The sequence below is a fragment of the Eretmochelys imbricata genome, chromosome 3, assembly GCF_965152235.1.
Source record: "Eretmochelys imbricata isolate rEreImb1 chromosome 3, rEreImb1.hap1, whole genome shotgun sequence".
NCBI lineage: Eukaryota > Metazoa > Chordata > Testudines > Cheloniidae > Eretmochelys > Eretmochelys imbricata.
Window position 1 is genome coordinate 119178126 of NC_135574.1, and position 216145 is coordinate 119394270.

A 216145-nucleotide genomic window follows, 5' to 3' on the forward strand; every position below is an offset into this window, starting at 1 on the left:
GTCAAATTAGCTGAGTAAACTCTTACTGCCAGCCTAACAAGGAATGCCAGCAAGCCACAGTGCTTAGTGACAGCTGGGAAACAACATTTGTGGAGAGGAAGAACATAGGGAACAGCATCTTCTGTCTCCTTCTTTAGCCATAGCTTGAGGGTTTTGGGCACTGGTCAGTGTTTCTTCCAAGGATAGGGAGTAACTAATGCCTAAGGTGGGAAAGTGCAAGGAAAGAGGATAGAGTTAATAGCTGTTTTTACGTGCGTGTATAGTGCCTAGCACAATGGGTCTTCAGCTGTAGTTGGGTTCTCTGTGTGTTATCCTAATACAAAGATTAAATAATAGCAATAGCAACAGGCCAAGTAAATGGAGGAGGCGGAGGGAACCAGGAAGAGGGGCAGAGTTCAGACTGGAAACAGAATGTGACTGGTGATTAGAGATGGGACACAAGGCGTGGCTGGGTGGGAAGATCCCATCAAGGCTCAGGTTAGAAGACTTTTATTGTTTTACAAGTTACAAATCAGGAGAGGTCATTGTGTTCCCCCCACCTCAGCCCACACAGCGGCTCACTCAGACTCGCCAGAGGCGAGCAGCACGGCATGCTGGGAGTTGTAGTCCTGCCTTCTCCGCCCCCGCTTCCCTCCCTGTGTCGTGCTGCGCGGAGGGGTGGGGGCGGGACTACAGTTCCCAGCGGTCCGGGGCCCTTCCCTTCAGCTCAGACCAGGCATTGGCGGCGGGTCCCTTCCTCTCTCGGCTCTCGGCAGCGGATTGGCCCCTGCGGCTGGCAGCCGGCAGCTGCTGCCTGGGGCTGGCTGGAGACGCTGCGGGCTGCCGGGCGTCGGTGCGAGGGAGTGCTCCGGGGGCCGCAGACGGAGCCGGCGGGAGAACGGGGGCGGGACCTGCAGCAGCTGCCGGGCGAGGAGCGAGTACCTGGCCGAGCCCAGCCCCGGCTCGAGGGCAGCAGCGGGGGTCGGGCGAGCGCCTGGGGAGGGGTTTGGTGCCCCCTGGGCACCGGCAGCCGTTGTGACCCCCGCCGCCGCCGAAGATGAAGAGGTGGCTGCTGCTGCTGCTTGGTCTGGCTGCTGGGGCCAAGCCCGGCTAAGGGCAGAGCCGGAGGAAGGGAAGGGGAGCGGTCCCCGCGCTGAGCTGTGCCGTGCCGCAGGGCTCCTCGCACCTGGGCTTGGCAACGAGCCGCGGCAGCGGCGGGGCGTCGTTCGCTGGGCGGTGTGAGCCCGAGCCCGCCTCTGGGCGCGGAGGTGTCAGGATGCGGGGTGGGACCCGCCAGCCCCTCTGCCCTGCGGGAAGGAGCCCGTGTCCCCACAGCGTCTGACTGAGCCGTGTCCGCCTCGGAGGCGGTGGGAGAAGGTGGCAGGGAGGTGACGCTCTGTGTGGAGAAGACGATGGGGAGGAAGAGTCCTGGGCGGAGAGACACATGCTACACGCAGTGAGTCCTCTTTTCGGGGGGTGGCAGAAAACCGGCTGCCATGCGGGATTGATCCGGAGCAGCGGCGTGAGCAAGCGGTGGGGACCTGTTGTCTAGACGAACTTGGGTTTGAGAACAGCCACCCACACACCTCCAGACGCTGACACCGCCCACTGCCCAAAAGACAGGGGTGAGGAGGAGGAACTTCTCTTTTTATATGTGTATGAAAAGGATGAGGACTGGCTCCAACGGTGTCCATTTCTGCCAAGGATAGGCACTGACTCTGCTTCCTCTCTGCTCGAACATTTTTTAGTTTTATGGAGGGAGAAAATAGAAAATAAACGTTCACTTCCTCAGAGCAACGATCAAAATTCACCTCCCCAGACGAACAAGAAGAAACAGCAGCAAAGCAGCCACTTTGCATTGGATTAGGAGGAAGAAATCCCTCTACAGTGTGTTTCTCCAAAGCTGGAGTTGCAGCTGGGTTTGTTTGTGCTTGCCTTGTGTGGTGTCTCTTTGAGGGAGTGGGGATGATTTTCTCTTTGGAATATACATTTTTCTTTTCGTGGTAAAACCTGCTGTCTGGAGGAGTATTATAACAAATATCTCTGAATGGGAGAGACTCAACTGCTGAACCTCTTTTTACCTAAAATGTTGATCCCCAGATAAATCTGAGGGTGTGCTCTTTTGAGAAAAGAACAACCACTCCATTAAAGATGAACACTTTTTAAGTTTTGTGGTCAACCAATCTGTTTTGTAATTTTTTTCTGGTTCCTGTTTTGTGATAAATTGCTCTTATAACCATAAAAGACTATTTTAAATGAGTTCGTAATTTTGGTGGGGTGGGAAGGAATACCTCCCAGGCATTTCTAGTGTGACAGCTTTGGTTTCTCAAGAGTTAATCGGGCTTGCGTGATACATTTACCACTGTTCTGGTAACAAACTTGCCTTTTTTTTTAAAAAAAATTGGGGCTAGTGGGGAGGATTATCTTGGTCAGAAGAATATCTTTGTTTTGGGGGTGTTTCCCTCATTACACTCCCTTGATGACTCCTGGAGGTGGTAGTGGGCCCATGAAAGACTGTGAGTACAGTCAGATCAGCACACACAGCTCTTCATCTCCCATGGAGTCTCCCCATAAGAAAAAGAAAGCAGCTCCCAAGAGAAAATGGGAGGTTTTCCCTGGAAGAAACAAATTCTTTTGCAACGGAAGGATCATGATGGCCCGGCAGACTGGAGTCTTCTACCTGACTCTGGTTCTCATCTTGGTCACCAGTGGACTCTTCTTTGCATTTGAGTAAGTGACAATAAAGCTTTCGTTCCCTCCTGCTGTCTTACTGCATGTATTAAATTTCCTGGAAGAAAACTAGATACAGTGCAGTTGAATTCATTCAGGTGTCATTGAGGACATTTGAATGAATTGAGATGATACAGGTTTGTATAATTGAGAGGAAATTCAATGTGCTAGACATCAAGTGACACAACCCTGTTTTAGTTAAAGAAGGTTCTTGGTTCTTGGGGTTAGATAATCAATGTTGTACTGTAGTTGCATTCAAAATGTAATTATTCTGGTGTTTCTGTATATAGTAATAAGAATGCATAATAGCAGGAGTTAGGATGTGGAGGAGCTGATGTAGGTGCTTGTCTATCAGTTTCTCAAGAATGAGAATTGACAGATGCAAAAATGCCATCCACTTTCTCATAGTTGAGCACTGAAAGGTAACCTTCCTTTTCACTGGACTATTTAGGATTACTTTTTTTTAAACTCTTATGAAGTTAGCTGTAATAACTGTTAGACTATCTGTCCTCTGTGTTTAAAAGGTCCAAATGATGTTTGTGCCTGTAGAACCACCAATGTTTCAGTGACAATTTCAGATGTTGTTCAGTATTCTATCACCATCTAGCTGGGTACATTTTCTTCTTGTTCTGTATCAGTGTCTGAGGGAGCTCCATCTCTGGTTTATGATATCTTGTTTTACTAAGATTTTTGTAAACTGCTTTAACATCAGTTTTTAGAGACTAATTCTCCATTGCAATGATAATGCCTAGCTATATGCAGGGCAAAGTGTAAAATATTATCAGATCAGAAGGTACTAAATTTTCTACTGTTTGCAATGGTGAAATGGACTGTACAAGATGCAGGACAGTGGAGAATTGCACACTTGGGCCTGGTCTACACACAGTTTTTATACCAATTTCCCTATTTCAATTAGGGATGTGATTCTCTTTTTACTGGAATAATTAAGTCAGTATAACCCCCTTAAAGTGAACACAGTTATATCAGTATAACTTATTTTTCTACATGTCTGGGAAAATGCTACATCATTATAAGTTATACTGATTTAACTACACACCTGGGGATTGTGCTGCTTAGTTGTATTGGTTTCAAACCAGTACTGGTGCAAAAACTGTGTGTACATGAATTTTTGGTCTGTGGTAACAAATCTCTTCCAGAAACAGGCACAAGCTTCTGGCCTTCTAGCTCCATAAGAACCATTTCTTTTTATGTAAACTTAGCTGTTATTTCTAAAAATCATATTCTGAAGCTTGTAAAGTAGTCCAGTCATACAGTGCATATTGATGCTTACCATCTTCGGGAAGCTAAGTAGTGGTATTAATAGTCTCTGGATTGGACCAGCTAAATGCAGAAATCCTAATTTATTGGTAGCATTTAGGAAGATACGTTCTGATTACCTGCTGAACTTATATGTACTGAACTCTAAAAGCTTTTGTTTGTTTTTAAATATGTCACCTGGAATACATTGAAGATATTACTTTCCAGAGGGAACTGCTTACTGTAAATCTTACTGTAGACTCTGTGAAACTTGTTGAACCTCAGTGACTAGTTGAGCTAACATGGTCAATGATGGTAATCTGTCCACCAATTATATTTATTACATATGTTTCCTCTTCTAGTTTTAAGCAGATATTATGAATGTTTCCTTTCAGTACGTTTGATTAGTAACTGACTTTGTTGAAGGTGTCAGTGGATACATCTGGACTGCAAGGGAAAAAAGCCCTGGCAGTGAGTCTTGGAGCCTGGGTCAACTGCGGCAGGCTCACAGGGCTTGCACCACAGGGCTAAGAATAGACATTCCCGGTTGGGCTGGAGCCCAGGCTTTGATATCCGGTGAGGATGGAGAGCCCCAGAGCCCAGGCTCTGGCTTGAGTGAGAATGTCTATGCTGATGTTTTTAGCCCCCTAATGTGAGTGTGGTAGTTGACCCGAGCTCTGAGACTTGCTGTTGTGGTGTGTGGAGTGTTGTGTGTGGGTTTTTTTTTTTTTTTTGGCAGTATAGCTGTACCCAGTTAGGCCCATATGGGCAGATTCTTGAGTCTATGTGGAGCCTCACTGAGTATGTCTATGCTGCCTTGTAAACCTGGGTCAGTAGGACTTGGCTTGTGGACTTGTTTTTTCTAAGCCTGTGCTTGGGTGTCCACACTATATTGTAAACCTGGGCTCGCCGTTGCTGGTCCTGGGTCTCACAGCCATACTGATATGTCCATACTCAGACCTTTTGGGCTCAGGTCAATGGCTTAAGCTGTGTCCACAGTGCAAAATGACAGAGTTTGACCCATCCTCCTACCAGGGTCCTAGGACCTGGGTCCTGAGTACTTGCTGACCTGAGTCAGGCTGATTTGTGTGTGGATGGAAGGGGGGATATGGGCTCAAACCCAAGTCAGAGCTCGGGCTTAGTGTGAAGTGTAGACATACCCATCGACTTCAGTAGGACTTGCATGAACATACTGGTACCACAGAAAGAAGCTTGGAAGTTCAGGGTACAAGTTGTTACATTTTAAATTGAAATATTTTAAAGTAAATTACAGATAATGGCTTGACAGGAAGTTGTAACTTTCACTTAAATTCGACCTTCCAAGGAAACATTTTGTGTTGAAATATTCTGCTTGGTTGCACAATTGAAAACAGTTAAGTTAGGAACAGCTGTTAGCTTTTCATCACTATCCTGAATTTATATTAGAAGTCCAGTAAAGTTATTTAAATTGTATCTCTGAGCCTGGGTGCTATGTTAGTGTTACTGTATGTAAACTGCACTGAAGATTAAATTTAAAATTATCTAAACTTCATCTAGTTGTTATTTAAGTGCTAATGCTACTGGACATTTTGAAACTAGGAAATAGCTGTGTGACTTTTGTGGCTGCATAGCATATCTGTGTGTGCACATACTGTTTCTGAGTAATTCTTGCACTCTTCCCCTTTAAACTGAATGCTTAACAAATTGTCAACAAAATTTAGTTCAATGAATTTAAAAAACTACTTGCTTCAAGAGGAGAGCAGCAAAAATGTTCTCCCTAATAATGTCGCTGTTGTGTGGCAGATTTTGTTTTTATGCAGAAAAATGCATGCAGTGGAATTGTCAAGTCACCATCTAAAGCATCATTTAATATTGGCTTGTGTAGCTAATTGCTCGGTATATTTGTGGGTTTATTTGGGCTATACAAAGAGGAAGATATTTTAGAAAGTGATTCCCTATTGAAAAGTGTTTTGGAATAGTTTCTAAATTGAGGGTAAGTTTTTCTTGCTTGAACTTGCTGCAAGTGATTATCCTTTCCTTTTAAGAAATACTTGTTTGTTACTTGAGAACAGCATTAATTAAGAGCACAAACTAACAGTAACTTTAACCAAATCAGTTTCCCAAAGACACCAATAATTTTAGATTGTGTATACAAACAGATTATGTCGATAGAAATATAGCAGTTTAGGAACAGGATTTATATTATCCCTTCTGTGTGCATGAATTCTATTAGTGTTAATAGGAATTGTATACAGAGTTGGGTACATACATCTGAACAAAGTATAGGAAGGGAACCATTACTTGCCAGTCTTCAAATTGCTTTTTCTTTTTGCTACAGAAGAAGGAAGATAACTTTGCTCTTGACCTGAAAGATTGGGGCTAATTGTTTAAATTGTTCAACTTCTGTACCCAAGTTGAAGGGAAACGGGGGAAGAGGTTTTTTGTTGTTTTTGGTAGCTTATTCCTGGGAACCTATATGACCTTAACGTGGATGTTTGTCCCTCATTCCCTTGACTTCCTACATTCCTTTTCATGTGCTATAGTACCCGATTTCTTTTTCTCTCCTCCTCATTTTGTACATACTACCCCCATTATCTGGAACAGGCTTTCTTCCTCATTGATTCGCTTTTGCTCCCTTTCCAAAAGAGCAATAGATTTTTCTGTCATTCTCTCAAACAATCAATTTTTTTCATTTGGACTGTTATGGTTTGCTATCATTGCTGTCCAACTATCTTTCTGACCTGCTTCCCTTGTCATGCTTTTCCCTCCCTCATTTGCCCTTGCATCCTGTTTTCATCTCCTATTCGCTTCCATCTCCGATTTGCTCCTATGACATCTCTTCTTTCTCTCATTTCACTTTCCTCTCTTCAATAGGCCCAAATATGCATATACAAAAATTATAAACAGATTTAGTTTTTAAGCAACTAAAATACTTAGAAAACCACAAACTAAAAAACCTCAAGGAGCACACATAACAAACTGAGGTAGACATGTGGTCGTCTTCTTGTAAGCTGCCTTTTCCCTGCGCTTCTGTTTGGATATAACATGATACTGCACGCAACCTTGGGTCCCAATCCTGGAAGTGGTTCTATGCAAATGGATGTTTGTGTCCATGCAAATTCCTATTGTTTTCAGGAGATTCATGCAGGTTGAAGGATTTGCTTGCATGCAGCAGTTTTCAAGATTGGGGCCCTAGTTTGTAAATTCTTTGGGGCCCAAAGAATGTTGGCCCAGACTTTCAAAAGTGATTTTGGATGCCCAGCTTGACACTTTAAAGGTGTCTGGTTTTCAGAAGATGGTGCTCAATATCTTCAAGTGGCAAGGTGGTACCCAGAATCGCTTGTTCTTTTTATTTCTCTGTAAAACCTTACGCAGGTATTGATTCAAGCGATTGGTTCCTGATCCTGCAGCCTTTCCTATGCTCATTCATTCTTTCTGATAAATGGACTTCGCACGCTTTATTTTTCCCTTTGCTCTACTACATCTATACGTATTTCTAAAATTAATCAGTGCTCATGAAAAGGTATTGGCTTGACAATCATGGAAAATGAAGTATCGTAATCTCAGAATAGATATAACCTGAGCAATATTAGTGCAAACTTTCCTATGCTGCCTTGCCAATGCAGTAAAAGGGGTTGCACATCTCTAACTAAATTGGTGTATCATTGCAACTTATTAGTGCAGTTTAACACCTTTTGGCTTGAATTAATTACATGTACACATCCAGGGAAGAATAAACCTATCTACTTTGTACATGCACTTGTTCAATCACAGGAGAGTAAGATATGCAATTCAACCTCCATCACATTAGAAAATAGCGTCTTTGTTTTAAACTTATGTGCATGTTAAGCCTTGTCTAAACATGCTCAAATTACATTTTTTGAACTAAAATATAGTGTTTGTATCAATCTAATTAAACCAGTTCCTATGTCATTGTGGGTACACTTCAATTTGGAAAACAGTTATAAATTGATTTAGTGTGTCCACATGGGTTGTACTGGTTTAACTAGTTTGATATCAAACACAAATTTTCACTTAAGTGGATGCAACTTGTATGTGTTGACAAGCCCCTTACCTTCTAATTGGTATAGTAACAGTTGGTGACCTGTTCTGTGCCTTCTTACTTTGAGTACCGCTGTTACTAGAGAATTTTTTTCCTGATTTATACCTTTTTGTATAGAATTTAGAGATTGTACAGTGAAAGTAGTAGTAAACACACTATACTGAAATGATATGACTTTGCCACTCACTGCAGCAAAACCTTGACGAATCAACACTCATATTAGCAAGCTACGTGATTTCACTGTGTAATCAACCATTGCTTTAATTTTGTGACAAAATGATGTTTTATGCTAATCAGGGAGATAGTGTAGCAATCAGTGAATTGATGTTGTATTATCAGATAACTTTAGCCTTCTCTTTATTTTTTTTAAAATGCGTAACTTGCTTACATTTTTCATTTCCAGGCAATCCATGCACAAAAATGTAGTATTTTCGTGCCTATTTGATTAGATAAATTAGCATACTAGCTGTAATATAGGACAAAATATTAACCTAGACTAAGTTGGTTGGTGCAGACGTTTAGTTCAGATTTTTTTGGTGTTGCAGGGCCTAAGTTTCATTTTCAGAAATAACTTAAGCTCTTCATGTCTTCTTAAAAGCTCTGTGTAGCTTGAAATTTTGTGTGTCTCACCAACTTCAGTTGGTCCAATCAAAGGTATTACCTAACCCATCTTGTCTCTTAGGCTCCTAAATTGCTTTTGAAAATGAGATTTAGGAGCTTAAGTCATGTAGGCCTTGTGTCACTGAGCAAAGCAATGCCTAACTACCTTTACAAATCTGTGCCTTTCTCTTTTTATTGGTGTTTTAGCACACTTCTAGTATTGTGATTTAAAAAAATCTGGAATTTATATCAGAGAGGTGCACTGAAAAATGCATAAAAATGAAAGTTTAATTGATCTAAATAGCAATAACGTAAGCTTCAAAGCACAAATTGATGATAAAACTACCTCTATTATACATACATTTATTTAATTGAAGATGGAAAACACATCAAAGCGTAGAATAAACCTAAATGATTACTTTGTTGGAAGGGTATCATACTGTACAGGCTACTTTGACTGACCTATTGTGTCAGCAACATGCATTCTCTCCTTTCCTGGAATTTAAATAACTGCTTCTTGTCTTCTTCTAATACATGATCTAAAGATATTAAAGTGACAATGTGGTCAAAAATGAAGTGTTAGAAAAGATGTCAAATATTTGTAGGAGCAGTCAAATAAGTGTTTAAAACATATATATTTATCCCTGTATGGAATATTCCAACAACCTGATGAGGCTAATATAATATTATAATTCTTTCAGGGATACATTTCATAGTTCTGAACTGTTAACTGGAACTCCCACTGACTGAAATACGAAGAATCCCAGAGGAGCAATGGTGCAGCAGTAATATTATCAATTACATCAATCTTAGTATTAATGACTGTGTGGAGATCACTAAATCACATCTTATTTAGTAGCAAACGTTACCTGTGGTGAGTTTAACTGTTAAGACTGGTGGTAACATACTGCATGTAGCATTTCTCATCCTGAAGGTACCAAGAGGTATTTTAGAGTATGCATTAGGATACACAAATTGAAGGAATTACTTCACTGACACATGTGAAATGTAGTATCTGCTTGTAGGGGTAATTATGAACGTAAAAGAATTAGCTTAGGATAACAATATATTTGCTTTATGGCTTGTGGCTAGTAAGGAAAAGGCCCCAGTCAGCAAATAAAAGAAGGTAGTGAGAATAATAATTAATATTATTATTTGTAGTGTGGGGAAGGATAGTTCAAAAAATAACTAATAAAATGAAGTGCTATAGTAAAAAGACAAACTGGCTTAAAAGAAACAAGTGCAATCCTTCCCACTGTTCTGCTGGTAAGCAAGGCGGGGTGAGGAGACAGGGAGGAAAGGCCTTGGGAAGGAAGTAAATTGTAAATCTTATCTGGATTAAGACAGGAAATAAGGGTGAATTGTCTCAAATTTGGTTTTTAGCTGAAGTTGGTAATTGGCAGTGACATCACTTGTTTGTTAAAGGATATAAAAAAGTAAACTCTTCAAACATTCGTTGCTAATACCTGCCTGACCACCTTGGAGCTGACCAATATGGTTCTAAGCACCCCTGGGTTTAGCCTGTTTGTAAGTATCTTGATCATATGGTTATAAATGTTTTGTTACTGTTGGATGTAGTACATTGCTAATTACTTAGGCATTTTTAGAGCAATTGTATAAATTCCAAAGGCCAAATGGTTTTAATAAAGGAATTAATAGTTAAATTAATGTCATGGAAATACCTCCTGTATAACTAGAAATTCCAACACTGCATTAGTAATGCATAGCAACATAATCAAATGCTATGATGTACTGGAGGGGAGCTCAGAACTCCTTGTTAAAATTCTTCCATCAAATTGAAGGTAGAGTAAAAGTAATATCCCTGCCTGTGGTGGAATTCACTTCTCTAAATTATCCTTAAAGCATCCATGTCAGAGAGAACTTATTCCTGGGATTTATTTAAAAAGCAAAACAAAAAAAACCTTTCTGAACTACACTTTCTGTACTTAGACTATGTCAGATTGCAACAAGTATTAGATATTTTCCTTGTGGATGATGCCCATCTACTGACATACCTAACAATGTCTTCATCTTCTTCACCATCCCCACTTCAAATTACCCAAGTTGAAAAATGGTAACTATCAATGAGTTCTGTATATTTTTGAGGCACTAAGTATACTTAGTGTAAGTTTTCTTTTTGTGGGACTTTCCTTGATTATGAGAGAGTAGGTAAATGAATACATTTGTTCCCTTCATTTCTGCAAGCATGCACCCTAGAGATTATCATGGGCTAAATGGGAACTTTTTTTGTTCTAGCCCCTTCTTTAAAATACAGGCCACACTTTGCTGACTAGATGTAAGCTCATAAGCTTTTGGATCATTCCTTGTGTGCATTATAAGATATAAAGCCAAATGCCTTCATTTACCCTGAAAGTTCACAAGTAGCCTGCTCATGCACTCTGGCGTGGAATTTGTGACTTGAACATGGACAGTTACTTTGTCAGTGTCACTTTTAAGAAACAATGTGGGTGTTGACGATTATTCAGTACAGACATGGGAAATATTTTCTAATAGAAAGATAAGAGAAAAGAAGATTGCCGAGACTGATGTTTCTGGGGAAAACAGGAGGAAGAAGATGAGACCCAGGTTTGCTTTTAACTCAATTTCTATAAAATTGGGAATATTGAACAGTTCTCATTGTAACATTTGTTAAAATGGGCTCCATTTATATGGTAGTCCTCAAATTAGTGTAAAAGAGTAAATAGGTTGTTAGTTGGAGGGGTGCATATTTAAATCATCCTCCTAGCTTTAGCCTCTGTTTCTGTTTTCCCTCCTATAACTGCATTTCTGTTCTGTTCAGCCTCCTCCTCTCCAACTTTAATATAATGGTTATAAGGATTTTTTAAAAATATTCTTTAGGGGAAAAAATCCTAGCTCTGTATTTCTGGGAGTTGATGCATGATGACAACATCAGATACTATGGTGATGGGCACCTATTTAAGAACCTTGAGAGAGATATCAGTGTGGCCTTGGGCAACTTGTGTACAAAAATCTTCAGAGTAAAATGTGAAAATGTACTTGGAAGTCTCTTTTGCCTAGAGCCATCCCTCTCTTTTTCTGGTCTTCGTTCTATATCTGTCCATTTTAATGGGAATCTAGATGGCTTTTGTCATGAAAAATGTCTCCTTACTGGTGAAGAGACTGAATTATTCCAACCAAATGTTTGTCTGAAATAGTTAACTGGAGACCACCAGAACTCAGTTTTCTCTGCTGCATAAGTAACCATTGGCACTTCCACACCAATGCTAGAGAGAGAAATGTACAACTGCATTTTTTTGGATCATTCTTATGATTTCAGGGAATAAATGAAACTTCTTATTGCCTAAATAAATTACCAAGTCTTTGTTGTTGTTTGGTTTTTTTTTTGTTTTTTTGCATAAGATTAACTTTATTAAAAATTAAGTCCCAGACAATAAAATCTCCATGTGAAACCACTGGTTCTCCAAAACTATATGCAGCATTCAAAATGTCTACTATAGTATAGTAACTCACTTTTCTAATAATTCTATTACTGGAAAACATGAGAATTGCCATATTGGGTCAGACCTGAGTCCATCTAGTCCAGTATCCCAATGCTGGCTGCTGTCAGAAACAGAAGCTTCAGAGGAAAGAGTAAGAACCCTACAAGTAGGCATATGTGGGATAATCTGTCTCCCACATCAGGTCCCATCCTGATCTGTGGTAATGTAGAGATTGTCTTGAGCCCTGAAGCTTGAGGTTTAATATCCCTTGCAAAAATTTTATGTCTAACTCTGGATAGTCTTTCGGTAGTGGTTTTGTGCACCTTCAAATCCAAAACTTTAAGATTATCGTCTCTGTAATTCTTTGACGTTTCTGCCTAGTGAAATGGCGTTCTTAATTCATCAGATTTGAGGTTTTCATTCTTCATATAAATAGTTTCTTTATCATTAAGCGTGCTTGGGGTTTTTTTTGTTTTAAATCTACTTCACTATGAAAGGAGAAGGAAATTAGTTTACATAGGACCTAGACAAAAATGATGCTTTGTACTCCACATAACCTTATTCCTGAGTTGTGTTGACGTAGTTTTAAAAAAGTGAATTTCTAGCTCTACTAGAAACAGCAGAAAGAAGTTGAGCTTTTAATTGGGCACATCAGGTAATTGAATGTAACTACTCGTCTGCCCTAAAAAATATATATATATATAGTGGTTTAGGCCTCTCATTTGGGTCATGTTTTTATAAAACAAAATAAAAACTTGCAAAACATAATACTAATGTTTGGAAACTTCCCATGAAAAGTTATTGTTTAGATTTGAATACTTGTAATCCAAACATTGAAACTTCAACTATTGTATAAAGCTGAAGTTGACTATAAACAAAAATTAAACTGAAAATCTATTGCAATTGTCCAAGCCGAGTGACATGCAAAGCAGTGATGGAAAAATGTTAGATTTTTTTTAAAGGGTAATAACCTAAGGTCGTTTTAGTGTAACAGGTATGGAAATGTTCGATTTTTGATCTGATAAAACTCTTACTTTAAAGAAACACTATTAGTTGGCAGCTATAGAAATATTTATAATCTTTCTGAGTTGCATCCAGACAATAAAAAGATGCTTGTGCACAATGTTCTGTCACCGAAGTTGGTAGCAAAAGTCCTATTAACGCTCATGGGAGCCAGGATGAGGCTCATAATTAACCTTAACAAAAGTTACTAACAATTCTGCATAATTGCAACCCTCCCCCCGCCCCCACCCAAGCTTACCTTGTTTTGAATTTTTGCACTAGATATCTTTTAATGATGTGAAACTCAAATGTTTGGAACACTTTTTTTCTTCATTTTGCACCAACGCTCTGTCTTCAAAGTAAATGGACAGCTTTTTAGACCAAACCCTTTTACAAGGCAAAGTTGTGGGAGGAAGCTAAAACCAGGCTTTGTACCTTAAGCTGGTTGCAATTTTTTTAACTTGGGTATAGGTTACTGCCTCTCTAATTTAGCCTTTGGCCTAATTCTAAAATTTTTTGAACCACGTGAAACTCCCATTGGTGGTCTGTGGGTACTAAGTAGGATGACCAGATGTCCTATAAAATCGGAACAGTCCTTGTGTTCAGGGCTTTGTCTTATATAGGCACCTATTACCCCGCAGCCCCTGTCCTGATTTTTCACACTTGTTGTCTGGTCACCATAGTACTAAGCATTTCTTAAAATCAGCCCCATAGCTTTGGAAAACTGTGGAATTACAATACTTACTGAATTATTTTCTGAAGTTTTAATTATGAGATTGGTTTGCTGTAATATAACAGTGATTTAGCTTCCATGTCCCCGCTCCTTTTCTTTTTGATTAGTGACTGTAATGTTGATGCACATTATTGTGTCACGGTAGCTAATGAGATCTTGCATAATGGGCTTAACTAATGAGATCACAGCTGCTTTTTTGTTTTACTTTCTCCCCAATTTAAATCTCACATTGCAGTAAGTGCTGTTAGTATATTTGCTGTATGCAGTCATTCTTTTTTAATTAAAAAAAAAAAAGCTTGATACAAAGTACAACTCTAATGCAACACTGGGAATTTAAACTCAGAAAAGTTTGGCTGTAGAAAAGTTGATTTTTCACAACAGCTGCAACTTGTGAATTGTGTGGTTTAAATTCTTAAGCAAAATATTGCATAAGTGTATTTTTTGTAATGAATTTAAAACATAGTAGATGAGCTAATTCTTTTAGCCATTCAAGAGTGAGGAACACATCTACTTGGAGCTACACTACCATTTTAGCAAGTTAGTCAGTTGAAAAATTGTTCATTGCTGTTTAGGAGTTTTGAATACACATTAAACATCATTAGTCCTCTTGATCAATAGTACAGTCTGCTTTTTTCAAGCAAACAAAATGATTCCATTGCTTACATTTTATTTAAGCAACAGATGCAGTTCAGGTAAATGTTTTTTAAAAAATGAAGAAAGATAACTTACGAAATGCGAATTGCTAAGAAGAATTGCTAAATCCTTAAATATGTGTGTTGGTGATTGATTTCTAACATTCAATTGCTGACATGGCAGTACATTCGGGGAAGAAAAGATTATTGAAGGCAATGTCTCCATTTAAGAATTGTTACTGGCATAGTCATGGTGATTAAGGGGTCTGAATTTTTTTAACGGCATAACTATGCCTGCAAAAGCCCTACAGTAGATGGAGCTAAACTAGAAAAGAAGTGTTCTAATATGGCATTAGAAATTAGAATAAAAATTTCCTAATGTGAAATTATTTCATAGATTTAAAAGCACTTGAAGAAAAGAGGGAATTAGAATGACAGTGACTTCTCCATAAGTTTAGCATCACCACTGCAGCTCTGTAATAAACCAGAGGTAGGGTATTTGCTTTGTTTTGGTTTCTGAAGATAACAGAAGGATTGTGAATTTGCACTACAGTGATGGAGAATAACTTATGGCTGTGTTTACTATTGATTTGAACTTTCCCCAAGGCTAAGCAAACTTTGGGTGTAGAACCAGTCAAGTAAACTTTTTATCGTTACTTGTCAAGACCAGGACATAAAATATCCATTGTATGAAAGCATATTATGTAAAAGATTGGAATAGACTGTGTAAAGTGTGTATCCATTCCCAGTTGGTCTCAGTGAATTCTAACATTCTCCTCCTCCTCCCCACCCAAAGTCAATGAAAGCTATTGTCTACACTCAACTGACATTTCTTAAAAAATGTATTCCAGTTCTAGTGTCACACTGGTTACACATAATGACAGGAGTGTGTTTATTTGGCCACTTGCAGCTGAAGAATGAACCCAACTTACTTTTAAACCCTGCAGAGCTGCATTTACCTGACTGGAAATGATTATTCTAGAATGAAGTCTTTATTCTAGGATAGGTTCCACATGCCGAGTTATTCAGCTACAGCTGTGTCAGTCAATTTCCCCTGCACCCAGCCCTTTTATAAAAATATATATATATAAAATATATTTTTAGCCTCTCCTTCCCCCTCATCCTTTCTCTTACTGCCTTTTCCCACTCTCTTCCCTTCTTATAGGTCAGCAGGGCTGTGGTGTCTAGAATGTTTTGAAAGTGTTAAAAAAAAAATTTTAAAGCCTTTTACCAGCAGTCTTGTACCCCATATACTCTTGCTTTTTGGTATTTTTCTACTACTATCATGTACATCTTGGGATGATTTAATTGGGGATTGGTCCTGCTTTGAGCAGGGGATTGGACTAGATGACCTCCTGAGGTCCCTTCCAACCCTGATATTCTATGATTCTATGATCTGTGACTTCAGCTAAAAGTGGGTGGGGGAATCTAGGTAGTATTTGTTGCCAGCAAACTGAATGTTTTGAGTGCAGGAGCCAGTACATCTACACTATGCAAAAAAACCCACCCAAAACCCATGGCAGCAAGTCTCGGAGCCCAGGTCAGACTTGCAGGGCTCAGGCTATGGGGCTAGAAATAGCAGTGTAGGTGTTTCTATGTGGACTGCAGCAAGGGTGACCAGATGTCCAGATTTTATAGGGACAGTCCCGATATTTGGGGTTTTCTCTTATATAGGCACCTATTACCCCCACCCCCTGTCCCGGTTTTTCACACTTGCTATCTGGTCACCCTAACTGGAGCCCATGCTCTAAGCCCCACACTTCTCACTGGGTCTTAGAGCCTGGGCTCCAGCCTGAGCAGGAATGTCCATGCTACTATTTTTAGCCCGGTAGTGCAAGCCCGAATCTGTAGACCCAGGCTCTGAGACTCGCTGCCATCAGGTGTCTTTTTGCATTGTAGACGTATCTTTAGACTAGAGAATTCCATATATGTAGTACGTTAGAGAATTAACCTTTAAAATTATTTTGTAAATTGGACACTTACAACTAATTTGAGCATAAGGAATTGCCTGCTGAGTAGGGAAAAGGGAAGGAGTTATGAATTAGGAATTGCACAATCCTGCGCTTTGGCTGAGAAGTCACTTTCAGTCTAATAACTTGGGGCTGATCCCTTTTTAAGAGGCAAATTCCAAAGGTTCTCTCTGTGGCTCAACAGATAGTTCTGGACTGGTGACCATAGTGTGCACTCATCTTCAAAATAAAATGAAAGAATTGTTTGTCCTTAACACACAGACTCTTTGTTCCTCTTGAGGTCAAGCAGCAGTATGCATTTTTTTCAACATCAATTTGTATTAAAGTATCCGGGAAACTGCCTGAGTCTCTCTCCCAATCCTATAGTAAATCAAAGTTTGTGTGTGGGGTAGGATGGGAGGTGGTAGTGCATTTGGGAGAAGGAATATGAAGCTTGAGTTAGGGTGGGGCATAATAAATTCTACCATTTCCCTTGACTGTGACTCCTGGTTGAGTTTTCAGGGTCAGGCAGTTGGCTGTGAATGGGAAAACCAGAAAATAAAGTCTGACCTTAAAATAGCAACTGATGCACTTTGATCCCTGAATGTACAACTGTTATGGGCTAGCTTCCAACTTGATTGAAAAGTAAACACACCCTTCCCAACACATGCACTTTTCTATTAGTACATGACAGAAAACTTTGTTAACTAATAGTTAAAGTTTCTAAGCAGTAGTCCAAAGATGTCTTACACATCATATGAAAATAACCTTATTTTTTTTTACCATGAATAGACTTAAAAGCATATTTTCTAGAGACTTTTCCTTAACAATTGTCGTAACCTCTTATTTTTCTTGATCGTTAGTGTCATGAGGAAATAATCCTCTTGTTATTTATGAGATGGGGAACATGAGTTTACTACTTTCTAAGTCTTATGCATAGTAGATTAATTCAAGCAACATCTGCTGATCAGGTATTTGAAAGTTGAAATAGTCTTAGGCTTCTAAAATGAGCTTTAACACACATTCATTCTAATGTGGTGCAAAGGTCAAATATTTAATGGGCATAGATGTTTTTTATTGGAGTTAATCCTTTGAGATCAGTGAGGCATGTTAGTTGGACAGTGTTGGCAAGTTTGCAGTGCAGCTGCCTATATGGTTAATATTCTGTGGGATGAAAAAGATTACTTCAGTTTTGTGTTCAGAAGCTGTCAGTCTGACACCTTCTTATAGGCATTAGCGTAATTGCTCTCTTAAAATGGTATCTAAATTAAAAAAAATTTTAAAGGAGCACTTTATTGTATCTATTGAAAAAAATGTCAGTTTAATAATGGGGAGCAATGAGTGTAAGAAGCAAGACTTCCCTCTCACAGGTCTTTAAATTATGAAAGAGGTTGAAATACCTTGGAAGATAATTCATAGTTTTTTCCCTTTTTGTATGATTTAAACAGACGCTGCCGGGTCAAATTTGATCCCAAATTTCGGTTGTTTAAATACCAAGCTTTTGCAAAGTTAAGATCAATAGAAAATGTCTCAACTCAGACCTTGCAACATTGTCTTAGAGCATGAGAATTTTGCAAGTGAATCTGACAAATCTGTTTTCATTGTCCAAGCTAAGTGAAACATTACTGTGGTCAGAATATTAAAACTGACATAACTTTAATACAGTGTTTGTAACCTAGCGAACAGGCTGCTACTGTTTCACTGAAAATACCACCTGTTTGGTGGTGGTCCTGCTGGAAAAGTGTTAAGTGGATTCTGCTGACTGATTCTTGCAGGTAGGTTATTACTCCTGCTGCATATAATGGATTTGGGGGCAGCTCACTTGAGGGGAGGGCCTAAGCTGTGAGCTGGGCAGTCCTGATGTAGGTACCCTGGGAATGGCCAAGCCTAGGGAGATGATTTGAGCTTGCCTTTATCGTATAATTATTTTCTTAATAATTTGATTATTTCACTCTCTGTGTGTCAACTTATTTTAGAGCAGGCGAGGAAGGCACCTGCTCAGAAGGGTAATTTTAAATGCAGTAAAGGAAAATGTCTTGATGGACAGCCTGGCTGTTGCTGCTCCCTCCAGGGTGGCCTTACCTTTCTGCCCTCCACCTCAAAGAGGCAAAGACATACTAAATCCCGGCAAGCGGGTACAACTACCTTTACTCGCACCCCCCTCTCCTCTCAGATCCTTGGTAGTGTCAGCAGCAAATGAGCAGGACAGATGGGGGCAGTTGAGTGCTGACCCCCAAAAATAAAGAAGCTAAGAGACTGGACTTGTTCAGATAGAAAGTTTATTTGGCGGGCAGTCTCCAACTATGTACTCTGGAACTCTCTATCCAAATTTAAAGACTCAGTCTTACAGGAATTGAGGCAGGAATTTACAGCAATCTTATAGGAGGGCCGGACTGTGGCCAGGACCTCCCTTCAGGCGACTCTGGATATGGCTGACTTAGCGGCCAGTACTATAGTGTTAGTAGTCACCATGAGGTGCTGTTCATGGCTTCAATTGTCTGGCCTTCCTCATGAGGTTCAGCAGTCTTCCCTTCAGCCTATCAGCAGCCCCACGGGTCTTCACAAAGTGTATGATGGTGGTAGCAGCCTTCTTCAGGCGTTGAGTGCAAGTCTACCTGTACCTCGACGACTGGCTGATCAAAGTTCAGTAACAGGCTCAGGTGTAGCACAGCTTTAGCACAAATATGGGCCACCTTCCATGTGCTGGATCTATTGATAAACCAGCGGAAGTCAACCCTGGTCCCAGCTCAGAGAATAGAGTTAGCATCATGCTGCTCCCTTGGAAGGTAACCTTCCTAATGGTGATCACCTTGGCCAGAAGGGTCTCTCAAATCAAAGCCCTTATGGTGTTCTTTAAAGACGAGGTCCAGCTCTGCCCCAGTCTGGCCTTCCTACCGGAGGTGGTGTCACAATTCCATAGCAACCAGGACATTTTTCTTCCTGTCATCTTTTCAAAACCTCACAAGACCACTGAGGAATGTCAGCTTCATACATTGGATGTTAGGTGGCCCTCACCTTCTATATTGAGAGAACTGAGCTCTTCCTCAAGTTCACGAAATTCTTTGTAGCTGAAGCAGAAAAGGATGAGAGGGCTACCCATGTCGTACCAGAGAATCTTGTCCTGGATAACAGTCTGCATCCAAGCTTTTTGTGAGCAGGCGAAGGTTCTGCCTCTGGCCATCGTGACCACTCATTCCACAAGAGCCCAGGCTTCATCATCAGTGTTCGTTGCTCAGGTACCAATCCAGGACATCTGCAGATCTGCAACATGGGTGTTGGTTCATGCCTTTGTGTATATATAAAAAAGTATTGTGTGGAAGCGGCCCACGTAACACAGAGAGAGCTGCATATGCAGCACACAATGGTAAATATGTTGAGAACTACTGGTCTAAAGAGTACTTAATCCTTGCAAAGAACTGGGAGTAAGCACTACAAATAAAGAGAAGAAACCAAGAAAGATGGTTAAGGATGAGGATGACAAGCAGTGTTTTCTAAGGGGTAGAGTGATAGCCTGGGACTCAGGAAATCTGGTTTCCATTCCAAGCCTTGTGACCTTCCACAAGTTACTTCACCTCTGTGTCCGTTTCCTCTCCCACTCTTTTTGTGTTTTGTCTGTTTAGATTGTAAACTTTTTGAGGGCAGGACTACTCTCATGTTACTGTTTTTACAGCCCTGATCTCATTGGGGCCTCTAGGAGCTACCATAATACAAATAATGAGGAAAAAACCTATTACCACACTTGCTTTAAAGCTATCCTAAAAACTGCCAACCCGATTTTCATTCTGTCCAACCTGAATTCTGCCCCCACATCAATTGTAAAATGTTAACCATTTCTGGAGAATGGCAGGAGCAGGAGAGTAGACAGAGCTACAGGAGATGGGGCGAATATGTGGGAATTACAACTGGAGATTGGAGTTTTGTTTTTGATTTTCAGCTCTTTAAAAACAGTCAACAATTTAATATGTTTTAAAAAACTGATTTGCAGGTGCTTAGTAATGACATTAAAAAGTGTTTGGGAGTTCAGCCTGATCTAATGTATTCAGCCCTAAAAATCAGACATATGATATACTACCCTTTATGAGCTTTTAGAATATTTAAGCAAGTATTACCAGGCTAATGTCATTATCCTTAGAGTGAGAGTGACTGATGGAAAACGTCAAATTAACACACTGATATATATATATATATATTTTTTTTAATGAGTTAGAAGTATGCTTTTTAAAGGCAGGTGAAGAAAGTGTGTATAACAGATTGACAGTATGGTATGGAATTGATTTGAAAGAGTAGACTGTATTGGGGTGGAGATATCAAGGCAGAAAATAGAAGTTAACACATCTTTTCAATTTCAGGAGTATTTTGGAGCTAAATACTACAGGTTTGGAGACTAATTTAAATCCTAGTTGGAGCAACTCGATGACAAACGTAGTGAAAATTTTAGGATCTTGTCAGAGCACTGTAATTGCCATATAGTTTTAGTGTACTAATGAGTTTTGTATTCAGTATACAGCCATAGTTTGATCTGGGTTTTTGTTTTTTCCAAGGATTATATTTGATGTTTTACTTGGATTTTGATATTCTGCAATAAGATTGTTCATTCAATGTTTTGAGTACCCTTGACAAACTTTTTAAAATGCACTAATAAACAGACCTGTCAGTTACCCAAAAATCATATGGCTTAACTTTAATTTATTATATTTACTGCCCAACATAATCTCTGTTAGAATCCTACAACACCACTGCTCATCATTCTCTAAAAACCATCCCCCAAGAATAAGGGAGAAAAGGTGTACATTACAGTTTATTGCTGCAGTTTAAAGAAATACATTCCATACTCATAAATATTAGTGTACAACTATTCTTGCCAGTCTGCCACACTGATAGTTTTACAAAAAAGAAAACAAATGTAAAACTCTGGTTACTTTATGAAAGGATTTCTTATTCAGGTTGCTTGAATCAAAGCTATCTAATAAAGTCATGATTACATTTCGTTTGTTTACCTTATGCCTACTCCCAGAGCATTATATTGACTTTTGTTTTCCGGGAGCTATCTGCTGTTCACCTCCATTTGTAACGTCATGACTCTTGCCACAGAAGGAGCTATATAATGCCTTAATCTTCTATGAAGTCAGGAGAAGTTGTTCATAGACTTTAAGAGAATAGAAAAAGGAAAATACTTTTCAAATATTAAAGGCACTTTGAACAGGAGAGATTCTCTTCAGTAATTAAAGAATATATAACTTATTTCAAATTTCAAAAAGTGAAATCATGCATATTCTTAGCTTTTCTAATGAAGTTTTAAGTGTCACCGCCAATATGCTTCATACAATCTCCTTCCTAAAGAGATACATTTCTCTTAATACCTTCAAACCAGAGCAGACAAAAATCAACAAACTATTATAAATTTAAAAAGTCTGTCTGTCTGGTGAGATACATATACGCTATGTCAAAAAAACAATGAGGTGTCCAGTGGCACCTAATAGACTAACAGTTTTATTTGGGCATAAGTTTTCGTGGGTAAAAAAATATCTGAAGTGTCTGAAGAAAAGCATCTGAAGAAGTGGGTTTTTTACCCACGAGAGCTTTTGTCCAAATAAATCTGTTAGTCTTTAAGCTGCCACCGGACTCCTCATTCTTTTTGTGGATACAGACTAACACGGCTACCCCTCCGATATATTCTGTGTATAAATCTTGTATTACAGAAACCTGTGTGTGTGTGTGTGTGTCTATGTATATGTGTGGATATATGTATCAGCTTTTTGTAATACAAGATTTAAATCCGATCAAGACTCATGCTCTGAACCACATCAGCATGTTCAGACCCATACACATTTAGGTTTTATTCAAAGAAAAAATGCACAAGACCAGTGGTACTTGATTTATCCTGGCTAACTCAGTTGTTTCAAATCTGATCTATGGCTTAAATTTATCCCAGTATTATGAGGCACACAGTATCACTGTGCAAAATTGTGGTTCAGTAGGAAAACTGGCTTCCTGCATGTCACTTAATATTGACAGAGTTATGTCTTTGGTTACTTAGGATTGAAAATACAGTCATCAATATTTATTTATTCCTTGCTTGGGAAACCTTTGAAGTACTTGGTTTTAGTGTATGAAAACCAGCAACATTGCATAATTTGACTCTACACGGTAGGGCTAGGGACCACTCTTAAAAGCAACGTGCAGTGGTTTACTTTTTTCTTATTCTGTATTCAAGCAACAACAAAAATTGTTGGTGAGGTTTTTTTGTTTAAGTTTTGTAATATCTTTTTTGGGGTTGGGGAGTGGCAGGGTCTTTTATAATTGCAATTCCTATTCTTTGTAAAAAGATATAATACAACAACTGCCACGTTGTTTACTCATGACATCACATGAATGCTAACAAGTCAATTTCAATTCCATCAGAAACTGTCTTAATAGATTTATAAGGTATTTCCATGAACAGATATTTAACAATGAGCTCTTCAATCTAGAAGAGAAAGGTGTAACATGATCCAACGGCTGGAAGTTGAAGCTGGACAAAATCAGACTGGAAATAAGGTATAAATTTTTAACAGTGATGGTAATTTAACAGTGATGGTAACTGAACAATTTACCAAGAATTGTGGTGGATTTTCCATCACTGAAAATTTTGTAATCAATATTGGATGTTTTTTTAAAAATTATGCTCTAGGAATTATTTTGGGAGAAGTTCTCTGGCCTGTCTTATATAGGAGATCCGACTGGATAATCAGAGTTGTCCCTTCTGGCCTTGGAATCTATGAATCTATAATAGAATTTATTAATAAATAATGGAAATTCAAGTCCATTACATACAGGATTTGAGTATTCAGACACATTTTTGGCCAGGATCCTGAGAGCTACTAACTTTTTGCTTTTTATTTACTTCATTTGGTGCACGTCCACCCTGATTCTGAAAGCACCACATTTTTCTGAGGTGGCAGTTTATTCTGCTCTATATGTTCCATATTAACCTTTTTAAAAAACAAAAGGCAGTTGTCGGAAGCGTTTTGACTAAATTACTTTAGTACAACTTACTGATCAAAAGATTTACTGTACTCAAAGAAAAATGCATACATTGTTATGTTGCTAATATTTAAAATCTGAAGCCTTGTATTTGCTATACAGTCGGTTGTTACTATTTTAAGATTTAAAAACATCCTAGAAAAAATAATTTATTTTTATCTGGTTCTTTATTGTTTACTGTGAAACTAATGAAACTTTTCATTTATTTATAAATGGCATTTCTAACTTGCAGCATTGGTAGAGAATAATCAATGCTGTTTTTCAACATATAAAATAAATTATTAGTGAATTTGACCTGGTTTCTAACAAATGAACAGTGCTTTTAAAGAGCTGTTAAAGCTTGTAATCTTTTGTTGCTTTGTGTTTTAATGAGCAGACCTTGATAAAATAGGGTCCACAGTTGTTTAACATTATCATAGGCGCCAACTTCTCGTGGTGCTGGTGGGTGTTCGACCTTGCCCTGCCCAGACTCCGTCCTTGCCCCGCTCCCATTCCAACCCCTTCCCCAAATCCCCGCCCCAGCACCACCTCTTCCCCGCCTCCTCCCCTGAGCACACCATGTTCCCGCTCCTCCTCCCTTCCTCCCCTAACTTGTTACGCTGCGAAACAGCTGTTTCGCGGCGGCAAGCACTGGGAGGAGAAGTGGGGACGTGGTGTGCTGAGGGGAGGAAGCGGAGGTGAGCTGGGGCAGGGAGCTTGGCTGCCGGTGGGTGCAGAGCACCCACCAATTTTTTCCCTGTGGGTGTGTGCTCTTTTATCTTATGGTACTGGATCCTTCCAGGAAAGGAGAAAATATATAGAAGGTAGTATTTAATTTTTAAGTAAGCCATCCAATATTAGTATGTGTATTTCTTTAGTAATCTGTACCTTTTTACATCAGAATCAAGGCAGATGGAATAATAAAACTATTAAGGTTAGGATTTTCAAAGGTATCTAGGGCAATTAGGACCTCAAATCCCCTTGAATTTAAATGGGATTTCGAGCCTTAAACTCCCTTAGACTATCTTTATAATCCCAGCCTGAGGCCATGGAATGGGGTGGTTGTGCTTTTCCAATGGATATATTTTTGCAACTCATGCTTTTAAGATAGCACTGTCACCATGGATGTGTCATCATGTGGTGTCACTTTTTTCCTTCTTCCTATGCAAATATTTGTTTAGACAATGAGTTTTTTCTCTTCGGGAAGCAAAAGAGGCGAAAACATGATTGGGGCAGCAAAAATAATGAAGATTTAAGGTTCTTTTAATTCATAAGTTTGTATCCCCCCACTTGCTTCTATAAAATTTTTTGTGGCACTCAAGTAAAATAGAAGTATTAGTTTTTATCAATCTTAAATGTAACTTGAGAAACTTTTTTTTGCACTTGTGATCTTAAGTTTTTAATATATCCTTAATTTCAATGGGACTTTTTATTAGATTTTGGTTGTGAACATTTAGGTTTGTTAAATGAGTAGAAATAATAGATTAGAAATCTTTCTAATTGCACATTTTCATTGGCTAAGAAATTCAGTGGTCATCCATAATTCATTTTGCTATCTAGAGATCATAAATATTGTAGCTCATCATACCACCATAGATATCACTTAGGATTTCTATTACTAACTGCTTTCCCTTTTTTATAGGGGTGTAAGATAACTAGAAACAGTATATTATCTGCCTTGTATGATTTCTTGTTTTGACTCTAAGGCAGGGGTCTCAAACTCAATTTACCTTAGGGCCAGTACCAGTCCTCAAATCCTGCCAGTGGGCCAATAATGTCACTGAGGATGGTGGTCAGAAAAGAAAATGTTTATATTGGTTTTTTTTTTTGAATTTCTTAGAAATAATAAAACTGTCATACAACTTTATACAATTCTTTGCCTGCCAGAGAGTTTTTAGTGTTTGCCAGATGTTTTGCCTCAGTGACTGAGCAGTTGAAACCTTCAGGATTGCAGCAAGGTGTGCATCAGATAGATGTTTAGTATTTTGACTTGTTCATATTACTTGTGGAAATAAGTGACCAGCAACTAATGATGCTGCCTCCGTGGCTGACTCTGCCTAGTGACTAGTGATGGTATCTCTGTCCCTCTCCCCCAGCCAATGGGAGCTGCAGGGGGTGGTGCCTGCAGCCGACATTGCTGGCAGTGTGTCTGCATGTCTCTTTTCTCCACAGGCTGCAGTGGGGAGGTTCTCGGGTCGCAGATGGCCCGTGGGCCAGGACTTTGAGACCCCTGCTGTAAGGTAATGTGCTTGTGATTGAGGGACTCCACTTCCTGACTACCATGTTGTTAACTTAGCAGGAAGCCAAATAAGGGCAGGCTAAACTTGATAATATAATGGAAATCTGATTTCATTGGCAGTTAAGCAACATCGTGCAAAATTTTGTTATTATATTTAAATTGCACTAAAAAAATTAGTGGCAGACTAACTGGAGAATTCATTTTCAGCAAAAATATTTATGATCCATTTGGCAAAGTTCAGATCCTCTTAATTATTTTCATCATAAATGCTAGTGTGTTATCCCGTGTGTGCGTATATGGTGACACTGAAACTCATGGTTCTGAGGTATTAATGAGTACGATTTGAGAGAAATGTATTTTTAAAGCATGACTTTCTGAGAGTATCTGTAATTCCATGGGGAAGATGATAGAAAGGTAAAGGAGGCGTCATTTCATTCGTAAAAAATCTACAGAATCATAATTTCAATGGTGTCCCCCTCTGTGACATGGCAGGGGGGACTCACTCTCCACCCCTTCCCCTCTGGCCCGATCCCAATTCCGGATCCTCTGATTGGTGGAAATTTTGATAATTTAGTGTCATCTGAAATGTGCTGAGATGGTTATCATTAAAAACTTTCTTTTGCAAACACAATGGTCCCAAACATGACAAGCCTAGAATAATTTTGTAGAGATAAATTTGAGATGAAGTTTTAAAAATAGTTTTTAATATATATCAACAGAGGCACAGCCCTCAGAGTTAAATTGTGGCCCTCAGCTGATATTACTGTTATCAGTTAATTCTCAAAACATGATACCTGATTGATTTTTCTAATGTTAGATTTATGTAAAAAGTAGTAGTGTATCAGCAAAGAAGTGATTCACTGGTATGGATTATCAGCTTTATTTTGCCACAAGAGTTGTAATGAGTCACTGGCTTCCAGCCAGAAATTAATGGAATTTGTCTGCAAATGGTATGCACATAGTTTCATAACATATATTGCATAAGAGGCTAGGGGGCTATTTCAGGAGCAGGTGAGGTTCTGTGGCCTGCAGTGTGCAGGAGGTCAGACTAGATGATCACAATGGTATCTTCTGACTTTAAAGTCTGAGATTGTATTACAAAATCTTTTTGTTTTTACTTAGATCTTGAGCATTTTTATTGATCGATGGTAGGATTAAGAGTACTAGCTAGTAGCTGAAACTTTGGAGAGTATCACTGTGGAGGATCTGCTTAAAACAATGCTTGGTGGCACCTTCCATCCTATGAGAAGAGCACCAGTAAACTGAATTTGGCAAGGTTGGAGACAGTGCATCAAACGTCAGGAAAAAATTGAAGATGCTGGGACAAATTCCCACTTTGGGCAAGACTCACTTAATACTTGGTCCTGTGAAATGGGTTGTGAGAAGACCACCCATTTCTTCTGCAGTAAGCTGGAAGCCCAATGGCATCCATTAAGCATAATTTCAACACGTAAGACAAGTGAGAAGCTGTACGAAGCAGTCATTTTTAGCAAGAATGTTGATGGAAAGTAAAGTTAAGATGGGGTATTTAACTCCAAAGACACCCATGCATATGACTTGGTGCGATATACAAAGTGCTACACCAAGAATTAGTATAGTGTATTGTGTCAAAAGGTAAAAACCACAGATGTACCGATTTTACTCCTGCAAACTGTGCTACTCAACTGGAGTCGATAAATTGCAGTGCAGAGACTCTAATGGCTGGGAATGCGGTGGCAATGGTCACAGCAGAAGCAAGTACAGAGAAATATGTGCTCTGAACAGGATTGAAGATGAACAAATGCTTTAAGAGACTTTTTGCTAAGCACTTATTGAAGATGAACTGTGGAACATGGATGTAATTTTTAGCAATCATATCTGCAGAAATGAATTGCAGAGGTTACCCTTAAAAGATATAAAAGACATAGCGCTATCAAAAGTGGAAGAAAGTGCTGATGTCAACAGTATTATGAGGACTCTGTTTGCAGTTACATTTTTTTTTCAGAGAAGCATTTTGTCCTGCAGTATTGTGGCAGTTTCAGGGAATCCACAGCTGATACTAAACCTGAAATAATAATAGCATGTGACCTTGTAGCAATCATAGATGGTATGGCTGAGGTACAAGCTGTCGACAAAACTGTGAACATGCTGAGATTTGGCTGAACACTTCATTATGAGACTACAGAGAATACTGGATCTGTGATGAAATCTACCTTGCAGAGGAATCAAAAATATTACCAAAAAGAAGAGACTCCATGGTATTGCACCTGTCCAGTACAAAAATCACCGACTCCAAGTCTATCTCCAATGTTATAGTGCAGAAGCTCAAAAGATGAATTAACTGCATACTTTGCAGAAAAAACGCTCCAGAATTTTGGAGTTCCATGGCGTAATGAAGCTGCCACCTTGCACTGTTCAGTGGAGTTTCTTTGTAGTTCCTATGAGGAGGATGACACTACTCTTGCATTGCTATCAATGCCATAGAGAAAGGTGCTACTAGACACCAGAGACTTACACAAGGCACATTTTCTGTGACACGCTCCCCAAGACTTCCCCAAGATTCTGTTTTTGTGCATGCTTTCTGGGGGACAGAATTTCTCTATAGTGCTCAATCTCTACAGCTAGAAACTCCATGCATGAATGAGTATAGCAGTAGGAATGTGCTACTGACCACCTGACCAGGATAATGTCAGTGATTGTGAAAAGATGAGGGAGATGAGAGAAGCTACAAAAACTTTAAAATCCAGTACTAATAGGGGATTTCAACTATCCCCATACTGACCGGGTACATGTCACCTCAGGACAGGATGCAGAGATACTATTTCTAGACATGATTAATGGCTGCTTCTTGAATTAACTATTAGTGAAAGTCACAAGAGAGGTAATTTTTTATTTAGTCCTAAGTGGAGCACAGGATCTGGTCCAAGAGGTAAATATAACTGAACCTCTCAGCAATAGAAATGTAATTAAATGTAACATCTTGGGGGAAGGGGGGAGGGAAAAGAAATACCAAAGAAACCCACTGCTTTAGCATTTAACTTCAGAAAGGGGAACGACACAAAAACAAGGAAACTAGGTAAATGGAAATTAAAAGGAAAAGTCACAAAAGTGAACATAGAGATACAGACTTGTCACGTGAATGTAGTGTATTCAGGAAGGAGCGGAAATGGGGATGTCTTGCTGTTTGCCCTGCTGTGACTCTATGAGGTGGCGGGGGGAGAGAAGAAAAAGTAAGGTATTAAATAAACTAGTATAACTTAGTGTGGGGCCATGAAACTAAAATACCTTGGTCATAATCCTGTGGTTATTACATGGTGTCACTGAAGTGCCTGCCATAACTGCATTTCCATTCCTTAACATTGCTTTTAAGTTTAATGTTAATTATACATTTTTCTGGACTTAACATTTGGTATTCATATTGCAACATCTCCACAATGTATACTACCCTAAACTACTGGTGTTTGCACTGTTGTAATTCCATCTTAATTTGGTTTTTGTCTGGGAATTCTTTTAGGTGTCTGGCATTTACATATAAAACTTAAACAGAGGGAGAACCCCCTCCCCCACAAAGTTGGTTGAAAATACCCAGAAAACATTTTTAGTGAGCAGAAGCCATTTAAAAAATCTTGCAATGAATGACTATAATAATAAACAAAGGATAATACTTCAGGGTGTTTCAATTAACTGCCCTTGAAGCCATTTAATGCACAGAACTATTTCTGATGTCCCAAAATATAGCCGTGTGAGCTGTCCTTTGACCTTTTCTAACAAACAAATGAAGTGCAAATAGTAGTCATGAGACTTTAGTTCACCTCATCATTTTGATATTTTTCTTTTTAATATATTCTTTCCTCAGATGATACATCTCCAGTGCATCTGGAGTTAAATATATATGCACTAGCTCTGCCCAGGTTAGCGTTCTAAAAATAGCATTGTGGCTGTGGTGGCGGCTTGGTCTGGCTGCCAGAGTACAACCCTGTTTGAGATCCTAGGTACATGGGTGACTAGCCTGAGGTGGTGCTGTGAACACACTGCAATTTTTAGCATTCTTGTTTGAGCAGAGTTAGCATGTATGTCTGCCCCAGCTGGAAATTATCTCTCTCAGTTGCTGTGTAGACATAACTTATCTACATGAACACTTAGTTTGCAGCAAACTGTGATGTAAATCTACCCTGTAGGAGCCTACCACGTATGAAGTATCTGTGTGGATCCTGCTGCTGTGCCCTAAAAGTTCCCTGTTGAGCTTTAATCTACTCAGAGAAACTATGGAGTTGCAAATGCATGGCAGCACGGTCCATACGGACACTTAATGCATGACAGCCTAGAGCGTGGTAAATTTATACCTGAGCTTGCTGCAAGGTAAGTGTTCATGTAGACAAATCCATAGCCAGAGTTAAATCTGAGTGTATTTCAGCTACCTTTCAGACCAAACTTTTGCAATCTACTATAAGACTCGTACTGTCATTCCCTTGGTTAACTGGGTGCATATGAGCAATACACTATGTCCATACCCTTTTTTTCCCCCTTTGTCTTGTTTTTTATTTTTTTAAAGCTATTTGAATGTGTCCACATAGCTGCTATTAAAGACTAAAAGCATAGAATTCCCATTCACTGCACTTCCGCTTTTGGTGAATTGTTGAATTGAGCAGCTAACCTACATTCATGGAATATGTTTTCTGATGAGTAAATTTATTTTCTTTTGTGTTTTCTTTTCCCTTGGAAGCAAAATTTCAGCCCTTGAAGTAGATTTTCATCAAGGGTAGGAAGAAATTTAGTGACTTACATTTTTCGTCTTAGTATCTTTTTGATTAGCCAAGGATTACCAGTAATATCTTCGGCTTTTTCATGTAACTAGAATGTGAAATCAATTAATATGAATGTCTTTGATTAGAAGGATTCTATCTTTAATCTCTTTTCTCCAGTTGGAGAGGATTATTTATTAAGATTACTTTAACAAAATACAGTTTCTCTGAAATTTACAAGCAGAGAGTTTGCTATTATGCCTTGTTAAATGCCCTATCATGGACTCGTTTCAGAGTAACAGCCGTGTTAGTCTGTATTCGCAAAAAGAAAAGGAGTACTTGTGGCACCTTAGAGACTAACCAATTTATTTGAGCATGAGCTTTCGTGAGCTACATGAAGTGAGCTGTAGCTCACGAAAGCTCATGCTCAAATAAATTGGTTAGTCTCTAAGGTGCCACAAGTACTCCTTTTCTTTCTATCATGGACTGCAATTTTTTTTATTGACTCCAAGGAATCATTTAGAGAAAACAGTCTAATTTTCAGGAATATTACTCTTAATACTTAAAGCTAAAGATTCTAAATCCCCTTGCCCTGGTCTACACTACGAGTTTAGGTCGAATTTAGCAGCATTAGGTTGATTTAACCCTGCACCCATCCACATGACGAAGCTATTTTTGTCAGCTTAAAGGGCTCTTAAAATCGATTTTGGTACTCCTCCCCAACAAAGGGATTAGCGCTAAAATTGACATCACTGGGTCGAATTTGGGGTAGTGTAGACACAATTCAATGGTATTGGCCTCTGGGAGCTATCCCAGAGTGCTCCATTGTGACCACTCTGGACAGCACTTTCAACTCAGATGCACTAGTCAGGTACACAGGAAAAGCCCCGGGAGCTTTTGAATTTCATTTCCTGTTTGGCCAGCATGGTGAGCTCATCAGCACAGGTGACCATGCAGTCCCCCGAAAGAGGGGGGAACTGGATCTGATTGCTGTATGGGGAGACTAATCCGTGCTATCAGAACTCCATTCCAAAAGATGTAATGCCAGTATATATGCCAAAATCTCCAAGGGCAAATGTGAGGTGTTTACAATGCTTACAACTGCAGTGGTGAGCGGAGCGGGCTCCCGCTTGCAGTGCTATGGCGTATGCATGGGCAATCCAGGAAAAAGGGCGAGAAATGATTGTCTGCCATTGCTTTCACGGAGGGAGGGAGCGAGGGAATGGTCACTGATGACACATACCCAAAACCACTGGCAGTTTCCTTGTCCGTTATCTCAATTTTTTAATTAATAAAGAATGCATGGATGCAAAACAATAGTTACTTGATTTCGAAGGGGGGAGGGTGGCTGGCTTACAGGGAATTAAAATCAACAAAGGGGGCGGGTTTGCATCAAGGAGAAACACACACAACTGTCACACCGTAGTCTGGCCAGTCATGAAACTAGTTTTCAAAGTCTCTTGTAATACACAGTTTGCCTTGATGTGCTCTTCTAATCAGTGCCTGGCTGCTCAAAATTGGACGCCAGGCAATTTTCCTCAACCTCCCACCACGCCATAAACGTGTCTCTCCCCCCCCCCGCCCCTTACTCTCACAGATATTATGGAGCACACAGCAAGCAGCAATAACAATGAGAATGTTGGTTGTGCTGGGGTCTGACCAACAATGCCAGCGCGCTTTTAAACGTCCAAAGGCACATTCTACCACCATTCTGCACTTGCTCAGCCTATAGCTGTATTGCTCCTTACTACTGTCCAGGTTTCATAAGCCATGGGAGCAAGGGGTAGGCTGGGGTAGGTGAAACTGTATGGTGCTGCCAGCTGGAACAGCAGCCTGAGGCAGAAGACTCCAGCTCGCAGGAGATCAGGATAGCAGAGTTGCAGCGGAAGCGGTGGAGCGAGCAAAACACCATTGATGAGGATGGCTAGCAGTCCTACTGCACCATTTGCTGCAGAGTTGCAGCGGAAACAGTGGAGCCGTTCACCATTGATGCGAAGGCATCCAGGAGCTGCTGCTGTGTGGCCAAGGCAAAAGAGCAGGAGCCCTGGAGCTGTTTCATGTGGAATGTGCGCCTTCAAGACTTCTTCACCAGTGACAAGGGACAGCAATATGATGCACCTAAAGTCTAAAAAAGGCCTTTCCTGGAGGGAGGGAGAGAGGAAGGGGCGACTGACATGTACCCAAAACCACCCGCGACAGTGTTTTTGCCCCATCAGGCATTGGGAGCTCAACCCAGAATTCCAATAGGCAATGGAGACTGCGGGAACTGTGGGATAGCTATCCACAGTGCACCGCTCTGAAAGTCTGTGCTAGCCATGGTACTGTGGACGCAGTCTGCCGACTAAATGCACTTAGTGGCGACGCATGCAATCGACTGTATAAAACCACTTCCGAAAAATCGACTTCTATAAAATCGACCTAATTTCATAGTATGGTGATGACTGTTTTGTAGGAGTTCTTTACAGTTTAAGTATGTCAGAAGGTTTTCTTAAAAAAAAAATTCTTTACTGACTCATAGCACACGAAAAATTTCAAGTTCAAGAAAAGTTCAGGTGACTGGATGAGTTCAAACTGAGAATTGGATTTAGAGCTCTTTACACTGCTGTACTGGTTAAAACAGCTTCATACAAAAATCATCTTACCCTTTTTGGGCTTTCAGGTAGTGGTCTCAGTCTAGTTGCTCGTTGGCAAAAGCTCATGTCACAAAAAACACTTGCAACTGGGCATCTTCATTGCTCAGGTTGCCCAAAGAGGCTTCGGGTTGAATGGGCATGGAGAGGAAAATATTGTTTCAACCTTTTAGGTTGTCCCTTCAGTTTAAGGTTATTACTCTTGATTCAAATTCTATGCCATATTTACATTAAGTTTCCAACAAAACTATTGTTTAAATCCTCAATATAGCTCTTTCCGTTTTTATGGAAGCTGTGGATGTGGTTCCATAGTTAAGGTTGAATTAAGTTTTGCACTTGAAATCAGGGATACAGTCACTCTGCTTATGTATGAACAACACAACATGTCCTCCCCAAAATTACAGCACTTATTCTTTGAACATCAAATGAATTTTCTGAGAATTTACAAATAAATCCATCAGTTTGAATTAAAATAACGATCTTTTAAGAAATTTAACACTCTCAGACCATATTTGTCCTATATGATCTTATAAATACAGACTCTTCAAATTTACTATACAGTTAAAAAACATTGGTTTCATGCATTAACTACATTTGAAGAATTTTTTGGTATTAAGTAATTTTTTTGCCATTTGTCTTCAGCCCCTGCTGAAGAAAAAATTTTGTTCTGAAGAAGAATGTTCTACTGCAGAGAATCCCGTGAAGAATTACCCTCATTCAAAAGCATATGCTCTCCTCAATAGGAGTGAGGCCAAGACTGTCTTTAGCAAGAATATCCTCTTTCTAAATGGCTCTCAATAGGCTGGCAGTAGCCACCATCTTCCCTCGGTGCAGCTTGTTTTCACACCCAACAGGAACTTTGAGAGGTGTTGGCTAAGGTGCATTCTGCCAAAGGACTCTTCTACTGCACTGCCATTAAGAACTGTAGAAAATGAAAATGGGCATATAACATGTTTGAATTCTGTTTAAGTTTAATCACACACATCTGTCATGTTTTTACCTTAAGTCAAAAATGTTTAGTTGTGAAACTACTGTATGGGGCAAGTGCTCTAAATGACCAGTTTTAAAAGGACTGTGTGCTCTTAAAGTTACAGCTGTTTAGTTGCCTTTTGCAAGCTTTTTTAATATCTCTTAACCTGATTATTTAGAACATTGTCTGTAGTTCTTTAACTTTTCACTCTCTCCTTGGAAATTTCCATCACCCTTTTAATTTTACTTCCCTTTCTGGATTTGAAACTTGCCCAATACTTGAACTCGCAGTACATTGTAGAAAAGAAGTGGAGGTGCATCCATTCTTGTCCTTTTTCGTGTAATGTGTTTATTTTCCAAAAAGTTCAGTTAGGAAGGTGAAGAAATTAAATGTCTACAAACAGTACAGCTAATCTAAAATTGTAGTGATATTTCTACCTAGTGTAAAGCTTGTAAACTGGATTGGTAGCATCTCCTGTTATCCCAATATAAGACTCATCATTTGCTTATAACTTTGCGCTGAAATTTCCCATGTTACATGTCTGCCTCAGGCTGAATATTTTTGAAAATTTTCGGCCAAAAAGGTTTGGCCATTTCCAAAAACAAGGCTAAAGGAAAGTTGCATTTTGCCCATGTTAAATTCTTGAGACATTTGCTTGGAATGCTCTAGAGTCCCTTTGCTTTGGTGCAGTTTGGTAGGAGCATGGCCTTCATGTCAGGGGCTGGGCAGGGCGGTCCCATGGGCCGCAGTTTGCCTACCTCTGGCATAGGAGGAGCTCTGTGGCAGAGGCAGGGATAGAATCCATTTCTCAAGGACCGCGTGCAACGGCTTTAACCATGATATCATCCTTCTTTTTCGCAGCCCTCTGCCTCATTCACTACTCACCTAGCTTCTGCAACAAATGAACAGGGGTCATACAGGCAACAATCTCCTCTACTGTACAACTTTGATTCATCCCCGGAGGAGGTCCATCCTGTGCAATGAGGTGGGAGGCCTTTGGGGGAAAAATAGTATGTGATTAAAGACTGTCTCATGATGTTTTTTCACAAGGGGGCTGGAGGAGAGAATAAAAGTTGCACAGGCAACCTTAATTCTTGCATTTCCTAACTTTTTAAATGCTTCACTTTGTAAGGTTTATAATGTTTTTTAAATGTAGTTTTTGTGTGTGTAACTGTTTATATCCAGGAACCAAAGGCTAAATCCTCAATTTGTCTTTCAGAATTTATTTTCCACAAACTGACTAAAGCTCCTGCCTTCGAACACATCAGTGACTTTAGAACTTTTTGCAGACTTCCTTTATAAGGTTCCATAAAAAGTTACTTTTTGGGCATTATTTCCATCTTATTTTTGTTATGTACATGGATAAAGATGGCAAGCTAAATTGAATTAGGTTTTATAAAAGAAAATGATCAAAAACAAATGATTATTGTGCCAATGTGTTTGTCCTTGACTGGTTAATTTAATTTATTTGCAATCTCTATAATTTATCTGCTGTTAAGGGAAAGGGACATGAAATTTCCTTCCTGAATTAGCAGTCCATTGTGGGAGTGATTCATTACAGTTTGAATGTCAAAAAAAGGTCATGGGAAAAGATTTGTGAAATTTTCATAATTCCACAAATAACTACTTCCCTCCCCACCAGAAAGCATGAAGGTTTAGAAAGGAGCCCCTACTGTGTCTTGCAGCCCTTGGCAGAAGTGTGGGTCAGCTTTATGCACATGAACAAATAAGCTTTCTGTCCTGTCACCGTGAAAGGGGCGAGAGGAAAGTACTAAACACCCATTTCCTATGTTGTGGTTGGGGATGGTGCATTGAAGAATATGATATACACACAAACGTCTCCCTGCTGCTCTTGATACTTTACTTATCTTGATCCTATTTTTCTTAGCCTAAGTTAAAAGTGACAATGTACTTTAGCTACAGTAATATAAGATTTCTAAATTTGCTGTTAATAATTCTCCCTTTATTGGAACAAATACTAGTTCTATTAGAAAGGGCCTTGTTCCACTGTGTATTTTGCAAGGCTATACACCTGGAATATTCAGATTAGCAAAGATGGTTTTCAGCAGCTTCTTTTTTGTGTTATCTCCAGTAGCAGAGCTCTTCCCCTTTGTCACTTTCAGTGTCTCCTGCTTTTCCTGATAAAGATATATGGTGCAATTCTTATATTACTTGGCTACTCTTCAGAAATTATCACTCACTTTCCCTAAACTAATTATATTTTTAGTATCTTCCAAGTTTCTAGCCTTGTGCATTGTCCCATGAATATACATTCTGTTGCTAATGAAGAAGCAGAAAGCAGATTTTAGGGACATTCTGGGCACAAATAATTCATAGGGTACAAAAAATCCAGTTTTGCATTGCTTCTTGATGTTTGTACTTGGGGAGAATTTAAGAGTAAATGGAAGCTCTCTGAAAAATGTTTGTGCTTTCAAAGAGAGCAAATAGTATGAAGAATGAGTCTTTTTTCAAGACTGAGCTTCCTGGTCTCTTTTGATGATGAAAGTAACAGAAAAAATAACTTTTTCTAAAAGAATTAGTATTAGGAATAAAAGTAAGTTGATGTTCTCTAAGTTAAAGGGATGGCTTTTTAAAAAATGTAAAAATATATGGAATTGCAAAATAGGGGAAAAGTGATTTCAAGCAGAGCTGACCAAAGAATGACCATTACATTTTGTGATAACTTTAAAGCTTTGGAAATTTATTTTAATTTCATATTGGAATAAAAATGCTTTCAAATGCTTTTGCAAAACTGAAATGGTCAGGATATAGGTGTATGTGTCACACTACAAACCCAGAGTCAAGTTCTGCTGTTCCTGATTCAGAGTGGAGTTTTTCATCCCTGATTACTCTCGTCTTCGTCTGCTTTGGACTTGAACCTGGGGCCTATTACCTTTACCACTCATGGGTGTGGAGCAGGGGTGTTTGTTTATACCAAGATGAAAATGTTCCAATCAGCTCTAATTTAAAGTTGAAGTGATTCCTATTGAAGAAATAGTGGTGTTCAATGGACTTTTTTCAGGCAACTTTTCTGTCGTCTGTACAAGTTAATGGAGTAATGAGTGTACAGTGGTTGATGAAAGCTTAGTGCCTACATAATGATTACACTGATGCATAGCCCCTGGATCTGAGCTGGACTTCACAACAGAATACTTGGAAATAGCAAACCTTCCAGCCTATTACCAATCAACTTTGAGTAGGTCCAAAATAAGTCTTGCCCAGCCCTTGGATGGATCATGTGGGTACCATATGGTGTCCTATGGGGAGGCGGGGGGAATAAGGAACCACAAGGAGGGTTGTCCTTCCCACTCCTCAGTTGTGGGAAGGAACCATAGTGTTTCCAATGCAACACTGGCATCTTAAAAAAGAATTACTTCCAGCATATGATCGGTTTTTCTTACACTAATGTATTAGGTGCATATAATATATCTTTACGGAAAAGTAACTGTATTTTAAGAGTTTGATGAAAGCACATAACTGGAGGAAAAAATCTTTTCCCCAAAAATTCTTGAACCCATTTTACTCAGTACAGCAATTTGGAAATAAACGCACAGTAAAGAACACTTCAAACCATGTGGAAAAACAAAGTGAGTTGTGTTTTTTAAGGTTAAAAGTTTTCTTAAGCTGTCTTTTCTGGATATCAGTGTCCATGTCCACATCCTATGTCATTTGCTATATGAAATAGTGGCCTTTCAGAGATTGGATGTCCTGGGCATGAGAGACCATGCATATAGGCAAAAGATACACCATAATGGTATATTATGCAATATACACGAAATAGCTGAAGTTGACCCTACCTACGGAGATAGTTTTCTTTCTACACAGCGTGATCCTTTGGGAACCCAGTATAAAAGAGTATGGGCCAATTTCTGTCATGCTTTAAAACTAGAATTAAGGATAATAATTTTTTATACAATTATCCTTTTAAAAAGTTAAATCAGTATTGAAACTGAGACCCTTATGTTGACCTATGCTTGGGGGTAAGGGAGAGTCTGCCACCAATGACATTCTTAAATGCGGACTTGAATTTTTAAATGTGTGGCTATAATAAAATTTCAGTTGTTTCCCAGGCTTTTAGATGGTGAGAAGTGTTTTTATCATATTTCCATCTAAGGTACACTTACATGGCCCTCATAACCGGGGGTAGCCAGACACCTCACAATCTTTATTGTATTTTTCCTCAGAACACTTGTGAGGTAGGGAACTTATTATCCCCATTTTACAGATGAAGAACTGAGGCACAGAAAGTCTAGATAACTAGCTCTCTACCCTCAGGATGATCTTTCCTCTTTTTTGTTTTAAGCACAGTGGTGCAACCAAATGCTATTTGTTCCTGCTTTTGTTATGTAGTGCTTTAGTTCCTAATGTAACATACTACAAGGTGGTTATCGTTGCATTTTGGATTATTGGGAGAGCTGCTTATAGAGAAGTGGTGAAAGTTTCATTGAGATCCCTCAGGAGGTTATAAAGGATGTCCCTACATACATGAACAAACTGCTCTGCATGTCCCTGACACCCCTGCCCACCTTCATCTAACCCAACAGGGGAATTAAAAGCACATGCAATCTCTACCTCTGTTTGTTAAATGATTGCCCCACCTCATATGAGTAAAACAATGGAAAGTTTGTACCCATGTTTTGTTAACTTGGGGAAGGGCTGGGTGCCATCTTTAAATTTAAGCTTGTGTACCTGAGGTACCTTCCCCTTCATTGGGCTCATCTGTGCTTGTCTGGTGGGACTGGCTAGACTGTGGTGGAGTCTTGAACAGGTCCTGGCTCGTGGCATGGCTGGAGCACCTTGGCATGTCTTTCCCTCCCCTCCCCCCAAATCAGACCATGGTGTGTTTGTCAGTTCCTCAGAGTTATCCATGGTTGTCTGTGGGGTTTCCATCAAGTGTGGCATATGGCTTGTAAAAGCAGCACATCTGTGGGTTAGCACCAGATTGATTTGTTATGTCCCTGGCCTCGTGGTATGCCTGGGGAAATTCCCTGTCTTCCACATGGCACTGCTGCTGATCCCTGTGGTACCCCTTTGCCTGCATCCTCCATGCAATCTTTGCATTTTCTACAACTGGTCTGTAGCTGTGCCTGCACAGCCTCTTCTCACAGGTCCAGGGGATATAGTATTTCCTGGCTACTCCAGGCAGGAGCACATCTGGTGTTTGGAGCTTGTATGGTTGGTTGGGTTGCATGCAACAAGGGAGCACTGTGTTCTTGCCATTCTGGGCAATCAGAAAAAGGCACTTAAAAAATACACAGGAGGTTTTTAAGGCGAATTTGTGGCTTCCAGGCTCCATGACCCCTGGGCAGTGGAGTTCACAATTGTGACCAAAACAGCCACTTTCACAGGAAATGTGGCATTGTAGGGCATATGTTGGAGAACCGCTAGGGTCCACACAGATCATTCTCACTTGGTCAACTTCAGTAAGTTGACCACGACTCCACGCTGTTCGGGGAGGTGGTTTTACTGCATCCATGAAACAGCGCTTGTGGCTTACCTTAGCTGGAAACAAGTTTGAGTGTAGATAAGTGCACAAATAGCTCCATGCAAGGCTACTTATATCAACCTAACTTTGTAGTGTAGACTGGGCTGTAGAATGTTGGGGGGCAGGGGGGTGGATTCAAAAGGATAGAACTGGAATATAGATTGCTAGACCAGCTAGTTCTTGTAAAATTATTGGCCCTTGGTTTGGGAGAGTGAGTTCTGAAGCAGATATCATATCTGTCACTTCAGTGTTGGGCAGCTGGAGAGTGGTGGCTTCTGGCCAGGTGCCAAGCTCTGAAGGCAACGCCACTGCCAGCAGCAGTGCAGAAGTAAAGTTGGCATAGTATGGGGGAGGCATCGCTTTTGAGGGGCAGGGCTGGCCTTATGGGTGGGTGACCACCCAGGACACTGTGATAACACCCACCCCTTCCACACAGCCAGGCCAAGGCCCCTTTAGCCCCTGGGCCCAAAGCTGGGGAGGGGCAGGGCTAGGGCACCTTGGCCGGGGGCTCCTACCATGCACCAGGCTCCCAGCCAGGCTGGGCAGGGATGGGACTTCTTTCCCTGCCCGAGCGCTCCTGGGGCTGAGTCAGACCCACTTCCGGGAACTTCCCCCAGCTGCAGGAAGCTCCACAGCTGCTGGATGGGAGCCCAGCTCTGAGGGCAGCACCACCGCCAGCAGCAGCACAGGTATCATGGTATGGTATTGGCACCAGCAATAGCGTATGATGCCTCCCCCACTTCTGGGCTGCTGCTGGCGGGGGCACTGCCTTCAGAACGGGGTGACCAGAGAGTGGCAGCCTACATTTCAACTGCTCTGTGGTTCAGTGATTTAAAATGCTACTTCGCATCGAAGCCGAGTTTCTCCACCTCCTTGTTTTGCATAAAACCTGTCAGTCTGCCTACTGTAATTTCTAAATCCTCCATATGAATTATTAACAAGCTGTAGAAATCCTGACTGATAAGCTTTCAGTTAAAGCTTTACCATCATTTTCCACCTGAGTTGCTGATTAATACAGAGATGACAAAATCATGTTCTGTTTGGCAGTTGGCTAAAGTAATCTTCTCTTATCATCCATATCTGTTGATCTATGCTTAGCATTAGTTTCCTATAAATTAAATGGTTTAGTTGTGTATAGTTCCCTTTGCTAAGATCTGTGTGTATATATTTGAAATTTTAAAATATAAGACAAATTAACTACAATGTCATTATTAATGTTTTTTTTTTTATTTCACGTCAATATATTTCCTGCTTTACAGGAGTTTATTTCTTATCGAATAAGTGTCTGTGAATAACAGTAACCTCCTCCTCCTCCCCTCCATCTTCCAGTTGTAGCAGTGTAGAAGAGAATATTGGCTTTTATATATGTTCGTTGTAGGCCAGTTTACAAGAGCCAACATTTTTCTTAGTTTATAGTGAGTGTATGTACCATGAATCAGTCTTTTTTTTTTTTAAAAGGATATCTTATATTAAAGTAGGATTGGTCTAGGTATCTTTCTGTTGATTATATTTCATTTTTTTCTAAAGACAATTGAAGTAAAACAGATGTTTATAGTGATGTAAATGCATGTATCTGTTAAAGTAACTATTTCAAATTAATGATGCTAGATAATTGGGCCTATTTAATGTCATATCCAGGATTAGTCACCTACTCCAGGAAAGTGTACTAATCTGGAGCAAATCATTGGAGCATGCTGTAAAACAGGTAGGCAGTAATTTGCATTAGTTTTTTAGTGACTTTTAAGAAAATACAACAAATTAAAATTCTAAAAGCAACTATGGTTAAATTCCTGATCCTGTAGGCAAAGATAATATAAAAGGACTTTGTGTGGGTAACCCTGTGCAGCTGGAGGGATTTCAACTCCAAAAAGCTCCAAGTAGGGTCCAGGGCCACCTTGCTACAAATTTAATAACTCACTGAACCAGATCAGCATTATCCTACTCAGTGGAGGGGGGATGCATCATACAAGGAGAACTGCCAAGCAGCCTTATGGGCTTCTACATACACTTTCCCCAGGCTACTATAAAAAATTAATATACAGTGATCAACTAACACAGCATTCAGTAGAAGAGGTGTTGCTGTCTCTACTGTTTTTTAGTAATATTTAACCCAGGTTCTTTAACCTTCATGGGTTAATGGCTTGAATCTAATTGTTCCCACATCCTGAAATTTAACTGTAATTAATACACCCAGTTGGCCTGGTAGACATGTAAAAATAGGATAGGAGGGCAATAGATTTGACTTACCTGTTTTTAGTGTTACCTCGTTGTCCCACCTTTATTTTGGATGTGTTATATATGCATACTATTAAGTTCTCATTCTGTGTCCATCACTATAGTATCAGAATGCCTACATATTTTTAAGGACAGATAAAGGGAATAGAACTTAAAGCTACTTGGCTCTCAACCTTGTCCTTAGCTCTCTAGTCTACAAGACCTTTGTCCTTGCATGTTCTCTCTAAATATAAAAAACAAAGCTGTTTTTAATGGTTTTGCTAGTTATTGTATGTCAATGTCATGATTGTTTATGAAGTTCTAACTCTAGTCTTTATTACTGTTGAAGCTTTTAGAGTGCTTCACTTCTTCAGGAAATAGGGTGTTAACTGTTCGCTGTTGACTGAGGGGACTGGGGTGTCTCCCACTAACAAAGCAAGGAAAATACCCTCAGTAATATTGGGAGATACTTGAAACAGGAGGGGGAAAAGAAACATTAACAGGTTACATTTCTCTATTTCTCTGTATCCATAGTCACATCTCTTGAATACAGAGCTCCTGTTCAATGTCTCTATTCTTTAAAATAGAGTAGAGAAGAGACCTCATCTTCCAAAGTAATGTATCAGCATGATGTGATGCTGGTCCCCGTGCTCAGCAAGTGCAAGGATTTGTAAACAAACTGAACCTATTTGCATATAAATAAGCACATGTAATCAGGTTGCAAATCTGATGAAATGCAAATCTGAGATAAAAAAATAAATGTCAGCTGCTTTAGGGTTATACAGCATCTCCAGCACCCCCTCTATGGGAATGAGCTGGATTTGTGACAAGCCATTCCTCCTGACTTAGCAGGAAGATTTGCTTTTGGTTACTACATGTTCAATATAAAGAATATGCTAATATTATTGCCTGAGTGGTTGAGCTTAATAATATTGTATCCAATATATTCTGAGGCCTTGTAAACCTACATATGCAACAGGATGTCTAGCAGGATTTACCTGTAACAGTTATGCTACTTCCTATTTTCAGAGTGTTGTACAAATTCCTTAATTTTTATGTCTAAACTTAAATTTACTCCTTGGAGATGGTCTTTTAGGTTTCTGTTCCTAGTGAGAAATCTTAAATAGAAAATTGTTACAGGAAATATTTAAAATGAAGGGTAAAATTTTAAAAAGTCATACAGACACTTAGGACCCTAAGTCTCATTGAAAGTGGAAGTTAGGCTTCTAAGTGCCTAAGTCACTTGGGACTTAGTCTTCTAAATCACTTCGGTGCTTTTGAAAATATTGCCCTAAATCACCAGAATCAGATACACTCATCAAATAGTTGTTAATTCTAGTGCTGATCATATAGGATTTCTGTCGGTCTCTTCAGTATTTTCTTCTTTCCTATCCTGCTGTCCACCTGCCTGACTCCAGTCTGCTACTTTTGCTTCCCAAAGTAATCAGTGTCTTCCCTCAGTGGTGACATTAAATCTTGAATCAATCCTAACCACTTGCAGAAAGATGCATAAGTAAATGACACTTTTTTCTTGTAAGAAGAAAAAATGCATTAACAATTGCAATTAAATTGGAAAAAAGAATACATCTGTAATATGAAGCCATACACATAATGCCATAACATAGTCTACATTTATTTCTAGGGAGGCAGTGTGGCCTTGAGGATAGAGTAGTGGACTTAGGGAAACCTGTGCCACTTTCCGGCTGGGTGACTTTGGGAAACTCACTTCCCTCCCTGTGTCTTGGTTTCCACATCTGGAAAATGGGGATAATATTTAAGAACATAAGAATGGCCAAAGGTCCATCTAGCCTAGTTTCCGGTCTACTGACAGTGGTCAATGCCAGGTGCCCCAGAGGGAGTGAACCAGGTAATGATCAAGTGATCTCTCTCCTGTCATCCATCTCCACCCTCTGACAAACAAAGGCTAGGAACACCATTCCTTACCCATCCTGGGTAATAGCCATTAATGGACTAAACCGCCATGAATTTATCCAGTTCTCTTTTAAACCCTGTTTTAAACCTTGTATTTACGTCCTTTGCAAAGCACTTTCAGGTCTATAGTTAAAAAAATGCTGTATAAGAGCTAGTTTTTGTTGTTTTTATGTTGTAAGAGCTCAGAAAGGAACCTAACCAAAGAGGAAACAGAAACAAATTATAGGATATGAGAGAATGATGACACAACGAACATAGCATGTCAGATAGAAGAAATACCATGCAGAACCTGGAAACTTGTAATATAGCAAAGACATCTGTCTCTAACTCTCTCCAGCACTTTTTTTACCGGATCCATCATTAGAACTCTGTATATATATCACCATTCCATAGCTACCCCTCAATCAGCTCTGAAAATACGTACCAAATGCCACAGATGTTTTCTTCCCCTCTGTTCTATGATGTTTTCTGGAGCTGCTGTCCTATCGTTCCTCTCTAATCCCAGTTTGTCTTAATGAAAGAGTACCACCACCTTTTTATCCTCTGGTCTTCTGCAGTTGAACAAAAAATTGGACTTCACCAAGTGTTGTCTCTGTTCATCTTTTCCATCCTTTCTCTGGAATATCTTATTTCTGTGAAACTGATCATACTTAACATGAGGGTCAGCCCCTTGCCTGTAAATTCAGAATCCTATAAATGTTTCTGTAGTTTTTAAAAATTGATACAAACTGTTTAAAAGAAACACATATTACTCTGCTACATTTGCAACACAAACACTATAGTAATGTGCTAATGCACAGGAAGTGGAAAGTGAAATTCTGGAAACACAGGTGTTTATATTCAAAGCTGTACCAGTTTAACTTTAAAGTATCTGAAAAAGCAATTTAGTTAAGCCAGTGCAAAGCCTGGTGTGGGCAGTCTTAATTAGATGTAAAACTGGAACTTGGTTTCTAACAATTTAGCTCTGGGGTAAAATTTTCAAAAGTGCCAAAGAGATTTAGGAACCTGACTCCCATTTTCAAAAGTCACTTGGGCACTTAAGGTACGTCTACAGTGTGAAAAACAAACCCTGCATCAGCAAGTCTCAGACCCAATCAGCTGACTCAGGCTTGCACTACAGGGCTTAAAATAGCAGTGTAGACATTCCTGTTGGAGCTTTGGTTCTAAACCTGGCCGGGAGGCATGGGTCTCAGAATCTGAACAGGATATTCCAGCAGGAATATCTACATTGCTATTTTTAGCCCCAAAGCCTGAGCTTGTCAGCTGACTCATGCTCTGAGACTCGTGGTGGTGTTTTCAGTGTAGACATACCCTTAGGAGCCTAAGTCTCAGTTCTCTGCTTCTGGAAATTTTACCCAAGTCACTAAAATATCAACTTAGTGTTGAAAACAGATTTAAATCTGATTAATATTATCCACATGGGGGTTTGGATCATTTAATTGGGTTTAAAATCAGACCTTTAGTTAAACTTGTGCAACTTGGTTTTTAGTCTAAAGTCATAATTGACCAGTACATTTCCATTGTCCATACAGGGATGCAAAAAAGAAAAATAAATGAGATTTTGTAAATTCTTTGTTTTAGTAAACTGAGGCATTATGTGGAATATTTAAATTTGTTTTTATGAAGTATGTTTTTACACACTTTGTCACTACAGGCAAGACATTCACTGTTGGCCACTTTTTTATTGGTGACTGAGTTTACTGAATACCACGTCATTTAATAAAATTCCAATGGTGGAATGCAGAAAATTAACAGGATTGCTAGGGGAAAAAATAGAAGCTCAGCAACAAAGGACATTCTATGACTTCAGTGTTTGCATTTGTTCATGGCACTTTTTTTTTTTTTTTTTTTGCAGCTTGAGGCTAGGCAAGGACATACAGTTTTGTAGGATATTCATAATTCACAATACTGCTTTTGTATCTTTTCCCCGTTCAGGACTTTAGCAATGATTGCCTAGTCAAAAGGAGCTGAAGGGAAGATAAGGAAATGTATTTTTCTGTCACTCAAGATTTGCTTTTATTGAAGATGCTCAAAGGAAAGAAAGTGAAACATTCAACACTGCATTCCCAATGCTTTCTTTAAAAAAAAAAATCTACTACTTTCCATTCCCTGCCAGAGACAGATCACTTGAACTCTTGAATTATGACATCCGTCTATATCTAAGGGGCCTCACTCACTCAGCCTCCTTAGTTGTTTTTCTCTCCAGCAGATGGATCAGCTCCCTTGCTGGCTGGAGGCTGCCCTTCTAGAAGAATCCAACAGTTTCTCAAATGCAAGCTAAGACAACTGTAAACTAGCCAGAAGGAAAGAGGAGGAAGTTAGATTTGTTTCAGGTTGATATAGTCAGGGTCCTCCTGTTTGTAGTTTTATAGCTAGAGCTTGCACCAGAGGCATCACCATTCCTAGGGGTCCTGTACTCACATACAGTGAGCAACAATCTTAGTGGCTACCAGTCACAGTCAAACCCAATTCCATGTCTGACACCCTCAGAAGCAAAAAGTAACATCCAAGGCACTTAGACGTTGGTGACTGAGTTCCTACTTAGGACTTGGACCGTTAAAACTGAACTGTGGAGAAGACTATAAAGTGGAGAGCACCACCCAACAATCAGTTTGTACAGAGGTTTCTCAATTTGGATAGCCAGTAAACTCCACAGCATGTTGAGATGCAAGCTTCATCTCCCATTCCTCACTACTATTGCACTGTTAACCTCTTCCTGTACAGAAGGTGGAATGGCAGCTCTGTGGCACCTTAGAGGTTGCACTGATGAAGGTTCAACTTGCAGGCTGAGACCTATGATTAATTCCATGTCCTCCTGAGTTTCTGTTGTACCCTTTCAGGAACTTCATAGCTAGCCCATGCTGCTGTTAAACTTATTTTCTAGTACTGTGGCAAGAAAGGGCACAGTAAGACCTGAATGGGCACTATCACAACATAAAAAATAACTTGTCTACAGACTTCCCAAAACTTTACCTATGCAGCCTCATTTATCCCTAATTTTTGAATTGAACATTCAGATAAGAAATCAACAACACACTGATAAGATCAATAAAATACCTTGCTTGCATGGATATTTGTTGTTCAAGATTCTAGATTGGTTATGTTAAATTTTTTCTACTACAGAATAGAGATCCAAGTCCAAAATGTCAAAGTAAAATTAGAATTCCAAAATCTTGTAATTCCTTCAGTGACTAATTTTTAAAAAAATCTGAAAGGCGTTTGTGCAGTAATTTAGGTAATTCTAATTATGGATATCAACCTGACTAGATTGAAGAAGCTTTCTGGGTGGTTAGTTTACATATGGTGACTTGCTTCTATCTTGAAGAAAACCATTTAATGCCAATGTTCAGGGTTTAAAAGAAGTTCAAAATAGTTTGGCTTTGCATTAAAGTTTTAGGTCATAGAGTCTAAGTCCATAATTTACTTCAGGTAGAAGTGATGCTAGCTATCATATACAGAAAGTATGATATGTATTAAGAGAAGGGTTGCCGACTTTCTATTTGCAGATAACAGAACACTCTTGCCACACTCCTTCCCTGCTCCTTCTCCGAGGCCCTGTCCCTGCTCACTCCATCCCCCTTCCCTCTGTCACTCGCTGTCCCCAACGCTCGCTCACTTGCTCATTTTCACCAGGCTGGGTCAAGGGGTTGGGGTGCAGGAGGGGATGAGGGCTCTGGCTAGAGGTGCAGGCTCTGGAGTAGAGCCAGGGATGAATGGTTTGGTGTGCAGGAGGGAGGCTCAGGACTGGGGCAGGGGTTGGAGTGCTGGAAGAGGTTCCAAGCTGGAGCAGGGGGTTGAGGTGCAGGAGGGAGTTGGGGTGCAGGAGGGGACTCAAAGCTGAGCCAGGGGGATCAGGTGCGGTAGGGGGGGTTAGGCGGTGCTTACCTCAGGCATTTCCCGAAAAGTGGCTGATACGGTTCCCCGGCTCCTAGGTGGAGGCGCACGGCCAGGGGGCTCTGTGCGCTGCCGCTGCCTGCTGACACTACCCCGCAGCTCCTGTTGGCTGCGGATCCCGGCCAATGGGAGTTGCGGTGCTGGTGCTCGGAGTAGAGGTCAACACATGGAGCCCCCATGACCGCCCTGTTCCTAGGAACCAGAGGGACACGCCAGGAGCCACGTGGAGTCGGGCAGGCACCCTGCCCGCCCCACTGGGGTGGCCAACCAGTCTTTTAATGGTTTGGTCAGCGATGCTGGGGTCAGTCGCCAGGGTCCCTTTTCAACTGGGCTTTCTGGTTGAAATCTGGATGCCTGGCAACCCTAATTAATAGTCAGGGCTTGTTATACAGTGGGTGGGAAATAGTTTCTAATGACTGGGAGCACTAGCTAAAGCGTTATACTATCCAAGAATTTTTCAACTTCTTATGAACAAAAACTTCTAGCAGTGGATGTTTGATGTAGGAGAAAAATGCAAGATTCCTTTGTAGCACGGATGTGCTTTTTCATTATCTTGGAGTCAGAGACTACTGTTACATAAGATCAATAACAGTATAAAGAACAGAAAAGTAAAGAGAATTGGGTTTGAAAATCTAGTTCAGATATCTGTTGGTGACCCAGGTCAACATTCAATAATCCATGTTTTTAAAAGATGAACTGCACATAAGGATTTCAGTTTTGACTGCTTGGCTTTTGAGCTACTCTAATTCTGAATATCTCCCTTTTTCACTGTAAGTTAGTCTTCAGAAAGAACTCTGGCCAGTTGGAGACGTAGGTGTGTTTATAGAAGCTGGCTGAACTGCTTTTGTAATATTAACGTACTGGGCCGGAAGAGAAGAAGGAAAATTACAACTTATAGAAATTTCTTTTAGGCTGTGAAATTCTAGGTGGAGACTACAAGTAGAATTTTCAAAAGAACCTAAGTGACTTGGGACCTAGGCTCCTAAGTCATGTAGGTGCTTTTAAAGTATTTTTACCCCTTTATCTGAGTTGTCTGAAGCGTAATGCACACTAATATTGCTATATAATTTATATGCTTGTGATTTGGTAACTTCTGCCTTTTTAAAATCTTTTCTGATTAGATAATTTTGCATTTGCAGGTTCAATATTAGGTTAGAATTCTCCAAGTGATTATTTCTTTATTCTGTGTGACATAAGATTTTCTGGATGGATTCTGTTGCACAGTCAAAGCCTTAGTTAATTCAGTAACAAGCCCCAGATTAAATGAACACCTTTGCTCTTTCCTCTAAACCTATAGGTGGGTTTTCCCATCTCAGGCATGGCTTGTAGTTCCTTCGTCAAATCTTTAATTGAGGGTGGTTGCAGATATTGCCAAAGGATAATAATCAACCAGTTGTTAAGGATGTTATTAAAAAGTTGAGACTTTAAAAAGAAGGAATCCCCTGTCTTCCCCTCAAACAAAAAAGGAAAACAAACTCCTCCCAAAAGATCTAGGTTTGTGTTTTTCACAAGCCTTCATAACCTCAAAATGCTTTGCTCACTTAGCATCAAATTAAAAACATATTGCAGACTAGAGACCACACCTATTTAAGAAATTCCAGTTGTAAATGAGCCTTTCAGAAAGTTAGAGGATGGCCAAAATTCATTATATTGGAGAGTGTCTAGCAACTTTAACTGTGGAATTGCTCATAATAAAGATTTCTGAGGATTGCCTTGTATGATGGAAAATCCTGCGTGTTACTATTGGCGGCTTGATTATCTCTCCACTTTGATTCACACCCAAAATCCTTGAGATGTTGCGTCTGTCACCAGCCTTGTGCTCCAGTAGGATAGTACTTCCTCAGGATCCATCAAGGCCATTCCTGAATTGGCCCAGTGGATTGTCATGATCTGACATGAAGGGGGTAGGGGTGAATTCCAACTTCTGTCTTCCTAAATCTCAGGAGACCAAACCTGATTGTTTTTTATGCATAGATTTACAAAAGATTACAGTTAGGCTGGCACAGTGCTGCTAACATATTGTGGGGAAAAGAATGCTTAAATATTTAGTATGGGCAGCAGATTTGTGTGTGTTTTGTTTTCTTTTGGTGACAGCAAGATGCACTGAAATACAAACAATATTGATACATGAAAAAAAAATATAAATCCTGTTACTACTTTTTCTTTAATTGCACCTATCTCTCTTTAGAACACTGCTACTTTTCTTTGTGCAAATACTCAGTAAACCTTTCTGTATAGACATATGTTATGCTTAACTACTATGATTTCTTTGAGCCATGGATCCTATGGTTGCTCACTGATGAAACTAGTTAGTCTTCATGAAACTGCCATTGAAATGACTTGTTTATTACAAAAAGAAAAGGAGTACTTGTGGCACCTTAGAGACTAACACATTTATTTGAGTACAAGCTTTGTGGAATGCATCCGATGGAATGGGCTGTAGCTCACGAAAGCTTATGCTCAAATAAATGTGTTAGTCTCTAAGGTGCCACAAGTACTCCTTTTCTTTTTGCGAATACAGACTAACACAGCTGCTACTCTGAAACCTGTTTATTACAGAACTTGAACACTTCAGAGTGTCTTTCATTTTCATTCCCATTTTTAATAACTCTCATAAAAGGCTATTTTATCTGAATTTGAAAGTTAATTTCCTCAGATGTTGGCTAAAATGTTTGATAAGCCCTGTGTACACGTGGAAATCAAACTATTGCTCAAAATGTTTCTCAGCATAAGGTTTCCATTAATGGCTTTTGAAAGCTATCTAAGTGCTTGTGCAAACCTGACTCAATACCATTTCAGAAAACCTGACTGAGACTTTTAAGGGTCGGGGGAGAAATGCCTAAAAAGAGATGCCTAGTGATTTCTAGTTTCATGTATTTTCTTACATTTTTATTTTTTGTAACCATATTTATTTGTATGTGAAGTCTGATGATTACCGGAGTGAAATACAATGTTATTTTAAGTCCTCGAGGCTTTTATTTTTTCTATTATGTTGTGAAAGCCTTGACTCGGAGCTTTCCCCTACTGCTATGTATCTAGTTACTTATAATTTGTTACAGCAATATCTAAAGATCCCAACTGATTTATTCTGTGTTTGTACAGCACAGTGGGTCCTGGTCTATGAGTAGGGGTCCTTGGCACTATGGTAATACAAATGATCATAATTGGGGGTTGATTGATTGTGCCAAAAACCGTACTATGCATACTAACAGTTCTATTTGCTGCCTAGAAGAGTTTGTACTCTAAATATCTAACAGACAAAGGGTAGGGGGTGCAAACAGACACATAGGGGTGAAGTGGTTTCACCCAGGGTCACACACAAATCACTGGTAGAGTGAGGGATAGAACCCCACATCTCCTGAGTCACAGTCCAGTCTACTGGGCCACTCTGCCCTTTTTATTTTAAGCCTGCACCTCCAAATTTAAATCCTTCCTAAAGAAAAAAATCACATTTTAAAATAATCAGATCCAGCTAACTTGCATCCAAGAGTTTTAAAAAAACTGGCTGAGTTGCCTGCTGGACTGTTGCTGTTGATTTTCAATGAATTTTGGAACCCTGTGAAAGTTCCAGAAGACTGGAAGAAAGCTAATGTTCCACCAATATTTTTAAAAAGACAGTCAACCCTCTCTAGTCTGTGTTAACTCCTTGTAGCTCAGCCAGTCCTTACCAGCGACAAGACCCCTTCCTCAGCCTTTCTATGGTTAGGAAAGAATCCCTTGCAATCTGTAGAGAGGATTATTACACAAACAGTACTCTGACCTCTAACCTGTTACTATAACACAATATTTGAAAAGTGTAAAGAGGATGATCCAGGTAATTATAGTTCTGTCAGTCTGACACTGTTTATGGGCAAAATAATGGAGCAGTTGATATGGGACTCCATTAATAAAGAATCGAAGGAAGATAATATAATGCCAATCAACATGGGTTGATGGAAAACAGGTCTGGTCAAACTACCTTAATATCTTTTTTGTTGTTGTTATTGAGATAACAAGCTTGATTGATAAACTACCTACATGGGGAACAAATACTTGATAGTGGGCTCTTCATTCTATCAGACAGAGGTGTAAAAAGATCCAGTGGTTGGAAGTTGAAGCTAGACAAACTCAGACTGGGAAAAAAGGTATAAATTTTTAACAGTGAAGGTAATTAACTATTAGAACAGTTTACCAAAGATCATGGTGTGTTTGCCATCTGCTGACCATTTGAAAATCAGCTTTTGATGTATTTTTAAAAGATAGGCTCTATTTCAAATGGAATTATTTTGGGGGATTTGTGTGGCCTGTGTTATACAGAAGTTCAGACTAGATCATAGTGATCCCTTCTGACCTTGGAATCTATTTTTTTTAAAATCTTTCTGAAGGGATCCTCCCAGTATGCCTTTCTGGAATTTACTCACATGAAGCTATGAAATAAACTATTTCATATATACAGTGGAAGGACTTGAGTCAAAACTAAAGTTCGCTGTTCATCAAAGCAGTCAAAAAGCGGAATTAAATATTGTGTGTTATAGAAACAGTTTAGAAGTCAGAGGTTTGTGCAATAACCCTCTTCAAAGACTGCAAGGGATTCTTTCCTAACCATAGGAAGGCTGAGGAAGTGGGCATGTTGGCACAACTTCGGAGCCACTAGGGAGAGTTGGCTGAGATACAAGGCATAAGTGCAGACTAGAGAAGGTTGACTATCTCTAGGTTTGGAAAATGATGTAGTAGTAGTTAACCAAATGGTCAGGTACAAAATGTAAGTGACCACTAATGCAGGTTGCACAGGACAGTACACTAGCCATTACTTTTTAAGGAATATTTTTCTATATTTTTTTCCTGTTAAAACAAATTCCCATACCAGTCATATTCTGATAGCTATTTTCCTACCAACTGGTGGAGACGTTCTTTCTCTCATTCCCCCCCCCCCATAAAGATGGATGTGTTTCTCTATTGCTTGGCGCTATATTTGCGTTTTATTTATGTTGTGCTTTCTCCAGTAAGGGTGGTACTTCTCATCCTTCTATCTACAGTTTTGCTCTAGGTAGTAAGTCCAGCTTTATCAGTTTTGTGTTTTTATAGACTTCAGGCTTTAGTCTTGCTCTGCAGTACCTGATGGGTACCTAGGGAGTTCTTGTCAAGTCAGCAAGTGAAGTGCCTGATTTTCTAAGATAAACGACAGTGTAGGCAGACTGGTAGAGAAAAGAACTGAGCCCTTAAGTTTTTATCTGAATTTTACTTATAAAAACAGTATCAAGTTACATCTTAAAGTATTTATTTTACTTGCCATTGTTCATGGGTCACTCTTACACTCTCCTGAGAACAACTTTCTTTTTTGCCTCTGTTTAAACACTGACCGTCTTTATTTCTGTTTTTATAGAGCTTCAGTTACGATAGCTTTTCTGTTCATTTCCTCCTTTGTGTGCCAACATTGGGGATGACAGCACAGGTTAGAGAGTGGTGTTCATTAGCAAACTTGCTTCAGAGCCAGTAGAGGGAGCACAATTTTTCAGTTACAGGTGCCATGTAATAGTGACCACTGTCGTGTGTTTCTGTAATATTCCAGCTAGGTTATAGACATTTTGAGAGGTCACGTTGTGGGATTAAACTACTGGAGTGGTTGTAGTAGTGGGTGGTTGGTTGGTATTTGGAGGGAAGATGAACTTGTAAAATCTTTGATTTTTTTTTAACCCTGAATAGATTTTTGTGCATGTTCTTGCTGAACAGTTGTTTACATTATGAGGTTGTGGATTAAAAACTCTGGACCCAATATAAATGTTTCAATATTATTATAGGGATTCTCATCATGGACCAGAACCCTATTGCACTAGGTGCTGCATAAATATAATGGCTGCCAAGTGACAGTATAATTTAAAAGGTTTCAGAGTAACAGCCGTGTTAGTCTGTATTCACAGAAAGAAAAGGAGTACTTGTGGCACCTTAGAGACTAACCAATTTATTTGAGCATAAGCTTTCGTGAGCTACAGCTCACTTCATCGGATGCATACTGTGGAAACTGCAGAAGACATTATATACACAGAGACCATGAAACAATACCTCCTCCCATCCCACTCTCCTGCTGGTAATAGCTTATCTAAAGTGATCACTCTCCTTACAATGTGTATGATAATCAAGTTGGGCCATTTCCAGCACAAATCCAGGTTTTCTCACCCTCGTTAGTCTAAGGGGCCTGATTCCAACAGTTGCTGAGAACCCACATCTCAGGTTTTAGACACTAACAAAAGGCCTGATGTCTATGCATGCCAGCAACCTTTCATGCACGCACAGGAAGTTGAATGGGGAGGTCAGACAAACAGTTGAAGGATTGGAGAAAGGAATGCAACAATACCCTGACAACTTTGTACTGTAATGATTGCCATCTACCTTGTTATTTCTGTGGGGTTTTTTGTTTTCTAAATACATAAACTTGCCAGCTGCCCCTTCTACAACCCTGGCCACTGTTAATTTTTTTCCCCCACAGATTCTTCAATATTAAACAAGTTGATAGTAAACTGTTTAGCTCATGGGGGTGGGGTGGAACTTTATTCACAACACACAATAAAATGCAATGTTTAGGCAATTTTTGGACTTCAGGGATAAAGGATTAAGAGCTACTTAATATACAAAATGTGAAATGTTGAATCTGTATCAAGATTGTAGAATACAGTTGGGGGCCATGCCATGCCTTCTGTGTGTACATTTTGATGTCTTCGATTTTTTTTTTTTTTTTTTTGGGTCCTGCCAGCCAAATCTTGTTAGAACCTTCTGTCTGGTGGTTACAAAATAGCATCGACCATCAAGATAGCATGGAAGTGACTGTCACAAAACAAAGTCTAACATGCGGAAAATGGAAACAATCACAGCAACAGAATGACAATAATTTAGTTCACTACCTTAAAGATAACTTCATCAGAACACCAAGTGTAACTTCTCACTATTCACTTTATCAAAAAAGAAGTTCAAGTACATATTTGGTACTGCTTTTGGATTTTGATTAGCAAACTATTTGGAATTAAATTCTGAATCAATTGGTGGGCTTTCAGTGCCAGTGAACCCTTCAATGTTTTGATCTTCTAAGTGCTAGTCAGAAACTGTCATACAGCATTATGTAATGGATACACAAAATGAATCTTTGTTGTAATATGTCAGAGGGCAACAGAATTACTCTTGTAGGGAATGGTGTACACAATCTTTAAGTTCACAATGTCAAGTGTGGTAGTCCAAAAATTCGACGTGCAGCTGTTTTGTTTGTTGGGGTTCTTTCATGATTTAATCCATCCATTCTTACCCTCTGCTCTGTTTTATCAGAGAAGGCAGAGTACTGAAAAAAATACATCTGAATTTCAGAGTAAAGTTTTTACATATTTCAAATCCTTTCCCTCTAGGTAAGGGTTAAGGCATAGTAGTGTAGTGCAATGGGAAGCTGTGCTGCTGCTACATATACTGAACCCCATTTTGTGGCTATAGTCCTTTATTCTCCCGGACTGGGTTAATGTATCCATTTTCATACATCACCCTCTCATACACTTCCCTCCCCTCTCCCTGTGACTCAAAAAATGCGTGCATATAAATGTGTATGTGTAAACCGTGGAATACATGGTGTAGTTTGGTAAAAGTTTAGGATGGCCTTTTTACTTTTGCCATGAGTGATGAAGCCACAAGTGCATTTTATGCAGATCCACCTGGACCAGTATTAATAAAACCATAATGCCACACTACCATGTGACAAGTACAGAATATATATTACATAAAAATTATTTTGAGATGTTTTAGAGAGTTAAATGTTTTATTTAGGTAACTTATGGTTTTCCACCTGCAGAGCCCAGGTACATAATTACCATGAGGTCAACTGTATATGCCTCAGAAGGAGAGAAATGTGAATTACTTCCAAAGATGAACAATTGTTTTATCTCTCAAATTTTGGCTAAATTTTTTTTATCTTGAAACCTTCTAATGTTAGGAGCAGGAGCTGGCTCCTGCTGAGATGCTTGGGCCTTCGCCTTGCCAGTGGGATAAACCTCACACTTCTAACCCTGCAAGGCTCTAGGATATCAGACTCTCAAGTAGTGACATTTTTATGTATAGAAAAGCCGTTAATAGTGGAGAGCTGAATCTTGACGGTCTTGGGCTTCACGTTGGGATACATTTCAAGTAAAAATGCTACGTTTGTAATCTTTGTATGGTGTAGCTTGTGTCTGTGAAGATAGTACATTGTTTCCCAAACCTGAAGGAGGCAGACTTTTCAAGAAAAGGGTGTGTGGCAGGACAGAGTTGGCCAACCAGAGCACAAGCAGAAGAGAAAAGTGGAGATTGCAGGAAGTTTCATAGTTCGGAAAATTTCTCCCCTGTTCAGATGTGTTCCTGTTGCTCTGGAGAATGCAGCAAGTGGGTCCTTGGAAAAAGCCTGCTTTCCATTTCCAGGGAGTAGATGCTACAGGCAGGTAAGAACAGGGGAAAAAGAATGTACCAAAAAATGGCAGCAGTTGTGCTGGGGTATCACATAAGGGAATGTGATTGGGTAGGATACACATCCTCTAATCCATTTTAAGGGATGCTCCATCGCATGAAGTTTGGGAGTCTCTGGCAATAGGATATGATATGATTTACGTTCTGTAATGCTATCCTTTTCTTCTTTTGGTACAAATCTGTCAGATAGTGATCTTTCTAGTTGTGGTTGGTATGTTCTTGTGGTCCAGGTTTACGTTGGCTTCCACGGTGGTGGTAGCAGCGTGTGGGAGTATGTGTACATGAGACTTCCCTTTATAGTTTTGTGCATATGTTATCGGTTTCCTGTTTTAAGAAACTTCTGAATTTCAGGCAAGAATTTAAGTGTATTTATGGGTCTGAGAGCATATTAGGAGAGTTATTTCCCCATCTTATATTAAGAGGACACCAGAACCTGAGTGATATTGAAAAGTCACATACCAAGAATCTCTTGCTGTAATTCCAGAGAAAATATTCCGGGAACAGTGCAGTAACAGAGTTTTGCTTTGGTTTCCATGACAGGATTGCCTGAGGGGTAGAAGAGATCACATTATACCTCTTGCAAAATCAGCTGGCAAATGTCCATATAAATAGTGACAGGAAAAGTGTCTTCTTTAGTGCGATTTTTTTTAATGGAACTATACATACAGTAACAGATTACATAATTCAAAATGTTTTTTTAAAAGTGTTTAAAGTTACAATAAAGATAAATAGGATAACGGCTTTACTTGCTTTGTTTCACCTTCTTGTGACACTTTCTAGCTGACAAAACTAGAGAACTGTTAAATTGAAGAAGTAAATTACACTTTCTAGGAAAGAGAGCTGTAATATTCCATTATTCATCACTACATAAAATATTATTCAGTTTACACCATATTTTGTGTATTATGGTAACTGCTGAACAAAATTATAGTAATAACTCCACTGTGTAAGGGCTGGGAATTATAATGAAATATTAGAAGCCAAAATTGTATATGAAACAGCTTTTAAAGTATTTTACTGAACTCGGTTTTTAATGTAAATTCCTTTCTTGCTGAAACAATGTTTGTGTAAAGAGTTGGTTGAATAAGCATTTCTTATTTGCTTTTTCTTGTTTGTTCCTTCCTTCCCTTCAAGTCCTGTATGTAAAATATCAGGCAAAATATTTAACTGATCTGCACAGATCACTTAAACTGACCACTCTTATGTAAATCTCTGGGAAGTAACTTAAATTACATCAGTTTGCAGAACATGCTGTTCATGAGCGAATATTAAACAGTGTTATAGATGCCATATTGTTTTCTTCTTTTTTGATATTCTAAACTTTTAACCATTAATAAGGAGACTTTCCATTCAAGATTTAACTTTTTTCTTCCAATATAAAGAAATACTGAATTTCTGTAATAGATATATCTCAGAATAGTTTTGTCCACAAGACCATGCTTGCGAGTATGACCTCTATTTGAATAGGGCAATTTAGAAAGTATATAGTGCAAACAATTATTACTGGAATAAGCAAGTGTCTGTTAGTAGGGGCAATTGTCATTTCAGTCAGCAGCCTTTTTAAAGATGATCATTCCTGTTCATGCTGTATTATCAGAATATTAGACATCTTGATAAAGCCAATAACTGAAATGTCACTTCCTTCTGCTAACACAACTTGAAAAATATTTGCTTATTTGGATTTAAATGTGCATACAGAGAACTCCTATCCTGAGCTTTCAGTGGCCTTGTGTTAATTAAAAAATACAGCTAAAAATTATTGCAAAACTAAAATAGGAGCACTTTCTTCCTTTCTTTCCCTCTTAGTCTGGATACATTCATACCACTTTTCAGTCAGCAAAAATATTAAAATTCAAATGTACTGTTAAAATCTCTCCAGCCATTTTGGCCCTCCCCAAACCTGAAGGAAGTGAATTTTGCAGCATGCCCATAAGTCAACACACTTGGGCAATTATAGACCAACGTGGGGAGTGAATTTCGAAGTCAAGAGAACCTCATGGAGAACGTGCTGCCAGGAACTAGAGGTTGAAGAAGGTGAGATGGGGAAAGACTTAAACAAAAAACCCAACTCAACTTTTGATAAACGTTTTTTATATGAGCCAAGTTAGGCTTAGACATGATCTGGCCCTCCTATGGCAAGGAATTCCTTTTCTGGGGGGTAGAGGGGATCCTTCTGAGGATGCTCTGCTCTCTAGCCTGGAATTTAAAAGCACTCCTAATACTTAGGAAGCAGTGTAATACCTTTGGAATTGTTAGCTGGTGGTGATGTAGCTTGGGGGGAACCTAGGCAACAACACAACTCCCCGAGGTTAGATTCCATTTTGTGTTTAAGTTAATTTGTCATCTTCAGGCTCTATGCCAACCAAGAGAGTCCTGAGCTATCTAGGTCCCACACTAATAAGAACTTTGTAAATTAGGATCAAGACACTGAAACTAGTCCTGAAATAAACAAGAAGCCAGTGGAGTTCATTTTTGCACTGTTGTCAACTCTTCTAGGGTTGTGCATCTTGCAGTATTTGGTGTTTGCTTAAAAACCTCCGCTCCTGGAGTCTTGTGGCTGACAGCCGAACCTAAGCTGCCATTTAAAAGAAAAAGGTGCTAGTGCTACTTTGGTTTTTAAAAACCGAAACATAAATTCACCTAAAATACACCACTCACCACCATAGTTACACCTGTAAAGCTTTTAAATGTAGACAAGGCTCAAAACCTAGAAGACGACTAAAGACCCCCCTTTTTTTTTTTTAATTTCACGTTTAAGCCGGTCTCATGATTATTTTAATAGTTAGGGCTGGCAGTACTGTAACATGATTCATTCATGTCAGCCTTAGTTATTAATGAGGCAGCCTGCAACATACTTCACCAGAGGCACCTTTTACTTGTGGTGATTATGCTAGGCCCTACGTAGAGAAGTTGCAGTAGTCTGTCTAGGAGGCAATTAAAACATGGCTTGAGTGCGGCTGGTATTCAGCTTCGGCATAACTTTCTCAACACCTGTGGAGCCTAACCATATGAAGTTGCAGCAAACGCTTTCTAAGTCTCTGGGGAAAGGGGAGCATGTGACTGAGTTGTCACTGTTTTTACTCTGCTCCTTTTAGGAGGAAGGGAGTAAAGCCCCATTTTATTCTTCTTTGCTCCGCTCGATACATCGCAGTTGGGAAAGAGTAAACAGCCCTTAGTGCTTAATTTTTAACAATAAAAAGTTACTAGTGTACAATGTGGATGAGATCCTTCAGTTCTTTTTTTATTTGAAGCAGCTGCAGGAAGTGATTTAGATTCAAAGCTTCTCTTCAAAAGACAAGTTTAATATGTTTATTGCTTCTCATGTGTGTATTAGTATACCCAGGACAGATTGAGTGCAAAATATCACTTATTTCAGTGGGGCTTCACGCACATAACTTTATATTGTAATGGGCCCTGTTAGTGATGTTTTCCCAGGATTTTTGAGTAAAGGTTGTTTTGAAAGTTTTAGGTAATAGACTTTTGATGTGCAAAATTCCAGAAAACAAAATGTCATGGAAATTAGTGACCTAGAAATAATTGGGAGTAGGGTTACTGAGCCCCTCTTGTAGAACTCTTCACTCTGTAGTAATCCCTCTGGTTCACCAATCATTCATTCCACAGGGCGCTTTGTTAGAAGATGATCCTCTTGTGAGCCTCTCCCTTACCACCAAGAGGGCCTGTTGCAGGGCCTGATTCTGCACTTGTATCCTGTGAAGTTACTTATGTGTCTGTAGCGTGGGTACAAAACACTACCAAATCAGAAGGAAGACTTTCTGCACAAGACTGTGCACTTACTTTGCTTAGGTGTAAAACTTCATAAGGTGCAAGCAATGGAGAATTCGACTTGGAAATTCTTATTTATAAAAATAAAAACTCATCAGGGGATAGAGCTAGGGGTATTCAGTATTTCCCCAAATTGTGGGATTTTTTGTCTTCTCAGTTTTATTGTGTTTATAACTACTTAGGATTACCTAGGTAGTGCTGTTGTGTGTCTACAGTTAGAACTTCATCTTAACCTTCTGTGTGAACTATTTGAAACAGTACAAATTGGGTCTGTGTGTGTGTGTGAGAGACAGAAATTTGTTAATCAGCTAATAGTGTGAGAACAGCTTTATTTGTACAATATGGAAAGAAAAAGAATAAAAGTATTTATAATTTCAAAATGCGCAGAAATTAGTCCGTAAACAGGACTTGAACTTGAAAAGCCTTTATGATTGTCTTGCTGTTTGTGAGGGAGTAATTTTGAAAGCCTTTTGTTTGTCAAAGATATGCCATATCTGTTTGGATTTTTTAAAGAAGCTGATGATTTGGTAGGACCGAGGTTCCTGATATAAAATTAATGAAAAATTTCCCATTTATCTTCTAAAATAGGTGATTTTATATATTGATGTTTTAAAAATTCTCCTTTGATTTAAAAATATTATAAAATGTGCTTGCTAGTTTTGGAGCTGTAATAACAGCAGCTATTTTTCAGAGAGATTTGCATTATTTACCATATCTATCCACTACTTTCAGCATTGTCATTTGATCGTTAGAGTTAATTCATGTAGCAATAGAAGAGAGGAGAGTCATACCATGCTGTTACTTGATTGTTGCACATCTTTGCAGTGAACCTCAGAGAATGTGCATGATCATAGTTGAATTATTATGGAGGAGTTTGGGGTTATCTTGCTGTTATGTTCAACATTGCTGCCTAACATTCTTTTAAATTCCTAGGTCCAAATCCATCTCTTCTGTAACTCCAGTGGATTTTCATAACAGCTGAATTTAGCCATTCTTATTATGGGGTTTGTTGTATGCTGGGTGGTCTGATAAGGAGAGGCCCTGCAGCCTCTCTTGCTTTTTGGTAATTGCTGTTTGTCTCAGTCTCTGCCAAGTTTTCACACATTCTTGAAAGCTAGTCATCAAGCTATTTAAATAGATTTGAACCTTGCTCCTCAAAATGATGTTTAGTTAATGACCTACACTACTGGATTTAAGAAATCTGCTTCCTTAAATTTTTGCATTTAAGGAATAATTTTTTCCTTCTAATGTATACGGTCCAAGGGTTCATTTAGCAGTCCCCTATGTTCCTTTGTGTAATGACTTTTAAAAGGTATTGAATAGTGGTAGGACATTCTTGTACAGAATAGTATATGTCCGTTCCCAGATAAAAATTATATTAAACTGGGGTTAAGGTTGAGTATTTCCCAAAATCAAACTTTACAAACTCTGAAAATTCAGAGTTAAGGTTAAACTTAAAAGAAATCCTAACATGTTAGGGAATGGTATGCATTGTTAAGGCATCACAAAAATCTCAATTGTGCCCTGTAGTGTGACCATGCAATAATGCTACAATTATAATTTTAGCACAGTAAAAGTTACACTATAGTTAGGATTAACACCAGCTTTCTATCTAGAGCTCAACAGTTCTAAGCACTCTAAAGTCCATATGGTTGATCAGATTGCCTTGAAATTTGTGGTGTGTCATGGGGGCACAATGGATGGTCAGTGCTCCAGATTTAGAGCTGTTTGATGCAGGGGTTCCCGAGGTACATCCTGCAGGGAGAAGGGCGGGAGGAACTCTTCCTAAAGTTGACACATTCTAGCAGCTATTTTTCCCCTCACAGATAAAGATTAGGCCTGTCAAGCGATTTAAAAAAAAATGAATAGTGATTAATCGCATAATTAAAAAATAAATCGTTATTAATCGCACTGTTAAACAATAATAGAATACCATTTATTTAAATATTTCTACATTTTCAAATATATTGATTTCAGTTACAACACAGAATACAATGTGTACAATGCTCACTTTATATTTTTGGTTACAAGTATTTGCACAGTAAAAAAACCAAAAGAAATAGTATTTTTCAGTTCACCTAATTCAAGTATTAGTGAAATCTCTGTCATGGAAGTTGAACTTACAAATGTAGAATTATGTACAAAAAAAACCTTCATTCAAAAATAAAACAATGTAAAATTTTAGAGCCGGCAAGTCCACTTAGTCCTACTTCTTGTTCAGCCAATCAGTCAGACAAACAAGTTTGTTTACATTTGCAGGAAATAATGCAACAGGCGTTCTCATGACACTGTTGTAGCTGGCGTTGCAAGATATGTATGTGCCAGATGCTCTAAAGATTCATATGTCCCTTCATGCTTCAACTTCAACCACCATTCAAGGGGACATGCATCCAAGCTGATGACTGGTTCTCCTCGATAATAATCCAAAGCAGTGTGAACCGACACATGTTCATTTTCATTATGAGTCAACAGTGTAACACTGTTGCAAAAAAGCAAACATCATTCTGGGATGTATTAGCAGGAGTATTGTAAACAAAAAAGGAGATTAGGCCTCAATTGGAGTATTGTGTCCAGTTCTGGGCACCACATTTCAGGAAAGATGTGGACAAATTGGAGAAAGTCCAGAGAAGAGCAACAAAAATGATTAAAGGTCTAAAAAACATGATCTATGAGGGAAGATTGAAAAAATTGGGTTTGTTTAGTCTGGAGAGGAGAAGACTGAGAGGGGACATAACAGTTTTCAAGTACAAAAAAGGTTGTTTGTTACAAGGAGGAGGGAGAAAAATTGTTTTTCTTAACCTCTGAGGATAGGACAAGAAGCAATGGGCTTAAATTGCAGTAAGGGCGGTTTAGGTTGGACATTAGGAAAAAACTTCCTAACTGTCAGAGTGGTTAAGCACTGGAATGAATTGCTTAGGGAGGTTGTGGAATCTCCATCATTGGGGATTTTTAAGAGCAGGTTGGACAAACACCTGTCAGGGATGGCGTAGATAATACGCAGTCCTGCCATGAGTGCAGGGAACTGGACTAGATGACCTATGGGGTCCCTTCCAGTTCTATGATTATTTGAGTCAGATGCCACCAGAAGAAGGTTGATTTTCTTTTTTGGTGGTTTGGGTTCTGTAGTTTCAGCATCGGAGTCTTGCTCTTTTAAGGCTTCTAAAAGCATGCTCCACACCTCGTCCCTCTCAGATTTTAGAAGGCACTTGGGATTCTTAAACCTTGGGTCGAGTGCTGTAGCTATCTTTAGAAATCTCACATTGGTACCTTCTTTGTGTTTCATGAAATCTGCAGTGAAAGTGTTCTTAAAATGAACAGCATGTGGTGGGTCATCATCCAAGACTGCTATAACATGAAATATATGGCAGAATGTGGGTAAAACAGAGCAGGGAACACACAATTCTTCCCCAAGGAGTTCAGTCACAAATTTAATTAATGCATTTTTTTTTTTAACGAGCATCATCAGTATGGAAGCATGTCCTCTGGAATGGTGGCCGAAGCATGAAAGGGCATACGAATGTTTAGCATATCTGGCACGTAAATCCTTGCAATGCTAGCTACAAAAGTGCCATGCAAATGCTTGTTCTCACTTTTAAGTGACATAAATAAGAAGAGGGCAGAATTATCTTCTATAAATATAAACAAACTTGTTTGTCTTAGCAATTGGCTGAATAAGAAGTAGGACTGAGTGAACTTTGTTTTTGAGTGCAGTTATGTAACAAAAAAATCTACATTTGTAAGTTGCACTTTCACGGCAAAGAGATTGCACTACAGTACTTTAATGAGGTGAATTGAAAAATACTGTTTCTTTTGTTTATCATTTTTACAGTGCAAATATTTGTAATAAAAAGTAATATGCATTTTGATTTCAGTTACAACACAGAATACAATATATATGAAAATGTAAAAAACATCCAAAATATTTAATAAATTACAATTGGTATTCTATTTAAAGTACAATTAAAACTGCGATTAATCGCGATTAATTTTTTTGAGTTAATCGTGTGAGTTAACTGCAATTAATCGACAGCCCCAATAAAGATCAAATCAGGGTACCAAATCTTGAGTTACCCCCCAACAGAGTGCATGGTACCCACCAGCCCTTTGGGGGAATCAAATGAATTTATTAAAAAAGAGTTTGCTTCTCCAATTAGGCATATGCCAAACAGCTTAAGGCTTACATACCTATTCTCACACCTAATAGATTACACTGAGCATGCACAAATGGAGGAGGTAAAAGGATTTGTTATCCTTCTAACATCCACTGACAATGAATGGTGGGATTGTTCGCATGTCTTGGAGCTACTGTTTCAGGCTGCTGTATTCATCTCCACTGAGTGTTGTTTTTCAGCCGAGAACATCTCGCTGAATTGAGTGGGCCACTTTACATCACTCTGAGCCTGCTATGCTGATGAGGAATATGTAGTCCCCCTCCTCTCCATTTTCCCTTATGTTTTTTTTACAGTATTACAATGAAGCGGTGTCTGTCCTCTAGGTAAGGTTGAGAAGTCCTTCCTGTTAAAAGGATGACTCTTCTTAGTGCTCTAGTATTTGTGCGCTTACACAAATTGTCTTGAAATTTGCTGTACCTCATGGATGTATAGGGTAGGATTAATGATCCAAATGTGGGCTCATTTGAGCAAGGGGTTCCTGAGATAGTCTCCAGGGAGGAAAAAATTCATTACATTCACAGATTCTAGCAGCTTTGGTGTTTTGAAACCTACCCTGGGCAGAAATCTGAGAATGAACTGTGAACATTTAGGAAAAACCTGTCTCTGTCAGAAGTTTTGTGTTTTGTTTTGTTTTGTGTTTTGTTTTGTCTTTTTACTTTCTCTCCATTGTGGAGAAATGTAATCTGAGTACAGCAGAATATTCAGAAGGCTCTGCAACTATTTATATTTTGAAAATAAATAAATGAATAAATAAACTGCACAAGCAAATGCTCGCTGGGAGACTAGGGTTTATTTAGAAATGCAAGAGTAGGTAGTAACGGGAAAAGGGGCTTGGGTCTGCAGCGAGGCATAGCGGTATTATGGGGAGGTAAAAGGCGGAGTGGGAGGGGAGAAGATGGGTGGTAGCAGAGGAAGTTGGGAATTTGAGGGGGAGGGGTTCTCAGCCCTGAATTCTCCCTTTCTGTATGTGTGCTGGCATCTGGGGGAGCCCTGTCCTTTTGCAGGATTCTGAACCCCTCTCCCTTTCTGCTGTGTGCGCACTGGGGTTTAGGGGACCCTGCTCCTCCTGGAGTGTCTGAGCCCCTCTCATGAGAGCTGGGATCTGGAGAGAGGGAACTGAAAGTAACACAGATTTGAACTTCTGAAATCCAGAAAATGAATAGTTAAGGTACACATCACTCCTGGAAGGGGTGGGGAGGCTGGCCCGAGTGTGTAGAGGAGAGGCTGATTGGGTGTCTAGCTGATCTTCTACACTACAAACTTTGGTTAACACAAGTTACGTTGGTTTACAGCTGCCAGAGTTAGTATATCACTCATGTGCGTGCATATGTGGCTGTTTGTGCTGGTGGTGTGTATACTCACCAGGAGTGCATGTCAATGTAAGTGAGATGCACCAGGGGTAGGTATTCCGGTGTGCTATGTGCCACTGCATGGCACAATGCCTTTTGGGAAACTTTCACAATGTATTTTGGGATAGAAGTGAGTCATGTAGGGATGACTAGGGGCAAGTGGTCAAGTTCCCATCATAGAACTTTCTCCATCTCTTGATATGAAACAAATCCCCAACTTTTTTTCCTGCTTTTTAAAATACCACAAATCTGTGTGGAACTTTTCACTGTGCTGACAGAAACATGGCGCCTACAGAGCTCTGCAAATAAAGGACTCTCAATCCTCTGGCATTTGAAGACCATAAGGAAGAACCATAACATGGGGGACATGAAGATATCGTCAAGGAGAGTTTGTTGAGGATCATAATGAAAACTAATGCAAGGTTGTTGGTGCTGTTCAATGAGCAGCTGTAGACAGTGGAGCCCTGCTTCTGGCCTGAGAAATGAGCATTGACTGGTTTGATTGCATTGTAGTGCAGGGTTGGGACAATAAGCAATGGCTTGCTAAACTTTCGGATGCGACAGGCCACGTTCCTGGGTCTGTGTGTTGAACTTTGCACCAGAACAGGGACACCAGAATAAGAGCTGCATTGATAGTGGAGAATTGAGTGGCAGTCATAGTGGAAACGTGCAATGCTGAATTGGTGCTGTTCAGTGGGAAATCATTTTGTAGTTGGAAAATCCACAGTAGGGGCTGTTGCCTTACAGATTTGTAAGGCCATTAATAATCTCCTGCTATGCAGAACTGTGACTCTCGGCAATGTGAAGGATGAAGTGGATAGGTCTGCAGCAGTGGGGTTTCTGAACTGCGGTGGAGCAGTAGACGGCACACACATCCCTATTTTGGCACTGGGCTACCTTGCCACAGAGTACACGAGTAGAAAACTGCTACTTTTCTATGTTATGCAAGCATTAGTGGATCACCCACGTCACTTCACAGACATCAGTATGGGCTGCTCAGGGAAGGTGCATGACATTTGCATCTTTAAGAACACAGGACTGTTCAGAAAGCTGCAATTGGGGACATTGTTTCCTGACCAGCTGATTACCGTTGGCGATATTGAAATACCAACAGTGATTCTGCGGGCCCCAGCCTACTCCTTGCTCTTCTGATTTATAAAGCTGTATGCTGGCCATCTTGACACACCAAGGAAAGATTCAACTATTGACTCAGCAGCTGCAGAATGACAATTGAATGTGCTTTCATTGCTTGAAGGGACTCTGGTGGTGTTTACTTACTAGATTGGATCTCAGTGAGAAAAATATCCCGTGTCCTGCATGGTATTTGTGAGCATGAGGTGAGGTGGAGTAGCTGTCTATGGACCTTCAAGAGCCATTACAAGAGGTCAATGTGATGCTGTACAGTTGACAGAGGCCTTGAAAGAGCACTCTAATGCCAGCCACATTAATGTGCTGTGCTCAACTATGCTTTGACCATGAACTTTTGGGGGCTGTTGGAAATTTTGTAGTGCTAGTTGTACACATACAAATATTGCATTGTGCCTGTGATCCTGACAGACCAAATGCCAGCTTTTGCCAAGTCTGCAGGCATTAGCTAAGAACTGACAAACTTATCGCTGGAGACCAGACTAATTCAGCTCTGTTAGTTTTGCTCAGAATAGGTATTAGTCTTCTAAGAAGGTATTTAGCGTTAAGACTCTGAAATGCTTGTAATTTCAGATATAATGTCTAGTCCATGCTATAAGAAAATATGTAAATTTTGCTTTATAACTTTGAAAACATTTGCTCTGAGCTTGTGAACCCAGGCAGGGAATCGTCCCCCCAATTCATCCAGGAGGACTGTCAATATTTAAGTGAGTCATTAAAAGACAAAAACTGTGTTAATTGTCCCTTCTACCCATGGAAAAGTACGTGGAGAAGGCCTCATCCCATCGCTTTGAGTGCTGGGTAATGGAAAATCTTTACATCAACTATTTTATCTCTTTGCTGCTTGAACTCTCTTAGAGCCAGAGAAACAACAGAAGCCAGAGATCCCCAGGGGTTACCTCCTGGGTTCACCCTGAAAGACGCTTTGAATTGACAGATCACTACAACTCTTGTCACTTCTAGGATCTAGATAGTAACTCATTTGTGTGTATGTTTGCTTGCTTTATCCTGTAAATAACTTATTCCTTTTTCCTAATTAATAAACCTTTAGATAGTTTATTACAGGATTGGCTACATGTGTTGTCTATGGTGTAAGATCTGGGGTGGTCTCTTGGGACTGGAAGCAATCTGAATATGGTGTGATTTTTGGTGTAAGTGAAATTTTTTTGTATTGGTGTACTTTACTTTGCCAGTCGGCTTCTCCTGTAAACGCTCCTGTGCTTCTCTTTATGCATGCGGGGGGAGGGGGGAGATTCCCTGACAAAATCTCAACTACTGCTAATGTATACTCTTTCAAATCCCTCCTTAAGACTCCCCCTATGCCATGATGCCTACAAAATATAGCTTGCTGATAGCTAGACAGAAGACAACCTCTGCCTGTTCCTCTTCCCCTTCTTCCCTTTTCTTAGTTCTAGCCTCCCTATTTCTAACCCCAATTACAAACCAAAAAAACCCTGCAGTACATGTAATAAAGTTGTGCCAGTACTTTCCCATATTAACTTGCTTGTATGTTATGTCCACATCCAATCTTGTTTCTGTGTTTGTACAGAACCCTGCACCAATTGGGTCCCACGTCTGATTGGGGGCTTGGTATGCTACCATAATATAAATATATATATTTTTTTCAAATAAAATTAGTGAAAATAACTGTCTTGTTCACTTACCATATTAGGCCCTGATCCTGCAAGTCGGCTCTGGTAGTGCAGACCTTTTGTCCATTGTTGTCAAGCTCCACTGAAATCAAGTGGATTTGGTTGCAGAATCATGGTCTAACTTTGGATGTTCTTTCTTTGCATCTCAGTTTTTCCCCTTTTTTTTTTTTTGTAAATCAGATTCACCATCAATTAAAATAAATGCTTGGTGGAGAACATAGCTGAATGAAAATTCATGCTGTGAAAAACATTTATTTGAAGAGGAAATAATATGTCAAAGCAGTAACTGATATGGACTCTGTCTGCCAATCTAGCCCTGGGAAACAACAGGCTTTAGAGAATGGAGGGGGGGGGTAGGTGTGTGACAAAAGTGGGAGCAAGGTCTACACATATGTGGGGGAGGGGGAAATAAGAGATGCTGGAGTTAAGAAGTTTGAGAACCACTGGATTAAGCAACAGATCTCGTTCAGACAGTGAAGCAGTGACAGCTAGAAGTAGAACACAGGAGTGTCTCTCCTTCTCTTACCATTACACGACACTTTGCCCCTATAGTTGTTGCAGATACATCTGTTGCAGATATTTAACATGTATCTATGGAACTAAAGATAAGTCTGATGGTAATGTAGATCAAAGAGAACAATTCATAATTTTTATCACTGTTTAAATTCCTCCCTATTTATTAAACTATTACTGTCTTTTGTAAAATATATCTTTTTTTCCTCTCGTAACAGAAATTTAAGAATGAAAAGCGAGTAAGAAAGTATTCTACTTCAGATGCACCACGTATGTAGGTCACAGTATTTTTTTTATGGGTTTTAAAAAAAAAGATTTGATGTGAGGCTACACCTCTGATTTCTGTGTCATACATCTTACATAAAATCCAGATTCTTCAGTTGTGGGGTTTTTTTTTAAATTCCCCACCCTCCAATTAGCAGATGGAGATCAAGATCGGATTCCTCCAGTCCCTCAGAGGTACGAAAGCCTTTCTTTGTTGTTTGGTCTTTAGGAAGTGGCTGTATTTGTCTATTGTGTTTTATAGCTGCACAGCTAAGGCTGCAGAGTCAATGTTGGATTTGTCATTTGCTGCATCTCCCTACCAGACCATAACAACAACTGTCAGTGAGGTCTGTTCAGAAATGCCTTGATCTTTCTGGTGAAGGTTTGCAATCTGCTTCTTTCTTCATCCCTTTTCTAGTAAAGAGCTCAAAGGCTGTAGGGTTCTTGCTGTGCTTTCTTCACTGCTCTTCTTACATGTCCTTACTTTTCTCCAAAACTCAGCACCCTTGTCCAAGCATGGTTATGCAATTAAAAGTGTTATTGGGTGTTAAGAGGAGACATTTTATCGTTCCTTAGGCATACTTAGTTCAGGGGACAGTGCTTGATAATTCTCTGTCCAACACCAGTATGTTCTATTTTTATCCAGCAATGACAGACCAGTCCTCCCACACTCATGTTAACCTTCAAACACAGCTTCTAAAAATGATGTGAGAAAAGCAGACTATTTTATAGAAAAATATAGCTGTAAAATTTCACTCTGCCCTTACTCTTTGGATTCTTTTGTTTGAGGAAATACAGATTCAAGCTATGGTGCAATCTCTGAAACTGAAGACCGCTAATGTAACTGTAAGAGTGTTGAGAGGAGTCTATCAATGATACTTCCAAGTATGGTCCATTAATCTTTCTTCTCTGTCACCAAGCTGCCAATTAGTGACAGTTGTTTTGTGATTTCTGGAGATCGGCTGAGGCCTCCAGCTCGCTTCCCATAGGCCATCGAATAGGTGTTATAGGGAAATGAATTTAATTTTTTTTTAATGCTTCCTATACTAGTGCTGTAGGATGGAGATTTGTCTTTCATTGGGTTCCCATGCTGTCAGTGTCATGACATAGATGACTTTCTTTATTTTATTTTTTTTTAGGAAGAACTGCCACTGCCATTCTGTTGGGAATATTTTGTTTTAAAAGCTCAAAATTTGCTTTCAGGGAATATTCTCCAATATTTACTTTAAAAATATGTGCCTGTGAACACAAACTTATACTTGCAAAGAAACACATTTGCCAGAATTGGAGCTGGGTGAAATTTTTTGGCCGAAACTTTCACCAAAAATGCGGATTTGGGTTGTCTGAAACATTTAGTGAATTCATGTTGATTTAGTCGAATTGTTTTGGTCAAAAAAAATTTTTTGGAAATGTTGAAATGAGCCATTTCGACATTTTCAAACTAAACATAGTAATTTTTCGGGCTACATTGATAAGGGGACTTAAGCATCATTCACAAAATGGTAATGGTGATTGTGCCCATAATCCAATTGCCCAGTGGTTAGGGCACTCACCTGGGGTCAAGTCAAGAGTGGAGGATTCAAACCTTGGTCTCCCTTTCATGTCCCAGGTGAATGCCCTAATCACTGGGCTGTTGAGTGTGGGAGCGGGGAGTGCATACTGCCAACATCTCCTTTCTTTCCTGTTTTGTGATCAAGCCCCTCATTTGCAAATTCCCTTTGCTTTTATTTAAAAATTGGTTAAAATGCCCAAAATTGTGAATTCTAGGTTGAATTAAACGAGTTTGACCCAAAATGAGACTTTTCTGACTTTTTAATTCACTGAACATTCCAAAAAATCTTGGTTTCAGGTTGACTGGAAACCAATTTTTTCACAACTACCAAAAATATAAAAAATCACTTACTAGTACAGCTCTAGCCAAAATGTCGTCTGAGGAAAGTGAACACACCATGGAATGCAAGTGAAGCTAAAGCAAAGTGGATTCAAAAATTTGAACGACTGTGGAAATGTTTGGTAATATTTGACCAGTTCTAAAAACAACTAAACTGTTTTTAATATATGTTGAGCTTTGCATAGCAGAACAAATGCATTTAAAGGGTCATTATCAGTTTTGAATTTTTAAAAATTGATTAATTTCAAATATATAATTTTTTTACGAAACCTCATTGAAATTGTATGTCCTAGAATGGCTTTTAAAAATTCCCTTATTTTAAAAAAAAAAAAAAAAAAAAAAGCACAAAGTTTTTGTTTGTGTGGGGATTTTTTTCCTGATCCTTTTGCTGTTTAAAACTGTCACCTGGGCAGGCTGCAAATAATCATACTAGACAAACGTAGGTCTTTTATTTTCTTCCTCTCTGTGCATGTGTCTGCCTGCTTTTTCTTCAGTGTCAGCTTTGCCACTTCTGTTAGCGGAGAACAACACCCTCTTACAAAACCGAGGCAGAGTATGCATAAGAGCTCTTCCTCTAAAGCAGTGTGCGATCTGTGATTATCATCATGCTAGTGTCACAATTACAAGGTAAATGCCTCTGTATTTTTCCCCTCTGTGATCCCACAAAGACACCCACTTAAATGTTTCTGGCTTCCACCTGTCACCTCTCTTGGGTGGAGATCAGTGTCTCACTCCTTTATGACTGGGGGTTTTGAGGCTGCACAGCTCATTGATCCACCCTGTGCAGACTGTCCCCAGCAAGCCAGTCTGCCTAAAAAGTACTGCCTATGCTTGGCTTTTCAAGGGCTATGGACAGTGCATTGCTAGCAGTTACAAGTTACCAGACAGCTCTTTCTAAGCAAACACATTTATTCTGAAGGTGAGAACATTTCAGAGAAAGCATATAAAAATAATAAAAGAACCTACGTGCATGCTGAAAAGCTTACCAGTCGTCACCCTCACGTGAGGGTATCAGTCCTTCAAACCCACGATTGTGTTTTCCTTGTGGTTACAAGTTGATATCAGTTTTTAGTCTTCAGGAATCAGAACAAAATCCTTAAGTAAGTTTAAGCTTGGGCTGTTTTTCTGGTCTCTGGAGAATCCAGTTTGAACCAGAATATGTGAGCTTTCCTAGGAGTTGGTCCTCTGTGGAGGTGTTATAACCTGAATAATTTGCCTTAATAATCCCTTACTATTTTCACTTCCTGGAGCTGCTGTGTTAACCCTGTGGAGTGCACACAATCCCTGGCCTGCAGTGATGTATAAACCATTCTTGCCCTTAATATGATATGGGTCTCCCAGACATATTGGAGGAAGTTGCCCTATCTGGCACAGCTACAAAATTAGACAGAAAGTGAAACTGACTCCACCAAGTTCTGTCAAGTGCAGGCAGTAAACACAGTGGGGAAAAACATGAAAATTCATTTACAGTAATTTTGAGGAATTACTTGGGCTTCGTGGAAGGTATGCTGTAGTCAGACATGTTATTGGGCTTAGTATGCGGGTAAATGGGTAAAATTCTATGACTTGTCTTATACAGGAGATCATGTTAATTGAGCTAATAGGGATCAAATTCTCAGGTGGAAATGATTTTTTAAATTGATGGTGTTCCTTTCATAGAACATCAGAGCAGTTGGTTTCATGTTGTTACTAAGTAGCATTTTTGTAGTGCTTTGAATCTTCAGAATGTCTTACAAGTATTAACAAATTAATTTCTCTCAAGTAAAAAAAAAAAAAAAAATTCTACTTTTGCAAGATGTACTTTCACGATAAAGAGATTGCATTACAGTACTTGTATGAGGTGAATTGAAAAATACTATTTCTTTTAACTTTTTTTACAGTGCAAATATTTGTAATAAAAAATAAAATGAGCACTGTATACTTTGTATTCTATGTTGTAATTGAAATCAGTATATTTGAAAATGTAGAAAAGCATCAAATATTTAAAATAAATTTAAATTGGTATTCTGTTGTTTAACCAATATTGTATTAATTAAAATTGTGATTAATTATGCCTGTTTTTAATCACATGATTAATTGCGATTATTTTTTTTAATAGTTCGACAGACCTAGTTTTAAGTTTAGACAAGCCCTTTCTCTTGTAAGGAGTGAAACAATATCTTCAAATTTTGATGGGTCTGATTTTCTTCGGAGTTCGATTGTGTTTCAGCTAGATATTTATGAAGAGATTTTAATATTTTTGTTAATTTTCTCATTTGTCGTACAGTGTATTGCCTCCTTGGTCTTTTAATCTTTTGATGTGGAAAGTTGGATTTTTTTCATCAATATCATGGAATGCTAATGTTAGCACATAGCAATGATTACATAGTTTATGGTTATGGTGACCATTAAAAATGGATGCTTACAGTGTCCTTCCTACAGTGAATGGTGATTCTAGATGAAGAATGTATCTAAACATTGTCAGCAGTGCTGCTTTGGCATTTGCCCTAAATTTTTATAGCTTATTACAGTTTCACAGGTATATCTCAAGTTACCTTCCAGCACTTATGTGATCCACAGACTTATAGTTCCCATTTCTTTGGCGTCTAATATGAATAATGCAACCAAAAATAATGTATGTGCTTTATTTAATATTGATTATTATTGTATTAGTAAGATCTTATGTTCCCAATAATTCACTTCAAAATGTATCCTTAGAGCTGACTTGCACTGTTGCTTCAGAGTCCAATGCAGTGGGTTGATTTTTAATAGTTCTGCACATACAAGACATACATTGACCACTATAATAGTTTCAGATTTGTATAAAAGATTCTTGTAGGTTTTTGGTTTTGACTGGCTTTTCTGATATATTAAACAAGTTAAGAATTGATTTCTTAAACTTTGTGAAGTACATCTGCAGTTATTTAAATTGTATTAGATCTTTTAGGACTATTCTTTCAACCAAGTCCATTTTTTTGTCTGTACTTTAACTTTCCTTCCCCAACATGCTACTATAACAGCAGTGTCCAATTCTTGTGTTTCAAGGGGCCATATTCCATTGTTAATAGAATTATGTGCCATGGGCTAGAGTAAAAATGTAGGACTATATATTGTTGTCCATCCACAGCTGAACTCTCACCAGTGTCAATAGGAGCTTTTCACAGGGTAAAATATGGTCTTTATACAGTAACTGAACTTTTAATTATTATTTCTACTGTTTCCCCATTCCCTCTGCTAAAATGATCAGCCATGGAAATATTTAATGTTGTCATTGTTTAGCCTGGCAGTTAGTATCCCAGTGAGGTTAATTGGGGGCTGGGGGTTGGTTGCAGCACATGTAGGCATATCCAAGTTAACTTTGATCAAGCTAGCTGGAAAGCCCATGACACTGTGGCTGCTCTGCTATTTTTAGCAAGCTAGCTCAATCAGAGCTAGTTCTGGTATGCTTACACTGCATTTCCCGATTGCATTGCAGACCTACCCTTAGTCATTGTTTCCGATCATCTGTAGACTAGGGAAGGCAATGTTGGTTAGACTTGGTTCAGATCTGGAAGGTTATATTGTCAACCAGGACCTGGGCTAGAAATATACTTTTCAGTTTGTTGTTGGTTTAAACTAAAGCTTAGATTGTGAATATAAATACATCAAATGGGCTGGGATTTTGACTTTCCCTGTTCTATAACAGAGACTTCTTGGATTATATAAATCCATGGATATACCAGAATGATCCAGCAATACCTAGTGTTATTCTGAGATTAGCCAGAGTTTTATACTGTACAGTATCTAAGTACAACTGATAATGGTTTCTCTCTTTTCACTTACAGCCATGATTGTGAGTTAAATTAGGTTCCAGTGCTTCCATCTATGATGATTTTTCTGAGTGGAATAATTTAAAAAAAAAATTCTGTGTGCTTTATAGCCTTGCAGCCCAGTAATCATTTTTTAAATCTGGTAACAATAAACACTCTACTGTTCTGAAAAAGGGCTGTCATTGCCGTGGACCACCTTGGTTGTTCATTTCCATATGTGTTGCACTATTATTGCACTCCTTTTATTTTTAAAGCAAATAAACAAGCTTACAGAATAAATTACAAAGAATGGAATGAGAGAGAAACAAAAGTTTGAGGCACCACATTCTATTTTCATAACACTGATACCTCCCCAGGGGGATAAAGGAAGCATGTGCCATTTATATACGTCCTTGTGCATTTCCTCTAACAGTGGAGTTTAATTCATGTTATAGAATTCATTGAATTTCTTACCATGTGTTACCTCCTCACTTTTAAAAAATTTCCCATTGTTTTACATGTAAAATTTTCTCAGTTTTGTCCTCGCAGCTGATTGTCATCAAACTGTAAAACAAAGTTTATGCTAAGATACAGTATAAGAACTAATAATAGTCTGCAACAAAACCTGTGTTTTTCTTATACTAGAGGGAATATTACTTAACAATGTGGTGGTTGTTATGCTTTTTGAATCTTTATTATATTAAACTAGTACTAGGTAATAGTGATAGGTGTGGCTTTTTAAAGCCATCTTTCAGCTTTATTAAAAGTATGGGTAGCATTCCACTGCAAAGCAATATAGACTTAATAGAATATAAATTCTTAACCTGGATAGATCTTTAATGGCAAGTGACTTAATAGTTTCTGAGAACATGTATTGCACTATTTGACATTAGTAGTATAACAATTATTTCTTTTTCCTCTCTCCCTTGTAGTTGTCCATATTTGTCAGAGAAGATTACACCTGCTATTCCTGCAATAGGTGGGATTCTGTTCTTTTTCGTGATGGGGACCTTGCTGCGTACTAGTTTCAGTGATCCTGGAGTCCTCCCACGTGCAACACCAGATGAAGCAGCAGACCTGGAAAGACAAATAGGTAACACAGAAGGTCTGTCATTGTCCCTTCGCTTTTCTTCCAAGTGTGTATGTACTGTGCGGAGGCAGAATGCTGCTCAGCTTGTGGAGGACAAACCCCCATCTCAGCAGTAATCACTCTGAAATAATATTTTAACTCCCACAAATAGTATTGACTCTCCTAGAAAAGGATCTGAGGAATTCTTCAGTCAGAAGTTGCTGACCACAGTGGTGGGCATGAAGAATGATAGCTTACTGCTGTGATTTGTTACTGGCCTTTTCTGTATATATGATGGAAGGTTCCCTAGTGCATAAAAAAATACTTACTGGTGTATACTTCTAAAAGTGTTTATGGGAAGAAAAGTGACACAGGCATGCAATACTTCTTAAACTCTTAAATTCTGCACCTTCTTAGGCAACATACCTTATGTTGGGTCACATCTAATTATGACATTGATATGTTTGTTTATATTGTCTGCCGAAGGACCCCAACTAGGAACAGGGACTGATTTGTAGAGCCCCGCAAATCTGCAGATAGTCGTTTTATATTCATGGACCATGTTTGTGGATCGCAGTTTGGATGCGGATACAAATTTTGTATCCGCACAGGGCTGTACTGATTTGTGTTAGGCAGCATACAAGCACATAGAAAGACAGTCCATGGAAGGTTGCACATCTATGACAACAGTTAAACTTTTATTATTTTTTATTCATGCAGAGCCAACACAACTATGGAAGAGTGAGCTAGATTCTGATATGGCTCCTACATCAAGACAATTATTTACTAAGTCCTAATTGCAGAGTTTTTATAATTGCAAATGTCATAACCAAAAGATATGCTACGTGGCTGTCAAAGCCCTTGCAGAGTTGCTGAATCAAAAATCTTTTTACTAAAGCAAAAACAGAACAACAAAAAAACAACCTCCCAATACTGTTAATTTGAAACAGAATTCCTTGGGAAACATACATGAAACCCCACAATGCAACTTCAATAGTCAGTTTTCAGCGAAAGCTACACTCTTGTAAGAACAGAAAAGACACAAACAATTACAATTAAGTATGTTAAGCTGCAGTAAAACTGTGAGGCTGTGAATATAGGAGTCTTCTATCTGATACAAATTATGACCTCTTCCTCTGTTCCTATTTTGATGCCATAGTTGACTTTTCTTTCTCCAATGACAGTTATGAAAGTACAAAAATAAATTATGAAACCTACAAGTTTTCCCACATGGTGGATTTTGTGGGTCAGAAAATGATATTTTTATCACCTTTTACATACATTACTTTAGAATGCCTTTTCAAAGGCTTTGGCAGAGATTTAAGATCACCAGTTCATTTTTAATATCATATAGAACCATAGAATAGCCCTTTAAATTGTAATGGTTGCCTCTTTTGCAGCATTTGAATCTTGAGGTTGCAGTATGATGAAATCCTAACACAAGTTTTGATTGAAGGGCTCAGTTTCAGAACAGTTGCAGTTGGAAGAAAACTGTGTTTTATAGAAGGAGACACAAGTTTGTCATTGGCTTGTGTTTATTCTACAGATAAAATTGTATTTCTGTATTACTATAGAAATATAGTAATCAATTTACTGGTCACTGTTGTGTTATTGGTAAACTCCTGTCCCCCTTCAGCAGATATAGAGGGTCCGCAGCAGAACTAGTATGGTTTCACTGTGCGGCATTGGGGGATGGGATGCAGGGGGGCTGTGTGGTGCTCTGCCTTCCCTACATGCCAGAGAGCTGTACTCCACAGGGGATTTCTGTGTACCTCGCCACACAGTGGCATCAGAGTATTAACATCAGATCAGTGGGTTTGTAACTTGCTGGATCCACAAGCCCTTCTTCCTCCAGCATTGTACTCCCCATTTGGGACGGGTGCAGGGGCAGTGTGGGATGCATGGTCATACAGCAGCTCTGGTTGTGGGGAGAATTATTTCCCTTAGGCATTCTTGGAACTCTGAAGTATATAGCTGTATTACATTTTCTAGTTCTGGCTGAGCAGTGTAATAACACCATGTTGTGTTGATATACCAGAATTCAGGTCTCAGCTCCTCATGATGCTTTTATGCTGTATTCCTCCCTTTCACTGCTGCTCTGAGCATCAGTGAGCATTCACTGATGTGGCAGAAGGGGAGTTCTATCCAGCCAACCTTGGCTGACAGGAGCATTGCTGCAAGCTAGAACCAAAGTGGGCGGAGAGTAAATAGGAGAAAAGGCAGGAAAATGCCAGGTGACCCAAGCATGTCACTCCCAAAATATTTTTTATTAACTTTCTGTTGGCTGTGGCATTTTGGGTAACCTAAAAGAAGAAAGGCCTAGCGTAGAATGTAAGCACAGGCTGAAGAGAAGCAAAATCTATATGAATTAGAGGCAGGCTGAATCCTCACTTCAGTCAGAATGTCTTAAGAAATTAATATGAAACTTATTCATGCTGAGAAATTAGTGTAACTGAAGAGAATAGTGCATTATATAAACAAGGACTGGGAGTTATAAATGAAGGAGTTTCTAATTTTCATAAAATACAAAGATCTAGAAAACAGATGCCAGAGTTTAAATTTATGTTGTTGGGGAAAATACCAGAAGACTTTTGAGCAGGCTGTTTAAGAGTTTGTTTTTCAGTTTTTTGCCAGTGATATAACTGAAGACATTTTTTCAAAATCAAAAACTGAGTACATAATGTGCTGAAATTTAAGACAGTTGCTGGGACAGTTGTTTTGTTTTTTAATAGTAGAAAAATAAAGTCTGAGATGTGTTTATGAAAAGCTCAGGAAAAAGCTATGACGCTTTCTTTAAAACAAAATTATTTGGAGTGGACTGTGGAAACTTACGAGAGGATGGAATTCAGACAGGTAAATTGATTACTATACAGTATAGCTGAAAAATAAGGGACTGCCCCTTTTATATTGGAATTGGAAAAGGTTCAGAAAAGGGCAACAAAAATTATTTGGGGTATAGAATGGCTGCCATATGAGGAGATTAATATGACTGGGACTTTTCAGCTTGGAAAAGAGATGACTAAGGGGAGATATGAGATCTACAAAATCATGACTGGTGTGGAGAAAGTAAAAAAGGAAGTGTTTACTGCTTTTCATAACACAAGAACTAGGGGTCACCAAATGAAATTAATAGGCAGCAGGTTTAAAACAAACAAAAGGAAGTATTTCTTCATACAACACACAGTCAATCTGTGGAACTCTTTGCTAGAGGATGTTGTGAAGGTCAAGACTATAACAGGGTTAAAAAAAAAAAACCTAGATAGATGCATGGAGGATAGGTCCATCAAAGGCTATTAGTCAGGCTGGGCAGGGATGGTGTCCCTAGCCTCTGTTTGCCAGAAGCTGCGAATGAGCAACAGGGGATGGATCACTTGATGATTACCTGTTCTGTTCATTCCCTCTGGGGCACCTGGCACTGGCCACTGTCAGAAGACAGGATACTGGGCTAGATGGACCTTTGGTCTGACCCAGTATGGCCATTCTTATGTTCTTCTCCTGTGAAGTTGTCGTAATTATTGTGTAAATGAACAATAAAAATATTCTGGTATTCCACAAAAAGCCCTCTTGAGGTAGTGCTAGTTACAGAAGTAAAGGATTGACATGACTATTCAATGTTATGTTGAGTTCAATTGAGTCTAAGGGTTTTGTAAAGTAGTATTGCTTCAATTTTATTACGATATTTGGGAAAAGGTGAACTTTCTTTGCCTATTTTAGTGCTGGAGCTGAAGGTAGTAGGAGAAATATTTTAATTATAATATAATTTAAACGAAAATATATTTATTGAATCCTTAGAGTACTGAGGATGAGTACTTTTAATCCAAGAAGTGATAAGGTACTTTGGATGAATATATGACACAGAAATGTATATTCTCCGCAATGGAGTGTTTGTCTGAATCTAACCTCCTATCACCAACTGTTTAACTCTTCCAGTGGCTTCCATAACTCCCACTTCCCTTCCCACCACCCCTACAACCATCAAACACAGCAAATCCTCCGTTGCCAAGCCTTCTTTTTATCATCTTTTCCTATGAAAAATACACAGTTCCAAATACTTCCCAAATGGTGTAATTAGACTATTATACTTATTTCTGAAAGTGTGCAACATATCTGTATGACTTTAATAAAGAGTAAAGAGATTTAAGAATGTTAAGGCTGTTTAACCATTAGGATTCCTATATGAAAATTACTGGGAAAGCATGAATATTTCAATAAAAAAGTTACCACCTGGCAATTGTGGGTTTGTTTTTCGTGAAATGAGTTTGGTCTCAATCCAGTTCCCTCTAGACAAGAATCCATATCAGAAGAATCACCATCATATTTGATGCTAATTGGTCCCGTTGTTGACCACTTTAGCAAAGAGACTTTGAACGGATATAGACACTGATGTGTCTGTCAAGGAGGAGGTCTCTTCAGGTAAAGGCCGAAGCGTGTTAGTAGGTCAGTGTGTGGACTGCTGCATCGCTGCAGCTTGTTCTGTACTTGCTCTGTAGATATACTGTCTCCAGAAATGTTAATCTACCTTCTTTCCTTAGCCCTGTATTTGCACAAACATACTGAAAGTAAGTTACAGGTTATCCCAGAGAAAATCTCCTTTGGGATACGGTCCAACAAGTAAAAAGAAAAGGAGTACTTGTGGCACCTTAGAGACTAACCAATTTATTTGAGCATGAGCTTTCGTGAGCTACAGCTCACTTCATCGGATGCATTCAGTGGAAAATACAGTGGGGAGATCTATATATACAGAGAACATGAAACAATGGGTGTTATCATACACACTGTAAGGAGAGTGATCACTTAAGATGAGCTAATACCAGCAGGTGAGCCGAGGGGGCGGGGGGGACGGACCTTTTGTAGTGATAATCAAGGTGGGCCATTTCCAGCACTTGACAAGAACGTCTGAGGAACAGTGCGGGGGGGGGGGGAATAAACATGGGGAAATAGTTTTACTTTGTGTAATGACCCATCCACTCCCAGTCTCTATTCAGGCCTAAGTTAATTGTATCTAGTTTGCAAATTAATTCCAATTCAGCAGTCTCTCGTTGGAGTCTGTTTTTGAAGTCTTTTTGTTGTAATATTGCTACCTTTAGGTCTGTAATCGAGTGACCAGAGAGTTTGAAGTGTTCTCCGACTGGTTTATGAATGTTATAATTCTTGACATCTGATTTGTGTCCATTGATTCTTTTACGTAGAGACTGTCCAGTTTGACCAATGTACATGTGCCAGCAATGCCTCTCTGCCATGATGGCATATATCACATTGAAATTTCAGCAAGTGGATTGATTGGATTTTTACTACTGTCAGTGGGAGGGAGTTTGGTGAATGACTCCTTTATTTGTATTTGATACAAACTTATATTTGATACAGTTTAAATTATTTTTGGAAACTGAAAATGTGCATCAGTTAGTTAAATTGGTTGAGGCAAATTGGTAACAACTGTAAATATTGATTTCTGAAAAGAGATAGTCTAAAAAGCTAAGTGATTCCTATACTGGGTGTATCTTGTTTTCTCATAAATTAATCCCTTTGGTACTAAACTTTGAGACGTAGACTACAAATGTTGATCGTATATGCCTTAATTGGAATTCATAAGGAATTTCTCAAGGTGTGTCTGTTGCCTCAGAAATGATAACTTGAGAACATTCTATCATGTGTGAAGCATTTAGACTTGTCTTTTAGGATTGAAATTCATTGTCTTTAGAAAAATTCTTGAGGATTCAGAGTACTGCTGTAGGCATCGAGGCAGGGTGATGCTCAGTATTGGATAGTTGGTTAGTATCTTTGCAAAGGTTTAAGGAGCCTAAGCCTAATACAAGGTTCAGGAGAAAATAAAACTGAGACAATATCAGATCTTCAGCCCCCACAATCACACCATTCAGTTCTAAAAATTGTTGTGCACATAGGACTAAATTGGAAGTTGATAATGTGTTGACTTTGAATTCGCTGCAGTGTTCTTACCTTGAGAGGCATAGCACATACTGCTTCAAGAGTGTGGGAGTACCAATGATTCTCCAAACTGATGCTTGATAAATTCAGATGAGATTTAACTATTCCCCAAGTCCTCTTTCCTCTTTCTTTGGTCAAGTGAACAAAAGAAAAAACAAACAAAAACATCTGAAAACCCAGTCTAACAAATTACAGAATGTTTTGTAGAGATGGTTTCTTTAAACCCAGATATTACAATTAAGGTACTAGTAGAATTGCAGAAATAGCCTGTCATTTTATTAACTTGGGGTGGGGCAAGAGGTTGCAAACAAGTCTAGGGGTTGTTCTCACCCTCCATTTCCTCCTTGAGTATGGAACCCCATTTTTAAAAAAAAAGAGAGAGAGAATGAACCACTGGCTAAAAGGGAAGAGAAATCTCCAGTGGGAGTGAGTTGTGCTTAAACAGTCATTCTGGTTATAATTCCCTTGTTTCTTTCCTCACTGAGGGAGGTTTGCTACAATAAACCAAGTGAGCATTTATTGGGAGGAGAAGAGCTGATGCTTAGACAATATTCTAAATATGCTGATCATTAATATCTCAAATATAGAAGATTCTAGAGAATTATTCCTTGGACAGTTTTTGAAAATTCAATGCACCCAGAAAATAAATCCTCCCCCAGCAATGAGGAGACTCTCCGATCTCGATTTGAAAACAAATGCAGGAGAGAATAAAATGAAAGAAGATAAAATAATTGAGAATAATCCTAAAAGATTCTACAGTCCACCCTCCTTACCAAAGGTCTCTTCAGTCTCTTGTGTCTGGTTCTGATTTTGCCTTTTGGCAAAAATAAAATTATAATCCTGTTAATAAAAGTGCTAATGAAATTTACTAGATCGTTAGTTATACACCAGTAATAATAACCATGAATTTTTGGAGGACTTTATTCCAAACCAGAAACCTGTATAATCTATTACTCTTTTACGTTAAAGTTTTGTTTTTAGTTATTTTTTAAACTAAAAAAGAAATAACTTTTTAGCAACTATACATAAAGATAATACTGTTGATTATCTGAAATATTACAAATGTGAATCATGATGGCAATTAGAAGAACTATCTTGCTGTGATGATTCCCCCCTGCCCCCCAAATCACTAGAATCTTGCTGTTTGGCAAGATAGATGAACAGGTGTACTGATAGCTATCTGAAGTTAGTACACTAATGTCAGAACAACAAATTAGCTCTCCAGTTTTGGCACCCAGCACTCATATGTGGAACTTTTAAGTGTACCCGTGGTTTTCAGATGACTGTGATAATAGTCGATTTTTAAGAGATGTTTATGTAATGCGATTGTCTACGCAGAAAGTGGCAGGAGCATAAACAGCCTTTGGATGTCAATGGAAGGAGCTATTGGCCCCTACCGAAGGATGCAGTGTTTACTTTAAAATCCTGGCTAATTGGTGAAGACAGTATCTTAGCTTTCTCATTTTCATTTCCATTCTCTGGAGACAAGATGTAAATTCAGAAAGAATACAAGGAATAAATCTGTACTGAGTGACTAAAAAAAAAAAATCCTAAAAGCTGTGGGGGTGGAAGGCAGACAGCATTATAGGCAGCACTACTAGTGCTGCCTATTATTAAGGTTGCCTGAAATTATCCATTGAGACCCTGTTTTCAGTTGCTTAAAACTTTCCCAAATTCTGTTCTGGTTGAAAATGCATGTCAGGCATTTGTGTCAGGCTGAAAAAATAGTAGTTGATCATGTAGATTAATATATTTCAAGACCAGTAGGGCCTGTTGTGATCATCTAATATGACCACTTGTATAGAACAGGCCATAGCACTTTCCTGAAAAAATTCCTATAGCATAACTTTTAGAAAAACATCCATTTAATATGGAGATATACCTATCTCATAGAACTGGAAGGGACCTTGAAAGGTCATCGAGTCCAGTCCCCTGCCTTCACAGTACGACCAAATACCATTCCTTCTTGTTGCCCCAGATCCCTTAATGGCCCCCTCAAGGATTGAACTCTCAACCCTGGGTTTAGCAAGCCAATGCTCAAACCACTGAGCTATCTCTCCCCCCCATTCTTGGTTTAAAAATGGCCAGTGATGGAGAATCCACCAAAAACCTGGGTTAATTGGTCCAATGATTTATCATCCTCACGGTTAAACAAATTTATGCCTTATTTCGAGTCTGAATTTGTCTAGCTTTAACTTCTAGCTCTTGGATCATGTTATATCTTTCTCCACTAGATTGAAGAGTCCAATATGAAAAAAATTGTTCACTATCTAGGTACTTACTGTAATCAAATCATCCCTTCTCCTTGTTAAACTAAAGAGATTAAGCTCTCTGAGTCTATCGCTATAAGGCATGCTGTCTAATCCTTTAATCATTCTTGTGGCTCTTCTGTGAACACTTTCTAATTTTATCAACATCCTTCTTGAATTGTGGACATCAAGAACTGGACACAGTATTCTAGAAGCAGTCATACCAGCACCAAGTACAGAGTTAAAACAACATCTCTACTACTGAATCATAGGGGTCAAATTAAGGTTACATAGGCAACCTTAGATTTGGCATTTCCTAACTTTTGGGTGCTTGACTCTGCAACCTTAATGTTCTTTATGTAATTTGCTAAGTTTTTAAGTAAAAGCAAACAAATCCAACAGAAATTCCATCATGTGGAACCATGTTAACTCCCAGCATGGGTCATGAGCAGGCTTTGGACCTTTAGATAGACATCACAGATGTCTGACACTTGAGCTAATGGAATAACTAGTAGCAGTAGTAGGTGGTTGTCCTCTATATGAATCAGGCACTTAAGGGGGGATTAGACGCACACTTTGCTATCAGCAAATAATTATGAAAAACCACTAGCAAAGAATGCAGAGACTCAGGAATCCAGGATTCCTTTCCAGGTTCCGGAGGAGAATGTGCTTTAGTAGTTAGAAACCCTTCTGCCCCCATCTTCCCACCCCAAAATCTCTGTCCCACTCTTCTCATATCTCCCTCTCCTTCCCACTCCCCAGACCTATCTTAACTCCACATTCCCTGGTACATGCAAAGAGGCAACTGCTGCTGTGAGAATTATAACTTCGAATTTCCTATCTTCTGTGCAATTAAAATGTAAACCTTGATACTACTTTTATCAGTCTTGCATTAAATTTCATTTGGAATACTCTTCAGCCTATTTTTGGCAATTAGAAAAAAATATAGTGCAACTGCACTTTTTTTTTAATTAAAGCCGCATAGGAAAAGATAACTGAGGTAAGAGGAATGAATTTATCAAGAGGAGATCCCCCGAGTCTGGGTTTGTCCAATATGTGTAGGAGAGATTAACCGTTCCTCATGAATGTTAATCTCTCTGCATAGCACTGGTGCTGCAGATAAATTTCTAAAGAGATGGTTATGGCATTTTTCTTCTCCAACTATAAAGGGCATATCTACAGTGAAGAAAAGAAAGGGAAATGCTTTGTATTTCTTATCTTCACACTGATTTCTTACATGGATCTCTTCAAATCTTACACACATCCTCCCAAATTCATCTCTTAGGCCAGGTTGCTTCAAACCTGTTCTATGTTGCTGCTGCTTTCAAGCATGTCCAAAAGCCCTAAGAACTCAATGTTAAGCCGCAGCTGTAATCCGTCACTAAGTCTCATTGATGTATAAGTACTACTGTACCAATTCAGGTTTCTTCACTCCCCTCCCCCCACCCCCATTTCTTACACACACTTAAAGAATATAATCTGAATTACTCCAGTGTTTTTAAGGAAATCCCCCCCCCCCCCCCCCCGCCAACAACCTTTTAGAGTACTGCACAATTGGCCAAGCAAATATTGTTTTGAGAGTACAACTTGGTTGTGTTCTGCTTCCGTTCCAGAAGTAGGGTACCAACTTAATAGGCTAGTTGTCTGATACAGTATGGCTAATTTTATGAAAATTTTGAGATAAATAGGACACTGTTCCTTGCCAGGCAGGTCTTCCAGAGCACTCTCACCTCCAGTCTTTCCTTTTCTCCTCTCAGTAAACCAGAATCTCATGACAGAAAGAGAAAATAGCAGCTTCATGTTTAACAGAGTTCTAGAGTTCAAAAAGATTATGGAAAGTTACTCCTGTAATCTTTTTTTCTAAATTGGGACAGTAAGTCCTCTTCTGAAAGTCAGTGTAGTCTTTAGCTCAAAAATCAGTGCTGGGTTTACAATGGCGCCAGCAGCTCCATGGAGCCGGGCCCATGCTTAGAAGGGGCCCCGGCCTGCTCCGCTTGCACTGCATCCTGAGACTCCGCCAGCCCACTAGCTCCTCACCGCCCATCACTTGGGCCTCAGGCTGAAGGATCCTCTCCACCCCGTGGCCCCACTGCCCTGCTCCTCTCTGCTCCCTGGCTGGACCACAGTGTACCTCTATCTCTGCTTCCCCCACCTGTCTCCCCAGAGCTGAGCTGCCTGGGACTGGTGCAGAAGCCTGGCCAGTCTCACCAATTGGGGTGGGGGTGAGGGTGGGGGGGTTTGCCTTGGCCCCTCCAGGCAAGTGCGTCTTGAGAGAGCCCAGCCAGCACTGGCCTGCTGATCGCACCACCACCCAAGGGGCCGCAGTGATTCCTGGCCCCGGGACCAGCTCTGGGTGTGCTGCTGCTCAGCCCGGCAGACACAGTTACCTCCCAGCAGGGCTGGTGAGTGCTGCCAGGAGGCAGGGGGTGGGGAGTGGGTCTCTGGGGCGTGCTGGGCTGTGAGGTGGTGGGGAAGATCTGTGTGTTGGGACACTAGGGAGTGGGGGTTCAGTGGGCAGTGCCAGGCAGTTGTGGTGGGGCGGTGGGCAGGGGTGGTGGTGTGCATTTTTGGGCAGGGGCCACGGGGGGGCTCTGGCCATAGGGAATCGGGGGGGGGGATTCCAGTGTTGGGTGGGGGGGCTGGGTGGTGTGCTGTGGCATGGCGCCCCCCGCCCCTCTCTGAGGGGAAGGGGCATGCTGGCAGCACAGGGCCGGGTGGGGCACTGTGCGTCTGGCAACTGCCAGTTTGTAAATAGTGCCCTCACACTGGGCTGGCCCGTCGCTGTGGGGACTGACGTCCCTGCACCATGCTCCATTGCCTCTATGGGAGCCCACAAATATGTTAGGTGCGAGGCCTACAAAAGGTTAATCCAGCCCTGTCAATAACAGATCAAGAGTTACAAGTGGATTGCAGTGAACAGCACTACTTTACGGGTTTTTTTTTAAATCACATTCCCAGTGTTTTTGTAGAGTGAGAAGTTCTGCTGTTCTCCCTTGAGAATGGCATTCTCAAGTTTTAAGTTCCTGGTTGTCTAGATACTGACTTTTCCTCCATGTAGCCCAGTGTTTATAATTAAGTGTGCAGCATGGACTTAGATGGTTACACAAAAAGAGGACCTTCCTTGTTGTGGTAAGATCTTTTTAATATTTATTTTTGTGCTCTTACAGATGTCAGAGTTCATTCATGAAGAATTTTGCTGACACTAGGCCTTTACTGCAGCTGGAAAAAAAACAAATTATTGCTTTATCAATATATTGTTTTAGGGCCAAATCGTTGTCCCTTTGAAACGTAATGGCAAAACTCCTGTGACTTGGCCCTCACTGGGATCAGGATTTGACTCTTAATGTACATTTTCCCCAAATATAAGTTTCATTTTGGAAAAGATTAAAAGCCTCTGAAAAGAAAGGGAAGGAAATTTCACATCTATATTGTATCCAGCTTGAAGTAAAATAATACGAACGCAAGCCATATATTTTCTAGATATTACATGTTTAGTGCTTATGTTTTATATATATGGAGGTAAGTAGGATGTGGCCATATACCTGGGCACATGAAGACCCATACTATGAATGTATATAGGAAAGAAAGAAAAAGGGTCTGGATAATTTTACAGAGCTGATAATATTCAAAGCTGTGTAAATGAAAGTAATGGGGATGATCAACTCCTGCTTCTGGGTGTAAGCTGATCTACTTAATGAAGGTTCTATCCATACTATGGCTTGAATTGTGGTAGAAAAAACATGATCAAAACTGATATCAAGTATGGTTTTACTAGACTTGTGCTTAACTGTTTAATATGGTGGCTGTTTGGTATAGCTGTAAGCAAATCTTTTTTTTTTTTTAAAAAAAAACATCATGTTTTGCTGACCATTACTTAGCAGTCATTGCAGAAAATCACATTCAGCATTGTCAGCCAGGTTTGACTAAAACCATGTTTGGAAATGCAATCCTCCAAAATTAATCGGTAGAATAAATTAATAAGGTATTCTAGAAAGGCCTATGTATTAAAGCCCCTCTTAAGTGATGGACTTAATTACGTGCCTAATTTTGAGCATGCGAGTTATCTAGTTAAAGTCAATAGGACTATTAACATGCTTGAATTTAGGTACTTGCTTAAATATCTTGCTGAATTGGAGCCTAATTAGGGCTGACAAATACAGACGTTTTTGACCACAGTCTTAGTCTGTCATAGACACCTGAGGTCAAACTCATCCCTGATTATAACTACATTAAGGTCAGTGGAGTTCCACTAAGGATGAATTTGATTTTTTTTTTTATGATTAAAGGCTAGTGCTAGCATATTTGTGGTAATGTCATTCAAAGTATGGTAAGTGTGCTTAACTGTCTCAATTTTAGCAATAAAAATAAATGATACAGTATCTTTTTATAACAAAACATATTACGTGTGTGTGTCTATAATGGAGATATATAAATAAATATCCTGTAAATAATCTCTTTTGGTCTTAAGCATATTACTTTTATTGCTGTGTGGTAAAGCTTTTCATGGTTATTGATGCTGCAGCCTATGATAAATGATGTCTTTGTATAGCAAATGTGTAAAATATTCCCTTTTTAATTTTTAAAAAGTTCATACCTAACAAAGACCAAAAAACCCCTCAACCCTCACCTTTTTTCATTTTAAATTTGGGGCTGGAATCACTCATGGTACCTGTAAAGCTCTAAATATAATGCTGTATGCATGAATGTTTTCTTGCTGCCTGCCACAATGTTAGCTTAGCTTAGTTCTAAATCAGGGGTCTCAAAGTCCTGGCCCGTGGGCCATCTGCGGCCCACGGAGGAGAGACACATGCAGCCATGCTGCCAGCAATGTCTGCTGCATGTGCGGCCCACCGCAGCTCCCATTGGCTGGAGGAAAGGGATGGAGATACCATCACTAGTTGCTGGGCAAAGTCAGCCATGGAGGCAGCGTCACTTTTTTCCACAATGTATATAAACAAGTCAAAATACTGAACACAACTATCTGATGCCCACCTTGCTGCAATCCTGAAGGTTTCAACTGCTCAGCTGCTGAGGTCAAACATCAATGAACTGACAGAACTGAAGCATTGCCAGGTATCTGGCAAACACTGAAAACTCTCTGGCATGCAAAGAATTGTATAAAGTTGTATGACAGTTTTATTATTTCTAAGAAATTCAAAATAAAAAATACAATATAAAAGTTTTCTTTTCTCAACACCATCTTCAGTGACATTATTGGCCAGCTGGGAGGATTTGAGGACTGGCACTGGCCTCAGGTAAATTGAGTTTGAGACCCCTGTTCTAAATAAAAAGGAATCCAAAGATTGTTTCCTTCCTCATCGATCATGCTAATCATATCATATACGTTATGTAAACCCATATAGCCTGAGGACTCTGGGTCTGAGTCTTGGGTTAGCATGATTTGTGTTTAGACAGAAAGAAAGTGGAGGTAGACTTAAGCCTGAATTCAAACCCTGGGTTTATGTTGCACTGTAGACATATTCTTAGTATCTCAGGAGCATGTTGCTATAATATTAAATCTAGTAATTATCAGGAGCTGTTAAAGAGGCTTTATCTGTTTTGTGAATAGTCTCTTACGCTTGAACTATGACAAATTCAGCTCAATGAGAGCTATCAGTTTTCAAACAAAAAACTTCAAGGTTGTGTGAAGGTTGTAAATATATATATTCATAAGATTCTAACAGGCTTTTACTGTTGTAATAGTTTTTTAAAAAATTAAGGCAGGAGATTATACATTACACTGAAAAAATAGTTTTTAAATCTGAAAATTAGATACTTGCTCAGTATATTCATAAACCTTTTACCTAAAGATGCAGATATATATATATAGTAACTATCTTAACATACAATTTCTGTGTTCTTTCAGAAGTGGGTGCTGAAACATAAGTTTGTCAGGACCCTGTTTATATTATAAATTTTTGTAACTGTATTTATTAGATGAATAGCATGTTTGCAACTGTAATAGTATTACTGTTTCATACTTCAGGGTAGTCCTAGACCTTTCTATCCTCATCCAAGTTGTAACTGCAGGCATCATTTGAAGAAAACATAGCTGCACATGTGGCCCTGACACTGAAATTTAATTAAAACAATTCTGTTTATGATGCAAGAGTCAGAAAATAATCTGTTTCACTCTACCATAGCTCTTTTGGTTCTGCTTGGCTGACAGTAAAACTTACATTTTGTCACTAAAGTAATCAGATTTTAATCAATGAGGGCAGTTCTTTGAGTAAGAAGGCACCATTTTAACCACATGCGCTTCTCAGCATATATCTGCACTTCAGAAGCATTTAAAATACAAAATCGATCCTTAAAAATTATTAACCTAGCCAGTGCTCTAGCTTCTGGAGTAATAAATGTTCTTGTCCTAAATAATCTCAACTATCACTTTGCCAGATGGCAAGCAGAGACTTCTTTGTAAACAGATTTTAAGCTACAACAGCTGTATTAAAATATCACTACGTGTTCGATTTTAAACTCTCAAAAAGCAAGATGAATGAAATACTCTCCTGAATGTACTCCATTTTACCATGATATTTAAGGGTCTCAGAACAATGAGTGATCTTGTTTGCCATATATGCCAAGTGCTCTAATGATAGGTAGAATGTTGGTGTGTATTGTATAAATGTCTAGTTTGGGCATTAAATTCAGCCTGAACGCTGCATTTCTTTGTCTTAATAATTAAAGACTTAAAAACGTTTCTAAAAGCAAAACCTCCCTTTTAAAGTGATTACAGCATTTTGCAAGAGGGCCATTTTTCATTTATAGATGTGAACTAAAAAATCCTTGAGCTCTTTCCCCAGTTGAAAATGACTTTAGTCACCTCTGTTAAATGAGTTAGTGGTTAGTCCAGTTCTTAGTGAACAAATGTACACATCACAAGAAACTCCACGAAGAGCAAGCCTATTTTTGAGGGGCCAGCGAAATGGAGTCTGTGCTTGAACAGATTTTTGTGTTACTCAGTCTTAGATATCATACATGAAGTAAATATTAAAGGTGCTGGCTAGGCTGAAGAGTGTGGGATTTTGGTTTTTGTGGTACAGAAGCTGTGGTGGCTAGATTTTTTTTTTTAAACAATTAGCTGTGTGGTTTTTTTTTCCATTTTTTGTGATGCATTGTATTTTGAGTTATTAGCCTAGATATTCAGAGTCTGGGAGAGAGAAAAACTCTTTTTTTAAGCTTTCTAAATCTACAAAAATATATGTAAATGTTAAAGAAACTGGATTTAAAATGACAGTAATGTGCCTATCGCATATCTGGCAAGAGAATATAAATTACTGTTCTAATGTTTAATTATTTCCCTGTTAGATATTGCAAATGGCTCCAGTTCAGGAGGATACCGTCCACCTCCCAGAACAAAAGAAGTAATCATCAATGGACAGACAGTGAAACTGAAATACTGTTTCACTTGCAAGATTTTCCGCCCACCTCGTGCCTCACATTGCAGCCTTTGTGATAACTGCGTAGGTGAGTATAAAGAAAACATACATGTTCAGTTTTTGTCATTTTTTCATTAAAGTGCTTTTAGAGGGCAGGATAGTCTTCCTATGAATACATATGGTGGTTTGCTTAAAGAGACCAGCCTCACATGGTTATAAAATCATCCAGAAGGTCACTAGCTAACACAATTATCCTGCTTCCTACCAGCTAATGTGAGGATTTTGGAGGAGGGTAGGTATAGCCTCCTGGAAGTTTCAACCATGTAGCAGTTTTGTGGGGGGGAAATTAGGGCTCATCTACACTGTTATTTAGCTATCATTGTAGTTGCACCAGTGCAAACCTCTAGTTTAAAGACATGGTCTCATCTGAGGTAAACTACACCAGTGCAGTTCACATTGTACTAGTGTAAATTACATCTACACTTGAGGTTTGCTCTGGTAGAGCTAAACTGGAGGCTAAAATCCCATTGCAGACAGACTAAGGGCTTTTCTGCACTGCAGCATAGCCACATTTCTGTAGCTATGCCACTATAGTGCTGTAGTGTAGACACCTCAGCGATGGAAGGGTTTTTTCCTGTCACTATAGTATCCACCTCCCTGAGTAGCAGTAGCTAGATCAACTGAAGCATTCTTCCGTCAATGTAGCTGTGTCGACAATGGGGGTTTTGGACCTCTGAGCACCATAGCTGTGTTGATATACATTTTAAGTGTAGATGAGGCATAAGTGAGATTACATTTCACACTGGTATAGTTACACTGGTGTTGCTGCACCAGTGCATGCCCCTAGTTCAAATGCACTAGAACAATGTAAAAATTACTTGCATCGAGTGCTTCTTACTCTAGTTCAGGGGTTCCCAAACTTGGTTCACAGCTTGTTCAGGGTAAGCCCCTGGCAAGCCATGAGACACTTTGTTTACCTGAGCGTCCGCAAGTACCACGGGCCACCACTTCCTACAGCTCCCATTGGCCGGGAATGGTGAACCGTGGACACTGGGAGCTGCGAGGAGCCATACCTGCGGATGCTCAGGTAAACAAAGCGTCTCACGGCCCATCAGGGGCTTACCCTGAACAAGCCACAGACCAAGTTTTGGAACCCCTGCTCTAGTTTTGAACCTGGGGTAAACTACAGTGATGCAGGTCACTTCTTACACTGGGCAGTGCAACTACACTAGGGATTTGCATCACTGGTGGGAGGGGAAAAAAACAGTGCCTTGGCGTTAACCCCCCATGAAAATGAGGGTTGGTGACCCACACCTCCTTTGAAGGCAAATCCTGGTCCTTTCTTTGCCACTCATTGAGAGAGAACCACTTGCGTTCCACAGCACAAGGGATGCAGCAATTTTTGGGGAGCCCATGTAGAGTATTTGCCCTTCCTTTGTGCTAGAGAGCCAAGATCTTCAGGGAACTCCCTGCATCCAACACAACAGGAGTGTGTAGGGATGGAATAGGGTGGTCATCTGCTACAGTTAGTCTGCTTATGTCACAGGTACAAGCATCACAGTGTGTTCAGCCTTGAGTCTGGAGTAGTTGCCACAGGGCAGCTCTGCTGTCTTGGCTAAACTGTAATGAGGGTGAGGAGTTTCTTTTCCTGTTGCAATTCCAAAGTAATTGGCTTGTGCTATGCTCTGCAGCCAGGATATGATCTGTAGATAGTTCACATCTTCACAGTTCCAGCCTATCTGCAGACTCAAGATGACAACACAATATCATTCACACTCAGTTTACGTTTGGAAATTTGTCTCCTCTAAGGTAATGGCTAGAAACTTAATTTTGCTTTAGTATCCACAGAAATTTGATGGTTAAGTCTTCACTCAGAGAAAATTTCCTACTTAGCATTCGCTTGCCAATGGCAATGTCAGGCCCTGATTATATTTTAAAATAGTAAACTGAAATAACATTAGGTTTTAGAGTAGCAGCCATGTTAGTCTGTATTCGCAAAAAGAAAAGGAGTACTTGTGGCACCTTAGAGACTAACCAATTTATTTGAGCATAAGCTTTCGTGAGCTACAGCTCACTTCATTGATGAAGTGAGCTGTAGCTCACGAAAGCTTATGCTCAAATAAATTGGTTAGTCTCTAAGGTGCCACAAGTACTCCTTTTCTTTTTTTGAAATAATGTTTTGATCCTCTTCTGTACATCCTGCCTTTTTTCTGGAGATAGTTTCTTGAAGGGTAAGTAAGTGTGGTTGACTACTTTTTATTTTTAACCACTATTCAAACCGGTGTAGTTTTGCAGTGTAATTAGAATACATTTGGGGTTTAATGTGGCTGATTAACACACTGGTGATCCTGAACCTTGTGCAGTCAAGAAAATAATGCAGATGTCTCCAGCTCAGAAATGCAATTGCAGCATGTAGCAGTGATCCTTTTCAGTGTAAATCAATCACTGGAAGAATTATACATTCACATTTAGAGAATATCCATATAGTGAATTATAAGCTGAGTGTGGAAAGGTAGCCTTTGGTCTTCATATAATGAATGGATGCCTACAGGCAGTTTCTTTGGTAAATAAATCAATCTGTTAGATGTTATGGTAAAAATTCTATCTAGTAATCAGGAAAAGTTTTTCTTCTATATTAAAATTGGAATTCTTAAATAAACAGAGGTCAATTTTAAGCTAAAATCTCTTTTTATAAAAGCCAGCTTTTATTGACCGTAGGACAAATAGGAATGTTTCTCTGATTTTCAAATTAGAATTGATACAGTCAAAAACAGGAGTGTGTTAGAGGGAAAGTTCTGAGTGATTTTTCCTGCTAATAGAATCATAGAAGATTAGGGTTTGGAACAGACCTCAGGAGGTCATCTAGTCCAACCCCCTTCTCAAAGCAGGACCAACCCCAACTAAATCATCCCAGTCAGGGCGTTGTTAAGCCGGGCCTCAAAAACCTCTAAGGATGGAGATTCCACCACCTCCCTAGGTAGCCCATTCCAGTGCTTCACCACCCTCGTAGTGAAATAGTTTTTCTTAATATCCAACCTAGACCTCCCCTACTGAAACTTGAGACCATTGCTCCTTGTTCTGTCATCTGCCATCCCCGAGAACAGCCTAGCTCCATCCTCTTTGGAACCCCCCTTCAGATAGTTGAAGGCTGCTATCAAATCCCCCCTCACTCTTCTCTTCTGCAGACTAAATAATCTTAGTTCCCTCAGCCTCTCCTCAATAGACTCTCCCTTTCTGCTTAAATCATTCCTGCCATAGAAAACTTATCCCAGGCAATTATAAAATTACTTCAATAGATGAGTTCTTTCTGGATTGGACCTTATTTCAACAAATCATTCTTTTAAAAGTACAATGTATAAACATTTCCAACAATTGGCCAAATGGTGGGGTTCACGTGAAATGTTTTTGTTTAAATAGTTTCCCTGGTTATACACCACTGTTCCAGGCGCAAGAAAAGAAAACTGGGAGTGACTTGTTAAAATAGTCACAGCACATAACTGATTGATTAAAAAATAAGGGATGGGTATCAGAAATATTTTCTGTAGAAACCTCTCACAGGTTCTTCTTGTAGTGGGTGTGTCAAGTTTGCCAGATGGCATCAGCTTCCTGCACTGAAAGTACGAGTTATTTAGAACAGGTTGATCAGTAGTAGTAGTATAAAGCTTTTAAAATGTTCGTATGCTGTGGCTGTTTGGGAGTTAGAATAATTTGTATAAAGCTTTACGGTCCAGTATAGCTGACACTTGTGTACGTTACTTGATTCTGTTTCACTATGCATTAATACTCTAACATCACCTTTAATGGACCATTAGTTGAAAAATGTTTGTTTACATCATTAACGGGAAAGACAAATGGGGCGTACAAATAAAAATAAAAGTAGGTCCTTCTGCTTCTATAGTCAGCTATAAATCAATGGTCCCACTTTTCGACTGTAGTTGGACTATGCAGAAAAGGTGGTTTTTTTTTTTAAAGGGGAGACTTTGGCTAGTTAACACTATATATCATAATTGAGAACTCTCCTTTTCAGGAGCCAAAAAATTTAGGATATGACTAGCAACATCCTTATAATGGGTCTTTCAGGGATCTGTCCCCATCAGCTGCTGCATGGAAAGACACACACACAAGTCCAGTCCTTTCAACAGGGGCGCTCTGTGTCAGTCTAGCAATGGCTAGCTTTCAGCCCTCCAGCCAAGGCTTTCTGGTGATTTCTGCCCTTTTTGGAGTTCCAAGTGAAACAATTGATCAATCCAAGATCAGCAAAACAGATAAAACAAAAGGATGAAAGGGGCAACCTGTAGTCAGTTTCAGTTCAGCCCCTTTTCAGAGGGGCCCAGCCCAGGATGGGCCAGAGTCCACTCCAGATTTCACTGGGTGTCCAGCACGAGTTATGGGATTTGGTCCCTTTCCCCTTTTTTCGGGCAGGGTCTGTTTTCCCTTACTGTGAGGACAGAGGCTCCGCTAGCTACCAGCTATTTTTATGGGAGCTGGGAAGCTCGAGAGCCTGCTCCATTCCTAGGGCTGCCCACTGAGTGGAGCTTCCTCCTCCATTGCTGACAGGACTTGCAGGTGCTGTGGGGCAGGGCTTCTCCAAGCCAAAGCAGCCCCTTAACCCATCTGATTCACCTCATCACAGGCCCTCTACTCTAGTGTCTGAGTGCCTCCCAAGTGAAAATCAAAATCTCAATAGGTTAGTGGTATAATTTTCCTCAATTACTTCCCTAAGACAGTTGGGGCTATGTATGTGTTTTGTTTAATTTCCTTCTCTAGCTCCTCTTCAGCTCTTTTTCCTAATCTTCCTTTTTCTCTCTTTATCTTTGCTCATTGTAGTTACAGCTGTGCTAGTGCCAAGTTGAAGAAAGTAAGTTTTGCACTTAGTTTTGAGGGCCGAGTCACTGAGTACTCTTAAGCACGTTTTCGGTTTTCTTAAGGGTTTGCTGTTCAGTCGACCCAGCTCTGCTCTTTTTGGCAGAAAATGAAATGGACAGCTGTTCATTCTGGGCTTCACCTGGACATCAGCTGCCTTCCTTTTGTATGCCAACTAAGGTATATTGTCTTTTGGGGTATTTTGAAAACCCCAAAAAGAAAATGCAAGCTACCAGATGCACAGATGAGTCTGGCTGACTACCTTTTATTAATGATTTTGTTTATGGTGGTATCCACTGTAGCTAAACACTTTCTAGACATGTAGAGAGGGTGGTCAAAGAACTTGCAATCTAGGGAAAGACTGACAAAAACAAGGAGTTGGTTAGGGAAGAGGAGCAACAAAAAGGGATTTTTATACAAATTAGTAAGATTCACTGTAAGCAGCATCAGAAGACTGCCTTTAAGAGGGGTTTAAAAGTATAATGTTCTTATAGATTAACTCAGGGAGGCGATACTATGTACAGAGGAGACCATGTAGAAGAAAGTACAAAGGTGATTGTGGGAGAGGCTCACAAATATGTGGACATGGTTAAGAAAGTTGGTGGAGTGAAGGGTGTGTGTGGAAGGTAACAGAAAACTTGACGAGAAAATAATTAGGAAGGGATAAGTATCTTATTGAGCTTTGGGGTTGGTGATCAAATGCTTACATTTGATACGTTGCTGTTGGGGAGACAGTGGAGGGATTAAAAGAAGTGAGGTGATCATATCGATAGGCAACAAGTGTTACCCGGGGTTCTTTCAACCCAAAGCTCCTGGTAACGTTTACTCTGTGCGAGGTAGTGTCAGGAAATAAATCAGGGGAGACACAACCATCCGACTGATAGATGGCTGGCACAAACAAGACAACACGAGTGCTTTCACTTAAAGTTAAATTTTACTTCGTCTCAAGCACTTACACACGTCTGCCACAGGTTAGTAAAACACCCCCAACCCTTGATAATTACTGAAGCTGAGTGTGGCTCTCAAGTGGCACAGCAGCAGCCTGTCTGCTGGTGGGGAACACAAGATGCATCCAGTGGGAAAGTCCAGTCCCGAAGAGTCCCACAACCTCAAACTTTTCCCCCTTATTTTATACATTAGTAACTCAATGACATGTCCCCTAAAGGAAACTTGTTAAGCAAGCAGTTTCGATGGTCAAGCAAGAGGTTTTCTTCTGATTATTGGTTAACCAGGTGAGGTTTTTTCCCAGAGTTTGCAGCCTTGAGACCCTGTTAAACACATTCCTGAGGGCACATCCTGCTCTTCTAAAATGCATGGATCAGCAGCTTCAACACAATTCTTATCAGGAAGAACGTGGGGTCAAGCTGCCTTTTCTGTGGCACCCCAAACCCCCTTCCCTCCTCCCTGGGTCAAGCTGAGGCTGCTGCATGGCCACTTTACGGTCTGCTGACTTGGCTGCTTTTAGCAATAAGCAATAGTGGGTTCAGGCACTTTACTGGTTTGCCAAAATCTCCCCATACACAAGGACTTTAGAAATTGCATTTTGTAAGGAATGAAGGGGAATAAACCCTTCATTGTTAGAAATGGTTGCAAGGTGTGTTGCAGTAATACCCCGTTTCTCTAGACTTCCATTTTCTCCCTCCCAGCCCCTGCTTCTCCACCTCGTCATTTGAATTTTGGCTATGGTGCATGTTGTAGTTGGAAGTTGTATTGGGTAATGCACAGACGCATATTTGGACTTGCAATGGTATGTATAATGGGGAGATTTTCAAAGGCACAGGCCTTAGGCACCTAGCAGCTTTTGAACTCCTGCTGACTGCCAATGTGGGCTGGGCTCCTAATTGCCATTTGTGCCTTTGAAAATTTTACCCTTAATGTACTGGCAGATAAAGGGATTTTGGTTATTAATTGCAGATATTTGTTAGAAGCAGTAGTGTGGGAAGTGTGCAATGTAATTATTATATTGTATTTTATATATGCTGACATTTCATGACTATGAAACTACCCAGAGCAATGGCTGGATGTTTCCCCAATGAATTGATAAATATTTTTATTGATAAAATTAAACATCTTCATCTAGATTTGGTTTTTAAAATATCATTTGTGCAAAAAAGCATTATTCTGTAAGGTAACTTTCTGCCATTATCTATTAAAGATGGACTGTTTACTTTGTGGACCGTTTACTCCACAAGTGATCTTATTACATTACTTGTGTATGTGGCTTATATCTGTGGGATGGCACATCGACTGGCATCTAAGTTGCTCCTAGTTTTAAAATATCTACCGAGCATCCCCGTTGTTGCTCTTTCTGAATTACTACTTCTTGTAGTCATGCAAAACACCCAAATATATTCTCATTAATAGAATCCCATTTTTCACAATTACTTTGCTGGTTTAGGTCACATCACTTTTTAAGGCTTTGCATAGACTTGTTTAGTCATGCAGAGGGTATCACAGATACTTATCTTTGGCACCTACAAAAAAAAAATTTAATAAATGTTCAGCACCCTGAACGCTTTTGCAGGGGGTGGTTTATAAATGAAATTATTACTTTATTTATTCACTGAATCTACTCTAGAGGCCAAAAGGCTGAATTATTTTCTTTTCATCCGTAGTAAACATACTGAGATGCCTAAACTCGGTGGCTTTAAAGATCCATTGTCTGTTGTCCCCCACAGATGTTGCAAATCTGTGTCCGCATCCAGAGCAATTTAATTAGCAGTCACTTTTTGTTTAATTTATTATTGGTTTTCACACTGATTTCATGACAAAATCTTTATTATTCTTTTGTAAAGACAATGAATTTCATACTAGTGTACATTATGTACTTAGGTTGTATAAGGTTCAGTATTTCTTAGGTGAATGTTACCAGTTAAGGATCTAGTCTAGTCAGTCTTACTCATGTGAGTAAATATTCTTCATGTGCATAGTCACTCTGAAGTCAATGGGACAAATGACATGAGATAAGAATAGCTCACAGGAGTAAGGTATGAAGGATCAGATACAAAGATTGTGGTTAAAATAGTCTAAATTATAAAGACTTGTAACATTATTAGACAGGATTTAATCCAGCACTATTGTGTTTATTTTCCTTTGTGTACATCAATCTCATTAGGATCCTGGAGAAAATAGACAAATTCTGTATTTAAGAAGCACTTACAAAGAGTATTTATTTAGGGGTTTTTTATTTTACTACTTTTATTGATGTTTCAAGAGGAAACAAAAGCGACAAGTACAAATTTCCATGCAAAGTACAAAGTCTGTAATCCTGAATAGATGTAGTCATACATTGACATCATAATCCTACAAAGAGCCATAGTTGTAAATATTACAAAGCGTGCGCAGATGTCTTATATCTCAAAATAATTAGCCAGTTTGACATCCAAGACAATGGATCTTGTTTCCTCTGTCATACTGCAACTATCCATAGTAACTTTGATCAATGCAATCTGAGCTGTTGGTTATAACCAAAGTGCTTGTCTACACTGCCCTGCAGTTCAGACTACAGGGATATGAATATCCGCGCTCACCAAAGTGGTGCAGTGTAGTGACCCCGTATGGATGCTATGAGTGTGAACTAAAAAGTTCCTAGTTCTAAAGTGGATTGATTTAAATCAGGGCTGTTTAAATCATGATTTAAATCACTGAGACGAAAGCCTCAATTTAAATAATCAATTTAAATCAACTTTTCCATTTGTACTTCCGTTATTTTCTAAAGAAAGGTGCATTCTCACTTGTTGATATAACCATTAAAACATGTTGATTTACAACTAAATGGAGCCTTTACACTAGATTTGGTACATCTTTTGGCTACCTAGAAGAGTACACGATACATTTATTTAAGAAAATATAAAGCTTAATATTTTCAGATTCTTGGTAAGTGTACATTTTTAGTATGTTAGAAAATGGTGAATGATATATTGCTTATTTACTAGATAATTAAATTTCTGCTTTTCAGTCAAGCTGCATTAGAATGGGAACTGAAATTTAAACACACAAAACAGCATATAAAATTTCTTTTTATTAAACAAAACAACCTCAAATGTTTTGGATATGTAAATTTCTCTTCTCAAAACATGTTTCACATTTACAACTAAATGAGTTGTTAAAGGAACAGAGGGATTAACTGTAGTCAGTGAATTAAATTAATTATTTCAGGTCATCCTGGGAAAATTTTCAAATATGCCTAAGTGAAAGTGACTGAAACTAAAGTTCCTACTTGCCTAAGTCTCTTAAAAATGAGATAATGGTCCCCTCCATCCTCCTTTTTATTTATAAACTGGAAGAGAGAAGTTTTCCTGCCTTTTCAACTCCCAATCAGTTTCTCAATTTTGCATTAGATAGTCCAAATGAAGAAAATATTCTTTCTGTGCCTGCGGAAAAGACCATTGCTCTCAAAAGCTGTTTTAGGGACTTCAATAAACTCTGGTTCAGTGGTGTGACTTTCTTTAAAATATCGTCAGCAAACGTATAGTGCTTGAGTGCTTTTCTGCCAGCCCTGAAATTTATTATGTCTGGCAAGATTGATGGGTGATTATTAGATGTTTCTTTACTGCCTGCAATTTAACTTTGTTGTGGAGTAAGTCTTTCTTCAATGTCTCTTGAAGTTCTGTGCAGATTTCAACAGCATCAGCAATACAGCAACAATCTTTCCGCAGTTTGTCCAAGGCTATGGAAATATCCTGAACTTATCTTCTGTATTTCTCTTTAGTCCCATGTTGACTACTATGGATGTGATAGTTCCATCTTCTTTGTCATGATTTTCTTCACATATCATCAAAATAAGCTAGTTCTTAATAAGTAGTTCAAAACAGTCAGCTACTGAATTCCATTATACATCTTGGGGGAGAATTAGTTTGGGTCTTCCTCCTCTTTTCAGTGACGCTGAAGCGATTGTTACAGAAGTATTTTGTAATTTCCACATTTTCCTTTATTCCTGGAGTTTTATTGAAGTCTTTTTGGCTAAAAGATGCATCAAATGAGCACTGCACCCATATGTTGTAAGTTTCAGAATCCCTTCATTATCATCTTCTATATTTCTTCACATATTTGCTGCATTGTCTGTGACAAAATTTCTGACTTGAATTTTTGTTCACAATTTGTTGTAGCTTTTACTGCTGCTGCTTTTAAGTATTCTGCTGTATGGGCATTTCCTGATAGACAACCCCATCTTCTGTTGTGTGATAAGCATATATTACTGAATAATTATATACCCATCCAGACTCAGATTGATGAATTTCCTGTCAATGTATTTTGCATACTGTTCAGTTTCCTTCTTATATACTGTATCTAGCAACCTTCCAGCAATGTCTGCTCTGCAGGGTGAAGTGTGGTGTGGTCATGATGATGGTGAACCATGTCAATGAAATGTTTGTTCTGAACAAGACAAAAGAGATGTGTTCTTTTCATCTATGGAGTCTTGCTGGAATTTGCTGGTCCTGATTACAATCTCATCCATGGTTTTACAGGATGAAGAAGAAAGACTTGTGGGTTTTCTTGATTTTTATTTATTTATTTTGGGGAGGAAGGGGGTATATGGGTAATTACTGTTTGACATATGTTTAGTTGCAGCACTGCTGGTACTACCAGCAGATAACTCTGAAGCTGTAGTCATTGCAGAGGATGGACGTTCATAACCCCTTACATCTAAGCCAGGCCTTTAAACAAAATGGTGAAAATAGTCGCTCTCACTGAATATTACTTAGTGCACTGCTTTTTTAAAAAATCCAATTGTAAACGAAAGATTTATCCTACTGAAGCTATTTGTTTCACTGTTTAAATGAGAATTTATTCTAAACCCAGTTTTATAGGAAAAATAATAAATTATAAGGATTATTTACATCTATTTATCTCTAGCAACCTATCAAATAGTTTGGGGGGGGAATATTTAAAATTCATAAATGTCTAATTTTTTTCTTTTAAACAGGAAATCTTCAACTAGGATTTTTGATTATACTGAGCAATAAAAAAATCATTTCAGAAGTCCAGCAGTAACAGTAAAAATGAATTGATAAATACTCCCACAACCATCTTGAAATTAATAAGTAACTTAATCCACCAAAAACACAAATTTATGACAATCTGAGTTATCATTCACTAGCATAGTAAGACATGGTAGGTGGTCCATAAGAATGGTGCAAGAACAAGTTTACTAACCAGCTGATCTAGATTGTTCAGACATGTCCACATCATCATCTTCAAAGTCATTGCCGTCTGAGGAGCATTTTTTCATAGTGTTGTTTAATTCTGACAACCAGGCCTTCCATCTCTTTGTTGCACTGTTTTACATTTGGCAGGTGTTCCTTTTTTTACCCATAGGTACGGGAATTTCTTGAAAATATTCCCCAATGGGTCTCTTTTATGACCTGCAGATATGGCCTTTTCCCCCCTCCTCCAGTTCCACGGTGTTGACATCAACACTAGAGGCTGCACTCTGAAGAATGTTGTCCCTTGTTCCCAGCGTCCTGCTGTGACACCAGCATTGCTCCTTTCTGGTTGCACACTCTGCTCCATAACTCCCCGGTGCCAACCCTCCTCCACTACTCGCCCCAGACAGACAAAAGAACTAACCATCCAAGACTACTACTTGTGTAACCCACTTTTGCACTGCAGTATTTCATTTGTTTAGAGGGAGGCAGTTGACAAGTTAATGGATTTCTGTTTGTACCTCTGTGTACGCCTGCAAGGAGATAGAACAAGGCCATTTATTAAAGTGCTCAGAACCATCCAGAAGCAAGGAGTGATAGTTACTGGGCAGATCAGTGGTTTTTCTATTAGGTGGAGAGTAAATTTCCATGGTGGTCATGAGTCATAAATATTCATAATTTGAGAACCAAGCCAATCAGAGCTCAGGTACGGAGAAGCTGTAAAAATAGGAGTATGAGACCATCTAGGTGGGCTCAGTGGATGATCATGATGAGACACATCATGGTGTCTCCTAGAGTCAGAAACTGGGTCCCAGTGTACATGATGACTTTGCCAGTCTCTAGCAGAGATCTTGGGTCTCCTATAGGATCAAGTCCGTAATACAGTACCTGACCTACATCAAAAGTTAGATGTTTTCCCCCGATTCTTTTTTATATAGAAAAGCAGCTTTTAACTCAACTTTTTTATAGAGGCTCATAGGTGTAGCATATTTTTTTTTATGTAAGTGTTTTAAGTGATAAGTTTAGGCCTTAACATATTTTGTATTAAATTCAGATTTCATTTTAGTGAAATGAACAGGTTTATTTTTAAAAAGAAACTTATAATTTAAATAAAATAAAATCTGATTTAAATTTAAAACAATTCCTTTCTCCCCCCCAAAAAACATTAATTTTTTATCCACCTTGTGGATGTGTGATGAGAACCACATTAATGCAAAGTAGGAACCTTTTAGTTCATGCCCACAGCATCCACAGAGGGAAGTTACAGTGCAGCATTTTGTTGTGCACTGCCATTCTCACAAACACACCCCAATATGAACTGCAGAGCAGTGTAATCATAGCCATAGTTTTAGCTAATGAAGCTGAAAAGGGAGTTGTTAATTCTGCAGAATCCCAAGAGCAATTTTTAGTGCACTTGCCTGTATGCTGTTAAGGGATGAATAGGTCATATTAAATATTCAATTAGTGGATTAGTTTTGTATCTTTTCCACTTGAAATTTTAGAAGGAAAAAAGTAGAAAGTGAATTTTGTGTTCATTAGAAAGCACTTAGAAAGTGACGCGGACAAGATAGCTACATATTGTATCCTGCAGAATCTTTTTGTTACTTTCTTGCCCATCCCTTCAAGTTAACCTTTATACAAAGTGATATTTGCATCTAGCTAGTCCTTCAAGGAAGGGGAAAGAAGGCAACTTTTAAATACTAGTGAATGCTTCTCAAGTCTTACAACAAATCCAGAGAGGAATTCTATCAACTAAAAGACCAACCTTGCCTTCAAATGATTCATGTCAGAAAATGTCAAAAATTTTTTTTTATATATTAGATATGTTTCTCATCAAACATTTTGACAGAGGAAAACACTTTACGGCTTCAAGGGGGTCTAGGATTGCCTTACATGCCTGTCGGGATATAGTGCTTAGAAATGGAAGCTTAATATTTCGGGTTTAAAGAGTCTATACTATATGGTGATCTTTTAAATAGAGAAGCTCTTTGTTTCCGAGCTGTATGATATATTTTTAAATAATTACTTGAAAAAGGGCACAGTCAGCCTGTTTAGGCACTAAATATAACATGCCTTTAAAGTTTCATATTAAAATAGGAAACATTATCCTTTTTACCCTACAGTAACTGCTAGAATTCTCAAATAAAATAATTAATAATTGTTCTTAAAAGTGACTGTTCAAAAGTAACTGTCCTAGGGCCTGGAAAGAGATGTTGGGCTAAATACAGAGGCAAGTCTAGAAGAAACCTGGAAAAGAATTCAGAGTGTGCATTACTTAGACTCATTCTCCCAAATATTTGCTCTCCTAATACATGTACTAAATACATATTTATCTTACACGTCACCTCTGAATTCACCCACTAGGTATGAGGAAAACCAAGTTGCTGTAACTTATATTCTAAGGAGCCAAAAGAGAGAAGTGTAGCAGGAAAGCACCTAACGCAAAGGTGTAAGAAGTAGCAAAGTTTAAAATGGCAATTCCTGCTTTTAGCTTTACATCTTCTGATTCCCCAGCATTCAAGATGCATCAGCATAGACTCATGTACATCAGTGAAAAGCCACTTAGAGATGCATCATTCAATGTGCATTATGCATTCTCTCTGAATTCGGTCCTTTAAGTATTGTGGCATTTTCCATTACAAAATACCAACATAGTCACTAAAGTTCTTATTCCCACCTTCTGAAATGTCACTATTTTTTCAGACGCTGAGCAATTGCTACACATGAGCAAAGCTACTTCTCTTGGTATTCACTGTGATTAAGAAAAAGTAGTTAAGGAGTTACAAAAAACTTGTTTTATTTGGAAAGTGATCATAAAATTACCTGTACATCGCATATATGTTGTTATACCAAACAATATTTTGAGACTCTTGGTCACGAGTGTTGTACTGTTATGATATAGTCGCTTTACCCAAGGAGCTATAGTTATTAGTGCAGTATTGACTAACTTTTGGTGTTGGGAAGGAGGGAGCAGAAATCCTGCAATTTATAAAGTAAGTATCTTTTTAATTCACAATTTTGACAGCTTGCTGATCCCGCTAAACAAGAGCAAATTTCTTTGTGTAAAGGGCATGCAAGGAATGTCATGAAGGGAATGTCATGAATCCACAGGATGAGTGCTATGGACCCAGCTTTGGAACAGTCTCTAGGAGGAACCCCTACGTGCCAGACCCACTAGGCATCTCGCTTTTCCTCCAGGGTCAGCTGCATGGCTTCACCACCTCCTTAGACTGGACCTCTGGGCCTTCAGCAGTCATTCTTCACACCATGAGGTTTGTTCAGTAAATCCAAATGAGACAGACTCCTGATAGAGATTTTACACTCTTCAGGGATTAATGCATCTTCAGCTTCCCTAAGGAGAGTCAGAGAAGTCCATATCCCTGTGGGTCATTGGTTGCTAGGTGTCCGTCTCTTGGCTCTTGGATTTGCCATGGTCTTCTCAGATGCTCCATTGATATGGAGATTAAGGCCCAGCCATCTATGTGTCTCAGCTTGCCCTGAGGGCAAACAATCCCCTTCCACCCACTGGGTAACAATGCTGTTGATAGGTGAAACTGAGGCACAAACAGGCCTCATAAAAGTATTACAAAATATTCCCACTTTGTCACAGGGAGCAAGGCTAAAAAGGAAACCAATAAAGGACACATTTTCTTTCAAGGCAAGAACTATTTCTCAGCATGAATTGAGATCTCTCAACCTTGGGAAATTGCATCTTTTTGACCTTCCATGGATAACCACAAATTCTTTTTTTTGTGACAGTATGACCTAGTTGTAGAGAAAGCTTATGTGGGAAGGAAAGGCATTATAAAAATTGAAATGGTATCTTATTACTTTGCACATTTTACTGAGGAGAAAAAGAACTTCATTTCGTTGCCAGTTTTCTAACCCAGGCAAAAATGTCAGGCAGAGTTTACTCTTCCAAATATGGCATCATTCAATTCCAGCCTCCTAAAATGTTGAGGGGACAATTCAAATGATATGAACTCATTTGTTCATTAGAGTTTATTAGGCCACAGCTTATTACATTATAGATGAAGCAAGTCTAAACTCGAAGGTTCTTAATGGTGCAAGAAGTTTGGGTTGTCTGTTCGTGTTGCCAGTACTGCTGTTCCCTCTTTTTATTCATTAATACCATAAATGTCCTGAAGTTCAAAGCAAGGGGCCCCTAATGCACATTCTGCAGTAATACCAGTCAGTATCAAACAAAGAGATGAGAACTCCTGGCATTTCTAAGTGATGGGTAGGTTCTGTGGAAGGCAGCTTGTCTACCTCTCCCTTCTGTTGCAGGGCTGAGACCCCACTACTATTACCAGTAAAAACCACCACCAGTTATTTGACTCCTGCTGTCTAGACCATGTATCATAAATACTGCTAACTATAAACTTAGATGGTATCTACTACTCCAGTGGTTTTCAAACTTCATAGCACCGCAACCCTCTTCTGACAAAAAAAAAAAAATTACTACATGACCCCAGAACGGGGGGACCGACGCCTATGCCAGCCCCAATGTCCCAGGCAGGGGGGCCAAAGACCAAGGGCGTCAGCCACAGGCGGGGGGATGGAGGAGGGGTGTGTGCAAAGCTGAAACCCAAGAGCTTCAGCTCCTGGAGGGGTGGCCTGTAAACTGAGCCCCGCCACCCAGGGCTGAAGCTGAAGCCTGAGCCCCGCCACCCAGGGCTGAAGCTGAAGCCTGAGCCCCGCCACTCAGGGCTGAAGCTCTTCGGCTTCTGCTTCAGCCCTGGGGCCCAGCAAGTCTAATGCCAGCCCTGGCGACTCCATTAAAACAGGGTTGCCTCCTGACCCACAGTTTGAGAACCCGTCCTACTCCTTTACCTGCCACCCTATATGGAAAAGATGAATAGGACACAGACAAAATTTTCAGCTAGCACTTAGCTGGCTATGTTTTTGATCACTGGCTGAAAGGAGATTAAATTGGGCCATACAAATTAGTGAACGCTCAGCTAAATAGACCCTTCAGCCAGCACACTGTTGAAGCCTAGAAAGCTGTGATGGAGAGGAGAGTGAAATCAAAAAGCTAAGAAGTATGTAAAATACAACAAAGATGGGGGATGGAAGGAGACAAATCTCAAGAGGAAAACACGTTACCACTGTTCAATAAGATGTTGCTGTTTCAATTATTTGTAACTATATGGTGTTTGCTCAAGTGCCAGGACAATTGAATCCTCTGTTATATCGCTGGGGGATAAGGGTAACCCTACAGATAAACAAATACACATACTTAACTGAAAGATGTGTGGAACAGTCCCTCAGATTTCTAGCCTATATAGCCTGTTGTGATGTCACATATCATTATGTCTCTAACTACTTCCTATGAGAAGGGATGGGGCCCAATTTATTCACTTCTTATAATTTACCAATATATAAACTAGCTCTCATTTGCACATTTTAACATCTGCCTATTACATGATACAGATCTGAGGTACAAAAGTAGTGTTCTGCCTGAACCAATGAGAGGTTTAAGATTTGATATTTTATGACTTCAAGGCTAGAAACTGGAACTTTATACCATTAAGAGGAGTTGATTCCACAGCATATCAATATACAAGAGAATGAGGGTGTTTAAAAAAGGCATTCTCCAGAGATGCTGCATGGAATTTCCTTTTTTGAACAGAAAGCCACTTTTTGTAACCTTTTGCTTAGGATCGTGCCCCTAAAATGTTTTGTGTATCTGTGACCAAATGCACCCCTGTATTCACACCCTACACACTATTTTAATAATCCTTAATACAAAATATCCCTTGTGAGGGATAATTTGAAAACTAATAACTCGCTGGTCAGTAATATCAGTGAAGTGTATGTAGCTACATTATACATAAAATTATGAATTTCCCCATATGATATTGATAGCACATGTTCAAACCCATGTAGCCCACGTTAAGCAGGAGTGGCTAAGCAGCTCTGTCTTAAACAAAGGAATGTGTGCTTACCCCATTTTATATATAAGTAGTAAACAAGGTTTTGAGACAGCAAGAGGGAGACGAGGCAAATCTGCATTTCAGCATACACAGGGGAGAAGAAAGAGCATGAGGGCACCTTCATCCCCAGACTCCACGGCGCCACCTTTACTGTTTGAATAAACTTTAAGGAGCAATGCTCAGAAGAATCACTTCAAAGAGGAAACGGACTATAAAAGTGAGAGGTAAAAACACCCCAGGATCTTGCTCTTTCTATCTTGCTCGCTTGCTTTTTTACCTAAGATGGACAAAGAAACCAGCCCTTTGGAATTTGAGGGCAGATGCCGACTTGAGAATTTGGTTAGCTGTGTTGGTGGGAACATGTGGTAAGGATTTTACCTTGAACCAAATCTAGTTTAAGTTTTAGTACCAGACAGCATATTATCTTTATTTCTCTGGTAACCATTTCTGACTTAATGTCTTCTTCTCACTTCAAATCTATCTCCCTCTAGTTAATTGTGTCTTATTCTTTAATCAAACCTAATCCAGTGTTGTGTTTAAGCTGAATTGTTTGGTAACTCTAAAGTAGCAAACTGTTGAATATTGATCCCTTAGAGGGGCAACAGACTTAATATCTGAACTGTCTAGGAGAGGGCTGAACAGTTCAGAATACATGTTTTTGGGGAAAATCCAGGACTGGGAGTGTGTCAGGGTCACCCTGCAAGTGGTAATCAAGGCTGGTGAAAGCCAGAGTGTTGACTGGAGTGTTGCTGGCAGGCTGCAGCTATACACAGATACTCAGAGTGTGACCTGCATGCTGTTTATCTGTTTGTTAGCGGCCCAGGTTGTGAGCTACAGCAGCAAAACATTGTGAGGCACTCAAGATTGAAGGGCAGTTAGTGACACAACCCCTCACTGGTCTGGATTGCACCATAGAAGGTGATAGTGGCATAGTCAAAACAGGATTTATACATAGCATGCTGTTTACACTCTAAGCACTGGTGTAACAATTTTAAGTGAGTCTCAAGTATGGTGGCCAGGAATAGTCAAAAGAAAGGTTACCATTTGTTATTTTCAGTTTATTTCATTTCAGGTAAGGGAAATAGAAGTAGCAAGGCGTAAATATGAGCACCAGCAAAGCCAGAGCAGCTGAGTTTGGGAGCTACAGCAGCAAAGGATTGTGAGGCACCCAAGGTTGCAGGGCAGATGGTGACAACACCTCACTGGTCTGGATTGCACCCTGAATTGTGATAATTTCCATGCCGTATTTTACAATTATATTTTTCTCTGTGGTGTTAACTGCCCAAGTACTGCATTATGTAACAGTTATGTGAGGCAAAGTGCACTATAAAGTGCTTACCCATGCACAGTGCCCATCACTTTGAAGCACCAGTATTCTAATGGAATTTCTAATCACTTCAGGGAACCACTGTGTGTTCCACTACAGCAGAGAAGTTAATAGCACCCAATGTTTTAAGCTCCTGAAATATTTATTAGTAGCTTGATAAGAGTGAAGATGCTAATTCTGAATTTTTCTCATTCCCAAGAAGGGTCAGTAACTTTACCCTAAATAGCCATACAGGAATTTGAAATAAATATCTAGCAGAACTATGTGGCCCAAACAACTGTCACGCAAAACCTTGAAAAAGCTAATAAATATAGTAAACTCAGAAGTCTGTAGTGCATGCTGTTTAAATTTTTAAATCAAGATAATCCTAAATACATTCTTTAAGAAAATCCTCTCATGTAGGTCTTAACCATAAAGACGCAATAAAAACAAACTGGTGTATTTGGACAGATGTGCTTTTTTTTTTTTTTTTTTTTGCATAGAATTTGAGGACTTTCAGATTTATTGCATGCCTTTCCTGTCTGACTACAAATAGTTAGCATACATCAATGGAGACCTAAAAGTTAGGAAAAACAAAACAGGCTTTGAATAGGACTTAGACTGAGAATGGGAGGAGGCATAAAAGCATCTGTGTTATTTTCTGATCTTGGACTCTGTTACAATTTAAAATTTTAGAAAGACAAGGTGGGTGAGGTAATATCTTTCATTAGACCAACTTCTGTTATATAGAGAGAGACAAGCTTACACAGAGCTCTTCTTCAGGTCTGGGAAACATACTCAGAATGTCACAGCTAAATAGAAAGTGGAATGTTGTTTAGCGTAATGACAGGTTTCAGAGTAACAGCCGTGTTAGTCTGTATTCGCAAAAAGAAAAGGAGTACTTGTGGCACCTTAGAGACTAACCAATTTATTTGAGCATGAGCTTTCGTGAGCTACAGCTCACTTCATCGGATGCATCAATAAATAAATAAATCAAAGCTCATGCTCAAATAAATTGGTTAGTCTCTAAGGTGCCACAAGTACTCCTTTTCTGTTTAGCGTAAGTAATTAACGCATATTCAAGGTACCATTCAAGTGAAGTGGCCCATTTGGGAAAAGAAGAGGAGAGGCAGGGAAGCCTATCCTGGTAGATTTCCACCACAGCAACCACATCTGTCTATTAAACTGTCTCTGGAACACTCCCACACTAGCATCAAATTCCTAGACACACCAGTTAGCTTCAGCAATGGAACCCTACAGACAACTGTGTCCAAGAAACCCACAGGTAACTACACCTACCTTCATAAATCCAGTAATCACCCCAAACACAACAAGAAATCTGTTATCCATAGCCAAGCACTCAGATATCACCGTATATGCTCCAAGGAGAAATTACAGGATATATACATTAACACATTCAAAACCACCTTCACCAAACTAGGACACTCCACCAGAGAAGTAGATCATATCATGGAACAAGCCACCTTAATACAACAAGAGACCCTGCTTCAATGCAGAAATAAATCCCCCTCTAATGCATACCCTTAGTTGTCACCTACCACCCCACACAGAACCCATACAGGGTATCCTCAAACCACTACAACCTATACTTGATGGGGACCCCACTCTGAAAGAAATCTTTCCTGAACCCCCCAATTGTGGTCTTCAAACAAACCCCCAGTCTCTCCAAGCTCATAATCAGAAGAAGGTGCCCCACAGACTTGGACACACTAACTCAAAGCGGCACCAGCCTCTGCCAGAACAACCGATGCAAAACCTGCAGACATATCTCTACTGCTACAATGATCAGAACCCCTCACAACAAACCTTTTAAAATCCATGGGTCCTACACATGGCTGTCACAACATGTGGTGTACCTCATCCAGTGCCCAGGGCGGCTCGTGAACCTCTAGCTGGGGGAGGCTAGCCCCCAGCCCCGCCCCTTCCGTATGCCCTGGAATCCAGACCTTCCCGCCCCTCCCCCCCCCCCCCCGTGGCCACCAGCCCCTGCCACAGGCTGGCTAGTGCCCAAAGCGCCCCCCGCCCTCCCCAGAGCATGGGGAGGGAGAGCGCACGGTGGCGACGCTGCAGTCTCCCCCTCTCCCCCAGCCCGGAGGGCCTAGAGGGAGAGCATGTGGTGGTGCTGTTGTAGCCTCCCCAGCCCCAGGAATGCGGGCAGCACGGCCCCAGCCCCTGGAGCCCACCGGATCCGTTGAAGCAGGGCCCTCGGGGCAGGGTGTGGGCAGGGCCATGCCTGGCTGTTTGAAGAGGCCCAGCCTCCCCATGTCCAGTGTGCTAAATCCCCCAATAACAACTATGTGGGTGAAACCAGACAATCACTGGAATGAACTCTCACAGGAAAATGATAAAAGACAAAAACACTGTATCACCTGTGTTATGATAACACAAAGCGATCACATTGTATCTGACTTATCAGTCCTCATCCTCAAAGGAACCTGCACAACACTTTCAAAAGATGAGCCTGGGAGCTTAAATTCATAACTTTGCTAGACACTAAAAATCATGGACTAAATAAAGACATTGGATGGGTGGCTTATTACTACAATCTATAATTCCCATAGCTGCCTTTTGCCCCCTACCCATACACACACTGTTTTCCCCCCTTTGACTGGAGGGGTGTTAATGGGCCACTTCATCTCAAATGGTCCATTAAATGTGTGTTAACTACTTATTCTAAACAGTCTAGGCTTGGTCTATACTACATACTTACTCCACCATAACTACAATGCTAAGGGGATGTGAAAAATCCACACTCCTGAGCAATGTAGTTATACTGACCTTAGACAGCACTATGTCGGTGGGAGAGCTTCCCCGTCCAGTGTAGTTTCCACCTCTCATGGAGGTGGAGTTATTAAGCCAACAGGAGAGCTCTTTCTCTCGTCAGCTGTAGCGTGCCTGGTGTCCCTGGATTATTTCTCAAAAAATAAAATAAAGGATTTAAAACACAATAGCTAAAAAAGCTAAGAAAAAAATTGAGAAAAGTGAACCCTTAAGAATAACCCTTTTCCACCACACTGTATTTCAATTGTTTTGCCATGGACGTTGTTTGGTGTAGAAGTTTTGGTTCTAACTGAAAAATAGCAGATCTGAGATGGAAGATATCATGAACTGAATAACAAAAGAAGGGAAAATATTTTCTGCTCCGTGATTGATGGGTGTGGGGTGGTAATGGACACAGGGAAATCTCAAATGTATAATCTGGACATGTGGCACAAAATTATAGTGATAGAGGACTATAGTTCTGAGTAAAAATGAATATATTGGAGACCAAATCCAGATAATTAAACTGGTACTCTATATGTGATAGTGGAAATGTGTATGCTTATTTCTCCAGTTGTACTAAAGCATAAATTTATGTAATTTAACAGACCACCACCTCTGTTGTGCATTAATTTCTTAATTGTAACATTGCATTAAAATACTGGGGGGTGGGGGGGTCCTAAGAAGTTCTCTGACCCGTTTGCAAATACCAATTAAATCATGATTTGTTTTACACTATTTAGAGGGCTTTTCTGAAGTAAAGTAGCACTTTATTAATTATATTCCATTTTTTTCTACCTCTCATTTCAGAACGGTTTGATCACCATTGTCCCTGGGTAGGCAACTGTGTGGGGAAAAGAAACTACCGATTTTTTTATATGTTTATTTTATCTCTGTCCTTTCTGACAGTCTTTATATTTGCATTCGTTATCACCCACATCATCCTTCGTAAGTATGCTGGTGAAATCAGATTATGTATGTAGCCATTTGCTTGAGTTTTTATTTTTAATTTAATCTTTTGATCATCTAGGGTTTTGGGTTTGTTTTTCTACCCTTTCTCTGAAGCTTGAGAGCCACCAGTGATACGCTGTGTTATGGCAATCTGAATTCCTATGCCAGGCTTCCTATAGTAGAGCCTAGCCTTAATGCAATTTTTAATTTTCTTTCTGTCATCTAGTGGGCAGTTCCTTTGAGGAATAGCTCATATGCTTTGTGCCCAGGATAAAGTACATCTCCCTCTATCCTGCATTTTTAACAGATAGTTTTCTTAGACATAGACAATCTTGAATGCATAGCCATTGTTGAAACATCCCTGTGTATTATAGGGTGTATGTGATAAGATAGTGTAAAATATATAATCATGGGTTTGATACTGGTTTTTATATTTGTATGCTGGATTGTGTTTGGAAGTAATTCTGTGGTTTTTTTTCCACAGTTGATAAATCCTACTAATCCCAATATATATCTCAACTTCTCATGATTGAAAAAGTCTTTCAAACTCCAGTACATTTTTATTAGGAATTTTAAAAACTGTTGGTATTTCTCAACTGTGGTAGATAAGGATAGCCACCCTTGAACAGCTGCTTTTTTGAGGCCATTTTCAAAATTGGGCCTTTTTCTTGTTAGTTTTCTTTATAATAGTTAATTCCAGCTTTTGGTCTAACACATTATGCAGCTAGTTTGTTAATCACAGTGCGCACAGAAATGGTTCTACAGAAAAATCTGCCAATGTATGATTTTTTTAAATTATTTGAACCCTACAAAAATGAAGCTGTTTTCCTTTCTAAAAACAAAAAACAAAAGCCGTAGCATGTGCTTTTTAAAGGAAGAATGGAAGCATTTTCACAAGATTCCTAAAAATGTACAATATTTAAGATGCCTTCAAATGTGCAACAAACCAGCAGCAGTTTGAAATGTGGGGAACCCTGTGGCCATAGTAATGTCCTTTCCACCAGGTCCGTCCGCTCTAAATTAATTTTACTTGGAATATTGTCATTAGAAGAATAGCATTCATACTCCAAAAGAAGGAAAAATGAATTATTGGAACTATTTTTACTGTTACTATTTAAACCTGTGAGGCTTTTATTACGCATGTGTGCGCACACATATTTAGGAAAAGTATGTCTATGAGGAATATTTTTATCCATGCTCTTATTCTGGTTTGCCATTTTTAATATATTTAATATATTTTAAAATCTGACTTATCTGAGAGTATAAATCCTCTGCAGTTACGAGTTGATTCCCCTTTCCTTCCTGCAGATGGGGTTCTTTTTTTGCACACTGAAATCACTCAAGTATTTGATCTCCAACATGGCAGTTGAATTTACCAATTGACCATCACTTTACAGTGGTCGCTATTGAAAAAAAAATCAATATTTACTACAGTGGTGGTAATTACATTAAAATTGGGGCAGAGGGTTTCACACTATATGCTTGAACAGCACATAACACACTGTAGATGTTGCAAATATTGGGCTGTAAACATTAAATGCTGACTTCTGTAAAGATACCATCTGTGCAGGATTCTTGCTGTGGGGTCTCATTACCCTAGCATGAGACAGCAAAACCTCCCGAAAGCTTGTTTGGTCCCCAGGTAACCTCCACGCTGCTGATTGATTGCTACCCAGGTTCTTTAACCTCAGCTTTTGGGTGTATCCAGTCATTTCTTGACTGCAGTCTTCGAAAGAGCTCTCTGCAAAAGTTGTATCTAACTGCAGCCGCAACTCTTGAGCTCCCTTGGTGCCTATCCTGCTTCAGGTATTCTTTGTGTCTTCTTTTTTTTCTTTTTTCTTTTGGTGGGGTGGGGGGGTAATCCTGCAATTGTTTAGCTGCTGCTTGCCAATAAGTGCTGATAGAGGAGAAGTCTCCAGGAATCTCAGTTCCCTAATCCCTGTCTTTGTATTTGGCATTGAGTGCTTCAGTGCTTCGCTTAAGTGCCTCTGTGCTTTGGTGTTTTCAAATCTTCAGTTCATTTCCTTGAGACTTTGGTCTTTGTGCAGTGATTTGGAATTGATTCAGCTTCAAAGATACTTCCCTCTGTTTCCCTTTCAGGCTGTTTCTCCACTACCTCATCCCTTTGGCAGCAAGGCAGACCACTCAACAGCTCAGAAAAAAACCTTCCTATCCAAGGACAATATCCAAGACAATGCCAGTTTTCCAGAAAGGATATGCAAGGAATAACAGGTGACAGTTTGGCCATGCTACAATTGTTGAGTTTCATGGCCACAACTGTAGCTGTAAAATCTATGGTATATCTGCACAAAACACTATCTCTAGTGTACTCTGAGAGTCCAGTGAATCCAAGCATCACCATTTTACATTAGATCCAGAGACCTCCAGGCCTACCTGATACTCCAGAAACAGTCGTCAACTAGAAAATGGAATCTGAATCCAAAATCATCCGATCCAAATAGCAGTGACCTCTGATGTTTTTCCCCAGGGATGGGGACCGTATGCAGGAACTTGAACTCCCCAAGAGCAACAACTGCACATCAGTGTTCGACCAGCAAGGGAGGGTTCTGAATTTGATGAAGATCTTTAGAGACTTGATATCTCTCATGATGATTCTGATTCAAATGGCAAATCAGGCTATTATGTTTTATATAAACAAGCAAGCATAAGGTTGTCTCTCTGGAAGCCCTTCCAATGAGAGAGAGGGCTCTGTAAGAAATTCCTTAGTAGATATTTTAGAGCCTCATAAGTGGTCTCCTGGATCAGGAAGTACTGAATCAGATCTTTCGTGACAGTGTTACACTAGATGTTGTTCTCTTCATCATTCACCCCAATGAGAAACCACTCATCTTTTACTCGGGACACTGAGAAGGCATTACATTAACAAAAGATACTTATTTTTCCATCCACTGAGGAAGGAGGTTCCTGTGTGCCTCTCCACAAGTCTGGCCAAATCCAGATGAGATAAATACTTGATCCTAGTAGCTTCATACTATCACAGTCAGGTTCTCAGATCTTTTGCAGATGGCCAAAGCAGGTTCCACCAGGATCAGAGTCCTAGCCGTGACTGATCTCTCAGAATCATGACACTTTACTCCATCCCAGTCTGGGAGCTCTGTGTGTGACGGCTTGATTGCTGGCAAGAGCACAGTAGGATTAGAGTTTTCGAGCCAATGATTTGAGTTCTCTTACCCTCGTGGAACCTGTCTAAGAGAAGGACTTAATATTGAAAGTTATATAGGTTTTCAAAAACTGCTTGATTACCTTCTTCTCCTGTATGAATCTAACTTAAACATTAACTCCATTTGAGTTCGTTTATTAGCAACCCATCATGAGCTAGTCAAAGGTGTCTCTTCAGCCATTTGTTGTATGGTTCTTGGTGGACTGATTCTTTTGAAACCTTTATTTAAAAAGCTGCTGGTGTTATGAAATATTAATGTGCTCCTGGAAAGCTCTTTTTGAGCCACTCAGTACCTGTGAGTTCAAGTTTCTGATGTGGAAGGTTATTTTCCTAGTGCTAGTGACTATCTCACAGTGAGCTAACTTCAAGTTCTTGTGACTGATCAATCTTTACCAAAATCTTAAAAGAATAAAGAGCTGTGGACTCATCTGAGATGCCTTTGCAAGGTAGTTATGGAGTTCCACCTTAATGAGCTAACTTATCTTGACAATATTTTCCCCAGCCTTCCCTGCCTACCTCATGAAAGATTTCATTATGGGCATATGCAAAGTAGTCAAATGGTCCTTATTCCATACATTTACAAAGCACAGAAGCAATCTTGCCTCAGTCTCTCAATCCAGCAGAACCTCCCGTGCAGTCCAACTTTCTAGCAGTTTTGTAACTTTGGGGGTATGTCCCTTGAGTTGGCCAAATTTGTGAAGCTTGTTTTGTCTTTTTTATTCATCCTACAGGCTGTCATTTTTGCACCCTCTTTTGGAGGGACGCTGTCTTACCCTTAAGTATACTTTTAAAAAGAAAACATACATTAGCATCTTTGGCTTTGTTCTTTCTGCCTGCTGTAATTATTTAATGATGCTCTTTTTCTTTCTGACATCCACTTGCGCTGTTTTCTTTCCAGGAGTGAGAATTCTATACAGATAGTATCTTTGGAGAAGAGAAAATTACTTACTTAGTAATTCTGCTTCTCTGAAGTCATCATCTTGCAGGATTCTTGCTCAACCACATATATCCACTCAGTTTCAGAGAGGAAAACCTTTTCAATATAGACTTTATCTTCGTATTCATTCAACTTTTTTTTTTAGGCATTAACCTTTCAGCCATTTTGTTTTTGTGATTGACTTATTTGGTTTGAGGAGCCTTCACTTTGTGGTAAGTCAGGAAGTGACTAGAGGTGTATGACCACCAACAGGGAGTGTTGTTCACACACCTACCTGCTACTGGTGTCCTTAAGGGCCTGAAACCTGGGAGAAGTTGTGCTGTGAAACTAAGACCCAAGTGTGAGAATACTGGGGGAAAAAGTCAAGAATGAAAAATATAAGGCAAGTCATTTTTCCTTTATTTTGATAGCGACCACTGTAAACCACTAGTCTGGCCCATGGAAATGGTGTCTCCTAAAAAAGATAGTCATCATCAAGATTTTTTCCCCCCATCAGATCCTCTTTGGCTAAGGAGGGAGAATTTTCTTCAAAGGGAAAATATTTAAAATGTATTAAATGAATAATGGTTAAATGATACAGTAGAATGCAAAGTTATTTATAATATGTGCAGCAGTAAGGGCCAGTCTATTCAGCCCTCTTCAGCCCCTGGGTATCAGTTCAGTGCATAGGGACTGGAAAGTGGACATATCTTCCCAATGTGGGGAATCCCCAGTGAGCATGGAGCTGGCATAGCAATCTCCTACACCATCCTTCCTGGAACCCTGGTGTAAGGAGTCTGCCTGGAGCATGCTGTTCTCTGGCTCTTCCCAGCTAGTGGATGTTGCCCTGGTGGCCATAGCCAGCCAGCATAAATTGGAGTAGCTCTCAAGATGCCCTAATTTAGAGAGGGGTCAGGAGGAGGTGTAGAACTGGCCCAAGGATCAGAGATCTGTATTTGGCTCATTTGCACATACTTGCCTGGCTGCACCCAGAGTAAGCTAGGGGCAGCGGAAAATCTGGGCCATAGCAGGTGTATATCTTATAGGATTTCCAAGTCAAAAAGTAGCTAACAATCTTTTCTTTTCCATATTAGGATAGAAAAGAACTGAGGGATAATTAGAAATCTTATTAATGCAAAACGGTGCAGACATCAGTCTGGTATTACTGAGAAATACCCTGCAGATGTTAGATCTGATTATAACTCTGCCACTTTTTTGTTGATACTACTTTCAAAATACAATTATGCAACTGATCTTCAGGCGCCTATTGTTTTTGATCTGTGGATGTGATCTATGATGAAAGCAGCCTATACTGAAAATTCTAACTCATTTGTAAAATTTGGTTTTTGTTTCCACAGGATCACAGCAAACAGGATTCTTAAATGCCCTCAAGGACAGTCCAGCAAGATATCCTTTCATTAAAATGTGCTGTAGATTTTGTTACATAAATATTAAGGAAGAAATTATATGATAAATGTATCCGGGTTGTTTTTGGGGTTTTTTTTGCTGTTGTTGGATGCATGGAATTGAGACTTTCTCAAGAAAGGTTTCACCAGTTGCTCTAGTATTGCTACATCATTTCTCATTTAGTGTTGCACGTAGAGAAGAGAAGAGGTCTTTTTTTTTTTTTTATTTTGCATCTTTTGGGGGTATATTCTATTCTAGGTAAATGTATGTAATGTCCATTTAACATTTATTGAAGTCACACACACATTTCAAGAGATAATTGTACGCATTTGCTGAGTAATAATCCACTCTCATGAGAGGAAAATATTTATTTGGAATTTATTGACTTTGGTGGGATAGAAAAAGTCAATTATAAAATACAAAAGCAAAAATATTAAGTGGCACCAAACAATCCAGTATTTCCAAAGTATACTTATGCTGATAATTTTGTCAGTCCTTTAGGACACAGTAAAATCTGTCCTAGGTATCATTAATTCAAGTAGCTAGTTGTTTGTTAGATTCCCTCACCTGCTCCCACCATCCCCCACTACCTGTAGCTCAAGGCATGTCTACGCAGCCCTGCAGTTTGGACTATGAGGGTGCAAATAGCAATATGCACTGAAGGAAAGCTGGCTGTATTTTAAAGAAGCCTTATTGAGGGCACAGGAAGAATAACAAATATGGCAGGTGACCAGTTTGGCTTAACAGTGAAATCTTCGGTGAGCTTAAACACAAAAAGGAAGCTTACAAGAAGTGGAAACGTGGACAGATGGCTAGGGAGGAGTATAAAAATATTTCTTGAGCATGCAGGGGTGTAATCAGGAAGGCCAAAACACAACTGGAGTTGCAGCTAGTAAGGGATGTGAAGGGTAACAAGAAGGGTTTCTACAGGTATGTTAGCAACAAGAAAAAGGTCAGGGAAAGTGTAGGACCCTTAATGAATGGGGGACGCAACCTAGTGAACAGATGATGTGGAAAAAGCTGAAGTACTCAATGCTTTTTTTGCCTCTGTGTTCACAGACAAGGTCAGCTCCCAGACTGCTGTCCTGGGCAACACAGTATGGGGAGGAGGTGAGCAGCCCTCAGTGGTGAAAGAACAGGTTAAGGACTATTTAGAAAAGCTGGACATGCACAACTCCATGGGTCCAGATCTAATGCATTCGAGGGTGCTGAGGCAAATTGGCTGATGTGATTGCAGAGCCATTGGCATTATCTTTGAAAACTCGTGGCAATTGGGGGAGGTCCTGGATGATTGGAAAAAGGCAAATATAGTGCCCATCTTTAAAAAAGGGAAGAAGGAGAACCCAGGGAACTACAGCCTCACCTCAGTCCCTGGAAAAATCATGGAGCAGGTCCTCAAGGAAACCATTTTGAAACTTGAAACTTGAAACACTTGGAGGAGAGGAAGGTGATCAGGAACAGTCAACAGGGACTCACCAAGGGCAAGTCATGCCTGACTAATCTAATTGCCCTCTATTATGAGATAACTGGCTCTGTGGATATGGAGAAAGCAGTGGATGTGATATATCTTGACTTTAGCAAAGCTTTTGATATGGTCTTGCACAGTATTCTTGCCAGCAAGTTAAAAAAGTATGGATTGGATGAATGGACTATAAGGTGGATAGAAATCTGGCTAGATATCTGGCTTAACGGGTAGTGGTCAACGGCTCGATGTCTATTTGGCAGCCGGTATCAAGCGGAGTGCCCCAGGGGTCGGTCCTGGGGCCGGTTTTGTTGAACATCTTTATTAACTATCTGGATGATGGGATGGATTGCACCCTCAGCAAGATGACACTAAGCTTGGGGGAGAGGTAGATACACTGGAGGGTAGGGATAGGGTCCAGAGTGACCTAGACAAATTGGAGGATTGGGCCAAAAGAAGTCTGATCAGGTCCCGCAAGGTCAGGAATCCCATGCACTGCTACAGGCTGGGGACTGACTGGCTAAGTAGCAGTTCTACAGAAAAGGACCTGGGGATTACAGTGGATAAGAAGCTGGATATGAGTAAACAGTGTGCCCTTGTTGCCAAGGAGGCTAACAGCTTATTGGGCCTCATTAGTAGGAGCATTGCCAGCAGATTGAGGGAAGTGATTATTCCCCTCTATTCGGCACTGGTGAGGCCACATCTGCAGTTTTGTGTCCAGTTTTGGACCTCCCACTACAGAAAGGATGTGGACAAATTGGAGAGAGTCCAGTGGACAGCAATGAAAATGGTCAGGGGGCTGGGGCATGTGACTTACGAGGAGAGGCTGAGGGAACTGGGCTTGTTTAGTCTGCAGAAGAGAAGAGTGAGGGGGGATGTGATAGCAGCCTTCAACTACCTGAAGGGGGGTTCCAAAGAGGATGGAGCTCAGCTGTTCTCAGTGGTGGCAGATGACAGAACAAGGAGCAATGGTCTCAAGTTGCAGTGGGGGAGGTGTAGGTTGGATATTAGGAAACGCTATTTCACTGGGAGGGTGGTGAAGCACTGGAATGGGTTATCTAGGGAGGTGGTGGAATCTCCATCCTTAGAGGTTTTTAAGGCCAGGCTTGACAAAGCCCTGAATGGGATGATTTAGTTGGGGTTGGTCCTGCTTTGAGCAGGGGTTGGACTCACTAGATAACCTCCTAAGGTCTCTTCCAACCCTAATCTTCTATGATTCTATGACTTCTGCTCCCAGTTGAGAACAGCTAACACAGGGGTTCTCAAACTGGGGGTTGTGACCCTCAGGGGATCACAAGGTGATTACGTGGGGGTCACAAGCTGTCAGTTCTGTGGTGCTGGCAGCCTCGAGCCCCCATTGAATTAAATTACCCCCAGCATTGTTAATTTATAAGGGGGGCTCACGCTCAGAGGTTTGCTGTATGAAAAGGGTCACCAATACAAAAAGTTTGAAAACCACTCTGAGCTAACAGACGGAAAAGGCTGGGGAGCTGCCATAACTTCTACTTGACTTCCTGCTTAAATTCCTGTGGGACTATAGCTCTTCCAACTCCCCACTAATATGTGTGGATGGCTGATATATAGATATGTGAAACTATTTGCATCACTCACAAAGCCAGTGCAAAAATCATTCCTTACACTGGCTCTGCAAAAGCAAAACCGTTTTACTGTTTTGCCTTAGAACACTTGCTCTTGTGCACAAAACTAGATTTTTGCCCAGAAGTACACAAAAATGGCGATTTTGCCTATTAAAAACAAAAAACCAACCATACCACACGCACCACCTGGGATGGTTTTGTGGAAAAACGTCAGCTTATTAATTGGCAAAATTACAATTTTTGCTAAAGAAATATGTAAAGGGCAGAAGTAACAAGATTTCACCCCGAGTGTTGTCACCTGTATATTCCTAAAACATCAAGTTTGCTAAATTCTGTAGACATAACTTCTGATGTGTTCATTGATTTGTGTGTTTGTGATGTAGAATCATTGAGCCATAACCTCCTTTTTAAGCAAGGCCACAGTTTTTAGGAAGCACAAACAAGCAATCTATCCTGAATAGCACAACAATAACTTCCACATAAAAGAATGACAAATCACTTCTAATAGTGGATTAGTCTTTCAGTTCTCTCAAAATGGAAAAAGCTTTCAATTGTTCTTAAATCAAAAGGTAATTGATCCCACACTTGTGGATCCTTGTACAGGAACAATAGGCTTTTTATTCATAATTTGCATTCAAAGTCATGCCAGTTTGAGAGGCTCAATAGAGCATTTTGTAGAAGCAGCTCCTTTAGAATGTGACATGTTGGACAGTTTAGTGGGTTGGTTGCAATTCCTCACAATACAAAATGAAATTGCATCAACAGTACTGGGAATTTTGTTTTGCAGCAAGACAATTTGTGAAGAGAGAGCCTTGCTTTTCAGCTGATGCCTCACTAACAATGCTGTGTGGCAAACCGAGTTTTACGGGTCTCTAGTTGTAGTAGACCATATTACTGTACTCAATAGCTGAGCCTTGTTGCTGTGTATTCAACAACTATGTATAAATCAATTATCTTTTTAATAACTAATGAGCTTCCATTTTATTTGCACATCTTGATGAACAGGGAGTTAAATACATAGCTCCCTACTACTAAACTGAGGGTACATCTTTTGTACTATGCCTTTGTTTTCCTCACAATTCCTACATTTTCATCTAAGCACCTCTTACTTAAGTGAATTAACTTTATTCCTTTTACTATAAATGTAAAGGGACAAATTCCAAAACACTTACCTTGAATCAAAAAACCTATTATGGAAGCTCACACTCAGTGAGTCCTCCAGCACAAGCCTCAGCAGTTCACTCCTGCTTAAAAAGCGTGAAGTGAGGAGCTAACGGAGTATGCCCAGAACAGTAGGTCTCTTTCCCTCCCTCGGGAGCCCTCACAGGTGCAGATAGTGTAGCCTATCAGAATGACCTAATGCTTCCCTGCCTCACTCAGGTGCTGTGAACATAAATTCATCCATGTATTTAAGTTTCTCAAACTGCATGGTGATAACCTTAGAAAAGCTTCTACAAGAATATCCACAATATGAGATCCTGTAAAGCAGTTTGCTTAATTAAGTATCACTAACAGTGCCCTGTTAATAGGGGAATGTTCTATAATTAGTCCCATCCCAATAGGTTGCGCTGCGGGATGCAGTGCTCCAAAATTTTCCATACACTTGATAAATCACCAGGTATAAAATGGTCTCGGAAGGGAGTGCTTATGTACATTTAGCCACTGACCCTATAGACTCTAGCACCTGGCTTGCTGAAAAGTGCTCGCATACATGGTTAACAGGAAAGGATTATTCACAAGGGCTGGCAGAAAGAAAATATTGGTTGAAAATATCTTAGGTACAAAAACATTAAGGAGTCCGGTGGTACCTTAAAAACTAACAGATTTATTTAGGCATAAGCTTTCGTGGGTAAAAACCTACTTCTTCAGATGCATGGAGTGAAAATTACAGGTACAGGCATAAATATATTGGCACATGAAGAGAAGGGAGTTACCTTTCAAGTGAAAAACCAGTGTTGTCAAGCCCAATTCAGTCAAGGTGGATGTGGTCCAATCCCAATAATTGATGGGGAGGTGTCAATAACAAGAGAGGAAAAATTGCTTTTGTAGTGAGGCAGCCACTCCCAGTCCCTAATCAAGCCCAAATTAATGGTATTAAATTTGCAAATGAATTGTAGCTTAGCAGTTTCTCTTTGAAGTCTGTTTTTGAAATTCTTTTGTTGAAGGATGGCTACTTTTAAATCTGTTATTGAATGTCCAGGGAGATTGAAGTGTTCTCCTACTGGCTTTTGTATGTTACCATTCCTGATGTCTGATTTGTGTCCATTTATTCTTTTACTTAGAGACTGTCCGGTTTGGCCAGTGTACATGTGCCAGCAATGCCCCATCTCCCATGATGGCATATGTCACATTAGCAGATGTGCAGATGAATGAGCCCCTGATGGTGTGGCTGATGCAGTTGGGTCATAGAATCATAGAATCATAGAATATCAGGGTTGGAAGGGACCCCTGAAGGTCATCTAGTCCAACCCCCTGCTCGAAGCAGGACCAATTCCCAGTTATATCATCCCAGCCAGGGCTTTGTCAAGCCTGACCTTAAAAACTTCCAAGGAAGGAGATTCCACCACCTCCCTAGGCAACGCATTCCAGTGTTTCACCACCCTCTTAGTGAAAAAGTTTTTCCTAATATCCAATCTAAACCTCCCCCACTGCAACTTGAGGCCATTACTCCTCGTTCTGTCATCTGCTACCATTGAGAACAGTCTAGAACCATCCTCTCTGGAACCCCCTTTCAGGTAGTTGAAAGCAGCTATCAAATCCCCCCTCATTCTTCTCTTCTGCAGGCTAAACAATCCCAGCTCCCTCAGCCTCTCCTCATAAGTCATGTGTTCTAGACCCCTAATCATTTTTGTTGCCCTTCGCTGGACTCTCTCCAATTTATCCACATCCTTCTTGTAGTGTGGGGCCCAAAACTGGACACAGTACTCCAGATGAGGCCTCACCAGTGTCGAATAGAGGGGGACGATCACGTCCCTCGATCTGCTCGCTATGCCCCTACTTATACATCCCAAAATGCCATTGGCCTTCTTGGCAACAAGGGCACACTGCTGACTCATATCCAGCTTCTCGTCCACTGTCACCCCTAGGTCCTTTTCCGCAGAACTGCTGCCTAGCCATTCGGTCCCTAGTCTGTAGCGGTGCATTGGATTCTTCCGTCCTAAGTGCAGGACCCTGCACTTATCCTTATTGAACCTCATCAGATTTCTTTTGGCCCAATCCTCTAATTTGTCTAGGTCCTTCTGTATCCTATCCCTCCCCTCCAGCGTATCTACCACTCCTCCCAGTTTAGTATCGTCCGCAAATTTGCTGAGAGTGCAATCCACACCATCCTCCAGATCATTTATGAAGATATTGAACAAAACCGGCCCCAGGACTGACCCCTGGGGCACTCCACTTGACACCGGCTGCCAACTAGACATGGAGCCATTGATCACTACCCGTTGAGCCCGACAATCTAGCCAGCTTTCTACCCACCCTATAGTAGGTCCTCTGATGGTGTCGCTAGAGTAGATATGGGGACAGAGTAGGCAACAGAGTATGTTACAGGGATTGGTTCCTAGTGTTTCTGTGGTGTGGTGTGTAGTTGCTGGTGAGTATTTGCTTCAGATTGGGGGCTGTCTGTAAGCGAGGACTGGCCTGCCTTCCAAGGTCTGTGAGAGTGAGGGATTGTTTTCCAGTATAGGTTGTGTTTTTGTGGATACAGACTAACATGGCTATCCCTCTGATATCTTAGGTACAATGGCTTAGTTCTTAGTTGAAATAAAAGATAAACCTTTTTTCTTACCTCTGTCCTAAGGGGGCAGTCAACTATAAGGGTAGGAGGGTAACTGGTCTTCCTCAGACCTGATATCTGGGGTGTCTTTTCTAGTCCAGCCTGTCTCAGAGGACAGTTTAAATATTGATCAGTAGATCCCACTAGACAATGTTCATTTGTGTCATCAGCAGTTTCACTTAAGAGCTCTACCACGCTGTCCTGCAGCAGTCAACTTTAGGGGGGTGACTTCTGCCTCCTGTTTGCAGGTTCTTCTGTCTGTATCCTGCTGCTGCCAAACTCCTGCCAGGCTCTCTGTGCCTAAGCCTTCTTGTCCTAGTTCACAGGCTGCCTGCTGCTGTGTCTACGGCTTGGTCCCCAGTGCAAGCTCCTTTCCTGCTCATCTGTGACCTTTCAAATCACCCCTGAGGGAGAGGAAGAAAAGTAGCAAACCTGCTGCTCAGAAATTCATCATGGTTCTTCTATCCATCCTGTTTCTACAAGAGATAGTTCTAAAGAGTGACATATAAATGTTTTATACCCTAAGCAAAACTAATGAATTGTTGGCTCATTTCCATTTCTGCTTGGCTTTGATAGTTTCTGCCATTTAAACTAAGTTGTGTTAGAGCAAAGTTGTTACCAGTGGCTAATGGGCATTATAATGACTTTGCAAATTTAGCAATATTTTAAGAGGTTTTTATGCAGTTGTGTAATGTATAGTTCCCATGTTTATTGGATCACAGCAATGTTATGGTGCTTGACTGTTAAATAATACCCTGAATATGTTTGTTGTAATTTTTAAATGGTAAAAGACCAGGGCATTCCTGGTATTGCTTTTTCTGGCTTCTTTATTTTCATAGTGCTAAGGGGTCATGCATATTTCTCTTTCTCTTGTGTAGACAGGTGTTGATGAGGATGTGAGTGGTGCATTTTGTGGCCTGTTTGTGAATATTTTGAGAAACAGTTGTTTTGGAAAATGACTTGTATAGATTAATTGTCATCATGTTCTTTTCCAATTGCCATATTCCTTATTAATTTATTATATATTTTGGTAGGAGACAATGCTTTTTTTCTTCTTTGGTATATATAGACTATCAAACATAAATATATTAATATAGAGTAGGATGAGAGTTCCAAGTTCCTAGCTATTGTACATAAACTGAAATAAATAGCAATTGAAAGGATAGACGTGGTCTTTTGGTTGTAGTAGCTTGCTGTCTTACTGAGATAAACAAGGTTTAGGAGCAAAGTATGATACCTTGACATTGAGATTATGTCTTTTAGTCAGAGTTAAAGGATATTGTAAGCTGCACTGCACAGCACCCAATGTTGACCAATTTAATAGGAACATAGATGTTGGCCCTAAAAAAGGCTAGTTACTGATTTTTGGGGGTTGTAGTTAAGGTAAAAAGGCCTCTGCAGAAGGAAGAGAGGGAAGGTAGGTTGGAAAGAAAAAGAGGAAAAATTAATAAGATCAAAGCTTAAAAATAATATTGAGGCACAGTTGACTGAATGGTGAAATATCTTGCTTATGTTCATTCTGTAGTAATGAATAAAAGGTTTTCGGTACTTTTCAGTGCATTGTTTCCAGTAGGAAAATTCACAAAGGTAAAAGTTGTAAACAGGCCTTGCAAATTCCACAGTCACTTGCTTATGGCAAGTGTGTGTGTGTGTGTTTGTAACAGAGCAGTGAATGTAATCATGATGGTAATGGAGAGCAAGTGGAATTTGTAGCATACCTGGGCTAATACATTGTCATTATGATTTTGTAGGACATGTATAATCAGTATCTCTGCTTCAGTTACAGAGGACAGACAGCATGGTCTACTACAGTGATACTCAGACCTCAGTGGTTCAGGAGCCAAATTAGCAATCCACATTACCCAAAAAAGCTACACAAGTGTGAATTAATTGTTTCATTTACTATAATACTATATATTCATATTGAAACAGTATGATGAGGAAATATTTAGTTTATATATATTATTCCCACAAGAAATGACTGACCAAATATTATTTTATCAACTACACTTGGTTAATAACATAGTAAAAGTATTCTGATTGGTTAATAATTAAATCACAGTGTTTTAATATCGTGTGCTGCAAAGAGCCTCAGGAGGCACATTAAAGAGCTGCTTGCAAGTCTCATTCTGAGTCTCACTGGTCTAATAGATTTTACGTGTGACTGGAAGCCAGAAACTTCTAAACTGTTCTTATTTATTTGAATTATTGTAGCTCCTAGAAGCCCTAATCATGGGCCACCACCCCTTGTGCTAGGTGCTATGTAAACACAGTTCTAATCTCATCTTTGTCACTGACTCATTGTGTGGTTTTGAGTAAAGTCATGGAATGAAGCTCTCTGTCTGTAAGTGAAACTGTACTTCCATTTACTTACATACTTTCCTAATACGGGTGTTGTGAAGATTACTCATCATATGTTTGTGCAGAATTCAAAGTTCAGTACTTTAAAGACACAAATCACTATGTGAGTGCTATTATTAATTATTATTAGATTTCATACAAATTTGTACTTCCTTGACTTTTAATCACTGTGCTGGAAGCTGTCGTGTGTTTTTTTTCTGTTTGGTCTATTGTTGGTCTCTCAGGTTTTCATACATATTTGATCAGCTCCAATCAAACAACAAATGAAGATGTAAGTTCTTGACTTCATGGTGTAATTGCATACCTGTTTTCATTTAGTAAATATTAAAAGATTGTTAACTTTCATTGTCTGTATTTTCAGTTTCCTTTCTGTAGATCTTACTGAGTTTCCCCGCCTCCCTTCCCCCGCCCCAAAAACCTATCTGCATATTGGTATGCGTGTCTTGGTGAGGAAGGAGGTGATAGGGCACCATGACCTGGTAACAGTGATGCAGTGACCACAGTTTTAGCGATTCATTAGGTGTTTAGTGCATTCTACCCCTAGTTCTAAAAACTTCAGAATTCTTTCTCGTAGTATGAAGCTTTGCTTTTTAATAACTATATGTGATGATAAACATCCTCCTTAAACTTGCAGGGTAGTTTTAATCCTTTTTGACATTAGATGGGAAAATATTGATTGGGTTATAACTAGAATTGTCAATCGCAGTTAACTCACGCAATTAACTCAAAAACATTAATCGTGATTAAAAAATTAATTGCGATTCATCGCACTTAATAACAATAGAATACCAGTTGAAATTTAATAAATACTTTTGGATGTTTTTCTACATTTTCAATGTTGATTTCAATTACAACACAGAATACAAAGTGCTCAGTGATCACTTTATATTATTATTTTTATTACAAATATTTGCACTGTAAAAATAACAAAACAGTATTTTTCAATTCACCTCATACAAGTACTGTAATGCAATCTATTTATCATGAAAGTGTAACTTACAAATATAGATTTTTTTTGTAACATAACTGCACTCAAAAACAAAACAATGTAAAACTTTAGAGCCTGCAAGTCCATTCAGCCCTTCTTATTCTTCCAATCGCTAAGACAAACAAGTTTGTTTACATTGACGGGAGATACTGCCTGCTTCTTATTTACAATGTCACCTGAAAGTGAGAACAGGCGTTCGCATGGCACTTTTGTAGCCCGCGTTGCAAGGTATTTACATTCCAGATATGCCAAACATTCATATGCCCCTTCATGCTTCAGCCACCATTCCAGAGGACATGCTTCCATGCTGATGATGTTCATTAAAAAAATAATGCGTCAATTAAATTTGTTAGGTTTAGAGTAGCAGCCATGTTAGTCTGTATCCACAAAAAGAACAGGAGGACTTATGGCACCTTAGACACTAACAAATTTATTAGAGCATAAGCTTTCATGGGCTACAGCCCACTTTATCGGATGCATAGAATGGAACATATAGTAAGAAAATATATATCCAACTTCTCTGTATGTATACATATATCTTCTTACTATATATTCCATTCTATGCATCCGATGAAGTGGGCTGTAGCCCACGAAAGCTTATGCTCTGATAAATTCGTTAGTCTCTAAGGTGCCACAAGTACTCCTGTTCTTTTTAATTAAATTTGTGGCTGTACTCCTTGGGGGGAGAATTGTATGTCTCCTGCTCTGTTTTACCTGCATTCTGCATATATTTCATGTTGTAGCAGTCTCGGATGATGACCCAGCACATGTTCATTTTAAGAACACTTTCACTGCAAATTTGACAAACCGCAAAGAAGGTACCTGTGTGAGATTTCTAAAAACAGCTACACTGCTCGACCCAAGGTTTAAGAATCTGAAGTGCCGTCCAAAATCTGAGAGGGACAAGGTGTGGAGCATGCTTTTAGAAGTCTTAAAAGAGCAACACTCTGATGCAGAAACTACAGAACCCGAACCACCAAAAAACAAAATCAACCTTCTGCTGGTGGCATCTGACTCAGATGATGAAAATGAACATGTGTCAGCCCACACTGCTTTGGATCGTTATCAAGCAGAACCCATCATCAGCATGGAAGCATGTGCTCTGGAATGGTGGTTGAAGCATGAAGGGACATATGAATCTTTGGCGCATAAATATCTTGCAACGCCAGCTACAACAGTGCCATGCGAACGCCTGTTCTCACTTTCAGGTGACATTGTAAACAAGAACCAGGCAGCATTATCTCCTGCAAATTGTAACCAAACTTGTTTGTCTGGTGATTGGCTGACCAAGAAGTAGGACTGAGTGGACTTGTAGGCTCTAAAGTTTAACACTGTTTTATTTTTGAATGCAGTTTTTTTGTACATAATTCTACATTTTTAAGTTCAACTTTCATGATAAAGAGATTACACTACAGTACTTGTATGAGATGAACTGAAAAATACATTTTGTTTTTTACCGTGCAAATATTTGTAATAAAAAATAAATACCAAGAGAGCACGGTACACTTTGTATTCTGTGTTGTAATTGAAATTAATATATTTGAAAATGTAATAAACATCCAAAAATATTTAAAATAAATGGTATTCTATTGTTGTTTAACAGTGCGATTAATCACAATTAATTTTTTTAATCGCTTAACAGCCCTAGTTATAACCAAGGTTCAATAAGACCCATTAGACCAGTTTCTGGGAACAGAAAATGAGAAACACAGAAGAAGAAACAAACAAACAAAAAGAACAAAATGCAAGTGAAAGCCAGTCCTTCAAAAAGTCTCTGTATTTTATACATTTCAGTGCAGTGGGGAAGTATCCAGCTGTCTATAGCACCCTTTTCCCAATGTTTTCCACTAGAATCCTACATAATCTGTAATTCAAAAACAATTTAGACTTGAAAAAAGTTTCAGAAAATATCAACCAGTCTGGTTTTGAAAACAAGTTCCATCATGTGTCTTGTCTGTCTTTGACTTTCTGCCATTTAAACTAAATTTTGTTTGAGTGCTCTGGCAATTGAGGGCAGGTTCTCCCAACAGAGAAGAAATCAGTAGTTCAGAGGTCATCCGCTTTTACAGTCTCTGTTCTACATGGAGGATGGGTCCATCGGTTCCAGTGTCACAACAGTTCATTTAACTAACTGTGAAGACAGATACTTCATGTCTCTCCTAACCAGATTATTAAGAATTATTGAGACTAAAGGGAAGACTAAAGCTAACTAACAGATGGTATAAGAGAGCATTGTTCAGTTTTGCCATTTAATCCAAATATACTGACGTAAGCTTTTTGAAGGAATTACTCCAAATTTACTTTTTATTTTTATCTATTTTTGTAGCTTTTTTCATAATTGTGTGATAACCCCAAACCTAGTATTTTTGTGTGTGTCAAATATATTTTGGTCATTGGCTAAGGGCTAAGTTATAATTGTGTATTTTACAAAATACAAAGCATAAAGATGCAGGGCAGAGCATTTTTCAGTAATAAATTGAAGAATATGCATCATACTTATGAAATAAAACAGGTGAGATGAAATACCAGTCCTGATCTGTTTTTGAACTGGGGTCAACTTTGGCTATATAGACAGAGCTAATTGTCTTCCATGTTGTTAAATAAAACACTTTCCATGGAAAACCCTCAGATAACAGGGAATTATGACAGTGCAGCATGCCTATTCTTTATTTTTCAAGGCAGAAAAGCAAGGACTGTTCCTCAGACTTACTAAGGAATTTACTAACTCACCTCCTTCCCATGAAAAGCCTGAATTATTCAGTCCATATTCAGGGAACTACATAGACAACAGGGGACATGGAATTCATTCTCTCACCCATGTGTGGGCTATAGGTTTGCTTAGTAGCCATTACTCCAACCTACATATTCTGAAATTGAAACAGTGGATGTAGCCTCTATGTGGTTGCGTCATGGAGATTCTCCCAAAGCCCTTTCAGGACTGTGGGGTTAGTACAGACATGCTTTTAAACATTCTTTTCCTCTTTTCTTCCCCAAATCATAAATAATGATTATTATATTTGTTGTTACTGTGATTACCCCTAATTTGCCCCAGCAATTGTATGTGACATAGTATCTGATATTTTATATTCATGTCTCTTCAGATTAAAGGATCTTGGTCAAATAAAAGAGGTAAAGAGAATTACAATCCATACAGTTATGGCAACATCTTTACTAATTGTTGTGCAGCGCTGTGCGGGCCCATCTCTCCAAGGTAAGGGTTACTAAAAGTAATGTTTTTGTATAGGATGAGACCACAGACTTACTGATCTAAGTTTGACTTTTGTTATCTTACTTCAGTTTGCTCAACTGAAACAGGTCTTCATTGTACTATTTAGTGAAACTGATCTTTTTAGATCACGGATGCAAGTAAGTTGCTGACTCTGTTTTATGGCTGAGTCAGCAATTAGATCTAGTAAAACAGTTTAAGTACAGGTTCATACACCTGTAACATAAATAAACTTGTTTAGTGGTTCTTTGATCTTTCATTGCAGTATTTCTAGCTGTTGGAAGTGAGGAACTCCAAGCAGTTAATTGTTTTCAGAAAACAGAATAATGTAATTACTCCTTTGCTTGTACACTGTATTCCTTTTAGTTTGCACCCACACCATCCACACAGAGGAGTTGCAGCACAGCACTTTGGTGCGCCCTGCTGTTCACGCTCCTGTAGTCCAAACTGTGGGCAGTGTAGACGAGCTGTAAGTCTAGTTTATTTAGAAGTGTACAAGTCTTGTACATAGATATTAGCTGGCAAAACCAAAGTCAGCCTGTAATATACAGCGTGATCACACTACTTTCAGAATTCCAGCAAACAGCTCTTTGTTCAAGTTCTTCACCAGACTGTTCATTTTGTGTTTCTCTCACACTGTTCCCTCTGTTTTTACCTTTGTGTGTTAAAATTTTGCACAAATAATGTAATATTGAAATCTATTTTTATTGGGGGTGGAGAATTATTAATCATAATCTTTCTAACAATCTTGTGTGGGTTTTTTTATTATTATTCTGTAGTCTAATTGACAGAAGAGGATTTATACAGCCAGATACACCACAGCCAGCAGCACCATCAAATGGCATTACAATGTATGGGGCAACGCAGTCTCAAACCAACATGGTAGGAACCATCCCATAGTGTTGTTCATCAAGATCCCTGTGAATGTTTCCCTTCTCCGCTTTCATGTGAACTAATCAAGTAATAAACTAACTGGATACAGCTGCCACTCTGATAGGTGGAATTATTCATTATTAACTATACTGCAGTAGGTTTATGCAGTAAGAAATCAAGGTTTTTATCTATATCTATACAATAATGATAGTTTTTACTCATGGACAATAGAAAAATAAGTGGCTTTTTTTCCCCTACGCTTGAAATCTATTGGCGATTGAATATACAGTGTCACTTTAACATATCCTGTTGATACCTGCCTTGTTTTGAACTGGACTGTTCAGTTGTCGTGGATTCATCAGTTTTGCAGAACAGAGTATCATTTGGTATTGTATTCTTCTCACATACTCTCTTCCTTTGCCTGTTCAGTGCAGATTTGTCTAGATTGATACATATTTATACAGGACAGGTTAACAAGAGGATATGTTTAAGATGGGGGGTGCATTTTGAGAAAAAGGAGTGGGACTTTGAACTTCTAATGAACAACAGGCAACCTCAGTACCATATTCAAAACTTAAAATATCTTCCAAAAATGTGCCAATGGTTCCTGTTGTGCCCCTTGATGGCAAAGGACCTCACATCAGAAAAGCATGACTTCCAGTGCCAAGAAGAAGAGAATAAGTAGCAAAGATGCCCACTTCTGATCTCTTGTTCTTCCACTATGTAGATTGTGAAGATATGTCAAAGATTCATTAAACGTATAACTCAATGCACTTTTTATTTCCTTGGAGGGAGGGAGGGAGGGAGATCAATTCGCACCACAGTCTTCTAGCATAATTTCAGTCTTGATTTTTGACTGAAGAAAGAATACACTTCTCATGACTTTGTGAGCTTTACAATCACTTAAACTTTTATAAAGATTCTGCTATAAGATTTTAGAATTGTTTCCATTTATTGCTGCAAGGATTTAGTGGAATGGTTGTCAGTTTTCTTTATAATGTTAATTTTTTAAAATAAATTTTAATATTTTTTTATAATTTTTAACAAGAAGTACCTAAGTGACTTCAAGTACAATCATGGCATTTATCTTAAGCTTTTTGTCAGATACCTACAAGGCAGGCCATGCTAGGTCTCAGTGCAAGTTCTACTCAAGAATCTTACCTCAAACTCTAAAATTCTGGAAATATATTGAAATGTTTCAGGACACCCTCAGCTAAACTTCCTTGGACTCTGTCAGGATTCTTATATACAGAGACAAATTAGTCACAGTAGGTCTTTGTCATGTTGTTCTGTCACTTTGGAACAAGTATACAGACATAACATGGAGTCTCTTCCAGCAGATCTCTTTGATCATCCCAGTCCATATACATTTAGCCTTTGCTTTCAGCATCAAGTTCTGTTACAACTCTCTACAACAGCAGTTCTCAATCTGTGGGTTGGGACCCCATTTTAAGGGGGTCGCTAGGGCTGGCTTAGACTTTCTGAGACCCAGGGCCGAAGCTGAAGTCCAAGACCCACTGCCCAAGGCTGAAGCCCGAGTCCCACTGCCCAGGCTGAAGCCAAAGCCCACTCACTGCCTGGGGCTGAAGCCTTTGGGCTCAGGCTTCAGTCTCCCATTCTGGGGTCATGTAGTAATTTTTGTTGTTAGAAGGGGGTCATGGTGCAATGAAGTTTGAGAACCCCTGTTCTACAACATAGATATGCCCATACTATAGTTTATGTGCTTCAAAGCATGTACCTAATTAAATTCACTAATACAGTCATATTTGTGCATCTGGGACCTCTGAAGCTGGTGAAGTCACTGTGACACACAGGTTTTATAAGAACAGAATACTCATCACCTACCAGATATTCATGATCAAATAGCCTGTCAACAGACTGACTCTGCAGTTTTCGTATCTCTGGAAAAGTGGAAAGCTCTTGCAACATTGATCATGAAATGTACTGAGATGATCAAATGTAAAGGGGGAATTGAGTCAGACCAGTACATGCTGCTGGATAAAGAGTGATGTATATAGGCACACAGTATTATAGCTTTAGGTACTGGAATTAGATCATCAAATGCTCTAAGACTTGCCTTGTGATGGAATGAATTTCAATGGACCTGAGGTGGGAAAACCCTTGGATGAAGATCAGCCACAGAAGAGAGCATAGTCACTTTGAACCCTTTATGACAACTGTCCAGCCTTCATGCCTGAAAATGACTTCACAGGGGACACTTGGAAGATTGAATAGGACATGTGTTTACATACAGAAATATTTGTAAGAGTCTCTGACATCTTGTCTCTCAAGATGCTGTACCTGCCAGTCCTAGAACTTATAGGCCAAAGACGCACACCTCCACACATTTTATATAAGTTATGGGCAGATTTTCAAATACACAAATGGGAGAAAGGTGCCAGCCCTCAATTGGCTTCCAGTGGAAGTTAAGTGCCTAAGCAACGTTTGAACCTTCAAAAATCTCCCCTGATTTTTGTTGGTCTTTAGCACAAGGTCATATCTCTTACCTATCCAAAATTGTTCATTTTTTATACTTAACATAGTTCAGAAGAGGGTTCTTAACTTCCTTTCTGTAGCCAGTCTGATAGTCTAGTGACAGAGCATATCTTTGTTGCTGCTCACAACTCCTTTTCCAACCTTCCCTCACATTCCTTGCTCTCAGTTGCATGCTTTCCTACCTTCCAATGGACCCTACTTGCGACCTCAGGCTCCTCCTCAGGTGAATCTGGCTTACTTGACAGTGCAAGGGACTGAACTAGATAATCTGCCATTGTCCCTTCTAGTCCTACATTTCTACGATTCTGTGATAGTCCATTTCCATCTTTAACCTCCATTAAAAAATCGTCCTCATTCAGTTAGCCTTGCTGCTAGCTCTGAGTCCTTACTAGCTTTTCCATTTCCAGTTAGGATTCCAGCAGCCTGTCTTCAGCTATCTGCCAAGTCCTATCTTTCTCCTAGATACAAGCTCCCCCAGAACCCTCAAATATCCACTCTTTGGTCTTTTCATAGATTCCAAGGCCAAAAGGGAACACTGTGATCAGCTAGTCTGACCTCCTGTATAATACAAGCTGTAGGACTTCCCCAAAATAATTCCTAGAGTATATTTTTGCAGTTGTCTTACAGGCTGCTTTTGCTACAAGGCAGTGACAGCTTGCTTACCTAGCAGCAGTTGCTAAGTAGATAGGGCATGACCTCAACCTCACTATGGAAGCATCAATTTATCGTGAATTTCTGTGATGTTTTTACTGTTGTGTAAGTACTGCTGAACAGCAGATAGAACGAGACCTTCTCCATCTGTAACTGACCTTCCCTCTAGTTCTCATTTTTGTTGTAGGATAACTGCTAATAGTGAGCTGTAGCTCACAAAAGCTTGTGCTCAAATAAATTTGTTAGTCTCTAAGGTGCCACAAATACTCCTTTTCTTTTTGCTAATACTATAGTTACCACTAATGACAGCTAGAGGAGATTTTTTTGGGGGTGGTGAAGGCCTATGCCATCTGCAGCATAGCACAGCAAGTGCCGCCCCCACTGCTCCCATTGGCCGGTTTCTGTGGGGGTGGTGCTGGGGAGGGGGCAGCCACATACACACACACACCCCGTCAGGGGCTACAGAGACATGCCAGCAGCCAACCACTTCTGGGAGCCAGCAGACAGCCACTTCCCTGCTGCGCTGATGGACTTTTAGCAGCCCGGAGATCGCAATTGACTGACAGAGGTGCCGCGATCGACGGGTTGGTGACCACTGAATTGTATATAATTATGGATTTATTTTTGCAGGGGTCCCTTAGCCCAAGGCCCTGTGCTGTAGCCCCTAAAGCCCCTGCGTTAATCCAGCCCTGCTCAAGACACAGATATTAATAGAATTAGCAAATTTGATAACATTGGAGAAATACATGGAAAGTCTTCCTGGGAGGGTACAGATTTCATTGCACCGGATTTTTGGCACCAACTGTCCTTACTGGCAAAGGCTATGCAGCAGAGAGACTATCTAGAGAAAGACCCTTTGGAGAGACCACCAAAGACATGGCTATATCTTAAATATGAGAGAGCTGCTCTCCACAGAGCTAAGGCCAGATGGTCCTGGAGGGACAACCAAGCTGAGAGAAGAAGCTTAGGCTAAGCCATATGCTTGTGGTGGAGTTATTAGTTTATTTTTTTGAAAAAAGCCCTATCCTAGGACTGTAGGTCATGTTTGGGGACTAGCCCTGCATCTGTGAGCTCAAGTGAGGACATGGTAAGGGCTCAGCCCATTTACATGCAGCCCTAGATCATTGTGCTATTCTACAGTAATTACCAGTGCCATTTTTAAGAGACTATTTGGTGGAAACCTGGATCTAGTATAGCTCATTGTCCCAATATCATTCTAAATTTGTCTTAATTTCAGGGCATTAATTCTAATTAACCCATTGACGCAAAATATTCTTCTCTGTTCTTGAACATTTATGGGCAGGTTTTCTTTATGATCCTCTTTAGTCACATTTAGCTGCACATTTTGCTCTCTTATGCCCCAATCCTTCAAAGACTTCCTGTGGGCTTAACTTTATGTACCCTGAGTACCACTGAACTCAGTAGGACCAATCATATAAAGTTAAGCAGTTGAGTTAGTCTTTGTAGAATCAGGCCATAAATCTTTCCACATAAGTCAAGCCCTCCTATCCACTTGCCATTTTTTTCACTGGTCTGTCTCACCTTCTTGTTGTTGGTCATGTTCCCAGAAGTGATCTTAAACACAAAAAAGAAGCTTACAGGAAGTGGAAGATTGGACAGATGACCAGGGAGGAGTATAAAAATATTGCTCAGGCATGCAGGAGTGAAATCAGGAAGGCCAAACTACACCTGGAGTTGCAGCTAGCAAGAGATGTTAAGAGTAACAAGAAGGGTTTCTTCAGGTATGTTAGCAACAAGAAGAAAGTCAAGGAAAGTGTGGGCCCCTTACTGAAAGAGGGAGGCAATCTAGTGACAGAGGATGTGGAAAAAGCTAATGTACTCAATGCTTTTTTTGCCTCTGTCTTCACGAACAAGGTCAGGTCCCAGACTACTGCACTGGGCAGCACAGCATGGGGAGGAGGTGACCAGCCCTCTGTGGAGAAAGAAGTGGTTCGGGACTATTTAGAAAAGCTAGACGAGCACAAGTCCATGGGGCCGGATGCGCCAATGGCCTGTGATGGGATGTTAGATGGGGTGGGATCTGAGTTACTACAGAGAATTCTTTCCTGCTGGTGAATCTTGCCCATATGCTCAGGGTTTAGCTGATGGCCATATTTGGGATCAGGAAGGAATTTTCCTCCGGGGCAGATTGGAAGAGGCCCTGGAGGTTTTTCGCCTTCCTCTGTAGCATGGGGCACAGGTCACTTGCTGGAGGATTCTCTGCTCCTTGAAGTCTTTAAACCACGATTTGAGGACTTCAGTGGCTCAGATATAGGTGAGAGGTTTTTCTCAGGAGTGGGTGGGTGAGATTCTGTGGCCTGCGTTGTGCAGGAGGTCGGACTAGATGATCATAATGGTCCTTTCTGACCTTAGTATCTATGAATCTAAAGGAGTTGGCGGATGTGATTGCAGAGCCATTGGCCATTATCTTTGAAAACTCATGGTGACCGGGGGAGGTCCCGGACGACTGGAAAAAAGTCTAAAGTAGTGCCCATCTTTAAAAAAGGGAAGGAGGAGGATCCAGGGAACTACAGGCCAGTCAGCCTCACCTCAGTCCCTGGAAAAATCATGGAGCAGGTCCTCAAGGAATCAATTCTGAAGCACTTAGAGGAGAGGAAAGTGATCAGGAACAGTCAGCATGGATTCACCAAGGGCAAGTCATGCCTGACTAATCTAATTGCTTTCTATGATGAGAGAGAGGAAAGCAGTGGATGTGTTATTCCTTCACTTTAGCAAAACTTTTGATACGGTCTCCCACAGTATTCTTGCCAGCAAGTTAAAGAAGTATGGGCTGGATGAATGGACTATAAGGTAGATAGCAAGTTGGCTAGATTGTCTGGCTCAACGGGTAGTGATCAATGGCTCAATGTCTAGTTGGCAGCCTGTATCAAGCAGAGTGCCCCAAGGGTCCATCCTGGGGCCGGTTTTGTTCAATATCTTCATTAATGATCTGGAGGATGACGTGTACTGCACCCTCAGCAAATTTGCAGATGACACTAAACTGGGAGGAATGGTAGATACACTGGAGGGTAGGGATAAGATACAGAAGGACCTAGACAAATTAGAGGATTGGGCCAAAAGAAATCTGATGAGGTTCAACAAGGACAAGTGCAGAGTCCTGCACTTAGGATGGAAGAATCCTATGCACCACTACAGACTAGGGACTGAATGGCTGGGCAGCAGTTCTGCAGAAAAGGATGTAGGGGTTACAGTGGACTAGAACTGGATATGAGTCAACAGTGTGCCCTTGTTGCCAAGAAGGCTCATGGCATTTTGGGCTGCATAAGTAGGGGCATTGCTAGCAGATCGAGGGATGTGATCATTCCCCTCTATTCAACATTGGTGAGGCCTCATCTGGAGTACTGTGTCCAGTTTTGGGCCCCACACTACAAGAAGGATGTGGAAAAATTGGAAAGCATCCAGCAGAGGGCAACAAAATTTATCAGGGGACTGGAACACATGAGTTATGAGGAGAGGCTGATTGGGATTGTTTAGTCTGCGGAAGAGAAGAATGAGGGGGGATTTGATAGCTGCTTTCAACTACCTGAAAGGGGGTTCTAAAGAGGATGGATCTAAACTGTTCTCAGTGGTAGCAGATGACAAAACAAGGAGTAATGGTCTCAAGTTGCAGTGGGGGAGGTTTAGGTTAGATATTAGGAAAAACTTTTTCACTAAGAGGGTGGTGAAGCACTGGAATGTGTTACCTAGGGAGGTGGTTGAATCTCCTTCCTTTGAGGTTAAGGTCAGGCTTGACAAAGCCCTGGCTGGGATGATTTAATTGGGGATTGGCCCTGCTTTGAGCAGGGGGTTGAACTAGATGACCTCCTGAGGTCCCTTCCACCCCTAATATTCTATAATTCTAAGTGGATGCAAAATTCCAGGGGCAGTCCCACCAAACCATACAGAGAACAGTTATCACTTTTCTGTGCTGTGCTATACTATAATTTAATGATTCTATCTATGGAACACAATCTCATTGGCCTGTTTCTGCCATGATTCAGTGGTGACTCATCTAATATTCTCTGCACTATGACTTCTGTGTCTCCCTCATTATTTCTTTCCAGGTTGAATTAAAATTGACTTTTTCAGAATATTTTCCCCACTGGCTTGCATCTTTCCAGGCAGAATCTCATTTTAATTCCAGCTCCCATCTTTTAATATTTCTAGGATGCTTTGTTTTATATCTTCATTTTTCACAGCATCTTCTTGTTCAGTATCATTTGTGAATTTAATGTGGTGTTTGCCCTCTTCAAGGTCTTATCACTGAAGATTTTAAGTTTAACTCAAAGACCAATCTCAATGGCAATCCACTACACTCCTCCTTCCAATGCAATACAGTACCTTTTATTACTATCCTTATTTGTGATCCATCATCCTATTTACAATCTGTTTTTATATTTAAGGGTATTTGCAATAATTTTGCCATTGAGATTTTGTGTAGCTGTCCATTGAATGATTTACTTCAATCTTGATAATTACATCTGCATTCTCTTCAGTCACTGATTTTGCAGTCCTCTCAAAGCACTGAGACAGAGATTGTTTGGTGTAATTTGTTCTTCACAAACTGGAGGCTTATTTTCTAGATGTTTACAAAGTTTTTTCTCTCAATATTTCCATTATTTGACTCGGGTCTGAAATTAGATTTACCAGATGGTAATTACCAGGATCACACTATCCTTTTCTGAAGATTGGTACCACATTTGATTTCCCAATCACGACCCTCTGCCTCATACATCCCTAGCACCCCATCCCTTTTCCAAAATAATTTTCAGTAGTTTGGTAAATTCATGAGCTAACTCCTTAATACCCTATTTTTACAAGGTCTTCATTACTTCACAATTGTCCAAATACCCTCTCTCTTGTTTAAAGAGTTGGGGTTTTTTTGTATCGTTTTTTTTTCCTTTTTTTTTTTTTAAGCAAGGACTGCAATATCTCAGCCATTTTGGAATCGTCTGTTACCCTCTCCTCATTTATTCCTACTTTCTATTTAGTTCTTTTTTCCTCTTATCGGTCTGTGAAAGCTCTTATTCCCCTTACTCCTTGTGCCTACCATTAAGTCAATCTGCATTTCTCTTGTATTTATCTTTTCCTTACAAGCCTGAATTGATTCTTTGTATTCTGATTTGATTTCTAATACAGGATATTTTCACCCTCAGTTCTTTTGGCAGTCCATTATAAAGCAACATTTAATACTTTTCATTCTGTGAGCGCACACACACACCCCGCCACCTCCCAGAAGAATTGTAGTTTGTTGTTAAGAATGGTATCTCTTAGGATTCTCCACCTTGTTACCAACTGGTAAATCTTAATATTTCCACCCTTTACATCATGCTTGGTCCATTTCTTAATTTCCTTAACTTCCTTTTTTTAAATCTAACATTTGTGCTATCGCATCGTAGGCATCTGTTCCTTAGTACCTTGGTAGTTTACAGTCATTGGTGCCAAGTTCCCGATTATTCTCAGTCCTCCATTTCTTCCCTTTCTGCAAGATGTAGAGCCTCTGGCTGGAGTCATAACGCTGCCCTCCACAAATCCTAGGAATCGTTTTCATACATATACATCTGAAGAGTAACAAACAGGTTATCCTCTGGGTAAGGATATTCATAAAAGGACGATCTTATGTTTTTTAGCACTTCGAGGTTTGATCCATGAAATTTTAATTCTCATTCTCCATGTGATCTGTAGCAATGTACTTTCTCCTTTGCTTTTCATTCCTTCCATCATTACAATTATTATTAGTAGTAAATATTTCTATTAGGATAGCACCTAAAGGCCCCAGTTGGGATTGGTGCCCCACTGCACTGGACACTGCACAAACACAATTCCTTCCATTCTCACCAAGTATATCATCATCCTATCCTTCACTGTCAAAAGATAGCTTGCTGGCATTGTGTACATTGATATACAGTTTCACCTTCCATCCCTCCATCTTTCACATATAGATTGTGCCCATCTAAACTGACATGCCAGTTACGTGTTTCATCTCACTAGGTTTCAGGTATGCCCACTAAGTCATAACTCCATCATTCAGCTCAACCAATCCTCCTCTTAACCATTTATTATTATTTGTGTTTTATTTGTAGCTCGTTAGAGAACTCCGTTGTGCAGCCTTTTCTTAAGTACTTCAAGAATTGTAACATTTTTAAAGATATTGCTATTAGAGAATTTTAGCTATGAAGTTAATTTTGCATTTAAAACTAATAGAATTGCTGCTGGTGGTGTTAGTGTGAGAGCTATATTAATATGAACAAGAGCTCTAATAATATATATTGTGTGGGGTAAAATCAAATTTTCTTCAGAAAACCTGTGTGCATACACTTCTTTGTATGAATTATTTGTAAAATAAAGTAAAGAATTAGCTTTTTCACATTGTCTAGTTTGTACGTGGCTGTTGGTGTGAAAATAAATATCAAAATGACAAATTTCCATATAGATATATAATATACACAATCGAACTTCTGTACTTACAAGCACTTGATCCCGTATTTTTTAGGCTCAGTCAGCTGCTCCAGTTAAAAGGGGGAAGCTGTGTACAGCAAACAAAATCAGATGATAGAATCTAGAGGAAAAAGGAGCCAAGGGGCTTAACTCCAATCTTTTTGAACAATTGAGCTATAAATAGTTTGATACCCCATTGTTGGCTTTTTAGGGGGGTTTTTAATCGAAAATTTTAATATTGAAAACTTCAGTGGAATATCTTTGAGGGCACTTCCTACTAACATTTCCCCCCCTGTATTTTGTGTCACCCAGGAAACATATCATGTAATCAGGGAACACCTTCAGATTATCTTCGTAGACAAATCTCTTTTTGATAGCTTGTGTATATCACAAATCGAAGAGTGTTATACTTGCATAAAAATGCCATAGATTTGAGAGATTCATTTCATGCGTATGCCTCTTATAATATAAATCCCGCTATAATCCATTCTCAAAACAAATTTAAAACCTAGTATGTCCCAAGATTTGCCTGTTTAAGATTGTGGAAAGCTGTTTATTGTTATATTTTACATAAAAAGTTGCATATTTGATCACAGTTCATGAAATGCAGAATATTGTAAACCTAAAAAGAAGCTGTGTAAGGAAATGGTGCATCTGAACAACAAAAAAGCACTAGAGATTGTCACTGATCTGTTCCAGCTGTTCTCTTTTCTTTAGTTGAACCACACAAGTAATTTGTTGCTATCACAAGTTAACACTGTATAAATCATTAATAATTATTGTACTGTATATATGAACTGGCATAACTACACATTTGGTAGGAAATCATCTTAACAGAGTAAGAAGTGAGAAATATGTTGTTCTTTAATAATCTTTTATATATAGCACCAACAATGAGCAAGGTGACTTACAAACCATGTAAAAAGGCATAGTGCCTGCCATGAAGAGTTTGAAATCTAGGGTAGTAGACAGTATGCAAACTCAAGGAGGCAACAAAACACAGTGTGAATGAATAGTGAAGTATAGCATGTATCTTGTTAGATTCATTCCCCCCCACCCACCCACCCAATAATTTTTGTGAATGCTCCTCCGAAGGGAGGATGGTGGTGTGTAGGCTTGTTGGAAGGAGTGTTTTTAAAAGAGGACTTGAAATAGCAATTGATAAAAGGCAGGGGAGGAATTTTAGGGAAATATGAACAACTATGAGTCAGTTGATCCAGATGATATGCTTCTTAGAGTATTAAGGATTTAGCTCACGAATTTACCAAACTACTGAAAATTATTTTGGAAAAGGGATGGAGTGCTGGGGATGTACCAGGTAGAGAGTAGTGGTCAGGAAATGAGATGTGGTACCAACCTTCAGAAAAGGGGAGGACTCATGGAAGTGGAGAAAAAGGAGAATGCTCTTTTATACACATTAAACTCTGATAAATGTATGGTTTCCTTTTTAATGGAGCTTTATCAAGCTTCTTTCTCAGTATCTTTGAGATGTTGGTTCAGTTACAGTGAATTAGAATTCAATGAATTAGAATTCAATTAAAATTATTTAATACAGACCATTACATAACTCTAAGTAAATTGCCTTCATGCTATTTAAATTGTGTACTTATGGTGCTTGGGCACCATTGGGCAATGATCTGCTTTTGAAGATAAATGCTGAAACATCACTAAGGCAATAAATCAGCTGCTAAAATTATTTCTTATGAGTATGCTCTGGTGGTTATAGCCTTTGTTGTGTAAGAGTATAGCGTTTGACTAGTACTTCTCAGAGAAGATGGAATTTGTCGTCTCCTTGGAAGGATTAGAATGCTGACCCCTTTTTTGTAGGGCATTCCTAATAAGGATGATGCAGGGGCTATAGTTTAGTTAATTACTTGGGATGGAGTGAAATAGCCATTTATTAGTCAAGAATGTGTCTTCACAATGAATAGCCAATCAAGGACTTGATCCTGCAAGGTGCTGAACACCCTGCCCCTTCCCAGCAAAGCACTGAAGTATGTGCTCAGCTTTAAGCTTTTAAAGTCATATGGGACTACTTACATCAGGGATCTCAAACTCAAATCACCACAAGGGCCACATGAGGACTAGTACATTGGCCCAAGGGCCGCATCACTGACACCTTTTCATACAAAGATACAAAAGCGCCCCCGGCCCCTCCCCCACTCCTCCCCTTCCATGAGGCCCTGCCCCACCTCTTCCCACCCTTTCCCCATCCCAATCCCTTCCCCAAAGTCTGCACCCCAACTCCCCTCCCTCCCAGCCCTATTCCAACCCCTTCCCCAAATCCCTGCCCCAGCCCCGCTTGTCCTCCATCTCCTCTCCTGAGCGCGCCACGTTCCTGCTCCTCCCCCCATGGAAAGTCCTAAGCACCGCCAAACAGCTGTTTAGTGGTGGGAAGCGCAGGAGTGTGGACGTGGCGCGCTCGAGGGGGCAGAGGCAGAGGGGAGGAGGCGGGGGGCAGGGGAGCTATGGCGGGCCGTGGGAAATAACTCCACAGGCCACATGTTTGAGACCCCTGACTTACATGCTTCGGTGCTTTGCTAGATCCAGGCCTGAATGCTCACCACCAAGCCTTGAATAAGAGAATTGTATGAAAGAAAAGAATGTATTTGAAACTCAATGTATACATCATTCTGGAAGATGAAACTGCATAAGGAGTGTACAAACTACATTGTGGGTGAAAGTTTCAGAAGTGCCCAAGTCCCACTAAAAGGAAATGGGAGTTAGGCTCCTAAACCATTTAGAGTATCTTATCATTTGTGCCCTATGTATTGGGATTTTATGGTCATTATGCACTATATTTTATTGTAGCTTCTGTGGAGCCATTTCGCCTGGTGGGGGATCTGAGTGGTGCACCAATGCCCAAGACCACGGCAGTGGCAGGCAATTGATTAAGAATATGCCTACACTACAGCCTATGTTGGCAAAACTTATGTCACTCAGGGGTGTGAGTAGGGTGCTGGGCTGCACCTTAATTTCCCCTGATTGGGGCAATAGTAGGTTCACTTTAACAGCCTGGGAGCAGCAGGGGAAGACAGAGGAGAAGCCAATACACACTAATAAAATAGCATGTTCTCTTTAATAAGGCATAAGGGTAGGAGCAGTTACAACAAATGGTTCATAAGACTCTCACCTCAGGACCCTGGTTCAGAGCTCTCAGACATAACACCACGTATCTGAGTCTGATTAGACCGGTGTCCTGGAGACAGAGAAATCACCACCAACTACAGCATACATGGCTTCTACTCCCCTGTCTCTCTCTCAGCTGCCTCTTCATGTTTAGATAGCTCAATCCTAGGGTGGGCAGGGCCTCCTTGGTTACCCCTAGGCTGTAGACTCCAGCGTTCTCCCTTAAAGAGCAGTTACCTCAAAACTGATGCCTTGGTATAGATTTTTTTGAAGAAGGGATGATATCTTTGCCAATCAATGGTTTGCCCATGAAACATGTTTCAATTTTTAGTTAGTTGGACATATTACAGTATTGCGGTTAACAACTCGGCCACCTTGGGGATTGACTGACTAATTTTTGCAAATACTGTCCTTGTAAATATGATTTTAGGTCAAATTAATTCCTGGTGAAATTCTACTGGCTTAAATGGAGTTACAGCTGTGTGAATTTGGTCCATTATGTTTAAAAAATCTTGGATGCTTGCCAGAAAACAAATGTTTAATCAGCTATGTTTTGATCCTCCATATTGTCAAGATTAAACAAATGAATAAGCAGCATAAAAAACCATGGAAGTGAACTTTTCTATCAAGTCCATGTGATCAAGCTGCAGGTTGATAATTGTTTTGTACATATCTCCTGGCTGAAGAATATTAACAGCTTAAACAATCTGGGAAGCAAAATCTTGGGCAATGAGACTGTATTACTAGATGAATTTTTACAAAACTGGCTGCATTCAAAGGGATGTTTGCCCTGAAAAAGCTCTTCTGTAGCCCAGTAATTCTCAGGTTACGTGAAGCCTGATAAAATAAATAGAAAGGAGACAAACCTAGTGCTCTAAAACTCAAAAAGATATTTGCGATATGGCTTAAGATTTTTTCTGAATTCCTAGCCATCCTAGAGTAAAAGTTGCTGTGTTAAAATTGTCCAGCTGCCTGCTGAAATGCTTTTTGGAGTCAGTGACATTTGAGCTGCCACTTTTGTCCAAATATGCAGCGAACCAAGCAAAACCTGATCATTAGGCATTTCCAAGATTTTCAAGTAAGAATAAGTAATAACCAACTAAGTTAAAGTTGTTTAGAAAGTACCTCTTTAGAGTCAGCTGAAGTCCCTGACTCTCATACACTGTAATGTTTATCATAGTCTACTCCGACTTTCATCCCAGAATGCAGCTGGTTTAGTTATGCATGCTCTTTTATTGTCAGCAGTCTAACCCTGGAATGATACTAATGACTCTCTTCTTTCTTCTCACATTCCATTTTTTTCCATACCTCTTCTGTCCACATCTTCCCATTTCTGTTTTGTTTGCCCTGTATGGGTTTTGACCTCCTTCAGTGTGATCAAGATCAGTGCATTCAGAGCACTAAATTCGTTTTACAGGCTGCTGCCACACCACTACTACAGAGTGAACCCAGCATAACTAGTGAAGAGCTACCTTTACCAGGAAAGACCACTATCGGCCCTCCTTGTGCCACGCTAACTCTAGGGCAGCCGACACCACCGTCCTCCATGCCAAATCTCACATCAGAAACCGGTTTGACAGACATGATACCATTAAAAGAGGAACATGAAGGTCATCAGTTTCTCACTCCTGAGGAAGCTCCATCACCTCCTGGTATGCTGCCAGCAGGGAGCCCTATAACACACAGCCATACCATGCACATCCTGAGCCTAGCTAGCCAAGATTCATTGCATGAAGACTCAGTGCGTGGTCTTGTGAAGCTTAGCTCAGTTTGACCAATTTTTATTGATGATATTGTACCATATCATAGTGGTTGTACAAATGTATACCCAACAGGAAAGACTTTACAGTACCACCGTAAGACTCCAACATGCCTATATAATGAAAACTTTCCCATGTAATGGAGTTTGCTAAATGGACGAATTATTTTTTCAAAGGAACTATGGCATTCTTTTGACTGGATTGTTAATGGTTCTGCTTTGATGGTGACTGCTTCTATTTTTTAAATAAAACCAGGAAAGGTCAGTAATCCTGTTAACTGAAGATGTGGGTCCAGCAACTTGTAATTCTACCTGTAGGACGGCCTATGTTACAATATAAAAAAGATAAGTTTTTGGATGTAAGTGTTACATTATGCATTTTATGCTCTTGTAATACACACTTGTTAAGGCTTACCACACTTGTGGCCAGAATGATCTGCACTTACATGTTATGCTACTAATATTTGAAATAGAAAATAACCATTCCATTTGTTAATACAAAAAATGACTGCAGATGTGGATTTGCATGCCACGCTAAGGTATGTGTTACAGTGGTGTTGGTATTAAAAGAGAGTGCTGCTTTTTTATTTGTGAGTTTCAAAGTGCTGTTTCATTTAAAGACGGTGCAATAGATTAACCAATGGACAACGTTATTTTTTTCAATTTATTAAATTTTATTTTAAATTAATCAGTAGTGCCTAAAATATGGAGGCTACTGATTTTTATCATGCTACATATCATTTAACCTTCTATTTAATTGTTTAGAATAAGGTATTGTGTTGTGCCATACCACAGATTCTTCCATTCCCTTGTGTGATAAGATTACCTGCGGACATCCAATAAAATTACATCCTGTTTCTTTGAATATGCGTACAGTTATCCTTATACAGTTTACTGGAAAAGAAAAGTCCCATTTGGATGACTTAGTCTATCAGGGGGTTATGTTTTTGACTTTAATGTATTTGCATAATGAGCCCAGCCGCCACAGGGAAAATCTAAACATGAATTGTTTTGCTTTAGTATTATGTATAGCTTTGTATAGGCTGTCTGTTTTGGTAATACCGTGTTTCTACAGCAAACATGTGTATTAAGTACAGATACTTAATATCTGCTTAGGACCTAAACTCCTGGATGTTAGGCTTCAGAAGGAAGAGAAAAGTCAATGGAGTGAACCTGAACAAACAAGCGATACACTGTAGCTGCTGTCCAGTCATAAGTTTTCATCTGTATATTTTCATCCATTATTTAAAATGGAAATATTTATATTACAAAGTTATTCTATGCTTCAGTTTGTGATTCGGGAAAATAAGAGTTATGGTTTGTGGAAAATATCTCCACTCAGGGACAATTGAAGAGGACCCTGTGCATAAGCTGAGAGAACTCAAACGTTGTAATTTACTGTATCTGAATTGTTTTTCAGATTCTAGAACCCTCAATAATCTCTTCTCAGGATAAATTAAATGCAGAGAGTCTTTCCATCAAGCTCAAGATATTATTTCAACTGCAAATTGCTATTATATAAAATGTTTCCTTGATCGATCAAGAAGCATGACATTCCTGCAGCATTGAAACATGGTCATTCACGGATGTCAAGTGAAAAAAAAAATGCCATATTTTTAAAAAAGAGCACAATAAGCCTCTTGGAATACAGCCATTTATGCTATTGAAATGTCAGATGACATGCTGACAAGAGCCCTCAGACTTTGAGGTTTTGTAACCAATTTTATTTCTCTAAATGGTGATATCACCTTTCACCTAGTTGTAGGTATAGAAAATATAGAAGGAAAACTTTGATAACATCAACTGATTTCTTGGGTTCCATTTCACAGTTGGTTATGGATGGACTAGATGACCTTTTGAAGTCCCTTCCTGCCCTAAATTGCAATGAGTCTATGCATGCTCCATCATTAATAGTGATGGTGAGTCATTAAAATGTTTGCAAGCTTTCACATAAGGGGATATAGCTTCTCAGTTTCTTTTCCTATTCAGTCTCGCAAGGTTGCTCAGAAATTCTTTTTCAGATGTTCTCTCTCTTTTTGGGTATGTCCTTTCCGAAGAAGAACTCCCTTTGTGCTGGATTCCAATCCACAGCTAGACAGTCAGGTACTATGGAGATGGGGCTGACAGAAAAACTTAGCGAGGTGCATATCCATGAGTTTCCACCAGCCTAACAGCACTAGCTCTGGTAGTGGGAAGGAGAGTGTATTACTTATGGCTGGGATTTTCAAAGGAGCCTAAGGGAATTAAGTGCTCAAAGCACATTGAATGTCAGAGTGATTTGAGGGCACCCAAATAATTATAATAATCCAACACAGTGTACTCTCACCTCTCAGAAACACCGAAGTTTGTGTTCTTAACCTAGCCCATGATGAATGCTTATTACAAAACCACTGCACTGTTTGTATTCTTTTAGAGCTGAGAACAAAAACGGATGTTTCATCTCAAGACTACTTTGGATGAGCAAGTTTGGGATGAAGCAATCATAGCACCTTGTCACATTTTATTTGCTTTGGTTAGTGTTATCAGCCTTCCCTGACATAAGCACTAAAATTTTGCTAGTGAAAAAAAGGGGGAAAAAATTATCCTTTGCTCATAGTACTGAACAGTAAGTGAAATATTTCTGTTTTTGTTAGTAGAAGGGAAAGTTGTTTGAATTCAGTTGCCACTAGGGGAAATTACTGTATAACCTTACAGAAACAATACTTGATTGGATAAGTGAATCTGTAGCTAAGTGGGTCTTAATATTTTATTAATTCTACAGATATCCGTGTACCAAGGATTGATTATCCACTATGTGAAAGAACAAGTAAGATAAATATTTTACTGTGGTCTTTAAACTTCACAGCTATTGAGCTAACTCTGAGGATCACCTTTATTTATAAATTCATCTGCTTGCAATTTCACAGGAATACCCAAGGCATCTCATGCTTACAGAAAACTCCATTTGGTGGCAACATTTGTATGTCCTTGCCAGTAGCAAGTAGTGGAGGCAGAAACACATCAACTGTATGTCTGTGATATGGTTTATAGTGACATTCTTACGTAAGAGAAAGGGATATTGTACAGGGTTTTATGTTGTTCCCCAACTGAAACACACTGATCGCTCTTCACATTTAAATGTTTAAAATGATAGACCATCACTTTTAGAACCTTTTGCTTTTTCAGTGCTGGAGAGGGAAATAGAAAGTCTGACAACAGAACTGAAGTACTGTGAATACCCATTTTAGAGCCATTTATTCATTCAGATTCCGGTGATATGCCATATTTTTTTTGCCCTTTGTTTATAATCTTTCAAGATTGTATTTAAGAATGATAAATAAAATAGTGTATTGTTACCATTACCTTGTTTTTATTTACAGGTTTTCATATCACCTTAATTTGAATCTATTCTCCTTTCCTTCCCCTCCCCAGAGTTTTTGTTATGGTGATATCTCTGGTTGACACTATTGACTTGTGAGGACATCTGCTGGAAAATACCGGAACTGAATTAATTGTTTCTATAGTTACAGTTCTTGATTAACAGATTAAAATCAGTGTCTCCATCGTCAGAATGACTGAAATTCCTGTGTAGGGCAACTCTTCCGTCTTTCTTTTCCCCAGCAGCAACTGCTTTCCATCATGTGAGCTCCCTCAGATGGAATTCACATACACATATGGCACCGTTCAGCAAAATAACTAACCATCCCTTGTTCTGCAGGATTCTTAGCTTTGATTGTATTTTGTTTGCATTGCAGAGCACAAGGTACCAGATAACCCAGGGTCACATTGCTGTATTTGTTTCTCTTTGAATATTTTGCTTTCTCCTTTGTTGTTCTTTTCCTTAAACAGTTAGTACATTATGTTGAATTAATCTTATAAAAAGTTTGAATGTTCTTCATACTGGTACCTTCTGATTTGTATAAATGCAGAATCTAAATGGAAGTTGATGTTTACAGAAAAGTAAATGTATGTTTTTACTAAAAGTACCTATAAATGTGTAGAAGTTCACTATGCTGGTTAATCTGGCAGAAATTTTTTCCCCTTTCATTGTTTTTTTAATAGTTTTTCCCCTCTAGGTGGGTATACAGTACAAGACTGTGTACGATGAAATGCAATTCTTCATAAATAAGATCTGTTTTTAAAAGGCTCCTTTTTCTTGTTTTCTCAAAGACCTCTCTATTTTTAAAGTAATTTTATATTACTAATGATTAAACAGTAATGTTGTTCTCATTGTAATAAATGTCAGAGATTATTGTATTTTGTAAATCAGTGAATCCTTGATCAACTTGCGCATTGTACATGTTACTAATAATACAGGCAAGATATATTTTCAAATCCAAGTGATTACTATGTTAATTAAGCCATTAAAAATTGTGTAGAGAGAAGATTAGATTCTTTGCAGCTGGTCTTAGTAGATGAATGGGTCAGGCAAATTGCAATTATTTTCAGATCTCATAAACTTCAGGAATTACATGCAGCATGATTTGTAAGGCAGATGACCAACTTGTGATGCTACAAAGATTTTTCCCTACATAAATCTTGGCATTTACAATAGATGCATTATACAATATTTGAGGCTTTAAATGAATAATTGTCTTAATTGTTCTTGACACCACATTAGTAACTGCAGGAGCAGCATAGTAGTAACCAGTAACAAGGAGCTACTGAAAGCTGCACTTCTGATCTGTCAATGTATTTAGGCTCTAAAATCAACACAACTTCAATGTTGCATGTAGGAAAGTGTGTTCCTCATTCTTCTAGTTTTTAGTGTGGGAGGGAACTACTACGGTGATAGTAATGGGGGGGGGGGGGGCGCGGAGCAACCTCTACAAGATCTAGATCCTGAACAGAAATATGTTTATCCATAAGACCCACACTGAGTGTCAGTTTTTAACATCAGTTATTGAACAACTGATTTTTTTTAAAAAGTGGAAAAAACATATTTCTGTCTTTCCTCCAACTTCAGATATAGTTGGACCTTAAATATGAATGAACCTAAGTACATTTAGGTTCTACATATGCAGGTATAAACCATCTATAGGTGGAATATCCCAGTTTTCAAGGTCCATCTTGTGTTCTGTCTCAGCTTTTGGTTGCCCCTTTGGCTGCCTGAAGGAAAATTCGGCCAGCTAAGATTTTGCAATTGACAGCAGGCTCACTGAGTACATGTGCACCTCAAGGACTACCACCAGACCAGTCACATGTTGCCAGTGAACCCACCCGACAATATCTTGAGCCCGCACAAAACAAAATCAATATGGAATCTGATTAATTCTGACTCTGTGTTGCAAGTGGAAAGCCTTCCTCTGATTTGGTTGCATTTCTCCCTCCTGTCCTACATCGGATAGGAACAGAAGCTTGCAGAAGGGCATGAAGGGATGAGATGGAGCCTATTTCTGGGGTGAAGCAGGGAGGGAAAACAATGGACCAAGGGGATGATTGAGAGAAGAGTGAATGTAGCAGAGAGAAGAGTGAATGAATGGCAAAAGGAAGGAGAAAGCAAGGGTAGGAAGGAGGGAGAAGAGAAGAGTGAAATGAAGGCTGGAGACAGAAAGATGGAATGAACAGGGAAGAAAGCGAAGAAGAGTAAAAGGAGGCAAAGCCTAGAAAACAGAATATGAAGCTTCAGGAGACGGTGAGTACGAAGGTATTGCAATACTAAAGTGAATCAATAATGTGGAAACAACTATAAATAGAGAAAAAAGAAGAGGAAGAAATAAGGTCAGACTTGGAGCAGAGGACACATGAGAGGAGAGAGAAAGGAGTACCAAAATACTCCCATTAGGACAACCCTGATCTGCATATTAATTGAGAAATAAATGAGAATAAAGGAGTATGTAAAGGAATATGTAAAGGAGAACAGGTAAAATCCTAGCCCCGTTGAAGTCAGAGAGGTTTGCCATTGACTTTAATACAGCCAGGATTTCATCCCATGATTTTAAGACAGTAGCTATAGGTCTGATGTTTTATATTTCATATCATTAATGGCTGTTACATTGGCATAATGGGGTTCTGTGTTTGCTTCTCAATTTCTTCTAGATGCGATTTGCTCCCTTGGTAAGGAAAAAGGTTCTCTTAAGTACCATTCTTACAAACTTAACCTAGGACCTGAAATTCAAGCTTAGTTCCTCTGGCTTGTGCATAGTCATGAGTAAAGAGTCTACAGATGGGATTTAATTAACTGTTCTATTGATGGTGCACAAACCAGAATAGAATATGGGTCACTCTGTTCACTTTGCTGTAGAAACAGAAGTAAAATTCACCAACAATGTACTTAGTTAACCCACAGGTAAGGTTTCCCAGTGGTAACTTTTGCCATTCCAAAAGATTGAGTTCAGCTTCACTCAAGCCTCTCCTCTGAAAACCAGGAAATACAGTTAAGGTATATGCCAACACAACCTTACCTCTGACCCCTTGAAGCTGGCAATAGCCACTAGGGATTATCTTCATGCCCTCCATTTGCATTCACTGAGTTAGATCTAGCTTTGTGGAATGGAGGGTGCATTAGTTGAAGCAGCTTGGCAGAGTTTTCACTGTGGTATGAAAAGTTCTGAGGGAACCCTGCCCATGTGGAGTGGGGGAGTCTGAGCCAATTATCTTGCTCTGACTTTCCTACCTCCCCCTCCTGTGTGTGAGCAAAAGAAATAAGTTCAGGTGTACCTTGAGAGATCCAGTATGTCTCATTTTGGTGCTAAGTTCTGCAGGTTTTGTCAAATGGTGCACTCGGGTCTTTCTATGGGGTTTGTCAGCCGTGAGGTGGGATATGAGAGTGGTCTGTGGGTTTAATGATAGGTAAGTGGAAAGTGTTGTTAAATGCCATCCTCTGTGTAAAGTTGCAGGTGCTGTAAAGGGTGGTACAATTTAGCAAATGTGGTGGTGTCTCTGGGCTAGGCTAAGTGTTTGAGGATTAGGCCAGGTGTAGGTAGCTCCTGTTCATACACCTCACCTAACACAAGTTTTGCCTTAGCAAAGAGCTCATGTTAGACTGTGTCCTACAGGGGTCATATGCCTATTTCCTGAATGTACTGCACTAAAAGGCAGCATGTGTGTTATAAATGTTTGGGGGTATCACTGTATTTCATTTTCAGAGGTTTGAATGTAGCTGAACTTGATGTTCTGGAAGGACACGAGATACCCCTGTGCAATCTTGACTCTACATTGCATAGTTTTTTATGGATTAATGTCCTAGTTTTTGAGCAGAAAGAGTAATGGTATTTGTAGAAGACAATGTTAACTGAGGCAGCTGTAGTTATCACCTGGGTTTGAAGTTGAGGTGCAACTGTGTATAGGTAATTATAAAGGATGCTACGTGATTCTTAACTGGTCATCCCCCCTGCAGTGACGATTATGGTTGTGCTTTGAGATTTTTGAAAGGCGGAGTTGCTGACAGGGCCAAGTGCGAAAAGATAGTCATGGTCCATTTCACAATGTTGAACTGTGAGCTAAACCTCCCCTTCTGGTCCTATGAAGGCATTAGCACTTAGAAAGCGATTAGCAGTTTAAAAGTAGTTCCTTGCTCTCTGTCACACTCTGCTGCTGTATGCATATTACAGACAGAAGCTTAATAGCAGGTCATGTGTTTCCTTGCTGATGTAGGCAGAGATGTACACCCATCTGGGCCCTTCGCTCCCACAATGGCCACGATCTCCAGCAGGGTCTTTTCTCTAATGCTGGCTAGCCCTCTTAGATTCCAGTACACACATGGAAGGTCAGGGAGAGGGGCTCACACCCTCACCCCAGATCTCAGCATATATGTGGGGATGGGGAGAGTGGCTCAGACACCCCAGATCCTGGCATACAGACAGATCTGGCACAGATCCTAACACGCATCTCTATATATCTGCCCTCCCTAATCCGCAGCCCTAAACCCCTCTCCCCGCATTCTTCCAGTCCCCACGCCCCAGCACTGCTTCAACACCCCTTAGATTCCCCCCTCCCTGCTTCAATCCCCCCATATGCCCTAGTTTGGCACTAAAAACCTTATAAGAATCTAAAACTCTTGTGAGCACTTCATGGTAGGGGGCTGAGTATCAGGAAGCTGTTGACCACCTTCATCCAATGACACTTGGTTCCATTGTTCAGGAAAGACAATTACGTTATCTTTTGTCTTGCCTGTAGTTAATCAGAGCTGGCACTCTGCTATAATAATCCCCCTGGTGAAAAAGTAGCAACATGCCTAGCAGTCATTCTCACCTATCTGCACAGAACGTTTGTAATTTATTATCTTTTTAATCTAAAATTTATTATCTTTCAGAAAACAGAGCCCCTTCAAAATTAGCAGTACAAATTAGGGATGTAAAATACTAAATGCTGCTCGGGGGTGGGGTCTAACGGTTAGGGTGGGTTAACCTCAAAAAACAACAGTTACAAAAGGTAGGAAACCATTTGGGGTTTTTTTTAGGGTACCGTTGGGAGGCTCTGATCCCAAGCCTGTGTGTAACAAGTTGCAGTATTGGGACCTAACTGAGGAATGGTTTATTCAAACCTAGAAACTTGAGGCAATTAGTGTATTTCCTCTTCCAATGTCCTGAGTTTTTCCATTTACTTAAATGGCAGCAGAAGTATGCAGCAAGTGTATCCTAAGATTTGTTTTCTGCAAGCTCTAACTGAAGAGTCTAGGACTGGTCAGTAATCAGAGCATAGATATAAAATGTCTTTTGGGGGAAAAAATTCTGTTCTCAGTGACTGTAGGGAAACTGAGTGATCAGCTGAATCTGTGTTAAGGAAAACAGGAAATATTAGTCACTGTTCTGGATTTCATCTTACCCTGTATGAGTATTACCATATTCTTACAAAATAATACTTGGCTGTTTTGTAGCTACAAGCAAAAAAAATGCTGAGGCAAATAGCCTCTTGAAATGAATCTCCAAATAGGCCCTGTAAGTATTTTAATATATTTATAGCAAGCAATGGTAAAGAACATACACTATAAAATGAAATAATCTTTCCTTTTTAAGATGACTCTTATAACTTGCAATGAATTTTAAAAATCTAAGTGCATGTACTTTAACTTTGTATGAAACCAAAGCTTTGTGTTTGTCTCAGGACTCTAAAGAATTTTTGCCAAGATATTTTCCTGGCAGAAATTCCATGTGGGTCAGAGGACATGAACAAACCTTGACCAAACATAGGCAAATCTCATTAACTGAAGGAGTTTGTTAAAAAAGTATTCAGTATTTTTTATCAGGACAAGTTTTATAATGGCAAGTTGTACCATGCCTGAATAATATTGATCATGAAAAGATGTAGGTTATTTTTAATTTTCTAATAACTATCATCCTGCAACATCTCTGTGTGATCTGAATGTTTTTCTTGTGTTCTTTTTGGCTTGTGTATGTCGACATTAGTATCTCTGACCTAAGGGGTGCTGTTGAGATATACATTCCCAGATTAAGAGCTTGTTTACATTTAAAATGCTACAGTGGCGCAGCTGCAGCTGTGTTGCTGTAATGCTTCAGTGTAGTTAATCCAACTCCCCAGCTGGTGGTTGCTAGGTTTAAAGAAGAAGAAGAATTCTTCTGTTGACCTAGCGCTGTCTATTCAGGGACTTAGGTTGGCTTAACTACGCCACTCAGAGGTGTGGATTTTTCACACCCTGAGTGACATAGTTATGCCGACCTAATTTTCTAGTGTAGATCAGGCCTAAGGTTCTGTAAGTGGAATTTAATTTAATCAGTAATTGTGTTAGTGATGCATGAGCAAAAACAGAATGCAGGTAGCTCTCCCTTAGCTGGGTTGGCTTTGTGGGGCTAAGAGGAGTAAAGAGTAATAAAATCTTATTTTTGTCACTAAAGTAAAATGACTGAATTCAGTCAGAGGAGATCTGTTGTATTCAGAGATTCTTTTTTGACAGTCACTTTTCTGACCCCAGTCACATTTGTTTCCTGCATTTAAAGGTCAGTCACCTCCACTGCTACAGTCAAAGTGTCTTCATCTTTGTCTTCTAAGACTTGCACACAGTACTAGAAACCAATCAATTTTAGGTCAAAGCTAGAAGATGGAGGAGTAAATCCAGGCCCCTTTTCCTCACTTGTGAGACCTTACACCACCATGTTCTCACCTATTTGTCTGGACGAATCATTCTGTGGTCCAGTCTATTGTGTTCGCTTCTTCTCTTAGTCCTTCCTTAAAGTACATCACTTCCAAGGGGTCTATAACCCCCAGCACTTTTCTCCACCCTCTCTGTCTTTACCTCCCAGTCTCCTCCCTCCTGAACAACAGAAAATCATAATTATTAAACTCAGTTTTTTTTTAAATTGCTCATCCAGCAAGATGCACAGTTACCTTGACTCATTTTCTCTGGTTTTGCATTACTTCTTATTCTCTTTACCTTTGTTTTTACACTGTCTAATTAAATTGAAAACTCTTTGGGTTGGGAGCTTGTCCTCTTATTGGTCTATAGAATGCCTTATATTGTTAGTTATATACAAACAATCATAATAATAATAGAGGCAATGCATGTTGACAAATATTGCAGAGGAATCTACAACTATCTATTGTTGCTCCAAACCAGTAAGGACTACCACATTTTAGTGTAAATCCCTGACCTATTGACTCAAGAGAATAGTAATGGTAATGACATTGCTCTGACAATGTGACAGCGTTAACAGGTCCTGGGATGTCATTTCCAGACAGTGCTTGTTGTTTATATTATTTAATGTTAATCTAGATACAACATTTTAAAAAACACTCACCTCTATACAAGTTCTAGATGACCTGACAATTCTCCTCCTTTGGTGAATAGTGAATAATGGAGAGTTTAGGACGCTCTCCAGTCCAAATATAAACCTGCCTCTGAAAAATTACTTGGCCTGTGCCAATTGATTTGTATTGATACTGCCTGATCTTTTACAATCTGCTAATGGGTGTGAAGGCAAGCCAAACCTGGAAGAAACCAGAGTAGGTGGGCATGCAGGAGGGGAAATAGTATCAGCCTCCCCCAGTCCTGCAGAAGCCCTAACCCCTCCCCAAGTCCACAGGCCTTTGTGCTCTGTAGCTCTGGGGGACATGATACTTAGTGGACGGTATCTGCTGTGTCATTTCCTCTCCCCTCGCCTTCCAGGGTTTGCCCCATGGAAGATAAGGCTGATGCTGTATGCATTATCCTCCATGCTGCTGTCCTCCACGCAGTATACACCTTGGCAATATGGGGAGTTCTGCAGCAACTGGAAGGAGTGGGACTTTGCAGCAAAGAACCTCTGTGTTAATGTCCTGGTCCTCCATTCATGTTCTAATCTACGGAGATTTCTCACAGATTTGGGGGGAACCTGTCAATTAGTTGAGTGTCCTCATCTGAAATACTGTGTGCAGTTCTGGTCTCCCATGTTTAAGAAAGATTTTTTTTTTGTCTCTACACACAACACAAACACTGTAACTATACTACACAGTTACATACATATGCAAATATAGTATATTTGTATAAAAATAATAATCATTATTAATGGTTTACAGTCCCAAAAGAGAGGAAAATCACTGCCCTTAATATCTGAGGTTATAGTTAAACTGTCCCAATTAAGTTTTTCTGTTCTACACAATCCTGTTAGAAGCAAAAACTTGATAATGTTACATTAAATCAATGTTCACTTCACTAACCTGAAGTGACATTACTCTACACAAATGGAAGGTATTCCCTCAGTTCATTGGTGAATTACAGTGTGTGGTTAACTGGGACATGACTCTTTAAATTGGATATAGTCACCTGATATCTAAAATGTCAGGAGAGTGAATTCCAGTGGCTTCCAAACTGTAGTCTGTAGACCACCAGTCGTTCTTAGACCACATGCTGGTTGTCCATAGACAGCTGGTTTCTTGCATGGTGGTTGACTCTTTTCCTTGTTTTCAACTGCTACACCGCACTTAAATAAATAAATATATAAATGCTTTGCTGTTACTCCTTTTCTAAGTAAGCAGTGGTGTTAATTGCCACATTCAATACCCAATGGAAGGGGAGGCAGTCTCCAACACAATCTGTCTATTAAAATATGGCCTGCACTATGAAAAGGTTTGAGTGCCCCTGAATTGCATCAACAACAGTTCCATAAAATGTGGCTTCATAATATATCAGGTTTCAGAGTAACAGCCGTGTTAGTCTGTATTTGCAAAAAGAAAAGGAGTACTTGTGGCACCTTAGAGACTAACCAGTTTATTTGAGCATGAGCTTTCGTGAGCTACAGCTCACTTCATCGGATGCATACCGTGGAAACTGCAGCAGACATTATATACACACAGAGATCATGAAACAATACCTCCTCCCACCCCACTGTGTATGATCTCTGTGTGTATATAATGTCTGCTGCAGTTTCCACGGTATGCATCCGATGAAGTGAGCTGTAGCTCACGAAAGCTCATGCTCAAATAAATTGGTTAGTCTCTAAGGTGCCACAAGTACTGTTTTTCTTTTTGCATAATATATCAGTATCTTTGAGTCTGATGCAAGAAGTGAAGCTGCTAAGTCAGATCATTTTAAAATTTATCTGAGTCCCATTCACTCCTCTTTCAGCATCCATGGGGACAGACAGATATTGTGTTCTTAGTCCCAGAAGATCTACTTGCAAAGTCTAAAATTGTATCAGCTCCACTGTACGCATATATTTCAGAGTCCTGAGAGGTGCACAAGGAGCTCAAATATCCTGAGAATCTCTTCATAACTACTCCTCAATGGCAGTTGAGGAGTTCCCTGAGGCAAATTGCCATCAGCTATGAGGACTTGAAACTCTCATTCTCAGAAAGATTTGAATTTAGTCCTTTCTGCTTGTACCAATGAGCTGAAGTGCCAGAACCTTGGCTGCAACCCAGAAGCACCCAGTAAAACTCTGGAAGGAGGATGTGCAAAAGTGCTTTTAAACCCTCTTTGCACTCCCCAAGCCTGAGATGGCTGTGTACTGTGCTCCTCTGTACATATAAGGGCTGTAAGCATTTAGGCTGTTCTAAACCATGCTATCTGCCAGTGTCTTCAAGAGTCTGATACAGCAACTGAGGATTGTCTGGGGGCAAATAAGCCACAGAAAGGGGAATGGAGACCCTTCAGCATCATTATGCCACTGGAGAATCACTCTTCAGTGTAGAGATCCTCCAACAGCCAACTGCACGCGGCTTAGTTACGATCAAAGCAGCCTCAGCACAGCCCAGAATCTGGGCCAACCTTTTTCCGTGTGTCGGGCTGGAACACAAGACCAAAACGCAGGAACCGTTTACTTCGAGTCAAGCCAAAGGTCAAATAAATCTCAACATTAGCTTAAGGCAGCGATATTTTCAATTACATTCACTGTTGGCTGGCAGGAGTGAATGTTGAAAGAGTCCTACAATTGCCCAGCAGTAATAAAGTGCTACTGAAGTCCCAAGATTTTCCTTACCAAATATATAATGAGAAGGGAAGAAATGAGGAGACACTTTGTCCTTGAGGTCTAGACCCAAACTTCTCCAGTATGGACTATGGAATCTCTCTTGAGAGTAAAAAGAAAAGGAGTACTTGTGGCACCTTAGAGACTAACAAATTTATTTGAGCAAAAGCTTTCGTGAGCTACAGCTCACTTCATCGGATGCATTCAGTGGAAAATACAGTGAGGAGATTTATATACACAGAGAACATGAAACAATGGGTGTTACCATTCACACTGTAACGAGAGTGATCAGGAAAGGTGAGCTATTACCAGCAGGAGGGGAGGGGAAGAGGGGAACCCTTTTGTAGTGATAATCAAGGTGGGCCATTTCCAGCAGTTGACAAGAATGTCTGAGGAACAGTGGGGGGCGGGGCGGGGAAATAAATGTGGGGAAATAGTTTTACTTTGTGTAATGATCCATCCACTCCCAGTCTTTATTCAAGCCTAAGTTAATTGTATCCAGTTTGCAAATTAATTCCAATTCAGCAGTCTCTCGTTGGAGTCTGTTTTTCAAGTTTTTTTGTTGAAGAATTGTCACTTTTAGATCTGTAATCGAGTGACCAAAGAGATTGAAATGTTCTCCGACTGGTTATTGAATGTTATAATTCTTGACATCTGATTTGTGTCCATTTATTCTTTTACGTAGAGACTGCCCAGTTTGGCCAATGTACATGGCAGAGGGGCATTGCTGGCACATGATGGCATACATCACATTGGTAGATGTGCAGGTGAATGAGCCTCTGATAGTCTGGCTGATGTGATGAGGCCCTATGATGGTGTCCCCTGAATAGCTATATGGACACAGTTGGCAACAGGCTTTGTTGCAAGGATAGGTTCCTGGGTTAGTGTTTTGGTTGTACTCCTTTTCTTTTTGTGGATACAGACTAACACAGCTGCTACTCTGAAACCTCTCTTGAGAGTAATCTTCTAAGTCCCCATAACTATTACCTCTAGTGGGTTCTGAAGCACCGGCTCTGTAGAAATCAGCTTTATGAATAAGATGAATTTTGATCACATTCTCCTGTCAAAAGATAAGAAAAACTAATGCCCTTTTCTCGATTAATCTAGGATGGCACTTCAGGAAGAATTAGCCTTTACCCTTCTACATCCTTCTCTGTTACCAGTACAAAACCAGAAAAGTTGCGGTTATGCAGAGAAACTTGAGTGAGGCTGGAAGTTTGCTTCCACTAGTAATCAACTAATGGCTTCAACTCTTTCATAGGGAACCAGGTATGAAGATTTATTTCTTCTAATTCAATTCCCTCAGAGCCAGGAGGTGGCATTCATACTGCCCAAATAAATCATGCAGGCTCATTTAATCAGGTCTAGCTCCAGGCACACTGGAGATTGCATAGAGAGGTTTCTGGAGACAGTTTAATTTCTTTAGTTTCTGATTAAAGTAATCAGGAGACTTTTAATTAGTGTTTCATTTGAAATCTCTCAGTGCATTTCATAAAACATAAAATCAGTGCAGACAGCTTGAAAATAGAGCTGCAGGAAACTTCTGCAAAAGCCAGACATATAAAATATGCCTGCTTTTAGGTTTCATTACAAATGCAACCTAGGACATGCCAGACTGGATCAGAATCTACTCTAGTATCCTGTCTGTGACAGGGTCTAGGACCAGATCATTCAGAGAAAGGTGCAAGAAACCCTGTAACAGGCAGTTATGGAATACCTGCCTCAGGGAAAGTTTCCTCTTAACTCCAGTAGTTAGAGATTGGCATAAGCCTTGAAATATGAAGATTTATATCCCTTTCCAAAGCTCTTGGGTTCTGGGTGTGGTAGTGTGGTGATTCCCCTGTCTCCCCGCTCCCTGCTGTTAAAACTCTGGACATTCTTGTTTATCCCTATAAATGTCCAGTCTGGTTTCGAATCCTGCAAGAACTCTTGGCTTCAATGATACCTTGTGGCAGTAAGTTCCACTGCCTAATTATACTTTGCATTAAAAAAAATCCTTTTGTCAGTTTTAAATTTATTGTCCTTTAGCTTTCTCAGAAGGCTCCTTGTTTCTGTATTGAGAGATGGGGGAAACAGATACAAAATATACCCCAGGTTTCTATATGGTTTAATTTCACATCTGTAAGTGGCCTCCAATCCATTGAGTAGAGATTGAGCACCTAAACTTCCTAAAAGTTGGGGGTGATTAGGAGTGAGCCTTTACTTGAGCCAACAGAGATTAGAAACTACAGTGAGGTTTCTATCCTGTCATATGCGCCTGTGGGGACATCTGGAGTATAATGTTTTATCTGATAAATTGCAATCTTGATTTGGTGTACCCACAGTACAGTGTTAGTTTTGATTGACTGGCTTAGCACAGTAAATAGTTTATTGCTTAACATGGTCTGCTGCTATCAGTAGAGTTAGATATTTCAGCCGTGGATCATCTGACCCTGCAGAACTGAACTGCCTGGGGGCAAATTGGATGTGTCTGAGTCCATAATTAAAAGGATCAGTATCATAGGGTGACTGGCCTTTTTAAGAGGGAGCAAGATCCAGTTCACCTGTGGGTAATTGCCTGGCTCCCCAACTGGGTTTTAAGGAAGGCACCTGGACCTTATAAAGGGAGAGACAGCAGATGGCAAAGCTGTAGGGGGAGAGCTGTGAGTGAGCTAGAAGTCCTGGCCTAGACAAGAGACCTTTGTGATCCCCTGACTGCAAAGGGGGAGACTACTGGCCTGACAATGGATGTGCCAAAGAGGAGCTGGGAGCAGAGCTGAAAGTAAGCCTGTACACCCTGGTATGACAAACCAGCAAGCAGCAGAGGTGAGTTATATGGGCTCGTGGCTCCAGCAATATTGAGGGCCCTGGGGCCCAGCTCCACCAATGTTCGGGGCTGAGTCTCTCCCCTGGTCCCACCTGCTGCCCCCCCACTCAAGTGTCCCCTGGACCCCCTGCCTTGCTGCCCCCGTGGGCCTCCCTGTGTCCCAGAGCACAGCATCCCTGTCTCTCCCCTGCAGCTCCAGGCTGCCTCCCTACAAAAACTGCTGCCGTATGGTCCTAGTGCCCCCCAACACTACTGTCAGGGCAGGCTGCCCTCACCCTGCCCTTCCCCCTCAGACCCTTTCATTTTCCAGCGGGACCCTCCACCAGTACAGCCACCCCCGTTGCCCGCAGTCACCGCTCCTGCCCCACACTGGGCAAGGGGCAGCCCCCCCTCCCCCACCCCCAGTGAGGCTACAGTGAGGGGCAGCCCCCCCTCCCCCACCCCCAGTGAGGCTACAGTGAGGGGCAGCCCCCCCTCCCCCACCCCCAATGAGGCTGCAGTGAGGGGCAGCCCCCCCCCCATGGCACCCACCACAGGGGAGGCGAGGGAGATTCCTGGACTTGAGAGGAGCCCTAGGAGCACGTGCAGTGTCAGTGGTGTGGGTGAGTGTGCTGCTGGGGGGGGGAGGGAGGCCCCTACCCAGAGCTTGCTGCTGCCAGTGGGGAGAGGGTTAGGGGTGGAGTTGTGGGGGGGGGGGCAGAGTTTGGGCAGGGGCAGGTTCTGGGCACCACCAAAATTTCCACAAACTTGCCACCCCTGCCTGCAAGAGCCGGTGCTCCGTATCGGGGCTTCCCCAGGTGGCAATTTAAAGGGCCTGGGGTTCCCAGCAGCAGCTGGAGCCCTGGGCCCTTTAAATTGCCAGAGCCCCGGGGTAGCGGTGGCGGGGCTCGGGTGGTGATTTAAAGGGCCCAGGCTTCTGCCACCGCTACCACCCTGGGCCCTTTAAATTGCCACTGTAGCCCCGCTGCCGCTACCCCAGGGCTCTGGGCACGATTTAAAGGGCCTGGGGCAGTAGAGGCAGCAGGAGTCCTGGGCCCTTTAAATAGCTCTCGGAGCCTGCCAAAGTCCTGGGATAGTGGTGGAGGGGCTCCGGCAGCTATTTAAAGGGTCTGGGGCTCCCACTGCCTCTACCACCCCAGGCCCTCTAAATAGCCACCAGAGCCCGGCCGCCGCTGCTCCAGGGACAATTGAAAGGGCCCTGGAGGGTAGTGGCAGCCGGAGCCTCAGGCCTTGCTGCTGGACCCCCGGGGCTCCGTCGGCAATTTAAAGGACCTGGGGCTCCACTGTGGTAGCAGCAGCTAGAGCCCTGGGCCCTTTAAATTGCCCCAGGGCTCCCAGCCGCCTCTGCAGCTGGGAGCTCAGGGGGTGATTTAAAGGGCCTGGGGCTCCCAGCTGCTGCTACCGCAGCCCTAGCCCCGGGCCTTTAAATCCTGATTTAAAGGGCCTGGGGATTTAAAGGCCCCGCCTCTTCCATTAGAGGCCCTGCCCCCTCCTCAGGACTCCAGAGTACCAGCAGGTCCTTTAAGTTACTTTCACCCCTGGCTGTGAGGAGAGACAGAGCAGAGCCTGGGAGGAATGGAAATTGTGCCTAGTGGGGAAACTTTGAGCCAGACGGGCCTCAGGGAAGAGGGACCAATCAGAGGCGGGGATGGAAGAGAATGGGCATGGGTTTTTGGCTTTACTTTAGGTTTATTTTATGTTGATAAACCCCTTTAATGGAAACTGGTTTGTTATTGGCTGTGAGCTCTGAATTATTCTTGAGAACCTCTGAAGGGGATGTTTAGGCAAGGTGCTCTATAGGGCAGGTAGGCCCCTTGACAGTCTGCTAGAGTGTTTCTCAAATGCGGTCACTGTGGCTGCATGCGACCACCAGGGCCTTTTCTTGTGGCCACAGCCTCCTGGGCTGTGAAGGGGGTGGGGGACACAAAGCAGTGGCCCTTCTCCCAGGGCTGCCAGCAGCTGTTGGGCTCTGTCCCCCTCCAGAGACACACACACTGGAGGTGCAGGCAGCTAGTGAATTCCCCACTTTCCTGGGAGTAGGGGAGGCAGGCTTCAGCTATGGGGCTTCGGGCTCCATCCGTGCAGTGGCAGGTTCTGGTTCAGGTTCTGGCCCCAGGCTCACCATCCCCTACCCACCCACCACCTATTTGCTCTGGGCCCTGCTGCCTCCCTGCCCATCTCCCCATCCAGGGCTTAATCTGTCCCAGGGCTTGCGGGGGCTGAGTAAATCTGCTGTGAAAAGTGATATTGGCAAATATCTTTTTTCACAGCAGAAGACTTACCAGCTAGCAAGTCTTAGAAGAAGCAAAAAAAGCACAACCAAAAAACCAAAAGAAATAACAAAAAAGACAAGAACATGTGAAGCACCTTATTTGTGTTTCTATTCTGTTTATGTCCAGTAAAGAATAGACAACTGTAAATTATTTTTATTACTGAATCTGAAAAAACCCTAAATCAATAAATTACAATGATTTGGACATATGTGCATATTTATTTATTTTTCCTAAAGTCAATTAAATATTTTAGGAAAAAATTTCAGTGTAGCCACCAGCAAGAGTTGATGGCTGCACTCTGAGGCCACCAAAAAATTTACTGTGAGAATCCCTGAGCTAGTACATAACAGGCAGTGATGCAGAGTTGGACATTTTCTTGTGTGTGTTTTGTAAATAAGCAAATTACACTAAATCCTGTTCATTAAAACAGAGGTGCTAACAGATTGCATACAGGCAACTTCCCCTTGCAGAAACCTCAAGTCAGGCCACTGCCCTTTGCCTAGAAGCAGCTGCTTGAATTCTCTGTCTGGAACTTGCATCAAAATCAGTTGCTGAGCAAAATAGTTTTATCTTCCTTTTCAATCCCTGAGTATTACATATTGGGAAACGCATCAGAACTCCTCTGAGACCAAGTGACCTTCAAAGATGAACATGGGTATGACGCCTCCTTTAGTCTAGCTGCTCTGCAGTACAAAGGAACCTCAGAGCTTTAATGGCCAGATGAACCAGGGTGTTTAAATCTCCCTAAGGGGTCTGGTTGTTCATCAAGACCCCCTGTGGGCACCTTTCAATATAACAGGGGCCAGATTATCTCTTAATACAGTAACTCCTCACTTAAAGTTGTCCTGGATAACGCTGTTTTGGTGTTACTTTGCTGATCAATTAGGGAACATGCTCTTTTAAAGTTGTGTAATGCTCCTTTATAAGGTTTGACAGCTGCCTGCTTTGTCCACTGCTTGCAGAGAGAGCAGCCTGTTGGAGATAGTGGTGGGGGCTTGCAACCAGGGTAAGCCAGCAGCCCCCTTATCCAGGACCCTCTCTAGCTATTCTGGGGCCCTATGCAGCCCCTCTGTGGGAGGGGAGCGGGCCCCAGGCCTCTGTGGGAGGGGGCAGGGCTGGCTTGGGGGGCAGGAGGGAACCACCCCCCGGAACTCACCAGCGGTGCGGCTGGAGCTGGGTCGCTGCACTTCCTGCTGCCAGTGACTGCAGGCCGAGCCCTGTTGCAGAGCTCAGGAGAGTGGGGGCAGGGCTGGGGTAGAGCAGGGAAGGGAAGAGGCAGGGTCCGGGACCCTGGGGAAGAGCCGGAGCAGGGGCTGGAGCAGCACACAGCTGCACAGGGCACCAGGAAATTTGGTGCAAATTTCCTAGTACCCTATGCAGCTGCATACTCTGTGTATGGGTAAGGATGGCCCTGCCCTTATCAGCTCCCCACTCCCCTAAGTTCCCTGTGCAGCAGCCCCCCAGAAAGCTATCAATTGCCAAGCCATTCAACTGTCCCTGCCCCCACTGCTGTGTGCTGCTCCTGCCCTCTGCCTTGGAACTGCTCCCGGGAGCCTCCTGCTTGCTGTGCGGGGGGAGGGAGAGTTGCTAATGTGAGGGTGTCCCCCTTCCCCCCACTTACCCCATCTCCATAGAGTATGGGGACACACAACAGGGCTCAGGACAGAGGGAACTTGCTGTCAGTAGCTGCTGTCTCAACTTGCTGATCTACTTAAAAGGGCAGTGTACTTAGAGTGGAGTCAGCGTACACACACAATATAAGTTTTAAACAAACAATTTAATACTGTACACAGCAATGATGATTGTAAAGCTTGGTTGAGGTGGTGGAGTCGGGGTGGAAGAGGGTGGGATATTTCCCAGGGAATGCCTTACTGTTAAATGAACTATAAGTTTATATAATATGTTTTTTGTCTGGCAAAAAAAAATTTCCCTGAAACCTAACTCCCCCTATTTACATTAATTCTTATGGGGAAATTGGATTCGCTTCACATCATTTCGCTTAAAGTCGCATTTTTCAGGAACATAACTACTACATTAAGTGAGGAGTTACTGTATGTGTTTTGTACCCAGCACGAGAAGTCTGCATTCCTGAGTGAGAGATCCAGGCACTAAAATAATAAATCCACCACCACAATTGCTACTAATTGAAAACCATTTTGTCATCTAAGTAGAGAGGCCAAGGATGGAATGAGCATAAGACCTGAGCTATCCTTTCATCTCTAGAAATAAAATCTTCCAAACTTTTTTGATTGTATACTTGACAGGGCAATATGAGGCAGTTTACATTGACCCTTCCTGTGCTCTACCTGTCCTGTGAAAAAATTGGACTTAATTCTCCAGGGCTGTAAGTCAAGCACCTTTCAAGGACCAATGAGTTCCCCATAATTGCTTATTTCAAATGGAAGAAGAAACAAGATAAAATTATACTCAGTCTTTCTAGAAACCGGTTGTCTGTGTTTTAGTTGAGTAATCACATTCTACTCTAAAGTACTTCATTCAGATCAGTTTTGATGCCAAAAGCTTGATTTAATGGGAAAGTTTATTATTTGGCCTTGGCAGAGAACTTCTCCATGTAGGACAGGATTTGTTTTGCATGCTCACATTTATAAATAATAGGAGGCCTGAATGTGCCTGGGTTGAGTTTACATAGGTGCATATTTGCACACAGAATTCACATATGAGAACTGAAACATGAAAGCAGGGTGAAAGTACAAGGCTAGATCCTCCTGAAACGCAGGGCGGAGAACACAGCTCCTGGAGCTGGTGCAAAGGTGGCATATGATTCACCTGGTGCTTCCCCAGTCCTGAGCCAGCAGTGTGCCAATAGTTTTGATGACTGTTTACTTTTTTATTTCTGTGAAAACTTTGCACAATTTTTAAAAAATTAAACATGTCCATTTGAAACCTTTGTGAAACTTTAAAATTTTGAATTTGCGGTTAAAATATTATGATCAGTTATAGTCAGTATCTGCAAGTTTTGAAGAGGCACTGAATATCTTCTGGGAAAGTTTGCAACTGGTTCTCTTTAGACAACATTTTCTTTTCCATAATTTTTATTACCAAGCACATTTGTATGACCGCAAGAGCTTTGTTTGTGAAGAGTTGGTCTATGTATGTTCTTGGAGCCGTGGTCTCCTTTGAGCTTGTCAGTATTATTGTTTATACTGTTCCCTCACAAGAAGGTTCATGTGGGAGTACTGTCAGCAACACCCAGGATTTGGCTACACTTGCGAGTTACAGCACAATAAAGGAACCCCGGGCGCCCTAGCTCACTACCCATCCACGCTGGCAAGGCACGTGGAACGCTCTGTCTCTGCGGCTACAGCGCTGCGGGTACTCCACCTCGGCAAGTGGAATAACGTTTGCTGTGCCCTCTGCTGGAGCGCCGCAGCGCCAGTGTGGACGCCCTGGTCTGTTAATGCGCCGTGATCAGCCTCCAGAAGTGTCCCACAATGCCTTTGCTAGCCACGCTGGTCATCCCTTTGAACTCTACTGCCCTGCCCCCAGGTGACCAACTGTCAGACCTGCCCTTTAAATTCTCTGGGAATTTTGAAAATCCTCTTCCTGTTTGCTCAGCCAGGCGTGGAGTGCTCTCACCGAATCTTTCCAGGTGACCATGCCTCCACACGCCAGGCGATGCCCAATATGGAGCAATGGCGAGGCACTGGACCTCATCAGTGTTTGGGGGGAGGAAGCTGTCCAGTCCCAGCTGTGCTCCAGCACTAGTAATTATGATGTCTTTGGGCAGATATCAAGGGACATGATGGAGAGGGGCCATGAGCGGGACGCACTGCAGTGCAGGGTTAAAGTGAAGGAACTGTGGAATGCCTACCACAAAGCCTGAGAGGCAAACAGCCGCTCCAGTGCTGTCCCTGAAACCTGTCGTTTCTACAAAGAGCTGGACGCAATACTTGGTGGCAACCCCACCTCCATGCCGAGTACCACCATGGACACCTCAGAGGCCAGTTCAACAAGGCAGGAGGAAGAGCAGCGAAGCGGGAGCTAGGGTGCTCCAGCAGAGGAAGACACCCCAGAATCCCTAGATGCATGTGACCAGGAGCTGCTCTCAAGCCAGGAGGAAGGTAGCCAGTCGTGGCGGCTGGTGCTTGGGGAAGGACAAACACCAGAGGAGGTTCCAGGTAAGTGGCTTTTATTTTGGGAAGTAAGTTATTCGGTGCGGGCTCTTGGGGCGAGGAGGGTTAGGGCCTAGATGCGGAATAGGGCATTGATGTGCTCTCTCACATCGCTGTAATCAGCCTCAGTGATCTCTTCAGAGATCTCATCCAGAAGTTGGGCAATGTACTTGCGCAGGTTTTTTGGGAGAGCCACTGTTGTCCTCGTCCCAGTAAGACTAACTCATCCGCACCACTGTGCCATGAGGCACAGGGGGACCATTGCTGCACACAGGCAAGCTGCATATAGGCCAGGGCAGAAGCCGCATTGCAGTAGAAGACCCTCTCTTGCTTCCCTGGTCACCCTCAGCAGCGAGATCATACAGGACGAACTCCTGTGGAAAATGTGGGGACAGTGTTCAGTAAAGGGGCCCCCTGCCGCTGTTGGCTCTCCCCAAGGCACAGAAACCCAGAGGACAGTACAGCCATGAAACAATCAATCAGTCATGCTTGACCCTGTGTTTACTCATCATTTTGGGGCTCCCATGGGTTATGTGCGCTCGCTTTGGGACAGGCAAATTATGCTATTGTCAGGTTTCAGAGTAGCAGCCATGTTAGTCTGTATTTGCAAAAAGAAAAGGAGTACTTGTGGCACCTTAGAGACTAACACATTCATTTGAGCATAAGCTTTCGTGAGCTACAGCTCACTTCTGTGCTTGCCCTTGATCATGGGGGAATCATTGCTCCGTCTGGTGTGAACAATGCTGCCTCTGTTAAGTGTTGCATTTTGCCTTTACAGATGCAACCTTGAGATCTCAGCCATCCGTGTTATCAACGGCTGAGAGACTGCAAAGAATCAGGAAGAGGCCGTGTAGAAGCAAAGAGGACATGCTGTATGAAGTCATGTGGCATTCAACTAATGAAAATAAAAAAGTGCAGGAGTGGCGGGAGAGTGAAAGGAGGGTCCACCAGCAGAATGCGGATCGCCAGCACCAAAGCACAGAGCGGCTGATAAGCATCATGGAGCGCCAAGTGGACTCAATCCAGGCGCTTGTAGCCATGCAGGCGGAGGACTACCATGCCCACCCACCTCTGCAGCCCTTGTCCCAAAACTTTCCCTTGTGCCACCATGTCACCTCCAACCCACTTTCCCCAACATCTGGGTTCTTATCACCACCAGCTGCCTCCAACACCTGTGGTTTCACCACCAAGCCCTGAAAACTGACCCTTACCCACTGCACTCAACCCCCATCGCCATGCAGTATAGCCATCCTGAAGTACAGCGCTCCAGACAGGACATAGGCGAATCTGTGATTGTACCATTCCCCTACCCACCCCTTTGTGTTTCCCGAGCAGTTGTGTTGTGTTTCTTTTCAATAAATTGATTTTTTGGCTTTGAAAACATTCTTTATTATTGTATAATGTAAAATAAACCTTATCCCAGGAAAGCAACAGGCACTGCAAGTCAGTGTATCATACACAGCAAACACAGATTCCTACCGCACTTCACTCCTGTGCAGGGCACCACACCAGACATTACTGTTGGCTTTCAGCCTCAGATTGCTCCCTTAAGGCATCCCTAATCTTTGCAGCCCCACACTGGACCCCTCTAATAGCCCTGCTCTCTGGCTGTTCAAATTCAGCCTCCAGGTGTTGAACCTCCGAATTCTATGTCTGAGTGAATCATTCACCCTTCCCTTCACAAATGTTATGGTAGGTACAGCACACAGATATAGCCTCAGGGATGCCGTCATTGGCTAGGTCCAGCTTCCCCTACAGAGAGCAGCAGTGGCCCTTTAACTGGCCAAAAGCGCACTCCACAGTCATTCTGCACCGGCTCAGCCTGTTGTTGAACCGCTCTTTGCTGCTGTCAAGGCTCTCTGTGTAGGGTTTCATATACCACGGCATTAAAGGGTAAGCGGGGTCTCCAAGGATCACAATGGGCGTTTTGCTTCCCCTACAGTGATCTTCTGGTCTGGGAAAAAGGTCCCGACTTGCAGCTTCCTGAACAGGCCAGTGTTCCGAAAGATGCGTGCGTGATGCACCTTTCTGGACCAGCCTGTGTTAATGTCAATGAAATGCCCACGGTGATCCACAAGCACCTGGAGAACCATAGAGAAATACCTCTTCCAATTAACCTACTCAGAGGCAAGGTGGGCTGGTGCCAGAAATGTAATGTGCGTTCCATCTATTGCCCCTCTGCAGTTAGGGAAACCCATTTGTGCAAAGCCAGCCACAATGTCATGCACGTTACCCAGAGTCACAGTTCGTCTGAGCAGGATGCGATTAATGGCCCTGCAAACTTGTATCAACACGATTCCAGCAGTCGACGGAAGCACAAGGATTGCTGGAATGCGAACCAATGCATCACGGGGTGTTGGGACAGGACCCAGAATGCCCCCCCATTCCCTTCCCACAAGCCACAGTACGAGAATGGGAAGAGGTGCTCTTTGGGATAGCTGCCCACAATGCACCGCTCCCAATGCCGCTGCAAGTGCCACAAATATGGCCACGCCAGCGCACTTGCAGCTGTTAGTGTGGACAGACTGCAGCGCTTTCCCTACCGCGCTCTACAAAGGCGGGTTTAACTCACAGTGCTCTACATCTGCAAGTGTAGCCATGCCCCCAGATTCCAATAGTTAGGGATCTCCTCCCACATCATCAAACCACATAATAAATGAATAGGCCATTTTTTAAATTTAGGTTTTACATATTTTTAAAAATATAAACGGGGCTCAAGAAAATTGGGTTTTGGTTTGTTACTTTCTTTTGGACACTGAGGTAACAGATCTGACTTTTGCCTCATGACATTTTTTCCTTCCTGCACTTGTATATATAATATGTAAACTAGCAATAGCAATCTCTATATACTGAACATGTATTTGGTTTGACATCGTTCTGTGTTGATGTTTACTGGTATTAGGGATACAGTGTCCATGTAAAAACTGAGTGAAATAAAGGGTTGCTAGATAGGTGCAAAGGGGGGACAGGGAGTTTCTTGGAATTAAATTATCTTCCCCTGCACTGCCTTCCACCAATTAGGGTGTGAGGAGATATGTATAGTAAAAAATAGATTGTTGTGGACATTTTGAAATGTGTGTGTTATCATTCTGCATTTACTGCTTCTTGACATTCCACACTTCTGCAGTAATTCCCACAAGGGAAATAATACAAGACCACTGCAGCTTCTCCAGACATCTGCAGGTCTCTCTGGATCTGCAGATTATGTGTCTTAGATGTCTGACAGGCTCCAGAGTTGACAAGATTTCTCATATTCCCTCATATTTACTGAGACCCTCTCTTCCCTGCTTGATATTGCTGACAAAATCATCAAACACCCTCATGCTTGGATGCCAGAGAGACTCTGAGGATAGTCCTTTACAGTTCTGATGTATTACCAGGTCTCGGTGATCTGCCATTTGAGTTCAGACTCTCTGGTATGTGTGTAATTATAGAAAAATCCAGCAGTTGTCACGCAAGCCCTTTGTTTAACTCTAATACCATCATCTAATTTTGTTGCTGTCAGGCTGGGTTTCTGTGAATCCATGCTGATTCCAACCAAGACCAGAGAGGGTACTGATTATCCCACGGATTTCCTACTCCTATTGAATTCAGCCCCTCTTTAAAATAATCCTTACGTTTCCTTGGGCCCAGATGGCAAGTAGGGTTGATAGCCAAAATGGGTTTATAGTAGAGCTATGAGACTGCTGCCTAAGGGTTCCTTCCAGGCCAATTGTCCATCACTTTCTGCCATAGAAATTAAGAACATCACCTTTTCACCTTACAGTTTGCAGGGCTTTAAGCAACAACAGAGCCCCAAATGGCTGGATGGGAGGGTCTTACCACGAGTTCCTGCTGCCTGAAGAGGAGATCTAGACTGGTATAGTGAGAAGATCTGCACAGGACAGCAGGTTCCCCCCACAAGCCATCACTTGCATTGTTTGTGCTTAGCAACAATCCTGGGGAAGCAAAAACAGAATGACTGAATGCTGATAGTTCCATGGCTGTCATGCATAAAGTCAGTCATTTTTCTGTTATTATCTGAGGGAAGGGCGGTTAATTAAAGGGGTCAAATTCTGTTCTCTGTTACATAGATGTAAATCTGGAGTGACTCTGGTGTACACCCAGAGTGAGTGGAATTGCTTTGAATTTTCATGTGTCTGACTGAGAGCAGAATTTGACATCAGCTGTGGAGAATGATCTTAACACAAGTCAAAGGCTTTCTCTCCCGATTGACATTGTAGTTCTAGAGAAGCACTAAAGGAGTGTGCTCTGAATTAGTTTTATTCTTTCCCCAGTTGGAATCCTGTGACCTTTTCTTTGCTTTTTCCTGAGGTTCAGTGAAGCATGTTTGAGGTGTCTCTATTATTTATGTGGCTTCGGTCTCCACATGGTGCGTTAGTCACTGTAACCACTTACAATATCAGCAGGCTCTTTCCCTCTCCCAAGCTGAGAAAGCTCTGAAACGGTATCTTAGGTCAGATCATTCTCTCCCAGGGAAAAAGGCCTTGGAACAGATTCTGGGGGAGGAAATCTCTACAAAGATTATTTTGCAGAGATACCGCTTCCCATGTCACATTATCTAATTGCACAGGAGATGGACAGACAGAGTTCATCTCCCTGCAGATGAAATCAGAAACTAGCAGACCAAAAGCCATCTGCATGGAGGCCCTCAGCCTCTGCACTGATGTTCTCCTCATCCAGCTCTATGGTGGTTGCTGCCCTTGGACCCTGAGCTGTAATGTCTTTCCTGCTTACCCTCTTTGGGACAGTGAAGGAAGAAATGTGTCTCCCCTCTGGGCCAGTCTCCCCAGGCTCCACTCCCTCCACAGTGAGGACCCTGGTCTGGAGGAGGACAGGACTGTGCTGTACAGGCAACTCGGGCTGTGCCCTTCTGTGCAAGAGAGGTGAAACCTGCACAAAGACGGTCCCCTCCACATGTGAACAATCTGAGGCCCAGTGCGGTTTAAAATAAATGTGTAAGATTGCTTGATTCCTGCTTCTGCAGGGTGCCGCATTGATGGGTCCCTACAAAGTGCAAATTTCCTGTTGCTCTTCTGCTAGGCAGCACCCTGGCTACTGGCAAGCATCCAAATATAGCTGAGTGTATCTATATCTGCCAGCACTCTGATTGGCCTGTTATCTCCTGCCCTCATCCATCCAGGATCAATAGGGGTTAGAAGATATCAGTCACAGTGCATTTCAGATCCTTCATTAGTGCCCATCAGCAGTATTCCTACCTCTCTTGATCTGGGCACTGGCTGTGCCATATTGCTGTTGTGCCAACTCTCATGATTTTATCGTAGGTCTTGAGATCTTGGGTGTCTTTTTAAAGCCTCAGCTCCTGGAGTCAAGTGACTACATAATCTCAGTTCTTTTTGTTGATTGGTTCCTTTTTAAATGAAAATATTTAGCCCATGTGGTTGTGGAGAAAAGTGTGAAAACATGACCTGAGACCACTCTAAAGGCTCATGAACCAGAAGGCAAGAAAAAAGAACCCAGCTTTTATTATTTTTTTAAAATCTGCTTTTTAAGCCAATCTCATGATTTTGGGGTCTGACATGTTTTTTGAAGGCTTGGGGATGGGCAATACTGCTTGTTGGGTTATGAAATGCCTGGCCTGGTTGGCATCCCCCTCTCAGAGCTATGTACTCTGGTGGTTTTGATCACTCTGAACAATCCCTGCTGATGCTCACAGAGTGTAGCTTTTACCATGTTAGGGTGTTACGATGAAATTCTTCCCACTGGAGCATGTTGGCCCAGCCTTTGTGTTTGCTTTGTTTTGCTTTTTGGGTTTCTCCTGGCAGAACTATTTCCAGTGCTTATTTGTAATGAAAGAGGTGTTGGGGCTCAAGCAATTTTTTTACATTCATAACTGATGCAGCAAGCCCATGGGTGCTGGGGCTATGAACTGCCAAGCCTAGAGGTGCCAAGGCTCAGCCTGGGCAAGCTCTGGCACAAAGTAAGCGCTAGCCATTTCTCCTGACTTGTTGCTGTTCACGGCTGTGGTTTTGTTGATGCGTGGAACAGCATGGACCAATCTAAACTTCCCAGCAAGAGCCTTAGGACAGTGCCACTTCTTAAGAGAGTGAACACTTCCCTCTTTGAACCTCCCTTCATGACTTTGGCAGTGCTAGCTTAGTGGACTCCACCTGTTTGCTCTTCTTCTGTCACGAGGCGAGTCTCCTTCATTCCCAAGGTGAATGCTGGAAGCAGAGGTCACCTCCGCTTCAAAAGGCCTATTCCAGGTTTAGCTGCAGTAAGCAATGTTTGTTTATTTATAAAGAGAGGGGAGAGAACAAGAAAAGCTTTCACTCTTACTCATGTTAGCAACAAGGAGCTGTGCTACTGCAGCTCAGGAAAATAGTTTTCAAAGATTAAAGGCTGGTAGCAGTCACTTTACATGTCAAAGTCTATGTCTGGCCCTTGCACTTTGTTCTCTCTCTGTTCATGGCAAGCTGCCCTGGAGAGACCTTCTTTTTTCCAAACCTGCCTGTGTGTCAGTTTTCTGAAAGGAGAACTGTCTGATCTAGTCACATTCAACTTTGTGTTCATTTTCAAAGGGGGAAACAGAGGCCGGGAGGTTAAGTGACAGAGCAAAGGCCACACAACGAGTCAATGGGGGGAGAGGAGAATTAAAGCCCTCTCTCCCCTACCCCCCATCCTTTTGGGCTGTGCTGTGCACTTGTTGGCCCCCAGCTAAGGGTCATGGTCACTGCAGGTAGAAAGCCAATAAAAAGAAAAATGCCTTGCAATATTAAGTCACTAGATAGATGAAAACACCTTTCTTGGAATCACTGCTTTGCCCCACAAATAGACGCTTGTCCATTTTTTAAATTAGCGTATGAATCCAGTAGGTTATGAATCCCGAAATTTGGTGCCAAATTTCAACCTAGACTCAAACTTTTACAGCTCAAATAAATCCTCTTGAATATGGGAGTATACTGTGGAAAGACAACATAGGGTTGCCAGTTTTGGTTGGACGTATTAATGGAGGTTTCAGCACGTGACATAATCTTTAATTAAAGATTAATCTTTAATTCCTGGAAACTCCAGGACAATCCTGGAGACTTGGCAACCCGAAAGACAAGTAGACCTTAAGGTGCTGTGAATGGCTATGCTATAAATCTTTTCCTTACAATTCCACATAGATGTGCAAAAAATCTTCTCTAACTTTGCATCTCTTGCATATGACAAAAATTAATATTTAAATCTAGTGGAACTTTAGGAGACAGCAATAAGGTTTATGGCTTAAACAAGCCACAGCTTCTTGTATCATTGGCCGTCATTATAGGAAGTGAGTAATAGCTTATGTCTGTCTCCTTTTTTTCTGCCAAGGTACTTTGGTTTTGGACTGTTTTCTTCTTTTGTTTAGTAAAGACATCCAGTTGCTTGAGTTCAAAATTAAAGAATAGGGTCTAGCAATTTATTTATGTTTTATGCAATATTTGTATAGAGGATCCTCTGCCTAAATAATCCAGGATAAGTAAAGGAGGACTTACTTAAGACCATTGTTTTCCAATTGTTTTACTTTCCAAAATGAGTTGTGTATCAAATTTCCTGCACTTCTGAGCATTTGTTCTGAGGTCCTCCTTTACTTACGCTGGAGTCTCCAATGAATAGAGGAGGATATTAACTCCAGGCCCAGACTAAAGGCACAGAAAAAGCTGTGTTATACACAGAGAAGCTGGTGGTACATAAATACAAAGTCTCATTCCTGGTTGGTGTTGGTGTTGGACAGATGCATCCGGGGACCAGGACAGAAAAATCTGTATCTCCCTCTGACCCTAATCCAGCTCAAAGCAGTTTCACAGTTGTTCCACAGAAACTGCAGTTACCCACTCATTGGAGTAGTCTTCACAAGCTTTACCCTCACCTGCCTATCTGTGGAGGGGAAGGAAAGGAGGATCCACTACGCAAAATGCAGGGCAGTGGCAAATCAGGCCTCTGATATTTCAGAGGGCGTCAAAAATATAATGCACTCGTCCAATTCCATATGCACTTGACCTCTCCATAATGACCAACTCTGCAATGCTATGGTGATAACAAATGCTTTTTGACCTCTGTGGCAATTAGCTTAGTGCACTGAAGCAGGAAACCAGGTTAGCCTAACTTTAGTATGATGTTGCTATTAATCAATAAATAGCCCAACCCTTTTTAAAGTGCTTCTCAGGTAAGTGACAGAGGCCTGGCTGAGTATCCAGCACCGGAAAAGGAAATGACTTTGTGGGATAGCGGACTCTCAAATGCAGGATAACATCCATCTTATCAGTTTGCGTGTGACACTAAATTTCTTTCATTGGCCTGTGAAAGAGAATCATTCTATCAGACTTCCTACATTCTGCTGTTATTTTGATCTAATAATTAAATGCTCTGATGGGGGCACTTTGTAACACTCAACATGCAAAGATTATAACAGTGACATGCTTTTTGAAAATCAATCTGTAACTTGGACAAAACATTCTGTAAAATCTGTCAGGACCAGCTATAACGCAGCAGCACCTGTACTGAAGCTGATGAAAGGTGCATCAGACATTAGGGTCTGATTCAAAGCTTGTTGAAGTCAGTGGAAAGATTCCTTCTGACTTGACTGGGCTTTGGCTAGAGCTGCTAGAGCTGTTAGAGCCTGTAGCTGTATTAAGTGTTTAGTGGTTATAAAGTGCTTTGAACAAGTCAAGATGATACAAGTGCTAAGTAGCAGTATTCTAAACCTCACAGAACAGAGAGCTTCCCTTGTAACAGTCCTCTCCCATAGTTTGTGAGTGTCAGGAAAGAATACTGTGTATGAAACATAAAAAGTGATACTAATCTTGCATTCTTTTGTGGTCTGTGGACCTGAGTCTTCTTGCACTGGCAAAACTCCCATGTACTTCGGTGAAAGCAGGGTTGGGCCATCAGATTCTTTATTGTATTATTTGTATTACCATAGCACCTAGGAGGCTCAGTCATGGACCAGGACCCGATTGTGCTAGGTGCTGTACAAACACAGAACAAAAAGACAATCCCTGCCCCCAAAGAGCTTACAATAGGGGCAGGCAAACTTTTTGTCCTGAGGGCCACATTGGGTTTCCGAAATTGTGTGGAAGGTTGTGCCTCCACAAACAGCAAGGCGTGGCCTGGCCCCCGCCTCCTACCCCCCCCCCCCGCTTCTCGTGCCCTGACAGCCGCCCCGGGACTCCTGTCCCGTCCAACCCCCCTGTTCCTTGTTCCCTGATGGCCCCCCACCCCAGGACCCTTGCCTCATCCATCCCTCCCTGTCCTCTGACAGCCCCTGGCAGCCCTGCCCCTGGCTGCCCCCCGCCGCCCCATCCAAACTCCCCTCTCCTTCCTGACTTCCCCCCTGCCCCCATTCAACCCCCCTGTTCCCCACCCTGTGACCGCCCCAACCCCTATCCAACCCCCCTTGCCCCCTTACTGTGCTGCCTGGAGCTGGAGCTGCCTGGAGCTATAGCTGCGCCACCCAGAGCATCAGGACAGGCAGCCGCGCCGCCCGGCTGGAGCCAGCCACGCCACCGCGCAGCACAGAGCACCGGGTCAGGCTGCGGCTCTGCAGCTGCGCTGCCCGGCAAGAGCTCGCAGCCCCGACGCCCAGAGCATTGTGCTGCCGGTGCAGTTAGCTGAGGCTGTGGGGGAGGGGGAACAGCAGGGGAGGGACCAGGGGCTAGCTTCCCAGGCCAGGAGCTCAGGGCCGGGCAGGAGGGTCCCACCGGCCGGATGTGGCCCGGGGGCCGTAGTTTGCCCATCTCTGGCTCACAATCTAAGCCTAATACTAATAATATTCTAATAATGTTAATTACTACTATATATAATGGTGACTCCCTCTTCCTCCTTCTACAGTATATTTGCATAGGGCACAAAAAGCCACAATGGGCCAGATTTTCAAGTGCTCAGCACTCACTGTTTGGGGCAGATTGTCAACAGAGCTCAATATGTTGGATGCAAAGCTCTTCTGAAAATCTGGTCATTTATTTTCTCAGTGGTTTGAGCATTGGCCTGCTAAACCCAGGGTTGTGAGTTCAATCCTTGTGGGGGCCATTTGGGATCTGGGGGCAAAAATTGGGGATTGGCCCTGCTTTGAGCAGAGGGTTGGACTAGATGACCTCCTGAGGTCCCTTCCAACCCTGGTATTCTATGATTCTATTTTGGTGCTTAAACAGGAGCTGTGCTCATTGAAAATCGAGCCATAGGTGAACATGGAGTTTATGCATCAGTGCTGAAGTAGAATATTAGTCAGACTTGTTTCAGACAAGTGACATGGGTTCAGATGTGACGACTTTTATTCATGTGTGACAGCTCATGTTTTTCAGAAAGTCTCCTTCCATGACTAAAGGCTGAATGATTGTGCCCATCCCCTTAGAACTTCCTTTTTTCTGAGATAACACAGACAAATAGATTGCAATTTCAGACCAAAATTCGTTTCAATGTGAGATAAAATACATAGAGATTTATACATATTTTTAATACCCTTACTTAGGAGCTGAAATGCAAACAGGGGAAGGGTTTGGTTTTTTTCAAACTTTTAATGAATAATCAGCAAAGGTACTTTTTGCATTTTAGGATGAGGTGGTGGAGCCTGGGAAAAAAAGACGACATTTCAAGCCAAATTCTGTTCTTTGATCACAGGTGCAATTCATGCCGCTGAGAATAGAATTGAGAACTTTCTGCTCGTCTTCGAGTGATTGCTCATGTGCATTTCAATAGGCATGTGCGCGCGCCGTGTGCACGATCGTCGGAAGGTTTTTTCCCCTAGTGGTACCCATCGGGTCAGCTGTGGAGACCCCTGGAGTGAAGCTTTCATGGCAGTGTATGTAAGTCCCTGGCGACCCGCCACCTGCTCAGTTCCTTCTTACCTGCAGTGACGGTCATTGGAGCAGCTCAGTCTCTTGCATTCGCAAGTGCCTACCTAGTGGTTCCCTTTTTTTATTTGTAAATAGTTAATCGATAGTTGTATAGTAGTTCCTAGTTAGTTAAGCTTACTTTGAGGGGCTTTCCCCCCCACCCTAGTTTCCCCAGGCACTGGGGCATGCCTCGGTCGCAGGGGTTTAAGGCATGAGAGAGGTGTGCAAAACCTATGCCCAGTGGTGATCTGCATGCTGCTTGTCTCAAGTGCCTAGGAGGCGGCCATCAGACAGACAGGTGTCCAATTTTCAGGAGCTTTAGACCCAGGACTAAGAGAGAGTGGGACTATCATTTAAAGCTCCTCCTGATGGAGTCGGCCCTCCACCCTCAGCTGGCACCAGAAACAGCACCGGCATCATCGGTGCGCAGCACCCTGGCCTTGGTGCGGGATGCCCCGGCACCAAGGAAGGACTCCTCCAAGGAGCATCGGCACCATCCCCTGGCTCGTAAGGCCACTTCTAGCAGGTGGCACTGCTCACAGTCCACGGTGCCGCATGAGAAAAAGAAGGTGGGCCGCGGTCGTCCCCCCCTTAAGAAACCATGAGGGGATTCCAGCGGGGTGCATCCCAATGCGGGACACCCACAGTCTGGACCTCAAGACCCGGCACCATTAACTCTGACTCCGACCGGAGGTCCATTGAGTCCGATGCAGGTGGACTCCCCAACTCGGGAGGATTTGGAGGAAGAGTTTGACCTCCCCTCCACGCCGGATTTGTGGTTGATGCGGCAAACCATAAGGGGTAGCCAGGTCCCGCCCCAAAGTCATGGGACACTAAGAAGCTGGACCTTTTTGTCCGAAACATCTACTCAAACTGGAGCCTCCAGCTTCAAGTTGCCAACCAGCAAGCGGTACTCAGCCGCTATGCTTTCAATTCCTAGAGCATGTTAGCAAAATTCCAGGAGTTGCTCCGGCTGACTCATGCAAGGAGTTTAATGCACTTCTCGAAGAGGGCAGGGTGGTCTCAAGAACCTCCATCCAGGCCACGTTAGATGCGGCAGACTTGGCGGCTAGGACTATGGCCACTGCCATTACAATGAGATGCAGCGCTCTGCTGCAGCTGTCGGGGATACAACCTGAGGTCCAGAACACGGTCCAGGACCTGCCCTTTGACAGTGCTGGCTTGTTCGCCCAAAATATGGACTCTCACTTGCACAGTCTTCAGGACTCGCAGGTGATTCTATGTTCTTTGGGGATCCACACCCCTGCACTCCAAAGAAAGCCATTTTAGCCTCCCAGGCAAGACTCATCCAGGAGACGGGGCAGGAATAATAGGAGGTGCCAGTCACAGTCCTCCTCAGGCCAAGGCCTGGGTTCTTCCAAACAGCCTGTGGGCCCAAAGCCAAACTTTTGAAGATGTGCCCTAGGACAGAGCACCAGTACCGAGCTCAGATCTTTACCCCCTCTTTGTGAATTGACTGTCCCACTTCTACTGTGCTTGGTCCCAGATCACGTCAGATCGCTGGGTCCTGAACACGGTGGATGTGGGATATTCTATCCAATTCTGTTCTCTCCCACCTCCCTTCCCCATCCCTCTTCAGGGATCCTTCTCACGAACAATTCCCTCTGCAGGAGGTGCAATCGCTCCTTCCTCTAGGGGCAATAGAGGAAGTTCCTCAGTAGTTGAGGGGCAAGGGGTTCTACTCCCCCTATTTTCTCATCCCCCAAGGCCAAGGGTGGGCTCTGCCTATCCTGGATCTGTGAGACCTCAACACGTTCATAAGGAAAGTGAAGTTTCGCGGAGGACAGAGAGGTACGCCGCCCTCGACCTGAAAGATGCGTACTTTCATATCTCCATTATCCTGGCCCACAGATGATTTCTTTGCTTTGTGGTCAGCGGCCAGCACTACCAGTTCGGGGTGCTCCTGTTTGGGCTCTTGGCAGCCCCCCAAGTATTCACGAAGTGTATGGCGGTCATGGCAGCCTTCCTCCGCAAATGTCAGGTGCAAGTTTTCCCATACCTGGATGACTGGCTCATGAAGGTCAAGTCGTAAGCTCAGGCTATGGAGCATGTCTCTCTGGCCCGGGTCACCTTCCTCAGGCTGGGCCTCATATTGAACATGCCCAAATCCGCACTAGTCCCGAAGCAGAGAATAGAATTCATAGGCGCACTCTTGGACTCCATACGGGCCAGGGTGTTCCTGTCCGAGCTGCGCTTTCAAACACTCAGGGACATTATCGAAAACCTTCACCGATTCCCCACAACTATGGCCAGAAATTGCGTGAAACTGTTGGGACATATGGCGGCCTGCACATATATAGTCCAGCACACCAGGTTGCACCTTCGGCCTCTCCCGGTGTGGTTGTCATGGGTGCACGGGCCCAGCAGGGACCCACTGAACAGGATAGTTACCCTCCCCTCTCGCATCCTCGAGTCTCTCCACTGGTGGCTGCAGCCACAAGTGGTCTGTGAGGGAATACCCTTTGCCAAACCCCAACCTACACTATCTCTGGTCATGGACGCCTCAGCGCTCAAGTTGGGCAGTGCACGTGGGCAATATCAGATCCCAAGGCCTATGGTCCCACACAGATCTATCACTGCACATCAATGTAAGGGAGCTGAGGGCGGTTTGTCTGGCATGCCAAGCATTCCAGGCCCGCCTTCAGGGCGCTTGTCTGTCTGTGCTGACGGACAACACTGCAGCGATGTTTTATATAAACAAACAGGATGGTGCTCGCTCCTCTCCCATGTGCTAGGAATCCCTCAAGCTGTGGGACTTTTGCATTGCCCACTCAATGTACCTGGAGGCGTTGCACCTTCCGGGAGCGCAAAGCGAGCTAGCTGATTGCCTCAGCCACTCGTTTCACCGTCACAAATGGTCCCTCAGGTCGGACAACATGCTCTTGATTTTCCAGAGGTGGGGCTCTCCCCACATAGACCTGTTCATGAAGCGGAGCAACAGGAAGTGCCAGCAGTTCTGCTCTTTCCTAAACCACAGCCCAGGCTCCATCATGAATGCCTTTCACCTTTCATGGATGGGTCACCTGCTGTAAACGTTCCCGCTCTTCCCTCTCATACACAAAGTCCTTCTCAAGACTCACTGGGACAGGGCTTCCTTGATCCTCATAGTGCCAGTGTGGCCCTGCCAGCACTGGTTCACCATGCTGTTGAACCTCTCATTGGACAGAGCAGTGGCGCTTCCTATATGGCTGACCCTAATCACACAGGACCACAGCCGTCTGCAACACCCCAGCCTGGAGTCCCTCCACCTCACAGCGTGGAAACTCCCTGGTTGAACCCTCTTGAGCTTCAGTGTTCAGACTCAGTTAGGGAGGGTCTGCTGGGAAGTAGGAAACCCTCCACTTGTGCCATGTACCCGGCAAAGTGGAAGCAGTTTTCCATCTGGTCTCTGCAGAGGGGCAGCGCTCCACAGCAAGCACCAATTTTGCTTGTGTTAGACTACCTACTATACCTCAAGCAGTGGGGGTTGGCAATATCATCTCTCAGGGTACACCTGACTGCCATTTTGGCCTTCCACCTGGGGAAAGCTGGTACGTCAGTCTTCGGAATCCCATGGTGGGCCAGTTTCTCAAGGGCTTGGACAGATTTTATCCCCAGGTGCATTGGCCCATTCCCCATGGGACCTCAACTTGGTCCTGTCTGTGCTCATGAGGCCCCCTTTTGAGTCCATGGCAACCTGCCCTCTGTCCTTCCTTTCCTGGAAGGTAGCCTTTCTGGTGGCCATAACCTCAGCTGGAAGGGTCTCCGAGCTTAGAGTGTTGACTTCAGAGCCTCCCTATACAGTCTTTTATAAAGACAAGGTGCAGCTACACCCTCACCCTGCGTTTCTACCAAAGGTAGTCTCTCAGTTTCATGTGAACTAGAACATATTTTTACCTGTGTTTTTCCCTACGCCACATGCCAGTAACTGAAAGCAAATGTTCCATTCCCTGGACATCAGGCATGCCCTAGTATTCTACACTGAGCGCACAAAGCCATTTCGTAAGTCACCACAGCTCTTTATTGCAATAACAGAGAGAACGAAGGGGCTTCCGATCTTGTCCCAGTGCATTTCATCGTGGATCATGTCCTGTATCAGGACGTGCTATGACCTGGCTAAAATTCCAGCCCCTCCGCTGATGGCGCACTCCACAAGAACGCAAGCTTCATCCACAGCATTCCTTGTGCCGGTCCCTATCCAGGACATATGCAAGGCAGCAACATGGTCTTCCATCCACACCTTCACGTCACACTATGCCATCACCCAACAGGCAAGGGACGATGCAGCCTTTGGCAGCGCAACCAGGGAAATTGCTTGGAAGTCACCTATTGGAATGCACATGAGCAATCACTCAAAGAAGAAAAAATGGTTACTTACCTCTCGTAACTGTTGTTCTTTGGGATGTGTTGCTCATGTCCATTGCAAATCCCACCCACCTCCCCTTTATCGGAGTATTCCAGCAAAAAGGAACCGAGCAAGGGGCGGGTCGGCAGGGACCTATATACACCACCATGAAGGCGCCACTCCAGGGGTCTCCACAGCTGACCGGACAGGTACCACGAGGGGAAAAACCTTCCAACAATGTGCGTATGGCGCATGTACACTCCTATTGGAATGCACACGAGCAACACATCTCAAAGAACAACCGTTCTGACAGGCAGGTAGCTGGTTTCTTTCATGTGCTTTTGGTTTACTCTTCAATACAAAAAATAACTGAATTTTAAAATACAAAATTTGGTAGGAACAAGATTGAGAGGGAGGGACTTGTGCATTTCCATAACATGAGGAAAGTTAGGCTTGACTCAACCAAAATATAGAGCTGACTGTGAGATGGACAAGCTTGGAGATAGGATATTTCAGAAAGCAAGCCCCAGCCCCTCTTCCTCCCCCTGCCCCCCAGCTCCTGTAGGAGGTGGTGCTGGTGATGCAGTTGTGTCAGTAGTGAGCCCAATGTACTAGCACAGTGGTTCTCAATCTTTCCAGACTACTGCACCCCTCTCAGGAGTCTGATTTGTCTTGTGTACCCCCAAGTTTCATCTCACTTAAAAACTACTTGCTTATGAAATCAGCTTGTGTGAAAATATGAAAATAGCTTATTTGCTCATTTTTACCATCTACTTATAAAATAAATTGGAATATTAATATTGTACTTACATCTCAGTGTATAGCATATAGAACATATTAAACAAATCATTGTACAAAATTTTAGTTTGTATTGACTTTGCTAGTGCTTTTTATGTAGCCTATTGTAAAACTAGGCAAATATCTAGATGAGTTGATGTACCTCCAGGAAGACCTCTGTGTACCCCCAGGGGTACATGTACCCCTGGTTGAGAACCAGTGTACTAACACATTCAGGAACATTTTGCTATTCAACGTGTCATCTTTCAGAAGAGATGTAAAACACAAGTCTTAACTGGCAGCAATTTTATTCCTACTCTAGGTGATCAACATGGTTTTATTGCAGACAAGTTTAACAAGCCTGATTTAATTCTTTGATGAGATTATTAATACATTTGGTTGATAGAGATTATTACATAAATGTAATACAATTAGACTTTTGTAAGGCTTTTGACTGAGTACTGTATGACATTCTGATGAAAAGATTAGCACTTTACAATATCAATAAAGCACACATTTAATAGATTAAGAACTGGCTAGCAGTTCTCAAACAGTTGTTAATGAGGAATCATTGAGTGGGGTTGCATGGGGATCAGTTCTATGAGTGACATTATAACATTTTCATCTGTGATCTGGAAGTAAATATAAAATCACTGCTGATAAAATTTGCAGATGACACAAAGATCGGTGGGGTGGTAAATAATGATGAAGATGGATCAGTCATACAGAGTGATCTGGATCACTTGAAAAGCTGGGGCCATTTAAACAAAATGTGTTTTAATACAGCCAAGTGCAAGATTGTACTTGTAGGAATAAAGAATGCAGGCCAGACTTACAGAATGGGGGACTGTATCCTGGAAAGCAGCGACTCTGAAAAGGATTTAGGGGCTATAGTGGACAAAGAATTCAACGTAAGTTCCCAGTGCAATGTTGTGACAAAAAGGGCTAATGCGATCCTTAGCTGTCTAAGTAGGGGAGTAGTGAGTAGGCAAAGGAAGGTGACATTACCTCTGTATATCACATTGGTGAGACTGATACTAGAATCCTCTGTTGAGTTCTGGTATTCACATTTGAAAAAGGATGCTGAAAAACTGGAGAAGGTACAGAAAAGAGCCACAAATCTGGATATTATAAGTAAAACTTTACAGGTCAGGATCAGTGCTTTAAATCCCAGAACAATGGGCCATCACCTTTATATTTCTCTGGTGTCTATTGCCTTTTGGCAGGTGTGATCCTTCATTGTGATTTTTCACCTTTCTTTTGGTTTGTCACATCCCTACTGGTCTGCTAATGTAGTTTTTATATATGGGTATTACATCTGAGTGGAATGAACAGATCATATTTACTTATAACAACAGAGGAAAACTTTGGCAGAATAGGATAATTCAATGGATGCTGGGCAATTTAGCCAACATAAACCCCATAAATGTTCTCAGAACCAAATATCTAGGAAACCAATCTTGGCAATGAGTAGCAGGAAATCCAATTACATGACTGCTGTCAGGTAATAGTTTGAGAATACGGAAGGAAATTGCTTATGACAACAGTGATTTCACAATAACTCATGATAATATATCAGACCAATTATCATGGAATTCCTAAGTAGCTAATTTAACTTCTCTAAGCTGCAGTAATGAATCACCGTTTGTTGATATGGGTGTGACCCTTCACAAGGCAAAGATGATGTCAGCTGGAGTGGAATGCTTCTGAAAATAAGTCAGCTGGCATTGAGCATAAATGATTTTGAAGCTGAGAAGTCAGTGAGCTGAAGGAGTTGCACACAGAAAATATGGAGGCCAGCTATGGCTTAATCGTTGCTGTAAGTATAGGATTAAATACCCTTTTGTCAAAAACTGGTGGTGCAACCCTATAATAGGTGTAAGTCTAGACCCATGCTGTCAGTCAGTATTTGGCAAAAACAATCCATAATTACATACATGTCTTAAACAGAAAAAGAATTCAAACAAAAACTAAACACATTTTTTAAAGCAACACTGACTGAATAGAAAACATTATTATTTTATTTAACATAGGATGCCAAAGCACTAAAATATTGATTTCAAAACACCAGAAGTTTAGTCTTAAAGACATTTGGCTAAATTCATCCCCATTGTAAGAGGGGAATCCGTGAAGTTACATCAGGAATTAATTTGAACCATTGTTTCTTGATCACAGAATAATTTATGATTCTTCCTAAGAATTTCATTTCTGAATAAACTGTTGGTTACTTGAAATGCATAGGAAAAGAGGGTTTAGTAGAGCATGTGACTTGTTAGCATTGTAGTTTGCGTGTGTGTGTCTTAGACCTTTGTTATGTCTTATAATGTAATTACATTGTAATCTCGCAATACATTAAAAAAAGTTATTGAAAAATAAAAACACAGAGGCAATCTGGCAAAGCTAGCAAAGGAAGGTGCAAATTTTATGTCCCTGCAGAAACCATGCTCCTGACGTCCTAGAGGAGATTTATTTCTATAGAGAGCAGGCAATGGTTCTTCTACTGCCACTCTGTGGGTCTTCAAAAAGAAAAGGCTTATGCTCAAATAAATTTGTTAGTCTCTAAGGAGCCACAAGTCCTCCTTTTCTTTTTGCGGATACAGACTAACACGGCTGCTGCTCTGAAATCTGTGGGTCTTCTAGCCCTTATTTCTCACCAGGACTCTGTGGGAGAGTGTCGAGAGAGCTATTGTACCAGCAGATTCCCTATTCACATCTCCTTTCCAAGGAGTACCACAAAATTTTAGTGCTGATCACACCCTTACAGGCCGCACTGGTGGAAGTGAGGTAGCAGCTGTTTTGAGTCAGTGAAGCCTAATCTCTTAGGGAAGCTTTTGCCATCAAGGACCTCCCCTGAGTTTTAGACTAGCAGAAATTGGTGGTGTTAATTTGGCACAATCTCTCTCAACAGAAAGGTGGGAAGAAAGAGAAAGAGCAATGGAAAAATACATCCAAATATTGTTTAATTGCTGCACTCTGCTGAGTTGTGTGGAATGACATATGTTAAAACAACTCAAGAATTCAGTACAGGCCCTAGCATTCCCCACAAAGCAAGGGAGCAAGAGGCAGGAGCAGTAGAGACTAATAGCAGTATTTTGGAGCCCTCTGCAAGTGATTGCCTGCCCATTGTATTTAGAGCTGCCACTCTCAGTGGAGGGGTTAATCCAGATGCCCAGGGTAGTTTTGTCCTAATGGCCTGGCATAGGGCCAGATCTAAAGCCCATTGAAGTCAATGGGTGTCTTTCCATTAATTGCAAAGGGCTTTGGATCTGGACCATAGTGCTTATTTCGCATGATGAAGTAATATGCAGCACATTGTTTTCCGTCACCACTGCAAAAAATATTTTGTTAATTGTTTCTCCTGTATGCTGTACCTGAGGAAATAAATGGCCCTTTGTTTGCATTTGTCTGTTCCTGTTTGTAGAGTAGCACAGCACAGTATACTCCCTGCATGTAAAGAAGGCCTCTCTGAGACTGAGACCCTGTGAAGGTTTCTAGTATGATGTGTGAAATGGTGGTAGGTCCTGGTTATTTGGCTGCAGAAAGGACAGCATTAATGCTTAAGTCTCTGGAATCGGTATGTGGAGCACAGAATGCTGAGGCAAAGTGTGGTTTAAAAATGTTTGTGCAGTGTCAATGGCAGTATGCTGGTGAACGGATTTAAACCAGCACCTCCCTGGCTTGGAAGGATCAAAGGTATAACTAGAGAAATGCTTAAAGTTTTTTAATTTCAAGTGGGAGGAGCAATTATAAAATGTTGAGAAATAAAAAAGAAAACAAAGGGGCAATTCACTGTTTTCTGAGGCTCAAGAGAATATAAGGGGATTTAATTGTGTCTTGAATTTGCTATTTAAACACAGAAGGAAATTTCTTTTTAGCCAAAGATCATCTGCTTTTTATAAATCAAAACTCCCATGTTCCATCAGCACAGCCAAGGCCGAATGAGTAGGCAGCTTGGCAGAAAATTCTCTTAATGAATGATTAGTGTTTATTTGACAAATAATCTTGCTTTGTTTGAGCCTCATAAAGAACAGAACAGAATTGGAATGTTAAAAGCCTAGTCAAGAAATCATTGATATATGCTTGAAAACATCCCTTGTGTTTTAGAGCAGGCAAAATGGAAGCTGGCACTCTGCAGGCTGTCCCCCCCGCCCGCCCCCTGGTGACTCCCACTTGATGAAGCTGTCTCCAGCTATGGAGATGGAGCCACTCCCTGCTTCACTCCATTGCACTGTGAGTGGCATAAGGGGACTGAAGCAGGTCACAGAATTTGGCCTTTTATAATAAATTTTGGTGTTGCCCTTCACCTAGGTGTCAAGGACAGTAGCCATGGTGGGCTCAATAATATATCTATGGGACCCTTTTTAAAATAAATAAAATATGTAACACTGTGATGGAGTATACCTGCCCTGCATTGGACGAGAAGGGGTTAGCCCCATATTGTGGGATGAGGAAGCCATGCCTCCTCGCCACTGCTGGACATGCTGCAACTGGAGCCCCAATATAAAAGGAAGCAGCCCAGCTCAGTTGGGGCTGACCGCTGAGGAGAGAGGATGCACGTTCCTTCCCAGGAGCTGCTGGAGCCCTAGACCAAGGAGGCTCGGCACGTTGAGACCCAAGTGGATACCTGGCTGCCTGTGATAGCCCAAGAGGGGACAGAGTCATCAGGAGCTTCACTGGTCTACCCAGAGGTCCAGCAGACCAGTGGACGACAGCACGGGAAACCAGGGTAAGAAGTAGCTCACGGGAACTAAACATTGCTCTGATTGTAGAACTGGAGTGAAGTCAGCATGTTTCGGATGGATCCCCACTGACCTAGTAGTGAATACAGTCGCTGCTGACAGGACCCTGGGATGGCACCCGTGGAGTATGGAGGGCCCAGGTGGGTGGCTGACTACTAGGCCACACAGGCCTGCATAGGAGGGCAGTCATATTGACTGGCCACTAGGTCACATAGCCTAGAATAGCAGAGCTGCCATATTGACTCGGGCCGCCCAGCCATGGGCATAGTTTGGTGGGTGTGGGGGGGGGGGCATTTCCCCCCAAAACAGAGGTGAGGTAGTGTGTGTGTGGGGGGGGTTACATGGGGTCATGTGCCACTCCCCCAACCCCGATTTCTGCGAGCGCCAAGCTGCCCTGCAGGGCTTGCTCTGCTTGGCCAGCCTGGGGACAAGGGGGGCTCTGTCCTTGCCACGCTGCTCCTCCCCCTACCCTAGCCCATTTTGGGGGTGGAATGGAGAAGCTGTTCTCCTGGTCTCTGCCTTGGCAACTGGATGCCACCTCCTGGGTTCTAGTGCCTGCCTGTTTCCTGTACAACGGTGAGCGCCTGGGGAGGTTGGGGGGAAGGGAGGGCAGAAGGTGGTGTGAGGTTGAGGGACGAGACAGTAGGGAAGCAGGGATGGGATAGGGCAGAGGGGACATCCCCTGGGCAGCCCCAGCAGGGAGGGGAGTGGCAGCCAGGCACCAGTCACAGCTGGGGCTCCCCTGTTAAGCTGGCCCACCCCTCCCCGCAAGCACCAGCAGCCCAGGTTCCACTCCAGGCAGGGGGAGAAGAGAGTCAGTGAGCATATGTGTGTTTGCATGTGCTTTGCCCCCCCGCAATATAGCAGTCAAACTACACCTATGCACCCAGCCCTGCATAGGAGGGCTGCCCTATTGACTCAGTCCACTGGACAACACGGCTAAGGACAGTTCTTTGGACTCCGCCATGGGCCTATAACACCCCTTCCTCCACCCCAAAGAGTGACAGGGTATACCTGCCCCATGATCAGCACTTATGTGATGGCCCCCATCTTGGGTGACACCGCAGGGACTGAACTAGGGATCTTCTCAGCTGAAAGCAAAGTCTCTATAGCATCAGCTACAGAATCAGGCTCTCAAGCCAGGGATGGTGACAAAATCACATCCTTGTGGTTATGTTCTTCCTCTGGACAGAGGGAGCTTGTCCTGCACATCTGAGTCCCCCAGATGGGACCCCCCAAAATGTAACTTTTCTGCCAGGAATCAATAGTCATGACCAGGACTGGGTTCAATAATACATCTAGGTGAACCTTGGTAGATTAAATAAAACATGTGGTACAAGCCCCCATCTAAACAAAAGTATCTATTCCCAGCCTGTAGGAACTTAAAAATCTAAACAGCCTGGTCATCACTGCAGCATTTCTCCTCCACCACAAGCACTCAGGAAACATACAAAATCCAAAGTGTACCAGGGTATGGCTGATCCCACAGACCAGTTGTTAATTACCTGGATTGTTAAAGCCCAGAACTCTTATCCATCAGACAATCCCCCACCCACATAAACTCTCACTTACGAATCCAAATAAACTCAGTAGTGGTCAAAGGGGCACCACTGGGTGGCTCTCCTTCTCCAGTCCAGTGAAGTCTGTATCACCAGGCCTACATCTGCTCTGTATCTAGCTGGTCTGGTTTCATGAGGTTAGCTCCATCAGCATGGCTGCTGCCTGGTCTGGCTTTGGAAAAGTTAGCTCTGAAAAATCAGCTCCTCCTCCATTGCCAGTCCAGTGTTGCAAGGGTGGCAGTTGCTCTGCCTTCACTACAGCCCAGTCTAGACCTGTAGTGTTTGCTCTGCACAGGATTCAGAATCTCCGCTGGGAAGTCCAAAGCAAAGCAGGGCCCCTGGACAAAGCCCCTAGTTTCTCAGTTCAAATTGGGTCCCCTATCCATTCAGAGTCCGCTGCTTAAGGTGTTACTATTGCGCCATGGTCTCCTTTTCCCACTGTTACTGCTCTCTGTAGTTCAGGTGTTTTCTGTTGCTGTTAAATTCTACCCGAGTGGATGAATTTACATTTTGAATTTTATTTACCTCCTTTACAATTAATCTAGGGATTGTAATTTATAACCTTCATCAATACTACAGGTATTAACTCCTCTCTTACTGTAGACTGTATCTTTCCCTTTTGAAGAAGGGGAGGAATCATCTCATTAGATGACAATCGCCAACAGATCTTCAGTTCCACCAGACTATACCCTCTGGGAGGCAGGGCCTCTAGCTGTGCAGATCTGGAAGGTGAGGCTCCATGGTTTTCTCTCAGGTTGGTTTTTATACTGCAGCCATCATTGTGGTAGCTAAGTTTGCATCTATCTGGACATCAGCATCTAAGGCCATCCCCATCAATGGCGTCAGTATTCCTCAGCAGCTGCCCCGTTGCCACTTGCACCTACCTGTACTCATGTGAGTCCTCTAATGGAATTCATGTAGCATGCAGTGGTTTATGCAGCTTGGACTATCATTATTTACACTGAATTCCAAGGGGAACATGGCACATGAGCAGTGTGGGCAGCACACTTTCCTTGTTGGCTAGCCAATAAAGTTACCTGAACTATAGGAGAAAATAAACTTGCATAACATTAGCACCTTTCTTTCAAAGAGAACTCTATATCATAGACCTTTTGGGCTTGGATCTCCTCATTCAGTCATGATGATGCTCAGGAGTTAATATATGGACACTTAATTGGTAGATGAGCAGCTTTAGAGCAGCTTTTTCTCTTTTTTCCATGTTATGAAATGAGGATGCTCCAGGGTGAAGAATTACATCCACTATATGATCCCGTATTGTTCTGATCTATTTATATGGCCCTCATTAATGAATTTATCCTCATGAAACTCCTGTGAAGTAGGGAAGTAGTAGTATACCCGTTTTTACAGATACAGTGAGATTAAATCACTTGACAAGGTCACACACAATATTACTCAATTTCCTTTACCTCTAATTGACTTGCCCCAGGAAGTCTGTGGCAGAGCCAGGAACTGAATCCAAATTTCCTAAATCACAGCCTAAGTCCTTACCACAGCTCTTAGGAATAATTACTCTTTAGTATTTCTCTTTTTCCCCCCCCCTCCCCCATTTCCCCCTTCCTTTGGGTATTACCTCAGCAGCTGGCTTGTTTTGCTATTTCTTTTGTCGTCCATTCTTTTAGTGTGTGCTAAGGTGTACCTCAAAGTCTGGGCTGCCTCAGGAGTTTCACATGTTGATATTTTATTCTTCTTATGAATAAACCAGACCTGTCTGGGGGTTGTGGTCCTGGGCTCACCTACCTGCCTATGCCTCTACTAATTGTCTTGAACCACAATTGTGTGTCTATGGTTTTTGTGTAACTGTGAGGTGATGTAGTTTTTCTGGTCTTGTGTTGTGCTTCTCTTGCTACAATCTACAGTTTCATTTGGTCTCAGCACTAGGTCTCGTGGCCTTGTGAGCAAGGCACAGGTCTGGGAGACTTGTGTTCAGTTGCTGGCTCTGCCATTGACTTCCTGTGGGACTTGTGGCAAGTCACTTAGAGCTAGAGGAAGCTGAGTAATATTTTCCCCAATTTACAGACAGGTTAATTCAGGAACAGTGAAGTTATGGGCTAGAGAACATGATCCTTACTAATACTGGTGAACACTTACTCACATGAGAAGTCCCATTGATGTATATGGGACAGCCTGTGTAAGTGTTCACCAGTGTGAGTAAGGGTTACGCAATCTAGCCCATAATTTCTCTGTACTTGAGTTAACCTGTTTGTAAATTAGGAATGATATTACTCAACTTCCTCACGAGGTACTGTGATATTACTGTTTGTAATGTGTTTGAGAATTGCATATAGAAGGTGCTATAAAGTTGTGGTGGATTGCCAGCCCATTGTATTTAGACCTGCCACTCTCACTGCAGGTGTTAGTCCCAATGCCTAGTGGTAATTCTCTCTTCCTGATCCAAAGCCCACTGAAGTCAGTGGGAGAGTCGTTCCATTGACTCCAAAGGGCTTTGGGTCAGGACCGTAGTGTGCATCTCTGGTGGTGAAGTACCACGTAGCATACTATTTATTATTATTTTTAATATGTTTATTATTGTTTGTTATGCCTCCCTCAGGATAGTTCCCTCTATTCAGCTTCTGAACCAGGACTCCAGCTGAGTAGTAGTACCCGTCCTTTGACCTCTTTGATTAGTCCTCTGTGTAATAGGTTATCAAATACCTGATTATAACCCAGTTAGATCACATCCACTGTTTTACCTTATCAGTATTCTGAGTCTCTTTCAAAGAGCTCTTTCCATTTTGGCCCCCTCTAGCTTAGGAAAACAGGTCATGTTAACTAATGTGTTTTCACTAACACATTTTTAAACACTAATGAAAACAGGGTTTAACATGTTCAAAACATCAGGGTCAACGTTAGGCTATCCCCTTGCTAAAATGTTTTTAAACAGGACGTGTTCCTAGAGTGGACACATGTTCTTTATCTGTTCAGACCAACTCTTTGTAAATTCATGTTGAGAATTATCTCACTTCCTAGTCTCTCCCAAGCAGCTATGAAAGGTTCCAAACTGTTCCTGGAACTGAAGATATTTAGTCTATAATTAACTGCTTCATCTCTTTTTTTTTTTTTTTTTTTTCCCCCCTTTTGTTTCATTTTGCCATAACAATGGCTTTCTTCCAATCCCCACACACCTTCCCTGATTTGTGTGAAATATGAAAGGAAGTGTTAATAGGAGTGCCAGTGCTTTACTTAATACAGCCCAAGGGTGAAACTTGTGTTGTATTAGAGATTTGATAGTTTTTTCTTCCTCAATACGCTATAGCTCATTTTCCTTTCCCTGAAATTTGTGTGACCTGCTTGTTTCTTGATGAAGACTGTTCTTCTTCCATCTCATTTTCATAAATGTTGTTGTTGTTGTTACTATTAAAGAACCCCAGGAAAATAATCATTTAAGACTTAGATATTTGTATCCCTTCATTGTTCCTTGTGTATTTATCTCATTTATGTCTTCTTTAAAATTGCACCTTCATTTGCTTATAGCAAAGGAACAATTTTTGAAAACTGAAATTTAGAATTATTTTTCACAAATAACAAATGTTTCAGTTACGAATCAGTAAAAGAAGAGAATATTTAAAAAAAAAAAAACTCCTCCGAAACTTGTGCATAAAAAACACTAAAACTCTAAAAGCACAGAAGTTTTCTTACAAAAACCAAGTTTAAATGGCAGAGATATCATTGTACTTTTATCAGAGTTTAATTTCAGCAGTTTGAAACTTTCTTCAAAAATGAAGATAAATGACTTTCTAAAACCTTTGTTTCTACAAGCAGAGTGAGGGTCAGAATTAATTAAAACTCGGGTTGTCAAGCAATTAAACAAATTAATTGTGATTAATCGCACTGTTAAACAATAATAGAATACCATTTATTTAAGTATTTTTGGATGTTTTCTAAATTGTCAAATATATTGATTTCAATTACAACACAGAATACAAAGTTTACAGTGTTCACTTGATATTTATTTTTTATTACAAATATTTGCACTGTAAAAAAACAAAAGAAATAGTATATTTCAGTTCACCTAATATAGGTACTATAGTGCAATCTTTTTATAATGAAAGTTGAACTTACAAATATAGAATTACGTACAAAAAAACCTGCATTCAAAAATAAAATAATGTAAAACTTTAGAACTTACAAGTCCACTCAGTCCTATTTCAGCCAGTCGCTCAGACACACAAGTTTGGTTACAATTTTCAGGAGATAATGCTGTCCATGTCTTGTTTATGTCACCTGAAAGTGAGAACAGGCATTTGCATGGCACTGTTGTAGCTGGCATTGCAAGATATTTACGTGCCAGATGCGCTAAAGATTCATATGTCCCTTCATGCTTCAACCACCATTCCAGAGGACATGCATCGATGCTGATGATGGGTTCTACTTGATAACGATCCAAAGCAGTGAAGACTGATGCATGTTCATTTTCATCATCTGAGTCAGATGCCACCAGCAGAAGGTTGATTTTCTTTTTTGGTGGTTCGGGTTCTGTAGTTTCCACATTGAAGTATTGCTCTTTTAAGACATCTGAAAGCATGCTGCACACCTCATCCCTCTCAGATTCTGGAAGGCACTTCAGATTCCTAAACCTTGAGTCGAGTGCTGTATCGATCCTTAGAAATCTCACATTGGTACCTTCTTTGAGTTTTGTTAAATCTGCTGTGAAAGTGTTACGAACTTGTCCTGCGTCATCATCCAAGACTGCTGTAACATGAAATATATGGCAGAATGTAGGTAAAACAGAACAGGAGACATACAATTATCCCCCAAGGAGTTCAGTCACAAAAATGGAAGCATGTCTTCTGGAATGGTGGCCGAAGCATGAGAGGGCATATGAATGTTTAGCATATCTGGCACGTAAATTACCTTGCAACACCAGCTACAAAAGTGCCAGGCAATGCCTGTTCTTGCTTTCAGGTGACATTGTAAATAAGAAGCAGTCAGCATTATCTCCCATAAATCTAAACAGATTTGTGTGTCTTAGCAATTGGCTGAACAAGAAGTAGGACTGAGTTGACTTGTAGGCTCTAAAGTTTTACATTGTTTTGTTTTTGAGTGCAGTATGTTACAAAATATCTATATTTGTAAGTTACGCTTTCACAATAAAGAGATCACACTACAGTACTTGTATGAGGTGAACTGAAAAATACTATTTTTATTTATCATTTTTACAGTGCAAATATTTGTAATAAATACTGATATAAAGTGAGCACTGTACACTTTGTATTCTGTTTTGTAATAAAAAAAATATATTTGAAAAACATCCAAAAATAGTTAATAAATTTCAGTTGGTATTCTATTGATTAACAGTGTGATTAATCATGATTAATTTTCTTAATCGCAGTTAATTTTTTTGAGTTAATCACATGAGTTAACTGCGATTAATCGACAGCCCTGGTTTATAGGTTCTAGTTCAATGTCCAAATCTCATAACTGGGACCTCAGTCTTGCGACTCAAATGTCCCCTGATGAAGCCTAAGCAGATCTGAGATGACAGAATCGGGACCCAAGGATCTTTTATACAATTTCATGTCCTCTTTGACAAATTGGGATTTCCTCGGGGAACAAAAGGTAATTAGGATGAGTTTGAAGGAGGTCCATCACTGGTACTTAGTTATACGAATTAACATAAGGTCATTTGCTTTTTACTCCACCATTCACAGTACATTTCAAAGAGAGATGAATACCGAGATATCCCGTGTTTAGAATTCATTTAAATGATATCAGAATACACAATAGACAGGGACTGTTGATTACATTGTCAACCCTACTCCTACATATGTATATACACAAACACACAAACATTATCTCCCCACATGTCTTTTGAGGGTTATTTATTTTACAGGATGTTTAACCCTTTCTAGCCATGCATCAGACCCCCAACATGAGACTGGTGTAGAAGGGCGAAATTAGAGCTCCTGGATACACCTTCAGGACCTTCCAACATTGATATGAGCTGTGTTTACATGGAATTCTTTGTAAGGCCAAATTATTGATGCATGCTTTGGCCCCAGCCAAAAACTTAGTCCATACTTTGTGAAACACTTGAGTGATTCCAGGGTTTGGTCTATGTGTTGACTTAACATACCCATTGATGTTCGTTAGAGAGCACTTACTCTGGTATTCAGCCATGAAGGCTGTGAGGTGTTGTACGGCAGTTTCCCTTTGTGCACAGCAGTTCAAGCTTGTAGTAGTTTTTCTGCTGTGGAAAGTTTTAGAAATGTGTCTATGCATTAGCTGTGAAACCTCAAAATTATTAGGCTTTTTAATACACAGTGTGTTCTTGTTGAACCAAACAGCATAATCATAAGGGTTTTTATTATGTACCACTTTTAACATGTTCAAGGGCTTTTCCAAAAGAGCTTGCACATTTTGTACATTTTTACAGTTCTTGGTATCCGAAACAAGATAGTTACAATCATTAGCAATAATATCAGTTTTATCACACATGTACATTTACAATTATTTTTGTCATGCCAAGCCTTTAGTTTAGACAAACCATTCTTTGGGTCAGCTTGTTCAATATCCCTTTTGAATCTTTGTAGCTTTTTCTTGACCTCAGGGTCTTCCTTAACATAGGCTTTCAGTTTAACCACTTCCTTGGGTTTTTGGTATTTTAGGGTTAACCAGTCGCTTTTATTTGCGAGGTTTAATCCTTCCCTTCCTCCCTGTCCAGTAGGGTCAAAATCTGAACTCTTTTGTGTTACAGAATCCATTGGCTGGCTGGGTCCGTCCTCTTTGCTAATGGCTATAGGCAAGTCTTCCTCCCCCTCAGTCAGTCAGGTAATTTGCATCAGCACAGACATTAGTTTGTTTCCTAGTTTTCAGATCCTCAAACTTTACCAACTCCAAGGCTGGACTCTGTCTTAAAGAGATACCATCCCTTTTCACTAGCATGTTAGACTCAAGGTTCTTTTGTCCTTCCATTACCAACCTCTGCTTCCACATGGAACCAGATGTCAAGTCCACTAAGAGACTACAAGTCATATACAAAATACCTAGAGATGACAGTTTGCCTGCTCGCCCCTGCATCCTTGTGGGTTCAGTTATAAGGCTGTTCTGCTCTAAAAAAACAGTAACCCAATCTTTCCTCAGTACCTGAGTCACAGACTGCTTACTTAAAGAATTAACATGAAGACATTCGTGTTCCAACAACAGTTTCTCCCCAACAAGCTGGTTGAGCTTATAAGGCTGTTTAAACTCCAACGAATTTTATTTCATCTGAAATCTTTTCAAAGCTATCCACACTAGGCCTTTTTAAAGGAAGGTCAGTGAATCCATACACATTTGAAAGATTTTGGCCACTAGGCACCAATACTTTCCTCTGGGCATGGCTACACTTGCAGATATAGAGCGCTTTGAGTTAAACCAGCCTTCGGAGAGCGCCGTAGGGAAAGTGCTGCAGTCTGTCCACACTGAGTGGTGGGATCACATCGTCATGCAAGTCTGGGATGATGAGCAGCGGCTGCAGAACTTTGGGATGAGAAAAGCCACTTTCATGGGACTGTGTGAGGAGCTCGCCCCCACCCTGTGGCGCAAGGACACGAGATTGAGAGCTGCCCTGACGGTGGAGAAGTGGGTGGCTATTGTAATCTGGAAACTAGCAACTCCATATAGCTACCGATCAGTCACTAACCAGTTTGGAGTGGGAAAGTTGACCATTGGAATCGTGTTGATGCAACTTTGCAGGGCCATTAATCGCATCCTGCTCAGAAGAACCGTGACTCTGGGTAACGTGCATGACATAGTGGCTGGCTTTGCACAAATGGGTTTCCCTAACTGCAGAGGGGTGATAGATGGGACACATATTCCAATTCTGGCACCTAGCCTCAGAGTACGTTAATCGGAAGGGGTATTTTTCTATGGTTCTCCAGGCGCTTGTGGATCACCATGGGTGTTTCATTGACATTAATGCAGGCTGGCCCGGAAAGGTGTATGACGTACACATCTTTCAGAACACTGGCCTGTTCAGGAAGCTGCAAGCCAGGACTTCTTTACCGGACCAGAATTTCAGCGTAGGGGAAGTCAAAATGCCCATTCTGATCCTTGGAGACCCCGCTTACCCTTTAATGCTGTGGCTCATGAAACCCTATACAGGGAGCCTTGACAGCAGCAAGGAGCAGTTCAACAATTGGCTGAGCCGATGCAGAATGACTGTGGAGTGTGCTTTTGGCCGGTTAAAGGGCCGCTGGTGCGCTCCGTATGGGAAGCTAGACCTGGCCATTGACGGCATCCCCGCGGTTCTATCTGCGTGCTGAACCCGCCACAACATTTGTGAAGGAAAGGGTGAAAGATTCACTCAGGCATGGAACTCTGACGTTCAACACCTGGAGGCTGAATTTGAACAGCCAGAGAGCAAGACAATTAGAGGGGCCCAGCGCAGGGCTGCACAGATTAGGGATGCCTTGAGGGAGCAATCTGAGGCTGAAAGCCACCAGTAATGTTTGGTGCCCTGCATGGGAGTGAAGTGCCGTGGTTCCAATGTTAGTAGGAATCTGTGTTTGCTACGCTGACTTGCAGTGCCTGTTTCTTTCCTGGGCTAAGGTATCTTTTACTTTATGGAATAATAAAGAATGTTTTCAAAGCCAAAAAATCCATTTATTGAAAAGAAACACAACTGCTTGGGAAACCAGAAAGGGCAAGCGGTTGGGGTAAGGTGGGGTGGGGAACAGTACAATCACAGATTTGCGTATGTCCTGTTCTCATACTCAGCCTTCCTGTCTGGAGTGCTGTGCAATGAGTGCTGCACTTCAGGATGGCTATAATGCATGGTGATGGGGGTTGAGTGCAGTGGGTAAGGGTCGTAGTTTTCCAGGCTCGGTGGTGAAGCTACAGGTGTTGGAGGTAGCTGGTGACAATAAGAATCCGGATGCTGGGGAAAGTGGGTTGGAGGTGACATGGTGGCACAAGGGAAAGAGTTTGGGACAAGGGCTGCAGGGGGGGGGGGCATGGTAGTGCTCCACCTGCATGGCTACGGGCACCTGGATCGAGTCCGCTTGGTGCTCCATGATTCTTATCAGCCTCTCTGTGCTTTGCTGCCAGAGCTCTGCACTTTTCTGCCAGTGCTCCTCATTCTGCTGGCAGATCCTCCTTTCACTCTCCCTCTACTGCTGCGCTTTTAGATTCTCATCAAGGGACTGCTGCATTACTTCATGCAGCATGTCTTCTTTGCTTCTACGTGGCCTCTTTCTAATATTTTGGAGTCTTTCGGCCGGTGATAACACGGATGGCTGAGATCTCAAGGTTGCATCTGTAAAGGCAAAATGCAACACTTAATGGAGGCAGCATTGTTCACACCAGGCAGAGCAATGATTTCCCCCGTACTTAAGGGCAAACACAGTCTACACAATAGCATCATTTTCCCATCCCAAAGCAAGCACACATCACCCACAGGAGCCTCAAAATGGTGAGTAAGCACAGGGTCAAGCGTGACTGATTGTTTAGGGCTGTACTGTCCTCTGGGTTTCTGTGCCTTGGGGAGAGCCAACAGCTGCAGGGGGCTCCTACGCTGAACGCTATCCCCACATTTTCCACAGGAGTTCGTCCTGAAAGATATCTCGCTGCTGAGGGTGACCTGGGAATCAAGGGAGGGTCTTCTACTGCAATGCGGCTTCTGCCCTGGCCTATATGCAGCTTGCCTGTGTGCAGCAATGGTCCCCCCTGCCCTCATGGCACAGGGGCATGGACATGTTAGCCTGACTGGGACAAGGACCACAGTGGTTCTCCCAAGAAACCTGCACAAGTGCATTGTCCAAGTTCTGGATAAGACCTTTGAGGAGATCACTGAGGCCAATTACCACGATGTGAGAGAGCACGTCAATGCCCTATTCCGTATCAAGGCCCTAACCCTCCTCGCCCCAAGAGCCCGCACCAAATAACTTCCTCCCCAAAATAAAAGTCGCTTACCGGGAACCTCCTCTGCTGTTTGTCCTTCCCGAAGCACTACCCCCTGCGACTGGCTCCCTTTCTCTAGGCTTGAGAACAGCTCCTGGCCACATGCATCTAGGGATTCCGGGGTATCTTACTCCTCCTCAGCACCCTCGCTCCCACTTTCCTCCTCCTCCTCCTGCCTTGTTGAACTGGCCTCTGAGGTGTCCATGGTGGTACTCGGCATGGAGGTGGGGTTGCCCCCAAGTATCTCGTCCAGCTCTTTGTAAAAACGATAGGTCGCAGGGGCAGCACCAGAGCAGCTGTTTGCCTGATGGGCTTTGTGGTAGGCATTCCGCAGCTCCTTCACTTTAACCCTGCACTACAGTGCATCTCAGTCATGGCCCCTTTCCACCATGTCCCTTGATATCTGCCCAAAGGTATTGTAATTCCTATGGCTGGAGTGCAGCTGGGACTGGACAGCTTCCTCCCCCGAAACACTGATGAGGTCCAGCACCTTGCCATTGCTCCATACTGGGGATCGCCTGGCGTGCGGAGGCATGGTGACCTGGAAAGATTCACTGAGAGCACTCCATGCCTGGCTGAGCAAACAGGAAGGGAATTTTCAAAATTCCCAGAGAATTTAAAGGGCGGGTCTGATGGTTGGTCAGGAGGGCAGGGCAGTAGAGTTCAAAGTGATGACCAGCGTGGCTGGAACAGGCACTGTTGGACACTTCTGGAGGCCGATCAGAGCACATTAACAGATCAGGGCGTCCACACTGGCGCTGCGGCACTCCAGTGGGGGTGCATTAAACGTTATTCCACGCGCCGATGTGGATTACCAGGAGCTCTCTAACCGCGGAGTCAGAGCGCTCTATGTGCCTTGCCAGTGTGGTCGTGTCGTGAGTTAGAGCTCATGGGGCTGCTTTAATGCACTCTAACTCACAAGTGTAGCCATGCCCTCAGAAGAGAGTCTGTTTACTATCAACAATGGCCCATTAAGGGTCAATGGAAACGATTCCTTTTCACAGACTTCAAAGACTTCACCAAGAAATTCCTTTCCTTCTGCAATATCATGCACTGCACTAGGTTCTTTCTGAACTTTATTTATGTCCAGAACTGACTTTGGCACAACAGTCAAATCACCAAACTCCTTCTGAGTTTCACATACATCCAGAATCACCTCTGGCCCATCAGGAGGATTTTCACAAAACCTCCTTTCAGGTAAATTGCTAGACTTCATAGTCACAAAATTAGAAGTATTCTCTTCCTTGCTACAGTTTCAGTGGGTAACATCACCTTCCTGTTTTCCTTTTGCCCTGGCTCCCACTGGATCAATCAAGGTAGTCATATCTTTACCCAGCAACACACTAGCAACAGGCAAAATAGAAGCACCAGAATCACTTGGTCTCTGGGAGCTATTTATGACATTAACTGGATGCAGCCTAGTTACAATGTCATCATCCCTAGCAGACACAAATTTAGGACCACTTCCTTCCTGGACTTCAGTTGTATCCGGAATCAACTCTGGGTCAACTGATAAATTTTCAACCGTCATAGGCTGACAGACTTCTTCTGTCTGTTTTACAGACAGAAAAGAGCTGGAGAAACATTCCCCTTTAACAGACATGTTAACTTCATATAACTTCATGTTTAACACCATTCCGTGTTAAGATGGATTCTGGCTAAAAGCACACTTACAGTAAACTCATAGAGGATTACAGTATTCACACACTCTTATCTCGTAAATAATCTTCCTCTGTGACCAGATCTGCTTTAACAAGAGTGATATTAGAAGCTGTAATTTACCCTAAATAGCTTTTACCATTGACGTTTACATTCTCTGCACAAGTTATGGGGTTACCCTCACCTGAGCTCACAGTAAAAGAATTTACTTAAAAGATGGCAGTTTGGGGATAAATTTGATTACACGTAGTTAACTGGTTAGAGTTAGACCATATGCTCAGAGTGACCGTAGCTGGCTCCCCACTGGGATCACCGTCACCGTGGTGTAGTTGGGCTAGGATCCACAGAACCAGGTCAATTAAGCTTTGGATCAGAACCCCACGCTATTAAAATTTGAAATTTGATACTGAGAGTTTTAAAGGTTAAAGATCAGTGACCACGAACCAGAAGGCATCAGCAGAAGCAATCAAAGTTGAAGCTGCTGAAAGAGAACGCCTGTGTTTTGAACATGAACAAAGACTGGCATATATGTGATTGCAGGAATAGAAGCTAAGGCAGAAATGGACAGACTTAAGCTCCAACTCAAAAGAATAAAGGAACTGTATCATCCTGAAGAGCTAGCTCCTCTCAACAGCAATGTTACAAACTGGATAGATTCTATCCCCACCTTTGCTGTTGAGAGGAGCTTCCTTTGTTTCAAACAAAAAGCTGCGCAGCACACGGCTTGGAGGCCTTAAAGTTCAGTCCATAGGCATGCCCCTGACTGTCTTACTGAGTCATAAGATGTATCTGCCTTCTCGCAATGGGTCAATTGTATAGCTGATGGTCCTTAATTGGCCATGAAGCAGGCTAGGCAGAGCTGACACCCAAACTGTCTGGGGGTGTCCCCCAGAAGCATAGCCCAAGTTTGAAATACAGAAATACATACATATCTATAACTCATAATACAAAGGTGATATAAATACATAAATGAGATTATCATATCTGGAAAATTATAACATTTTTGCAGATACCTAACATGGCCTATCTGGCATAACTCATTACAATTTTACAATATTGATATAATATCCTCAAGTGTCCCCCAGATTCCATACAGCGTCACACAAGGGTCACCACCCGATTAAATCAAAAGGCAGCAAGTTTAAAACAAACAAATGGAAGTACTTCCTCACACAGTGCACAGTCAACCAGTGGAACTTGTTGCCAGAGGATGCTGTAAAGGCCAAAAGTATAAGTGGGTTCAGAATGAAATTAGATAAGTTCATGGAGGATAGGTCCATAAATGGCTATTCGCCAAGATGGCCAGGGATGTAAGTCCATTCTCAGGGTGTCCCTAAACCTCTGACTTCCAGAAGCTGGGACTGTCAACAGAGGGGATCACTCTACAACTGCCGTGTTCTGTTCATTCCCTCTGAAGCATCTGGCACTGGCCACTGTTGGAAGACAGGATACTGGGCTAGGTAGACCATTAGTCTGACCTAGTATGACTGTTCTTGTGTTCTTATGCACCAAGTCATCTACAGGGATTCAGACTGGGATCCCTGGATCTAAAGCATGAGTTTCTAGCACTGCTTTAGCTAAAGGACCAAACCTATTTGTTTAAAGGCAGTAGTACATTCATGAACATACATACATGGTATACATGCCATTGTTAGCATGAGTTATGGTTGCATTAGATTGTTTAGGGCAGGAAACATCTTTTCATTATAGGTGTGTGTACCTTTTAGAGGCTCTTAGTTCTACCTGTGCCTGGCTATCTCCCAGGACATAGGACCAAGAGGCCAAAGAGCCTGGGACTAAGAGGTAGCCCTGTTAGGAGATAGAAGGAACAGTCTGTGAGCAGTATGGGAGAGAGCCAGAAGGAAGCTACTAAGCAGCCATAGTCTGGGGAAAGAACAAATGGGGACTTCCTGTGGGGAGGGAGCTGGGGAAAGGAGGCAGGACAGCATTTGGTAGAGGGTAGCCTAGGATATGCCATGGAGAAGGCCTATGAGGAGACTTCAAGTGTAGGAAGAAGCCCAAGAAAGATCCAGACAGTGAGAGGGAAACAGACACAGTGCCACTGCACATCAGAGAGGTAGGCCAAAATGCTTACTGTGTGTGGCTACCATACTGAGACCCTGATCTCAGATTGGGGTCTGTAGGTGCTACCATGATACAAACTAATAAATTAATAGACTAGACAAGAGTTACTGCAACCTGTTAAAATTCTAGACTCCAAAGCAGAAAATGTATTGAAAGAATGGCTGAAAGAGCATTTTTAAGGCCACTGTCAACTGAGTTATTCAGGAAAGATTATAATATATTTACAATGAAATTGAAGTTCTGGAAAACAGAGCATGATGCTCCAAATTAAGAACAATAGGTGTTGCAGAGGAAGTTGCATGCGAAGTAATGACTGGATTTGTAACAAACCCAATAATGGAAATAATGTGAGGGGGGAGGGAGAGAATGTCTTACACAGCCTGCATATTGAAAAAGCGCACAGATTCCTTTAGATGAAATCCCCAAAAATGCCATAATGAAAATGTTGAGATTTCAAGTGAAGAAAAAAGTTCTGTCACATGCTAGGAGAGTTTACCTTGCCGCAGCGTTCCTATGCATGCATTGTAAACATGACTTTTGAAACCAGTAGTAGCAGAAGGCAATTCAGAGAAGTAAGAAATAAGCTAGAGTGGGAAGGGCACAAACTGCTCCAGGAAAACTCAGAATTCACCTTAGCTCCAAAATAACATCTTCCTGAGCCATGGAAAAGGCTGGATGCTCTTTGCTTATGCTGGAAAACAAAAACAAAGAAAATGTGTGAAACAAATTTACAAACATTCCAGGAGTTAGGGTGGCTGCTGGCTGTAGTGTTAAAATTCTTCCATGGGCTACATGTGTCTCTCAAGTCTGACTTCTACAAAGGAGAGAGTATTTTAACTTCTAACTACTTTATTCCACTGGGGCTATTTCTTCCATGACAGCTATAACTTATGTCTGTAAAGATACTGGACTAACTTACAAAAGAAGGGCACAATGCAGCAAGCTCTCTATGACAAGACCCCTACAGGTAGCTGTTTCTGGAGCTGGAAGAGAGTTTGGTGAAAAACAGACAGATGGGATTCAGAAGGGATAGCACGGTGATTTAGTTGGCCACTTCCTGTTCTTAACTACACTCATCCCTTCAGTTGGCTTTATATTTTATCTCATTGTAGAAAAGTGTTTTGCATTTTGGTTTTATTTCTTCAGTAACTATTTTTGATGTCAAGAACAGATAGGACTGAACACATTTCTTTAAATACAAAGCTTAGCATTTAAAAGTAGGCCTTCTGTGGTCAAAACCACAAATAGAGCAGATGGCCGAGTGCTGGATCTGTAATGCCCCCGTAACTTCAAAAAGTTTGGACAAGCATGCTCTGTGAGCTTAAAAGGGAAGTCTCAATTAATTTGAAGAACCAATTTTAATTTCATCAGAATAAGTTCTAAGCTCTAACCCCCATCTTGTCACCAGAAGATAAGATGCTACATCCCCTTGAAAACACTGCTGTAAAACATTCAACCCACCTTGTTCTCTTGGCCTCATCTAAAGCTTTTTGTTTTTATTTTTTGCAGCTAGAGGGACATATTTCTAGCATATATTAGAAGACACTTTAACTGCTGTCCATACAGAATTGATAAAGCTGTGTTGGTGCTTAGGACAGAAGAAAGGTCAGCTAGTCTTTTACACCTTGATACTCAAACACAGGATGGTGTGGGACACTTGGATTTCTAAGGCATCACTTTTATTATAATGACACTATTGACAGGACAAACATCTGTGTGGATTTATGGTCTCACTAATAACATTGGCTGGGATTTTCAAAAGTGTTTGGGCATCTCACTCCCCTAGCCTCTTTTGAAGATTCCCGCCATTCATATTTTGTTATACTATTAATTTGTCCTTATGTTTTACTTTGGTTGAAAAGCACAGTATGTTTTACATACATTAAATATCATGCCAACGCTCTGAGACAGAGATTATTATAACCACTTTTACAGATAGAAAAATCATGGCATAGAGCTAAATATCTTACTCTAGGTCACATTATGGATCAGAAACAATGCAATATATGCAGCTTAGAAGCCTGATTTCCTGTCCCCTCCTCTAGCCATACCGTAATGTCCCCTTACTAGAATACTAGGATCTTTATTTGCAGTAACCTGTATGAATGATATATGCTATGTTTGCAAATGCTGTCATTGGTTTCTAAAATGTTTCAGTAAAAATATTCACATATAGGGAGGGTTTAGTTGGGACTGGAAGAAAGACCATGCATGCAAGAGCTAATGTGGGTTGACATGAAAAGAAAAAATACATGTATGTCAAACTGAGGCTTCAGAATTCTTCTTCCTGAGGGACGCTCTCTGCCCTGCGAGAAGATGAACAATGCCTTATAGAAGGCATGAAATATAATTACGCTTGTTTGGGGACTGTTTTGAGGGTATCATTTTTTTTCTCTGAGCAGATCTACAATGACAGTCCCAAGGTGTTTAATTCCTCAGCTCTAACGGGTAACATGTTTATCAGGAGGTTTCTGCAGAGATCTGTTTATTAGGCCATTTCTCCACAGCTCATTTCTAAAGGAAACAGTGATTTACAACAAAGTTAACAAAGAAAAGGTTGTACTAAGGCCTGGTTTTATCACTTGGTAATGCTACCATGAAAGCATGTTGCCAGCATAGTAGTGAACTTGTTGATTATGGAAACACAATTAGCTAAAGCATATACAATCCTTCGGTTGTCATGTCATCCCAGTAAAGTAACTGCTCCACTCTGACAACAGACACTGAAAAAGGACTTGCAACATGCTTTCATGGCAGCATTACCAAGTGATAAAACCAGGCCTGAGTACAACCTTTTCTTTGTTAACTTTGTTGTAAATCACTGTTTCCTTTAGAAATGATCTGTGGAGAAATGGCCTAATAGATTTCTGCAGAAACTTCCTGATAAACATGTTACCCGTTAGAGCTGGGGAATTAAACACCTTGGAACTGTCATTATAGATCTGCTCAGAGGAAAAAAATTATACCCTCAAAACAGTCCCCAAACAAGTGTAACTATATTTCATGACTATGTTATAGTAGCACAGCTTTGGCACTGCATCTATCTGTGTTGCTTTAGTGCCATAATGTTGATGCTGCCTACATCGACAGAAGCAGTTTTTCTGTCATTATAATTAAAGCACTTCTCTGAGAGGTCGTAGCTAAGTTGATGGAATAATTCTTCTGTCAACCTAGCCATGTCTACACTGGGGGTTAGGCTGACCTAACCATGACACTCAGGGCATGAAATTTTCACAGCACTGAGCAACGTAGCAAGGTCAATCTAATTTTTAAGTGTAATCTACCCCTAAGGCTGTCACCATTTTCAAAGGAGCCTAATGGAGTTAGGCATTCCAACTCTACTGAATTTCAGTGTGAGTTGAGCCTAAAGCCACATTAGCTGAGCGAGATTTGTCTTTTGTTAGTCATCTGAAAGAAAGTCCTAATGCCCTTCTTCCTTTAAACTTCAGAGACTGGAGAAAATAGGTCCTAATCTTTGATCTTCAACTAAAATCTGGTCTACACTTAAAAATTAGATTGTCCACAGCCCTGAGCAACATAGCTCGAGGTTTTTTTTGCCCTGAGAGCCATAGTTAGAGCACAGATGGCATAGATGTGGCTACATTGATGGCAGAATTCTTCCATCGATCTTGGAGAGGAAAATTTATTACATTGATGGAAAAACACTATCCATCAGTGCAGGAAACATCTATACTACAGTGCTACAGAGGCAACAATGTAGCTGTACTGCTGTAGCATAAACATGGCCTGAGTCTCATATCCTGCCAATAAGATTCCTCCTTGTCAAGGTTCCCTCCCCACTCTGAACTCTGGGGTACAGATGTGGGGACCTGCATAAAAGACCCCTAAGCTTATTTCTTCCTTCCCCAAGGCACAAATCCTTCCTTGTCCTTGGATGGGTACTGCTGCCACCACCAACTGAGTTAGACAAAGATTCAGGAAAAGGACCACTTGGAGTTTGTTTCCCTAAAATATCCCCCCAAGTCCCTTCACCCCCTTTCCTGGGGAGGCTTGAGAATAATATACCAACCAAATAGGTAAACAAGGTGAGCACAGACCAGACCTTTGGGTTTTTAGGACACTAAAACCCAATCAGATTCTTAAAAAACAGACCTTTATTATAAAGAAAAAAAAAGTAAAAGAAGCATCTCTGTAAAATCAGGATGGAAGGTAATTTTACAGGTAATAAGACTTAAAACATAGCGGATTCCCCCCTAGGCAAAACTTCAAAGTTACAAAAACCAGGGATAAACCTCCCTCTTAGCACAGGGAAAATTCACAAGCTAAAACAAAAGATAATCTAATGCCTTTCCTTGGTATTACTTACTATTCCTGTAATTTTAGATGTATCTTTTGGTAGGAGCTGGATTACTTGCTTGGTCTCTCTCTTTGTCTCTGAGAGAACACACACAGATCACTAAAACAAAGCCTTCCCACCCCCCACCCGATTTGAAAGTATCTTCTTTCCCCATTGGTCCTTCTGGTCAGGTGCCAGCTAGGTTAATCGAACTGATTAATCCCTTACAGGTAAGGGGATTCTGTACCTCTGGCCAAGAGGGATTTTATATTACTGCATACATGAAGGTTGTTACCCTTCCCTTTATGACACTCATCAATGGAGATAGCCACATAAGTACTAGAAGGTAGGGGAATGATTTCTACATTTGTGATTACATACCAAGAAAAAAATCCAGATATTTTCCTGTTATTCCAAGAAAGTTTGCAAATAACTGGTACAATATATTTTGTACTATTCATTAGTGGTATGTTGGAGTGCAGGCACTGACAAACACCTCAGATGAAAACCTTGGCCTAGTTGAAGTCAACAGAAATTTTGCAATGGATCAGAATACCCAGCCACTTTGATGTAGTTTACAGTAACTGTTGCTTTTGGGATGGTATCTTCTTGACATTACAGTTCATTGCAGCTGGCAGACTCCTTCCTCCATAATAGGTAAAACTGAAAATAAACCACAGATTGTTCACAGCCCTGTCCAAAGTGACCAACCAAAACTGATGGCTTTCTACCAATCAGGGTGCAAAATTAGTCAAAGCACAATATATTTTGTCTACACCATAAAGAAAATGGGAACATACATTACATTCACAATCAACACAAAATAAGAAAAGGAGTACTTGCGGCACCTTAGAGACTAACCAATTTATTTGAGCATGAGCTTTCGTGAGCTACAGCTCACTTCATCGGATGTATACCGTGGGAACTGCAGAAGACATTATATGCACAGAGACCATGAAACAATACCTCCTCTGTGCATATAATGTCTTCTGCAGTTCCCACAGTATGCATCCGATGAAGTGAGCTGTAGCTCACGAAAGCTCATGCTCAAATAAATTGGTTAGTCTCAAAGGTGCCACAAGTACTCCTTTTCTTTTTGCGAATACAGACTAACACGGCTGTTACTCTGAAACACAAAATAAGTACGCTGGCCGAGTATATAATAAAGTGAGTTAGACCGAATATCCTCACTTTGGCCAGAGGAAGAAAGTGAAAAACAAATGAAACAGGACTGAGTTGGAAAAATTACAATGTAGTACTCCAATGTGGAGCTAAATAATTAAGTACTAATGACTGAGGTGCTGGACATCTCATTGTGATCAATTAGCAATCACAAGGAGTTGATGGGCTGAGGAAAGAAGTAAAGAAATTACAAACAAAGCTCTTCTCAGAATTGTTTCCTGGGAGATAAATCCCCAGAATGAAAAATTATAAGGGGAAAGTTCTATCTAGACCAGCTGTTAGGACCTAGAGAAGTCTGGACTTGACAACTTATGGGATTTCAAGGTTAGCTGGCCAGTTTGACAGTACACATGTGATCTGATCCATCGTCATTGCTGTGAGGTGTGGAGTAAGAGAGTAAAAATGTGTCCACATCTTTGGCAAAGTCGCATCACATGAACTATAGTTTGCACTGAATATGAAAACACTTGTTTCAGCATGAGTTGCGATAGTGCCAAAATGAAGAAACTGATACTGAAAGGAATTCTTAGATCTTCATGACCAAGGGATGAATTTTGTCAACTCCGATCACTGCAACAGGAGGAAAAGAACCATTTATATGTTCCATGGCAGCTAATTTAATGTATTTTCACAAATACTATTCCAGTTATTGTCACATCAAATTACTGTTCAGAAATACTCACAAACAAAAGGGATTCATTGCTTTGCTACGATGTTGCATTTGTATATGCAAATCAGTGTTTAGGTACCTCTCAGCAGTGGCTGGAGATGTGGGAAAGGAGCAGCTCGCATCACACCCTGGCAACTGGAATAGCAGTTACTAGACTCAACCAAAGGCACATCAAATCAGCTAAGAGGAAGTTTGCCATGATTTCAGAGCCTTTGAGGTCAGAGTTAAATAAGACAAAATGTGTGTGTATGTGAATCCTGAAGGAAAAATAAAATCCATGAACTATTATGACTGAGTCAAAGATTAAATCATGAATGGACTGCTTTCAACCACTAGAAAGCTTTGGAAATTTGAGATTTTTTTTTTTCAGAAAAACAAGAAAAATGTTCTACTGTTAGAGGGCAAATAAGGTGATGAGGTTAAAGTGGGGAGAGAGTGAGGCTTGAAGTATTTTATACTTGTTTCTGGCTATTAGTCTTCTCTGATCCCATAACAACATCTGGAAGAACAGTAAAGATTTTGCTGGTGGAGCTTTTGTCAACTTTGCCATAAAATTTTGTGGTATGAGACTCTCAAATATTACACAGTGACAGTGAATTCATATAGGCATGAGGCAAAGATGGTGGCACAGGTAGCCTTTTAACCTTTTGACTTTAGTGTGGTAATGATAATTTACAAAACATGTTGGAAAATAAAGAACTAATGGAATTAACTGTCACTGTGTCTGCTGTCAGGAATTTAGATTATACTTATATTTGACGGAAGCTTCCATTTGCAAAGTTGTCTACTGGAGTATTTCCAGTTATTTCATCTGATGTAACAAGTTTAGTTTTAGAACAGAATATTTCCATGGCTGTGGTAAATTCCTCAGCTTCCTTGGCCATTACCTCCTTAGTTCAGATTGTAGCATTAAGGCACTGCCCTTTGTTGGGGGCAGTGGCTCTGTCAAACTAGAGGGAGATGCTGAGGAAAAGCCCTTAGGACAATGCAGAAAGAACGCCCTTCTATAGCTGACCAGCCCTGCTGTTCAGCAGTGGGTAAAGATCTGGTCCTACATTTACTCTACCCTACCAAATTTGGATAAGCTAGCACCCATGGCAGCATTAACCCTCTTCAGCCCTTGTGCTCAGGGTTGTTCAGGAGCTGCAACTGTGGTCAGAATCTGAGCAGGAATGAGAAAGATTTGAGGAATGCTCTTTGCCCCCTTTCCCATCACAATGGGTGGCCACAATTCATCTCAAATATAAGTATTTTGAATAGTGTGTGTTTGACAACAGGGTCTTTATTTAACTAATTCAGCCCTTTCTAGTGAAATTGTTCATTTCTTCACTGGATTCTACTGAAGTGACCATTTATATCCCTGGAAAATTTAGTTCAATAAACTGAACCACAAGAGTACATATTTACTAGGAAAAGTCATAGCGAGGGGAAATAACAAAATCCAACATATGTGCTTGCTTAACAGCTTTTATGGAAAGGAGATTTTTCACTTCTAAAATTTATATTGATACTTCAGTTTGAGGTATGGGGCTTTGGAAGTACAAATTGGGTGTTGAGTAGCTAAAGTCATATGTATCAAATAGAAAATATGAGCTTGATTCTGTGAAGTGCTGAGTACTTTGGCCCTTATCCAGCAAATTATTTAGGTATATGAACAGTCCCATTGAAGTCAGTGGAATTACTCATATGTTTAAAGTTAAGAATGTGGTTAAGTCATTTTACGAACTAGGGCCAAAGTCCTCAGCACTCTGCTAGGCAGCAGAGAGCTCACCTATGCAAAGGGTTTTAGAAATCACTTTAGGTGTCTCCCCTTGGCAGTCCGTTTGTGCTAAGGCTTTTGTGTTAGCTTATAATGAAGGTTTCAGCTAGGAAGAGAAATGTGATCTGGCCTGCACAGAAGAAAAAGCAGCAACAAGGATGTAGAAATAAGCAGCTGTAAGGATGTTCCTATCCACCTGTAAACTTCTCCAGTAAACCTTCTTGTTAAGATCAGCTTGTGGAGGAACATTGTCTAGAAGATCAGAGATTTTAGATGTGTAAAGAGGCCTTCAAATCATTACTTTGTTTCTATGTCTAAGACAGACAAATGTTGTTTAAGTGGCCATCAGTCCTAGAGTATGAAGCCCTTCCTGGTAGTTTTCAGAAGGCAAGATGTTGAGAACAAAGTGGAGAAAGATTGAAGCATTAGGAGGAAAGGTGTGTGTATGAGAGGTTCACTCTCAAGACATGGTCTAAAGAATGAAACAACTAGAATAAACACACCATAGCACATTTGTTTGGATTGTAAAACTAATTGAAAAACCACATCAAAATGGAGTTTGAATGTTTTTCAAATTAATCAGTCCTGACCGTTGTTACAGCAAAAAAATGGTGTGGTTGCTGCTAAACAGCTGCTTTTCAGCTCTGCAGCAGCCACATATATTTTTTATTGCTCCTGTTCAAGATGATAGCTAGAAAACTGCCCAGATATTTCACTTGTTCTACATAAAAGGCGGGGAAAGTTGCAATTTCATTTTCAAGTTAAAAGACTTGTGGGTATGCTGTTTTTCTGTTTTATTAAAGTTGTCTGGCTCAGCAGAAAGAGTTACCAATAGCAAAAGAAGCTTGTAAGCACTTCAGATACGGAAATATGCATGTAAGGCATTATGTTGCTTCATAATAATATACATGATTTTTAGGAATAATAATGTTTGGCTCATTGACAATTTGTACAATTACACTACCTTTTTAAAAACTGGGATTGAAGGTGAGACCTTGCTTGCTACTGATCAAAAACCAAACAAAATACACCCTCAAATAGCTATATTTGCAAACTATGCACATAGATAGTCTATGCAAAATATGTTTGCATTACAGTCACTGTATTCTGTCCCCCTCCATTTGTTTCCCCCTTTTACCTAAGACTGTAAATTGATTGGGATAAGAATTGTCTTTTACTATAAATTTGTATGATGAGACCACAAGCCATGATGTTGACCAGTATTGTCCCTTTGTTTTCTTGTCCTTCTGCTTCTGTCTGTATCTTTCTGTGGTGTCTTGTCTTATACTTAGGGTATGTCTACACAAAAAAGCTACAGTGGCAGTTGCAGCTACACCACTGTAGTGTCATAGAGTAGATACTTACTACAGCGATGGAAGGGGATTTTCCATTGCTGCAGTAAATCAATTGCTCTGAAAGATGGTAGCTAGGTTGACAGAAGAATTCTTCCGTTGACCTAGAGGTATCTGTACTAGGGCTTAGGTCTGCTTGCCTGTGTCTCTCAGGGGCTTGAATTTTCTGCACCCAAGCAATGTAGCTAGGTCAACCTACATTTTAGGTGTAGATCAGATCTTAGTCCCCGCCCCAAAGAGGGTAGTCTGTCTTTTTTGTTCTTAATTTGTACAGCACGTAGCACAATGGGGTCCTAGTCCATGACTGAGATACTAGGGGTATATCCAGACAGCCTGTGGCAGCGAGACACCCAACCTGGGTCAAAAGACTTAGGCTCACACTACCACGCTCAAAATAGCTGTGTAGACATTGTGGCTTGGGTTCTGAAGTCCACCTCCCTCCCTCGGCTTCAGAGCCAGAACTGCAGCTCTAACATCTACACAGCTATTTTTAATGTGCTTTCTGCAACCCCAAGTCTGTGGACCTGGGCAGGGAGGCTTGCTGCCGAGGGCTATGGAGATGTACCTCTAAGCACTAAGGTCTTTTGCGTGTAACTGTAATACTATCAGCTTGCTGAGGCCCAGATGACACACAGATCACAAATGAATTACACATCAAAAGACAGTAATAGAGGAAACTTGATGTGATAGTAGATTCATTTCCTTGAGGTCCAATTTTCTGAAATTACTGTTCCAAGACTGCATGGAAGATACTTTCATAGAAAAAGCAACCCCCCCCCAAAAACAAACAAACAAACAAAAAACCCCAACAACACACAGACAGTCAAATGTTGTTTTGTCTGCATTTTAAAGAAATATTTGGCAGTGGGAATGGTTGATTACAAATGCATTCACTTTTGCATTAGTGGTATTTTTTTGGTAGGAAGGTAAATATGCCAGCAGCTTCAAGTGAATCTACCGGTGGAGATTCCTCCAGTACATTAATGGCTGAAGCAAAAAGAAGTTGAATGAGGATGCTGACCCCTCCCCAAAAAGCGAGATTTCAGATGGCTAGAGAGATTGTACAAACTGCCTAAGAATGTTATTTGCCACTGAATGCATCAGATGAAGTGAGCTGTAGCTCACGAAAACTTATG

General features: G+C 41.0%; 1 protein-coding gene across 6 annotated transcripts; it reads left to right on the forward strand.

The window, feature by feature from the left end:
- Nucleotides 1-842: 842 nt before the first annotated feature.
- Nucleotides 843-151573, forward strand: ZDHHC14 (zDHHC palmitoyltransferase 14). Of its 6 annotated transcripts, none has more exons than XM_077813259.1 (9): nucleotides 843-2709; nucleotides 75390-75562; nucleotides 91027-91185; nucleotides 112940-113077; nucleotides 118536-118584; nucleotides 127946-128048; nucleotides 131867-131976; nucleotides 132771-132873; nucleotides 146951-151573. In XM_077813259.1, exons 1-9 carry the CDS (start codon nucleotides 2459-2461, stop codon nucleotides 147350-147352), a joined length of 1488 nt encoding a protein of 495 aa, XP_077669385.1. In that variant the 5' UTR covers nucleotides 843-2458; the 3' UTR covers nucleotides 147353-151573. The 6 variants fall into 6 exon arrangements, with proteins under 6 accessions (XP_077669385.1, XP_077669387.1, XP_077669386.1 ...); XM_077813261.1 differs by having other exon boundaries at nucleotides 146996-151573; XM_077813260.1 differs by having other exon boundaries at nucleotides 75390-75550.
- Nucleotides 151574-216145: the final 64572 nt, after the last annotated feature.

What these genes read in the sequence shown, in the direction of transcription:
- ZDHHC14 (XM_077813259.1), top strand. Translation starts at nt 2,459, where the DNA reads ATGACTCCTGGAGGTGGTAGTGGGCCCATGAAAGACTGTGAGTACAGT. An exon ending in ACAAATAGGTAACACAGAAG is followed by an intron (nt 75,563 to 91,026) that starts GTCTGTCATTGT and finishes TTTCCCTGTTAG; the next exon opens with ATATTGCAAATGGCTCCAGT. An exon ending in CGCAGTCTCAAACCAACATG is followed by an intron (nt 132,874 to 146,950) that starts GTAGGAACCATC and finishes GACCTCCTTCAG; the next exon opens with TGTGATCAAGATCAGTGCAT.